This window comes from Molothrus ater, chromosome 5 (assembly GCF_012460135.2).
Source record: "Molothrus ater isolate BHLD 08-10-18 breed brown headed cowbird chromosome 5, BPBGC_Mater_1.1, whole genome shotgun sequence".
In the NCBI taxonomy this organism is placed as follows: Eukaryota; Metazoa; Chordata; class Aves; order Passeriformes; family Icteridae; genus Molothrus; species Molothrus ater.
In genome coordinates, this window is record NC_050482.2 from 12,624,509 (window position 1) to 12,900,245 (window position 275,737).

Below are 275,737 nucleotides of genomic sequence, written 5' to 3' on the forward strand. Positions count from 1 at the left end.
TTCCTTGCTGTCCTATCATTGTGTCTCACTTCAAAGCTCTTGTAGACACATTATGATTTTCATGTGTCTCATAAATAAATATAGAAAGTTTTCTTACTGTTCTTACTTTTCTTACTAATGTGACTCTCACCTGGGGGGTAGGAGGGCTGGTGCTTTTGGCTCTTTCTGAAAGAACACTGATAAACTTTCTGACTTTTCTAAACTTAATGACAACATGAAATAATTCTTTCTCTGCTTGAGCATAAATTTGAGCTCTCCCAGTAAAGTGTTCTCCATTTGCTCCATTCCTGCCACAAGGCTGCTCCAAGGGCTGCTGGTGAAGGAGCTCAGAAACCTGTTTCACACATGTTAGTGAATTATCAGACTTTCCAGCTCACACTCTGCTTTCAGTAGCCAGCTCAGCAGAAGCAGTCAATCACCAAAAAGCTGGAGCCTTCATTGATTTCAGCTGCTTGGCTTTTCTAAAGGGAAATATACATGGATATAGATATTTATTATCGATTCCTCTCACTCTATCTCCTAAGAGCTTAAGCAATTAATCAGTAATGAATAACCTCCTTTATATTTTACAGTCACATTTTAAGCTGAAAAACAGCCTGAATGACAACATGGGTTGATTGCAGACACCCCAGTAGCAGCTGCAATCCAGCTTCTGTGGGAGATCCTTCTGCAGCCACCACCAGGACAGGGGACAGTGTGGGAGCGGGTGCTTGTGGCTCTGTGTCCTGTACAGGAGATCAGCCCTTGCTGTCCCACCAGCCCTGTGAGGAGGAATGGGGGTTGCCAGCATGAACACTCATTTGGGTCCACCACCAGAAAAGGGGTACAGGATGGTGCTGCTGGAGTTTAGCTGGCCCTTGCTTCGGGTGTTTTTTATTTAGAGCATACTGAGAGCTGCTGAATTTGGAATCTCCTCTTTGTGGCACAGCCACAAGAAGTGTAGGCTTAGGACTTAAGCTTAAGAACATTAATGTTAGGGGATTCTGATATGCACTTTTATTCTGTCATTACCAATAATTTGCAAAGGCAGGAACAAAATCAATCTCATAAATAACATAATCCGTCTTGGCAGAAAATGCACATAAAGGCATTAACATTTTAAAATACTTCCAGCTTCCACAAGGAAATCTGTGAAGCATCTGTTTAAAAAAAAAAAAAACACAAAACAAAGGGTTTTTAAATAGTTTTCTGGAGGTCAGGTAATTTTTTTACACATTATTACCTCATAATTTAGTTAGAGGCAGATTATGGCCTATGAATATCAAATACTTGATCTTCTCAGTCCTTTTGTTGATATTTTTGTGCACGTTGCTCATCATACACTTCTCTAATGCAATCTTCTTCCTTTTGACCTAACAGTGATCTCAACTGTTTTTCTCAGAAGAGCCTACCTTTCAGCAATGTTTATAACAAAATATTTTCAACTATTATTTTGTTGTCACCTTTTGATTTTATCATTCACAATGGGTTATGGGTGGTGATTGCTAAATGAGTATTTTTACTCACTAAGGCTTTAACTTCTAAAATTGAATAAAAAGTTTCTTGACTCAAGTCTTAAAAAGCCAGATGTTTTAAAAAAATCTTTCTACATTTTAAAACAACTGTTTATTAGACAGATGAAGAGAACATTTAAAAGTTAATTTTGCTATCAGGACAAAGAGTTCAACAAAACTGGGATTTTTCCAACAATACCAGTTGAAATAGGATAAAATAATAAGGGTTAGAAATTGAGTGCAAAAAGTACAGGTCTGATGCATGAACCTGAGATATTAATGTGCATCCAACTGCAAGCAACATACATTAAAACCCTTCCCCATTTCCTTTTCCCCTCAAATGCAACATGGGCAGTTTATAGGTAATGGTCTCTCACCATAATGGTAGGTTAAAGATTGCTCAGTAATAGTAACTAAAAGGCTTAACATTAAAAATATGACTGGTTTTACACCTTTTTTTTTTTTGTGCTGGTAATTTTTGTTCATAGAGGTCAAAGAGTGAATTTCAATGGACTTTTTTTGTTTCTTTCCAAAATTTCAACGAAAAAAGCATTTCAACATTTTTGATCACAGCAGGTCAGGTCACAGTCCAGCTGGGTCAGTGCCCCCTTTAACCTATCTCTAAAGTGGCCGGTGGTGGATGTTGGGTGAATGAATGCAAGAGATGAGACAGATGCACAGCCAGGTCATCCACAGGCACTGGCACTTTGCAGCTAAGGACATCCTGGAATAAATCCTGGAGTTTATACACTGACATCCTGTGCTACAGTTATAAACAGTATCTGTGAGTGTTGCAGCTCCTTGACATGATACATTTGAAGTCCAAAACATTCTATGGTATCTAGTAGTTCTGTAGAATAACTATATGTTAGCTGGAAAAGTACATCCCTTTGCTTGGTTTAAATCTGTTGCCCAACAGGATTTCATTTGATTCCTCCTAAGTCCTTGTATCAGGATATGTACCAGAAAATGATGGCTAACACCCATTGTATTAACAAGTTCAGAGTTCTCTCTCAAATCCTTCCTTAAATTTTCTTCTGCAAGCCAGTCAGTCCAAAACTATTCTGAGTTTCTTCATGCAGAAGCTATTACATCTGCTCAATGTTTGAAATTTTCAGCTGTCATCTTTAAACTAGACTATCCTGAATAATTCATTGCCATTCCCAAACTAATCTCTACATATCCAAGATTGTTTATGGCCAGTTAATTGAGTAGTGTCCATCTCAGTAGAAATACTTCCAGAGTCTCCTTTTTAACATCCTTGATTGTGAAGACAAGAACTCCAAAGAGAACTTTTTCTTTCATTAGATGATACCTCCATGTATTTCAAATACAGTGGTGAGGGAATTAAGCTTTAAAACAATCTAAAAACATCAGTACACTTACAGTAAACACTGGGTGACCCTTGCCCATTGACCTCTAGCATCTCCAGTAGCTTTGTGAAACACCACATCAGATATAGAGATTTTGTTGATTTTTCTCCAGCATATCAATCTGAATGCAGTGTTTCCTTTTTTGTATTCTTTTGTATAGTTTCCACCAACATATTCACATGTACTTTCTTCTCATATGCCCTTTCTGTTTTAGAACAGCATCTATAAGGGAGACATCTTTTCATTTTTTGTACTCTATGTACAACAAGCCAAGGGAACTTTATTAAAAAATTAATACAACACATTTGCAGAGCTTCAAGGGCAAGTTTAACTGTAGAGAAAGGCCTTTTGGAAGTAGTTCAAAGCCCACTGAATCTTTTTGCAGCTCCAAAGATTTCCAATGCATTTAGATGTCTTGGTCACTGTGTGTTTGATGCAAAGAAAAATCTGCTGTAGAAAAGGCTTCTGACTGGTTATAAAGATCCCCATGAGGCTGATGCTTTCTGTAGACTTCCAAAACTTCCTACTGACTTCAGTGAGCACAGAATAAAGCTACACCATCCCACTGCTGCTTTGGGAAGCAAAGCCCATTTCAAGCAGAAGGAATTTTTTCATGGAGAAGAATCCTATGCCATGTTTTGGGAGAACAAAATCTCAAAGTCTTTCCTCTGGAAAACTTTCATCTGAAGTAACAGCTTAAATCAATTCTGCACTAGATAGTAAGTATCTAATTATTGAAAATGATGCATCAAGGTAAGGAAAGAAAAAGCTGGTCTGGCATTTTATTGAACTTTTTTTCATTTGTAAAATGTGTAAATGAGCAGTGACAAAAATGTCAGTACTGACATTTTATCTACCCTTCCTCCTTTTCTTACATATTTTACATTTTCCAAATAACTCCTTATCAGCTCATTTTTGAAAAAATGCACTTTATGTCTATTTTCCCAATGTTTTGATGCAAAACTTCCATGCATGCACCAAAATTTGCACATCGAAAGCCAATTTACAATGCAAAATTTCATGTTAATTTTTTATATGCAATTCAAATTCCCAGAACAATGGCACATACATTAGAAATACTGCATTTTGAAAATATAATCTTAGGTAGGCAATAGATTGCTATTACACCTACAAAAGAATATCATAAAACAGTGAAACATGTCTCACAAGTCACAGCAAAAACCCATTAGCACTCTAAGCAGTAGTTTGTTTACATTAAAATTAGCTCTGAGAAGCTTTACTGGGAAACCAAGTGCTTATATTTTCCATTAGAGTACTGAGTGCAAGATGTAGAGTTGCTTCCATTTTTGTGTGGCTTCTGTTCTTCTAAGCCACATGGAAATACCCATTTACTTTGAATTTTCTGTAAATTTCCAAATGAATTTCAACTGAAGACTTAAGGTTGCATGAAACCAATAAATAAGACTGTGTTGGCTGCATGCCTTTAGGGAAGCAATCATTAGTTCACACTCAGGAATATGGTGGTGGATCTCACCAGGGATGTTGGGAGCTACAGAAAGGCTAAGGGAAAGCAGAATTTCCAGGCCTGTACTTCACACTGGCCCCATCACTTCTCATTTAATACCAGAGGATGATTTGTACAATGACCAAGTGTAGACTCTAGCCAGCATTTAAAGAGCTGGATGAATAGGAAGTGCTATAAAGGTGTTATCATCATCTAAAAATGACCTAAAGAAAAGTAAAAATATTCACACTTTGGAAGCCTCTGGTATCTCTGCAATTTAGATAAGATAGTGCAGCATCAGTTCTGCAGTCCAGATGTCACATTAGAGATTTTTCTGTAACCATGAGCTAAGAAAAATCCCTTTTTGTTAATGATTCCTGAAATTTTGGACAGTTGGTAGCCCAGATTCTGAATTTGTTGGTAGGCCCCATAAATTCTTAAAATGTCACAGATCCACTGTACAGTCTGTTTATGTGATAATCCTGTTTCAAAGCATGAGGTGGGGGACAGAAGAAAAGAGACCTGCTGAAATGTACTTGTTACTTCTTGGGGTTAATTTTGATTTGTTGAGCTGCTCTTGACCTTTTATTATCCCAGACTTTTTACTACTCCCATTTCCCATATTTCCACTAAGATCCCTCTACACAGCCATGACTAAGAGCTGGATGACCACAGCCAATAACTTAAACTGTGATCAAATGTTGGTTACTGGGGCAAAAGCTTTTTTTCATTTTCAGCTAGGGAAACTAATATTTATCATTTATAAAGCATTCCACATATCTGAAATACTGAAAACATTTTAAATTGATTAATCCTGTCTGTCATACACATTGAGGTCAAACTTGATTTTATGGGCTGTAGTATTACTCAGGATTAACTCAGCAGAATTCAGCTTCTTCAGCATTACATGATAATATAATTTGGCTTTTAGTAATTACAAATATTTTAAAGAGGTTAAAACATTGAATGAAATGTTGTCCTGATCTGCAAAGCTATTGCTGTGGTCTACAGGATTCCACAGTTTTAGGCAATGGCAGGATTTGCTCATTTTGAGGTTATGTTTGTGTAAGGGATAAAATTTATGCCTGAGACAAATTCACTGAACAGAGGTTTTTGCCAACACCACAGGCCCTTGCCACATCTGCACTACAAGTGCAAAAATTCAGAGCAGGGCAAGAGGTTACTGAATCTCCACCTGGCTGCACCAGTGCAAATACAGGGAAAAGGGAGAGTTTCTCTTACGGCTGAGGAAGAGTTGAGCACACACCACTAACTAGGTCCAATACAGCAAATCCTCCCCCTTCCAGTATTAATGCACTTTAGCATATTGGATATATATTTAAATAACTGTACATTAAAAAAAAATGAAACAGTCTCTCCTTAGACAAAGAGCAGATCATTAATTCCTACTCATGGCCACAAGAGGAAAACCAAGAAATAACTAGGTTATTTTATAGCTTGGGAGATTTAGCATACACATTAGGAATATGCTTTCCAACCTAAAGGATTGTTAAATACCAAAACAGGTTAGCTTGGAAGGCCATGGACTAGAAAGGCTTTAGAAAATGGAAGTGTTAAGAGCACTTAAGCATACTTGCATTTAGGATGGTCTAGGATACAGCTGATCAGCTCAGTGGGGGATGAAGCACCAATCTCCTGAATTCCCAGACAGCTTCTCAGTACCACGATTCCATAGGGGTACAGCTGCCCTTAGCCTGGCACAATACAAACAATCCTGAAAGCAAATGACCAACCTGAAACAATGGTACCACTGACTAAATTAAAGAGAAAGGAAATGTCCTCACAATTTTCTTACTACTCTTTATCTCAAAGTTAGGTATTAAATTGGGTCAGACAAGAAAACAAACATCATATTCTGATGCAATCCAGTCCTGTCTGTTTTGCCTACATCACTGTTTCTTTTTCCCTATCTTGATTACAGATCAGAGTAGTCCAGGCTTAAAATTGTAGTTGTCAGAACAAGAGGTCACTTGAGTCATTGCAATTTCCAGAAATGTGGCTTATGCCCTCAGAATTTTCTCTGGCAAGGTTTTATTGAAAATGAAACATATTCCATATCACCCTGTTTTTGCAAAACTTTAAAAGAGCTGACAAAGTGGGACAGAATGGCTGAAGGGTTTCTGCTTGGGTTTTTTTGAGTTCATAAACATTAGAACAATACATTCCTGGTTTGGCCACTTTTATGGCTGACTGCCTGCACTTCTGGTAAAGAAATAGTTTAAATGAACCAAACTGTAAACTCATGCCCTATTGCAGTCCTGGTGGGCAAAACATTTTGATTTGCCTGGGAACCAAACTCTTCACTGCTGTAATTCCTTTGATCTGTGCAAACCTGACTTTTGCTTTCTTTAGTTTTTCAAACTGCAGCTTGAGTTTTCACATGTATTTTTTTATGGTAAAAATTACATTTGTCTGTAAAAATACAAACCATGATCTGAATGCAGTCTTGGTCATCTAATACTGTAAAATTAGAAACTGAAAGCTGAAATGACACATTCAAGAATATATAGTCATTCTAATTCATATTAGAGGAAACAAAACGAAAAAATCATGAGATAGAATTCACTAATTTTTTCCTTTAAATACCAATCTTATTCCCACAGTAAGATTACTAGCTAGTAAGTCTAGCTAGTGTCTAGAAAGCTGATTTTCAAATGTGCACCAATACTTTGCCCATAAGTATAATCTGTAAAGATGCATGTGGAATACAGATGTTAAAAATATTATATCAAATTCTGGTCCAAACCAAATTATGTTCCTATTTTGTACCAGTAAATCCCCAGCACAGGTCAAAAGGCACAACTAGCACCCAACAGAATAAAAGGTGAGCACTGAGAAAAAGCTTTACTGTATCAACCACACTGAAGCAGGAATAAAAAATACTAGCATAAAAAAACAATAGAAAGTAAGCTACATTTATTCTCTAAATAGCAGGGGAAAAAAGTCCATAGTATTTGTGGTTCTCAAATGCTTCAGAAGATTGCAGAGTATTAGTGGAAATCTTTCAAAATTGCCAACTAAACTGATGGACATCTTGTTTGTACATGTTACATTACCAAAATTGGGCATTGCTATATTTAAATGAGATTTTGTGGAAGCTTTTCAGGTCTTACCAGTTTCAGACTAAACCAAACAGTGGTTCATTGAAATTGAAACATTTTCCAGTCAGTCTGGCCTAAAGACAAGCCTTAAGTGACTTTAATTCTGGAATTGTTTCAATTAAAAAAAAAAGTTAAAGATGCAATGCTACTTATGTTAATTTGGTTTTGCTACACAGAATTTTTTCCCAGCTTTTATATTTATTAGTTATATTTCAAGATTTTAATACCTGTCTCTAATTCTTTTTTCATTTATTTTGTCTTCTATATGGGTTGTGAGAGGTGTAGTCCAGGTGGGAAAGGCTGCATTACAGTGTTCAGAAAGTATGCTAAAAAGTGTAATTCTTAGTAGCATCAGCTATATCTTCATGGGCTAACAGCAGCTAATATATGAATCTAGGATCTGGGACAGTCTGACACCAATAAGCCAGTTAATTTATAATAAGATTCTCTTTTCTGTTTATATATATATATATTTGTATGTATGTATAAAACCAACCTACCAACAAAAACTTACTGTGCTCCTCACACACCCTAACATATCTACTTTTACTGTTCAAAGACAGCCTATTTTAAGAAAAATGATATGTGCCTTACATGAACACAGTTGTCCTAAAATCTGCAGTTTTCTCTTTCAGGTCCAGCAGTAATTCCTGTGTTTTCCTGCTTCTGGAACCTTTATACATCCATGTAGGCCAATCCCAACAAACCTGTAAGAAAAAACCACACATTTCCCCACTTTATGAACACAATTCTCCCTCACAGACTATTAAGCCTGATCTAGTTCACTAGGAGGCCCAGCTCGTGGCTCTAATAACTCTGCTCTTTGAGTTAATTATTTTTACACATTCCTTGCTTTGTACCACTTTGTATTTGTAGTTACAAAGCACCTTGAGGTGGTGGGGTGAGGGGCAGACAGACCACTCTTACTCATCTTCCTCCACTCACTAAACAGTTGCACAAGTTTGGGTTCTTAGGCAACTCTATAAGAGACTTGTATGTGTTTATTATTAGTCTTGCTTTGAAACTCTGTATCCCCCCCCTGGAGAAGACCAAGCCTTCCACCTCACACTCATCCTCTTCAGTCATGGGGATGACTCTTACTTCATTGTTTGAAGGAATCACATACTTTCTTCAAATTTTGTGTATCCAAAAGTGAATTCCTAAGTGAATTCATGACCTTTCACCTGAAAAGGACCAGTCTGCCCTGATCAAACTGCTCTTCCAGGAACAGCAGCACGTTTCAAAACACTCAGCTTCTCCTGGTAGTGACAGATCCTATGGAAAGGATGGTGAGAGGGCAGTCATTACAGCAGGATTGCAGGCCTGAGCAAATTGAAAGCTGGTCTTAGGATGTTTGCAGTCCCCTAAAACAAATGTTCTTGCACTGGCCATTTGAAAGTGAAAATTGTACTGTGCATGCCTGGTGAGCCCATCAGATGTGCTGGAGAAGTGGTGGTTTTACAGACTAGCACAGCTGAAAATGAAGCCCTGAGAGGAGGTTACAAATTACTGCTCTGTGCTTTCCACAGTTTAGAGGAGGTGACGTCTTGGGGATCCCATCTTTAGATAAAAAGACATAGGATAAAAGGCTGAAATAAATTACTCATGATCATTAGCTTCTTAGTCATGGGAGAACTACAAAAAGCACCTACAACTGGTTAGATTTGCATGCTGTGCATTCATCCTGTGGCCTCAGTGAGTTTCTCAGTGGAAGGAACAGAGCCTGATCAGTGAGCTGGAAATGCAGCTCTGCAGGATGCTGCCTGCCCTCCTCAGTGACTCTGATGATTACTTCATTAGGTTGTTTAATGGAGCAAATGTTCTACCTCCACCTAGATTTTAAGCCAGATTGCTCTTTTTCTAACTTTCCATATATTCACCTACTTCAAACCTTTCCAGAAATGACAAAAAGCAGAGCAGCAGCAAGCTATACTACTTTCAACTGACTTCACTGCCTTTAGTTCAGGCAATCTGAGATGTCCTGATATTTAAAGTGACCTATGAAGCTGATCTTTTCATTCAGAACCAAAAATATTATTTCAGGATTTTGATAAAAAAATATATTTACAAGTAATTAAAATGTAGAAAACAGAAGTGAGGGTGTTTACAGTAAAATATCGAGGTGTTCTTAAGGTACCTAAATAATTGTAACCTCACTTCAGAGAGAAGTCACACAACAATCAGAAAATTAGAATTAAGGTATTTGGTTCACTTAGCTTTTAAGTAATTAAAACCAGTTTTTAAAGATGTATTTACATTTTTATGTAATTTTTCCCAGCCTGAGAATACCACTCAAGGCTATTATTCATGGAGTTCTTAAAACAAAACTTTGTAGAAACATTCATTCTGCACAATAAGGGACATACAACTCATTAGCTAACCTCATTAGGCTCCCAGTCCACAAAGCAGTATAGAGCATCTAATCTGAGGTTCTTAAGCAATTTAGAGCATGAAAACTAAGCAAGCTTCTTGTTCTCATAACCAAGAGCCACAGTCCCACTGTTTCGGTGCCCAGCACCACCCTGCACATTTCCCTACCCACAGTCCCCACTAGGAATGTGTGAACATGTAAAACCTCCTGCAACTGCAAAGCACTGCTGTTTTCCATGGCCACTCTCTTCCTACTGGGCAAGGAGTAGGTAAGAAAATGGGTTTGGCAAGTAGTGAACACAGACTCAATCTGCATCAGGAGAGATCATCTAGTCCAACCCTCTGCCACAGTCAGGGACTTCTTTTCTGCCATGGGCAGGGAGGTTGCACTAAGTCCTATCTAAACCTGAACATCTCCAGGGGTATCCACAGCTTCACCTGGACAACCTGTTCCTCACCCACCCCTCATCATAAAACATTCCTTCCTTACAAGCAATCTCCCTTACAGTTTAAAACCATTGGCCTTCCTCCTATCACCACAGGCCTCAGTAAAAAGTCATTCTCCAACTTTCATACAAGCCTTATAAGCCTTATCTTTTAAATGAAGAAAGGCCAGAATAACAACTTCCTGTAGTCCTCTCTTCTCCAGGCTGGGCAAATCCAACTCTCTCAGCCTGTCCTCAACAAGAGAGGTGCTCCAGCCCTCTGATCATTTCTGTGACCCTCTTCTGCCACTGCTCCAACAGGTCTGTTTCTTTCCTGTGCAGAAGATGCCAGACCTGGATGCAGAACTCCAGGTGGGGTCTCATGAGAACAAAGAAAGAGGGGCAGAACCCCCTCCCTCTCCCTGCTGCCCACGCTGCTTTGGATGCAGCCCAGGACACAACTGGCTGTCTGGGCAGAGAGCGCACATCGCCAGGTCATGTCCAGCTCTCATCCACCACCATCCCCAGGTCCTTCTCACTAGGGCTGTTCTCAATCCCTTCATCCACCAGCCTGTACTGATACCGGGGATTGTCCCAGTCCAGGTGGAAGACCTTGCTCTTGGCCTTGGTGAACCTTGTGGGTTCATCTGGGTCTCCTGAGTCTTCTGAAGGACATTGCCAAGTGCAGACTGTTTCTGCAGCAATTGAACAGTCCCCACCAGTCTGCTGTCCTGGACAGCTGCTTCCTGCCCTGGGGCCAAAGCTAAAAGCAATGTGTGAGCTACAGCTGATAATTAACATTAGATGGCTTTTGTGCCTGTGAAAAGCAAACCACTCATTTACATGCCTTCAAAAAGATACTTATGGAAAATAAAGTATAAAATGGAAATTAGAAGGTCTAGGTGAGAATTTGACAAGCAAATAGTCATTGACGTAAGAAAAATTAAAGGGAACTTTGTTACAATATTAAAAATGCAAATTATGGATCAATGGCACTCCCAAGAAAATAAAAACAACAATTACAAAGAATAAAGCCTCTGTATGCCTATTCAAATACAAGTCTCAGAAAAACACAAAGAAGTTTAATAAGGATTATAAGAAGTAGGGCATATATTTTACATGAAAGGATATTAAATACACTCCTCACCTTGGAACAAGGAAAATGTGATAAATGTATATAAAATCCTGAGTGGAGAATGATAATGCACTTTTTTCTTAACTTAAAAACTACAGTACACCACATAAAATTATCAGGCAGGAGAATTAAATAGATAGATGTACTCTATTCCATTTATTAAATCATTAAACAAATTATCATAGGATTTTTTGGATACAAAAAAAAAAATTAGTATATTCCAGATTGTCTTGATTCCTTAATTTTATAATGTGGAAGAGTTGCAAGAGCAGAAAAAAAAACTTTTATGTTTTTATATATGCTTTCTCTCAGTATCTATTACTGGCTACTGTCAGAGGCAAGATGTTATTTAGATGGTCCTTTGATCTGACTGGCTTAGTCAGTCTGAAGTTTTACACAAAACAAATAATCACCCCTGTTTAGCTTTTTTTTTCCCCAGCAGAGAACATTGATTACAATAATATTTTTCTTGTAATAAAAATACAAAAACAGCAGAAGGATTACAGAGGAAATAACATAGATGTTATAAAGTGATAAATTTAAAATAAAACGTGGGCAGGGTACATCCAACACTGTAAGAATGAGAATGTTCATGGGCTAGCATACAAACCTTCTCATTAAAATCATCTAACTATCTAATAGTACTTTAAGTCAGTAACATGTGTATACATCCACAAAAACATGGCTAAAAAAGATTTCTAGGAATTATAAAATAAGGATCTTTATTACTAGGTGAAGTGGTTGACACAGTCTCTAATGACAGACTTATGAAAGGCCTAACCATGATCATGATAGGCCAAACACCTCTGCCCATGCAAAGGAAAACCACACTCCTGAGTGTCCTGACAAAATGGAAAAACCAGTGCATATACCTTGCTTCTGGGTTTTAAAGTTGGTTTTTCAAAGGCCTCTTCAGAAGATGTTCAGGAAAAGCTACAAGCATGATCTAGAGCATGGAAAGCAGCTTCTCTGAAGAAAAATTTTAAAGATTAATTATGATTGACTTAGGAAAGAGCACAGAAGACTAAATGTGCTATAGGAAAGATGGAGCAGGAGTTTGGAATTAATTCAAGGCAATTAAATGATGGAAGTTTCTTAAATAGTTCTCTTACTTTTCTCTTACTTCTCATGTACTCTGTAATTAGACTGTGATAAAAAAGGTCATTGAGCCTAAAACTAAAAAAGGAATTAAACATTTCTATGGATTTTGAGAATATGTATAGTTCTAATTAATCTGAATACCCTGGAATATTAAATGTTACACTTTGAGGATAAATCAGTCTCTGACTATCAGAGATCAGAATGAAATCAAACATTGAAGACAGGTGCACAGTATCGTTATTTGACAGCCACAGGGCTACTTGCACCTTTCTCAGAAGCATTTGGAACTGACCACTTTTGAAGGTACAACAATGCAGCCATATGGAATTTTAAGTAAAATTCTGGTTCCTGTACTCCTGTTGTGATAAGAACAATTAATAGTGCTATGGGAAGAGGTGGAATCAAGCCCAGTTGCCGCATTCCTCAGTTTTGGACTGATGTCATTTATAGTGGAATGAGCAGTCAATGGCCCAAAATGGGAGAAAGAGGAAGAGGAAGGTAAAAGGTGCCTTTTTGAGTAGAACCCAGGGCAGACTGGGGTATTAAAAAAAATCAACACTAGTTAGAAGGGTTTTTAGAAAAAGACAAAAAAAAATACAGAAAAAAGATTGCCATTGTCATACTGTGCTAGCGTAATCACCTAACACTGCAATAATATTCTACTTAAAAACAGTTGTATCTTCCTGAGAAAAAAATCAAGCACTTTCAGTAATAATTCTTATGATTGAGAAATTTAGTGACTGCTTTCTTCTAAAAATACATGTACTGTCTTCCAAAATGAGAATTTAATGCTTTCATTTGTAGCTGTACACACCTAATGTAATAACACTCAGTTTATTGTTGCAGTACTGAATGCAGAACTTAGCTGCATATTTCCCCTTTATTTTTGTACTTATAACATTGTAGAAATAACACATGCATAGCAGGAATTGATTCTGTGGCATTTGACCATGTCCCACTGAGCTGGGAAGCAAGCCTGCAAAATCATACTCATGAGAATATTCTCCCCAAGTCAGGTCAGCGAATAAAAGCTCCTCACATGAGTAAGGCTACAAGAATAGACTACAGGAGGTCAAGGTCAGTGGTGAGTTTTGGCTGAGTCAGGGTTGGAGGATAAGGCCCTTATGAATCCTATAAATAGCTCATTGTTAAAAGAGGTCAGACCTAATTCTGGAAGTATTTTGGAAGAAGAAACCACTGCGTGACTGATGACGTACACCTACCCAAGCCTCTCTGCTTATTAATGTGACATTTGTTTGGAACCAACATATAATAAATAAAAGATGTTTTTAGGATGTGCTAGGGAAATGTATTCAGATTTTTAGAGAATAATTTGAGTATATTTTAAGTGCTGCACAGTATCAAAGAAATGGTTGTTAGAGTACACAAATAAGGTATTAAAAAGCAGTGGATTGATCCTGATGGAAACAGAAAAGCAGGCCAAGCAAGCTAAAAGTAGGTTTTACTCACCTGACTTCAATCAGCTAAAAGCTCATACCTAGACTCCTTTTACAGTAAGTCAGGGGATGCAGGTGCCTCTAGTACCATTAACCCCATGCTAAGGCTGCAGTTTGGCAGAAACTGACACTGACCTACGTGAGTACCAGCATCAGGAAAAGTAGTATCCCCAAGGTCTTTTGCCCAGAATGAGTGGTTTATTACCAGTTCTGTAGAGCAACTTCATTTTTGTTGACATAAGGGTTCAGTAACCTTGATAGACAACTGGCATTACTGAAACCATCCTCTTCCACCTCCTTCTTTCTTCCCTCAAGGTTACTTTTCAGTTGGATCAGTTCTCTGGTCTGGAAACTATGCCAGCAGTGGCTGGGCAATGGACCAGAGCAATGCTGGGCAAAAATGACTGATTCTTTCAAGTTGAATGTCAGAGAAAGGCATTTTGCAAAGGGTCTGAATGAGCCATGTGAGTGTAACACTTCACTGCCACCAGTACAGGGAGATCTTCTATTCCCTTCCTCTCCCTGCTGCCAGGGCCACACAACCACTGCTTCCCTTTGCAATGGACGTGGACTTGTAAAGGCCTTCTGTGACTGGAGACACCTTCATAAACTGGTAGAAAATTAAACCATTAAAAAAATAAATAGATTTTAGTGTGTTAGCCAATACGCTGGATTACAGAGGTTTTAGATGGAAACGAGAGCTGGCAAATGAAGAAAGAGGCTGAGGGACCTGGGGATGAGGAAGGGAGAAGAAAACAAGGGAATGAAGTCTGGGTCCATCCTTTCAACAGTCATGAGCTGTTAGATCAGCTGCCCATCAAACTGCACCCTCAGGGCCCCCTTCCATATTACACTGGATATGATCTAATTGGAGGCAGACATGGGAAGGGACTTTCCTCCAGGCCTTCAGCTGCACATTCCCAATAGGCAGGGGAGCAGAACTGAGGGGACAGGAGAACCAGCATCCACAATCAGATAAAATGCACCTCAAATTAACTGCTAAAACCAGATGGTATCAGCTACCCTCTGGAGTTCTTATATTTCCTCATTAACCAGAAGGACTCTAAACAAAAAACCTCACACTAGAACACTATATTCAAAGTGCCTGAAGCTCAGTGAGACAAAAGTCAGACTGATGTGCTCATCCTGTGCTGTTCCTGTCTACAGCACTGCAACTTTACATTTTGAAGGAATGCATTTGTGTTAAATATTTCTTTCATTTTACAATAAAAATGATAATGGAAAGACGTCTAAAAAGTGTAAGAAATTGGAACTGATTCGCTGATATATGCATTATTATACTAATTCCCAGGAGAATTGCAACTCTGTTGCAAAGTATTGACACTGTCCTCTTGCAAAGTGAAATCAAAACTGAAACATCACAAAGGAAAAAAACACCAAGTTTCTAAACTCTGATGAATGCCAATCAGGCTGGAGCTGAAGAATAAGCATAGAGCCAAGAGCTCCTCCAACAGCTGTTGAGACAGTGTGTGCTCACAGGGCTTTCATCAGCACTAGCAGGGGTTTGTCTCTGGAAAGAACAAAGGAGCCTCAGAGCCTGGGCCATGGAGGGAGAAGCAGCGGAAACAAAAATGCCACTTGGATGACAGTCAGAGAATTCCCTAAGTCCCACTTGGATGACAGTCAGAGACATCCCTAAGTCCCATTCTCTTCCCCTCCCTCACTTTGAGCAATACCTTAACTGTTTCAGGAGCCTCTTTCACTCATGTTCCTGGCTTGAGCATGTTACTGACTTCAGTAAAGCCATTTAAAAGAAGGTGCTGTTTAACATGAGCATGAATAGCCAAATTATTTTTTCATTAGCAGTTGAAAGACTATTTCCTATGATGAATTATTAAACAAAGCATACAAAAGCACTTCCATGAAGCACTGGATTCCATAACAGATGCTGACTGATTTCAGTGAAATAACTCAGATCTATGTTGATATTCAGTGATTAAAGAGACTCAAAAAAGGTAATCTCACACACTGAAATAAAGGTACTTTATTCTACTAACTTTGAATTGCACATTTTACTACTAAAATATTGATTTCAATTTGCATCTTATTTGTGTTGCCAAGAGGATTTAGTAAACATATTAAGCACCAACTTCAGGAAGAAAATTTGTGTATATTTTTTGTGTTTGAGTGGATGAAAACATTCAAGGAAACAACTGTCTAGACATGATGACAATAAACCCTCTATTACTGGAACGGTGGGAGAAGAGGCTGCCCTCAGTAAGCAGTACTTCCCAAAAAAGTCATGAACTGTTTGCCAGGCTGTCATGTGCTCAAATAATTATTTCAGATATTCATTCTTCATAAGAAGTCCTATGTATAATTTCCCAAAGTGGAACACATCAATGGTTTATGGATCTGTGTTTTTGTCCATGAACAAAGCTTTGTTCTGTTGAGAGCTGAAAGGTGCCTTCAACCCATCCCTGCCATGTCAGGCTGCAATGCTTCATCAGACCCACACTTGTGTCATGGCATAATTTTGTAATTCTTGCAGTATGAACTGTGTGAAAAGGGATTATAGGGACACAGGAAGTTAGCACAAAAATTGTTATTAGCAGTAAAACAATGCTGATGATGGTTTTCAGTAGGGCCATTACTGCTCTCTAATGATTTCCCTGTGGTCAAGACTCAATCCAGATAAAAATTCAAGGGAGATCCTCCAGTTACTAAGGCAGGAACAGATTTCTAAATTAAAAAGAAAATAGAGAAATTTAATTTGGCTCTTTTTTTATGTGAGCTTTAGTTTCACATCCCACTCCTGGAAGTTGCTCCATTGGGATCAGCTCTTGTGCCTGCACAGCTTCAGACTGGAACTAAAAACCAAAATTAAGTGAGTCAGATAATCAGAAAAGGAAACTGAGTATAAATTGAGAGCAAAATTCACAATTTAGTTTCATGATGCAGGCAAAAGTGACAAATGGGTTATAACATTAATTTCACCTGACAGAGATAAGAAAATGGGTTGTTTCTTTAAACCATGAGCTCCTTTCTCTATCTAGCAAAGTCGGGAGATGTTATCAGAAATATATCAGGCTCTGTCTTAATTCAAAGACTGCTGAAGGGTTTTTTTAGATGCTTATGGCTTTTTCATCAACTGTTTAATTTCATGTATCAGGTTTAAGGTGGCCTGATACTCTATACTGAGTTATTACTTGAACTCTGAGTCAGCTTTGTGGTTCCTGAGGAATGTGTTGTGCTTCTAGGAAGTCAACTTGGAGCTCTGGGCCTGTAGATATGGCCTCTGATGTGCATAGCCAGACTGATGGCTCAAGGAATACAGAATTTTACATAATAAACATGAGCTATAGATCTGGGTACAGGAGACTTTCTCCACATAAAAATCTCCCCTTTTGCACATACTTACAGAATCAGTCATTTCATTGGCTTTGTTTCCCTCCTTTGCTTGCCTCTCCAGTTGTGTAATTTCCAGTTGTGTCATTCTCAAACTCATGAAATAGCCCCATCTTTTATCTTAAAAAACGCTCCCATTCAGGACCTCTTGTCTGTTTTCTACTTTCATGTCTGAAATAAATACTCCAGTCACATTTTCAAGCTTTATTTCACAACAGTGAAAATTTAAGCTGAAATTCTTGCACAACCACTTATCTAGGGAGCTTTAAGAAAAATGCTGAATACAAAATTTGTGGTAAAATTGTAAAAGTTTGCAATATGAAGATTGAGAAGAAGAGCATGTTTGCTTTGCATTTTGATTATCAACCTGCCTTTCATCCACATTTTGCAGACATACCTGATTCTGATCTGGTCTTTTTATAGCTCCAGATCTCAGCAGTGATGGAGGAAAACTTGGTACAGGGATTAGCTCTTAGAACAGGCTCAAGCTGTTCTGTATTTGGGTATGTTGAGCTTGGTGCGTGTCCTCACAGCCCCTCCCCACTTTTATACCACCTTTAACTGGCTGATATCAGCCAGCACATTTCAGAAGGGTAATGGTAATTAGGCAGGCTATAGATAGCCATGGAGTAGCACCTTATCAGTGCTACAAATATTTTCAACAGCTAAAATAACCCCAAGCAAACAAACCACAACCTCCCCTAAGATAACATGAAGTTTTACCTCCTTTGCAGATGAAAAGCACAAACAGGCCAGGCCTAGTCTGAGAGGACATCCCAAGCTTTGCAAGCAGTTTACAGACAGACACTCCATCTATTCAACAAGCAATTTCAGAGTGAACAGCCTCAGAAAACAGGGATGCTACTTGAAGTTCTGGAAAACATCAAATGTTTCCTGGGGGATCACAAGCAGGGCAACTCATCACGGGGCCTCCTGGTTTGTGAACACCAAGAGACTGAAGCTCAACTCCAGGCCTCACTGACAGGCTGCTGCCCGAGGCCCCTGGAGTCACTCTGTGGTGAAGCTTCCTAAAGGATTGCCCCTTCTTCCCTCTGGTGACCAGGGACAGGATGGAATGGCCTGGAGCTGTGTCAGGGGAAGTGTAGGTTGGATTTTAGAAAAAGGTTCTTCACCCAGAGGATGGAGGGACACTGGAACAGGCTCTCCAGGGAAGCGGTCACAGCACCAAGAAGCGTCTGGACAACGCTCTCAGGCACATGGTGTGATTCTTGAGGCTGACCTGCTCAGGGCCAGGAGCGGGACTTGGATGATGTTTGTCAGTCCCTTCCAACTCAGAATAGTCTGTGATTCTGTGATTCTTCCAGCCGGCCTGAGGAGGAGCCTGTGCGCCCGCTCCATGGGGAAAACGAGAGCCTTTGAGTCGGCGGGCCAGCAGCACGGAGGCGGACGGCCGCGGGAGGCTCGGAGGCGCTGTGCCGCCGCGCTAGGAAGCGGAAGGGCCGGCGGCGCCGGGAGCGGGCCGGGAGCCGCCGGAACCCCCGAGGGCCGCCCCCCACGCAGGGGGCGGGCTGAGGGCAGCCGAGCCGGAGCGGCGGCGGGCCGGGCCGGGGCTATGCTGCTGCGCCTGGTGCCCGAGTTCGAGCTGCAGAGGGACGTGCTGCCCTGGCTGGCGGAGCGGGGCTGCGCCGCGGCTCTAGGTAACGCTCCGGGAGGCCGAGGAGAGCCCCATCCCTCCGGCCGGCCGTCTCTCCCTCTCTCCGGCCACCCTCCCGGCCCGCGGAGGAGCCGGGCTGCGGGGAGGCCCCCGGGTGCGGGTCCCCGAGAGGACCCCGGGCAGGCCCGCAGAGGGAGCTCCGGCCGCGGGGGCCGGGGGATGGCGGCGGGGGAGCGGTCCCTGGGCCCCCCTCGGCCCCTGGGCCCCCCTGGGCCCCCTCGGCCCCTTGGCTCCCCTCAGGTGCCGGGGCTCGAGGGGAGCGACCCTCGGGTGCCGGGGTTACTTGAGGTGGGCAAGTTCGCTGTACTCAAGGAATTTCTGACATGCCGAAAACACTTCTACACATCTGCTACACTCGTTTTTTCTTCCTGCTTCTTAACACGTTTGGGGCTTTCTCTTTTTCTTCTCCCTTCCTCCCTTCCCCCCCACCCCGGCCAAAAAAAACCAAGAGAAAGTGTTAGCATTACTCTCTCTCCCACGCTACTCCCCTTTCTAGGGGGAAAAGCCCCACAGCCTGAACGCTTTGGTGTGCTTGGTAAACGAGTGCTGGTTTAAAATTAGATGCAGCGTCAGCTGTCACAGCACCGTGCGATCGCCGGCATAGCGAGCGCTCGGGGTGGTGGTTGGAAAAAAATGACCTCCCGTGTTCTTGGCACTGTGGCTTTTTGCTTGTTATTCGTCTGCAGAGCAGCTGGCTCAGTTCTGCTTTTCAGAAACTGATGAAAAACTTATTCTAATAAAATAATAATACAGTAAAAGTTATTGCTTCAGTAGCAAGACCATCGATACGCAAGTGTGATGAACTTGAACGCCTTCAGTTGCTTTTACTTAAAATACTTAAATTGCTTCCCGCATTGAGGGGCTGTTTGGTGACAAACCAGAAAGTATCAGCTTGGAGAATAAGGGAGTTATTTAGCAAGCTATCATTTAAAAAATCTGTTAAAAATACTTCACATTTTCTACATATACTGAACAATTATTGAAAGGTATACTGAGGGATCTGGGGTAAAATTCTGAAATTCTCCATGCATAATTGATTAATGGATGAATTTATCAGTTCATCAGTGATGAATTCAAAGATAAGTCAATCTATATGTTAATGAAATAAGGGTCTCAAAATGGCACTGACTTGTGTTTGGGAAGGAGAAAATTGTGTTGAGTCTTTTAAAATGTAATGGAGTCTTCCTTCAATAATGTCCCTGTTAATACAGAAGCATAAGACTCTAGTTTGGACGGTGCATCTGATCAAATACCAGTACTGCTGTATTGCATTTAAACTTATCTGTGTATAGTGACTTCCTCTTCATGCAGTGCTGTCTTATTAGGAATGTGAAGGTGGGAGGTAGGGATTTGAAAAGATTAATTTAAACATCAAAGAAATATCTAATCACAGAAAGCAAGTAATTTTTAGGAGTCATGGTACTTTCTGTCAGTGTTTTCAGATGTTACCTATTCATATTTATTATTTTCTTTCCTAAGGACTTGAAAGCACTCGATAGCATGTGAGAACTGCTAATTGCGTGAGAGCTGGGAGTAGCTGTGATGAGAGGAAGGGAGCGGCAGGCAAAGTGAACCAGCCTTGTTCTCTTTATTCCACTTAATTTGGTATGAGCTGCATATAATGGTCTTCAGGAAATCAAACTCTGCTTCCTCCTGATTATGTTGCTAAAAGCTGTGTGCTGGGCAGGCAGGCTGGGTTGGCTCATTTGCAGCCCTTCATCTGCTGGTCTCAGCTGTGGGCATGAGGAAGGAGTTGTAATTCTATGTGCAGGGTTTTACTGTAGGAGTTTCCAGGGGCAGAGACCATTGCCACTTCTTTGCCTCCATATTCCCACTGACTGTTTTCTAGAAAAGAGCAACTCTTTTCTGACACAGAACTTTTTCAGCTCCTTTAAGATGTCTGTGTCCGCTGATAGGTAAATTCATTGACATGGACCTTCTTCTCTACCAATATTCTGTGCCAAGGAAATATTGCATGAGAAAATGTGGAGACTGTAGTACTCATCTTGAAAGTTTGAGGTGGTTGTTAAGTTCCAGGAAGCTTCAGATAAAAAAGAGAGCATGTTACCTTAGACTCTCCCAGCTGTCACCATCTAGCCCTAATATAGTGGTGTTATAGTGTACTTTGAGTGATCTGAAACCAATAGAAAGTGATGTGTTGCTCAGTGTACAGGAAGGGTTTTCATTATCCTCCCACAATCAAATGGAAAATTTACTTTCTGCTGATAATACTTGAAAACAGTTTTTTTTTTCTTATCACTGCAAGCTGTACAAGCCAGTTTATAGTATCAGGCTTGTTAAACTAAGTTTCACTAAGTGTCTTCCTTCTATCAAAACTTTGTGATAACTGCAAAGTAAATAGTGTCAGACTTGACTAATGCTTGCAGAAGGTTGAGGAGAGTTCTTTATGATGATGCTTACTGAACTGCAGGCCACCTTTATTATATAATTGAGACCAATCATACAGCTTCAACCTTAATAAGGGCAAAACTTCCACTTCTAGTAAAAATTCCATCACAGATAAACACATTTTTGATGGCTGCAGTGATGAGAAAACATAAAAGCAGCATCAGGAAAGCATGCATTTTTCTCACCTTGAGTACCATATTTGATCTTTTTTTTTTGTTAGTTTTCATTTTAATTTGTACTGCTTTGTCCAGATATGCTCTTCTCTTTCTGTGTCCATCTTAGCTTCCTGCTTATCTGTTTCTATTTTAACAGTACTCTTTCATTCACATCCCAAATAATTTTGTGTCCTGCATTGTTTAGTTCCCTGTACTTGTAGGTAGGTTGTATGTCTCTCTATATGGTATTTGACCTTATGGTTCTTTGGATTTTGGGGTTTTTTTTTCTTAATTTCTTTTTGGAGGAGGAGGAGCTAAGAATGACACAGGAGAGGTGCTGTTGGTGTTGTAGAACTAATGTCTAAAGATGTAGTTTATTTTCAGGCTTTCCTTTGAGCTGCTGAAGGGGCAGGTGTGAGCAAATGATATTTTCCTCGGGCTGGTTCTCTCTTCCTGTAGTGGCCAGAGGACTGGAGTATGGCTTAACTGTCTGAACTCTATGTTGGGTATAGTAAATGAATGCAAGGGGGTCATTTTGGTTTGGTTTGGTTTTCTTATTCTTTGAAAAAGCACATTCCATTTTCATAACAAAAGGTAGAGGTAATTAGAATCATAATTCTAATGAAGAGGTAGGTGTTTACAAAAATTTTTTTTTCTTGCATGTTTTGAAGTCCCTTAACTATCTGTGTTAAAGTTTATCAGATTTAAATCATGGTGTAAGAAGTACTCCCTCTTTTTCCAGAAAGGAGTAATTTTGGCATATGCAAATAAGTATTTACAAGTAAAAATGTATTTAGCATATTTGCTTAAAGTGTGCATAAATTATAGGATGAACTAGCTAAAACAAAAATCCTGTGTCTTTTTCTACTTCTTATTTCAGACACTTCTGAGAATTCATCAGCACTCTACGTTGTAAATGTTGAAAGAAATGGAAAAATTATTTATACCTGGAAGGTAAGTCCACCTTGGAATTTAAAAAAAATAGTTGAGAATAATACTCTATGTGAATCTAAATGAGTTCTTGTAGTTTAATTTTTTTTGAAGTAAGCATTAGAACATGGAAACACAACTGATTACAACCTGGGGGGGTTGGGCAGTGGGAAAATACCCGTCTCCACTTCAGTCAAAGGTTAAGAATGATGAAATGGAGACTAAAGTACTCACCTGATTAAGTCCATAGGGTTTTTGCCCTTGATTTTTTGCTGGCCCAGAATCTCCCCATGAATGGAATGCAATTTCTTTAAAACACTTCATAAACACATAATTTCACACTCAATTTCTTAGTGAAGCCTATTAAATTCATGTGCATTGCTTTAGTTAAATGTTTTCTCCTACTAAAATGTTTTAAGATACCATTTATCTAGCACTGTTTCTGCATATACCTGTCTTTAAGATTCATCTATAACACTTTATTGCAAGTAGTCTGAAGTAACCCCTGTTTATTTGATGCCTTGAAGTATCTAGAGCTGGCTTCTTAACATTGGATTCTGCTCTCCATGGTACATGTTTTATTTTTACTTCCAAGTGGGTTTTCTAATGGTTTTAGAAAGTGAGACTTTGTCTTCTTCTCATTGTTCCTCTGATGAGACAAGCTGTGCTTCTTGACTGTGCAGCTCAGTCCAGAAGATTCTGTAGATCCAGCTGGATCCTGGAGGATCTTGGTTCTTGAGGAGCAACTCCAGTAGAGTAGGGGTGCCTTTCATTCCTCTCTGGCTCAACAATGCTAAAACTCTCCAGCTTCCCTAGGGTTAAGGGAAGAGGTGAGGCTTCAGCAAGGCTTTAACTTTAATATGCTTTCACTGTGGGTGGATGTTTCCTTTAGTACAAGCATAGGGAGGGGAGCGTGTACAAGGCAACAATAACCATAAAAACAATTCTAAAGAGTGTCTCAAAGTTTGGGGTCTTTTCATTGCTTAAGACCCTAGAAGACTTAATACAAATACACATGTAACTCAGCAGGAGAGCTGGTACTCTGTGTGTGTGGTGTTGCTGATTTGTAGCACCTGTGGAATCTCACACTAAGCTTTTTTGGGCCTCTGACAGTGTAACTGCCTTGTGTGCTCTTAGGCTCTTGCAGCTGGCACAAGGGATGAGCTGTAGCTCAAGGTTCACATGTCTAAATGTAGGTGTGTGCCTGCATGCTGGGTGTTGAAGCTGCCACTGTAGTCTGTAGGGATCTGGCCAAGGCAGTTGGTGGAGCTTAGGGTAACTGGCCACTGTAGCCTGTTCTTTGGGAGGATGTAAACTAGACTGAGCTGGCCTGCCTTGTTTCCTCATGGATACAAATAGAAAACAACCTTTGTCTTTTAAGTGAGAGACAGTCAAGTGTATTCTGTGTGAAACCAGGGGAAAGTGGACACTGAGTTTTATTTTCAAGCTTATTTTAGAGTATTGTGTTGTACTGTGGTTTTGACAGTGTCTATATTTTGTGACATTAATAGTTAATGTAAAGGAAGATGTTTTTAACAGAAGTGAATTCCATTTGCAAGGTAATGCAAGTATCTTCAGAGTGCACTTGAAAACAAGTGTCCTAGTTTATGCCTAGTCATGGGCATTGATGTAGCTCTGTTACCAGTCCTGTAAAATGTATTTTTCAGTTTCTGAGTAAGATGGTGTTAACATTTCAAACACACTTGAAAAAAAATAGTTATTTGTGAAACCACTTGCTTAATCTTAAATTAGGAGGCCTGGAGCCTGTGTCTTAATATAAAGACATTTTGTTTTCCTTGTTTAAATCAGAAGTCAAAGACTTTTGTCATTGCTACAACAATAATGACACACTCAGAAATAGACCCCTTAGGAAGCAAATACTCAGGCTTTTGTTTCAACTTCACAAAGCACGATGCCATAAATTTGTAAATAACCACAGATCTCTGCCCTCTCCCCCTAAGCAATTGTTAAAAACAATGAAGCTCACTGTGGAAGTAGAAGCCTGTGTGGCTGGATTTAATGTCAGTAGTTTAGCAATTTAGTGCCCATACCCAGAGTACATTAATACACATCAGTTTGATTTGCTATCTAGTATATGCTGAAAAGGAGAATTTTCTTTTTTAATATGTTTGGAAAATTTAAGGTATGGTAAAAATTAAGAAGTAGTAAAGTTTTGATTTGTAGTCCCAAACATTTCTAAGTGCCTCGAACAAAATCATCATATATTATTTATCAGTAAGCTGGAAAGGATATATATTATGTTACTCTTCAAAGGCAGAAAGCTAATGGTGAGCTTATAAAATACTTAGCCTTCAAAAACTGACTTCCTAAGGCAGACCTGAAATCCTTTTTCAGGCTACAGCCAGATCACTGGGAGCTGATTTTTGGTGATGTTTGATGCTTCTGTGCTCCCTTTTGACCACCAGTTTGGTGAAGTTCAGAATTCCAGCCTTAAATCTCCAGGGGCCAGAGCATCCCTATTGATTCTTGTACAGACATCTCTCTTCCTGGCCCTATTGCCTGTGACTAAAACCAGTTTAGAAGCAAAGTGAGAGAGAGGCATTAGGTTTATGCAATGGTTTGTGGGCTGTGGATTGGCCACATTTCAGGTTTATCCCATGTGTTAGTTCTAAAAGGAAAAAAATAAATCTTTGTTCTCTTGGAATTAGAATTTGCTTTCTTGGAATTAGATAATTAACTGCCTGTTTATATATAGGACAAGGAAGTGTGTGAGGGTGTGTGTCAAGGGGCAGGGAGAACAGGGAGGTAGGAAAAAAACCCCCAGTGCTTAACTTTGTGTATATTTATATTGCTAGTGCTAATTTGTTTTCATCTATAGGGAAACCAGAGAAACACTCACATTGGATTGTATGATCTTCAAACGAAACAAAACGAGGTGAGAGCAATACCAGGTTTCTCTCTGGTGACAACAGTGCTGCAGTGTTTCAGATTTTGATGCTTTGCAACACAGTATGTTAGGTGCTTAAGGGGTGTGTCCTTGTTGGAAACAGAAAAGATGAGGTATTGGAATGATTCTCAGTAGTGTTAAAATGCACCACGTTGCAGAACCTCTGAAAGGTTGAGAGTAGTAAAGCATCATGTCTGCAATCTTCATTTCTAAACAACCTTTTAAACAAGTCCTTTCCACTTCTCTTCATATTGCACACATGTGCCAAGAAGTAAATGTTTGGAGTTTTCTTTATATGTGTTTATTCTTGGTCTGTTTGGTGATACCATTTTAAGAGATTATTTTATTCTAAAACTGAACACACTGCAATTCAGTAAGTAAAATCATGACAACAAGTTTTTGAAGGTGTCCCCATAATAGTCAGAAATGAGTGAAATTTTGTATTTATATAATGGTCTGCTATGCTGCTCTAGTGGCAACGTAGAGCTCGAAAGAACCATTAAAAAAAAAAAACCATGAGAAAAAGGACAACTATTACAATTGAAACTTGAAATGTGGTTCTTCTGGGCTTAAAGTTAAAATCTGTGGGACAGCAGTGTTTTCCTAAGAAGCAATTAGATGGTTTCCTTTATGGAGTTCGAAAAAGCACAGTTTTTAACATTACTGTGTTTTTCTCTGCAGCACCTCTATATGTTTGAGAAGAATCTGCACATAATCAGCTGTTCAGTCAACAATGAAAGGACCTTATTGGGTAAATATGTGCTTTATCATTAGATTTTTTTGGTCAAGATTTAGTTTAGTAGGATGATACATTTGGGTTTAGAATTACTTAAATGTAATTAAATGTTAATTAAACCTATGTGTGGCCTACAGCAGTTTATTAATTTCTGTGGATCCAAAATCAGATAATGTAGGTAACAACATAAAGACACAGCTGTGACAATATTGCAATTTTATTAAAACATCTAAGACACACTGCCCCTCTGTTCACTTTCTGCTCCTGCATTTGTGCATACCTGCTACATCTAGAAGAGCTTCTGATGTTCCTTTAGCATACATGTTTTGGTAAAAGAATTGTGATGCTCATTCTTCAAGGATATTTGATAAGATTAATGTCCAATATGCACACTCACTGTGGTTGTGTTGATGTTTTCTCCTCCCACAGCAGTCAGCTTCTGTCAATACTCAGAGGAAGAAAGAGCAACTCAGCTCTTACAGTCAGGTACTGCAAGTGGATTTCTTAATACTGTTTGAAGTATTGGGCCTTTTTGCTTGCTTTCTCAGGTATTTCTGTTTAAAAAACAAACTTGCTTACATCAAAGAATATTATCTAAAACATGTTCTTTTTGCAGTGTCTAAGTATTTAACCTTGCTAATCGAAATTCATCCCATTAATAATGTGAGAGTGCTAAAGGCTGTGGATAGCTGTGTTCGAGTACAGGTAAAGTATCCAACTAATCTGAAGATAAGCCTTTTTAATCTGCTATGCTAGAGAGAAGCCATGGTTTAGTGCAGAAATATCTCATGTTATCTTGCAGCTGTTACAGAGATAATGTCCCCTGTTTCTTCAGAGAAATAAAAAAATGTCATAAAATGAAACTTCATAAAATGTTTGGTATAGAATATTTCTCCAACACGAAGGTTACTTTTTTATTTCTCTTCAGTCTTCCAAAGTTTGCAATTATAGTGACTGGTGACTATTAGTATGTAATAACAGCTATTTCTATTAATTAAATATCATTAGTGTGTCTGATTAAATTGAAAAATACATAAATACCCAGCTAAAAAACCCCAAAACATTTTAGATAAATGTTCTAAACTACTTTGGTTTTTACTTACTTCTTTACTTTACTACTTACTGTGACATTTTCTGTATAGTTTCTTTATCCAGTTGAAGGCAGAAATGCTTCTAGAGAAAGTCGTCTCTTGCTAGTTTCAGAAGATAAATGTGAGTTAATATTTTCAAAGTACATTGTCATTCTTTTACTTCAAGATGATTGTCATAGTTTGTATTTTTGGTAGACTTTTACTGGGGAAAAAAAAACCAGGAAAAAGAAGGGTGTGAGTTATTCCAGGTATTCCAAAGGTCTTTCAAAAACTGTATCATTTACCAGATATTTTTCCAATGTTAACAGAATGACCATCTTTATCTACAATTAGTTGCTTAGCTCTTGCATTCATCAGTTATCTTTATTTCTAAAAAAGCTAAAATAGACTCCTTATAGCTGCCTACATAAATCCAGAGCAAATCAATTGACCAAAAGATGTCATTTAACATGGGAAGTGGGACAAGAATAGAGCAATAGTTCCTTGGATTCAGATAACATTGTATGTTCACCTAATCTAATGGCAAGGAATGGATAAAATGGACATTTGGAAAAGACTGGGTTTTCCCAACTTATTATAGAGTGAGATCTCTTATTCCATCCCCTTGGAGAGACCCATCTTCCCTGAGCTAGACACCAACCTTGGGAAGGTGGCCTTAGGTGGACAGAGCTAAATCAGAAACACAACAACTGCTGGGTGGGTGTTGCACTTCTCATGCAGGCCAGCTGTGGATAACTTCCAGGAGTTTTGTGTGGGAAGGGCTGTTCATGGCAAGAGGTGAAACAGGTCAGGGATGGTCTTGGGCATGGGCAGGCAGCTCTGCAGACTCTTTCTTTCCATGGGTGCTCCTTGGCTTGGTTGGGCACATTCAGTGCAGTGACAAGAGTCACTGCTCTTCAAGCCTGGGCTGTGCTGAGGTGGGCAGGGAACTCTTTCCATGAGGGGTTATGACTGAGGCCACTCTCAGCTCAGGAAAGGAAGAGACTCCAGGTCTCTGTGTAGGCACCTGTGCTCATGTGTCACAGATTTCCTCTTGCACTGGAGTTGAACTTTCCTGGCCCTGAAGTGTTCTTACAGAATTCTAAGAGGTGAGCTTGTTTAATAAGCTGTATAAAACCATTTAAATTTTTTTTTGTAATGATTTTTTAAAATTTTATTTTAAAGATATTGAACAATTTGACATCCATGTTGTTGCAGAAGAAGAACACAAAGTGGTAAGATTCAAAAATCTTTGATTTTGAGGGTTTTTTTACTTTAATTAATTTAGCTGAAAGTTTTGAAATTTTTTGTCTTATGCTTGGGCAACACAAAGTTTATTAAAGAAAGCATTGATTACTATGGCAGCTTATGCAGATGACCACAAAGCTGATTGAAAAACTTTACACCTTGTAATCTCTGAGGAAATTTTTTTATTTTACTGGGTTTGTTATGTGTTGCTGAATGTTTCTGTGTGTTAGAAGTTAGGAGTAAATATAGTGTTTATTAATTTTAAAACTATTTTAAATATTTGCAACCATTTAAAATATTTTTAGAGTTGCCTTCCTAATCTTGTCTGTTGTGACTCTGTGTGAACCCAGTAGAGGATTTACTTAAAAAAACAAATGAACAGAAGATGTAAAACTTAGATACAGCCCAAGTACAGTGAATGTTCCAATCTTTGTTTCCCCTCATCTCTTTTTCTAACATGAATTTGTCAACAAATTGTGAATGTTCTTCTTGAAAGACTTATTGTTAATGAGCACTTGTCTAATAATATAACAAAATAATGTCCAATATTGTAAATGATTGTGTCATGAAAGCCAGTGTTTTGTGTTATGGAGGTGAATGTAGGCTTTGAAGGAAAAGTTAAGGGCCTGATTTTTGTCCCTTTGCAATCTTTGGTGGTTTTCTCAGTTTGTCATGACCCTTCAAGCAGATGTATTTTATATGCTAGACTACAGTAGTGCAGTTAAGACTTAAGTACAATCAGAAAACAGATCTGATGTCCTTCTGACAAACAGATTTGTTTTGGTTGACATGAAATCTCCCTGTATCATGCAAGTGCATGTATACAGTGTCAGGAGTTTTCCACAGTACTAGCCTTTTCTCTACTCCAGCCCTCTCTCTCACATGGCTGAGACTTCAGACAGAAATCTCTTTTGGAGCTGACACATTCCCTTCAGCAGTTAATGTAGCTGGTTCTGAACTGACTGTGGTATTTCCCTCCTCTCTGAGGAAGGGTGCCTCTGCTATTCTTTGTTCACTTTGAGCAGTTTAAGTGGTGAATTTCTTGCAAGCAAGGAGGACTGGAAGAAGAGATTTGTTAGTAGGTGTTCTCTGAAAACTGTGCTTCTGATCTCTTTAAACTGAGCACCTTGCACACAACAAAAGTGGACTTCATGCTGCTGACAAGGAGCCTGTTCCTTCCAACCTCCTTGCTCTCTGTGTGTGTTCTTGCACTGCTTTTCTCTTTAAAGCACAGACTGTGCATAATTGTTGCAAAACTTTATTTGATGGCTTCTAATATTTTTATTCTTTCCCTGTAGGTGATTCAAAAGTCAGGTCAGCTTCCAAGAGCCAAAGTTGTAGATGACCTCGTTTGGGCACAGTGGGATATGATGGAGCAAAGACTCTTCTACATTGTTCCAAAGGTGAGCTGAAAGTCATTCTTGCAGTTTTCTTCCTGCCTGTCTAGTGACAGTGAAGTTTTTAGTGTGGAGTAGCAAGTAGGGGTTTGTTTTCATTAGGATGGTCTTTCTTGTTCTTGCCTCAAATAACCTAAAGCAAAAGCCAAATTTGCTGTAGCTGCTGTTGTGCTTGGTACATTACAAGAAGACTGGTCTTAGTGCTTTCTATAAAAAAGGTGGGCTTGCTAAATTTTTTTTTTCTTGCTTTAGAAAGGTCTTTTATTCAAAAGTATCTAAATCTATCCAAAACTGCTGTGAGTATAATGCCTGTCTTCTAGAGGATTCACATCTAGAAAGTATTTTGTGTGCAGACTTACTGAGAGACCAAATGAGGACAGGTTCTTGGCAAGAAGCTTTGAAACTCTCAAAAAAACCCAGGGTTTGGGTTTTTTATTTTGTCTGAGGGACTAATTGCACTTGATGCATTCTCTGTAAATAAAATAAAAAAAATTTTTTTACTCTTCTTAGCCACGAGAAGAGTGAATGTTAGGAAATAACAGGAAGTGAACTGTGATGGAGAAATATATTTATGTTTTTGTTTCTGAGATACCCATTTTGAACTGACTAAAGCAAGATGCAATTCTTTTTGCCATATAGGTAGATATGGAAAAACATTTTTTTAACTTTCTAAAATGTGTGAGACGCCTATTGCTGTGCTTAAATGAGAGCCCACAAGAGCAATTATCTATGATTGGCAGATAATGATCTGGGACAGGAAGGAAACATGTCACAGTGCTGTTGTGAGGGGTTATATGTGGTTTTTAAATTCTTTTGTCCCCTAACTTCTGCATATCTGTTAGCAAAGCAGATTGAGTGTGAAGAATGGTGCTGAGTATCCAGTCACTTCCCAGTCTGTATAATATCCTTTCTTACTTACAAAACACATTCTTTTTAATTCCAGGAATCAAAGAGTACTTTAAGGTGTGTCCAGTTTTATCCTGAGGAAAATTTTAATTCAATAGTAAGTTCTGAGTATTTTATTATAAATAATAATTTATTATTTACAGTGGGATGTAATTATGTTTTCCAGGTACTGGTACAGAGATCTTTTGTCTTTTTCATTGTTGAAACTTTTTCAAAGGAAAACTGGAGTTTTTTAGGATTTTTTTGCATTATTTTCTTGTCAAGAATATATTCAGTGAGACTCAGATTTTTCCCCACAGTAAGGTAACTTTATTGGAATTACCTTGTTTTGACCTAGAAGGCAGTAAGTGACATTCATGACTGTACTGAACTTATACTCACTTATTGAAAAAGCAGGCTTAGCAAGTGCACTAGACAAAGAAACCATGTGATTTTCTGTCAGTTTTAAGTGAGACAGGAACATTTGTTGCAGCCAAAATACAAAAACCAGAACATAAAAATTACAACATGTGATTCTTACTAGACCTTTGTTCCAGTGGCTTTTATTTTCTTTTTTTTTTTTTTAAGTATCTGTTTTATGGAGGTTTTTTAATGACTGTAAGGATTAGAGGAGGATAAATAAACTTGTTAAAATATTGAATCTGGTGAAATGTGACTATGACACATTTTACTGGTCTGAAATACTAAACATAGTATATTGACCTCTGTAAAGAACAAGTTTGTTTTCCTTTTTATTTAACAGTTGGAATCACACCTGGATATTGCTGTAAATGACACACAATTAAAGTAAGTTGTTTGTTTTTTTAATGTTTTGGTTTGCTTTCCTTTCAATATACATGGTAATTTATTATACATGCTCCATTTTACAAACCTTAGTAAAATCTGTCCAAACCACAATATCTTTGTTTGCAGTTGCCTACATGGCACTGGAACATGAGAATAACATGAAAACTGTGCCCAGGCCTCCAGTTCTTATTCTCATCGGGGTCAACTGTAAAAAGTAATTTAATCCTTGACTGCTTCTTAGTGCCATTTAAAAAAATTATTTGTCTGAAGAGCTAGCTATAGGTTAAACCTTCTGAGTATGCTGAACCTATTTAAATTAATTTGCTTTAACCTTGGGCAGATTTTAATGGTGATGTTAAAATATCTGTCAAAGGAAGCTCTGCATTTTAATTGCTGTTGCAAGTTTTATTGGGCAGTTAAGCAAACCAGTAGCACCTTTTTATGGCCTGTGAAGACACTGCCTGTACTCTGTTCTCCTCCAGCATGCTCCTTCCAGCAGCCTGCACTTCCAAAGATGAAGATTTGTCTGATTCTGTGTCTGCCATGCACATGACTGCATCTGAGCTTGTCTCCTGAGGGCTCCCTTTTAACTGGATGAAAAAACTAGTCAGGATGGTTTAACTCTGTCACAACCCTCATCTGTCTTCACATTCCAAAAGGGCCCATTTATTTTTGTGAATAAAAAGTGGGGGCAGAGCTGTCAGGCCAGGTATCAGTAACTGGAGGTGTTTTAGTTCCACCCTGCCCCAACTGCGGTCTCAGAATGTCTCAGTGCTGTGCATAAGGCTCAGTGTGGTGCTCCTGCATGTGCAGGTTGTGTCCTCTTACAGTTGGTGCTGAAAGAACACAGCTCTTGTAAGAGCTTCAATGCTGTATTTTACTTTATTTTATTGGTTTTCAAAATTATTGCAGAAGACCAAGGGGAAAATCCCTACAGGATCAAAATACTTCCTGGAAAAAAATACAACCAAATAAAAAAAACACCCTGCAACAAAAAAAACCGAAGCAGACTGACTACAATCTTCTGCTGCATGTTTTGCAGGGGGAAAATAGGCCTTGTAGATTTAAAAATATGTAAAACAATTGAAACACAGGCAGCATGAGACTGAAAATATCATGGTATAACAAGGTCCACGTGAGTGTGATTTTGAGCTTTTCCTTTGCACTATTTCCACTGAAAGTAGTGTCCTTTTTACAGATTAAAATGTAGCTTTACAGCCATGGGCTGTACAGTTAGTCTGCAAAACCTTTGAGTTATTAGGTGTCAGAAGTATTTGGATTTCCAGCATGTCATGACAACTTGCTTTCACTTCAAAGTATAGGAATGGTTGGGCAGTGCAGTAAGTGAATATGAAGTTGTCAGGCATGTTCAAAATTGGTGGATAACAGTGTGCAGTCTTGGGATTCTTGTTTCTAACAGCATTGAGCAAATTGGTTAAAGCCCAATTTAACTTGTATTACAGAACATTTGATTATAATTTAATTAGTATATTTTGGTTACGTAGTGACTGTTCTGGTGATCTTTTTGTTGTGATAAATCTCTTTGGATGAAGTGATTTACTTAGTGATCTTTATTTGCTCATAGACTTGTGAATTTTGGATATGATTACTGTCAAGATCAAGATGTTGCATCTAAATCTTTGAAAAACCTTCAGGTTTTCACAAGTAAAGCAGGTAATGAATAAATACAAGTATGGTCAAAATTACCTCCACTAGTAATTATCATGCAGTGTAATCCTAATTGATTACTGGATTTATTCATAAAATATTGGAAAACACACAAAAATAGAAAAATTTATAATGTGAGTGTGAGATTTGTATTCCTTTAGAGCATACTTTGCAGGTAACTGTGGGGAGAGGGAGAAGGCAACTGTGCTTTATTACTATTAATAAATTTCTTACCTTCTGAAAGCTGCAGTGAAGTTGAGCTGAAGTACCCAGGATTTTATATATCAACCTACTAACAATAAAACAGTCACCCAGAAACCTTTTGGTAGCCCAACTGCAAAGAACTGGTACCAGTGAAATATCTCAGTGTAAGAACACCTTAGCATTTTCTTGGCAGTTTCAGAACCCAGCAGGTACCAAAGCATGGCTGTGTGTTACATTAAAGCAATCTAATGTTAAAGCTGACCACAATTATGTTAGAAAGTAAATTCAAGGAAGGTTTTGTCTGGGTTTCTGATCTAGTATATATTTGTGTTACAGAGGGGACATATGTACACAGAGCGTGTGCAATGCAGGCTTTAAGAGCTTTGGATTGCTGATAGTGTGTGGTGTTTAGAAGGTCCAAGTATGTGATACTAAACATGGCATGTGCTACTCAGGGATTTGGTATACATATGATTCCTTAAACTTAAACCTAAAATGTTTCTGAAACCTTTAGGAGTTTGGAGTGTTCCTCCATCCTAATGTATGCCATGAGCTTTTTGGGATTAAAAACTGGTCTCAAGAGGTATCTGTTCATCACAGTCATTTTCTGTGTTAGACCATCCAGGCAGGCAGAGATGGTGTCTGTTTGACCTGTGACTGGTCAGCAGAGTTGTACAGGGAAGTGTTGCAGGAGAGGCTGTACTTGTCCCTCCCCAAAGCCTGCTGTGCACACAGTGAACTGCTGAGCTGTCTGCCACTTGCACTGAAAGGACCATTAGTGCAAATCAAGTGAAGTACAGCTTCCTTACATGGACTTTTTTTCTTACCAAGGCAAACTGCATGCTTCTAAAGATCAGAGGGAAGCAATTAGAAGTAAGAGAAAGCCAAGATCTATCTTTCAAATGTAGATTAGGGTTTTTCTCTGTTAGCAAGACAATTTGTTATATAAACAGCTAGTACAATAATAGAAAATATTATTTATTTATATATATGTTTCCTTTTAAAACCTATACTCCTCTGGGGCTGAAGTACCTCCTTGAGTTTAGGATGAAATTCAGTCATCCTCCAACAAGACTCTTGTTTAGTTACTGTGAAGTAAAATGGTTTTTTTCTGTCTGGTGACACAGTATTTAAAGTCTGTGTGGAACCTTTCTAAAGCAAAAGCAAAAGTGCTTTTCATTGCACTTATTGCAAAACAGATAATTTGACAATTGCACTTAAATGAGATTACTGTATGTGGCTTGGCCTTGAATATTGCTTAAAACTGAGGATTACCTTGCATAACCCATTTCTGGTAGCTAACAGTTTGGACCAAGCTATTTTGGTGCTAAAACCATATCTAGTTGTTGAAGACCACTATGGGTAATCACACTAAAGGTTCCCTTTTGTGCCTCAGGGGTGATTTGCAAAAGTGGACTGCAAGTTCTTTGTGGAGCAGACTGTGCCTGCTGTGGGCCTGCTAGCACAGCTCTGATATTAATGCCAGTATCCCTGCTTGTACCATTCAGACATCCCTGGCAAAGTGTAATTGGCAAAACTTCAAACTGGAATATTCCATACAATTTCCCATTTAATAAAACTCTTATTGGCTCCTGCCAGTCTGAACTCTGAATGAAATCACTTCTCCTTTCTCAAACTTCTGCAGCAGAAAAAAGTAGCTCTGTTCCTTACACTCAGCACAGACAAAATCTCTCCAGATAAAAACCCCCACGTAATTCTTGAATAGCTGAGATCAAGCAGTTCCAGTCTCAGAATTAACTTGGCATGCCCAGAATTCAGTGGTTATTAGATAAACACTGTACTGTTATGTTTTCTCTTAGTACTTTAGAAATATTTTTCAATTAAATTTGCTCAATATTAAAAAAATGCAGTAGTAAGAGGTCATAGACACTGGATTCCCATCAGCTAACTATCCCCTGAAATTTAGGCATCTGGACTATGTTTCAAGAAATAGGCATCTCCAGAGGATGACTCAATCCCTATTTCTTTGTTTGCTGAACAGGAGTCTAAATGAGAGATGTTTGGATGGCTGAGGTTAAATGAGGCAAGTCCCTCCTAAGTCAGTACAACAAGACAAAAATGCCCTGGTGCAATGTTGTATTTGAGTTGTGACATTTGGATGCTTTGTTGAGATGCTGTTACAGCCTCATGTCTTGAGTTTTTGCTTGAACAGAAATGAGGAATTTAGTTAAAGTTTTGTAGAGAAAATTTAATTTCTGTATATCATAGGTGACTCTTACACTCTTACAGTCTCAATGGGCTGACTTTGTCAAGTGCCAGAGTTGTAACTGCTCTTTCCTGAATAGGAGTAGAATTTTATTTTTAAATTCTTCCTTTTTTTTTTTTTTAACCTTTGTGGTCAAGATCTTTTTTCCCTTTTATTTCTGGAAAGATAAGTATCCATCCAAGTATATCCTCACATGAGTCTTCTCACCTTGCAGCATTCAGCTACAGCTTTTACTGTTTGCAAATGATTTTGAAATGGGTAGTATGGTAGACCTGGCTCTGCATACAGTTGCAATTGGCTAATAAGCTTTCCCTGCAGCAGCACAACCCAGCTCTAATTTGCAGAGAGCTCTGCTAAGGGTAGGAAAGGAGTCTGTGATGTATTCTTAGTGTCTGGCTGCTCTGCTGGGATTGCCAGGACTGTGGCAGATATAACTTTGCTCGGACACCTGTTGGTCTGAGGCTGCCATGTTTCTGTCTGCATTAACAAAGCACCATTTGTTATTTCCGGTTGTTTGTAGCTCAGTTTGTTGACACATGGAGCAATATTGTTGAGTTGAAAGATGCACATCCTATTTATAGTCTGCCAGAGCTGCAGTTTCTGTGGTCAGCTTGCACATTGCCCACTGACACTTCAGTCTGAGCACACTCACTTGCCTGTTGTGCAATTTACAGAGCAGTGTATGCAGAAGACTCCAGCATACAAGAAGGAAATTTGCAGTTCTGGAAGGGAGCTGTTTGATAATAAAACAGCAATCCAGTGGGTTGCTGGAACTTCTCCAGTCTTCCTCATGAGTCCTGATGCTGCTACTTTAAAAATTATGCATGTTCTGATAGAAGCCAAGGGCTCTGGCAAAATGCCCTGTCTGTTGTCTGGATGACTCAAATATCCAAGCAAAACTGTATCAAACCATGTTCAGTCAGCTAAGAATAAGCAGAAAGAAAAATTGCACCTTAAGAAAGCAGTTACCTTCACCAGAAGGCAGAAACAAGAACTGTCTCAGCCATATCTGTATCACAGCTATGGTACAGCCTTGTGGTGTGAAATACCAAGGCATTTAATCAAATAAAGTAACTGGGTACCTGTGCTTTTTTTGTACTTGTGCTTTTTCCATACTGTGCCATTTTCTGCATAACTTGTATACGCAGCCTTTTATTTTTTACAGAACAGTACCTGTATTAGTATTACTTTCTTTTCTTCTTTTAAATGATAAATTTCCAATAAAGGTAAAAGGTGAATGGTTGTATTTGTGGATGACCTATCCCAGCTGTATTGGGATAATGTGGTTTGGAAGCTCTTTTTAACATGAATGCCAAGGCATCAGAGTAAGGGGATTAAAGTTTTTATGAGAGATGAAAGCAGGGTTACCATCCAGTGGGTCATAACAGGAGCAATCTGATCTAGAATTATTCTGAGAGTGGGAAACCTTCCTGTATGCAGTACCCTGGCTGAAATAAACTTGCCTCAAGGACTGACTTCTCTCCTAAAAAAGGTAATAGCAGTTCTTTGGGCTGGAAAGGGGAGAAGTGGCTATCACTTCTAGTGTGAGAAAGCTTTGGTAGTGTATTCATGCTGCTGCCAATATGAGATTACTTGAAAAGAAAAGAAATGGTGTTTTATTATATTGTTGAGCATATCTGACAGCTCCTGAACACAAAATATCTGTATTGAGGCAGTCTGTGGAGAGAAAGGGTTGATCAGTGTTCTGGCTGCAAGCATGATTTCTCCTGGAAAGGGCTAAAATGTACTTCCTGTAAAAGAAGGAGCTGGCCATGACAGGACCCAGCTTTCCATTGTGCCAGATTGCCTCCTCTGTTCTTTCTTGGTTTTATTTCATTAGGTAGATGATGAATTGAGTCCATAATAGATATTCCTGTAATCTTTACCTTTTTTTGAGAATTATTTTTAGTTCCTAATTTGAAACAGTCTTGATTTGGTTTTGTGCGGTATAAAGATGTCTGGATATTCAGCTGGACAAGTTAATTTTCTTTCCCTATTTTGTCTTTCTAGGAGGCTTGTGTGTGTGTTGTAGTCTAGTCTCTGATATTCCTCATGAGATCATATACTCCATATATTTTCTACATAAAGGTAAGACTAACTTGTTAACTTACTGTGCTTTATTTTGGAGAATGACAGTGTGCTGAAAGAGTCAGAGAATGCCTTTCAAAACAAAAACCCACCAAAGTCTGCAGACAATAAGCTACTGTGGCTGGTGTTTCAAGACAACAGCTGCCTTTAGCTTTGGCTTTCCTGCTGTAGGCTTCCTGCCTGATGCTGAGTGAGTAGCTTCAAACCAGTGGCCTTGTAAATGGTTATTAATTTGGTCCCTTATTTCTAGCCAGACTTTCCGGCATGCTGAGCCCAGACATCAATGAAATCTGTGGGAGCTTGCAGGTGTGTTGTACTTATGCCATAAGGCATTTGTATGGGAAATAGAGCCAACAGCTCTTAGCTTGAATGTCTGTTTAGAATTCCAGTTCAATGTGTCATTTTCACAGCAAGAGGTGCAACACCCACTGACTCTAAGAATAGTTGCTGTGTAAGTGGTGCTCAAGCTCTTAAAGTTAAGACCTTTGTTTTAAAATAATAAAGGACATTGTTTTATTCCAATCAGAATAAAAGTTCTCGTTATCAAGATTTTCTTACTTGATACATGAACAGAGAGGCAAATTATTTCTCAACTGAGAAGCTGCAGAAGCTGCATACTATGGAGTAACTGTGTTCAAGTGCACACTGTGTCTCTGTTCTACCTTAACTGTTTGCTTTCTTGTGTCAGGATGCTTCTCATAGGTCATAGCTGCACATACAAGTTGCTTTGCTTGCTGCTGGAATACTGTGGGATTGAGTGAACTACCTTTTTGTGTTCTTGAGGCATTAACAAATTGGGAAAAGTCCTTTTTGGGTGTGACACACTGCACTGCACTGCTGTGAGGGCCTGATTTCCCCAGACACACCTGACATGTAGCCAAAGAGTTGTTGGATTGCTTGGAGCCAACCATGGCCTGATCTGTACTAGGAAGAAACTGGGGATAAATATGGTGACACTGACTAGCTAAGTCTGAAATGACCTCTGTGGAATGGAGTTGTTTGGTGCAGAGCTGTTTGTGGGTTCATGTAAGATTCATCAGTTGTACAAGAGAATTTTAGTAATGGTCCTGCAGTGACCCACAGAATCAGTGGTATATTGGGTCCATTACTCACATTTTGCAGTCCATAAACCATATTTTGAAGACATTTAAGAAGTTCAGTTTATTCTGCAGCCTCTGTAATCTTGGCTGGAAGCTTCCCACCCCTGTTAAAACAGTCACTGCAGCATAAACAGAGAAGTCACGATGTTGCAGTTGAATTCTGCAGTGCTGGTTTTAGCTTGCATGTGCTCATGCTGGCAAGTGACAAAGTGGTGATGGGGAGTGTACTGATGCATTGCAAGCTAACTTCAGTCAGTATTTTGTATGAAAAACTGTATCTTTTGACACCTCTGCCTCTGTAGTGTTGCTGTTGGTGATTTTTTTCTTGGTGATTCTGTAAACTGTGGATCTTACATTGAATTTCCATGCATTATTAAGTAGCATCCTGATCATGACACCATTAGTTACTAGAATCTTCAGCTTTTCTCAGAGCAAATTTGAGGGCATTGTGTCATTCTTACTGGGTGCCAGAAGTGTGGTAGAAGTCTAGATTAAAACAACAGCTGTGCTGATGCAAAGCCCATGCAAACACAGCAGGTCTGAAATTGGCCTTTGTATAAACTGAGCTGAACTAAATTAGAGCAATAGGGTATGCAGATAAACAAAGTGGAAATTCTTTAAAGCAATTGAAAGATCACCAAAATGTGAAACACAGCTATATAAAGGATTTGTGTTTGGGTTTTTCTGGGAGAAAGGTATTTATTATCCCAGAGCACAAGCTTGCTCTGGGATGGAGTGCTTCTCTAAACACAAATGTAGGCTGGGCAGTGCATGGCTAGTTTTCACACACTAAAGAACTGCATTGTGTAGGTGCCAGTCTACTAAGTGTGCAGGAACTCTGTTCAGGATGGATTAAATCTGTCTGTGCAGACAACCCCATAAAGCAGTCTAAAAGATCCCTGTTTGCATCTGTGGGAACTGCAGAAGTTTCTAGCTATAAAGTCGTAGGTGGATTGTAACAAATGGTGTTTATTGTTTGAGATTTTTAAAGTTTTTTTTTTCCCCTCAGGTTACAACAAAACTTTTACAGTTTCTCTAGAAAGAACAGAATCTCATCAATTGAAGGAAGTGGCTTTTATGAATCTTGGTAGGTTACTTGTGTTACTTTCCTGTGTGACTGCCATTCTCTGTGTAGTGTGGAGACAAATGGCTAACTCTTCTCTGGGAGGAAGGATTTTTTTTCTCTTGGCTTTAGGGAGCAGTGTTATTTTGCTGCTTTTCTTCTGCTTGCCTTTTGTATTTGGCATTTGATATTGCAATACCTCACTATTAGTAAGCAGCTTCCTCTGAAATTGCCTCAAAATCCGTGCTGGACACCAGCTGCTGAGTTCTTGAGTATCTCAAGTTTCTTGAATCCTACCCTGGAAACCCAAATGTACTGCTAGTGTTTCCTGTGTTAATACAACAGCAGCTTTTAATTAACTCCTTTTGTATTTCCTAGATATAATCAATTCCTCACAGAGAAGTGAGCCAATCATGTGAAAGAGCCTCTTAAAGCAAATAAGTGATCAAGTGCTAAATTGACCACTGTTGTTTCTTTAAATAGACTATTATGTGGCTGCTTATTTGCCTGGCCAGTTCCTGCACCTTCTGAACATTCAACATCCTGACATGCTGTGCTATAGTTTGTTTCTGACAGGTATAGTAAAACTGCTTTAAGTAATTTAACTGTTGTTGTGGAAACTTGTTCATATCTCTTTACATGAAAGTTGTGTTTCTCAATGTTTCCTTATTGCATAGTGTTCTGACAAAGGAAGGATACTCAAAAAATGACATTTTTGCTACTTTCCATTTTAGAAAGAGAAGCTGAACTGGCATTTCATACTTTATGTATTTCATACTTCTTGCTTGTTATGAAATGGAAGAAGACCTTTCACTGAATTTGAAATTCTCTGCCTTGGTTTCGCAGTTTCCCTTCCCCTAGCTTTGCCCATGTTCTTGGTCCTCCACTGTTTTCAAATTTCACATGAGATGTAAATTTGATTTTACATTTCCTTCCTCCAATTGAGTTGCTCTAAATGTGTGTGTTTGGAGGGTGTGGGGAAAGGAAATCTGTGTTTCCTTCACCTGATCAGGCTGATGCAATTTAATTTAGAGTCTCATCTGAGATCCGTGTTACTTCATTTCCAATGCATTTCCAACAAACACGTCTTTGTGGGAAGTGGTTTATTTTTGGAAGTGGGGTGCCTTTGTTTGAAAACAGAAATCTGTTGTTCTGATTGGGTGAAGGGGACATAAATTGTGGAAACTGGTGCAGGGGCAGCATCATAGGAAGCTAATACCTGTTTTGTATGTGTAATGAAATACTGTCCTGCTAAAAATGAGTGGAAAGCATCACTGCTGGATGGTGGGCCTGATTTCTCTGATGCAAGGGCTCTGAAATACAGTACCTGTATGGTACCATGGTGGCGAACACCGGTACATAAATAAAATGATTTTGGTCTGAGGCTTCAGTGAATAATTGTAGAGCAGAACCTGCCTGTTCTGGCCATTTGGATTGATGGCAAGAGATGCACCAATAGAAGTTTGTATCATGCTTCTGCATGTGAGCAGTTCTGACCTGCACAAGCTGTAGCAATAGGTGCTAATTCTAGTGTTCAACTTGTGCTATTGTCGTTGTGCTCTGCTCTGTTCCATCAAAGGTACTCTGATTTGCCTTGGAGCAGCACTGTGAGCCTGAGATCTCTACACCTTCTCTGTGTCAGCAATAGGGAAGGAGAGAATTGAGTATGGACTGTACTCCTTATCTGCTTTCTTTATGGAGCCAGCACCATTCCTACTCCTCTTCAGTATACTACCAGGGCAGGTAGTGCAAGAGGGAGACTCTTTCTTACTGCTGGGGGCCTAGGAATCTTAGGAGAAATACTGGTAGCTGGCAAATTTTATGTTCTTACTCCTTTTTGTTCTCAAACCAATGTTCTTCAGGTGAGGATGCAAGAATTGACACGCTACAAAACTGTTCCATCCGGTGCCCATGGGTGTCAGCAGTCCTGGATTGCAGTGCAGGAAGCCTGTACCATGTGAGCATCAGTGACAGTGCCTTGCTGCAGCTCCTACAGAAGAGCAAACGAGACTGTGAGAGACTGGCAGCTCTGCATTGTGCCCTGCTCTACTTCCAACACACAGAAGACTTGGAAATGCAGGTGGGAAAAGAACTTCCTCTAAATTTTTTTCCAGTGACTGGTGTCTTATACAAGGCAGGAGCAGGGCATGAATGGCATCAGCCAAAGAGAGGTCCTGATTCACCTGGCAGTGCCAAGAGGCTCATCAGCTGGGCTGCCCTAAACCCCTGTTATCAGTCCAGGCTGTCCTGAAAGCATCTGTGTCACTATCACTACTCCATGCAAAGTGTCAGCTACCAGAACCAAATTTTCTATACTCTCTTACAACACTTGATTAACCAGAGAGATGTGACAAGCTCCCTGTTCTCATTCTGACAGATTATTCGGTGGATTTCTGAGAACCTGTCAACATGTCACTCTTTTGACCCCATTCAAGAATTTATCATTGGTAGGTATTTCTTTTCTTGCATTCTGAGTTTTCCTGCATACTCCAGTTGACACTAAGGAGAGGCCATGGCAGTACAAACTGACTCTTATTTCTGAACTTTTTGGTTATGATTTGCATTAACTAACCTGCATTTTGTGCATTAAGAGACAGTATCAGTAGTTTAGAAGTGCATAGACATCTCAAACTCAGATTGGCAGTAAAGCTTTTCAAATGCATTCTTCTGTCTAATGGAACAAATGGATTTATCATTATTTTAGGTCTCTGGAGATTGTCTCCTCAGCTCCATTCTCCTCTAGCTCTAGCCCAAACCATTTTTTTCAGAAGGATTTGGCTTATCATGATACTCTCTTGTAATAGGTAGTTTCTCAGTCTAGCCAGTGCAGAGTCTTTGTACAAAGGACCCCTGCAGTGCTGAGCTGTAGCCAAGCAGCTGACCCAGCCCTGCAGCCATCTGGACTTCTCTTCCTCCTTTTGTGCACAGAATGGGACCAGTTCCACAATGGAGGAAGCTGTTTCAGAGACAGCAGCAGGATTTGTCCCTAAAGAAGTGTCAGATAAGGAACAGTGAAGGCTACTCTTGTTAACTGATAGTTCATACAATCTTGCCCTTATAAATCTTTTCACATTACATTCAGCCTCCCTGTACTGCAGAATGTGTCCAGAAACTCAGAACCTGGATAAACTCCTGCCCTACACATCACTGCATGACTGGATTGGGGTGAGATAACAGCTGGTACTTTAATTAATAGGTAGAGGGTCTGGTTTTTTATCCCTCAGTACAGCCTATAGCTTGTGTGTCTTACCTTTTCATAGATATGCTACAAATTGATACCTTTATGCCTGTGCTTTATGCCTGTTTTAGTTTGCCAAGTCTTACCCTTTTTGGTGTTTTCCATAAGGCAAATTTTTTGTCAACAAATAAAAGCATTTGCAAAACAAAGAACAGTTATTTTAATTGAATGGACAGTTAAATATCTCAGTTTTCATAATGAAGTATTAATTTAGTCCTTATCACATGAGGTTTATAATGAATACAGAATAAATTTAACCAGCAAAATCATGCATTTATTTCCAGGACAAACAGAATCAGTGGAGTTAAGATTTACAAGTAAGCTTGAAGAAGTAAAATAACTTCAAGCCAGATTTTACAGTTAGAGCAAATAGTGTCTTAATTTCTCTGCTGTGACACTGTTCTAATATATTGTTTTTCTTAAAAATAAGGGCACAGTTTTGGCTAGCTAGCTAGTTTCCTGGAGGAAATGGGTGATGGAGATTAGCTGCCCCATGTTCTATGCTAAATTGTAAGACTATAAATAATTTTTCTGTATTTATAGTCTGTCCCTGGAGTAATATGTGCCACAGACATCATTTCTCTACCTGTGTTAGAGGTAAGTTCCAGTATAAAACCACATTTGTACTTGCAGATTAGTAGCTGCTTTTTTTGTGGGTTGGAGGTGTGCTAAATATTAATGCAGCAGTATCCCCACAGACCTATCCAAAAATAGATGTGAACAGAAAATTGCCCTGTTGGAAAGGATTTATGGATTTACTAAAATATCAGTTAATCAGACTCAAAGATGGTGGGGTTTTTTTCCCTTTCTGAAGACACCTTTATTCAGCAGGGAGGATTATCCCCAAATTAATTCTTGTTAATCATATTGATACTGCTTCACTTTATGATTTTGGTAGCTGAAGGCAGAGGTGGCATAACAGACAAGTAGGATTTTTCCACATGTCTACATATGCCCACTTGGATGGCAATTGCATTGTGCTCCCATTGGTGTGGATGGCTTATGACCCTCTCATTTTGTTTTGTCCAGAGCATCGTGTGATTGCACTGATGTCAGGGCTTTGGCTACTCAATCTAGACAAATAAAGTCTATTTTCCCAGCCTGGAAAGGGCAGTGGGCTGGATGGGGAGAGCAGGGTAGGTTGTTTGGGTAGGAAATTGTCCTTTCCGTTGAAAACAGCGTGAATGATTCTTCCTGTCTTCCCATTCCACTCCCTCAGCTCCAGTTTAGAGAAATTCTTGAAATTTTCCTAAGCACTCCCCTACAAAATCTGAAAGAGAATTTTAATAAGCAGTTTGTTGTGGAGAGCTAAGGGGAAGAGTGAGGAGTTTAGACACACCAGCAACACATAGGATGAGACTCTGGATACATGACAATGTTGTTCCTTGTAGCTCTTTAAAGATGTGCTTATAATTAGTCATAAAACATCACTGTTCACAAAACCTTTTAAAATCAGTGAAATTGCCACTGCTCTCTCACTCTGCAGCAGTGCATCACAGCTGTGCTGCACACATTCATAGGGTTGCTGTCAGGGAATAGGGCTTTGCATGGCTTTGCTTGGAAAGGCTGCCCTGAGAACTGGGACACCTGGGGAAATCAGATCTTGAGAAAATTTGTGTGCAGATAATCCCTGTAATTCACTGAGGTCAAAGTTAGCAGGACTTTAATTTGTCTGAGATTGAACCTCAAGCCCCTGGGGGCACATGCCTTTAGCAGCTATACTTCCTGATTGTGGAACTCATTTCCTATTTCTGTCTGAAACCTAAACAGATTGAAAAGGTCAGAGTTGAGCTAAAGACAAATATTTCCTGCTACTTTTGATGGCAAATTGCTGTGACTCTTGCATGAGGACAAAGATGCTAATGCACAGGGTAAAGTTTAATGCTCTGGCTGTTTTGTAGCACAGCAGTGTCACAAACCCACCACAGCTCGAGTTTAAGTGGTCAGTTGGTGTTTCAGTTGGTGCATGTTGTTGGCATCAGGAGTCAGACCCTGGTGACAGACCTGGTTCTACAAGTAGTATTTTTGTTGCAGAGATTTTATGGCATTTCAGAAAAAAAAAATGCCTAATTGTTACTCTGAGAACTCTTTGGAGTTCTCAAGTCCATGAGTTGTTGAGAGCTTTTGGGAGGGCTATGTCCATATTCACATGAAAAGAATTGTTCTGTTTGGGTATCAGGAGTTTTTATGACTAAATTCTTGTTCATTAAGATATACTTAGAAAGGGGGAACAGTTAGTCCAGTTGTCCAAAAGCTCTACATAAGGATTGCAATTAATAAGTCTAATTTTCCCCCCCTTTTTAAGCACAAACTAAACTTGCAGGGTAGAAATAAGTTCAATTGGAAAGGGAGAAGGCAGGGGGAAGAAGGGAGATAAAGAAAATAGGAGGAGGTCCAGGGGAAGAGTGAAAATATATAGTGCAAGAAATTGTCAGAGCAGCAGGAAAGAGTTTCTCCCTTGTGCTGTGCTGAGCCCCTGGGGTGCAGAATGATGCTTTACAACACCCCCTGAATGCCATCCCTGCTGGGGAGACACTGCACTGCAGTCCAGAGAGACATGGCCTCTTGAAGGCAGTTGTCACCCCACATCTTTTCCAAGGGTGTAGCAGAGAGCTCTCTATCTTCAGTTAAAAACCCACTACCTTTGAAAGGCTTCATGGGAGCTTTTTGAGTATTGCAAACTGATGAGGCCTTGCTTTGACTTCTGGTAATACAATGTCTTTTAAGTGTCATGCTTAGGTGTTATTTCTTGACTCTCTAGAAGTGTCTCCCAAGTAAGCACCTAAGATGAAGAAGCCTTCTCTTTTTAGTCCTTACCCTGGTGATCCTCAAGAAATAATAGATTTAATTGAAAAATTCCTTTACTTCAAACTTTTGACTTTTTACTGAGGTCTAATACAGTGCATTTTTTTGGGATTAAAAGCAGACAACACTCAAGCCTACCACTTCCTGTTAGAGATTTCTTATATGAAAGAAAATTGCTGTCTTGCTTCCCCCTGCCACATATCCAAGTCCAGTGTGGCCTGAACACAGAATTGCAGTGGTGGTGCTGTTGCATGGATTGGTCACTAGATGATACCCTTATGCTGTATTTAACATTTCTCTGATTTCCTACGGGTAACATTTAGGCAACATTCTGCAGCAGTAGGTTGTAGATCTCATGACTTAGGTCCAACAGAGTGAACATATGGTGCCATATGTGACCCTAGTTTGCAGTTGCTAAGTATAACTAATATGAAGCAAAACCCAAGATTTATTGTCTCTGCTGCAGCTACAATAATAAAATGACAATAGGCACTGGCAGCAAGAGGAAAGTGGCTGGCAGGATTGAATCTTTGAAATTTATTTTCCTTGACAAATTATAGTTTATAGTAGGAAGTGGTTTCTTCCTTTTGAGGTTTTCTTTTAAGGTTATTGTTATTGCAGGATAGTTGAGAGGAGAAGCAAAATCCAGTATGTTAGTACAAGTGGAGGAATACTGTGAATTCAAAGCTCTCTTTATTCAAATGTTGTTACTGTAGTGTCTGTGTTGGGAGATAATGTTTATTAAGAGGGGCAAGAAAAGCTTGTACCATCTCTTGTTTTTTAAAACTGTCAAAAAGAACTGCCTTAATCTCATCTCTTCCTCAGCAATGCCCCCCATTGCATCTTGCCTCCCTTATAAACAGCAGCTTCAAATTTTTATACCCAGTCCGAGAACTAGCTTAGGAAACCTGTGTAGTTTTGTTTAGATTTTCATCCTCCTCTCTGTTCACAGCTGAGTTTAGGTTACTTTTAGCACTAGAGTAAAATGCTTTAGAACTGCTATGGAAATTTTTGGATTTTGTTTCTTTTCTGGGATGAAGCACTGTTACTTGAGGATGGTAAATGCATGTTTGCAATCTAAGTCTTAATGCAGCTTGAAACTAGTGGCATCCTGCAGCTGTTGTGGCCATGGTGTTATTCCTCTATTTAGAACTGCTAGAAACCTCAAATGGGATTTATTTGACCAAATGTAAACATTTACATCTAAGTTAGTAGCCTAAGGCCCTTTTTTACAGCCAGAGGAAGTCTAGACAATATGGCCAGTGTAGTCTGGGGTGCAGCTCTTCCCATCTCAAACATGTAAATAGGTCAGATGAATTGTGACCCAGAAATACTTGTTCCTTCCCAGGCACCAAATCTTGACCTCAAGTCAAGTGAGTGCTACCACTGCCATTCCATCAAAAGAAATTAGTTTTGATGCTTTGTTTTAACTTTTTTCACTTAGATTGTTTTTATACTAATCACATGTCTTTGCAGTCACTTAGTGGGAGGGTGATGAGGTATTTCTCTAAGAGGGCAGCCTATATTCAAGCTTCCTCTGCAACACTTTGCAGTTCCAAAACTCCAAAGGCTTCTGGGAGAAACTCAACTCAAACTTGGAGAGTGTGAAGTATGCAGAGCCACACTTGCACTACCACAGTAAGGTGCTCAGGAGGGAATGGCGCAACCTTTCAGAAGAGGTGAGTGAGAGCCACTGGAGCTGAGGCACTGGAACTCCCCAGAGCTGCCTCTGAAATGGGGGTTTTAACGTCAAGCATGAACAAGTTGCTTTTTTATTTTGAAGATAAGTAAATGGGAATCTGATTATCAGGAGTGCAAAGACTTGCAGTCATTTCACCTAAGGTGATTGCCTGTAAGTTTTTTTCTCTTAAAATAATGCATGAAATTAAAGAAAAGCAGATCTTACTCTGTATTGTTGTGAGGTTTACATGTGTGTGAGTGTGTGAGAGCATGGGCACTTGGAAGATGGTGTGAGGCTCCACTATGTTTTATCTCCATTCAAAGAGAAAACCTAATTAATTTCTGATCTTCATTCCGTCAGGGAGTATTTCATTTGGTCTTCTGTTTTGTTAATTTTGGGAATTTTGTTTGTTTTACAAACCAGAGAGAGGAGAGAAGAACCTCAGCATATTTGAGGAATATTTTTGAAAATGCCAAAAAGTACGTACTGGTTTATATTAAATTTACCCCTTCTCCTTTTGCACAAATATGTTGGAGGAATCAATGTGCCATTTAATTCGTTGTTTAGGTATCTGATTAGATATCTTTAAAGAAGATTATCCTGATGAAAATCAGTTATTGAAATCCTTGTAATCTCTACAGCATGATCTGAAATACAGGCCTCTAGAGCTAGGGAATTTATGGTAGATGTGAAGTCATGCTCGTGCAACCTAGACAGAATTTTTTTAATGCTATCTAGTATTTTTACTACATTTAGTCACATGTACTGTTCTCAGATGTCTTTAGCTGTCTTTGAAAGATCAAAGGCTCATTTGAGTTTTTAGTGGTGTTATGAAAGCCTTTAGAGTATTGCATATGAAACACACTGATTTTGGTTTCAAACCCCAGGGTGCTTTCTCATCTGGACACTTGGGACTCTGGTAAGTGAAACCTTTCTTGATGTAAAACTTAGGTTTATTAGAATATTTCCATCCAGCTGTTGTTTGCTAAAAATCAGTTGCTATGTGTGTTTTCAGCACAGAAGAGTTTGAGATTTAAGATGAGAAGAAAACATTCATGTACTGACTAGGAAATGCTTGAAAATAAAGTCCCTAGTTCATGTTAGATCTAACAACATAAGCAGTAAAATGTGGTCTGCTAAAGGACATCTTCAGGATTTTTCTTGTGGAGCAGAGTATCAATGACACAGTGTTACTGTTGAGTCTTCTCCGCTTCTTCAGACTGTTACTGAGTCTTCTCCACTTGTAGCTGCCTTTGCAGTATCAGAACTGGTGCAGGAGATTAGGTCTGGTTAAAAAACATGTAGAGAGACCAGGTGTAATGAATTTCTTTGGGCCAGAAACACTTGAGATTTTTAGATGCTCAGTTCCTCTGTCACAAATAAGTAAAACTGAATTTAGTGGTGTATTATGTTCACACATCAGTGCCTTCTATGTACCCTGCCATGTGTGCTGTGACATGATGCTCATGTGAGTGCTGCTTGGTCCTTTTATTACCAAGAATTCTCAGTGTACACATTCCCAGCCTCTGACAGCAGTCATCTGTGTCACTGCTACTTATTGCAATGGGCTCTGACTCTGAGAGACTTTGTATCAACTTTGTGAACCTCAGTTTTGTGTTTTCAAAGGTGCTTATTGATAAAGAGGTCAGATGTTTAACTGTGACTAGATAATTTCTAAATAGCTTCCATCCAGTAACAAACATCTATGTAGTGTTTCCCTGTAGATTTGTCCTTGAGTCCTTTAAAATCAAGCAGCACAGGTCTTTGTGCTGCTAAGTGGTGATGTAAATATATTTGAAGGTGAGCAAAAATAGGTGAAAATTTTGGAAGAGTTCAGCACTTGGTTCCATAAAATCTTGAGCTGGTTTTATCTGTGTCATGAAATAGAAGATTGGTTTTCTTCCTTTGTTTTAGTAGACAGGAAGCACTGATTAGGAAATATAGGTTATTTATTTCAGCAGACACTGTGATCTCCTTCCATTTAGTTAGAGAAGTTGTATTCTTTTCATAGTGGTCTACAAATCTGAGTACCAGAAGCAGCCAGAGTATGGGAGAGAATCAGTGGGAGGAGATTCCCTGAACTATTTACTTTCTGTTTAGCCATTTTCTTGGAAAACCCACGCAGCTGCTAGAGTTTGTTTGTTTGTAAATGACAAGATCTAAGTAGCACATCAGTGCTGGTGTTACCAGAACATTCTCTCTGCCTCTTTGCTCTCAGGAGTCACCACTCTGTGATAACTCTTACTTAAATATCAAAGAGAAGAAGAAGTGGATGGCAGATAAAGGGTTATTTTCCATTTTTCTATCCTCCTATCCAGTCCATGGTTCTTCAGTGTCTTAGGTCTGCAGCAGAGTAGGTCACACCACAGCTTCTGTTTGCTCGTCTGCTCCTAAGTCCTTTTGCAGCTGGCTGAGTGCTTGTGATATTTCCCTAGTGCCATGTCCTTGACTGACTGTTGCTCTGTTTGTTCCAGAGGCGAGGCTGGTACCTCTCTTTGAAGAGGAGGATTATCAGCAGCAGTTGCTCATGGGACTGGTATGTTGTGCTTCTGTCAGTGTGCACTAGAGGACGCACAGGCTCCACAGATGTGTCAGGAGTGACCTTCCAAGTCCCAGTGCTGAGTGGAAGCTCACTCAGGGCAGCTATGGGGCAAACATGGCATTTCCTAAGTTTTAGAGTTCATCTAAAATATCATGATAATATCATCATAATGATATTATCTTAGCAGGTTATTGTAAGGCATAGGGGAAAAACAGCAATAGAAAGTTGATTTGTCAAAATGCTTTTTCCCAATATAACTTTGGCTGGAAACTGGGAGATCATTTAATCTGTCAGCTATTTTTTGACTTCTTTATGCCTTTAAAACATATATAAGTGAATTCCTCCCCCTCCATTCTCTCAATGTGATGAGCAGAGATCTTCTTGCTCCTCAATTTAACAGCCTTTTTACTGTTTCTTTTCCTTCTATGTCACTTCTGAGACTCCTCTGGCCATTCTGAGGTCCTTTCTTCTTTTCCATTGTTTTTGCCAGTGATCTCCCTAAAGCATCTACCATCTATATGCTTCTGGGCAATAAATCCTGTCTCAAATCCCTACCTGATCTCTGTCTAAATTCATGTCTTGGCTTATCCCTTGTTCTTCTACTTTTAAAATCAACTGACTCTTCAGCATGCACTGGAAGGTCTCAGCAGTGAAGAGCAGATCAACACTGTCCTGTCTGTCCACATCTGAGGCAAGTTTTCCTTCTTTGCAGTGGTCTCCCTGTTTCCAAGTTTTGCCTCTCATTCTCTGCAGCTTCTCTACATTCCTTCCCCTCTGTTTATTCAGACAGATCCAAAAAGCAGGTCAGTTTGTCTGTGCCTTCCTCATACCTGTATTGCTGTATTGACACAGTGGGATTAGTCTGTATACAAGTTCCTTGAGACAGGGATTTTTATTTGCTCCAGTTTCACTCTGAGCTTCTTAGTAACTCTCAGAAAAGAGCCAGCATGGACTTGAGCTGCAATCTGAAGCTACATGAGGTCAGCAAATGTTTCAGAAAGGAGAGAGTAGGGAGTGGCATGGGCTGTATGTTAACAAACACTCAACTGTAATGACTTCACAATTAATGTTTAACCTGAAATTGCTGTTAATCACTCTGGTTCTCAGGTTCTTGGCAACTACCACAAATTGTACTTGTGCTAGCTTTGTCTGTCATAAAATCTCTCAGGTTTATTTGTTTGTAATAAGTACTTCTTAGAATTCAGTGTTATATTTAAATCCTTCTTTCATCCTGTTCCCTTGGCTTTGCACAGAGAGGCGTGAGAACTGTAAGCTTTTTCTTTTCAGTATCATGGAAAGTTCAACTTAGTATTCATTTTGCTGAATTTGCACCAAGTAACCATTTTGAATATTCACATCTGCTGATGCATTTAGCAAGATTGTACAGCAGCTTGGGATCTCACTCTGACTGGAGTTTTGTAATGGGGAAATGTTTTGTTGCACCAGTGCCTATTGATCAGGCCCTGCACCTGCTGCAGCTTTTGTGTTTCTTTGAAGATGCCCAACAACAACAAATTGTTGGCTTTTTTTCTAGATGGTTGCTCAGCTGAAGGATCACCTTATGAGACATCTACAATATGTTGGAAAAAAGAAGATCGACCAAATCGTTTTGGATTATGTTGCAAACCTGGTTAGTTTGATTTCATAGTCACTATTGTGAGCAAGTGTGTATTTGTTGGATTGTAGGTCCTTGGGTGTATACCAGTTGTATATAGCATATATTTGGTGGGAAGATTTTTTTAAAAGATATTTAAATATATTTTTCAGCCTAATATTGTATAAATGGATAAAGAAAATTAATAATATTTAAATATTATTTTAAAAGTATTACCAGTCACTCAGAATACAGAAGAAAGAGTTCCATTTACAGCTTGTCTACTCCCAGAAATAAAATGAGAACTCATCCTGAAAGTTTAAAGCTGTTAGATCAATTTGGTTTCCTGTAGAACACATTTCTGCAAGTCTTGAATAATGAAAGTGCCACCAGGGGAAATAAAAAATGAACAAAAAAAGCTGTCACTACAATCTGACATGTGGGTAAATCACCACCACTCCTACACTGTGCCTTCAGTAGTGTGTGTGTGACAGGAGACAGTTTTGCATGAAGAATCTTTGTAAACTACTGTGAAAATTTGCTTTCCAAGTTCTTATTTTTCTGTCTTTCATCCTCTTAAGAGACCTTTTAAAAACAAAAAGCCACAAAAACCATAACTTGTGCACAGAAGTTACCTACTTGGTTTTGTCTGTCTCAAGATCGTGTCCTTTAAGTGCAGAACGCAGGGTTCTCAAAAGCTTGCATGGCTACTGTAAATCCTGTTCTTTGTGCCAGTGTTCAGTAGAAACTCCCCATAGTGCTGTGTTCTAGGGATGAAAACCTTGGGAAACTTCCTTGAGGCTCCAGATGCCTGCATGTCCTCCAAAGTCCTGTGTGAGTCAGCTACTCTGTCAATGTCACAGCGTACTCTGAACCCCTGCAGCCCCACTGCCCTTCCTGACTTTTCAGGCCTCACTTTGACAACTTCACAAGTTGTTTCACTGGTAATTGGCAGACTTTTATGTATCTGTGTAGGAAAGAAACTGAAACTAGTGGTTGATTAAAACAGGAACAGTACAACATGAACCAAAGCTCTGTACCTGAAAATGGTGCTGAAAAAAGCCCAAGTGGAACATTTATTCTCCTTTTATTCAATTTCTAATAACAATTTGTTCACTTTTAGTAAAAACTAAGATAAAAAATGTGAAAACATCTATTCAACCTTGATCTGCAAGGCTAAATTATTGTAGACTAAATCTTGCAAAATAAATCTCAGCCCTCCCCACAAGCAAACTCTCAGGACTAATTCTCTCAATTGACAGGCTTATTCTTAGAAAAGCTACTATAAATGAAGATAACGTGCCTCTAAAAGTTGCTTCTGCTTTCTGCTGGTGCATCTTAGGCACTGTTTGGAAATCTTTAAAAATGATTTCATTTTTAACCTTACATTTCCCCTCATCCTAATTAGAAACTCTTACATCTCTCAAACCTTTCCATATCCTAAATGTTTCAGAGTTCTTCAGGGGAATGAACTGGTTTGAGTCTTCCTGCAGTTCTTCTGTAGCATCAGCAGTGAGTAGCAGAGCTATTGAAACTAATGAAACAGGAAGAGACTTGAAGTTTGTCTGTTTGCTTTCATAAGATATTTTGCATTACATTCAGGAGCCCAGGAGTGGCTGAGATTAGGCTCCATGGTGTGTAGTCACTGTGTAAATCAATTGCAGAAGAAGTCAGAGAATCCAAAACTTGGGAGCACTGAGAGTTTCTTGTAAAACAACAGGCAAAGGCTGGTTGCTGTCAGAGAACTGTGTGTTCTTGTATACAGAGAAGTAAAGTGGGGAAGTGTAGATAACACACCTCAGTGGGAATTCCTTGTTTGCTGAGCAGCTCTGCAGAGCTGGGTTGTGCCTGGTCCCAGTCCATGTGCCACCTTTCCTGCAGTGGCTGTCCATAGGCTCTCTCTCCTCTGCAATCACTTTACCTTAGCTTTGCTCCATATCTGTTTTTCTCACTCTTTTCATTTCAGTGAGGCAGGAAAGGAGAGAAATATCTTACAGAAGCAGTGTGACATTTGCTGCCCTGACAGCAAGCGGAAGGGGAGGCAGGGTGAGCAGGCAGCCTGTGGCACAGGAAACAGGCAGACCTGAATAAACTGCTGAAATTTCTCTGCAAGTCCTTGCAGTAGCTGCACATTTCCCCTGATGTCTGTAAGCTCAGCTGCAGAGGAACAGAAGACAGACAGACACCATTTGGATTTGAGTTTCCTTGGGAGGAGGAAGACTGTGTCATACTACTGCACAGGAGGGGATCTGAAAGACAGCAAGACCTTGTCTCACTTCCTTTTCTCCTTTGCTCCTGGTTCTTTTCTTTGACTTTTCTTGGGCTTTGAAGTCTTTCTTGTTGAAACAGCCAAGGGAGCTGAGCACTTGTGGTTCCCAATTACTTTAGGGGAGCTTCAGTTTCCTTGGCACTGTTGCCTGGAACTGTAGATGTTTCAAGACAAGGTGACAGCACTGTCAGCCAAGGCCCTCCTGCATGTGCTGTCTTGCTGATGGTCATGTGTTCTCTTGTTAGTTTAGAGCACTCCAAGGGAAATGGCTTCGTGGATGTGCCCCAAAAAACTTCTTATTGTGTGTCTGTTATTCAGGGAAAAATGGCCTCCCCTGCTGTGAGTGTAGCTCTTAACTTGGCTGCCCCAGACACCCACTGCTAACCTTGGACAGGAAGCAGCCTGTGCTCCTTCCATCAGACAGATAATGCTGCCTTCCTCTCATGCACATTATTTTGTGTGTATTGTTCTGAAAAAAAGATTGAGATGTGGATTATCTTTCTGTATGTATTTCCTACAATGCCAAGGGTAGATGTTAATCTCCAAAGAGAGTTGTGCTGTTAGTGTGGGTGTCACATCACAAACATTCACGTGTTTAAGATGCAAGTATGTTGTGATAGCTTGGATGATTGTAACTTAAGAAGTTGTTAAGCTTTCTGTGCCCTGTGAAAGCTGTACAGTTTGCTGTGTTGTTAAGCAAAAAATGCTTATTCTGGAGTAGCATACTCTTGAAAACCATCCGTGTTGCACAAATAATTATTGGTGATTTTGGAGCTTGTAAGAGCCTTCACTTCAACTGATCCTTCAGATCCAGCTGCAGCTCCTGGTGCAGAGGCCTTAGCTGCACTCTCTGTGCTGGCCAGAGATGAAATTCATTCCAGCAGCAGGTGTGGCTCTTGTGACCCTTCTGTGGAAACTGGAAATCACTCATTTCCTAGAAAACTTGCTATACTCCAGAAAGATCAAATTGGATCTTTCCATTGCATTTAGAAAGTGTGGAGATGGCAAGTATTAGGTAGTTATTTTGCATCAGACAGCTGTGCAAGCCTGGCTCAAGTTGTGGTGGATGGGAAAGGTGCTACCTTGTAGAGCTTTCTGGCCAAGGCACAGAGGAACACTCAGGAACATTACTGAAGATGAATATTCCAATTCTGGCCTTTGCATGCAGATCTCTCCTGTGTGCCCTGTTTCTCTCTTGCTCAGAGCCTGTGATGAGTCAGACAATGGAGAGGGCAAGGCCTATGAGGAGAAAAGAGAGTAGGGAAAATGCATTCCTGGATTCTGCCCATCTGGAGGGAGGAAAAGTGTTCCTAACTTCTTGTGACATCTCTTTGCAGAACAGGGCTCAGACTAGTTTCCTGAGTTTCCTGGGATTGATTGATTGCTGTGCTTTGAGGGCCAGAGATAAAAGGCACAGAGGAAGTGTCTCAGTTGTGTTACTGAGATGTGGAACTGGGTACACATGACAACCAGGAGGAAGTTGTTTCAGCTCTTCCGTGTGTGGTTTCTCTGAGCTGCAGAAGCTGAGAAGGCCCAAGTGAGAACAGGGCTTGTGGCTTTGGTATATGCTGACTGTGTGGTGGATGTCAATGTGAGAGCACAAAGAACAACAACATGGGCCAAGGGATTGTTTCACTTCACTGGGGACAAAAAGGAAACTAAATAGATGAGGAGAGGCATTTGTTTGTCTCATTTTCCCTCCTTTCCAGGACTAGATCTGTCATTGCTCCTGCATACTTTTCCTGGCAAACTGAACATTCCACTGTCTTCAACGTTATCTGCTTTTGCTGAGCCCTTGAGAGTGTTCCTTGCCAAATGCTCACCCACTTGGACATGCTGTTTTTGCTTTCATGGCAAACAGATCTTTGAGAATTTGCTGCAAGAGCCTGAGATCAGTTATCTCCAAGAAGCACAGTGTGTTGCTGTATGTCTTGCATGATGCTTTGATAAGCTAGAAGCACTTTAAACAGCTGGAATAGGGCAATTCTGTTACAATTCTAATTTTAATAACTCTACATTTTAAGGCCCTAGAGAAAAAAATGAAGACTTAGTAGGAGTCCCATGAGAAGCTTTTAACATAAACTGGTGTGTGGAATGAATGAAGGCCAAAAGGCTGCTGTATACAGGCTCCTGGAAACATCCAGTCTTCTCTTTTTTGTTTTAGCTGAATCTGGTGCATCGAATAATGAAAGAAGTTTGGAGGAGATACCAGCTTCATTCCTGTATCTTCTGCTTGTGAGCAAGTGATTTGTTAAAGTTTTCAGCCTGCCTTTTAAAATATGGGCATAATGATTTTGGTCTTCATCAGCAGTACTCCTCTGAACAGTCAGTGCTTGTGCTGCTGTCAGTGTCAATGTCAGTGTTACTAACTCTTCAGTGCTTGTGCTGCTGTCAATGTTACTGTCACTAACTCTTCCTAAGGATCCTGCTGGCCCTCTCTAGGCCAGTGAATATTAACCACACAGGCAGTGTTATGGCTGGAGCTCAAACTTGCTGAGTTTGCAGTGGTCCTAAGCTGGGTGGTGGGTATTAAACACCTATAAAAGCCAGGTCACTCACACCAGCACCGTTTTACCTGTTGCTGCTGATTCCAGGTATTGCTGAGAGCCTTGTAAATGTGCATCAGTGGGGGAGGACATGGGGACACCACAGAGACTTTGTGTGTCTGCAGCACTGGCTGCTGGTGCTGGCTGAGACACCTCAGTAAACAAGGCAGCATCCCATGGCCCTGCATCCCAAAGGCAGGCATCCAGTGCACTCCCAGTATGGCAATTAATGTGTTGCTACTTTGTAATCTCAGTGATGAGAGAGGAAGTGCAGCAGAGTTTGCGGTGTTCCATATCATGAGTCGGATTCTGGAAGCAGCAAATGGCATGTGCATGCCTTTACCTCCTGGTAAGTTCTGTGTTTTGCTGTTTTTATCATGGGTGAGGAAAGCAGTGCTATCAATTCCTCCCAGCACAGCACTGGTTGCAGCTTGTGTGTCAAGTTAGCTTTGGCAGTATTGACAGCTATTCAAGTCAGTTAGAGAGGGGAAGGCTCTTGATAAACCTGTACAAGTGAAATGAAGCAAAACTAAATAGTTACTAGAAACAGAGTAAACTAAACAGAGGTTCCAATGGAATGTGTGGGTGCAGTCTTATCTCAGAACTAAGACTGAGACAACTGGACTTCAGTTGTCTAAAGGCACAAAGGAAGTTGTCAAGAGGCACAAGGGAAACTCCTATCCTGTAGCAGATAGAGTGATTTTTCTCATGCTCTTGCCCTGCTAATAATTTTCAGTTTTTTCCTGAAGGGATTACTTCCAGCCTTGATGGAAAAGCTGGTCTTGATAGTAGACTCTCATTTCCTAGAGCTCCTCATAATTCTTTACAGCATTTTCAAAGCACTTGCTTATTTTCATTGGGGAAAGACATCTTGACATCTTAATATCTTAACACTTTCCAATTCTGTTTGAATCTTTCTGGGTTTTATTTCCTGATCTGTCTTTGGTCATTGCAACTGCTTTTGGTATGAGTTTGTCCCTCAGTCTGTGTGGGCACAAATGCTGCCACACAGTAGTGTTACATGATAACAAGACCATCATCAGGCTGATGTCAAAGGAAAGTATTAATGCTGCCCATGGGAGTGTCTTCGTGGCAACAACATCCTGAGGGTAGTGAGGCCTCAGATTTTGATTAATTAGGAGGAGAGAGGGAGATAAAAGACAAATTAATAGAGCAATTCAGATATAAGGCAACAGCTTGGAGACATTTAGGGACAGTGTATGACTTTAATGACTGTTTTCAGTCCCCTTAGCTTTCTTCTTTCTGACAAGATTGTACTTGAGAGGACTTAACAGATGTCTAAATAAGATAACCTGACTTGATAAATTGATTTCCTTACCAATTATAAACAATCGGAAGTCAAGGGAAGTGATGGTTTTAGCTAGAGTAATTCCAGTCTTAAATAGAGAATTAGGAAAAACTACATATTGTACCAAACAAGTTTGTCTCTTGCATAGGTTTTCACACTCTGCACCTGGGTCTTGGTGTTCGATGTCTGCCTCTGCACACCCTCCTGCACTATATTGACAATGGCATCTTGCAATTGACAGAAACGTGTGTCAGGAAATTGCTGAAAGGTACAGTGAACGTGGTGTTTCATTTGTTACCAGCCAGCTAACTGGCAGTGCTGTCCTTTGAACCACTCCCCTTGGACACAGGTTTTACTGCCCAGGACACTCAGCTCTCCTTAGAGTGTTGTTTCAGTGAGGGCTGTAGCTGAGGGTGTTGCCTACCTGAAAAGAGAAAGTTTGGGCTCAAGCTATGTGATTGGCCTTACCACAGCAATCAGAGAAATATCTGTGCGGAGAGAATCTGAGTTTGTTGTTTTTACAGTTAAGACTTCTTAGAAAAACAAATACTAAAGATCATAGTAGGGTTTGTTGGGGACTTTCTGTGACTCTGTGAAAGTGCACACCTGTGTGTGAGGAAGTTGGTCTGCTACTCAGCCCTCAGCTTTTGCCTTATGTTTGGAAAGAGAAGAACAGGCCTGCCAAGCTGACCTCGTGGCTGGGGAAGCTTATGGAGCAGATCATCTTGAGTGCCATCACATGGTGTGTGCAGGACAACCAGGGCATCAGACCCAGCCAGCATGGGTTTGTGAAAGGCAGGTCCTGCCTGAGCTCTTTCTGTCACTGAGTGACCCACACAGGGGGTGAGGGAAAGGCTCTGGGTGTTGTCTGCCTGGACTTTAGTGAAGCCTTTGACACCATTTCCCACAGCATTGTCCTGGAGAAACCAGCTGATCGTGGCCTGGATAGGAGCCAGGGATAAAACTGTTCACTGGGATAAAACTGGCTGGAGAGCTGGGCCCAGAGAGTGGAGGGGAATGGAGCTACATCCAGCTGGTGGCTGGTCCCCAGTGGGGTTCCAGAACTCAGTATTGGGCCCAGTCCTGTTTAATGTCTTTATCAATGATCTGGACAAGGGGATCAAGCACTTCTCAGCCATTTTGTAGATGACACCAAGTTGGGTAGGAGAGTGAGAGGGCTCTGCAGACAGATATGAACAGGCTGGATTGATGGGCTGAGGTCAGTTGTGTGAGGTTCAACAAGGCCAAGTGCTGGGTCCTGCCCTTTGGTCACAACAACCCCAGACAGGATCATAGGCTGGGGCAGAGTGGCTGCAAAGCTGCCCAGGGGGTGCTGGTCCGTGGTACCTGAATGTGAGCCAGCTGTGCCCAGTGCTGTGCTATTTCTCCAGTGTCCAAGAGAAGGGACAGCAAAATGTGCTGTATCTGTATCAATCTGTGCTTGATCTTGATAAATTAAATATTATAAACTTGAAGAGTTGTGCTTAATCAAAGTGCATTTGAATTACAGTATAAATTGTTACATAAAACAGTGAAGTTATGGACAAATATACACAAATGTATTTGTACACATGATAAACTTATAAATAAGTCTTTAAACTGAAATTTTCATTTCACTAAGGAGGTGATGTTTATTCAGAATGTCTTCAGTGAAAGTTGAAAGTTTGTTATGTGATTACTGTTTGTTTGACTTGCTTTTTTCCCTGTTGCTTATAGATCTGGATGACACTGAACAGAATGAAAAGCTGAAGTTTAGTATTGTCATGAGACTTCCAGAGGTAACTAATGGCTTTAGCTGTAATTTCTTGGATTTTGAAATTGATAGGAAATTACTCCTTGTGCATAGGGTCAAACCAATGAAAGACTTGGCTGCGATGCAAATAGAGCCTGATTCAAATATAACCAGAACAGCCACAGTTTCACCATCTGCTGCTCCTTTAGGTTACCTTGATAACCTAAATTACAGATTTTTCCATAGTGTTTAACAGAGTTTTCAGTATCCTACAGAATTTAACAAGACTGACACTATTCTGCTGACTACCACTTGCATAAGTCAATGAGGGTTATTTAGGGGTTTATAAGGGGGTTTATGGGGGTTTTGTGTGTGCTTCTTAGTATCCATGGAGTCTTTCTCACTTGTGACCTCTGTTTGGTTCTATACATTTGAAAAAATATGCTCAAAAGCTGGTACAGTAAAAGCTGGTAAGTTGTGTTGTACCACAGCTTTGTGGTAGGGATGGATTACAAGATCTCCCCTCAGTTAAACCTCACAGTCTCACCCACTGACAAGCTGACTTGTGTAGCCACAAGAGCTGGTTACTGGTCCTCCATAAATCACTCCAGCAGGATGGGAGATGTATTTCTCCCTCTCCCCTTTTGCTGTTAGTGCACAGCACAGGACTGCAGGGGAAGCACAAGAAGTCAAGAGGCAGAGGAACACCAGGGATCCCCCTTGGGGAATGCCTCACTGCAGAGCAGGCTTTTTTCCACATGAGTTGCCCATTGTTTGCTCTTTATGTGCTGTCACTTATAGTTCAAATGGCCAGAAGTGCTGCTTGGGTTTTCCTCCAACAAAGGCTTCTTTATTTGGCAGCAGTTTTGAGAAGGGGTAGAGGAGGAGAACTCCACAGGATGTTCTTTGTCCTCTGTGTCTTGTTTTGGGCCAGGGCCTGGTGAGCTGGGGTCAGCACGGGGCCCTGAGTTGCCAGCCCCGGGCCTGGTGCGTGGGGAACTCCATTCCAAGCACGCTCTGACGTGAAGGGCTGAGCTGGGAGAGGGTTAGGGAACAACTGCTGCTAGCTATGCACAGTAGACTCAGTGCTTTATTGTATCTATTTACAGCTTTGGGAAAAAATGCTGGGAATAGTCTGTTTGACAGAAAGGTCACTTTGGGGTGACTTGGACTATTTTGAGCAGGTTACATGCAGTGGATGACTTCAGTTTAATCAGAAGCAAGGATTTAAGCTCCAATAAACTGTACAGCATTTTTTAAAATGAACAGCTGTCTGCATTGCAGTACAGCTGAAGGGGAGGGGCAAGGGCAGATCTACACAGGGAAATTAGCAGAAGGTGGAGCTAATTTCACAGTGTGTTCCTATTCTTTTGCTTATTGGTTGGGATTGGAAGCTTTGGGAAACCTGGTTTTGAATCTCTTGGCTCTGGGAATGTGAGTCAATGTTATCAGTTTCCAGGATGATGATTACCTGAATAATGGGATCCAAAATTACATTCCCAGTATCTTTCCTTGCCAGTGTTCTACTTCTCTAAGGTTCCTTAAGACTGAGTCTGAGAAGCCCTGTCCTGAAAGAGCTTTGAGGAATGGGGCATCTACTTTATTCTTTGGGGGAAGAATAGATTGAAATCAAACACAGTAAAAGATAAAGGTTCAATTAGTACTTAAGTACCCATGTCAAGTGGGACAGTGGCACTGGGACAGACCAGCTGAGGTGAGGACTGAGTGAGGAGATTTTGATTTCCCACATTTTGAGAGCACAGTGTGATCTCTTAGTTACTGACTACAAAAGGAAGGCTCCATGGCTAAACATGATGACCTCTTAGCCTTGTCATTGGGGTCTGAAAGCAAAGCACATCTGCCTTGCAGCCTGGATTTTGTGTCAGCTTTTCCTGCCTTTTCCTCTTTCTAAGTTTCCACTGTCCCATTCTATGTTCTCATGTTTTGGGGTTTGTTTTTTGCTTACTAGGCTCTTGGTCAAAAGGTCCGCCAGTACTGGAATCATCCGATAAATGCAAATTTAATAGCACAGAAATATGTGAAACTTTTGCTTGAGAAGCTGGGAAACAGGCAGGTAAGAGCACAGAGGCTGTTTTAAAATCTTATGCTTGGACAGTATTGAGATTCCTGAGCTTCCTGTGGACTGTAACACACTAAAGAAACATTGAAACCTTGGTGCATCTGTGACTTTGTGAAGTAACACGGAATGTTCTCCCTTACAGTGCAGCAGGCCTGTCCCTGAGAGACTCTCCTTCCCCGTGGAGTTTTTGCCACTGAACTACCTGACTAATATGCTGGCAGAGATAGAGAATCAAGGTAGTGCTCATTCTGTACTTTGGAAGACCAGTGATTGTTACCCTTTGATGCTCACTCAGATGTATCCTGCCTATACTCACATTACTGAGTTATTAAAACTCCAGTGATGTCTGAACACATAGGTTTGGTCATATTTCTGCTGAAGGAAGGTGTCAGGGACCAAGAGCCTCCATGTATGGGTATCATCCTGTTTGGGGAGGAAAAAGAGTTGAACCATGTAGCAGCAGTATGTGAGCACGTGCCCTGGGCCAGTTCATGGGCTAGCACCAACACAGCCACTCTGCTTCAAGCTGGGTTTGGACCTCCAGTTTGGAAGTCCAGCCTCCAGAGAGGCTTCCCTCTGTGTGGGTTATAATTTACTTACATCCCACTAATAGGATAGTTTTTGCCATGGATGAGCATCCAAAGGGCACTACTGAAATCTGTAAGTATTTTGGGTGCATGAAAACACATTTCTATTACCCCTTATCTTTTGGTATTGGTGATGAAGATGTTTAATAGACAGCTAGAAGTGTACAGGAGCGTGTACAATTTTGTAAATACTTCTTCACCATGTTTTTCTAGGTGTGCATCCATGTGAAAAACAAGGCCATGTAAATGCAAGATTTGTAGAGGAAACAGCACTCAAGCACACTATGACACTTCTGGGCCTCAAATACTCCTGAAATAACATGCTGTAGAAGAAGGCTGTCAAACTGTGGTGCCTCTGTAAAAGTATTTATTTAAATGCAATGTTGTTTCCCAAATAACCTGCATTTTGGGTAGTAACTGGTACTGACATGAGCTACTAAAACAGTGTTTGGTCCAACAAACTGAGGTTGAAATTACTGACTTCTAGATAATCCTAGAGAAATGCTTTTGACATAACCCTAGGTTTGAAATATATCTGTGGGTTCATTTTGAAGTAGAACAACAGTATCAAAACATGCTGTGAAAATTGGTATAAATGTCACTTCTTTTAACAAGACAATGCTGGAAAAGGCAGTCCAGTTGCAGGGTTACAAGAACTAGTAACTGTTTACTTGGATTAATAAAAGGATTTCTTGGTGTGATTGTGTAAAGCAGGTAAGAATGACAGGTGACTTTTTATGTCAGGCATGAGTGAAGAGATAGTCATTCCTTGTGGTGGTATCAATTACCTTATGGTACTTCTGCTTCTAGAGCTGCATTCTAATATTTTCAGTTTTGTAATTAGCACAAAATATAATCCCCTTAAAGTGCACGTGACAGATTTTGTTGAGGGTTTGTTTGTTTATTTGAGAGGTTTTTTGTTGTTTTTTAAAGATATGTATAATATATTGTAAGTAAACAGGATAAGAAAAAAGCTTTAGAAATTGATCTTAACAGTGGCTCGGACAGAGTTTTGCATAATCCTTTCTTACAACTTTTAGTGTTACAGTTCAAGTTTCAGCTTCAGAAAGAAATTAGGCAGGCTGTTTTCCTTTGTTTTCAACTTCTGTTTGTATGTAACTGAGCCAATATTGTTTGCTCTTTTAAGTTCTGAACTGTGACATTAATTTCAAATAGGAATAGCAATATGTTACACAGAGAAAATTGCCAAGTTGTGCCATGCAGGATTTCTGCAGCCTTTTTTGGATTTTAAAAAACCTCTACAAAATTCCAGACTAGTAAACTAGAGAAACTCATTAATATTTTATATATCTGGGAGGTTTTCAAAACAACCTCTGATATTCTCTTTGAGTAGTCTCCATTGATGCTCCCTGTTCCTTACCAGTGAAATAAAAAGATCCAGTTCCTGGGAGTGACTTGGCAAGTTCATTGTCACTGCCTTGTCACTGCCACCAGTGAAGCTTTAGCTTTCTTAGTAACTGCATAGTGAGAAGAATATTTTTCTAAATATAATTAGAATTTCTCTGGCAAGTGTAAACTCCAGTCCCAGACTGCAGAAAGCCATGTTGGTGTATGGCTATAAGTGATGGCCTCTTTGTATTATATTAGTAACAGGAGAAGATTTCCTAGCCTTTTCTTTTTAATGAATGTATTTTAACATACCTTCTGCTGGAATAAAACTTCACCTGGAAAAAAAAGTAAGTATAGCATGAGGACTTTTCTTGACACTTGGAAATACTGCATTGCATTTGAGGTACCAGGAGAAAGGATTCTGGATCACTGACCAGTAAGCTGTGCTTTTGGCATGAACAAATACTTCATTTTCAGCATGGAATTTGGCTGAACACCAACAGATCTTTGTTCAGTGCAGTGTAAATGCTGCTAACTCTTGTGATCCAGCAGCTGGTAATGGTCTCTCCTGCTTCAGGTGCTGTCTGTTCAGATTTCAGATGGCTCAGCAGGAGGCTTTTTTAAATGTCTTGGCCGGGGCTCACTGGATCTGAAGGGAGTCCCTCTTCCTCCTCCTCCTCCTCCTCCTGGGGGGTAGTGGGATGGTGGCTGGGCAGTGCACCTTCTGTCTCCTCTGCAGGCTCCTGTCAGAGAAGCACAGCTTGGTCACACAGGGCTCATGTGTTTTAAAACTCCAGTGCTGCCCCGAGCCAGTGCACAGAACCCGTGACAAAGGTGACACCCTTGTCTAATCCCTGGCAAGCCAGCAAAGCTGAAGGGCTATTGAAAGGAAAGCATGAGGTTTCACCATGTAGATATGAGTTTGTCCTTTTATAGTAGACAATTTGATCCTGCCATGCTTTTGTTATTTGTCAAGAAAACAGATTAGATGAACTTTTAAAAGATGTAGTAATTAGATGTAGTAATTATGCACCGAACATCTGTGCAATAATTCTGTTCCTGAATAGTTACTAGAGTGGGCATTTAGCCCCAGCACTGAAAGGAAACTTGAGTCACAGCATGAGGAGAAGTTTCATGACAGAAGTTTCTTATTCTAAACTATTACTATGTAGGAGCTTTCTGCTCTGGGATCACTGACCACCTCAAGGACAGAGGCAGTGTCCAGCAGGGTAAGGTTTCAAGTGCTGTTTGCCATGCTGCCCTGCCTACCCTCAGTATCTTGCTCAGCAATCTGATTTCTTGCTGCTTCTGATCTGATGCTCATTGTATCTTGTATGCAGGAGACATTAAACTTACTTCTCCTGAACCCCACACTCCACCTTTTGCAGCTTTACCTTGAAATCCAGTGAAAAGCAGTATTCCACTGATGGCTGTCCTGCCCTTCAGCATGGTCACACAAACAGCATGGTCACACAAACTACTTTAATAACCAAACGTGAGGTTTTTAATATATGATCTCCTTAAGATTCAATGACCAGCTCCAAGAGGTGGTGCCAAACTCGAGTTAAAACTCCACAAACCCACTGTAGTGGGTTGTCAGTTGTCTTTTTCTGTACCATCATCTGCACTGGCTCCTGGAGCTCTTGCAATGTATGACAAAAACTTACTTCAGCTCTGGCTTCAGCTGCTGCTTTTTGTATCTTCTCACTGTCTAGGATCTTCCACCCGTCCTTTTCTGCTTTAGGAGGGGAAAGGTCTTGACTTATCATCAGTGAAGCAGTCATCACAGCTTGTTCTTTGTCTCTGATTTCCTGCTGGAGTTTAAGGGCAAGTGCTTGCTTCATGGATAACTCTGCAAAAAGAGCCCTTATCTCCTGGGTTTTGCGATTTATCTCCCTCTGCAGTTCGTTGCTCTGGAATGCAAAACAGCTGCATTGTAGTTAGGGCTTCCCTTTAGGCACTCACTGGGCATGACAGTTGGCTCAGCATTAGGCACTGAAAATAAGTCCCCCTTGAGAAGGTTTTAAATAGTAGTTCAATTCTTGAAAATTACTTAATTTTTGTGAACACTTAAAAAAACCCCAAAAGGCTGCTCAAGGAGTCACATTTACTCCAGTACAAGAAAAGAAAAGCACATTTGTCTTTGCTTCTTGACCTTTTCAGCTGGACAACAAAACTCCCCCAGCCCTCAAGTCCTGGGATCCCAATTCTTTTTGAGTTTATACACAATTAGCTTCATAATAAAGCTGGAATAAGCCCAATTCCTATGAGATAATTGAGTGACAATGCTGATGCAGGGGCTGTGGGTTGTGACATTATCCTTGGAAGGGGGACGAACAGAAAAGGAATGTGACAGAAATCCCTGAGTCTCACTGCAGATGAATAAAAAAAAACAAAAAGCTTTAATACTCTTTAAGTGACTAATTGGAACTGGGACAGCCAGAGCACTTGCAAATGCAACTTTTGGCATACTGCCATTTTTACAGTAGTTTATTAGCCCATGGCCATCATTTCACAAACACAGTTAACAACTATGATATTTCTGTATGTGTTTAAAATAAATTATAAAAAACTGTCTTAAGCCATCATGTGTGCCAAACCTAACATCTAAGACAAATTTCTACCCTGGCCTTATTTTACATTAATTATTTAGCTTTTTTTTTTTTCTGTCTTTCCCTCAGCTCTGCTCAATTTGCAGCTTTTTCATTAGGAATATGGGGGATAGGAGCATTTTTGGTCTTTCCCAAACAATATTACTTGCAGTTAAAAGCAAATTGCTATAATTATATTTTAAAAACTGTATTGGAAAAAATGTTTCCTGTGTGATTCTCCCTACCTAAACAATAAAAGAACTTTGAGCCAGATACCAAGTTCACCTTTTTGTATGTTGGAATAGAATTTGCGTGGCCTTCCTTTATTTCTTTTTTTTTCCTTATTTCTTTTTAGCCTTTGACCTGTTTTTTGTGGAAAGGCCGCGAAGTACATTGCAAAAGGAGGTTCCTACAAAGTTTCTAAGCATCTACTTCAGAAAGAACAAATTCTATATTTTAGTGGAAGGTACCATTTATGGTGCAACTTTGTTTTTAAAAGAGAGGACATTCGCCTTATAGTTTTGGTTTATCTGTATTTCTGTTGCTATTCCTGTCTGTAATTTCTGAAGACTGACTTATGACTTGCCTCTCAACATTTCCAGCCACTTTTGTAATTTGCAAGTGAATCACCTCTTGCCCAGACAGTGTTTCATTTTGTGCAGGCTGGCAGGCAGTGCCTTTCTTACCCTCCTAGCGAACAGCAGCATGTCCTGCTTGCCGCTCTCCACCACAGCGCGCATTCTGTCCGTCAGATCAGAAATGTTCTCACAGAGAAAATCTATCTTCAGCAGCCTCTGCTCCTTCTGCACCAGCTCTGCCTCTATCTGCAGCAAGGAGGAGAACACAGTGTAAGGAAAGGACAGGGGAAGGTGCAGCACAAAGTGTTCTGTGAATGCCTCGAGCTGCTGAAATAATACCTGTGAACAGTCATAAACAAATACCTTCACTGTCAGATTTCTCAAAACTTACACCTTCTCTGCCAAGCCCAAATTGCTTCAGTTGGTTGCTGTCAGTTGTACAATTCTTCCATATCAGGCCAGGTCCTTTTGGGGGCAGGGGTTACACCACTGTTACTGCCTTGCTGTGCTTTTCTTGAAAGCAATGGGGCTTTTTTCTAGTAATAATTTTTTTTTTAATTTTCCAGTTCCTTGAGTCACACCACAATGGAAGCTTTCAGCTTTTCCTTTAAATACTTTTCCCCTCCTCATGCTAAAAAAGTATGGGCTGCATAAACAAATTATAACTACAATGACTTTAAATCCATGGAGATTGAAGTAGACATTTAAACTTATCACAACTCCAAGAAAACCTTCTTCTTAATGTGTAGGCTGGTGGTAGCAGGCTACCATGCTAAAAAAAGTATGGGTTCCATAAACAAATTATAACTACAATGACTTTAAATCCCATGGAGATTGAAGTAGACATTTAAACTTATCACAACTCCAAGAAAACCTTAATGTGTAGGCTGGTGGTAGCAGGCTCTGTTGTGGCCTGCTCAGCTATGCAGAGCTTCCTCCTATCAAGGAATATGGGACAGTAAAGCAAACAGCTCAGGTAACTCAAGCAGCTGTGTTCAGGGTCTGTCTTTACAAACTAGATTTCAAAAGAAGGACTCTGGGGTGTGCTCAGAGCTTGCTGCTACTGCCCTCACACCTTCAGAGACCTTTGCAAATCCCCTCCAAATACTGAACACTGTGGGGAGAGTTTTGTGCTTCTATAAATGGGACAGACAAAACTGTATAAGAAAATGCTGTTCTTTTACCTTCCTCCCCCAGCCAGAGGGCTCTGAAAGTGGCTTTCCATTGGACCTAATGCTTCCCCCTGGAGTCTCCTGGGGCAGTCACCAGCTGTGCTGCAGTCAGGTGTAGCTGCTGGGCTGGCCTGGCTGCTGCTTCCACCAAGCTCTCTTTGGTGGCTCCTTTTTCATCAGGGAAGGAAAGCAGTAGGGCCCAGCCCTGCCAAGGGGCAGTGTTTGCTTCTGTGTCACACATGCAGGCTTTGTGACAAGGCTGGCAGGTCTGCCTCCTGCTCACAGCCCATGGATAGTGGTGAACAGCTCCTGGCCAGTTAGCAAAGACTGACAATCCTATTTGTTAGCAGTTTATTATTCTGCATTTCTCTCCCTCTGCTGCCTTTTCTGTGCCTTCCCCTAGTGAGGTGGGCCTGCAATGAAGTGCCAATGATGTGAAGGGAGTGAGCAGAGGATGCTGCAGAGCCAGGGGTACCTCACAGAGCTCCCTCTCCCCAGCCTGTCCTTGTCACAGACACATTTTATGAAAAATCCTTTCCTTAGGATTTTTTCTCCTGAGAAGCTGAGAGGCCTCAGGAACAAAATGTAAACAATGGTTATCTGCTGCTGTGGAATGCAACCAATCCAAGACTGTGATTGGTCTCGTGTGGTTGTTTCTAATTAATGGCCAATCACAGTCAGCTGGCTCAGACTCTCTCTCCGAGCCACAAGCCTTTGTTATCATTCTTTCTTTTTCTATTCTTAGCTAGCTTTCTGATGAAATCCTTTCTTCTATTCTTTTAGTATAGTTTTAATATAATATATATAATAAAATAATAAATCAAGCCTTCTGAAACATGGAGTCAACATTCTTGTCTCTTCCCTCATCCTCAGACCCCTGTGAACACCATCACATGTCCTGGAAGAAGTCAAATGTCCCATGTTCAGTTGACCTGGAAAGCAGATGCTAGGCTGGAGTTCACAATGGCCAATCATAATTATTTTGATTCCTCTTACAGAAGGTTCATTTTAAAAATAAAAGACACTATTTGCAATTTCTAAAAGAGGTCAAGCACAGCAGGATGGCTTATGATATGAGAAGTGACATTACCTTGTCAATCCTTTTTAGCAGCTCAAGTGGAGATGGGTCCTTCCCTCCCATTTCTTGTTTTCTACTCTCGTTTGTGGCATCACCGTAGTTTTCCTCCAGCTTTTTAATCTTGTCCCTGCACTGGGAATACTAGCAAACAAAGAGCCTCAACAGTTGTTTATTCCCACCAAACTCATCCCCAGACCTTGGTCTGGAGACTTCAAAAGAGAAGGATTCCTTTTACCGGGAAGGAGGGCAGGGTAACATAAAATTATGAGCTATTTAAAAGTTTTCTTTTAAAAGAGGACTACAGTGTGAGGTGCAGGACAGAGGAAACCCTCCTGTTTGACAGAAATTGAGTTCTACCTGTTTCTTGGTGCTCAGGCTACTTTTTGGTTTTTACCCTCAGGAATACAATAGAAAGCCCTGCATCCCTGCTGGTCAGTACTGAGGGTCTCATCCCTACAGACATCCATGTTTTGTACACTAACATTCCCAGGCATGTGTCCTGAAGTGACTCAGTGGTGACACTGAGCAATGAGGTACTCTTGTGACTCACAGAGGCAGGTGTTCCCTGACCTTTCCCATGAGAGACCTTCCCATGGAATAATGCTTCCCAGAATATGCTACAGGTTCCTCCAGGCTCAGCCTAAATACTCACTGAAGGAGTGAAGGGGGCTGTTTTTTCATGTTTGGACTTGCAAAACTGACAGTGGTGGGGCTGTGTGCTCTGATGTGCACCTGGCTGGCTGTCAGTGAGCTGTTAGCACTGACACAGCTACCCAAGTGCAAATGTTAACCATCCACTGCAGGTGATGAGTGATTAAGGAAATAAGTGGTCCCAGGCTCTCAAAGTTATGAACAGTCACCAAAATATAGAGTAAATGTTTAGATGTTGCCAAGATGAGGTTTTTCACTGGAAGTTAACAAGTCATATTTAACTAGAAAAGAGAAAAGTGACAGATATTCTCATGTGGCAGTGGAACATTACCAGAACACTTATATACTTCTTTTCCTAGTAAAAAAAGCACCACACAACTCACTCCTGTACACTTTAACTAAAAGTAGCTAAAGTAAAAACCTTAGATGAGTGTAATGAACAATTTCCTCAGCAAACCGTGATTCTGAACATAGCTAGGTACTGAAAGTTACATTTTGCTAACAAATAGCTAAAACTCAAGCCCAAAAATATACAGAATGGAAAAATGTAAAAGGAGGGCCAGCACAAACAGCAGGATGCAGCTATGCTTCCAGTGATCTTTTCTATCTGGGGCCAAATTTCTCAACCACTAACTCAGGGGAAAATGCCTTGTTGGAGGCAGTGGTACCTTAATGAGATTAGGGGCAGTTCACCAAAGAAAATTTTGCAGGACTGAATAGTTAATTTAGAGAAGGACTATTGCAGCAAAACCACAGTCCAAAAGCCATTAAAAAGTTTCATGTTAAATGTAAACACTAGCCTCACTTTTAAATGCAATATGAATTGGAAGTGATCAGATGCAAGCCAATCCAAAAGCCTCAAAGTGCATTTAGAGATAACCTTGCTATTCTGTGTCTGCTTAAGTAACACAACTACAGGCATCTTTATTTTCTTACTAATTTGTAGTGTTTTCCTTGGAAAAGACCATCTGAGTCATAAGATATTATAAGTCTTAAAATTTTAAAAAATCCTTTTTTCCCTTTCTTAGAGTGGGTTTGATACAGGGGACAGGAAAAAACTGTACAAGAAAGGCTTTTCTACGTTGAACTGTAATCAGTTAGGAGGAATTGTTGAAGGAGGCAACACATGTCTAGATAAAGCAACTGGTCTGAAAAAGTGGACATCAGGTTCTTTTTTTGAAATCTCAGAGAAGGTAGGTGAGGTATGTACAGCACTAAAAAAGGGCAAATACAAGACCTACTTTAAAAAATGGAGGGGGTGCAGATGGAGCTTTGGAACCATGATAACTTCTCTTTCTGAAGAATAAATCTGGAACACATAATTAAGTTTTCTTTGTAGGCATCAAGAAGATAAAAATGACAGGGATAACAGCCACCACAGATGTGTTGAGTCATGCCAGATCAATGTCTCTTATGATAATTCCACAGGTCTATGGGTGACAAATAGTAGGTGTAATACATTTTGATCTTCATATAGCTTCAACATTTCATATGATATTCTCATAAACAAGCAACATAAATGGGTTCTTGATTAAAATATACAGTAAATACCTCATCAGTAGAATGAGGTTAAGCTCAGAGAGACTGCAAGTATATTTTGGAAAAGATTCAAATGCAAAATTACCTTTCTCTGATAAAAAGGTCTGAACCAAAAAGGTGACAGTAAATAAAAAAATGTAAGTAGTTACATGTAGGCAGGAAAAATTGCCTGTAAAAGCACAGAATCAAATCAACTGGTTGGATGCCCTTTCTTTAAAAAATGGTCTGGTTGTTACACACATGAACATGAAGATGAATCACCATGTCATGTGCCAAGAAAGGTGCCACCATAGCTGGATGCATAAGGCAGGAAGGTAACCTGCAAGATGCCTGAATGAATCCTTTCACTATCAGCCACAGGTACCAGGCACTGCCCCTCAAGAAAAATAAAGACTGTATTGCCAAAAATAGAAGAAATGCAGAGGAAGAATGATCTAAGAAAAATCTGATTGAAAGAGACAAGCTGATTGACAAGAAAGAGCTGATTGAAAGAAACAAGGTTGTGTAGCCTAGCAAAAGGATGGGAGAGGAACACGATTAACATCCTTCCAGTAACATGAAATGTTACAGAAAGGAAAAGAATGGTTCATTTGTAATGTCCCTGGAGGACAGAATACAAACCAATATTCTTACACCACAGCAAGAAAGATCCAGGCTAAAGCTCAAGAAAATTTTTCCACTGTTAAGGAAAGACAGGGATAGCTTACTTGGGAAAACCTGTTTCTCAGTGGTGGCTTGAAACCACAGCTTAGCCCTCTCAGGCAATCCAATGCTGCTGTGGGAGCAGATTGCTTAGATAAATTCTTTATCTCTCTACTAGTCCCATTATTCTATGATGTGCTGATATAGTCTGAAGATTTTCATGTATTAAAACCTGGAGAAATGTTGTTGCCAAATGCCTCAAATAAACTGACAATCCTTGTATATTGCCCGAGCTCCAAGGCATGAAAGTCCCATCTACAGCACCATGACAGCTCAGCAGGTCTGCATGTTGGACTAGTTAATGATTAATGCTAAGTATTTCTCATTGATGCATGAAGGTAGATTAGTTTTTATGGGTCACTTCAGTCAGCAGGAGCAGTCCCTTGATGTGCAGTCCCAATTAAAAGCTACATAGTTTTATGCCAGAGAAAACCACCTTACAGTCTCACCAGGTACTTTTTGTATAAAGAAGTGCCTGTAAATATTTCTATTTTTAAATCTTTACCTTGATGTTAACAAGCCTACCTAGTCCATGTTACTTGCACTTGCTTAGAAGAGGTCTTGCTTCAGATGATGGTATTTTTTTAGCTTAACTATTCACCAATGTTTTGTGGAAATAGGAAGCTTCTGATGAAAAGCATGCAAGTGGAACATGCATCACTTTGATGGTTAAGCAGCTCATGTGGAATGTAGGGGACCCAGGTAAAGTGTTTGCTCTTGCTGAACTGGCACACAGCCCTGATATGGGCTTTTCCCCTTCCCAATGGGCACTACAGCTGCTGAGATTATGGGTCAGTTTTTGCAGTCTGTAAGTATTTCTGATTTAATCTTTTTCATTGATAATAATGAAAATACCTAGTCCATGTTACTAGCACTTGCTGCAAAGAGGTCTGGTATTGCTGAAGACAGAAGGAGGCAGGAAGGGTAGGAAAAGGGGAGAAGAGGCACAGGTACAGGATTCAGCCTGCCCAACCCAGACAGTCTGCGACCGTGGTAACTGAACAGCAGCTGAGTCAGATTTCAACATGGGGTCAAATCTGTAATCAGTGCAAGAACCAGCAGTGTGAATTTGGCAATCAACACCAAAATTCAGATTTGGGCTCACGGATTTTGTTTACATCATGCAGATAAAGCCAAACAATTTGAAACTGCTTCTCATTGGACTTAATTCCTATTGGCAGTGTGAGTAAGAGCATTAATGATGAATGGTGGAGCATAAGGAGATGAATGAGTTAACAGCCAGTTTGAGCCGTGTAATATTCAGTAATCACAGTATCTAGTTAAATTTTAAAGGTTGATAACTGATTATTTGCCATTCTTCACTGGAAAACTCCTCACTTGGGAACATTTATTAAGACTACTGCATGCATAATATCACAACACTCTGTATTTTCCTACTTCTTAATTTTATGTCAACATTACAAAAAGATTTAAAACAGCTCCAACAATAGTCTCCCTTTAACAGTGATTTTAGGTTTCACATGAACTATCATCATAAAGGAGAAAGTTGCAGGAATGCAGAACAGAAAAAGCAAAGTTTCATGATTGATTCTGTCAGTTCACAAAAATCATTGGCATTTTGCTACTACTGTATTTGACTCAGTGACTCTCAGTCTCATTTTAAATCTTACCTGAAAACTTTGGAGTCTTTCTAGATTTTTTCATTTTGCCGCCTTCTTCTTTTTTTTTTTAATACTGCCTGGATTGATCATTTAAATCTGTGATGGCCCTGCAAAGGTCTTTGGGGTATGATTTGCATGAGGTATTAAAACATGTACTGTGTTTTGTTCTTGTAGCAGAGCATACAATTTCTTCAAAAGGCCAGAAGTAAGAGAATAGTGCAAGCACTATTATACAGTGAGCCACAGCTCCCACTGATGCAAGTTTGAAAGGCAATGGAACAGCCAATTTATGATTTTGTGCAGGCATTAACAGAGTATGTATGGGAAAAATTACCATCTGGAGATAAGGTCAAAAGTAAATGAGCCATTTCAGAAAGCCAGGAAAGAATGTCCCAAGCACTGCAGTTTGTTAGCTGCTTAATGCTATTTTGTAACTAGGACTAAAACTTACACTGTTTTTGTGCAAAAGAAAATATATGTGGATTATATCATTGTAGGCAGCAGAGTTTCCAGAGTAGGCTCAGGGTCAAGTGTGAATTGAGTTATTATTTTAGAATTTGATGGTCTAAGTGTATCTCCCACCCCTCCACCTACTCCATCAATACAGTTTTAACAAATTTTATCTACAGTCTCATTTTTCCCCCATGACTCCTATTCTCCAGCTTAGTCATACTGACATTTCAGGCTGTGGGGTGGGTTAGCTGGAATTCCATACCCAGGAAACATTTGGCATGTGTGAAACAAAGACCATGAGCCTGTTACACATGAGCATAAAAACTCACAGATGTGAAGTTAAAAACATCTAAAACATGTCAAAACATCAGTGCTTTGCTAGACAGGTGTATTACTAAACTTGCTGTTTTAATTAACCTTGTACATCCAGATATTTTTTTCCTATGAAATCACCTTAAATTTTAAAATACAGAGCAATAGTCAAAAAGGTTTCCTTTAACACCAACCTGTATCCGAAGTTTCACCAGTTGTGCATCCAGGGCATTCTTCACTGAGAGCTCTTTAAAACACAATTTAACCTCTCTTTTTTTCTCAACTAACTTCAGCTTCAGAAAACTGATCTTTTCATCCATAACTTGCATCTTAGTTTCTCCATTCCTACGCAACACCTCTTGCCTGTTTATTTTTTCATACAAAATGCCCAGTTCTTCTTCTCGTTCTCTGAGCAAAAGACCACTGAAATAAAGCCAAAATTTAAAGATAATTTTTATTAGAAAAATTAGTCATATTCAGTATATTCCATTCAAAAACATTAAAAAGTTATCTTAAAAGATAGTAATAATTGGTGACAATGTATGAAGCTTTCTCAATTATCATTTTAATCTATTGACAGCATTTTAAATAAGTAACAAAATAATTGCAATGTGAAAATCAGAAAACAAACACTTGGAAAGGTGACTCTTGTCTCTCACATAATTTTTAAGGTCTTCTGGCCTTTCACAGCATTTAAAACTGGATTAAGATCACAGAGATCTAGATAATCTGCATTTTTGCAGATGCCATAACTGTGCACAATGCACAAACTGAGCAGGTGGCTACAAGTTCTCAAGGCATTCAGTAGCCAAGATACCCTATTTTTTGAATATAAGTTCTGAAGCATGGCCATACGCACAGCAGCACTAGCAGTGCAGTGAGGGGGACTGCTCAGCACAACACTGCAGTGCCACAGACCTTTAGCAATCCTAATGAGGAGTGCTCATAAGCTAAAAAGTATTGTTGCTTCATGAATGTCAGAATTAATCTTAGATCAAATTTACAACCGTACCTCTCATCTCGTTGCTCAATAACCCTTTCATAATTTTTGCGTAGCTGTGAAATTTCCTTTTCCATGCGTGTGGCTGCAGCACTAAGTCTGTCAACATGCAAATACTTTTCCTTTTCTTTATTCTCTAGCATCTCTTGTTCAACTTTGACATAATCATTTTTGATGAACTCTTTCATTCTCTCATTCTTTTTAATCTTCAAATAGTTCTCCTGCAATTTTCTTTAATGTAACAGAAATGTGGGAATATTTTTAGTTCTTTCAATTTGAAACCAATTTCAGCAATTAAAAGCAGAGCTTAAATGTATTTCTCAAGCCCACAAGGGCTCTATGTCTCTGCTTCACAGAAGCTTTATGAGAAGAAGAAAGACATTCTGAGAGCAGGTTTTTTTGCAAGTTCTTTCCAGCTTGAAAAGAACTGGATTCTGGCACAAGAAAAATGCTATGCAGGGAGATTGCACTTAGGAATGCTTTTACATTTGCACTTACAGCTTTTTTATTCTCTACTAGGTAGCCCAAGTAGCCATAAATAATAAAGTTAAAGAGCATATACAAAAACTGTGATGAAAAGTCTAAATGTGTCGAAATCCTGCCATTCTATTTAAAAACAATATTTAAATTATTTGTGGTTGCAACTCAAAGTTCTTCAAAGTTATTGTTTATAAAACAGTGTGTCACAATATTAACACAAGAAAGAAAATTATTAGATTGCCCATTATTATTTCATCTGCCCATTTGACAGATGAAAAAAGAAACAAAAACATAGTGGGAGGTTAGTGACCAGATCACATTAAATAAAGAACAGATATTATTTCCAGCATCCTTTTTGATCACTGGATGATGGCCCCTCATTTACAAAACAGATTCTTGTCACCAAGTGGAGTATTTACTATCTCACAGCACTATTTAGAGTTATTGCATTTGATCTGTGGTATCACTTCTGGATCAAGACACAAACTTATCTACACCAAGGAGATAGATATTCATGTCAACATACAAAAGAGGTAGTGAAAGCAGAAGCAGTCTCCTGTTAAAGTACAGACCTGCAGATGAAATATCCTTCCCTCATGGGCTCCATCATTAAATTGCTGATTTGCTCTATACAGGGCAGGGAGCTGCTTTCTTTCATTTCCCCCACATGTATAACACTTTGAGTACCACAGGGTATTACTGAATTTAATTAAACATCTGTAAGTCAAGTTTCAGACTGAAAGTATAACAGAATTGCAGAAATGCAATGTGTTTTAAATATTTTCTGAAAATTTCTTCCCTTACTTGGACTGATACTCTGTCCTACAAATAGCATAGGTTGCAGTGAAGTCAGTGGTACTGATACTGAAGTCTATTACTGGGATTTAAAATATTTTTCATAGGCAAGAGAGTTACTGAAAATTCAATACCTCTGACTAGTTTTAAATCTAGTTTTGCAGAGCCCAAAATATCTATTGGATCTGTACCGAGTAGGGACACCAATTATAATATTTATATACTTCTGATATCTATACAAAATTTATGTCTTATTAGCCTTTTCCCCCTCTTCTTTCATCAACTGAGAAGGCCTCAAAATTTTTACAACAAAATGTCAGCTTGTACATCTTGACAAAATTGCTTCAATAACTGAAGTTCTACCTCTTTTTTAGCTATCTCTAGCATGACTTTGAAACCAAACTACTAGGAGATTCACAAAAATATCTAGTGTGTTGTTTTCCTGATTTAACAATTTCTTGGCACCAAATAATGAAGTTTTTGGAAAATTATGTTATTTTTAACTGAAAATTATGTTATTTTTAACTCAGTTTTTGTTTTCCTGTTTTGCTTACCAAGGTGGCTATTCACTGTCTCCCTACTTGCCCAAGGACAGAATTCCAAGACATTGTAATTCTGTCTATATAGCAGAATTTCATCACTAGGATGACAAAAATATGGCAAAAAGATATCCTCACTAAATAATGGTCTAGGAAAAAAGAGAGTCACAAGTATCAGCTGTTCTGCCTCATTATCTTTGTTGTGAATGTAACCTTTCATTTTGTCTAAGCTTGTTTGGAAATTGAAACCACACTATATCTGAAATAAATGTTATGTAATAAACTTCAGTGTGAGTTTGAACCAAAATCCCCAATTTGATCTGATTTCATAATTAGACAGCCATATTCCTAGCTAGTGACTCATTTAATAGTCCCATGCACCCCTTCATCAGGGAATCATCTGTGTCAGACCTCCTTTTCTCTAAGGACAGCAGGTATGAGTGCAAGGGTGATGCTTGCATTGAACAAAACAGCATGATAATGCAAAACCTGAGATCCAAAACCTCTGATATAAAGGATGAGAAATGACAGAGTAGCCAGACAAACTTCCAAACTACTTTCTGACAAGCACTGATGCCCAAGCTAGTTGTGGAGTGTTAGTGGGATAAGAAATTGGAACAGATTACGGAGGGGTGTCTCTAAATGCCTTTGTTTTAATCAGATTTAAAAAGTCAGGATAGTAACTATCAGGGATGATATGGGCACAATTGAAGATGGAATAGATTCCCTCCTAAGATTTTTTCCATTCTTAAATTTCTATAATTGTGAACTCCAGCATACTTTAAACTCACCTTTCTCTGGTCATAACAGCATGTCTTAAATTTTCTATATTATTTTCTAGCAATTTTACCCGGTGTTCACCTTCTTTTGCTTTCCACTGAGCAATACGCATCAAATCTATAGATTTGTCCTTTTCAATTTGCATAAGATCACACATCTTAGTAAATCCTTGGAGTCTGAAGAAATGAGATATGTGAAAGAAATAATTATTAGCATTTTATGCCTGCATTACTTGGATAAAATTTGCTTTAGAAGACTTTTTTGAAATAATGTATTGTTATTATTTTCTTACTCTTTTTCATTTTCTTTTTTCATCTTTTTGCAGATGATTAGTTCACTATCCATTCTTTTCAGTTCTTTAACAAGATTTTGGAGTTGAATCTGAAATTCAAATAAAATTTAGTAAGCACTTTAGATATACTAAAGAAATGTCTTCGGTGAAATTACCCAGAACAACTCTTAGATGAGAAAAAGACAGTGAGAGGACATTATTTTAAGAACTTTTTCTTATTATAATGGAACATTTTTATTACAACAACATAAAAAAGCACAGTTTTTCCATTTATATTAAGCTTACAATTACTATTAGTAATTGTAATTATTATTGCATAATTTGATGCTGTATCTTAAATGCTTGATTCACTCTATCTGGAGTTCCACTCTTTCTACTGATCAGCCTATCAAGTCCATCATTATATAATTATATAGCATATGAAACATTGAAATTGTATCTTTACAAATAAAATTTCTTTCTTACTCAATTCTGACTTTTAAGCAGTCACTGATGTTTGAGCAGAATTGCATTCTGTTAAGTTTCTGGATCTTTTGATTCCAGCTGTGTTCAGTCCTCAATAGCCTGGAGGCTTAAATTGAGAGGTTTTTTTCTTAAATCTTAAATTGAGAGGCTTTTTCTCCCCTCCCACTGGTATTGAGAGGGTTTTTTTGAGAGTTTTTTATTGAGAGTATTGAGAGTTTCCAGTGTTCTGGTGGAACTCCCCTCACTAGTAATTTAATTTCTCCCTATACCAGCTGGTATTTTGAACAATCTTCCAAATATATAATTTTTTACCTTGGCTTTCTGAACATCCCTGCATTTCAGTTGCTTCTCATCAGCTCTGAGCAAAGTCAGATGTGTAAGTGTGGATAACTCATTCCTGCATTTTTCCTGCTCTTTGAAAAGCAAGTGTTCTGCAGCAATGCATTCTTCTAACACACGGGCATCTATTTCTGATATCATTTCCTAGAGAAGATTAAATTTAAATCCCAATGCAACAATGTATCAGCGTTGGCAAACCCAAAGCTGGAAATACTTTGGGTTTCTCTGCAATGTAAACAAATATACAGACTACATAGATTTAAAACCATAACTAATTATTGCTTTAAAACACCATCCACAATCCCTATAATAACATTTCCGAATATATTATCACCTAGGAGCATTTCTGTTCCTCAGTCTGACATCTCCCAGCTATTGTCCATTGGACAGAATGGATATTTGTAGCTGTATAATCTGTAAGTAAGTTCAGTGCCATGTGCTCAGGAGGAGGTGATGGAAGCTCCCCAGGCTCCACTGACTGCATGCCTGTCTGTGGCACACAAGGTACACATCCCAGAGAATGTCAGGTAAGTACTGGAAGGCACATGTATCCAAATAAAAGCAGATCCCCACTCGATAATGTTAATAATTCAAACAAAACACATAAAGAAAATGGATATAAGGGTAAGAAGACAAGGAGGTTTGACCTTGGAGGTACCAAGGAGGTATGTCTGAAATAGATGGCTTCTTATAAGGTCATTTATGTAGTGGCAAGTACTAATTCTCTTGTAACCCAGGTATCTGCATTGCCACACTCTGTATGGCTGTGCTGCATACAGACAGACATCTACAAATGACAGAACTGTGAAGATGAAAAATCTTAATGCACAAATGCTGAATTTTTATTGTTGCAACAAGACACGGTTTCATATCCAAAGGAAATGTGTAACAATATATTTCTAACTGCAGTGTCATCAACAACATTTAGAAAGAAGATTTGCTTTCTGCCTTCTATTAAATGGCCAGTAACACAAAAAATGTTTTTAAAAATGAAAGACAAGTGGTCTTTAAAACTGAAGAAATACTATTACATTTTCTCACCAGAAAGCTGCAGCTAGAAACTCCATTATTTTTTTTCTTCAAACAGTCCCTTTATTCTCATGATAGAAAACCAACTGTCAAAATGAAAAAATATGAGAAAGCAGAATTCAGCACCTGTTCAGCTAAATCTCTCTTGATCGTTTCAATCTCGTCCTGCAGTTCTTGTCGTCTTTCTAATAATGCTGCATTGTTCTTTGAGTTGATTTCTGCCTACAAAAATAAACCAAGCACATTGTGATACAAACAAAAAATGATGAAAATTTAAACTGCTGATGCTGTGTTAGAAGTAGCGACACAAATTAAGAAATTAAATTTCTCCCTTCTTATAATTGCTAGTACAAGAATACTTAATTGAGTAGAGTTCCTTAGCAACTTACTGAAGTTTCTCAAATTTTTCATTCAAGAACTATGAACACTAAAGTTCATGTAAATTTAGAAGGTTTATGTTTTTCAGCAACTAAATTGTCATTAAAAAAATAAACACAGAGACAACATATAAAAATATAACCTAAATTAACAGAGGATTTTCAGAGTGAAATTCTGAGCTTACTAAAGAGAATAAAGAGTTCACATCTACATAAAATGGATATCACATTTTTTATTTTTATCACTACATTAGGATTTTCATTAGACCCTAGAAAGTCAAATCTAATAACACAAACATTGATGTATTATTTTTTTATGTATGTTATGGTAAAATTCTATTCTAATCTATTCAATCAGTTTTTAACACTATTCTAACACAATTCTATTCTATTCTAATCCATTCAATCAGATTTTAACACTAAGTATGTGAAGGAATACATTAAAAACACTACCTCTGATTAAAATATATCTGATCAATCTCACTACAACTACTTACATGAATAACTTGTAAGACAAAAAGCTGTACTAGCCTCACTGTAATAAACTTCACTTAAAAATTCTTTATGGGTATAAGAAAGCAAGAAAAAAATGCATCAGTCTAACTATGATGGAATATATTCCCTCAGTGTAATTGATGGGGACAAACAATTTAGCAGGAACTGCTCTGATAGGAAAAGGGATATTAATTTTTAAATAAAAGAGAGATTATTAGATATAAGGATGAATTTTGTTCAACAAGGGTGGTGGAACACTGGCCCAGGTTTCCCAGAGAGGTGGTTGATGCCCTATCTCTGGAAACATTCAAAGCCAGGCTGGACTGAGGTCTGACTAATCTGATCTAGATGAAGGTGTCCCTGCCTACTGCAGGGGTTTGGACCAAATAACCTTTAAAGATCCATTCCAACCCAAATGATTTTAATTTCAAATCTCTAATTCATATGGATGGGAAAAAATTACATTTAACAACACACCTGGAAGATATTCAAAGATAATACAACCCTGTGATATCTTGCTCAGATCTCAATCAGATGTTAGAGTTCACTATAAATCAATGCTGATAGGTAGATGTTTTACACTTGTTATTTTCACTTCTGTGATAGTATTGTAAATTTAAATTCATTTCTGTTCATTTCCATTATGGCAAAGGGAAACAGAGACACAGTACAGGTCAAAGTGTGGAGTTACTTTAGTTTCAGCTCTGAGATTTGATTTGACTTAGATTTACTAAAATGTTAGAAAAGCCTGTCCTAAGAAAGTGACTTTTGGTCTTGTGTAGGGATCAAAAATAACTTTTCTGTTAAGTATATATTAATTACCACTTCTCATAGTGGTAATTAATATATGCTTCAAAATAAAATAATATTAATATATATTAATACTATTTAATATTAATATATGCTTCTCAAAATAAAAAAGCTCATATAAACATCTTTAATCTGCTAAGGTTCACATAGGACAGGGCTAAACTTAGGCACTTTTGGCTGTGTCTGTGCTGGCCTGAGCAAAGAGAAGGCCCACATGGAGAGGAGCAGCAGCTCTGCCCCGGGCTGGAGGCAGCAGGACCAGCAGTTCTCTTTCACACACAATTCTGGTGTTTAGCAATAGCTGACCTTTCACAACGTACTAACGAGAAAAACACATTTGAAGGAAGTGTTCCTGTAATTTCCTTATTCTACAAACCAGTCATTCTGCACTCAGCATATGATTCAAAAGAACAAATTTGGGGAACCACACTGATGTATTGTTGCTTCTGCAATCACATATTTATACAAACAATTCATTCTTGTGATTTTTTTTTCACTTTGAGTAACAATGACTAAATGTAAATCTGGGGATTTAGGTAGTTAAAGAAATTTTATCTACTTAAAATACTGTTTTTTAATTTTTGCTTGGTGTGCTCCCAAGTCTTACAAATTAAAATTGTCCCAATATAGCAAAAGCCAAGCAGAATCAAGTTGGCCACTTGACTCTTCCTTCCTGCAGTACTGTATTTCAATGCAGAGAAGCAGTGATTTCAAATTTGCTCTTCTAACAGAGCAATCAAAAGGAATCAAAGAAAATATGGAGCACGGGAGGATGGGCTAAAACAACTCTATTGCTGTGGCTATTTGCATTAGTGTCCTGCAGCTGCTGGTGTAACATACTGGTCAGAATTCCATTTCTGCCTCTCATGACATTCCTCTTCCTTTACTCCTCATGATGATGCTTTTTGTAACACACATACAAGGTCTTGCCCTTCACAGGGTAAAGGAATTGGGCTAGGATGGGTTTGGATCTCACCCCAGACTGTGAACTCTAACCACAGCTGCTGATGAGTTATGGCACTTGATTTTAGCATTACATGTTTTTAAACAATTGTTCAAACAAATGTTCCATCCAGGAACATTTCCTCAATGGGAACACATGCAAAAATACCAACTCCCAGATTCTCTTAGCTGATACTGAACAGAAACTCTTTAGGCATTAAGATCAAAGTCTGGAATATGAGTCAGCCCTTTAATCATTATTCAAGGAAATTCAATACAAAACTTTGTTGTGTAGTTCCAGAGCTTTCCTCCCTTCTTCCAGGTGAGCTTATATTACTAGGTAATACACAAGTGAATTCTGGAGGAATTTCAAGGGAGACAAAAAATATTGTTCAACAATATTAAATATTATAAAATAATAATTGGAGTTGTTTAAATAGCAAAGCTAAGTATATATGAGATTTGATATGTATAGCTATTTTTTAAAACTTTACAGTTATGTAAGACTTTTTTCTGCCCTGAATTGCTTAGAAGGACCAAGAAAAATTTGAAGGACAGTGTCAAGGTAGGAAACATCAAGTGCTGTGAAAAAACATTCACCTGACTAAACAAGATTAATTTTTTATGACTCAGAATTTAGACCGAGCAAGGAGCAAGTATAGGAGAAAATATATATAGGAAAGAGAGAATGGAAGAACCAGTGATGAGAGAAAGAAAATATTAAAAAAGTGAATTTTTAAGAAATAATTGGAAGCTGAAAAGAAAGAAAATGCTTTGAATACACAAGCAGAATAGCACTCCCCTTTATCATTGTCAAAAGACTGAGTAAAACTGAAAAGAGTAATGCATTATTGAAAGAGGAATGGGTGAAATACTAAAGCAAGGAGGAAATGAGGAAGATGAAATAATGGTCTTCCCCCCTTTCCCTTGTAGGACTGTCAAGAGATTTCATAGAAATATTTCTTACAAGAAAATTTACAATCTTTATGATCAATACATTCATACAAACCTCTGATTTGAGTCTTTTATGTGTTGCCTTATCTGCTTCCAAGGAATCCCAAATGCTTTTCAGTTGTAACTCTATCTTTTTTAAACTTTTCAGTTCTTTATCTTTCTTTGTTTGATGGTGACTGAGAATATCTTGTTGATTTTTGTTCTCTGAGACACATTTATCTAAATTATTTTCCAGAATTTGTCTATACAGATAGACACAGAATTTTAGAAACAGGTAACTTAATCAAGACATATGTGTAAACAGGCACAACTATTTTAATGGTTTTGAGTACCTCATTACTATGGCTCAGCAAGACAAACTTGCAAACTATGTACAAAATTACCTAAAAAGGTAGCATTTTTATAACTATAATCAATTATGTCAGTGAGGTCCCACAGCCTGTTCTAAATATGCTAAAAATATCAGTGAATCTAATACATATAGGAAGAAGAAAACATTTTTTAATTTAAGTGAGCATTTCAAAAAAAGATGCCATGGGCCTTCAATACAAAGCTTGAAAAGCAAAAGCATTGTTGCTGAGCACATGGCCAGAATTACAACTATACATTTCCCTCTGCAAAGGAGGAATCATTGGAAGCTTGCCTTCAACCTAACAGTTTATTTACTTTACCAAGTAAATATAAAATTATAATTGAAGGGAAGACGATTGACCAATCCCCATTGAAATTCAGGACTACATGAGAGAAGACATCTATGAGCCTCACTTGAAAATGAAAATACTGAAATACTTTCTTCTTCTTCAAATTACTTTCAGTGGGTTACACAGGAAAGAAAATGTGTGCACTAAAGAGAGAATCTCTCTAAAATATTTCACTTTTAAGAACAAAATCTCATAGGATTTTATCAAATGCTTATGCTTTTTGATGTTCTTCTTCAAGCCAGATCCTAAATTCCATATTCTAAATTTTTATATAAATATTTCGAAGTGAAAACCAAGCCTGATCATTTATAATTTGCACAGATTGCAGCATAAAACCTTGAAAATAGAAGCAACAACAGAAAAAAAGAAATAAACTTTTGAGAATAGAGAATCATTCAGTCTTTCCATATGGCTCATGTCTCTTACTCTAACCTGTCTGACAGGATGGCAAATTCCTTCTCTGCGTTAATTTCTAGTAATTTTGTCAAATTATTGCATTGTCGTTCATTCTTTTGTATCAAAGATTGTCTCTCATCCATTTCCTTCATTACATCTTTTTTTTCTTGCAAAATCTCTTCAGTCCTTTTTTCAGTGGCTTTCAGGGTGCTATTCAATTCTTCTATTTGGTCATTAAGGGCTTCATTCTGCTTCTCTGCATCACTGTGGATATATTTTAACAAAGCAGTAAGGGTTAAATTTTCCACATGCATATTTAAAAGACAAAATGTAAGTTGCCAGTTTTTGTGGACATACAAAATAGTTTCACCATAATCTATGTCAAATGTTTTAAATCAGACAGTGAGAACCTTCAAATTCCAATATAGTCCAACAATAAAACTGCAGATAGCCATGGGGTTATGGGACAGCTTAGCACCATGACAGTATTAAAAGAGTTCAAGGAAATTGATCTCTGCCAACATTGCTACATACATGGGTGTGACATTTCTAAACATTCTTCCTAAGAACTGGGAACTCTGGTTAGTTTATTCTCTGATGTGACACAAATATAAAGACTCATTTAAAAAATTCATTAATAGCAATCTGCACAATGTAAGTTGTAGAAATTGCTTTAGAATTGCTCTAACACTATAGGGCAAACTTCTTAGATTTATGATGGCAGAGTTGCATTAAGCAGAGTAGTGAGGAAAATGTAGAAGAAAACCATCATACAAGTTTTAAACCTGAGAAATTTAACAGTCAAACAGTTGATGTGTCATGACAGATAGGGACTGGAAGCAGGAGACAAACTTCAGTGTAACCCTGTGCATAAACAGGATACAAAACCTTCATTCATCTGGATGGCAATGGGACTGTGGGTGACCTGGCTGAAACTGCACAGAGCTAATTTGATTTTACACGTAGAGAAACAGCACATGCCCTGCTTCAGAGGAGAAGAACCCCAACTTCATGAGAGAGGAAGAAAAGGCTGGCTGCTGGCTTGCATTTCCCCTGATGAAGCATTAGAGACTGCAGCTCATGTCAGGACCTTACAGCAAAGCAGCTGTGACTCCACAGCTGGCACAGAAGGACTAAGGGAGAATGGGTTTGCAGCTCAGGCCACACTGCCAGCTGTGGAATTGTTAGTTTAAATGCTGATCCTAATTTTATTCAACAACCATCCTCAATCATTTCTATAACCAAGGGATGAGAAGAAGTCATACATATATATATATATATTCATGTATATAGAATTATTTATTGAAAACATACATTTTTTTCTGTTTCAACTTCTCAGTTTCTTTTGCAAGTTGCTTTGGAACACCAAGGATCCTAACTAGCTCAGCCTAGTAACAAAACAGAAAGGTTTGATTAATAGCTTCAAAAGCTAATGAGTTTTCATAACAGTAATATGAATTTAGAACTGCTGTGAAAATCAGTAGGAAACATTTTTTAATTGTTTCAGTTTTTCCCAGAGAATTGTAGCTCCTACTTTTAAAACTAAACATTGATGTTTACAATTTAAGTGTATCTTCAAGATAAAAATTATGCTTGAATATTATGAATACATCTTATTATGCTATTTATACCATGGAAGGAAGTAGACCCAGGTATGTTTTTAATTCTCAGTGTAAATCTGTATTAACTGTAATCTGAGCAACCTAAAACAACACAACATAACCAAGATGTCTTTATAGAAAACACTTTTTAATCAAAATCATGACTCAGTATTTCCTACAGGAGCAATAAGGATATGGCACAGCAGCATGTTTCATGCCTATTGGGAAAAGGTCTAATATTTAATATAATGGCACAGTGAATTTGGAATGACAACACCCAGAAGATTCAGTGCTCCTCTGGGCAAAGCATGGACCCATACACACACATGCACACACACTCACAGATACATGGGCACAATTAGTTCTGTGTTACTTTTAAATAAGTATGCATCTCCTGAAGCTTTTTCATTTCTTCCTCATCTGTTAATATCATCTTTTCTTTGGATGAAACAGCTTCTTTTATTGAATCAATTTCTGCTTTCCTCTGGATTACTTCTTTGCTGAGCTCATCACAACTTTCTTTCAACTGTTGAACTTTATCATTTCTCTTTAAAAATGAAGTAAAAGACCAGATTAATTGTATTTTCCCTTTTACATTTTGCAGGTTCCTGATAACACAGACTCACTAATATTGAATGATGATAACATTTTTATTGACAAGATATGAAATGTATTTTTTTTACCAGATGAGTGTTTCTTCTATCAATACTAACAGAATTTATTTCCAACAAAGCCACATATAGTATTCCTCAGGACTTATGACTACAAATGCATTTTTCATGTTCACATCCTAGAACCAAAAACCTGCAGCTACCTTTACATGCAGTACCTATTTACTGAATATAGTAAACATTTCCTTGGGTAAACAAAATTCCAGATATTTTCTGAATCAGTTATTTACTAGTTATCAAAATTGAATGGTCTAATATAGCCTAGAGAATCTATTTCTTTTAAAATATATTTTCTATATAGTCTATGTAAAATAAACTCTAGAAATGCACACTGACAAAAAATTTTCTGTGATTTTTTATATGTTAGTTGTCAGAACATAAAACATTGCTTTTCTCATGTTTCATACTTACCTTTTCTTTTGCCATTGTTTCATATTCATCTTCCAGAAGCTTTTTTTCTTCTCTCAAACTACAGTAAAAATCAAAGCAGAACTAAATATATTAGTAATAGAATAATCATTACTGTAATACAGTAAATGGTAAAAAAGTATGAAAGCCTATTCTGTGTTAGACTAAAACACACAGTGAATTAGCATGAAAGGTGCTCAGATTCAAAGCAAGTTTGCTGACTGGTGACTGGGGCTCCTGAAGGACTGGGTATATCTATATGGAGGTGCACAATCTTTTTCTACAGTGCACACATCTAAAAATTTGAGCCTGATTTTTCTTAGACTGACTGCCTCCTGCAGGGGTGCATTCATGCCTCACTCACCCTTGCCTTTTACCAGTGGCACCCTACACCCACAACCTTCCTCTCAACCTCAGAAAACAAAATGTTAACACAGAAATGTGGCAAAAGGAAAGAGGAGATGGGTAATAAATAGCCACAAAGACATCAAGTATCAAAGAAAGTGCAGCTGCTAGTGAGAAATCTTCTTCCTATGAATGTTTTCACATACACATTTATTCTTGAGACAAGTGTAACTGAAGCTCCTCAAATCTGGACTGGATCCTGTGAAAAAAAAGTCCTGAAAAGTGGCAGGGGTTATAGGCTAAGCCAAAGGAGTATGGTAGAAAAGTAAATTGAATAGTCACAGTGATCTTAACCTATATCCAAAATTAAATTGCAATTTAATTTCAAGCAACAATCGGGACAGATGCTAAGTGAAGAAGGAAGAAAGGAAAAAACAGGAAAGCTCTTAGATCTTGTGGGTGTTTAGTAACACTGCCCTGAGAAAGGTGAAGGAATGATTATAAAAAGGGAGCTCAGCCAACAAGCTTATTGGATTTACAATAGGGAGCTTCTTGGTAGCAGGTAGTAAATACTGCCAAATACAAAAAATGATTCCTTCTGAAGGTGCATCCCCAGGGCATGCACAGAACAGCTGTGCTCCTGTGTAGGTAAATGGGCTACAGCAGTCTCTATGCCATCACAGCCAAACAAGTTCACTGAGTCCTCTGTCCCAGGTATAGCAAAGGATCAACTTCAGTGCTTAAATTTATAACTCCAGTAGGAGCATGTGCTGGTCAATGTTTGTTGAGACTCATGGCAGTCTGGTAAAATAAATAACTCTTTAAATTAGGGAAGAATTAAGAGAAAGGGACAAACTTCCATAAAACAGTTGTGTCACTTGGAGCTATAACAATGGCAAGGGACTCCTGGGCATCCCCACCCACCCAAAGCAGCTATTACAGTTACCTCATAATGTGGCTGATACAGAAAAGAGGCAGCTGACTGCTATTTCTTTTTTTTTTTCTTCTGAAACCTTCCAGCAGCAGTGCAAGACTTTGCATGGTGGTGGTGGTTCAGGTTTTAGAAAGTGTGTGGGCATGGGAACAGAGATCAGTCTCCCAGCAGCCAAACTCATGGAGGATCATCCCTAGGACCTTATGCTCAACCCTTTAGCAGGCCTGATTTAAGATTCCCTCCTCCATGCCACCACTCCCACTCTCTCAATCAACTCTTTCTTAAATTTGAGTCTTCCAACAAAAGGAGTGAAGCTTATACCTGGAAGTCTCAGGAAACATAATTCTAGTTAAGGAAAGGAAATAGTGAAAAAAAGAGAACTGGGTTGGTGGTGTTGCAATATAAACAGAACAAAACAAAACAACATCTTTCCCATGAATAAGAAGCTCCGGCTCAGATGAAGAGCAAAGAGAAAATAGACACAGGGTAGGTGTTGTTGATATACAGCATGTATGATATTTGTATGGGCAGACTACAAGTATGTCTCAACAGGGACTGGTAAAGACTAAAAACTAATTTGAATACCAGCATTTGAACACACAGAGTGAACAAGTTTGCAAAACAAAAGCTTTTAAAGAAAAAGGTTGAATTTAAGTCAATCTTCCTCCAAAATGGATAAAATTAATTTAAAAAATTCAAAAATTCCAAAGTCATATTACAAACCCATTTTGGCAGTACTTCTAATTGAACTCCTTGGGACTGGCATAATCACACTAAGGATAATAATGTCCACTTTGCACAAATATCCATAACTTTTGACTGCCACAAAATATTATTAAATAAGTCCTGTGCAAAATGATTAAAGAGGCTGCAGGACTTGTGGTTAGTCTGTGCTGTGCCCTCTTTCACACTGGACGATCAAAACAGCAATACCAAAGATCAGGAGGGAGAGCAAAGCTGACACTGTTTTCTTTTGTCACATTCCTCACTCATGAGGACAGATTCCTGTGGAACCATTCCAGTTTTACAACAAAGACTTTTCCATCCAGCAAAAGTAAAATGATTTGAACACTTGATTTTCTGTGACATAAACAAAGGCAACGGAGAATGACAAGGGCCAAGTTACCTAAACAGCTGGCAGACCAACTACTTCCACACAAAAAACAGTGGAAGTGTGAAAAGAAAAAATGAGTAAAAAGAAGTAAGTTAAATCTCTCTCTTTTGAGCAATGAGTTGGATGCAGCCGCCCAAAGCCAGAAGCCAGGCAGCCCTATGCTAGCATCCTTACTCCAGGGCTTCCTTACTGTCAGGGATAAAAACTGGGACCTCCAAAGGGCAGGTCATCTCAGTTTCCAGGTGACTGTTTTAGGGTGACATAAATTACCAGTTGAAGATAATACATATCTCTCTGTGGACTCTAAAGGGGAGGCAGGGTGATTAACACACATTTAGAAATCAAATAAGATTCTTCAAATAATTGAAGTTTAGTCTTTGATTTAACAGATGAACATAGAAGCTCAATGTAAGATAAGCATAGAAACTCTGGTTCTTCCAGTTAGCATTTGAATCTTCTAATCTTTGTTATATGGATATCAACCTCATGACTGTTTTACTTAGACAGCAATTACAACAAAAAAACCAGCTACAATTGGCATTAGGCATTTAAATTTCCCATTATTTTCTAATCCTTCCCTGGTGGATGTATTTTTCAACATCATGTGGATTTTATTATTACCATTGTTATACCTCTAACAATACACACAATGGAAAGAAGATAAAACACTTAAGTCTAGGCATTAATGTGTGCAAATGTTTCTAACATTGCTCTTCTTATTTTCATGAAGCCTGATAACAGTACTGTACGTGAAAAGCTGTCAGAGGTGCAGTTGTAATGAGTTAAGAAAAGGCAGTTGGAAAACTGGGTCATTAATAGAAATACATTCCAGATTTTTCCCTGAGAGACATTTACAGCTGCAAGCTGACACAGAAATAAAAAAATGAAGATGAAGAGATTAAGAAATGTAGGGGTAGTTGTCAACAGAAGTCCATTTCACTTCCTCAGCTCACAAAATAACCACATCACTGTTAGCATTAGAAGTCCCATCATGGCAGAAAGAGAACTCCTTCAGCTGCTGTCTCTCAGAGCTGGGATTACCTGGAAATCTCCAGAAGGAGTTTGGCACCTCACAACTCTAATCCAGTGACCACAGGTAGAAATTATCCCAGCTGACAAGCTGCCAGCATGAGCTTCCTGTAAGGCTATGAGCTGTAATTAATTTGTAGGTACCAGAAAATGCAGTCACAAGACCAGTTGATAACTTCAGCTGTGGTGCTATTTATTTTACTTATGGCATGTTATTCTTCACAAGAGAAGCTATGGATAATAGCTTAACTTTTCACTTTCTAATTATTGAGTGACTAATGCAGAAATAATTACAAGTGTTGAAATAGTTTTCCTTATTTGCAATGCTTCTACAAGGACAAAATCAGTTTTGCAATCCTGACTTGCATGCAGTTGCAGAGTGCTTCAGTGAGGAGCTGTTTTGTTACCTGAAAAAATCACTGTAAGAGCTGGAGATTGGACCTAGGCTTTCAAATAAAACTGTTTTTAAGCATTAGGCACCTTTAATCTAAAACCTCTTGTTATAGATAAATTTAGTACAAATTAATTGCTTACTTTTAAATTAACTGTTTAGATGATATATTTAGATTTAATATTTATTATTTCTCAACAATAAACAACGGTTGATACCATTGTGTAACAAAGAAAACCAGCTCTTCTTTATTTTGTCTCATAAATCAGAACTCCAAGACTCACACAAACATTAAAGTGAAATGTCTCCTTAAGCCAGAACAAATCCTTGCTGATCACACTGATTCTTTCCTTCTTGTTCCACTAATTTGATTTTTTTGATCTATATTCTTACTTACTGAGGCTTCTTATCGATTATATGAAGAAATTTCATGGCTCTGAATGCAATTTTAGCAGAACTGAGTGGAGATGACTCTTTTTCCCTTTACTTTATTACCCTTGCCAAGCACTTTTTAAGAGGAAGACTACTCCCAGAGTCAGCTCTGACTTTGGGATGGTGGCCCAAGCTTTACAAGCTCAGTAAAATCTTTCCAACCCTTGTTCTCCCCCTGAACTCTCAGGCAGACACACCAGCAATGAGCCCAGTACATCCATATGGCAGACCAGGCCACAAACTGGGAGAGGAGGCACATACCTACAGTGGGAACACACCCCAAACATGCAGTCACCCTCAGGGTGACTTCCCTGACAGCCTAAGTGTGTCAAGAAATACATAGAATACCTCATGCACCTATTGAAATGATGAAAAAGTCACCAAATTCCTGAAAACCTGATGATACTTCAATGCTGAAAGCAATTGAATTTATTCTGGAAATGCTGACTATTCATCGGAACAATAAAGAACTAAAACACAAAATGAAACATCATCTTCAGCTGTTCAGAAAGGTCTGGAAAAATTGTTTACAGAGGCAAGCAAAGAAGAAATTAAATAGGGATAAAAGAGTATGGAATATTAAGAGACCTTGAGACTTTTGCTAATGGTATGGCATATCTGTAAGACTCCTCAAGTGAGAAATGTTGTCGTTGTCAGATTTGACTCAGAGTTCAAAAAAGGTGCTAAGTAGTCTTAGATACCAGAGAAAGTGAATTAAGGCAGGAAATAAAGTCATCAGAGATAAGAGGGATGCTTCAGAGAAATAAAGGTTTACAGAAACAGGGGAACAGAGATCTGCAGAACCAGGGAAACAAGATCAGATTTCTCACTTCCAGCTCAGCACTAGGTCTGAGTATACATTCTAAAAAAAGGATAAGAGACACAGATAAACCCTTCAAAACCTTTCCCCCTCCATGTTCCCTGCCTGCTATACATACAAAAGTAAATAAACAACATGTTTGTTTTCAGATTGAACAGCCATTAGTCATAATTCCCAAAGAGAAATTTACTTGTAAGTGCCAAGCACAGCTGGGACTGTATTAACACAGTTGGACAGCAAGGGAAACTCTGTTCCAGAGAGATCAAGGGCCAAGAGAGGTTGGGCCATGACTTTTTATCCTGAGAAATTAAGAAAACCAAGCAGCAACCTAACAGCAAACTTCTAATACTTTTGATGGAGCCTCCCTCCCCTCTGTGACACTGTCCATGCACCAAATATTTCAGAAAACATTGCTTTACTCTTTGGATAAAACAAACAAGCATATGGATCTTCATTTTACACCAGTGCTACTATTAGATCACCTGCTACTCACAACTCTATTCTGGACATTCACACTTTCACAGGCACCAAACTCATCCCTTCATCACAAACATGTATTCACACAAATAATCTGGTTTTCTTCATAGTCCACTTCTCATTTCTTCACTACATTCACTCACCCATTCTTCACACACGTTGTGCTAGTCCTGTTCATTCTAGACTAGTCCAACTCAAAATCAGTATAATTTCTTGAATATTTCTGGAAATTCTCTCCCAGTAAGCAAATCCACATATAACCAAGGCACATCCACAACACACATAAGACCCAATCAGGCATACCATCAGGCATGAAACAGATTCCAAACAGGGAACAATTAAATAATCTGTAGTACCCGAGTTTGAAAAATTGATAAATTAAAAGGGCAAAGGGTTGTACAAAAGAGATCTATCAAACCATTCTGCAGCAGTGAAACAGATGCTCATTGTCTCATCCAACACAAGAACTGCAGGGCACTAAATGAAGCTGTAGGGGTCAGGTTAAAAAAGTAAGGAGGTGGCAGCTCTTACGTAGTTAATCTGTGGAACGCTTTGCCCAGCGTGTTGCAGTGTCAGAAGTTTGTTCTGGAGGAGACAGGAGAAGTTCAAAGGAATAGGGGTCAGCTGAGGACTCCCAAACACAGAAGACTCATGAATTTGGCTCATGAAATCCCCACACCACAAGAGGCTGGAGCTGCCCTTTTGGTTTCCATTAGATAATGCACCTCTGGTCAGACTGTACAGCTGGGTTTGACAATAATAAGACATAAGTTTCTTACTACAGTGAAGGAACATTTTTTACAGCATGACTGACACAAAAAGTGGACTTTTAATCTGCAAGATATTCAATTCATATATAAAATTAATCCAGTAAATGGGCAAGGATAATTGGAATAATGCCTACACTGTATTTTGTATAGAGTTCTCATTTTCACTGGAGGTAGAAAATATAGAATGGGAAAATATTACCTAAACATATAAATCCTCATAATTTTTTTGGAAATTGATGCAAAAGGAGAGAAAAATGGTCAAAAGATATATGAGGACAAATGGTTAAAAAGCATGAGGACAAATGGTTAAAAAGCTGTTCTGAAGAACTCATTTCTGGACTGCTTGGAAATTGCAATAAATTCTGCATTTAATAATTATTTCAGGAAATTTCATGTTTCTTAGTTATCTCATAGCAAATAATTTTTTCCAGATGCTTTCCATGTTTCTTTCCCACTCCCAGTTTGTTTCATTCTCAAGTTTCTTTTTCTCTTAGAGCAAACACTTGGCTCTAAAAAACCAAAAAAAATGAAGAAAGAATTGCCAGCAAAACCTGCTCCATGCAGTGTGTACAGTGTTACTGATTTCCTTGCAGAATAATAATCTTAACTGCTGACATGCTGACACTGTGTGCTTCTGTTTATATACACACCAATGACACTACAGCTGGATTGAAGATGGGTAAAAATAGCAAGTCCCCCACAAAATAAAAATCTGATTTCATCTGCCTAGGTACACTATTTTTACAAATGCAATACTTCTGCTTGTAATTTTACTATAAAGTATGCAGATAATTGAAATGTATACAATACCAAGCTAATTCTGGACTGTTGTCTTTATATAGAAACGTTAAGATTTCACTCCTTCCATAGCAAATTTATCATTTTTCTAAGATTAAAATACACAAGTACTTCCCTTTGAATACCTGAATAGAAAAACTTGAAGACACCGTGCTAGTGATGTTAAAAATAGTATTTGGTCTATTTATGACATTGTTCCATAAAATCCAAGCCAACAGGTCTCTGAGACACTTTAAACATTTCTATTGAAGGTGTTCTAGGCTAGATTTGCTCATGTTCATTTTCCCCACCTAAATATTATTCATCCAATGCAGTAAATTTTAAACAGCATTTTAAAGAACCCCATCCATGTTCTAAATTTAAAACTATCTACAAATCTGACCATGGTAAATTTATTCATCACTGACATGTTGCTGTGACTGGGGAAAGTTTGTGGCAATTCGTTAACAACAGCCATCAAGAAATGTGTCCATGTAAAATGTACAGGAGATTGATTTTTATTCTATTGCTCATCTTTTTACATTATCAATGATAAAATGAGCAGCATTTGACCAATTTCACCTACCATTCTATCTTCAACCGATTTTCATGCACTCTTCCTTTAATAGCATTGTATTCACTTCGGCAGCTGAAAAGTTGTTGCCTTATTTGGGAACCTTCACTGGGAGCTTCTTCAGAGAGCTCTTCTGCTTTTTCCAGTTCACTTTGTTGTTCCAGTTCTGCACTCAGGCGTTCAGCTTCCTGCAACAGCTGGCTCTCAGATTCCTGTAAACTGCATTAAATAGACTAGTTTAGAACTGGTCAATGTGAAGTGCAAGCTTTGTATTTATACTTCTTTACATACCTATAATATTTAATAGAAGGTTTTCAAGATGAGATGGAATTAAGTTCTGTATAATCTTGCCTGATCTCCTAGTCAACCCTGCCTTGGGCAGGAGGTTGGGCCTCCTGAATTCTGTTCAAATCCAAATCATCTTATGATGCCATGAGAGCAGTGGAATCTGGCCTCAGAGGGGTTTTTCTGCATACCTACAGTTGGAGTGAGATTTATCTAATTTTAACCAGATGACAGACTGTTACTTAGCCAATTTATTTGTCTAACACTTTCTGGACAAAAATGAAGAGAGAGGGAATCCATTTTATCCTAAGAAGTGCCAAAGGCTAGATCTGATTAAGTTTGGGGACCTATAATAGTGAAGTATCCACCAGGACAAGGCCCAGTCTGGACTATATGGCAACTTTAAGTTCTTAATAAACACTGGTACATCTACCCAGTGATGAATTACATCTTGCTACTGCTGTAGTGCCACCAAGACCTGAAATAACTCAGGTAATGATACAAAAGCTGAAAATACATTTGTGGACATCTGTGGAAGCTTATAATAAGGCCTGTAGATCAATGATCTGCTTTGTATCACCAGACTAGCTCCACAGAAACAACAAACTAACTCCTGTCAGTGTCTGGAGACTGGTGATTCATAATATACTTAAAAACTTGTGTGGTGATTGCTGGAAAACATCCTAAAGGCTGTTAGTAAAATACATTGATTATTATGGAAAACTCTTAAAGGGAACAACAGTATGAAAATTCATATACAATGCATTACACATAAACCTATGCTTTATGCTACAGAAATATTGTGTATGCCTCCTCAATATTACTATTGAGGAATAATAACATAATGGTCTACTAAAATTAGTCACAAATTATGTAGAAGAATGAATGAAGAACTCTATCACTTGTGTTTTGCTAATTAAAAATATAGTGCAATATTTTTTTTAAACATATTAACTTAGTATTTCCCATATTGAGAAACTCTAGACATAAATTTTGGCTCAAATTTGACATTTATGGCTTAAACAGAAAGAGAAATTACATATCACACCAAAGAATAGGGGTGAGATGGTAAAATGATGATAAAAATATAAAATATAAAACTGACGATACTGCACAAATATAGTTGAAATAATATAGCAGAAAAAGTTTTGATTCATGCAACATTACTCCCTAGATAAGAACTTCCTGTTTCTAAACTAGAAAATAATAAAACCACAGAATTCAAGAGAAACCAGTGTGCCTTCATCGTGAACAAATAATTTCATGTGTTTACACATATATGTTAAGCAAAAAATAAGCAGACTTATTGACACTGGATTCTATATGATATTTAAATATTCTTTAAATCTAACAGAATGTATACAGTGGTGGGAGAAAATATAATTGGTTGTAGTACTATACAATTTAAAACACAATTATTTCAAACATATACACTTTACATACAGTTACATAAACATGTATGTGAATTCATAAAAACAAAGTTTTGAGTATTAATTCTTTCAAGATAATAAAAAAAAAGGAAAACAGAAACAAGAATTAAGTGTTGAATCTAGATTTTGCTCTCTACAGATGCCAACAGTATTTTTTCATGTGTTGATTTGAATTTAATTAAAGACAATGAAGAATTAACTGCACATCTACACAATATACACATACAGAATCCCATGACTGCAAAAGTAAGGTTGTGCAGTCTGATGTGGCAGCTTTTGAATTTGTGAAATAATTAGTAATTTAGCAGAGGCTTAAGAAAACAAGATTCCCAATCTGCTGATGAATCCTCTTTATTATCTGTCTATCTTCCAGTTTGGTTAACAGAATATTCATACTAGGTTCCTAAATTGAGATAATATAAATAAAATCTACAATTAGGCCACATATTTGAGTGACTAAAAAGGTTTTCAAGGGCCAAATACAAGATCAGATACTTCAACTTTAGATGCAGCCTTACTACAAAGTAGATGGGTGAGACAGCACCACAATGGGATGACAGCCTCTTCTCAGCAAACATAAATTCAAAACCACTTAAGACTTTGAAGAAAAGTATCATAGATGTTATCTGCCAGGTGACATCTTTCAGCTTTTAGAAATGCCAAATTGTGCCAAACTGAAAGCAAGAAAAAAATTTGCCACTAAACAGAGGACTGCACTTATCACTTATAGCTCTTTGTGCATTGGCAACAGCCTTGGAAATTACCTGCACACAGAATAATTGCATTCATGATATTAGACAAATTTGTATTGTGTGTCAGAGAGATCAGTTGCAATAGTTTGGCACAGCTGTCAAAGGGAACTGTGCTGCTCAAGATATATAAGGCTTTCTCCTTGAGATTTTTATATGCTAATAAAGGAAAGAAAAAAACACATAGAGCTTGAAAACCTCATCCTGTGTCATTTGTCTTAACATGGCATTGCAACAACACTAGGACAGGTGGGCATTAATTAGGAAAGGGATTGAATTTAACTGTAATATGTGAAAAAATAAGTTATTGATCCACAGAACTGTACAGCACATGTTAGGATGAAGAACTAACAATTTAAAAGCAGTATTGATCCTGTGAAGGGTTCTTTGCAGGAAGAGAATATACACACATACTGCACTTACCACCAGGACACTCCTTACAGCTGATGGAGAAAACCAGACCCTTGCAGGTGTCTGAATAAGGAGGAAGTGTGTGGTCCCTATTTCTTTCTATAGTGTTAAGGGACCCTTGGAACCTTGTTCAGATAAGCATGTCTACTGATGTTAACATATGGACAACTGAATCCTAGTTTTGATGCCTGAATCCCACTTTTGATATCCTTAAAATATACTGGAGATCATAATCTATTTTTGGTAATCGATTTCCCTTGCTTTCTTTTAGCACTAGGAGAAATCTATCTGTGAGAATTAGTGCTTGCTCACACATTGGTGCTCTGCTGTGACACACAACTACATCCAATACAGAATGGGGCATCATGATCTCTGATCCACTTTCTTACAGAAGCATGGCCATTTCATACTCCTGTAAGAATGATGGAAAGAATGAGAGATGTAATCTGCCATCTAACATTTTCATGCTTTTGGTACCTTCTGTTAAGGGTAGTTTTAAGTGTGACAGAAAGGACAGTTGAGTGCTGTTTACACTCAGGCCCTATTCCACTTTTTATACTCACAAAGGGATTGCCTTCACATAATGTCCCATAAAAAAGAATACTGTATAAATACATAAAAGCACATAGGAATATGTTTGCATTTTTCCAATGAAAGACTGGTTTTAAACTAACCCTGGCTGAAAATCAACTAATTAGCAGCTACTGGTTTCTGCTTGAGCTCAGTGAACACCAGTGTGGTAGAAACTCTATCGATTAATCCAAACACCACAAAATATGTTCAGATCTGAGCAGTTAGGAAAGTCTTCTTGTATTTTCTAGGAACCTGAACAACACTGAAGTGCTGTTTTTAACTCTGCTTCTCAGAAAGATTTGCTATCTATTTCAGTAATCTGAAATAAATTCACGTGATGCTTCACAGAGTCAGAACCATATGCAAACTCTCCATTTTATTAAGACAAAACCAGAAGACTCAGCTATCCTCAAGAAAAACTTTTACTTAAGTATTTTGAGAACCCTTTTTCAAATTACTTTACTTTACTTTGCTCTTGTTGCTATTGAGACTGCCAGGAGGCACAGCAAATCCCAGCATCATCCAAATAAGGGGCTATAACCTGAATTAGTTGTAGGATACTTAAATTAGGCTTTAGCTTTAATGACAGAATTGCCATAAAGTTTTTAATTTGGACTGTCAGTGAAAGTGGGATAAAATATTGTCAATACAGTGGATATTATGGTATGCATTACAAGAATGTAACAGGAATATCATGATGCTGATTTTACTGATAATTACAGGTATGCTGTCTGTTACAGTCTGTACATCCATTCCCAATATTATTATGTTTGTATTAGAAACAAAGATGTGTTTCAAACAAGTATTTAAGTATCCCAAATTAACTTGAAAGTTCCTATTAAATAATAGGGGTTTTCAACTTTGTGTTCTGTTTATGAACTATAACTCTAAGAAAGCCCTAAATGATTATTAGGCTTCAGCACGAGCAGAAAGTACTTTAAAAACAAATTCTTTGGCTACTGAAAGTCTAAAAAGGAATATTATACCTTATCACAGCCTCATGCAGCAGGGTGTACTGTTCCTTCAGCTCAGCTACTCTGATGTCTGTGATTTTTCCAGCAGAAAATAGCTATGGAAGGCAAACAGACAGTTATGAAATTTCCTAAGCACTAATACTTTCATTTTGCTGCAACTTTTTATAACTGTAATTGGCAGCCTTTCAGTTTATACAGACTTTGGTAACATAACAAAAATTAATACACCACCAAATCAAATAAACAGACAAAAAATGATTATTTTCATAAAAATTCAAGACATAAACATAAGAACATAAAGAATGTTTCTATCACAACTGCAGGGCTACCTGGACTGTACCATTTCTTCTCTGACTTTCTGTCTGTATTAATATTTCATGGTAATTCTGTCTTGACTTTGAACTCAGGCTCTAAGTAACTTTTCATTGCTTAACTGGTTCAGTTTTGGTATAAACCCACTGGCCCACACAGGCAAAACTGAGGTTTAAAGTGTCTCTGCTGGCAATAGGGTTGTAAAAAAATATAGGAGCTAGGCTAAAGCTGGATTATCCCCAGGCAATAGAACACATTGGCTTACATGCCTGTGCAGATCTTTAGCAAACACCAAGATCAAACAGGTCTTAAATACCTCCAGAGATAGTGAATCAAACTCTTCTTTGAGCAGTCTGTACCAACACTTGACCACACTTTCAGTGAAAAAATGTTTCCTAATATCCAATTTAAACCCCCCTGGTGCAACTTGAGGCCATTTCCTTCTGCTCTATCATTTGTTACCTAGGAGAAGACACTGATCTCATGGCTACACCTCCTTTCAGGTAATGTAGAGAACAGTAAGGGGCTCTGAGGCCCCTTTTCTCCAGGCTGAACACCCCCAGCTCCCTCAGCCACTCCTCATCAGACTTGTGCTCAGACCCTTCCCCAGCTCTGCTGCCCTTCTCTGGACTCCCTCCAGCACCTCAATGCCCTTCTTGTAGTGAGGGGCTCAAAACTGAGCATGGGATTTGAGCTGTGGCCTCACCAGCGCTGAGTGCAGCAGGACAATCATTGCCCTGGTCCTGCTGGCCACACTATTCCTGGGTGATATTGCTTTAGAAAACCTTTCTCCCCCTCCTTTGGTCACAAGTAAGGAGAACCAGTTTAAATCCAATTAAAAAATGTAAGCTGATCCACCTCTATAAAAGTCCATGGCTACCCTGGTGGGGCAGCAAGTCAAACCTGCAGCTTCTATGGGACCCTGCCAAGAAATGTGATTATGCAGATCTCCTGAAATAAGAAGTGAAATTACTGCAGCACCAAGAAAATACTACCAGTTATAATTCAACTTCAGAATATTCAGAGGAAACCATTTAGAACTAATCCTCTGGCCAAGAAGCAGAATATATGTCAATATGTCAAAGGAAGTATATATGTTCTTGATAATTGTTCAAGTTTTTTTGAAGATTTGTTTCAAAATATTTCATTGTAGCAAAGACAATCTTTGCTCCCTGAGACCCCAAGAATAGAAGGTCTGCCTTTCATTTGTTTGCATGAAATTAAAGATAAGCAGCTCTCAAATATTTATTTTGGCATTCTGTAGGATCAAAGATACTGTTCACTTAAGTTCAAAATACTATCTAGGTCTTCTGTGAGAAAGAAAATATTTCCGTTTCTCAACCCATTCATTTCTTAGCCTCACACATAGATATAGTTGCCCTGTTTGTGTGGGATGTTACCAATGTGCTTTCTCCACACTCCTCTGATCTGCACCTGTGAATTACAAGTTGTTTTACTGCTTAGGTTCTCACTGCAGATCTACACCATGTTTGACAATGCTTCCACAGAAATAAACCTGCTTGTCCTGGAGGCTGTGTCTTCTTCTTTATGTCCATAGACTTCTTACAGATTTCACACCTCATTTCTCAGTTCAGTTCAGAGCTAAGAGCTCTATTTCAAGAAGGTTGGTCCTATGCAGTGTGTAGCATGGAGGACTACACAGGACAGGCTGCATGGATGGCATACCAGCATGTCAAAGGCAGTGGTCTCACTTTCCTGGAAAGTTTCATTACCAGATAGTTCCCATTACCACAGTGTTTTTGGGAGAGCCATCAAAGAGACAGGACTGGGCTACCCTGGTCCCAGGATTTGTTATTAAAGTTGGTATACCATTTTCTCCAAGATTCTTGGGAGGGCAGAAGGGAAAGAGGCAACTGTTTGAGGGGAAGAAATAGTTTATGAAAGAAGGGAGCAAACTTGATCCTACTCTAGAAAAATTGAATTCATTGTGATGATAAAACCAGACAAGAGATGATGCCCCTGATGTAAAGATATATAATTCTTTCAAGGTGGCATGTCTCACATTAATGCAAAAATAACCAAGAGTATTTATGCACTCACAGTTCATTTTATTGCTTGGAGGCTCTCACATTGTGGGGGTAGGTGAAATGCAGGTCTCCTCAGTGTAACTATTTACATTGCTACACTGAAAGGTAAAAGAGTGAGTGAGAAGATGGAGAAGTGAGAAAAAAAAAGGGCTTCTAAATGGCAATTGAGGATCACTTTTTTTTTCAGTCCTGTGTTAACCATAATGCCCTGTTAAGAACTGAGGTAATTTTATTATACTGGTGATCTCAGATCTGGAGTCTGGAATATAGTTGGATAAATATTCTTGACTTGTTGAGTCTTCCACTCCCATTCCATGTCAGCTGTACTTAACTGTATATTGCTTTTCTCAGATTTTCTTTCTCATTTTATAACGTACTGAGACACCATACGTTTTCAAACACACTCAACACTGATAAATCATCTGGATAAACCAGAATAAATTTTCCTTATCTAAATGAAGAATTACTGGAAAGCTGGATGAAGATTTGTCTTTTAACAAATGGTTGCCTGGCAACTTTCTGCTTTCCATTTCCCCATGCTCCCATAAATGCAATTACATGGAATTATGTGTCTTATTACTGGATTTACTTGAATCTTTTTCTTTTAATGCAAAATTCCTGTTATGTTTATTTTACCATATTAAGTTACCCTTAAACTGCTCTTGTGATTTTCTAACTGTTACAATTTTTTTATATTGCTATGTGATTTGAAGTCTGGCTTTTCTACCAGAAAAACAAAACAAAACAAAATCTAACAAATCAAAACCAAACCCAAATCCAAGTTCCAAAGCAATTTTTTTTTCCCTTCAATCAGTGAAAAGTCCCAAAGTGCTGGACAATTCTATCCTATTACAAAAAAATGTGGAGGAAAATTTTGCAGAAAAGGTGAAAAGCAAGGACATCTCCCTAATATTTTTCTAGCAGAAAAAGGTAGATATTCTGTCTCTGAGCAGGATTCATTTAAATATAGGAGCCCATAAGAAAAACAGAACATACTTATGCTCAAATAGCTGTTATGTACAAATGAAAAACTTTTCTCTCTACAAGTTCATACTCACTTGCTACAAACAGTTCCCCACCAGACCTGTCTTCAAAATCTCTTGATGAAAATTCCAAGAAAAAGTGAGCACTATGTGAGGTTATGCACTATCTGAGGTACCTCTTTTATATCCTTCCAGCTTGACTTCAGGCACACGAGCCCCTGGATCTAAGACCACAGTAGTTTCTCCAAGCTTGGAAGGTGGATAGAAATATTTGTAAGAAAGAGAATATGTCAGAATAGGAATGGGAATTAAAACCACAGAAGGGAGAGGACCCACCTGATAAATGAGGTACTCATCCATGAGAGCAAACCTAGTGAAATCTGGCCCTAACTTGATCAACACCTCCTCACTCTGCATTAAGTGCAGTGGGCATTCTCCATTTTATCAGATTATATTCAATTCTTTCTGACAGTCAGCTCAAAACAATGCAGCAAGGAACTCATCTGAAATTCCAAAACAAGTTTTCTCTAACTCAAATAAGAACTCTAGGCACATTTTCCATTTCAAATTTCAAGGCTCTTAAAGTTCTTTTGGGACTCTCCAGAAATGAACAAAATTCAGCCAAATATTAAACATAAATAGATGCTGGAATCTGAATATTGGTCTAACTCTTCACAGTTTTTTGATAAATAAAGCACACAAAAAAAGCACAGAAGATAAACAGTCACCACGAAGAAATTACCACTTAACATCAATTACCCACAATCATTATTAAAGTGAAGCACTTGAGGCTTCTTAGGAAATACTCAATTTCAGCAGAGCCTAGGATCTCTGCATTTTGGAGAAATGATGTAGCTAACACGTGTTTCAAATTAAGCTTGCAGTTACTGCCAAACAACTAAAATGTATCCTAAGTTCAAATGGAATAATAACACTTTTCCTTCCTTCATGCTAAATTGTAGGTTTTGTAACTGTAACAAGACATTGTGACTACACTTAGTGTAATTTTAACACAGAATTTCCAACAGTTAAAATTTTGAAATAGCAAATTTCACTTGCTATTTCAAAAATCTGAAATATTTCATCAAGCAACTCTTTTGCCTCCTAATAGAAGACTAGAGAAAAATATGAAGGGATTAATATATTTTATAGTTTGTGTACACTCATGATTTCAGTGTAGTATTAGCCCCTTGGCATATGGCTCTTCTGTCCAGTCTGTTCTGTCAGGTTTGGAATTTTCCTTCTGTGCTGTTTATTTGAAGATCTTTTCTTACCTCTTTCATACACTATTTAAAGGTTAAACATTAAGCAAAGAGAAAGGGTAAGTTCTCCTCTTTAAACAGAGAGCTCTGCCTGCTCTGTCAAAATCCTCATGAAGCCACACAGTTTGGACACAGCACACGGCTCAGGTGTGCCCTATTTGGGGGAGGAGGCAACACCACCTTCACAGGGATTGTTTCAACATTGTAGCAGGGCAACAGGTACAAGCACACTGAACCCATGCTATGACTCCTGCATTTCTGTCCATATTGCTGGATACCAGTCTCCACAGAATCACAGGGCTAGGGATATCTGTAGGTGTTGGGCTTGCCTGTGCCTGGTACACCCAAATTATCTAGGCAAAATCTCGGACCCATGACAACGCACTAAGGGAACTGAAGATTCCTCCTTAAGTTTAGCCCCCTGCTCAGAGCAAGTTCAAAACTTCTCACTAATTCTAAAGATCATGTCCTGGCTACTTCAAGATGAAGCATCCAAAAATGAAGGAAAAACAATTAAAAGGTTGTGTTTGGAACCTCTCTGGCAATCTTTAAAAATGCCAAACACAACACAAGGAAATATAACCTGTACACTTTTTATTCAGTCATTGTGCATTTTTCAATTAATCTCAAATATTCATACATATATGGAAGATTAACACTTACAAAATTATAATTTCTCTACTCAACAACATTTCAGGCTTCAGCACATATTTCAAAGTATTTTAAAACAAGAAGATAACAGTCACTAATTTAAGACTTTAAATAGTTTGCAATAAATTGTAGTTATTGGTATGCAATTCTGCATTCCATTTTGGAGATTGGGAAATATTGAAAGCACACACAGAAATAGCTATACTGCAGATATAGACAATAGAAAGTAAAGGAAAATGCACTGATGGTTTTAAATAGATACTGTAAGTGGAGTTTAAAAATAAGATGTCATCCCTCTCACCTGGAACTTCATACATTCAGAATAATTACATACTTCAGAATAATTATGGGAAGTCCATAGAAAAAGCCTATTTATTAGCTTTTCAAGTAGAAAAATATTTGTCACTGAATTTCCTAAACATTTAATTTAGGTGACAAACAACAACACTTGAAGCCATGAGGTTATTGGTTGCAAAAATGTAGTCAGGTGGGAGTAATGGCATACACACAAATCATAAATACACTTATGTACAGTAGATACACTGTACTGCCTTACACTGAACTTCTACAATTTTACTTTTTTAATTACAGATGGATGAACCAGGCATCTTTTAATGAAAAATAAACTGCTGAAGAGCCTCCTAAAACTAACAAATAATGACTAGGAAAAATAATATCCCAAATTCTTTCCCAAGGCATAGTTCATAACCGTAGTTTTGTTGCCCAGTTCATGGGAAAAAACAATCCCTAATGGAAGATATAAACATCAGCCACAATCAAGATGGTACAGTGGCTGAGACTATGCTGCTGGCCAAGTGAGGCTTGCAGGGCTCAGAAAAGAGGGCATAGGAGACTGGTAAGACAGGCACTTCAGGAAAGGACACAGCTTTCCTGCTGTCATCAAATTTCCTTTGGCTACAAATCAGGATAGCAAGTAACCAGCACAGTCTTACACTTGCTGCTTTTCTTGGAGCAGGTTTGCCGGAATCAGAAAGGAATTTTTCTGAAAACACAAAGGAGGGAGAGGCTTTTGTATTTGGTACAATATCACTCTGAAAGTGCATTTGAGTTTATTCTCATTGTATATTGAACTAACTACAGCATCTTCCATGGCTACAGATAAAGGAAATAGTCAGCAGTAAAACTAGAGATTTTGAGCTGGCAAATCAGATGTCATGGGAGAAATAGAATTAATAAGAACACAGTTTTGTAGACCTCCTTCTTTACAAATATGGTCCTCACCTTAACAGAAGGAGTGATTTTCTTTGACCATATGAATTTTATGATGTGCATTATATTTACAGTTCTGATATAAATATCATATCCACTGCTTACATGTCTGTCAGTGTGCCTTTCTGCCTGCTGCCAGAATTTATAAATAAAGCAATGAACAATTTAAGCAGGTAGGAAAGCCATGCAGCCACTACTTCTATGTAATCTGTATCTGAACAAGAATATTTAATATATCAAATGGAATAGGACTGCCTTTTCTTTTGTGTTCTGGTGTGTTCTTACAGACACATGAGGAAGTTGAATAGGTAGTCCCACAATCCAGTGGACAGCATAAGGACTGCTTGCATGAAGAATAACTACTGAGTTAAAAAAAACAACTTAGCCAATCAGAAAGAATCCTAAATCAGAATTTGTTTCTAGTATGGAATTTTGGTATGCATTCCACATTGTGGAAAAACCTGAAAATTAATCTAATTACTTGTCATTCTGTTTCTCAGTCAAAATATATCATAGAATCGCTGAAGTCTACAAAAACATCAGAAATATTACTGCAGCAGTTGAATCTCAACACATTCCATCTCTGCCACCAAAATGGTTTGTATGAATGAGTCCCAATGTACTTCAGGTTTGTACATACTAATCATTTAAGCTGCTTAAAAAAAACCTGGATATTTTGCAGCAATTCTCCTGCAGGAGATGTTGACTCCCAGAACAAAGCAAGAAATCAAACAGATGCCAAGCTGTTGTGTTTTAAATTGCCATAGTCACTAGTTAAATTAACATCTGCCTACAGTCATAGCTTTGTTGTTTTCTGCTTGACCTACATTCCCTTATCTGCCAGAAAAAGAAAAAAACCTTATTCTAAAAATTCATGGGAAATGGTTCATGCTGGTTTTGATAAACTTTGGATAAACAATCTCAGACAAGTCTAATAAAATGAAATATACCACTTCTTTAACCTTGCAATCACTGGGAAGTTCTGTGAACAGCATTAAAAACTTCAGTAGAATTTCAGAGTATCTTGAACTGTCAGTTATTTTCTCTGTCTTGAGGAAGATGTCTGTACGATAAAGATATCTCTTCAGTCCACAGGAAAAAAATAGATTCCTAAAACGTAGACTAAAAGAGATTAAAAGTGAAAAGAAAATTAGCTTTAAGTAAAAAGCAAAAACCTTAGCAGAAAAGACTCAGTTACAGTCATCAGCTGTTATTCAGTTAGATCTTTTCACAGTTGAAATAGATTGACTTTTGGGGTTTGCGATTGCTTAACTTATTTAAAGTTTTTTGTATTATGCAGAACACTCTAGATCTAGAGAGACCCCATCTGGGAAGAAACTTTTTAATAAACAAACAGCAAGTCTTAGTTTAAATCTGGTCCAATATTTCTGCCATTAGTTACACTGCATCAGTTTAAGACTACTCAGTGTCCTTCTTCCTCTTTGCTGAAAAACTCAGATTTGAAACTTTGCTTCATTTATTCCAAGAAGGATAGGAGACATGAAACATGAAAAAGGCTATGTCATACTATTTTGGGTTCCTGAAGAAAGAAAAGAGATGTGACAGATTGGTGGGAATGGACACTCCCTGACAGAACAGGAAGTCACTACTCAATTACAAGGGTGCTCCAGGTAGGAGAAGCAGAGAGACTGGAGGAGAAATGGATCTTCTGGACTCCAGGCAGACTGGTGACAGCTTAGGAGGAGAACATCACACCAAGAATGAAATCAGGAGGATAATAGAGCAACTCAAGATTACTGAAGTATCATCCAAAGGAGGAAGTAAATATCCCAAAAGGAAGATGTATATGGGACTAAGGAATAGATGTCTCAGGACAGAGATATCTGAAAAGCTCAGATTCTTCACCTTACTGTCTGAACTTTCATTTTACATTCAGTATGGGCAAAAAATTCTGCCCTTCTAGATGTTACAAAGTTCTAAAGATAGTTTAGGCTTTCAATGTAGTACAGCAATCACAAATTACAACAATATTTGTTATACATTTAAATATTTCAAGGCAAATAATAGAATGTGGTCTATCAAGGATAATTATTATTCATTTTACAGATACAGAACAGTTTTTCCAGTACAAAGTCACAAGGCAGATAGCAGACTTAACTGTAAACTGAACAAACAAGAGTGTGGGGGGGAATGTGGCTTCCCAAATAACAAGGATTTAAGAATTCTATTCTATTTCTAAAGCCCCTCCAAAGAGGCTGGTACAGCTTTTCTCCATTTGACAGTAGCAACCATACACAAGAACAAGGCTTCAGAAACACCTGATTTTCGACTGATACAATGAAAAATTAGCATCAAATCAAAAATTTAAAAATTTTAATTGCAAATTAAAATCATACATTTTATCTTATACAAACATTTCAGTTTTGATAAAACCAAAGTGATGTCAGTATCTTACACCTGAATGGCAGCGAGTGGCTTTTACCTCATTGCTGGGGAACTATTAAGATCTGACAGGGGTAGATACAGTTTTGTCACATAACTAAAAGCATCATGGCAGGTTCTGGGATGCTCATTTAGAATACAAGAAAGATACATTCAAAACCCATCTCATAGGAAAGTGCCTCAACTTTTGTGCTATGCAGGAATCTGAAGGAATTGTTGCAGGGGTTAAACACGTAGGGTTTTTTACCAAGCCTCCCTCCTGTACTATCAATATAAGCATGTGGTGTGAATAATAGCTAGTAACGTTACAGAGATCATGAACTTGTGGATTATAAGTGTGACTAATGTCTGCTTAATGTTTAATCTGTGTTATGAGTAATTTCAAATAGTGTTTAGGGAAAGAAAGGGTTCAGGTTGCACTAATTAAACAAGAACTGGTGTAAACACCCTATACTTATGCAAGTTATTTGACTCTTGACTGAGCTGTGAATGCATAAAGGCATATCCATGTAGCCTTGTTTTGAGGTACAAGGAAAATTACACAGATCATTAAAACTGTACAGGTATCACATGAGAATGGCAAAGGTGGCTGTAGAATGCAAACAGCAATTGTCACCTGGAGAAATACTTCATTTGGAGCAATCAGTCACGTAAAGTACATGATTAACTCTGAAAGTTGATATGAGGCACAATAAAAAGAAGAGCAATACCTCAAATAGAAGAGAGTTCCTCCCTAGGTCTCTGCCTCACTGTAGATTTAAAATTTGGGACATTAAACAGAACATCAGGATTTTCTTTGGGTTTCCTGTACAATTAGTGTAACAAGTAGTTTCCCCTTTGATGCATCAGATCCTATCTTAAGTTCACTTCCCTTCATTTAAAAAGGCTCAATAAGAAGTACCCCAAATTAGATAATAGTGAATTTTAACTGTGATGTGCCATAGAGATTATGAATATTCCAGATAACTATTTTAAGGTGGGCTAGGTGAAATAGTAAGAAGAAAGTGGTGTTCATCCTCCTGAAATTGTGACTCTATTCTGAAAAACGTTTGGAACCAAAACTACACCTGTGTTTCAACATGTTTGGGGTTTTAAATAATTTATATGAATATATCTATTAAGTTTAAAAAATAAGGAAAAGGGGACTAACTGTCAGTAAAGCTATTGCTGTGATAAACTTCAAACTGGGAAAAAGGCTGGTTTTCACTTTCCCTACCTGCTTTTTTTCCAAAAAAAGAAAATCCATGTACAACAAGGAATTAAATTAAACTGCATAATTTACCAGCACACATGCATTTCATCATCTGGCTTACATACACTAGCTCTGAGTCAGAAATATTCACTGAAATGTGCTACTCTTGCAAGCACTACCTAACTTTGCTCTGCTATTAATCACTCGTGATGCAAGCACTCCCACCCATTTCTGAGAACAGTGTAGGCTGTCTGATAACTCACAGGCTTCGAGCTGCCCTTATAAAGTTGTTCCACTTCTGCTACTTCCTCATACTGCTAGTTTCTCGGTGAAGATGAAGCTCCTCATTTACATAGTCGTGCTGAAGTCAACTCTCCTTGCTTTGACAAATGTTTTTGCAGTTATTTTAGAAGAAGAAGAGAATGCTAAAGAAGCAAAACTTACTGAGACTTGTCCCATAAAGCTCAAAACTAATCGGAAATGTGATGAAGGAGAGGATTGTCCTTATCAGATAACTTTGCCTCCGATGACCATCCAGATACCCAAAGAATTCAAACTGCTTGAGAAGACTCTCAAAGAAGTACAGACCCTTAAAGAATCAGTAAACAAGCTGAAAAAATGCTGCCAAGATTGCAAGCTGCAAGCAGATGACAACCAGGAAAGAGACAGAAGTAATGAATTCCTGCTACCCAACACTGCAGAAAACAGCGAAAGCCAAGATAACAGAGTACAGGAGCTGCAAAGCAAAGTTAACAGAATGGCAACCAGCTTAAAAAATGCAAAAAGCCAGATTCAGACACTGCAGGGTCGTTTAGAGAAGCTGAGCCTCATAAACATGAACAATGTGGAACATTATGTTGACAGCAAAGTTGCAAATTTGACATTTGCTGTGAACAACCTGGATAACAAATGTTCTTCTAAGTGCCCAGCAATGCAAGCAAAACCTGGTATGTAATTTGTTAATTCTTACTGCTGTATAAGCTTTCAGTGCATTTCCCTAGTGTTAGGGAAACAATTTAAAATATATTTTACCCAAATAGCTGTGTTATTAAGTTGACAAGTATCGGCTATTTAAGTGTTTATTTATACTCCTGTAAAACATTTCAGCGGCCACTAGAGGGTTACTGAGAGCTGCAGGTGTTCAGTCCCTCCCAGGATTGGACTTCATTTAGGGATTAGTAACATTAAATTTTAAAGGACAATTTTTTGCAATTTAATAAATAAACATGAAAAATTAACTTTATTTTACACCATAATACCCTTCATTAGAGATATAAAACATCAGTGACCTACAAACATTTTCTCCTTGGATGAAAAGGGTTAAATTTTCTCTAGGTGCTTCTTAGAAAACTGCCTTTTATTTTTTCTCACTGCAAAACTGCAGATACTCTGAAAAGGGGTGCCAGGCATCATCAATCATCAAGTGAATCTAGCAAAATGCTTCATTTTTAATGGATAATAATTTTCTTATCACAGCAAACATCTGAAAGGCTCAGCTAAAAAAAAGCTTACTAACAGCACTTCTCGACTGGGTAACATATGTATCATCATTTTAACACTAAACCCTTTGCTTAAATTTAATATATAACCAGCATAAAAGAGAAAACAGCTGTTATCACTGAAAAAATCCACTTTTTTCTTTTACCATTTAATTCTCATAATAAAGGCATAGAACCAATGCTCTCTTCCTAATATTTGTTGTTATTTAAGTCAAGATTGAGGGGTTTTCTTAAAGTTATAAGTTTTTATATTACATATAGGAATCCTTGAAAATAAGAAATGCTCCCTAGATTGTCAGTGTATTCTACCACTTAGATATCAAACATAAGAAGATAAAGCTCTTGAGAGACAAAACAGAGAAAGAGCAGGCTGCATTCTAATCTTTAGGTCTCTTGCTTAGCATCCAAGCTTAAAAAATAATTGTCCTTCTATCTACACACATTGGAAATGGATCTGCAAGTGTACCGTGTATGTACAGCTGAAATTCTTGAAAGTATTCTTCTTTGAAAGAGGAAATAAGTAATAATAAAGGTAATGCTCTTACTATATTAGTAATCAAATCAGATAAAAATCACTACAAATAAATTATGTTCATTCAGATACCAAACATTCACAAAAATAATGAGTAATTTTTGTTATATTAATAATGAGTAATAAATCACTTTCAAGTACAGTACTTCAAAACAGACTAAATAACAGACTAAATTAGTTTTTCATATTCCTCACATTTACTGAATTGCTGGATAGTGTTCAGGACACATGATCATGGAGATATTCCTTATATTTTACAATAACATGCTAAAAGCATTCGTAGCAGCAATATATTCATTATGAAAGCTAGCAAGGAAAACAACTTTTTCCTATTCAGGAGCCATTCCTGCATCCACTGAAAGTAATAGTAAACCTTTATTTGAATAGGAGTTGAATTGGATTATAGAAGCATTTTATCTGAAATGTATATTCTCTGTTAATAACTGCTCTGAACTTTAGTCCAGCAAAGATTTTGCACAAAGCTCAGTGAAATAAATGAGAATTTATTGTGGATTTAGATTTGCTTTAAAGCTTTTGACGCCTATACTTTGTGGTTTCATAAATGTCCAGTTTTCTGGCAAACAAGAAGTCCTGAGTCTTGTTCCCTGCTGCAGCCTGAGATCACTCCTCCCTTTCAAGAAGCAGTTTGTTTAAATTTTCTAGGAAAAAATTACAACAGAATCTGAACATGAAAACACCCATACATTCAAATCTGCAATAGGAATGAACATTATAGTTTTGACTCTTAACTGAGAACTTCTGAGAGCTCTCCATATCTCTTAAGAATATGGAATTCTAATACCATGCTGTTGAACAGAATGAAATAAATGGATGACATTGTGGATCAAAAATGGATTTTCACTCTGGGGAAAAACCCTGGGGGTATTTTTCTTCTGAATAAAACACATCACCTATTGGTGAGAAAAAGGCACTGTTAACAGTAGATGCTAACATTCTTCTTTCTGTAAACCCAGCAATGCCACATACACAGGAAAGCACCATCACCTTCATCTTCCTAGGACTCACACAATTACAACAGATGCAACAATTTTATTACTTTTTTCCTGCTTCCTAAAGTACAGTCAACATTAACACACAAAGCATTCCTAGTGATGTTATGTTCTCTATCAAATGATGTTTACTTAACAATGGCCAGGTTAACATCATTCCCATATGGACAAAGCTCTTTCTCTGACATACTGCCAGATGGAGCTGCAAATTTTAGGCAGGTTGTGAAGCTATACATTTAAATACAAAAGGCAGCAAGTGTGTAAATACAAAGCATTAGAAATACAGACTGAAGAAATCAGGTTGAATTTACATGAGAAAATAAAAGGATAGAGTAGAGAAAGGGACAAAAGGAAAGCAAATAATCAAAACACCCTTGTATTAGGCTTTTTGCTTAAAAAATGTAGTTTAGCTGGGTTTTCTAGTCAGCTATCTGATGCAGAGATCCTAGGTGATATCAGTTATAAAGTAAATCTGATGGAAAAGGTGATTTTCCCTAAAACTGAAATTGTTGCAACACTATTTGTGATGTAAAAGCCTCTCCAATGCAAGTTCTGCACGCCATATCGGTCTGGGTAAAAATCTGTTATATTTTTAAATTGAAATTATGTTCATTCTAACACTACTTGTTCTTTCACCAGTTATACAAATAATGCAGAGAGACTGTGCTGACCATTACACAGCAGGGAGAAGAAGTAATGGAATCTACAGGATTAGCCCTGATCCCAGAAACGAGAGCTTTGAAGTTTACTGTGACATGCAAACACAGGGAGGCGGCTGGACAGTGCTGCAGCGGCGTCAGGATGGCAGCACTAACTTCAACAGAACCTGGAATGACTACAAACATGGCTTTGGAAACCTCAGCAGGGAGTTCTGGCTAGGCAATGACAAAATTCACCTCCTGACAAGGAGCCAGGAAATGCAACTGAGAATCGATCTGGAAGATTTCAATGGGATCAGAGAATATGCCAAATACGAGCACTTCTACGTGGCCAACGAGTACCTCAAGTACCGCCTGAGCGTGCACGGCTACAGCGGCACTGCCGGAGATGCCCTCCACTACAGCAGGCACTACAACCACGACCAAAAGTTCTTTACAACCCCAGACAAGGACAATGACAGGTATCCCTCAGGAAACTGTGGTGCCTACTACAGCTCTGGCTGGTGGTTTGACGCCTGCTTGTCAGCCAATCTCAACGGCAAGTACTACCACAAGAAGTACAAAGGTGTTCGCAATGGCATTTTCTGGGGTACGTGGCATGGTATTTCTGATGATACTCCCACTGGATACAGGCAACCCTTTAAGTCAGTAAAGATCATGATCAGACCCAAAAGTTTTGTGCAGTAATTCTACACATTTCTCTTAACTAGTTTGCATTGGATTGCACTCAAAATCGTACTTATTCAGTATTATACTCAGAAATCAAGTATTCAGTTATGTTTGGCAAAAGATTGTTCTAGACAAAACAACATACTTCCACATAATCTTTTTAGAGATGGTTTGACCCATATAATGTATTAAAACCAGCATTAAAATATCCGAGTAGTTATTGCTAAAACTTAACATCCGTTAGGTCTTGGTTTTGTTATGTAAATATTCTAAACATTGCTTTTGGTGCTTTTACTGACTGTGATATACCACATTTTATGATTTAAAACTTTACTATTGTCTTCCACAAGTTGTGTCTGAATGAAGACCTACATTTTAACCTGAAAATAATTCAGAGGTAACTAATAGAAATTTGTCAATGCTTCAAAAAAAACCCCTAGTTTCTCTAAAACAGTCTTTTTCCATCGTATGTCCTTCATAACTTCAAAAGTATACCACAGCAACATCAATATAATTTAGGAAAACTACTAAAAATTATTATTTTTAAAGAATTAGAAAACAGAGGGCCACATGGTTTGCCCAAAGACACACAAAAAAGGCTTTGAAGAAAACAGAAAATTAATATGATTCCTCAAATTTCATCCCTTTATCAAAGGTTTTTCAAAGTTGGTAGAAGAATTGAATAAGAGCAGAGGAAATTATTATAAAATCATAGAATCATTTAGTTTGGAAAAGACCTTTAAGATCATTGAGTCCAACTGTTAACACAGACTCACCAAGTCCACACTAAGCCGTCTACGCATGGAGAGAGTATGTACTGAACAACAACATTCTTGCTCTTTTTGGTTCCTCCTTTCAAGCTCAAGGTCCTATTTGTCATTTGTAGGAGAAAGGAGCCATTATGTAGCTTATGGCACATTTATGCAGGCAGGTAGTCAGGTAGGAGGAAGACACATCAATAAGAATCCATATTCTTTGCATTAATGCCTCTAAATACATACAAAGAGTTTCTAGTGCCATTTTGCTTTCTCCTGAGTCCTTTAGGTAAGTCAAATGTTACAAGATGCTCTTGTAGAGACTCAAGCTCTCATTCAAATAATTCTCATTCTACATATCATTAGATTCTAATGAAACTAAAAATTATAAATGTTTTGTAACATAAGAAAAGACTGTTCTCCCCTTTTTTAGACTACACATTTCGTAGCCACAGAAACATAAAAACATACTGTCAGTTCTAAGCAAAAAAGAGAATATATGATCAAAGATTTTTTCAAAAATATAAAAAATAAAAAAATGAACTTGTCAAATAGTGCAGGAATTTCATTTTAGAGATACTGCTATTAAATCCCACGTTGTAGATAGTGAGCACAAGTTTGACTGCACATATTTAGACCATGTCTCTATAAAGATAGGGACCAACATTGAGTGGAGGTGCCACTTATCTTAGCAAGAGGCTATCCTACTATCTTGCTTACACCAATCCTGAGATGCAGAAAAACTACACTAAAACTCTATGTCTTTATCAAATAAGTGCAGTCATTGTTGGCACAGCTTTTTAGATTAAGAGACATGAAAAAAAAGAATACAAGTATACATCTGACCTAATACTTTATAAATATTATCTCTACTTTTTTTAAGATTACAACAAAAGTATTATGGCTATAAGTAATGCAAATGAAGAACACTGGCAATAGCTAAATTGTAAAATATTAATATATTTTAAAGAAGTAAATACTTTGAAGGAGAGTTCAAATGTAATTTGGTTTATTATATTTCAATTTTAAAGAGCAATGAAAAGTTTTAACTGCAAGATGTATCATCTTTGCTTGAGAATATGTTTTGAAGCTATAGAATATTTATTTTGGGATAAAAAATAGTTGTCTAAACAAAACAAAAAAAAGCAACTGGTGAAGTGTTGGTTAGAAGAGTAAATATCTAATTGCATATGATTACATTCAATCATTTTGCATGAAATGCACAATTTGTTCCTATTCATTATATGATAACTAGCTAAGTGTGACTTATGGTATCTACAGGATTCCATTTGTAAGTTGTAAGAAGAGAAACTGTCCTTTTTTAAATCTTGTTTAAAGGAAACTTTGTAAAACACAGAAATGTTAACAGAATAAGCAAATGTGACTAAAATCACCTGCAAAAGCTTTGTCTCATGACTTTAAAAACAAAAAAAAAAAAGAAAAAGAAAGTGTAATGCTGTTACAGAAATCTGATTATTACCTGCCTGGAACTGTTGTAGCTGAATCTCTGTCAATATGCACTAGTTTTTTTTACAAAGTGTAACTCCATCTCCTTGTTGCAAACATTATATGTTTTTGCTTGGTGTAATAAAATAAGAACATCCCACTGTTAAAGCTGTACTACTGTCATAGATGTACATAAGGACTACTAAAAGTTTCTCATAAACAATTTTATTGATATTCTGTAAAAATTAAAGCAGTAAGAAAACACCAATAACCAACACAGATGACTATGTCATGCCAAGAGAGTACTTGCTAGTAATGACAGTTCCTTAGAAATCTGTTTTATGACCCTTCAGCTGCCAGACAATACCAAGGGCTGAAATCTCAGATATTTTTTGTAACTATACATATTTTGGAAGAGAGAAAAGTAAATGCCCAATGAAGAGTTTACACAACCTCTATCTTTAACATGAAACAGGAGAAGCAAAGCAATGTTTTGACCTTTCAGATCACATACAAGAATCATCAAAGCATGTGAACACAAATACAAATACATACCCCAAATTAAATCATGCGGTTTTTTGTACAAAGTAAAAGCCCTTGATCTCTGCCTAAGGCTTAATAATTCAAAACATGTCTTTCAGTCTATGGAAAACATCTATATAACACTGGTTAGCATATGAAGACACTTGTGGTTTTAATCCTGATAACATTTAAATAGTGAATTTTAGTGGAAAAATATTACTAACAGTGGGTTTGCTAGCTAAATTCCTATGGCTTGTTTCCAAAACATAAAGGCACAAGCCCATCCATTCAGTGTGATTAGCCAAGCAGACTGTAATGTCTTGGCTTTCTACACATTGCTTAAACAAAACCAAACCAAAACTAAAAAAAAAAAAAAGCCCCAAACAAACCAGAGAAGAAACTCAAAGAAGGTTTGAAAGCACTGGTGCTTTTTCCTTCCCTTTTAAATGCAAATACCTGTTTCCTTAACAGATAATTGGGAAAGACTGCAGTCAAACTTGGAGTGAGTTGAGAACAATATGTAGTTTGACAAATTGGTGGGGAAAAAAAATTACTTTTATGTGTTTATTTGGAAAAGAACTTAAGATGGTTGCCAGTCCCTACCCAGACCCCTGTTGAAAAATTAAATCAAAATCAAACAAAAGTGCCAAATTTACCTAGCTTCTATGACTTACATGTCATGAAAAAACCAAAGCAGGAAGAATGCAACTTGAATTTTCACAGAGAAAAAAAAAAAAAAAGAAGAGAATATAATTAAATACTGGCCTAAAAAGAAAGGGGATTTAAATATATTAAAATATTTTTAGATTTTTTGTGCTATTTTTCTTTCAGGAAAAAAGGTAAAAATGGTACACATAGGCCTGAAGACATTGACATAAGTTTTAAGGAAAAATGGCTGAGCAATACCATCTATATGTGCTGCTAGATACAAACATTTCCCATAATAAATTTATCTCTTTCATTCACTGCTTTAATTAAACTTTTATGGCATTATAGTTATTCTGCCAGAAGTTAATTTGGCTGTCGTACTCAATGGTAACCAGAAACAGAACAAAATTTTAAGATGGTATGTCAAGTCCAACCTTCACACAAGCCATGAGTACATGGAAATTATGAAAGCAGTATTATTTTTTAAGTCCTCATTCATAAGCTTTTTCTTATCTTAATTAAAGGAGTAATCCATTTGGAAAATAATAACAGGAAAAAGAACATAAATTACCTGATTATGTTTATATAATCAAGACAAACTGGAAGTTTAATTAAGACTACATTTCAGCAGGAATAGTATGCCATCATTTAAAATTACACTGTACAAAATAATAGTTGGCTTTACACACTTTTAAGCAATTACATGGAGTGAATGATTTTTATGGAAAAGCAGGATGCACTTTGAGAAACAAAACTTCTCATACCTTTCTTCAGACAGAGTACAAAAGCATCTCCACCTCACTCTCCAGTTTAACCTCCATATGCTAAATCCAAATACAAGGATTCTTTCTCATGCAGTTTTAAGGCTCTGTTCATTCAGGAATATTTGGACACAGGTGCTTTGAATAAGTAAATCAGGAACCCCCTTTTTAACGTAACCTCATGTGTGTAACAGATGATTCTCCACCAATGAAGTTTTTACTGAATGTTTGATTGGTTCACATTGCTCTGGCTTCCTCATCACATGGTTGTGCTGACATACAATCCCAGGTAGACCCAGTTTTTAGTACAAATTTGCCTTGTCTCAAATACACATTTGAAGTGAGAAATGAGGGAGAGATAGCTTTGGAAAACAACATAGCAATATACTTGTCAAGTTTCATGAGTATCAGAAACAGCTGAGAAAAGGCCAAAATGCAAGAAGATGTTACAGTTAAAGGTTATTCCTTCCCCTAGCCTCACTAGAGCTCTAGTTCCTCTGTATGGTATGAAATCTGCACACTTCACTTCATAACAGCATAAAAAAACCAAGACATCATAAAAATATTCAAACAGGCTTTTCAGAAATGAACAGAAATACCATCTGCTTTGTGATAGTTCAAACACACCCAACCACTTCCTGGCCTAGTCTCCTCTCAGTATCACCTGCAATTGGTAAAAAGAACCTCTCTGTAGAATGAGCATGTTATACCAGCTCTGTTCCCATTCCTGCTGTTTGAAAGCACCTGTAAATTCACCCAATTCCTCTACAGCTTCTTTAGGAACAGTCAACTTTCCTGTTGCAACAACGATTTGCTTTAACATTCACAATACAAACTATTTCCTACTTGCTGGAAGCTGTTGCAAAAAACCATAGTCTAGCTTACAGAAACATTATCATCCCTAGCTGACTTCCCAAAAGGTTTATTTCATTAGCAGTCAGATTCCTGTGCATGGAGGTGGAGACAATATCTGTCTCAGCTGTCTGTGCCAAGATATTTATATGCTTTTTTGTTGGGCCAGGAGCCTTTGTCATGTGGAGTGTGCCAGGATCAGCTTAAGTTAAAATGTTGTTTGCTTTAAACATACTAAGCTGTGTCAAGATTTTTATATCTTTGATAGACCACATACATATGTGGTGAGTACTAAAACAAATTATGCACTGCTATAGTTACCATGCAAAAATATAGTGATGATCACACTTTATAACAGCAGAAAGCACATTACAGAATATGTACAGGGACAGAAATTAAAATGGTGATTATGTAAAAAAAAAAAAAAGTTCTATCTTAATCTTTTAGGTAGCTTTTCTAGGGAAATTTTCATTTAAACATAAAGAAACTTTTTATTTAAAGGAAACTTGTTTACACTCACCATTTAACCTAAGTTAGGAGAGAATTAAAAACTAGTTTGTTACCAAAAGAAATTGAAAACAACTCTAATTTCTAGAAGGGCATTGTTAGATGTGTCTATGTCACTGAAGAATTATATGAAATATTGATTCTTGGTATTTATATTTGAAAGTTGTAGCCAACCTTTATGTGACTTTCTCTTCTTTCCTGCAGCACAGATGAGAAAAAGGGGAAAAATGAGAAGCACCTTTCTCCCCTCAAACAACATTCAAACATATGCATCATTCTTTGACATTAAAGCTCTTACAGATAGCAGATAGGCATGAATCAGCATCAGATAATCAGAAACAAAATTTGCTTGAGAATTCTTTGTCATACAGTTGATTTCTTGATATTTTGCTCTGTTTCCACTAGAGCTGAGATTTTGGCTAGCATCTTTTTTAGCAGTTCAACTGCTTTTGGCAGTCAGGAGTATAAAGTCACTAATCTCAGAAAGACTTTGAGCTTCAAAGTAGTAATGAAAAATATCCATGAAATCATCTTTCTGCTTCTTGGTGGCAATAGGACACTTGGACATCAGAGATGAAGAAATGTAGCATAATAGTGACAATTTCCACCAAAAAAAGCAGCACAAATGAAAAATTTGGTGCTGGTATCAGAAAGGGGACACTGATCATTTTGTAGGATATAGAGTGCAGCAGTTTACAATAGACCAGTCAGGAAAATCTCCCAAAGGAGTTTATTCTTCTGCATGTTTAGATTTAGCAAATAAATGGATGATGTCTGTTAGCAGGAAGGGATTATTGTGGTACCTTCCAAACAAGGTACCACTCACTGGATCTGGAGAGCAGCAAAGCACTTTTCATTCACAGCTGCACTATTCTGCAGAACAGATAGCTGCTTGGTAATAAATAAAAACACTTGGTGAAAAGAAGTCATGATTAATTGGGTGCCCTTTGTTTGAACTCCATCAAGTTCTTAATATTTCTACCTAACCTACAAAGCTAAACAATGTTACTATTAAGGTTTTATTAAAAATAAAGGAGAGACAGTGTACATGTTTTAATTCTTGCTCTTTGTATGTTTGAGTATCTGCTGCTTACATGAGAAAAACAAGACTGGCTTGATGGCAAGAGGGCATATATCTGATTTTAAAGAAATCTTATAATAACAAAAGGTGTCCCTTCTGGTAAGTACATGCTGTGCAGGCATAAAGGACCAGTCAGTGAAACTGAGATACTACGATACAACTCTTCTTCTGTGGAAAAATCCTGAAAGCTATACCAAGTGTTGAAGCCAGCAGCGATGCAAGAAACCTCTGTGGTGACCAAAGCCATATATTTATCCCTGAATTATGTATAAAGTTCAGCAAAAGAAAACAAATACGTCAGTGGAAGAGAAGAAATGTGAATAAGGGATGAAAAGCCAAACTCACAAGTAAAGTACAAGTGCAAACTGTTAAAAATTGTGGTAAAATAAATGAGTCATAGTTCTCTTCTAGAAATTGACAAAATGACCAGAAGACCTCATTTATGAAATATCATGCAAATTTCTACTTTATTTTTCCACAGCATGTTTTTTCCTGAGTTGGGAACAACTCTAAATACTAAGTTTTTCCTGTATTTGCCATTAATGGCTTACAGTGTTATCAGCATTAAACAAGTTAGCTTTACATTTGATATGCAGAATAACCTCTTTGGAAAGATTTTTTGAGAAAAAAAAATCAGGCAAATAATCTAATAATTTTCTAGATTAAGTCTAGAAAAATTAGTTTTCACCTTGATTAAAAATAAGGAAAACAAAAAAAATGCAGAATACAGTTTAGAAGGGGCATGGGGGCACTTTTGCTGCTGCCTTGGACTGAGAATAAAGGGGGTTTGTGCTGCAACAATACTGGAAGCTATGGGCTCCCCATACACTGGCACTGGACTGAAAACAGCAGCTTCAAACTATGTTCAGTATGATCTAATAGCAGGATACGAAAGGTCCAGTCCTATTTTCCCCTTCACTACAAATTCTTGCCATGTCCTTTCTCCTGACCTTAGATTGTAGGCAGAGAGTGAGAGCCAGGGTAGCAAACTGATCTGACAGATCCAAGATGGAAAGAGTCCAAGGTAAAGCAACTTTAGGTAAGAACTTCAAGAAAACCATGAAGTATGAACAAAGCCTGATGAGGATACAAGATAGAGATATACATTTTTATTATAAAAAGGGCAGAAATTGGCAGGTCTCCCTTTTTAATGTGGGAAGACAAGAAGAAAGCTACATTATTCACTACAAAGGAAACTTAAACTGGGATATAGGGAAAACTTTTTACAAAATCCTGGCAATGATGACATACTGGAAAAGGATATACAAAGAGCTATCTCCACCAATTAAAGATTTAAGAATAAATAAGACAAATATCTGCAGAGAATCTACTTCAGTGGCAAATTTGGATTAGATTATCTCTTAATAACTCTTCTGGCCTTACATATATAAGGATTCCATTTGATATATATTTTATATTTAAAATTTTTAAATACTTCTAGTATTTCAAAAGACTCCTTAACACGAAAAAATCACAAAAGAAACTGAGCTCCAAAAGGCTTCTTCTATCACCATCATCAATTAATAGTGCCTCAGGAGCCACTTACCTGCGATTTCTCCTGAAGCTACCAAGCCTTTTAAAAAATCACGATGCAATTACCTCTACAGATAGAATACTACAAAAGCAAAACCAAGATCTCTGTATTCTCATTTCCCTTAAGGCCATGATCACTGTAAACAATAACATTCTCTATCAAGCACAGCATCCCCAGCAAGAATATGACACCGCTTCACAAAATTTTCTTACCACTTAGAAAAAAGTCAAAGAAATAGGGATGATATCGATAGTCTGCAGTAACAACCTTCAATTACAGAAGATACACCTCAAAATAATTTACTTTGTACTGCTACAGACAGAGAAATCTGGGGCACATGGTACCTCATCTAAACACTGAAATGCAGGACTTGCTGTTAGGCCAGTGGGTCCCTCCTCCTCCTCCTCTGCTGTCAGGCCAGTGGGTCCCTCCTCCTCCTCCTCCTCTGCTGTCAGGCCGGTGGGTCCCTCCTCCTCCTGGCTAGGAGCTGCTGCAGTCACCTCACAGGTAGGTGACTCATTCTCAGTTGCCAGCTCTGTGTCAGCAGCACTTCCTTCATCAGCCTGACTCATTGTTTAAAGGTCTAGAAAGTAACAAAAACACCAATACAGTTCATTAGATCCAGGGATGCATCTGATTGTGAAAGATAAATGTGTAGTGTAAAAACCACTACATAAACATGTCCAACATGACCAACATTCAAACCATGTGAGCAGATTAGATAACTCTACACTTACAACTTCATGAAAGACTTCATGCAAGAGGCTGCACTATCATTCTATCATACTCTTGAGTATTTTTAAAATATCCTGAAGAAAGCTCTTATTCCAAATAGGTAACACAGTCTTTTAATAAATGCACAGAGAAATTAAAGAAAATGCACAGAGAAATTGAAGCAAGCAGGGTTGTTGGAAAACATAATTTTGCTATATTTACATTATAGAAAAATCCCATATTAATATCTGTCATATAGGAATAGAAATCTCTAAGATACTTCCATTAGAAACAGTTAGATAAGGACATTGAGTACTTACTTCTTAGCAAGATTGGACTTAATGCCATAAAGTTCCTATAATTTCACTTTGTGTTTACTATCTTGGTCCAGCACTTGAGAATTATGTTCCCAAGCTTCAATCATCAGAACTCTTTGGGATGTGTGAAAATGCCAGGGTGGGCAAGGGAAATAGGAGGTGGAATACAATGCTCCTGGTACCCTGATAAATCAGCAATGTCCATCAATTAGGTCTTCATCATTACATCAAATGTGAGTTAATATCTGCAAAACCCATCTTCTGGCATAACAGCATGTTTTGTATATCTAAAGAGTTTTAAAATACCAACTTTTTACATGAAGAAACATGAAAGGTGACAAAAACATCACAAGAGAAAGATAAAGGAGACATGGGATGATCCACCAGAGGCAATAAGCATCTCACAGAGGGAGGAGAGGGGAAGAGGGACTTGTGAGGCACACAGAAATCTTGCCATGACATAGTGAGATAGGGGAGGTATGGAGCACTTGTAGAGCAAGGAACAGTTTGAAGTGGAAATGGAGGAGTTCAAGAATTCCTTCACAAGTTCACTGAACTTGTTTTAGACGACAGAAAGGGACAGATCAGTATCACAGTATTTTAGTGCAAAATTTTGGGAGAAAGATAACTGACTTTTGCAAATGTTCACCTGACACCAGCAGGTCTTTCTACATTAGCTATTATGAAGAGGATATTGTATTCTGCTATGGAACCACATCACAATAAAACCCATATCAGCTGCCAAAGTTGCAGAATCCTCTTCAAATTAGGCAGCCTTGACATTACTTAGCATTTCACATAATATGTGGGAGATCTTACTCTTTTTTTAAAGGAGTGCTCTCTTTTAATCTCACTATAAATCAAGGACAACCAAAATTAAAACTGTAATAAAATTAAGAAGAAATTTTGAGACTACTTCTATAACATATACCAGATCTTTTCAATGAAACAGACAGTGCAATTTGGCATTGCACAGCCAGAAAGCTGACAGTTAAGAAAAGTATAATTGCTTTTTCTAATTGTGGTGGAAAATGGATACAAAAGTGTTGGGTCGTTTGTATGCACCTTTTGAAAAGTTATTTGTCTATAATGGTAGTGAAAGTTAAACTGGCAAGTTTATTACTTTCTTCAGTACTGTTTGGAATTCCTTCAGGAATATTTTGACTTCTAGAGAGTTTTCAGTGTCTGTATTTGCTTATGGAAAAAAAAGCAATTTCATGATCCCTCCTGGAGGAGTCAAAACATTGTGAAATAACTGTAAACATCAGAGAGGCCAAGAAATAAACTCCAAGTTACTATACATAAACATGTACACACATTTATAAATAGCAAGTGATTTTTTATCTGTAAAGAACTGCTGAATATTTTAGCATGTGCATTTCATGTTTATGGCTACTGTTGCTTTATTTGTTCCTCTCAACTTAAAATTTAGACAGAGGGAAACTCTTCGTAGAACAATGCCAAAATATGAGAGTTGCATGGGTGTAGGCATATTCATCAGTACTTGTATGTGAAACATACAGTTGACATCAGTCAAAAATATACCTCCTCCCAGTACAAAAGAGTCCTTACCAAGACTCCAGTCTGCTGGGCAGGGAGGCAATAAAAAAAAAAAAAAAACAACTTCTGAATCTGAAAAACTTAGTTTTATAACTAAACTTTTTATAGTTTTAAGTTAAGACACAACTATAGAAATCTGAGACAGAGAAAAAGCATTAGAAAAGCCTCAGCTTTTTTTTTTTTTTAAGAGGAGGCAGACATAAACAAAACATATGTAGGTTTATGGGACATTAAAATAAGTTTAGCAGTCTTCCATTACCTGCTACATTACTAAATATATTATTCAGCTTATATAAAATTAGATCTATAAACTTCGAACAGCAAGGCAGAACATTTGTGTCTTTGCAGTATCTGGTAAATAAACTGCCTAACTGAAATAGGAGTGAAAGCTGTCATGATTCCTAACTTCACAGAATAGCCCAACAAGTAAGGATGTTTTCAAACTGCAGAACTGCAAACAATATCACAGCCTTGAGCCAAGACAGAGAATTGCAGAGAACGGGAATTACAAGGCTGTTTTGGAACCTGGGTCAAATCAGGCTGAGAACTGTCTTGTGAAACAGCTTCAGGGCAGCAATAATAATAATAATGATAATAGAAGTCTGAACTCAGATTCCCTAAACTAATTTCAGCTTCTTTACTTCTGTCTCTCTCTAGCAAACAGCAATGTTCATACACAAATCAGTGCAGAATTCAGGTAGTTACACAAATCAGTGCAGAATTCAGGTAGTTGACACTTAGCTGCATTTGTCCTTTTCAGAGGAACAGATGCAAAAAGTGGTAAAATTTTATCCAAGCATAAAGAGATGCAGGTCCAGGTATGAAGGTGAATCACCTATCTCTGTGTTGTCATCTTATTGCAGGGGTTTCCCAAAGTCACCTTCTTGGTGTTTCTCATGGGCAGCTCCTCAGAGCACTGCCTCTGCCTCTTTCTTCTCCACAAAGCAGCCACTGACTCCAGTTCCCTTCTCACCCAGCCACCCCACTCTTTTACAGCATCTTCTTCTCATTGGCTACAGCTGTGGCCTGTTAAAGTCAGGCCTGTTCCTAATCTTTGATAATTGGCCCAGCTGCAACTCCTTCGGGGTAAGATTACTTTCTACACTATTTTTATTTTTCTTATATTCTATCCTCCTACATCTCTGCACAATTCCAGCCTACAACTGGATGCCTGGGGAGGAAGAGAAGTACCCACCAGTCATGGTGTGGTGATGCTTCTATGAACCCATCCCCTTTCTCCTTGAACTTCACTCAAAACTTTCAGTATTGCTAAAATCCAGGGGAATGGAGATTTTCATTTTATCTTGGCATGACATGGTACTTCTTGTTGAATCTGGCTCCTTGATGTCACCTAGTCCTTTTACTGGATGAGTCACTGAATAATCACAACTTTTCTATGCCAGTAGGTTTATTTCTAATGTTGAATCATCATTTGACAATCCTTTTTCTAGGCTGAAGCAGACAATCCACCTGCTGTCACTGGCATGAAAGCCCTTCTCTGCCTTTCACTGTCCTTATCCTTCTCCAAAATTTTTTCAGTTCTACCATATCCTCTTGAAAGAGAAGGGATGAGAGCTACAGGTAATATTAATAAGAGGAGCACCATAGATTTATTCTATCACACAGTGATCCTCTTTCCACACCCTAAAATTATTTTTAATGCTTTTTCCCTAATGTTAAAGTAGAAGACCTTTTGTTTTAACTGGACAGAGTCTGTGCTTCAGCATGAATGGGCGTGAGTTGAAACAACAAAGCCATGCCAACAATGCTAAACAATATTAAACAATGATTGAATCTAAAACTACTTCATGTACAATAGGACATTATCAAGGCATGTGAATCAGAATGGATTGTTTGATTAGACTGTAAAACCTCACCACTTTGGGGAAATGAGAGCACACCATAAACTGATAACAATTTCTACCTAAACTGCTCAACAATTTCTGTCATAAGTTCTGCTGTTTTCCCTTGTTTTCAAGTCTCTGCTATTTGGGAAAGAACCACCCTGAGCCACACACAGACTTTATCTGCTGGAGTTCTAATTAGATATGGCTATGATGAGGAGAATTTGAATGGTAAGATTTGTCATTTCCCATTTCACATAGTTTCCATGAGGAACTAACTTTCCTCAGAAAACTTCTGGTAGTGTGACAAACAAGAAAATCCCTGAAATCCAAACCATTGTGTGCTTTGCAATGCCAAAGTACAGAGGAGGAAACAAACAAAACATAATTTGCCTACTTACTGAACTCTAGACCTTAAGAACTAAGAAGATTCAAGGAAGCAGTTCAGAAATGCACCACTAAAAAAACCTCAAAATACAAATACAGGTAGCCCTATTTTCCTGAGAAGTCAAGTCACATTATTTCTTCATTACAATTATAGCAAATGGGTAAAATTAATCCTGCCCAGGCAGACTAAGTTTATACCCTCTGGGTACCTGCAGCAGTTTGTGATTATTCTGTGATAAACACAAGAGTTAGAAAAATGTATTCCTTCTACAGCCTCCCCTGTAAATAATTCCTCTTTCCTTGAAATCTCTCTTTCACCTTAGCCTAAAAGTGCATCTGATAATACTTTGGCTTAAAATCTATTTTAAATCACTTTATAGAACTTCCATGAGTTTTAGGGTTTTTTGGTCTTTTGCATGAAATACTGAATATTCTTTGGCATACAACACCAATAAAATGGCAAATAAGGATTGTAATTCACTAAGAAATCATGTAGCTATCAAAGGCGGAGTTCTAATTATATCTTCACTTATAAATTTGATATAGCTTTCTTTTCCTGCAAATGACAAGTCAAAAAATGAAAAAGGGAAACAAGTAAGTAAATGAATAAATGAATAAATAAATATTCTTTCACTGTTGGAGTCTGCTACATGCTATACAGCTGATCCAAATAAAAGCATGAAAGTTAAACAGAATCAGTATAGGAAAAAAATATAGATGACATAAATAAAACATTAAACACATGAGGTTTCAGATGTATGGAGAAAGAACTTCTTCCTGGCAATTACTTTTAATCTGTTTTGTTCAGTATTTTTAATCATGCATGCTTAGACTGTATCTAATGAGAAAACCCAGCAGCAACAATGAAATATAAACATAATTGAGGCTTAAACATCTTGGAATGGTTTCTTGAACTAACTTCTCAACTATGCAAAGCTTGACAGCATTAAAGGCGATGCAGAGCCCAGTTTAGTGCAGATTGTGGCTACGGATATAGCTCTGCCTGTGTGAGGAGCACCAAATACCAAGCTCCTGGAGGAAAAGGAGCTTAGGGAAGCAGCACTGCCGCTTCAGAGGCGGTGGGAGTCCAGGGTCAGGAGCAGCAGCACTGACCCAGGGAGAGAGGGGGGCAGCAGTGAGCCCGCGGTACCCGGGGCCGGATTCCCCCGGAGCAATCGGAGCACGGAGTTCTGTGAGTTATTGGCTGAACTGGCTGTCATCTAGCGGGGTTATAGCACATTGCAACGCACTTGTTACACATCTGTAACAACCTCCCCCCTGACAAACAATCTGACATCCAAATTTGGTATTGGTCTCAAAGGTGAGAATTTTGTAGATTTTTTTCCCCAAATCCACTATTTCTGAAGACTTGGAAAAAAAAAAAAACCAACAACCTTCCAGCCTCCATCATGTCCCAAGATAGTTTTGATACTTTTTTGACTTTCTAGAATTCAATTTTTGTATATTAGACTGTCATAAAACAGGCTAGCCCTTTTTGTGTTTAGCCTAATGATTTTTTGAGACTGAGTAATATAAACCAATGCAATAATTTAACTGATGAATGTGAATCTTCATTAAACTTTCCACAGTGAAAATTACTGATAGACCAAAAATATAGGGCAATTTTCCTGCCTCTTGGACACTGAGATGTCAGTTCATATTCATAAATAATCAAAGCCAGACGGTGACAGAAATAGAAATAGGGCTAATGAAATGAAAAGTATTTGATGACTAAGTATCATGCTTGCATGGTTATTTATGAAAAAGAAACACATGGAATGCAAAAGGGAGACAGGAATTAAGTAACAGGCCCAGATTTCATTATTACTTGTGTTGCAATCTTGCTAAGACAATGCAGCTTGCTGTACGTTTTTTTCTCTCATTAATTGGCAGTAAACAACAACTATTACTAGAATTCAGCCCCTGACTGTACATCATCCATTGCCCACATGCCCCACCTCATTTTTTAAAATTGTTATATGATGATAATGTGGGGTATGAAGTCCAGAAGAGTCTTTTAAACTCAATTAAGTGCTTCCCTGTTGGTTTATAAACCCTGTGAGGACAATTGTCTTATGGCTTATTTGTGGAGATCTCAGGAAAATATTTAATTGCTTCGCTTCAGAACTGCTAAAAAGCAGTACAACACCTAACGTATTGACCAAAAGTTACTGACAGAGAGCGATTCTGGTGCTTTGTGCTATCACTTCAAAAAAACAACAACAAATAACTGGTTTTCCAACACATCTGTCAATCTGCTTCTAGACCGGGCTGGCTGGGGACATGTCAGCACAGGCAGGCTGGCTGTGGCTGAGGTGCCCTGAGGGGCGGGCTGCCGCGGGACCCCATCTCCTCACGATACGGGCCCGCCTGGGGGTCGCACCCCCGGCCCTCAGGACTCCTCAAAAAAGGCTGTGGCGGCACCGCTTGACTTACTTCCCCCCTCGACGTCGGAGCCGCGGCTTTGCCTCGCTTGGCCCCAGTCCCGGCTCCCTCGGCTCCCTCCCGGCCCGGCCCGGCCCGGCCGAGTGGCGTCCCTGTCACTATGGCGACCCGCGCACCGCCTCCCGCCCGCCTCAGCCACCCCAGCCTCTGATTGGCTGCGGCGTCCGCCCCGCCGCCCAATAGCAGCAGGTCTTCGGCAATGCCCCGCCCTCCCCGCTCTCCGATAGGCTCGTGGGCACGGCTGTAGTTCCTTCCGCGCGCTGTAGAACTACGACTCCCAGGAGGCTCCGCGGCGGAGCCACCGCCTGTTTACCGGCCGTGCCGGTGCCGCTCCCCGCGTGCAGCCCCGCCACGTGACCGGCCGGGGGTCACGGCCGCCCGCCGGGAGCGGCCTCGTCCCGTCAGGTCCGGTCCCGTCGGTCCCGGGCGCTCCTGACGCGGCTCCCGGGCGCTCTCGCCCTGCCGGCGGCAATGAGGGCGCTGCCCCCGCGCTGGGCGGCCCTGGCTGTGCGAGCGGCGGGCGGGCAGTGGGCGCCGCCCGTGCCCCGCCGCGGTCGCAGCGGCCCCGGCCCGCCCCCGCCGCGGGAGTGGGCGCTGTCGGTGAGCCCGCGGGGGCGGCTGCGGGTGCGGCTGCCGTGCCAGGTGAGCGTCCGCCCGCTGGACCCGCAGCGCTGCCCGGGCGCGGACCGGGTGCTGGTGTCCGTGAGCGGCGGCAGCCCCGGGCGGGAGCGGGAGCGGGACCCGGTGCGGGTGGAACACGATGAGGCGCTGGGGCAGGTGGCGATCGTGGCGGACGGCGTGGACAGCAAGACCGCCGTGGACGTCCGGACGCCGGTGAAGTTCGGTGAGGGCGGGGGAGGTGCACGGATCGCGGCGGTCCCACCGGGAGCTGGCCTGGCCTGGGCTGGCTGGAAGGCGGTGTTGGGAATCGGCATCGCGCCCTGGTTCAGAACGCCCCGCTGTGGTTCCTGAGCTCTCTGGAGTGTTCCTGGGTGTTGGGATACGCCATTTGTTGGTGACCTTTTTGCCAGTAGTGGTTTGTGCTGGAACCTGAGCTGGTGAGGGGCACTCGGAGCGCTCGCTGACACCTGTGCTTGGCAGCCGCTGCTCCAGAGAGACCCGGCCCCGGGGCAGCATCCTGGGCACCCCTGCCCTCCTGGGGCTGCTCCAGAGAGACCCGGCCCCGGGGCAGCATCCTGGGCACCCCTGCCCTCCTGGGGCTGCTCCAGAGAGACCCGGCCCCGGGGCAGCATCCTGGGCACCCCTGCCCTCCTGGGGCTGCTCCAGAGAGACCCGGCCCCGGGGCAGCATCCTGGGCACCCCTGCCCTCCTGGGGCTGCTCCAGCGAGACCCGGCCCCGGGGCAGCATCCTGGGCACCCCTGCCCTCCTGGGGCTGCTCCACGGAGCAGGGCTGCAGCATCCAGCAGCTCCGGCAGGGTTTGTGTGCGGAGGGCTCTCCGCAGGATCGAAAGAGCCTGGGAGGTAACGGTGCAGATGAAATAAAGGAGGGCTCCCTTGTCCGGTACAAACGTTGCATTATCTTTTTGGGCATAGGGTTATAATCTGTGCAGGGTTTCTTGTGTGGAACACAGTTTGGGAGAGCAGCTATAGTGGCTGAAGCCAATAAATATCTCTGCTGAACTGATGGTAAAGTTCTGACACTTTCCCCGAGTTTAGGAAGTATAGACTCAGGGATTTGTGTTCAGTCACTAATGTGGTTTTGGTTTTTCCTGTGCATTTGGGCAATTTTCCTATACAGGGCAGAATGTTTCATCATGCTGGAAGAACTTTGATGCATCTGGTGTGTTGTTTTCTTAAAGTTATAGAAGACTGCTGCTTTATTTTATTTAATGCCCTGCTGCAGTTGTGATGAATATGATGAATAATCCCACCCTACTTACACTTCATTCATGTAATCTATGACTTTTGTAGAATATGATGTTACATACAGCAAAGACGTTCTGCACCTTTTATGTTACTTTACTTTTTGTCCCACCCTCTGTCTTAGGGAAAATTCTGCAATTTCCTTTTTTTTTTCCCCTGTTTTCTTTTACAAGGACCAGAACTGTACATAATTCAAAATGGAGAAATTCTATGGGTTTGACATAGCATCATTCTCACATTTTCCGGTCTTACTCATCCCTATAATTTAATTTTTTTAAACACTGCTTATAACTGAAGGGGTGTTTCTTACATATGTTTATCACAACTTAGGGTCTGTTTTGTTTCCTAGCAACTAATATATGCACAAATATTCTGTAACTAAATACAGAATATTTGTGCATATAATCTCAGCCTTCCTGCCCTCAGTGTGCTTTGCTCTGTCAGAATGGCTGTGCTGATTGCTACCATGACTCCAGCAACCACTGCCCTGCCTCTGGTCATAAACAGATGCTCAGGGAAGGGTAAGAACAGAACAAATGTAAATGATATTTCATCTAAGCATTCTCTTAGCTGTCAACTGTTTCCATCACAGGATTTTCAGAGCCTGATACAGCTGAACACCTCAGTGGATCTCTGCTGAGTGTATAGAAACAGTTTCAGGGTGAGAGCTTCCTGGTAAACTTTTGTCAGAGTCCCACAGTTTAATTTCCTGCTACTTTATCATTTGAGTATGTGGTATTCCAAGGTCCTCCTGCAATTTGTCAGTGAGCTTTTAACTAGTCTGAATATTGGATGCCATTGATACAAGTTTTCAGCCTTGCTATTTGTGCTAATTTCCAGCTTCTTGTACTGTTGAAGGTGGTGCACAGCTTATAGCTGAAAGACAATAGGGAACTAAGGAATTGTTAAAGACATTTGAAAACCCGAGTTGGTTCTCTTAAACAGATCAGCTGTTACCTCTTTATTCATTGACTCTGTCATTGAACTCTAGCTGGACTGTCTTCTCCAAGAGTCTTGTAGCCTTGACTCTTACCTGAGAATTTTCAGTTGCTATCTTAGAGCTCTTCTTTTTATTTTTTCCCCTCCCTTGCTTGGCAAGCACAAAGATTACCTTGGCTTGTCTGTAGCACATTCACAGAGTCCATCCCATAATTACTGAGAATGAAGCAAACCCAGTGTCTCATTTATTACCCTTCAGTTCTCAGGTGTGTCTGGTTACTGCAGTCCTTTACTATTTTGGTCTCTCCAGGATCTCTGAGTGACTGTTACAAGTCACTCCTGAGCTGGTTATTCTCAAGGTGCAGAATTCATTGTGTTAACATGTGAAGAATTTCAACCTTCATAAAGGGTTGCAATGTGAGGAATCTTCCTGAAAGTCTTGATAATAAATCCTGATCGATGGAAAACAATAATTTCACTTTTTTCCTGTCTTTGAGATTCTTACTATATTCTGAATGCTGAATTTCAGCCAACACTGCAGACAGTATTAGGGGCTTTCTTCTTGAAACAGGTTTTCTTTTTTTTGTAGGTTTCTAAGCTGTTCCGCTTGGGTTTGTGGTAAGCTCATGCAATTCAGGTTCCCTGGACAATCTGTGGGCTGTGATGTCCTTCCACAAGTGGCTCTTTGTCACCCCATGGTTAGCATGATGTATTATTGTTGTCATCTGGGTGCATCTAGAGATATATTTACAGAAATGTAAGTGTGTGGGGTTTGGGTGTTTTAAGTTTCTACTCAGTGAAGTAGAATTTTTGCTTGCACTGAGATTCTACTTTTAAGTGTCCTTTCAGCTCTAGTTTGGGGTTTTTTTATCTTCTGAGCATTAGTTTGTGCTTGAGTAGCTCAGTTTATTCATTTAGAAAACAATTATCCATTAAATTTCATTGCATAAACAAAAGATCTTATCTCTTGTAAAAACACATCTCAAACCAGAAAGGAACTGTTGTTGCTGTGCAAACACTTTGGCTTTTCTCTGCCTTTCCTTGGGTGCATGAGGAAGATGTTAGCTCTGTTCTGCTCAGGTGGTTTTGCCTGAGCTCTCTCAGTCACTTAGTTGCAAGAAGTTGAGGGGTTGATGTGAATCTCTTTTCAGCTTTTGCTTGTTTTCTTCACTTTGGAAGTTAAGGCATTTCATAACAGCTTTCACAATTTAGCTTGGAGCTTATCCAGGAAGCTGCAAGTTATCTAAAGCTCCTTAGAGCCTGAATGAAGAGCATGTGTGGAAGATGCTGAGCTTGAATATGCATTTTAAACCAAAGGCAACCTCTAAGCAGCTTAGTGGGGCAAGTACCAAAAGATCCTCTGTTTGTCTTAGTGTCTGTTTTTGAGCTCTATAGGATTTCAATACCACACATGATCTCATAATCTTCTCTGATACATCTAACCTTCACTGATGGCAGATGTCAAGGAATTTCTGTTTAATCAGGCTTATTTATTTTGGCATGTGTTAATTAAACCTGAAACCAGCCCTTTGATTTCTGGTTACTATACATTAACTGCATGAGTGTGCAGAAGTAAACTGTACTGAGGGCTTGCATAACCATAATTTGAGATAATTCTAGGGCTGCTGAGTCATCAGAAAAGAAATAATTATCCAGTCTATTTCAAGTATTATAGCTTAAGGCAGCTTAATAACTGGGCTGCTTAAATACCCTGGGGTACCCCTGCTTACATTCTGATACCAAAGTGTTTCTGTTTTCCTAAATACCTTCATTTCTGATACAAGTCTTTTACACCACAATGATCTTCATGCATTCTTTGTGGTTTATGTGGCTAAAGTTGGCTTCAGCCCTTGTCTTTGCTAGGGAGGAATCAAACTGGCTATTTTTGGAGTTTTGGCACTGAAACAGATTGTATCTTGTTCCTCCTTGTTAAAATTTCATTGGCAATATTATCCAGCTTTCAGTCTGCTTCTTTATGGAGTTGTTTATCCTTGGTTTGGGAACTCAGAAGGAAAGAGACAGAGGGGCTCAATTCCTTGTCCACTAATTTTTGTTACATAGAGGCTACCAAAGTGGTGTGACTGCAGAGGGTCAAGGCACAAAGTATGTTCCAGAAGTCCCTGGTGTTTCTTAATGACTTGTTTATGAATTTCCAGACTTCCAGGTCCTCTTTTAGCACCCATCTTTGACAGCTAGGATTACACTACTAACCCACCTTTTCAAATGATGGCAATAGTATGCTCTGCAGGATCAGAAGGTTTTTTTATTAACCTTATTCTTGTAAAAGTCTCAGTGTGTTTGTATCATGACTAAACTGAGCACTCTCAAGCCTTTGCCTTGTCCCTTGTAAGAGCAGGAGGGTTTCAAGCTGATTGAATTCGAAGATTTGCACAAGCAAAGTGGCTTTTGGGACTCTCTTCTCAGAAAGCAAAGCAGCAGAAGTCTTGGTTGTAGACCTTCCCAAGCACCATGCAGTTGTCCAGTGGATGAACTGAGAGTCTGGGCAAGACAGCTTGTTCAAAAACAGCATTGCTTCCCAGTCTACCTCTTGTAGCCTTCTTTCTTAAGGAATCGTTAACCTTTGAATGTGGTCTACATCCTTCACTAAATTTAACCTCTGGGCTTACTGCAGCCATAAGGAGGATGCTTGCTGCAAAGATGTTGTGCTTCAAGTCTGTCTCTTGGATTCTCCTAGTCAGGTTTTGTCAGGTGAGAACACTTGCACTTGTTGTTAATTGGAGCTCTCAGTCTCTCATCTTCGTGGTCTGCAAGCTCACTGTTGTCGTGGTTCCAGGAGGCAGGGCAGGAGGACACTTCACAGGTCTGACTTGGGAATCTCCTCGGGGCAGAGCTTGTTTTGCACAGTCTGATTATTCTTTTTGTCTTTCTGATAACCTTAGCAGGCAGTGGCAGTGAACGAAACACTTTTCACATTTGGTTAAATGAAGATTTTTTTACTAAATAATCTCCTTTCCTTTAGGAAGTGATGGGACTCACTATCTGATCCTGTCAGTTCTTCACTTGTGTCTTGCAGCAAACTCTTCTGATTGCTGTTCAATTCTTCTTTTTCTTCTTTTTACCTTTTATCCTTAGAAGAACAAAATCATATTTTTCCTCTCCTGCCTTTACCTTTTGCCAGCCACTATAGTGGTCATTTATACAAATTATTAATAGAAATTATTAATATAGACAGAATCCCCAGACTGTACATTGTCAAAACTTCTTCCCATTCCTTAAACCCAAGGGCAAGACAAATAGCAGAAAATTGCTTTTCCTGCCCCTGCATCCTATCCACAAGACCTGGTGATTTTTCTTTGTGGGAGTCTATGAACAGTAGCAAGGTGAGGTGACTCAGGCTAGAGGCAAACGTGCTTCTTCATGCCAGGGGAATGTCAGGCTTTGCAAAGGCTGGGGAGAATGACACACACCAACACTTCTCTGCCTGGTTTTGGATAGTGGAGCAGCAAGGCCTGGGTATTTGTGCTGTTGAACCTCATTATTCTGCTTGTGGCCTCAGACACCTGCCAGCCTTCTACCCCAAAGAGGGTGTCAGGGTGCCCAAGTGTTTAAGTACAATTTCTAATGGAATTGGTGGCTAGGGGAGATAGGAGATTGAGGTGGAGTTAAAAAGAAAAAAGATGAGACTTCACTAAAGGTTCACGCCCTGCTGATTCCTTGCCACAGGTTACAGTAATTCTTCTTCTTAATGTTCTCTCTTGGAGTTGGATGGCTCAAACTTTCTGACTTAGTAAACTTTCAGTGTTCATAGCTGATAGTGACTACTCAGGCTGTTCAAAGTGCATGGCCAGACACAGCAAGCAGGTTTTTAGTAACAAAGAAGCTGCTTTTTTTCCTTACTATGTTTGGTTACTCTGTTGTTGGGAAGGATGAAAGTGTGACAAGAAAGTCTCACAGATATGTATGCTTAGGAGAAAGATTTTTAAATGTTGAGTCTGATGAAGAATAGCAATGAAAGCAAGTTTTGATATAGAAGGAAAGAATTGCTGAGCCAGTCTTACTGGATGACCAAGGAGGCAAAGGGTGTGTTAGAAGGGGTTTTTATGGCTTAGAGCAGAGGATAAACCCACCTCAAACAAGAAGATGTTTTTACCAAGCAGAAAGGTAGCACAGGCAAACAAGTCAGCAAATGCTGCAAGAAGAAAAAAGGTCTCAGAATTTTCCCCTGCAAGAAAACTGAAAAACAACTTCTAGCTTAAACTGTAATGTACTAACTTGTAGTGATTGGAGACTAGTAACATGAATATGGTAATTATAGTCATTATGATAGGGCTATAGATAAAGGTTAAGGTATAGATTGGTTCTACTGTATGAAGATGCTCAGCAAAGAAAAGTCTATAATGCATTGTAACCAAAACCAAAGGGTCTCCAGGCCTGCCTGCAGCTGGAGCTGACAGCTGTGGGCACAGGCTCTGTCACCCACCACCCTGGACTGCTGTAACTCTTGGATGGAATAAACTGCATTGTGGAGAGCTGCATGGAGTCCCATATCCCTCATTCAGGCTCTTACACTGTGTAACATGATCAAATACTATGTTAAAGATATCTGACTTTTTCTTTCTGTTGCTGATAAAACTCTTTTAATTCTAGATTTGGATATCAAAACATCAGGGACTGGCTGTGTGAAGATTCAGAAAATAGAATGTGATAACTGCAAAATAGAAACAGAGAAGGGGACGAGTGTCTTGCAGTCAATAAAGGTACAAAGAACCCTCCCCCACTGTTTGAGAAGGGATTGTGTGGTGGGATATAGTGTTAAAACTTAAATACCAGCTCTGGAGATGAGAAGTACTCTGGAATTCTCATTGCAGCACTCATATTGCTCTGTGTACAGCACCTCACCTTGAATTACTGCATACAATTGCAGCACAAAGTCAAAACCAGTGAATGAGGAGGAGTCAGAAGTCCATGTACCTGTGATAGCCAAAGGCAGCAGGAACAGTGACAGCAGTGAGCCTGATCCCTGTCTCCCCTACCCCTCAAAGCAAAATAATAGATTGGGATTTCCTGTCTAGTAGGTTAATAGTTGTGCCTGCTCAATCAAGACTATGCAGCTTGCTGCTGATTTCTTTTTTTGTATGTGTGTGGGTTTTTTTTTTTATTTTTTAATAATTGGTATATCAGAGCTATTGGCAATCCCTTTAAGTTAATTTTCAATCAGAAGTTACACATTACATGTCCAAAATACCTGACTGAAATAAATCTGATATATACTGCCTATGATATATCATAGGCATGAGGTTGTTTTTGCAGTCTTGAGGCTTCAAGTTTGCTGACTTAAGCTGTTGTAAAATTAATCACACTTTATCTGACTTAGGTGCTATTTGGAATCAAATTCACTTGATTGTTTGGGATTGAACCTGCAGGAATTGGTATAAATTCAACAGAAGGGTCAATTTTTTTTGAGATATGAAAAATTTTTTAACATTTTTCTGTATTGTGGTAAGAGATGATTTTATAACAGATGTAGGGAAAACTGAGCTTAGGGAGGGGTGTAATATACAATAGAGCTAGGTGTGCTCTGCAGCTGGGGAACTATAGAGAACTTGAACCTTCCAGATTCTGTGTACTTGAACATTTTACTGTAATAAAGATACCTAAAATCTTACAGAAGTTAATAGCACTATGTGATGCCCACCTAAACTTTTCATTAAAAATTATTTTATTGTGTAATAATGGCAACAACAGTGCATGAGAAACTGCACAGTATGAGAAAACAAAGTGGTTTTAGCCAGTAATAATGACAGTAATCATGGTATGCCATCACATCAAGAATTTTTTGGTGTCATGGAAAAAGATGGTTTTGAGGAAAGACCACTAACTTATCTTCTGGGAGTCTTCTCTCAAATGCAATCCAAGATGTGAAATATCTTGAATTTTAAAAATTAAGAGCTGGATTTTAGTCTAATCTTGTTTTTAAGTACTGTAGTTCTAGTAAGGTGACTGAGCTCATTTTTTTCTAATAAAGCTTCAGGAATTATATTCTGTGTTATCAGAGAAGCAGAATTATTTGGGAGAAACAGAATTATTAGCCTTCAGGTTTTTTCCAAAACTACTAAAAATGTTATGGGCCAGATGCTGTAGAGAAGCATAAGAGCTGATTCCCTTTCTGGGAATTTGCTTTATGGAGCAAACTGAAGTGATAGTGCCCTCCCCTGGATGGATTAAAGCTGATTTAATGGTGGTTTGCTGTTACTAACAAACCTCATTAACTAACAAAGCAGGAGAGCCTTTCTTTACAGGAGAGAGAAAAGATTATTGATAAATGACTTTAAATGAAAAAATCTGGTCATGTAGGTATTATTCAAGAGCACCAGCAAACACCTTCACAACTGCTCATTTTCTTAACTTGCAAGAAGTTGTTAGTATAAACTGTAATTTAAAAAAAACTTTTTTATACAATATACAAAGCTTCTTTTATATACAGTCTATAGAGTCTTTACAAAAGACTTAATGATTTGACCTCTACTTTGCTTAACCATGTATACTAGTAATTGAACAGAAAGGAGGAGTCTCTATGAGGCTTATTAATGGATTTTAAATTAAAACTACACACAGTTTTGCTGTGGTAGACATTACCCAGCCAGTGAGATTTATTGAGGGTGATTTTATTAAATTGTTTTGTTTTGTTTGGGTGGTGGTTGTTTTTTAATTGGCTGAAGTCCAGTTTACCCTATTCCTTCCAAGTGTCTAGATCAACTGATAGCAATAGTAATTCCAAAACACAGTTATGGCATTTTGGTCTTCTTCAGAGTATGAATTATTCACAAATTCTTGATTGAGAAGGCAGTACTTCTTTTTAATTTTTTTTGTTGTGCCTCTTATGATGACAATGCCACCAGGGAGACCCTTTAATTGTGCTTCCATGTTCCTCAGTTACTCCTGACTCCTTGGCTGGGCTGCTGATAACAAGAATTTCCAGGCATCTCACTCACACTGGCAGAAAACCTGCTATGCTTCCTCACCACACACCTTGTCTGAGCCTGGTTCATCCAGCACCAGTGTCCTTCTCTTCTTCTGAACAAATTTTTCTGCTTTTCCTCTGCCATCTGTTAAGGTCTTGACATCCTTTTGCCTCTTCCTTATTCCAACCTTTCTCCCTTGCTTACAGAAGCCCTATGAAAAATTAGTGCTTTTTTCTTTCAGCTGGTGGAATATTTCCTCTTAGTGAAAAAGCTGCTTCACCACTGTAACTGGTTTCTTCTCTCAAATCCTTCTGTCTGTTAGGGGTCTCCAGAGATACCTACTTCTGAAAGCCTGGTTGCTTTTTTTTTAAGGAAGATATTCTAATAATTTGGGATGGGGAGAATTAGTGTCTGTGTTGTGGTTTTATTTTACTGATCTATCAGTGGCCACACTGGTGAGCCCTTGCTATACACTAATTTTTCCAATCTTGCAGGTCCCCATATTCTCCTCAAGTTACACATTTGGAGGATTTGCTGTTTAACCATTATTCTGATAACAAGCATGGTGTACCTGCCTCAAAGGAACTGTGATGGCAGATTGAAACATTTCATTCATCATCTTACTGTATAAGGAGAGAACAATCTATTTAAATGTATTTTTTAAAGACTTTTTTCTCTTTTACAGATGGCTGTATTTTATTCTCAATACCTGGTGGGGTTTTTTGGCTTTTTGAGATTGGTTTATGTGTATTTCAGTACTTTTTTTTTTTCTCTTGTTGGTTGTATGCAGCAACAGCTGGAAGGTATAAGGGCTATAGAACAGTTGTTACTTGAAACTTGGCTAATTTGTTAAAAACTGGAGATTTGCCTTAAGCAAAACAATTTTAATTAGAATTTGTGTGCAGTGAAACACTGTAGAATCTGGTTCTGCTTGCCAGGACTAAGGAGGCTTCCAGTGGTTAATGTGGTACAACTTGAAAAACAAGATAACCATAACTAGAGAACCAGTTATCCTAACTGTATGATTTTTAAACTTTTTTCAGAGCCATAAAATTGATATAAGGACAAATGGTGGCAAAGTAATTGGTCTTGGGACACTTTATGGAAATACAGATATTTGTGCAACAGAAAAGGGGGTAAGTAGGAAGTAAAACTTTCTCTTTAGTGGCTTATCCTCCTCATTTGTTGTAAAAGGACTAAATTAAAAAATGTGCTGAAGAATATGTAAAAAACTCTCATTGCAACTGCACTGTTTCTTAGGTTTGTCTGTTAAATTATATTATCCTGTGCTTAATTTGGATAGATAAACAGGCTCCACAGAAGGCAGGAATAAGTGTGTGATCATTCCATCAGTACAGAGATTGTTCTACTGATACAACCCATCAGCTTTAATTATATAGACCCCTCAGGACATTCTTAAACTTTCTCCTTGGCTAATATGTAGGCATTTGGACTCTGCAGAAGGCTCAGGAGTTTTAATGTCTCATGGATAGTGGCTTGATCTTTGTAAATGCTGCACACATAAATTCTAGTGTTATGTAAGAATGGAAGAGTAGAAGGTTTTGCAGACTTCATGTGGCTGAGGAAATGTAATCACAGGTAATCTTGCTGTGAGATGCAGTGGGAAGAATCACAAAGAGAACATTTTTGTTGAGAACTAGCTTGGTTTTTTTCAGTAGATGGCAGTATGAGACTAACCACAAACTCCTGTACTCTGCTTTTGTTTCTTGACATAAGTAGGCAAGTCTCCTTTGTTTAAAGGAATGTAGAGCTCAACTCCCTGCAGTTCTCACAGCCAGTCTTGGTTTTAGGCAGTGTAATGTCCATTGCAATACCTACATGGGTTCCTTAGGGTTCACTGGGTGAGAGGTGTTGCTGTGTGAGCATGGGGAGCCAAGCCAAGGCTGGGGGTGGCTTTGGCTGTATGCTCTCTCAGAATCCATGGACACCCTTTAACCAGCAGCACTGGGAAGAACCAGAGTGGGGGTAACCCTGCCTTGCCAGGATAGATTTGAGCCCAAACTAGTGAGTTCCAGGCACCCAAAGTCACCTCTGTGAAGTGCTGTTTGGCACTGCTGTGCCCCTTGTGGGGTCCCAGGTCAGCTCACTCACCTAGAGCCAGCTGTGAGCTGTTCTTGATGTCCTGCTGTAAACTAAGCAGCTTGCCATTGGATTTTCCAAAAACTCTCAACATTGATTCATCTGTGTTTCTTTGGAGGTGGGTGTTAGACTACCTTTTATGTAATAAATGTAATAATGTATCTGTATGGGAAAATATAGTTCAGAAAATAGTTTTACTTTGAGGCTTTAAATGCTTTTTAAAAAATTAGCTCTCTTCAGAAACATCATCCTTCTGAAACAATAAAACAAATGCCATACAGATTAAGTTGAAGTCCTTCTTTGTGATCATAAATATTTGTATGTAGTATGTAATATTACAAGAAGTCAATCTTAGAGTTGTAAAGCTGTAGTAACTTGAGTGAAGTGAGTCATTTTAGCACGAATTCACAGCTACAGAACAATATTTTGGCTTATGTTACTGAACTTCTCACTAACAAACTTTGTAGTGTGGTTAGGAAGGACAGATTTCTTTTCTCAGCTGGCCACTTCTGTTAATAATCAGTCAGCCTTATGTCTCCTCTGTGTGTTTGTATGAGATGTTTCTTCCATCAGTTACAGTCATCATTATGTAATTATGGCTCTGTCAGCATTTCCAGCCCCCTCCTGGAGGTGGGGAGGGAGAGGATGTGGTAAAAGGCACTAAGCACTTAGAAAATTACTATTTTTTAGTGGGGGGAAGTGGGAGAAGACTTCCCCCACTAGTAAAGCTTTTGAGCAATGATAGCAGAAAAAGGAAGGCCAAGAGCAGAAATATGTGGAGAAGGAGCCATATATGTCTTATTTAAACATAGCAAGATGTCAGTTTTTATCTTGAAAATGTGTTCAGGTGTAAAACCTTCCCAGTCTGACTCGTGCAGATGAGACCAATGAAACCTGAGCATGTGGTCGGTTTCAGGAACTGCAACCCCCAAGGCTCTATGCCCAAGGGAAGGAATTTTTTCCCGAAAATCTGGTGGTTCAATGGACAAAAATAAAGAAATTTATTTGCCTGGGGAGTTATTAGCTAATCTGTGCCATGGAGACTTTTCTATAACACTTGGCTTTGTTGAGCCAGACATCTATGTTCTGCCAAAACTCCACAAGAGTTAAAGAATTTGGGATTGAAAGCATATTTATTTTCATTGAAAAGCAATCCTATTTTTCCATGCTTTCCCCATCTAAAATACTTTTTTATTCTTATACTTGAGCAATCTGACTTCCCCTTCCTCCATGCCCCTACCCTGATTTGGGTTATTCTGAAACAAACATTCTTTGTATTGGTAGTTTTTGTTTTACTGTTTATAGTAACTTCTTTTGATCTGGAGCTGAGACAATTCTTTTTGTTACTGTGCAATTTTAAGAAAGGCAGTTGAGGCTGGTAAAAGAGTTGGTATGTGAGATTATTTAAAAATTAAGTGTTTTATTGTAAACAAAGTAATATATCTAAACAGAGTTAAAACTTGCATTCTATAGGAAGAGAGGTAACCTTTGCCTGGTTAGGAATGCCACAAGGCAGCCAGTTTGTATCCAAACTATGCAGATATTTTTATTTTATTTCTCTCCCTGAAAGTGTGCTTTGCACTATTTTCATTGTGCTGGTATCAGTGATGGCCCTCAAATGGGAAATGTTCTTTGCAAGTCATGTAACTCTTAAAACAGGTGAGATCATAGAGCCTAAAACAAGAGTGCCTTTCCCTTTCCTTGCTGTGTGGCCACGTGTCAGAGCAGGTTTGCACTTTGCCATGCAGGGCTGGGGCCTGGGGCAGCACTTTGGGAAGCATCCCTGGGACAGATGCAATGGAATTTAATGTTTGAAATCTCTGGTTATTATCTTGTTGCAAGCAGTATTAGATGAAGGTTATTATTATTTTGTTGCAAGCAGTATGAGATGAAAAGCTTCTGTTCAGTAGTGACAAGTTGTGCCTTTGTTACTGGATTTTATTTCTGTCTGTAGCACAGTTCTAAGCAGCAGCACCTCCAGTGATTGTAGGCATTGAATGTCACATATTTCTAATTCTACCATAGGTTATGCATAGCATTTTGATTTTCCTAAAGTTTAATGTATCTTGCTAAATTATTGGGGATCTAATCAGTATTGTAGCATCATGGGAAAAGTCTCAAGCCAGTAGTCCATTCTGTAATCTTATAATTTAGTAGTTCAGTATGAATGGATGGCTAAGGCCACACTATAATTTGGCTGTCATATAGTCCATAGTAAACCAGCCTCTTCAGCTCAGTTTTTGGGATACAATGCAGCACTGAGTTTGTGCAACACTATTTGTCAGATTATCTCTTGCTTCATATATAACTTGTTCTTTATCATAATATTTGACTGGAAGGGTTGACAGACTTATTTTCTTATATCAACTTTTTTTGCAAAAGATGGCAATGCTAAAATGACAAAGAGGATTTCAAAATAATTTGAGTGAGGCACAGTTTGATCTGGAAAGCCATGTATTGTTACATGTAATGAATAAGGATTTTGTGCAATTCACTGAAAGTCTGCATAAGCAAAATAAAAGCAAATTTAGTGGGGGTTCAGGTATGAACTATTGCATTCTTCCATCATAAATCAATTTTAACTGAACAGAACAGAATTCAGTTTCATATGGTTGTTGCACAAGCATGTGAATTGTTCTGTTTTGTTCAAATACATTGATGTTTTATCATGTGGCTCACCACTTTTATATAGATAATCTCATCCCAAATTTCCCAAATCCATAGTGCAACTTTTTGTATTCTATCCTTTCTGTTTCTATTGCAAAGAAGTAGAAATGGAGATCTTATGCCTGGTTTTTCAAGGCTTGGTATGTCTTGAGGCTTAAGTCCAAGAATAGAAGCCTGAGTAACCAAGGTAATAGGAAAACTATGCTGAGAAAAAGGGCAGCTGGGTGGAACTTTTTTGCAAACCTTCACCAAAGATATATCTACAAAGTAAACCAGTTAAAAATCTTCCTAAATAGCTGTGTGTAACAAAGACAGAGGGTGTTTCAATTTGTGGTGGCAGAAAATCGATCATCAATGCTCCAAGCATCGTAATATGCTGTATGAAGATTCAGTCTTCAAAATTAAAGTTAATAATTCATTTTACTTTTCAGAATGAAGTGTTTAATTTTGAAAATTAAATTAAGCTTTTCTTTCATCTGTTTGTGACTACTTGGGTTCTTCACCTAAACTATGGATGTAATAATTCCTAGGAATGTTGTGAAGAATCTTTAGTTCTTAAGTCAGAGCTCTTGGATGGAAAGTTTTTTGTTTTGTCTTGTGTAGCTTTTAGCTAAGAACCTGATTCCATTTTTCCTGCACCAACAACTGCTTTCTATTTGTTTTGTGTCTTAACAGTGTTACTTCCACTGCTTTTTCAAACTGTGATGACAAATTGTTGATTGTGTTTATTTCTCCTAGAGTGTAAATATAGAGAAGCTGCAGGGGACAACCATCAATATATCTACTGAAGATGGGCTGCTGAAAACTAAATATCTCTATGCAGAATCAGCATCTCTCTCTTCAGAATCTGGTGATATTATGCTGGGAAGTGTTCATGGTAAGAAGGAAGTCTGTCACAAATTAAGCTGCTTTGAAGGTGTTCAGTAATGTTCACAGTAACAAATGCACCATTGCAGTGGACTAGCACTAAATCAGCTGTGCACAGCATGCAAGCAAAACAGGTCTATCTCTTAGAGACAATTGATTTTTTGCCACCTAGCAGACTGTATTTTTGAAAATGGTTTCATAAGCACACTTATTAATAGCAAAAAGCATATATTATTTGAAAAAAATGTCTTTCATATAATAACACATACTAAGAACATAAAAATATTCTAAATTCAGCTATGAAAATGATACTAAAAGTTGTCAGCAGGCTTCTCCTCTCTCCATCTTTTATTTGCTTCACAGGAAAAGCAACTCTTAGACAGATCATCTACTAAGAGCTGTTGTAGGAGAGAGTCATAATTAGAAGTTTTTATTAGAAATACCCTGTGTGTTTGCTGGCATCTTATGTTAAGAGTGGTGACAGTTTCTGTTTTTAGAAGAAGTTCTTAGAACTTCTTAGCAGTCTCTAAACCATTCACCCTTTGGTGTCCTTCCCCTAGATCTAAAACTAATAAACTACAGAGTATTTTATTCAAGCAGCAGCTGAGGTTCAAATCTGGTGTGGTTTTCTAATTTAACAAAACTCCCACTGAATTCAGACTGTGCTATAATGCATTTGTGGTGGTTTAACATTGAGTAAAACAAACTGGAAGATGCACAAAGAAAATTACTCAGCTCTGTCAGAGTTCCAGATTTTCAGCTATATCCCTTAAAAAGAATTTACTACAATTGCTAAGAAATTATGTTGTCATCTTGCTTGAGAAATTACTTCTTTCTTCCTTGAAGGGAGCAACTCCTCTGTCCCTTTATATTAAATGTGAGAATGGTTTCTAAACCTGTTAGGTAAAGTTAATTTTAGCATGCACTGACAGAAATAAGCTGTTTTTTCTCCTGTTATTGTATTTTTCTAACATGTAGGCTTGTATTATTTCTGGAACTTCTGTCTGATAAGCTGTGCTGGTTTGGCTTTTTCTAACTTTATATGGTATAATGATATTGTGGAGTGATCAGTTTGTGAGCAAGCCCAGTCTTTGTGCACATTCAAGAGTTAATTTTTATTTTCCTGTTGCAAAAATGAAATCATAACTGCTGTAGCTAATAAATTACTTTCTTCAGTAATGCCTGTTGCCATTAAGCTGAAGAACAATGTGAAAACAAATAGAATTGTATCCAAATTATGCAGCCATTTCTTATGTTACTTCAGGATTATTTTTATGACCTCTCTACTAAATGGGCCTGGAACACCTAATGTTATTTTAGCTTTTTTTTTTTTTTTTAATTGCACACTAACATTTGCTTGGTAATTTTACCCTATTTTTTGAGGAGAAAAATGTACAATATCATGTTCCCCAATCATGTTTTAATAGCCAAGGCTTTTGAAGTACACAAACATGTATGAGCAGACAAGATAACTCCTACTATAAATTTCTGCTAGAAAAAAATGGTGACTTCTGAGTTTTGCTCATGAGGTAGCTCAATTGCAGTGGTTGTCTGTAAACACCTGGACAAATTATTTGTTTCTTGGGCAATTGAAGTCACCATTTCCCTACAGCTGACACCATAGGTGGCATCAAATCAGTACATCCTGCACAAAACTAAGCTGGATTTAACTGCTTTTGCACTGGGAAAATTGAAGTTAGGGCAGCACAGACTTTACAAACCTGTCTGAGGCACATTTTGTGGTTGAAACTCGGGCTGTATTATCAGGACACTGGTAGAGCTTTCACAACTGCTCATTTGCATGCTTCATGCTCCTCTGGCAAATGGGAATGCATTGTTTTGAAAGAAGCTTGTTTTGGGTAATTTTCATCAGCTTCTGTACAGGCATTAGAGATGTCAGGTGCTATTAAGCTTTTGAGTTGACACCTGAAGAAGAAATTGATCTTGAGGAATTTCTTCTTTATGAGAGCCAATACCATTTCAGTGAACCCTCTCTACCAAGGGGCACATGGGAGGAACAGGAAACCCCTTTTGGCAGCAGTCCCAAAGTCTTGGGTTGAGTTGCATTAACTATTAATTTGTTTTATAAAACTAGTTTAAATATGAATTAGATATCAAATTCCTTCCCAACTAATGTTTAAAGTAGGCTCTGTTAGACCAAGCTTGCTCAAGGCCTTGTCTAGTTGAGCTTTGAGTATTTTCAAGTCCAGATTTTGTATGAACTTACTGGACATCTTGGTCCACTCCTGAATTATTTTTCTGATGGGGAAAAACTTTTTTAATCATAATTTCCATTACTACTGGTACCTATTATTGCTACTGCTTCCTTCTTGCTGCATCACCATGAGAAGAATGTCTTTTTTTCTCTATACCCTCCCATTAGGTAGTTGAAGGCCACAAGAAGACTCCTTCTAAGCCTTCTCCTTTTAAAGCAAAACAAACATGCTCTCAGGGCTTCTCTAGCTTGGTCTGGGTCCCTGATCTTCTCAATAGCCTTCTCTGGCCTTAGTTAAGGACACCAGTGTCATTCTTGACTTGAAAGCACAAAATGGACACAATACTCTAAGTGCAGCCTCACAGAATGTGTTGACATCGTGCAGCACTGGTGATTCTGCCATATGAGTATGTATCTAAATGGAATTTGATTTCCATATGTTGAATATTTTTCAAGGATCTACTTATGAAAACAGGTAAGAAAACCCCCAGAAAAACAAAGAACAGACCCAGGGGCTGTGTGCTGACAGAATATGATCTACCTTCAGCTGCTCCATGGGAGCTGCTGGCTGACAAAACCCTGGGTCTTTTTGTAGGTTGTACCAAACTAAGGGCCAGTCCTGATAAAATGAGGAAAAGGATGGGATGATTATAGGATGGCTTTTAAAAACAGCAAAGAGTGAAGCCAAACATCTTTCAAGGTCATTGAAAAATGCTTTTGTTTCTGCACTGATTTTTAGAACTCCAAAGTATTTTGTACAGTATGTGCTTGAAAAGATGAATTTAAGACTGTTGATGATAGGCTGCTTTTCTAGCTTTCAGCCCATGAACCACTAAGAAAAATACAGGTCATATCCAGTGGAATGCACTCTGCCCTAATGGTTATTTACTGTGGTGTAATTACACAAGATAGGGTAGAGCTTTATCCATCTGCAATTTTTAAAACCTCTTCTGAAAGATCTGAAAATTATGGTTACTGTGTATTGCTAAACTGCACTCAGTTTCTGTGATCAGCCTTAGTCTTCATTCTGCCTTTCTCTTGGGAGGATGAGAGAATGGCAGGGATGACATGGTGTGCTTTAGTTTTTAATTTAGAGCATTTTCTGTACACATTCATGCATGGAAATGGAGAAGTTTGTACAATTTAGTTAGACTGTTAATAGGATAGATGTCTCTTCTGTTAGGAGGTACATCTGTTGTCCTTCCAGATTCTCTTGATGTTGTAGGCGAAAGGGCAGAATAAGGATTTTGAAATTTTAAGGCTGGAACATTTGTGCCTGTTGAGAGTGATGCAAGTTCAGTGGAAGACCATTCTACATTTTGTGCCTTACACACTTTGTTTGATGTTCTCCACTTTGTCCAACATACTCCAACTGAAGTCAATGGAAATGTTGACAAGGGGTTGTCATGCACAAAACTCTTACAAAATGTAAGAGTTTTGTGTACTCTTACAAAAGAATAGGTTTGGAGGGAGTAGGAAATGTTCAGTGGGTCCAGGAAGTTGCCTTTGCAGATGACACACAAGATTCCCTCCAGCAGAGATGGAGTATAGGTATATAAAAGAGGAAAATAGAAACTGTTTATTATTCATGCAATTGAACTGAAATCATCTGTAGTGCTGTTGCAGGCATCAGAGCAATCAACAAACAATTGCCCAAAGTAAACTAAGGCAATATTGTGCATTAGCCTTCCACATGCCTCTCTACATTTTTTTCTCCCTCAAATCCAGCTGGTATCTTTGAATTCACTCAATGTTTTTCTTGTCTGGAATCACTTAATTATAACCCATATATATTGAGACTTTTGTTTGTAAAGCAACAATATTAATAATAAATAAATAATATGTTTCAATAATGTTTTTAACATTTTCCCCCTTTTCATTATAGGTAATACCAACCTTCAGACCAAAAGAGGGAGTATCACAGTAGGTAAGTTCTGCCTTCTCTCTGTGTCTTTTGCTCTTCCCTTCTCCTTGCTAAAGGCTAAATATTCACATATTTAAGTAAGGTAAAAAGGAGGTGATTTCACACAGATGTTTTTGCCTCCTTTTCAGGAGTAGCACTGGTAAGTGTGGCTGAATAAGACCCTTTCCAAAGTCAGCCTTTTGTGGTTGGGCAAGGCACAAGATCTCAGTGGACTTTGCACAAGTGAGACTGAGTCTAGCTGTCATCTTTTAGCTATAGATGGGATAAAAGGACACAAGAAAATGCTTAAGTCTACATCAAATGCAGTTGTGCTCTTACTGTAGTTCTCTCTCTTACACTTATTGCTATCAGTGATTAACTATGTTTAATTTTTATATCAGGAAGCTAATCATTGATGTATTACTTATTTGGGGAGGTGATGGGAAGGCTTGTGATAATTTCAGTGTTTTGAAACTCTAATGCCAATAGTTTTCCCTTCAGAAATGAACACAGCTCATAAACCTTTTGTTGGGAGCCTGGCCATTTATATGACAGGATAAGTCAGAGTTTTCTGTTATGGTGTACCTTATAGCAGTGCATTTGATAGCACACAAAGTGAGAAACTCAGATTCTAATTATTGATATGGCAGGAAATTGAAGTAACAGAATCTTAGACAAGGCTCAGTGTATCTTTTGAATGTAGAAGGATTTCCTCAGGCCCTGATCTTGAAGATTTTAAGTGTAGTCACTCACTCAGCATGTTTCAGGGACCATCTCTAAGATGTGTTCAGGGACTGTTAACAACTCTTTTTATGTTTCTAAGAGCTCTGTATTAACATTCCTGGAAAATGAATGCAAGACACATTCTTATGAGTTAGTCATTAAACCACAAAATTAAATTCAACTTGCTAGGCTGTTTTTCCTTCTCTTAAATAAACTCATAGTGTATGAAGAGTGTTTAAAGAAAGGTTTCTTAATATAGGAGGTAGCTTTTTCCATCAACAGATGATGATTATTTTCCTTAACTAACCAGGTTCAGCTTAAGCATTGAGACACTCTTACTGTTGAAGAAACTTTATTTTTCAGATTTCAATTCTGACAGCACTGGATAGACTTCATCTTTTCCTAAAGAGCACTAAACATCCCTGGTATTTGTATGGATTTTTCTAAAGGTAGAAGTCTTTGAAGATCCAGACTTTCAACTCTCAAAATGTGAGAGCACTTCCTACTCAACCAGTTTGCTGAAGGCCTTATCCCTTATTTCAGTTGGAAGGGACCCACAGTGACCATCCAGTCCAACAAGAGTTGGAGTGTCTTGTTCAGGGCCTCTTAAACTCTGACAGGCTTGGGGCACCAGCTCTGCTCCAGTGTTTGACCACTCTCTCTGTACAAAAATCCTTCCTAAAAAAGAGCCATTCCCATGCAAGGTTTCACTGGACACCAGGGAGAAAAGCTCAGCACCTCCTTGTGCCCTTCCCTTGCCCAGGAAGCTGCAGAGAGCAATGAGCTCACCCCAGCTTCCTTTCTCCAAACCAGGCAAGCCAGGTGGATTGGTTGGTTGGGCTTTTTTGGAGCAGAGTAATTTATCAAAAAGAGCCTTTACAACCAATGGGTATAATTTAAAATTGGGATAGAAAATAGCTCATTAATAGGTAAAAGGATAGCCTGGATAATTTAGTTAGGAAAAGAATTGTTTTCTTGAGAGATTTCTTTGCTTTGTGTGTTGCATCATTTGTTCTGCCAGGTCCCCATGGTAAGTGTGGTCAGGACCACTAAGGATTTTTTAGTTGTGTGTGCAATTTAGTGAATTCTAAATAATAAAGTCTATTTAGTAAATACATTTCAGTTTCTTATAATACTTTTCATATCATAGTTTTAGAACAAAAAACTAAACCAAGAATTTTTGCCAGTTTACTATCAATAAGAAATACTAGATAGCTAGCTGAGCAGGAATTCCATCTTCATCACACTTCAGATACCTTGGAATTTCATGCTTCCTCCAGTCTATAATCAAATAATAATAGATATTTTGTGTTCCTATAGAGATTGACCTTGTTCATGGTAAAATCAGTGACAAAAATCAGTCTTTAGGTGTTCTTAGGAAAAGCATGGTTTTGCTTAGATTTAAGTAAAGATCACTTGTGTTTAATCCTTTCTTTAGTTCCAGGCTGATAAAGGGATGCTAAGTATTACCTTTGTAGGCCTTTCACTGATCCTTTTGTGCAGTCAAGTTATGTGACTTATTTTATTCTTTTATTCTTCAAGCTCTATTTATTTCCATGAAACTTAACAGAGACTTTTGTCTTCCAAGGGCATCTTGCTTCACTGTGCCCTTTTTTAAATCTTTTTTTCTCTAGTACCAGTAAATTCTTAAACAGCTAAAGCTGCACAAGACTGACCATCTGTTCTATTTCCAGTAAAAGGCTTTGTCCTTGTTCTCCCCCTTGAAAAACCTGGAGAAAACCTTTTCCCTGTTGGTCCTTAGCAAACTCAAATTCAACTATACATTTTTTTCCTTATTTTTACCTTCAGTTATTCACATTAATATCAGCTAGCACTGGGTATATATTTGAAAATAAATTGCCTTAGGTTTGATCTGTCATAACCATAAAATATGTATTGTCTCCATTGCTATTTGTTATGTATTTTATGCTATCAGCCTATGCTTCTTAGTATAGGGTAATTTTTCATTGTTGAAATATTTATTTATATTTGTGCACTCTGTTGGGACTTATTTTTGGGGTTTTTTTAATCCATTTTCCTTTTATTCCCCTTCATTTGTTAAGAGTTAGAGACAAACTTAAAACAGGATCTTTATGGACTTTGCAGAACTGATGAACAATCCTGTGTTTCTTGGTATTCTTAATTTATCTAAATTTGGTATCTACACACTTGTATTTAATATCAAATCTGTAACATTCATTACATAAATCATATTCATTTGTTTCCATAAAATATATTTCATGTTACTTCCATAGATCAAAGCTTAACAGTTGTTTACTGTGCAGTATTGTAGTGTCAGGTTTAGTGTTTGGATAGTGCTGCCAAGCTTTTGGTGGTTTTGAAACCCTGCTGAAATTTCTTCAGCCACAGGAAACTTTGGATTAGTGAGGTACTCTGGGAGTCAAAATCTGGCAAGTCATCCTCCCAAAACAGTGTTCCTCAATGGAAAAGTGTTCCATTTCCCTCCAGGCTGTTTTTGGCTTTCCTGGTAAATCTGTGCCTTGGTGAGCCTGTCCCTCCTGCCCTCCTCCTGCATCCTTTATTTGTGCTGATGCCTTCTGCAAACACAGTCCAGTCTCTCACATTTATTTATATTATATTTATAATTATATTTATTAATTTATTTTTATTTCTATTTATTCATTGAAGATTTTGGGAAAAACCCACTTTGTTCAGTCTTGCAGATTCACAGAAGTTATCTTCCCACTGGGCAGAATCACACAGGAGCTGCTTTTGCATTTGGGAAGTGGAAAGAGAAAGGCTTCAGTGGATAAATGTCCCTCTGAAGCACCCTCAGCTGGTGGGATGTGGACTGTTTGTAGCTGCTCTCCCTGGAGAGAGCTGCTCTTCTGTCACAGGAGACTCTTCTTCCTTCCTAGAATAGATAAAGGCACTTATTATGGGTTCTGTTTAAAGCAGAGGAGTCAAAGGCTGGATGTTTCCTGGATCTGTTGCCAGCAAAATTTCTGTCAAGGTTATGTGGAGTTGGTAATTGGCTCTTACTAAATTTGATGGGGAATACCTGCAAAAACAGCCTTTGCATGAAAGCTTCTAGTGATCACTGCTTAAAAAGTGCATTAAAAAGGTTGATGCATGTCAAATTTTCCAGTTCTAATGACTTTAACTTTTCAACTATTATGAATAACCTTTAAAAAAATCACCAGTTAAAAATCAATATTTCATTTTTACTTAGACAAGCGAAAGTCTTCATTATTAATGAAGAGTTAATTTTCTTTTTTCAGATTTTGAACAGACTTTCTTCAGTACAGTCTTGAAATGGCAGAAGCATTCACTTCCAGTTCTAGTTATTAATGTTTTCTTTTTAGCCAAAGCCCTTCTCATTTTCTCAGCTGACTAAGTAAGGATTAGCTGGGTTTTTTTGATCACTTTCCCCTCCAAAGAAATCAGCTTTAGCTGTGGGATAAAGATTCTTTTCTGTGTTTTTGCTGTTGTAAGCAATGCACTGATCTTTGGCATCTGTGCTTGAAACCCGGGATCAGAAAAGCTCCAGATGAGTTCACTTAGAGCTAAAACTGTATGGCAAGCACAAAATGGTAATAGAGACATCCTTGTTAATTAATCAAGTTCATTCTCTAATTAATGCTTTTACTTTTTAAAATGGGAAGCTTCATTCAGTTTTTCTTTGGCTACTTCTAACAATTTGATTGTTGGGTTTTTTCCTATGCATATTCAGAAACCAGTCTCTGTCAGTGTCTCAGGATTGCTTGCCAATACTTTAATTTCTAGCATTGTCTCTAAAAATACCTCTCAGGAACTGCCTTTTTCTCATGTACCAAGGTAATTTTTTTATGCTCCTCTAGATTTTTTTTTTTATAATTTCTTAGCAATTCTTATTAGGTATAAGCTTGTTCAGTAGTTAGAACTCAGTAGTTTGAAAGTAGTTGAACTCTTTGGGACTTCACTTAATATTGTGGAAGTCTATGTGTTTAAAATTGGAATACATTGCAAATAAAGACTAAAGTGTACACTTAAAGCTTCTTAAAGGCTTTCTATTTGTAAAAATGCTTCTTTGCAAAGTTGTATGATCATAAATTTCTGCTAATAAGGTACAAAAGAAAATTTAGACCTCTCCATTCCAGGGCACAGAACAAGTGCTGCTTTCCTGCACATACTAAACATTTGTTGATAGTTCAGATGCAGTGAATCAGATTTCACAAAGCCTGTGTTCAGTTTTTCTGTGTAACAAGATACTGCAGTGCACAGCTGCTTGGTTTCTGCATGGGGTAGCTTTCCTGGGTAAAGTTCTCCCTGCACAGGGTCTGAGCAAATGAACTCTTTTGGAAGCTAAAAGAGATCTTAGTATTCAAGTTTCATGCTTGATTTTCATACAAAGATCAAGACATTCCTGTAGAAAGATGTGCACTGCAGTTGGGCCCTTGTAATGTAGAATAACTGCAGAGCCACAGCCTGAGGACCAGAGTGTGCCCCAGTTCTGGAGTGGGGAGATAGAATAAGAGGTTTCTGAAAAATCCTAAGCGAAGGCTGACAGTGTGTAAATTATTATCTTTATGTATATGATGTATAATCTGTAAATGATTATGAATATTAATAAATATAATTATTATTCTCAAACACAAAAGAATTGATAAAAATCAGTTGAGGTATAAAGAAATATTCTGGCAAATGTTTACTTTAAAAGAGTGAATGATACACAAGTTCTTTTCTTTTGTTTTTTAGATTCATCAGATGGAAGTCTAAAAGCTTCTACATATCATGGGACAATAGATGTTTATGTCAGTCAATTAAGAAAAGTGGATCTGAAATCCCAGAAAGGTTAGCAAAATAAATCAAATTTTTTTTTTTCTGGCAGATTTTGATGTAAAAGAAAAGGAGATAAGGGTTTGGTTTTTATCTGTCTGTAAAGAATAGTTTATGATTGTTGGTTATTTACTTTTTTTTTTCATCATTATTGGAAGATATCTATAAATACTTAAAACACAATAAGCTGTGTCAGGGACAAGAATACTTAAGATGGATTAAATGTGTTTGTTTTTCAATGTTTTTCTTTTTTTTTTTTGTCTGGCAACGTGCCCAGCAGAATTCTGCAAGGTTGACTAGGGTTACAGTGTTCCTTTGCCTTGAGCACAGTTTTCTCCATGATGCTGTATGTGCAGTGATCACTGACACACATACATTTATTTTTCTTGCCCTCTGACTGAAATGTCCTACTATGAAAATTTGAAGGCAGAAAAGCAAAGATGGGAGAGTTTTACATTACCATTTTCCTTCATTTTCTCTCCTGCTTACTCACTTAAATTCCTCTTCTCAGTTAAAAGCTCACACCTAAAGTTGAATTCATAGTTTTGCCATTCTGAAGATTTGATACTGTAAATTACAGAGCCCTGAATACATCTTGTTAATCCTAGTTTGGAAAAAAAAAACAAAAACCAAAATGCAGACAGACAAAAAAAAATTCAAAACAAGCCGAAACACAACACAGCATTTCTAAACTTGACTGTAATGTCATGTCAGACACTTCAGGTGGTTTGGTCCACTTCTGTCTCCTGTAAAACAAAGCCTGTGCCCTGTTAAATCCTAACAGTTACTCAAAATGGGACTCATGGTGTCAATGAATTGAAATCATTTGTGCATCTTTCTGCACAATCTCTTTTGGCTTCATTAGTGCAAAGAAGTTTATTTTTATATTATTTCTTGGTTACTTTTAGTATCACTTATTTTGCTAAGTTAATGTCTCTTTGAGCTAGAAGAAAAGAGGAATGTATTTAATAAAAGCTAATTAATGTTATTTTCAAAATATTTTCTAACATCTCTTCTGGCAGCCCAGTTTAGTAAAGGCAAAGTTGAAGCTCTGGTTCTGTTTACCCTGTAAATTCAGAATAACTGCCGACAGCTGCAGTGTAGAAAATGTCCCACTTGTGCTAAATGAGCTGCATGTGTGCTGGTTTTTGTGAGTCATCACTGAGCAACTCTCCAAAGAGGACCCAAAGATGAAGACCTTTTCCCTTTCTTATTCTAAGGCTTTTGTGTATCCAGCAAAATGCAGGCCTAAATTATACTGGAAGTTATTTGTTCATCAGAGCTGTCACAGGCAAGTGATTCTGCTGTGTGTAAATTGCTCAACCAGGGTTGCTTTCTGGTGCTTCTTTGCTGTTATTCTTACCATGTTCTGCTGAAGCTTCTGGGATGGATGTCAAGAAACTGTTTTATGTTTTCCTCAGTAAATGTTGAAATTAAGCAAAAACTTAAACAACACATAAAAAGGAAGTGTATTCTGAATTTCTCATGTTTTTGATCTAATGTGTAGGAGAGAGCTTTCAGACTTTGTGACTGAGTTATTCCAAAATGACTAATGTGGCCAGGTTGGGGGCCCAGTGTCTGCCTTTGGTCTGATGCATAGATGCACATATCTAGGGGAAGCAGAAGTCAGAATTTCTGGTTTTAATCTCAAAGTAGAATTATTCAGGCCACCAAAGCTGTAGTTTTGCTACTAGTTTACATTTTGGTGATGCACAGTCTAAACTGGTAAGTCAGTTTTGAGACTGCATCTGTTGGAGGATGTGAACAGCTGGCCCTAAGCAGTAAAGCCAAGACAATTGCCAGTGTTCACAGCAAGTGAGCAGCACCTCATCCTTCCAGAGGAGCAGTTCTTTCATTGTGTGCCATGCAGTGACTGGGTGATTTGTCAAGTCTGATGCCCTGTCCTTGCTCTGGAATATCAGTATGCAACTAGAAGATGAACTTAAAGTCATAATACCTGTGAGATCTATCATATTTGCTTCCCTTGATCATTCCTGTAATAAGATCCTCTACCAAAAGATATTGTTTGAAGTGTATGTCACTATTTATTTTCATGTCTATGAAGGAAATTCTGTGATACCATTTTCTAAATGTGACATATTCTGTTTATGATAAATGAAGATATCTTCATTTATTCTTTCAATGACCAAAAAAAAAGAGGTTACTGTTTCTGAAGACTTTAAAAAAAAACCCAACCAAGCACAGCTAAATGATGATTTGATTCAAGTTAGTGAAATAATGGACTATTTCAGGGTTAAACTAACTAGCTTGCACTTAATTTTATACCAGGTTCAATTACAGTCAAGGTACCTGCATCTCTCAAAGCCTATTTAGAGCTGTCTGGAAGAAAAGTGGATGTGAGTTCAGAGATCCAGTTAAAAGAAACACAGAGTGCCTCCAAAGATGATCATGTAACACTAAGTGGTAAGGCTTACTAATCTTGGCTTCCAATAAATGTCTGTCTGGCCTAAGTCAAAGGCATCTACATTTCTTTATTAGTTTATTGCCCTTGGCAGCTGCTTGTTTAATCTGCTTCACTTTCAGATGTTTGCTTGTGCTCTTCTACTCCCCATGTTACTGGATAACTTGAAAATTTTATTTGGTAAATGACTTGTGAATGTAATCAACTTCTTCTAACAAAAGCCTTAGAGCCAAATTCCTCCTTAGTGTTAGTCCAGTGAGTTTGTGGGAGATAATCCAGGGCTGAATTTGACCCATTGCTTTGTTGGCTTAGAAACTCACATAGACTTTCCTAGGCAATCTATGATATTAAAAATATAAAAATTTTAAAAAATCTGTCTGTTTCTGAGTCAAAGGGGGGGAAATAAAAGGGGTCTATGGCATATTTATAAATGTCCAGTAGTGCAGGATAGGCTGAGAAATGATGGGTGGGAGATGAGAAGAGCAGAAGAAGCTGGAGCTGGAGGAATAGAGACAGAGAGTGCATGGAGAGGTACCTGCAATTACTGGAACTATTCTTGTAAGGCATTTAAAACTGAACTTAGAATCCTGGGTCTTGCTGTTTCCTGCTTTAGAAAAGAGTTTTACAATTCACTGGCAGGGTGTGTACTTCTCTCCCCCACTCCAGATGTTGCTATCTAAAAGTTAAGGCTGTTGCTTTTACCAGTTACACAGTTTGCCCTAGAGAAAACATCAACTGAGTGTGTCTGAGGGCTCCAGCTCAATGTTTGATCATGTTATGTCAGTGTGACCTGCTGTGGCAGCAGATGGGGTAAGGCTTGGAGTTTTAAACCTAAGAAAATATGCACAAAAACTCTCTTTCTCCCCCATGTAAGATGGGGATCTCAGAGTCAGGAAAACATTGGAAGTGTAATGATATAATTTAGTATGTAGCCTGCTTATATATCTCTTCCTGCCTAGGAACAGTAACTAGCACTTAAATTTAGTAGTGGTTATTAAATACAGTTTCTACAAAAACCATAATTAGAGGTTGTCAGGCTAGAAATCTGTGGAAGAGCCCCAGATTCTAGCAAGACTTGGTGTAATGAACCACCTCAGCAGTAAAACAAGACTTCTCAGTGAATGAGGACCACCAGCCAATCAATCATCTGCTACTTTGGCAACATTAAAGATAAGAATGGTGTTTCAAATATCCACAGCTGAATGACTTCTCTGGTTTCACAACCCAGTCAGTGTTTGTGTGGGACAGTCATCACTGAAGCAGATGCAATTTTTCAACCACTGTTCTGTATGGAAATGATCTTGGCACTTGAGGCCAAAAGCAGAAACTCTGATTAGTTAACTCTCAAATATACAAGTCCCAAAGGCACAGAAATCATCAAGAATTATGCAGAGGCAACAGCATTAGGCCTTGATTATCAGTTGTTTAAAGAAATTACAGCGTTACATAAAAAGGGAGATACTTCCTCCTTCTATTTCTCTTTACCTTACAGTGTATTCTTTCTGCACTTGATCCCTCACTATCAACAATTGCTTCTTCCTAAAGGTGATATTTGGTAATTTTCTTGTACAAGTAGATTTTCAAATAATTGAAAATCATTTAATACAATTTCTGTATCCTGGGACCATTATTCATTGTTGAAGTTTCAGGTACAAGGTCCATAGCTGTCCTGCTGTTGTGACTGAAGAAAGGCAAAATAGAGAGTGAAGAGGAGCTTTGCCAAGTGGTTAAAAACTGTATCACAAGAGCATGGCAGTTTAGGAGTTTTATGCTTTTGAGTTCAAAGATTAGTTTAAAACCAGATGATTTTTCAGAAAATCCAGTTTTCATGTGAATACCACAGGCACTGTGACCTTTTAGGAAGTTTTACTTGCCTCTGGGAATATGTGAATTGTTAGAAGGCTGTCCAGTGGGAAGACAGGGCAGAGTTCTTGGGTAAACAGTCACTTCTTCCTGCACTTTGCTGCTCTAGGAAATCCTTCCCTGCTGCTTTAGACCAGTTTCCATGTGCACCATCACCCTCCAGTTGCACCCTGAGGGCAGTCAGTGCACCACAGCCCCACAAGCACCCCCATCCAGGGTTTGCCAGCCAGGGAAGAGAGTGGGATTTAGTGAAAGCAAGATGATGGAAGTCTGGAGTGGGTGCTCCAGAGACAGAGGGATGACAGTGGGAAATGGGTTTGCTCTTTTAGGAAAAGAAGGGACTTTCCTGCAAAAGGGAGGGAGCTGGAGAGCAGTGACAGGGAGTTTTTATTCTTTGAAGTAATTTTCAAGGGCAAGGCATCTGTTTCCATTTGCAGTCTTGAAAGCAGTATGTATGCTATAATGAAATGCTACATAAGCAGAGTTCATGCTAAGCACTGGTCCAGCTTCCATCAGTGGAAGTGTTTGGCTGCCTTTAGAGTGCTTGAGTAATTCCAGTAATTTCTGATTGTAATCATGTCAAGGTGTTCTTTCTTTGCCCTGGCAAGAAGAGAAGCCCTTCCTGCTCAATGTCTGCCTCCTCCCTGTCTCACAGGTGTGCCTGTGTTCTTAAATTTTATGCCTGTGGAGGTAATTAGCTATAGATACTACATGTGGTAAGAGAAAGAATAGGAGGCTAAAAGGTATCAAATATTTAAGCAGAAAAGAAACTTAGAAGACTGTTATGTCAAAGGGGTTGCAAACATGTTGAAGGTCAAGGTTAAAGTTAATATAATTTTGATTTACATGCTTTTTAGGTCATTTTCCAATAAGTTAAGTTCTAAGTACAAAGGTAGGAGCAATTACCTGTGTAGTCCTGAGAGGAGCAATATTTAAATAATGTCAGGAAACAACAATGTTACACCATTGAAAACAAGCAGCATGTTAACGTGATTGTTCTGTAAAACTCAAAATATTCCTTTGGCTTTACATGGCATTAGTAATACTTTGCTGGAATGTGTCCAGTTTTGAGTATCTGTGCTTTGAAACTGTAGTCTCTAAAGGAGAACATGTGAGCAGAGTCCTAAAATCATGATTAACAAGAGAAGACTGAAAAGTTCTGGTTTTGTTTCAGAAGATAAAGGGAAGAGAAGATGCATTTTTCTAGTGCATAAGAAGTTGCCACAGAGAAATAAGGAAATAAATTGTTCTGTTGACTGGCAATAGGACTAAAACTTATAACTTGACCTTATGGTGAAGGAAACTTATCTAAATAGCAAGGTAAACTTGATTGTAGCACTTGTCTGGGGGGCAGTAGGACTGTCAGTACTGCAGGTTGTGAAGACCAGGTGATGTGAGCATCTCAGACTAAATTCAGTGCTTCCTCAGGAGAGGCTTCAGCCCTGTTTTTTCTTGTCTCAGGTTGATGTGACCGTCTGCTCCCACCCACTCCACAGCAGCAAAGGAAGGTTATCAGGCATGTGGGTGGATGGGGTCTAAATGAAATGCAGACACTGGAATCACTTCAGCCACTTTGGTTGCCAACTTGTGTGTTGACCACTGTGAACTTGGTGGAAAAACTCTTGCAGTCATTCAGAGACTTTATTTGAATCCTTGTAGCAAATGGTGTCAATTTCCAAACCTAATTGTCTGGAAAATAAACCATGTAAAATCTCATCTCTGCGTGATGCCAGGGACTCACCTGATTTTGGATGTTTCTCCATCCCTGCCCCACTCCTAGTGCCAAGTTCATATCCAGTGGCAACCTTTCACCTGATGCCATCTGCTTGGTGCTGAGGAATCTTGTAACTTTGCAGGCAATTCATCTGGTTTGCAGCAGCTGTGTGTTTCCATGGTAAATGTCCCACCATGTCCCAGGTGCTCCTCAGAGGCTGTGGATGTTTGTTGTTATTACTGTGTCTCCCTGTTTTTACCTTCTCAACTGGCAAACCTCTGTGGTTTTCTGTCCTTACACAAGGAGCATATGCTTTGGGAGTTTTGGTTTTCTCCCAAGTTGAGGCATACTTGCTCCCAGTTCTTGTCAGAATGACAGCAATTGCAGCAGTTAACAGGACTTTTAGGTTTTGGTACTAATCCCATCCTGGCTACAGCACAAGAGCTTTGCTAAGCCACCTGAGAGCAGTGTTCCCCTGAGCCATGCCTCTGGTGGCCCTGCAGGTAACAGAAATCTCCCATGTTAATTCATGCCTTTCCTCAGATGTGTAAACAGGACATGCAGAGGAAATCCCCCATTGACTCCTCTAACTCCTTTTCCCCTGTGAACGTTTTCACATTGCCTCTACCTTATGAGTTAAGTATCCAATTATTCTTTTAATACTGCAGAACTTCTTAGCTGGCCTTCCTCTTGCTGTGCCTCTGGAGAGTCAGCCTGTCTGTAATTACCAGATTCCTTTGAAAAGATGGGCATTGACACTTCTGTCCTATCTCTGACTTCTCAGGTTTGCCATTATGATGCAAGGCAGAATCGGAGACACTAATGACGTTATATGCCAGAGTCCCAATCTCTGCCCAAGCTGTCAATGAACACTGCAATGAGTCTGTAGATCTGAGCCTGTGTTTTCTGTTTGCCCCTTTTCCCCTGTGAAAATTTTCACATTGCCTCTACCTTATGAGTTAAGTATCCAGTTATTCCTTTAGTACTGCAGAACTTCTTAGCTGGCCTTCCTCTTGCTGTGCCTCTGGAGAGTCAGCCTGTCTGTAATTACCAGATTCCTTTGAAAAGATGGGCATTGACACTTCTGTCCTATCTCTGACTTCTCAGGTTTCTCTTACTAACATGCTTCAGGTCTTCTCATCCTGCCTGGTTCTCCCCATAGGTGGTGGTGAGAAGCACCTTTCTCCTTACAACAGTCATTCACTCAGGCATGCACTGAAATATTACAACTTTCACATCTGCCTGATGTTCCTGCTGGAGCAAAGGGGATCTAGGCAGATGTTTCCTGCCATCAGGAGTAATCACTTCTCACTGTTCCCTCAGTGGTCCCTCACACAGTAGTACTGGGAGAGCAGCCTATGGAATGCTGTGGCCTTCCCTTTAAGATTGCTTTAAGGCCAATGTGCCAGAGGGTGCTGACTGCATCAGTCTCTTGTACCCTGCACAAAGCACATGGATGGATGTGGTTAAGAGTCTTCATTATGAGAAATTCTGTATTGCTTACTCCAAGGATATGTCTGTGTTTTTTAGCTGCCTGGAGTTCAAGGGTTGAATACAAACACAGCTGAAGGGGCAGTGAATACCATGAGACAAGCAACTTGCCTTTAAAAGGGAAATAAGTGAAAGAGCTTGTATTATGTCAGTCTGCTGAAACCCCAGGTTTTATCTGAAGCTTACCAGCTGCACAAGTGCTCCCACTGTGCAGCTGTCTTGGGTTTGCTGCAGTCAGCATTGCAGTTCAATCCCAGGAGTAACACTCTCTGCTGTCATGCCCCCCCTGTTTAGTCTGTTCTCAAGGCACTTCAGAACTCTCCTTCTTTCTTAGAAGCAGTTTTTATTGACTCTTGGCCACTAGAATTGAGTGGGAAGAGCTTTGTTTTATAATGTCCCTCTACACACTGCCCTCTGTGAAGCCTTGATCCTTAAGCAATATCTTAAAAAAATAAACAAAGACCCAGGTTGTATCTGGAAAAGATTACATTCCTTCGAGTCAAATAGAAAGTTCATCCAACTTTTATTAAACACATTAGATGAGATGCTATCCTACAAATTTTTATTGGTTTCAGCTTGCATTCAACTCAAGCTGTTCACAACCTTTTGATATATACCACAGTCCTAACACTACCAAGGAACAACACTTAAAATATGACCCTCTTCTTATGTTTTGTGGTATGAAAATAGAGCTCTCATCTCCTCCATTCTCCAGGAAGACAAGTAGATAAACAGTCAGTACTTGACTCTAAAGTTTTGCAAAGGTGTTACCTTCCTTTAAACACCACACACTGGGGTGGGGAAAAACCACCCCCTTTTTCCTGGGCTTTAAATTGAAAGGTATACACAGCATAATAGTTTGTGGCTTCTCCTGAACTCCTGCTGCTGTCTTGACTGGTAGGTTTTGAAATTAATTCCCTCACCCCCCCCCCTCATTCTCAGTCCAGGAGGCTGTGTGCTTTTGTGATTTAATCAAGCTAATAAAGTCTTCCTCAAAATCCACTCATGCTCTCATGGTATTCAGAGTACAAGCAGTGAGTACAGTTAAGACCCAAGCAGTCATCAAAAGGTCTCCAACTAAACCTTGTTGCTTGATTGGTGCTTCATACACAAATTAATTCAAATATAGGAAATAACTGAACCTCCTACTAGTGATGGGCTTAATAACCTTAATATTTGCCTCACAGACAAATTTCCAGAAGTATAAGGAACAATTTTTTTTTCTACATTCACATAGCAAAACCAAAATGAGAAACAGAGCTCAGACAGAAACTCAGCTTTAAAATGGCTCTTGTAAATTTGTTCCTGTGTTCCCTAAACTCTGCTTTAACTTTTTTGCCAAGGTGTAAGCAGTGCATGAAACTATTTACAGCACTGATTCTGTGCTTCAGTTTTGTTTCTTGTACAGAAGTACAAGCCATAGTCACAAAAACATGAGAGAGAGGAACTGGGACCAAGCACTCCAATATTCTGGAAATAGATCTCTGCCCTGCATTTCCCTTGGAGAAAAAGATGTATTTTTAGTGTTCTACAGCTCTGTTAAAGGATCAGCTGAAATTTTCATTTATACTTCTTTGTTGGTTCAATTTCTTGTCACCTGGAGGCTGTTTTCTGTTTGAAAACCAGACTCATGAAATGTTTTAAGTGCTATGTATGCTTAAAAGACAGATTCTGTTTTAGTTTTTGTTCTATACTCTCTGATACAATACTATTGAAAATCAGTGTTTCAGGAAAGCTTTGAGGAACTGAACTTTCAAATTTTAATGGATTCCATATACAACACATTTGTCCAACTTGGTGATTCATCACAGATTTAAGTCTGCAATTAGATGATGAGTAGAGATCTGTGGATTCTGCTTTACTGTAGGCATGACACTGGCACTGAGTGTGGTTGAGACTGCTGCTGTCTGGAGCAATGAGGAGTGCAGAAATTGTATTAAGACATCCCCATGGAGACACCTGAAGGCATGTTGTAGTCTGATAACAAGGGACACTGAAGTGACTCTGGCATTGTTGGACCTCTCTGAGAACTCTGTGCTTCCAAACCATACCTCAGCCTGTTGTGAATTGCTGTGGGTTTGGCCCATAAACTTAAATGAATCTCACTTAGAGCTGCTAAAGCACTGAAATGCTATTGAAAAGTTCTGGCACACAGGCCTGAGTTGTGGAAACCAGTGCAGTGATGTCAGTTGGAGTTTTGCCACTGTTCTTGCTGTGGCCAGAATTTAATTTCAGCTGTGTTACAGGTTAGAGCAGAGCATGTTTGCAAAATTGGCTCAGAATCTGCTTCCCTGCCATCCCTCTTGCTATTCCAAGCTCAAATTATTCTAAACTTAGAATTAACACAATTAAATGAGCACTGAAGTAATAATAAATGATATTTTGTAAAGATAAACCGAAGTGAAGGTTGATCTTGTGATAAAGGCACTGATTTGGCACTTTAAAGATCCCAGTTTAATTCCCAATATGGACACAAATCTTTAATATAAATTTGGAAGATTACTTTTCTCTCTGGGTCTCCGGTTTTTGATTATAAAATGAGACTGAGTTGAACTCTTCTTTGTTAGTGAGCTTTTTAGAGCATGACTGTGAATACAGCCTGAAGTTTATGTGAAACCTGTAAGAAGACAGATACCTCAGGCTTGTGGGGTTTTTTTTAGGCCATTATCATAAGGAAACAGTAATACTTGCAAAATGTCCAGGCATCTGGACAATCAGGTCTTACCATGGCTCTTAACATCTTTGAAATTACTTAGCCAGATCAGTATCTCATGTAGAGTCATGGTTTACCCAGAGCTGGCTCTTGAGCACCAGGTCACCACTCACTCCCCACCAGTGGGGTGGGGGAGACAAGCAGAAAAATATAAGTGAGAAAAGTCATGGTTGGGATAAAGAGACTTTGAGATTAAGACAGTTTGATGGATAAAGCAAAAGCTGTGCACAAAAGCCAAGCAAAAGGAGGGATTCTTGCACTACTTCCCAGGGCAGACAGGTGTTCAGCCATCCCCAGGAAAGCAGGAGTGTATCTCATGTACTGGGTCAGACAAATGCCATCACTGTGAGTGTCCCCTGCTCCTCCTCCTGCCAGCTCTGATACAGAACATGACTCCATACAGTTCAGAATGTCCCTTTGGTCATTTGGGGTCAGCTGTCCTGGCTCTGTCCCCTCCCAGCTTTTTGTGCACCCCCAGCCTCCTCTCTGGCAGGGCAATATTAGAAGAAAAGGCCTTGATGCTGTGAAAGGGCCACTCAGAAATAACAAATTTTATATATTGTCAACACTGTTTTCAGCAGAAATCCAAAACATGGTTCATCCTAGCTACTATTAAGAAAAAATAACCCTATCCCAGAGAAAACCAGTACCTGTAGGGTTTGTGTGGCAAGGTTACTGGGAGGGGCTCTAGGGGTGGCTTCTGTGAGAAGCTGCCAGAAGCTTCCCCTGTGTCCTACAGAGCCAGCACCAGCCTGCTCCAGGATGGACCCACCACTGGCCAGGGCTGAGCCCATCAGTGATGATGAATAACACAGTTAAAGAGGAAAAATCCCACAGCAGCTGGAGAAAGGAGTGAAAACATGTGAGAGAAACAGCCCTGCTGATGTGGAGGCCAGTGCAGAAGCAGGGCAGGAGATTCCCCTGGGGCAGCCCCTGGAGTGTGCAGGGCTGCAGAGATCCACCTGCAGCTTGTGGAGGGCTCCATGGCAGAGCAGGGGAAGAGCATCAGGAGCTCTCCTTCTGCAGAGGAAGGAGTGGCAGAGATGATGTGTGAACTGACCAAAACCCCCATTCTCTGTCCCCCTGTGCCTCTGGTGGGGAGGAAGTAGAGAAATCAGCAGTGAAATTAAGCCTGGAGCAAAGGGAGTGGTGAGTGGGATACGTTTTTAAGATTTGGCTTTATTTTTTATTACCCTTCTCGGAGCTGATTTGGAATAAATAAAATTAATTTTTCCCCAAGTCAAGTCTGTTTTCCCTGTGACAGTAACTGCTGGTTGGACTCTCCCTGTCCTTATCTTGATCCATGAGCTTCTTGTTATACTTTCTCTGGCCTGGTCATTTGAGGAGGAGAGTGGTAGAGTGGCTTTGGTAGGTACCTGACATCCAACCAGGGTCAACCCACCATAACATATTTCTTAGCTTAGAATGAAAAGTGCAGTACTATGTAATAAAAAACACTGTTCTATTGTAAAGATATATTGTGGGAAATCAGATTAATGTAAAAAAAAAAAAAAAACTGTATCAAGAAGGAAATGTCTCTGCTAAAAGTACACAAATTCTACCAAATCAAAGTGCTTAAAGTGCTTCCAGGGAGCTTGTAAAAAAATGACAATGTGAAGATGATATGTTTACTGTGTGTCAAATTAAACTAAGACAACTCTCTTTTCCAGGTCACATGAATCAAAGGGATGAAACAGACAAATGGATTAAGGCTGACACACAAAATGGCAAAGTGTGTCTTAAAAGCCAAAGCTGGATCCAGTCTGTCAAGCTGAAGAGTTCTTAAAGGTGAAATAGGCCAAAGAGATTAAATCAGGAAACTACAAAGGAACATTTCTGTAAAATTATTAAAACTTTTGGATGAATATTCTTAATATAAAAGAGAAACTATTAAAAATGAGAGAATTTTAACCCAAGATTTGCCTGTGACAGTGCTGGTACTAAACAGTCTGGTTTACTTTCAGTGCCTTTTAGGAATGAGATGATCTTACATATTCAGAATTCATGTAACTTGACCCACTTACCATATCAGTTTAAAAGCTGGTAGCTTTCAAGCAAAAGTTTGGAATTGTCATTTAAAAATTTTAAAAAGCATTTTCAACACTTACAAGATGCCATGCTTTGCAAGCTCTGTTTACTTCTAAATTAAATGTCTCAATACTGTGGGAATTCTGCTGGTTTATGCAAAATGCAGAGAATGTTCTTCAACCAAATTGTATCATGGATAGGAAAAAATCACTTTCAGTGTGGTTCTTATGTGGTTTTCTCATTTGGTGTTTGAACCCTGAGCAGTTTCTGCCTGAGTGATGAGTACTTACAGTGTAAAAATACTTCTGTGAAATGGCAGAACTTGCTCTGTGTCATCCTGAACCTCTGGTTTGTGGATAGAAAGAAGAACTCCAGCTCTGTCTACCACTGCTCATCTGCAAAGAAAAAACTTTTAAAATAAATAAAAGTACCATGGATCTGGCTGATTTCAAGGAGGAGCACTCCTCCAACTGGACTTAGGGGAGAGTCCACCTGAGCATTCCCCTGAAGGAGAAGCTGCCCTAGCAGGGAAGTGTTCCCTTGTGGCTGAGAGCTGGAATCTCTTGGTTTGCTCTGTCTGCAGTGACTGAGCCCTGTCCTGCAAAGCTCCTGGGAGGCAGAGAGGGAGGTGAGGGAAGCAGGTAAAGCTGCACAAGGGCAGGTCTGATTTTTGTGGAGGGTTCTGTGTTACTGTAAAACAAGCACACAGCAAAGTAAATGCAGCTTTTAAAAGCCTTTCCATGCATCTCTATGGCACCTTATAGAAGCAGTAGTGAAATTTGGGTTTGGAGCTGAAATTTCAGAATCCCTGCCAGCTGAGGGGATGGTGAGGAGCAGGAGAGAATTCAGACTTTATGTTTTGTATATATGTGTATGTTCTTTAAGGCATAGTGGTACATTATGAAATTAACTTCTTTTGCCACAGGATTCCCCAGGAGATATAATTGCCCCTGGCTAATGGACTTCAAGAGTCAAGGGCAGCAAATCTGCTATAATTCAGGGAGGTTAAAAACTCCCCTTCCTGTTTATTGTTCTGTGTACTGCTTGTTGGGATGAGGTGGGCAGGATGCATATGACAAATTATATGTATTTTTAACATAAACAGTAATATATAAAACGTTTCTAATAGTTTTACTAAAGGCATTACAATATTACTAGGTATGAGTTATTATTAAACTTTTAAAATTTATAAAATTAATAAATTATAATGGTTTTGGATACCCAGAAAAATATTTGAAACTAATGTTTTCTATGCCCTGCTGCAGCCAAAGTGAAAAAAGTACCTCAAAATTCACACCACATGAAAATAGTCTAGTAGGTACTTCACAAGATTGGATCCATTTAATGATCCCATTATTTACCTGAAATACAAAGACTGTCAGCCTCTGACATTAAGGTTGTGTTTTTTGAGACTGCTGCATCAGCAGTTTAAGGGAGAACATAGTAAGAAAACATGTTCTTTGTTCCATATTCAAAAGAAAGCAAACTCAGACTTTGAATTCATTAATTTTCCAAATCTAGCAGGAATTAAACATCAGACTTGTTGGTTACTTGCTTAAAGAAGTTTAAATCAGCCAGCAGAAAAATTGTGCTACCACTAAAGCTACTGATTATATTAATTCCAAGCTAAAACATGTTGAGACCAGCTAGAATGTTAATATAAAGGTCAAGAATGAGTTGAAGGAGGACAAACCCTTCCTTATGAGTTTCCCCAAAGGCATTGAACAATGTCTTGTTCTGCTCTAATGAGGTGAAACTGTATTTATCTCTAGACAAGGGAAGATGAGTAGGTTATCAGCAATTAGAATTTGAATGGCAAACCCCTTGTGTGCCCATATATCTTTTTTTGTGCATTTGATGAGAAGACATTCTTGTAACTGGAGCAAATTTATACTCAAACACTTTTTTCATCTGGCCACCCTTTAAATTGGTTCTCCTGCTCTCTCAGCTGCCAGCCAGCCCACAGTTCAGACCTGCAGACACAAACATGAGGTTGTTCAGAGAGCTGGACTCAGCCCAAGAGGCTTTTATGAGAATGAGGGCTCTGGGTGCACAAGTGGCTGTTGAGAAGTGGAGAACTGTGCTTAAATGCTTGGGTGAATTAAAGGACCTGCAGTCACTGCCTACTCACTGCCCTCCACTCCTCAGGAAGGCTGTACTTGATGGGTACCTGCCACATCAAGTGTGAAGTGCTCTGGGGGGTCAGAGTGTTGATGTCCTGGAGAGGACCTTCATGGCAAACAAATCCTCCAACACATGCAGATTTATTCATTGCTTACTCTGCACGGGACTACAAAAACTTTCATTATTGAAAGATGAAGACGGCTTGAATCAACATCTGAGAGTTAGCAGTGCTGTCTGAGTGCAGCTGTCTTGCTTGAAGGCATTCATACTCCTGTGAGAAGATTTGCTATGCTTCCTTACTAATGCAACAAATGGCCTTTTATTAAAGTGTGATTAGTTTTAAGAAAAAATAACACAGTGGTCTTTTCATGCTCTAGAGAAAACCCCTTGAACTGTAGAGATGCTGCACAATTTCTTCATTTTTCATTTTGAAGAATTTGTTTTTTCAGGCTCTGATCTGGTTTTTTTGGTGAAGGTGATTAGGTTACCATCCCAGTCATATCCAAGCCAGGAAGGATGGTCAGCATCATTATGTTCCTGTTTCTCCAGTTCAGCTGTGTATTCCAAGACAACTTGTCTGCAACAGGAGTTTAAAAATAAAAATGAAAAAATTAAAATAATAATGACAAGAGCATATATTTAAAATAATAATGACAAAACTTTTCAGAGGCTGTTTTTACAAAGAGCACTAAAAGCAGTTTAATGAGGAAAAGTTCCTTGCTTTAACTAAAGCTATCAATATTATAAGGGCGTTGAGGAAAGGAAACCGGAAGATAATTGGTTAGGTCATAGAGTCACAGAATGAATTAGGTTGGAAGAGGTCTCTGGAGAGTGTTTTAACCTGATACTGCTTTAAATGTATCCAACTATTCCAGGTGAGTCATGGCTTTGCCAGATGAGTTCTGAATATCTTTAGAGATGAAGCTTGTACAGTCTTTGGGATCCTCTTCAAGAGTTTGGCCAGCTTCCTGGTTAAAAAATTAAAGTTTCCTTGTAATCAGAAAGTGATCAGAATTTTCCATATGCCATTTGTCCTATCAGTGCACCTTTGACACTGGTCTGGCTCTGTCTTCTCTTCTGTATGCTCTGATGAGAGTAAGAGGCAGCAATAAGGTCTCCTCCATCTCAAATCTTCTTCTGGGACTTAGCAAAGCAATTCTCTGAAGGTTCTTCGCACATCACATGCTCCAGCACTTGAATGGTCTTGGTGGGCTTCATCCACACTTGCTCTACTGTGTCAGCATCTGCCTGAACACAGATCTGAGAGGGTGATGCCACTGCAATAATAACATTGTCTTTGGAAGAAAATATAAAACCAAACAAGATAAATAAACCAGCTACACCTGAAGGTATTACAGCATCTCCGGGGTGTTTTTTCATGGCTCTGTAGGAAGGCTGTAGTAACTGTGCAGGTCCCTCTGTTTCTCTATTTGAACCAGTGTCTGTGGCACCTCCAAGTACTTTTACCCTTTCCTCATTCACCTTCTGCTTGTTTTTTGGCCAGCCTCTCTACTGTAGGTATCTTCTGTCACCCACGTCTTTTAACGTGTATTGTTTCAGAAATGGAATTGGGTACACAATGGGCAGTGCTACAGGAGCCTTGTGGTTACCTGCATTTACTGGCTCTGGCTCTGGACCTGCCTCAAGGCTGTTTTGTTTTGCCGCTTCTGTGAGAGCTGAACCAGAAGAGAGTTGTCTGTGATGCCCAAACCTACCCATGACCCCTCAGATCCTCCTCAACATTTTGTGGCCACTGCCCTTTTGCAGAATTAGAGCACAAAACTAGCAAACTAGATAAAAATTTGAGAAAATCAGGCCTCCTGAGTGAGACACTCTAAAAAGAAGAAAAGCAACTCTCCCTTCTTTTTTGGCAGTGTCAACCCAGCAATTTTCAGTACCTTCCCAAGCTGAAGAAATGGAACCCACCACTTGCAGTGCTGTGAATGTCTCTTTCTTTCCATGCCTTGTGTGAGCTGGCTGCCAGCCTGGTCCTGCTGAGCAGAGCACCCTCCTGCCCAGCCTCCCCCTGTGCTGGGTACTCCAGGGCTCCTGGGGAAGAGCCAACTCTGCTGCAGCTCCCATCCTCTCCAGGAGATTCAGCCTGATCTGGTGTGTCACAGCCACATCAAGACAGTCTTTCTCCCTGCTGGCCAACTCCTGAGCTCTGGAAAAATATAATATACAGCATCCAGACAATACTGGAAAAAAATCCAAATTGAAGGGCTCTGTTATCTGTCAGTAATGCTGCTACAGTGTTCTTGTGTTTCCCAAAGTGGAAATGCTGGAGATGGTTCCAAGGGGCAGATGTGCCCAGCTGTGATGCTTGCACCACTACAGCAGGAAAGGGAAGTGGGCAGGAGTGGAAAAGGGACAGAATTAGTGAAGCAAGAAGGGCTTGTTTTCAACCACTGCAGGATATTTTTTTTATAAAATGTCCAACACTGACACACTCTATGAACCACATGAACACAAGGCTATATCTGTTTTTATATTAGGGAGGCCTGTGCCATTGAGGAATGTGTGCACAATTTATATGAGCTATAAGCTCTGACCTATAAAAAATCAACTCATCCAAGTCCAAATCCCTGTTTTTCATGGAAACTGCAATGTATAGTGGCTGTCTGAAGCATGTATAAGGGGAGCTGTTACTACTTTTTTGGAAACTTATGATGTCCCATGCCTGGAGCTACAGTTGAGTGGTTTGCCAGAAACAGCCATTCATTAATCATCAACATATGGTAAAAAGATTGTTTATTTAAGATATACTGTACTATGAGAGAGCCTGATTATTTTATTTATTTATTTATTTACTTACTGTCTTAAATGAGCCAATTGATGAATAAAAGTATTTCAGCCAATAATGACAGTTATCTTTGGCAAAACAACTATCTCTTGGTATAAGTCAGACAAAAGTACTGGCCCAAACACAGGTCTTGAGCAGCACTGGAATACCTCTAATTGAATCCTTACCCAAAGTTTGACTCCATTTTACTGAGAGGGGGTAACTGGGAAATACAGTTCTGCAACATGTCTGAATCCTGAGCCATTCCAAAACTCAGCAATTTTTCAGAATCACGGAATGGGCTGAGTTGGAAGGAACCCACCAGGATCATAAAGTCCAACTGCCAGCCCTGCAGAGCACCATTCCCAAGAGTCACTCCATGTGCCTGAGAGCATTGTCCAAGCACTTGAGCTCTGTCAGCCTGGGGCTGTGACCACTGCCCTGGGGAGCCTGTTCCTGTTTGACTGGGTCCATCATAATAAAAAGCAGAGTTTTTTTTTAAAAAAAGAACAAACTTAGTGAGCTGAGGTTACAGAAACCAATCAATAGTAAAAAGTAATGGAAAATAAAATCTCAAACATGGGAGAAATGTTTATAGTGCAAGTACAGGAGAAATAAGGCAAGTGGAGGCAGGGAGCTAATGGGAAAAGCAGGAAGCATTCTGCAGGCATGCTCCAGGTTACAAAATGTGGTAAGTCTACATAGGATCTGAAGTATTCTGAGGTGCATGTCAGCTGCAGTAGTTTTATCATTGTATGGCATCCAGTTCATGTGCATTCAGTGGCTGAAACATGGCACTCCAGGAGCCTCTGTGTCACTTCCAAAAAGAGAATTGCAGTCAGTGAGAGGACAGTACTGTATTTCTGTTGCTTGTTAAACAGAAGACAGGAGTAATTGTTGTTGGTCTTTTACCAAATCGTGTGTAGGAGGTCTTAATTTCCAGTTCCATGTTTGTTGGATCTTTCCTGCACTGAGACCTGAATATTTGGATAACATGTAAGAAATTCTGTGAGTTCTTGTAGAATCTCCTTTCTAACCAACAGCATCCATTACAAAACACAACAACAAAACCAAACAAAATTTAAAGTCTTCTCCAAATGTCAAATGTATTGTAACTATTAAGACCTAATGTAATTTTTGTTTAAAAGGCAAACATTGTAAGAGGAATTGTTGATAGCACAGTTTTCGGGGAAGATCTTTTCGGGGAACCAAACTGTTACAGATGAGATGTAGTTTGGGGAATTACAAGACTAGCTGGCTTCTCTGTCAATGACATGTTTCCTTTCTCATTTTGCATCTAGAAATGTTAACACAGAATGTTTTACAGGGAACAGAAATGTTTCTCTAAAGATGTCAGTATGATTTCCTGTACTCTTAAAGAGTAGTCTTAAGCAAATCAAACTGACACCACCTTTTCCTACATTTTAGAAAGCAGAGAGTTAGGTTGTTTTTCCTCTAGCAGAAGAAATAAATTGCACCAGCACTATGTACTTCCACATTAGATTATCCATGATTCTTTCTTTCTGCCATTTAGAAACTGGATTAACTGAAAGGTCATTAGCCTCTGGATACAGAAATATGCAGCAGGATACCAGGCCACAGACCTTTTTTTCCTTCTAACATTTATTAAACCTAGAAGGAGGGCAGTATGTTGGCAAATATAATCTCAAAGTCTACCTGATACTGGAAAGAATGAACAATTGAAAGCCCATAAGTGTTTCCTATGAAGTTGCATTGGACTGAAACTTGAAGAACTTTGTGGCTCCACATGTTTTCTATTTTAATCTCTCAAAACAGTAAAAATAAAAAAAGAAAAATAATGTGGACAATACAAGAGATATGACTCAATACTTGCAAGGTTTAGTCTATTAAGAAATGCCTGCTAGGACTGGTTAGTGTTTAACAATAAATAATGGGGAATTCCTTTGGAACAATGAAGTAGTATTTTATGCCACAGATATTTTAAGGCAACTTTAAACTAAAAACATATTTCTTCTATTGCTTATTTAGAACCTAAGCCACTAGCATGTTTAATTCTCCAGATGAATGTGATTTTTACATAGATGGCCTCTTCCATCTCCTTAAACAGAGAATGAAATTTCTCTACGATGTCGGTTTCACATCCTCCGAACATAAATTACACCTGAAAGCAGCCTTTACCTTCTGTGAAAATCTAAGAAGCTGAATATGGTTTTAAAAGTTAGCTGAAAACAGAGAATTAAGGCTTGATTTAGTTTTTTTGACAATCTGTTGCTTGTCATTCATTACTAAAAACATACAGGTTGTGAAAGAAACACATCGTTTTATAGAAATATGTGACAGCGGCAGTACTGTCATTGCTGTTGATGTTGCTGAAAAGCTACTGCAAGATAACTAACTCTAGAATCATTCCATATTTTACTGTGCTTTTGATGTAGTTATTGGCAGAAGATAAAATTTTTATCATCGTTACCATATTGACCTTGAACTGCAATTAAAAAAAAAAAAGAGATTTTCCCAAACTGGAAAACATGCAGGATGTGGAACATATCAGAATCTTGCTGTGAACTCACTTTTATCTTCTGAATATCATTCCCAGTATATTCTGTGGCCTGGCAAGGTCTAGGGCGGGATTTCTTTGGACTTGTTGGAAAGAACAAGGAAAAAATGTTTGGGACTGCATTATTCTGCATATCAATCCAGCTTGTAGGTGTTGTCCCAGACTCAGATGGTGCAGGATAGGAGTTTCCTATCACTGAATAAGTGGTGTGAAGGGTTAGAGACTGAGGCTGGCAAGGAAAAAAACCATCCACTGTCCAGAAAATGAAACTCAAGAAAATAAAGCTGGCAAAGTTTACCTAGTTCTAAACATCACAAAAAGGGCAAAGATAACACTGGGTGGAGACATGTGTCTCATGGTTGCCTTTTTGTTTTGCAAAGATGTGTAACTCTCCAGGGTTATCTTTAGAGTAAAAATAACCGGTTGGGAAATTCCTTGGCTGGGTCAGAAGAGTTTAATCAAGACCTTTGGAGAACCCATTGCACATGGGACTCTTAGGCAGAGGCAAAATCCTGGGTCATCCCAGGCCAGAATAATGCAAATGGGTTTCTGAGAAGTCATGTCAGCTCCTTGGTGATGGCTCACCCAGCACAAATTGGAATTTGCACAAGTTTCTGTTCCCTTTTCATCTCAGTTCTACAGGAAGATGGATAAGCAAGCAGAATCAGAAAGGGCTGACACACTGTTGCTGCTCTAAACAGAAATATGAAGTCACAGAATGAACAAGTCAACAACAGTAATCTGAGGATAAAAGAAAAACCCTTGAGGTTTAAGATGATTGTCCTCCTCTGCTCTGCACTAGGGGCCTCACCTTGAGTGCTGTGGGGCAGTGTTGGGCATCACAATGCAAGAAAGACATTAAACTATTAGAGACCATCCAGAGAAAGGTGACCAAGATGGTGAAATATCTTGAGCACAAGAATTACAAGGAGCGGTTTATGTCAATTGGCTTGTTCATCCTGGAGAAGGGAAGGCTGAGGGGGAAGTGCTGACCAGTGGCAAGGCACAAGCTGTGTCAGGGGAAGATCAGATTGAACTTTAAGAGAAGGTTCTTAGAGGTTGGTCAGTAAAAAACAAACTGGGAAAGTGGTCACAGCACCATAGCTTGACTCTTTTGCTGTAACTGTGCTCTGTTTTGAGCACAGGCACAAATCTACTGCCATATACTGACATGCAGTTGGTGGGAAACAGGCTCCCACAGACCCTTGGAGTGAGCTCAAGGACAGTGAGATGGCTGAGAGCATTAATCCCAGCCTGGTTTTCTCATTCATGTTCCCATAGTGTCCTTTGCCAGCAGAAACGTCCCTAAGAGGACATTGTCTGCCATAGAGAGACAGAGTCTGTGTCTCTGCTCACTTCTGGCTGACACTGGAACATGCAGAGAACCCTGCCACACCACAGGAGTCCTAAGGCACCAATAGGGACACCCCCTAGATAAACTAGATGGGTGAAGCCAGGTCCCTAGCATGGCACCGTGATGCCAGTGAAGAAAAGAACCTCACGTTTTGGGGTTTACAACCTCCTCTGAAGAGAGATTAGAAAATATTTTCTTGGTAATTTCTCTACAGCACAGTGTTGTGAGAATCTGGAGTTGCTCAAAGCCTTTCCAAAGATATCTCAGGTATTGTCAGTAAGATGAATGCAACCTGAGATGTCCAAGAAGGGGAGATAATGGCAGGCTGCAGCCAAGTGTTGGATACATGTGTCAATCATTTGTGAATGAACCAACAAGACATACAGAATTTAGAAGATTATTGAATAGATGAAAAAAAAAATGCCCAGAGCACAACTTTAGTGTCTGATTGGTAGGAAAAGCATGTTTTAAAATTGAAGTAAGGTTTCTGGCACAGCAGAATTCTGACTCTCTGCAAGAGGCTCCACAGAAACTGTCATTTTCTAATATTAGATATTGGTTAACTGTGATTGCAGTCTAGTTTTAAATATTGTGGGGTTTTTTTCACCTACTGAGAATGGTCTAACTTTCCCACCCATATATGTGCATGCAGCACATAGAAGCATTTATTATTTGTGCTATTGCATTGCTCTCTCTAAATTATGAGGATGCACTTTATGACTTTTTAAACTCAGTTCTCTGTTACAAATGAGTGTCTCACACCAAGATTTTTGAATGTGTGGTTGGTTTTTTTAGCTCTGAAGCACAGGTCCTTAGTTTCACCTCACAAGTCCATTTTTCAGGAACTGATACTCATTGCCATTAATGCTGGAAGATGCATTTGAGAAAAACATGACACACAGTCTTCAAGGTACATAAGCAGCCATGGAAGCTAATAATTACTCCACTGACCTCAGTGGGAACAGTCAAGAATACATTATGCACATGCTTTAATTACCTTGCTCATTCAGGACCAAAAATCAAGAGGGAACATAGTAAAAACCTGTTTAAGACATTTCATTAAAATCACTGGAGTGGGGTGGTAGAAAGAGAGATGAGGATTTCACTTGTACTAAACAGCCAATCTCATGAGAATCTATAAGGGACAAGGCAGCAAGATAAAGCTGGGGCCTGGGGTTGTGGAACAAAAAGTTAGCACACTGTGACAGTCCTCCTGGTATATGGAGCAATGTACATGTGCTTTGCTTATTCCAGATCTATTTATATGCTTAGGATTAAGATCTGCAATAGATTAACAAATAGATCAAAATATTTTAAAGTAGATTCGTATTCTTATTTTAAAAAAGTTGCTGACTCTGAAGTCAGTAACTGGTATCAGATGCATTTAGAAAAATCTACATTTGTCATACCCTGAATCCTATTCCCTTTAGAGGACTGAATGACAGAATTCATTGTTCATTCTATTGTATCTTCAGAACTTAGCTATTTAAAAGGCCAATTTATTTAACCAGAGATTTATTTTCAGTTCTTGCTGTATTTTTTCATGTGTAGAATATTTCCCACAGCAACTTCATTTTTTCCCTACGAAATAAGAATTACCCTTGAATCAGGCGCATTCCCTGAATAAGGCTCAGAACAGAACTGCTGAATATTTCATACAATCAGCATTTGCAAAATGACTTGTAGCTGCCCTAGGCATGGAGAACCATGACATGGAGACTCACAGCACCTCCACTGAAGTCACTGGAGTTTGTTGAAAGACAATTGATTTGCCTCAGAATATAGGATTAAAGTGATATACTCTTCTAATTTTAGAGTAACCTACATAGCATATTCAAAATATTCTTAATGTACATATATGTCTATGTTAATTTAATATTTTTCTATTATATATAATATTTCTATATTAATTTTTAACTATTTTTCTTAAAAATAAGATGTTGCAGGACACATTAACATATATCCTTTGGAACAGGTTCATTCTGAGTTTCGTCTCCTGACCATTTTTAAACAGTTTCTGAGTGGAAAATATTTCTTTACTTAGCAGCTGGATACACTCAATTTACTCTACAGTTTGCCAAAGGATTTGTAAGACCCATTAGCTTTAACATGCACAGGTGTACCCATCTCATTTTATGGAGCTGCAAGCTGGATTCAAGTCAAACAAAGACTTGTAAACTTATGGGTAGGTTTATATGGAAGAGTCTCAATGTTCTCTTCTGAAAATAGTAGGGTATTAGCATTTAACAGATTGGCTTTATAAGTGTTTAAAGAAAAGATATCATCTAGGAACAAAGTGTTGGAAGGGGATTACTGGGTCACTGAGTTGACTCATTTTTCCCATTTGCAGGAACTGCAAAATGTGACCAGTCCATTCCCTTACCAAGAGCCATACTAACATTCCTTAACAGTTTGCCCCATCTCAGAAAGCTCTTTCATGATTCACTGCTGAGATAACCAAAAAATCTCCCTTTTGCCAGCCTAAATGTATTTACTGACATTTTATGGTGTTTGTTTTGTTTTGTTTTCCTGTGTTGGTGTGTCATGTGCTGGGCAGACAGGACTGATGGCAGCACTACATACTTCAACTGCTTTGGGAAGACCTCTGTGCACAACTTCTATTACCACTGTCATTGTGGAAAAATAGCTGAATATCTATCTAAACCCAAAGGACACAGGAGATTAGGACCCCTGTAAATAATAATTAATGGTGTACAGTAATATCTGTAAGATATAAGCCAAGGGCTAGTGTAAGATAGAGAGTGGCCTCCCAGATCTGAAACACAGCCAGTGAGCTTTGGCCTAGAGGCTGAGAAACTTCTGCACATTTGGAAGGCAAACAACTTGATCAGAGAATATCTAAATTTAGGGCTGGCTAATTAGTCAGTCAAATAATCTCAAATTTGTTGTGCAGGAGCTGTGTTCAGCCACTGCAGGGAATGAGGGGATGTGTGGAGGACTGGAAGAATACTCAGGGGTTATGGAGATGGGTGTTGGTGAGGAAGAAGGCAGGAACCAGTGATGGCTGCAGACTTACTGTGGAAGGAAATAGGACATGAGCATTTCAATGGGGAAAACATGAGGAAAACTGGTTCACTGAGTGGCAACATTTTAAATGATAGTTCAAGATGAACATTTCCAAAAGTCGTAATAAATTTGTTCATTGCCATGTGATAATGACAGAAGCAACATTATAACTTTTCCCATGAAATTTAAACAAAAAATGAAATCAGCATTTTAAAAATTGTGTTTGTATGCTTATTTTCATAATGAGGCAAGTATTTTGTTTTTCTGTTAAAAAAAACCAAAAACCATAAGTAATTAAATGCACAAAAGCCAGAGCTATTAAGTCAGAAAGTACAAGGAAGGGATATAGGCTTTCATAACAGCAGAATTTCAAAAGGGAGCACATATTTCAGATACAGCAAAAAGATAATTGAGATGCCAGGCTTTAGTGCTGTAATAGAAGTTCATGGTAAAGAAGAACTAAGTTTCACTGCAGATGAATCTTAATCTAAATAATTTAATTTCAACCCTGAGTGCTTCAGTTTTAGGCACTATTATTTCAAAGTAGCCACTGCCTTTCCGTGCATACTTAACAGGTGTTAAGTTCTAATGCCCCAGTTTAGGCTTTACCTGGGTTCAGAAAAAGAACTGGGAAAAAAAAAAGCATGAAAATATCAAGATTAATTAAAACAAAGCCAGAATCCTTTCAAAGCACCCAAAACACCAGAACCTGGGAGAGTATTTGCAGGAAGTGATATATAATGTGAAAGCTCTTCTCTCTTCACCCTTATTTAGACATCAAGTCCTGGAGAGAAAAACTTTTAGCTGATACAGTGTGGACACCTTTATACGGTACCTGCAACCATTAGAAAAATGCCAAATACTCCCAAGAGGCAAGTCTCAAATCTTAAAACTCCCAGAAAAGCAGCTGAATGATGCCAGCAGGTCAAATTTCTGGATGAAATAGTAAGCAATTCTTTGCAATAGCAATCCCAGAACTGTCACCCTATTTCTTGTCCATACCTTTGGGCAACCTCCTATGTTGAGAGATGTCAGTCTGTGGCAGTGAAATGCCATTGTTTTCACAGCTTCATCTGTCAGCTGAGGGCAGTAAGAGACATGGCAGTGTTCCAGGTATTCTGTGCCCTTGCAGAACTCAATTACAGTGCTTGTGCATCAATCCTTTGATCCACTTCCCACACTTCAGTTCTCTAGGTACCCTTCATTAGTAATGAAGTCATTCTGCCATTGACTGGGAATGTCACTAGAAAAAGAAGAAATGCATTAAGGGGCTATTTTCAGTTTTTTATATGTTATACTGTGGGTTCATTAGACTAACATTTATGTAAGTTCCTCTGTATGTATTAAACCATGTTGAATTTGGGTTCTTTAAATTGAGCACAACCCAGAACGTAAAATGTTGATCTTAGAGAACCAGGCCCAGATAAATTCATTCTACTGCTCTCTGCAAATTCCCATTTTTGTGCATAACAACTTCTTCTTCTTCTCTTTTAAATGAACAGAAAACTGTATCTGTATAAATCACTTTTTTTTTTTAAGAACCTCAGGACTGTCACTCAAGAGTTCTGGGCTCTGATTTGCTCTGTGAAGTTCAGGCCAGTTAACTGTGATACTGGTTACCTACAATTTCTATCCTTGTTTTTAGAGTGAATAAATATGTGCAGGCACTACTGACTCCAATTCCAGAACCTTTATAACTCAAATACTAGCTTTTTCATCTATTCTGTAAAGCAGACAGTCTTGGAAAATAACAATGGAACTCTTGTGAAAGGTCACTTGGATTCTTAAAGCACACTTTTCTCCTTTGCACTCCAAAACTTCTTTACCTTTCAGCCTGAATGTTTTCCAAGCCTGAAAACCATCATTTCTAGGCTTACAAAGAGAAGTTAGATCTTCTACTGAAACCTTCCCTGGAAACCTCTTGAAAAGAGTTGCTTAAAATCACAGGATCACAGGACAGCCTGCAGCTCTACCAGAGGTTTATCTTCAGTCAGAATCTCTCCTCTTCTGTCATGTCCAGCCTCAAACCCTGGTGAGAAGCCTTCAATGTGTCACTGAGCTAGGTTCCAGCCTGCTAATCTTGGCCTTGGGCCAGGGTAATTTGTCATTTGCTGGAATAGCAATTCTACCTCTACAGGGAGAACAAAGAAGTACATATAGTACACTGAATAAAAACCACTGGTTGCATGAATCTTTACAAAGCTTTCAAGAATTAGTCCTGAGGTAAAAAGAGTAAGCACCACATGGATAAATAAAATGTGTGCACATACGCAAAAATGCATGTATTTATTATGCACAAATATTATATATTTATATTTATATTATATATATTCTGACAAAATTACCTCTGCAGTAATCAGCCACTAACACACAGCTAATTTTTCCTTATGTTACATAGGAACTCACACAATAACACAGGGCTGATCACTAGAAAATACTATTTTTATTATGAAAAAAGATTATGTATTTCTGTGTGATTTTCATAAATCTTACCTAAATAGATGCAAAGAAACTTATCAGATCTGAAATTTGTTTCATAGACTGTACTTTTAAGATTTTTGTCTATATCTGCACTCTGGTTTTGTTTTATTTCTGTCTATTGGTACAGCCTATATCAAGGCAGTTTTTCTCAGCTTTGGGTCCTTGTTTTGTTTTACAAAATATTGGAAGTGTCAGTGTTTGAATCTAGGATTGGTTAAAGTGGAAAATTCAGAATCTCTATTAATTGTCTTTTCTACCCTTCCTATTTCAATTTTGGATTTATGGGCTGCTTTTCACCTGTAATACAGAAACATTCTACACCCAGCAACTAAATGTTTTTCATCCATGTGCAAGAGAAACTGCAATCATTTCAGAATTAGGCCTCAGATGTGATGACTTAATCACTACATTCTCAGCTAGGGTATGTAACACAAGGTGAAGCCAAGATTTCAATGCCTGTTAGATATGTTTATCTTGTTTTTACTAGCATAGCTTTTCTACATACTTATTTAAAATATCCTTCAAAGTTAGGTTCTGAATTTACTCTTAACTTTTGGTCTACCCCTACATGCTTTTGCAAATAACATTCAAATTATATTTGCAATCAAAAGAGATGGAGCTTTGTTTGCTCACTTCATCTCTGTGTCACTGGTTATATATCTATAGAGAAAATAACAGACAAGGATGTGAGGGTAAATTATGTTTACAAGACATTTAGTCACTATAAAAAGTCAAATGTCATATGAAGAAAACATAATTTTCCAACTTAATTGCACAATTTTAATTGTGCATAAATAAGGCCTAAGGACACACACAAACATCAATGAAAAGGTCAAATACTAAATTGCTGTTCATTAAGTGAGCATCATCTGAATTATGAATGAACAAGGATCCTGTTTTCAAAATATGGGATCTCATAAGTGTTTACATTCTGTTATAGTACCTAGGAACAGGCAGTGGGATTACAATGGAATTACCCTCTGCAAATTTTCCATAAAATCATATCCTTTGATTCAATTTCCAAAAATGAGTTTTTATTTTGTTTTGAGTTACTCTGTATCTCCTCTTCTCTCTCCTGCCTTCCCTAGATCCATGAAAACGGGGCTTCTGCAACTCCCACATGTGATCCCTGCTGCTGCTTTTTCCTCAAAAAAGTTCAAATTCATTTGGCACCCAGGGAAAGCAGAAACACTTCGTTTTAACAGTCTTTTTTTTTTTTATTTCCTCTGTGTAATGAGACACCTGAAATAGCTTCTTGGCCATGAGCATAGCACAACACAGAAGTGAATATTCTCCTCTGAGAGCAGCAGCACTGGCACCACACGACTTTCCATGAGGTACACAAGATGCACATACTTGGTCATTAGTGAAAACATGGAACTTTACACAGAACATTCATGAAAGATGAGTCAGAATTATTCCTAGAGAAGCAAATGGCCTGACGTGTACGTTGAGCAGCAAGATCCAATCCAGATGTAGCTCTTGTGGTACAACAACTGACTCATTTTTACAATATATGGCTATAAAATGGTGGATGTTGAAGATTTGTAATGGAAAAACTGTAGAAGCTGAGGACTGGGATTATGTGATGGCATTGGCTGTACCTGCAGCCTTATGATCTGCAACTGTTTATGGCCATGAAATTGATACCATTAAAATATATTATTTAAGCATTTCTGTTATATATAGTTAGGAACAATTCTCAGTTACAAAAACAAGTGCTCTTATTTGGATGTCAGTTCCTAACAAGATAGATGTTCTTTCTACTACTGTAAAGTTACCTGCTAGTGTTTATTTCTCATACTGTTTGGAAATACAAAGTAAAATACAAATACAAAGTAAATCTATGCAATCATATTGAGAGTTTGTCAAATCTCCAAACAGATTTTGGTAAACTTCAAGCAACCTGTGATAAGGATGAGAAATTTCACAGTTTAACCATACATTTTGGAAACAGTAATTTCCTCTTCATACTGAATTTTCAAACCAAGCTGATTTCCTGCCCACTAGGTTCTGCATGGAAGTTAACAGCAAAAAACTGTCCCCTCTTCACCCTTTTCAAGGCAAAATTGAACAGATCTCAGGCATATGGCATTGTAGGAATGAAAGGGGGGATTTTGGTGTAGAATGGTGTTATGAAGAATGAAGGATGACATGCAGAACAAAAGATCAGTTTTGGATATGGTTAATTTAATGAACTAGGGGTGCTTCCAGGGAACACCAAGAAAAAGGCAAAGTGTTTACCTGAATCCCATTGTCACTGAAGTTTTTGCATTGTGATATAGAAAGTTCCAATATTTTTCCATGGCAACCAAGAGCTCTCAAACCCTAAAAAAATCTGGAAAAATTAATAGAGAAAGGGGAAAAAAATCGGTTTTCCTACCTCTTGAGAAACAAAGAAACTGAAAAAAGGTAATGTGATGTGAAATACCTCCACCAAAACACATTTACTTATCGCCACAATTTGGGGTGGAAGAACTTTTCACAATTTTTTTTTGGGAGGAGGTGTGCTGTTTGTTTGGTTTGGTTTATTTGGGTTTTTTTGTTGGAAGAACAAAATACTACTTGCTAAGACCAAATGTCTTAAAATTGCTGCCTTACCATTAAGGGCTTCATGGCTACAAGGCAACATTTGAAATGGTGCTGTCACACTCAAAAGTGTATGAACAGCCCCCTTATTCAAGACAATAAGGACTTTCATTAGGACTGCAAAAGGATCTAAAAATGCTTTGTGAATTTTACTGCTTCTACACCAGGAAACAGGGCAACGTTCTGATCCTAAATGCTCTAATGTAAAGGAAAATTAAGTGTTGATTTTGTAAAACTAATTTTTATAATCACAACAGAATATCTCTGTACTTCATATCAATAAAGTAAGCTTTACTGGAAAAAAAAAGTTGTCCCTTTATTCCATATGGTTAATAAGTTATCTACAATTAGGCTGTGAACAGCACTGCCTAATTGTAGGCAGAGAGGAAGTATCATCCTGAAAAAACAGGCACATGTAGATAGTGTCTGGAACCCAGATGTGGACACTGTAATGATAATGCTGGAAGAGTGAGGCTGGAGTTCAAATTTTGCAGATTCCTGAAATCTCACAAGCTGAATAGATACAAAAAATGAAACAATAAAAGAAGTTTCCAATCCTGGATACTTATGAAAACACAAAACTTTGCATTTTTCTCAGCAGACGCAGTTGTCTGGTGAAATCTACTTTCAACAGCTTCGTGCAAATCCACAGATTTCAAATTTTTGTTGACCAGAGTACTCCTATTCAAGACAATAAATAGTATGTGCTTAAACCTAAAATGGCTTTATGCCAGAACTTGAATTTCTTACAGCAAAGACTCATAGTCTGATAGGTGTGATCTCAAGGATATAATTCTTGCACTTTTCTTTTTTCTTAAAAGTGACACCACTTTAATGCACTTGCTAATGAAAAGCTAAAGAATATAATAAAGATTTTTTTGCTACATGGCAAATAATGCTGCTATCACTTCAAAGTTAATTTATAATCATTTTATATTACTAAAGTGACATTAAATCACAGAAAAACTATTTTTATAAATGAAAATCAATACATTGAGGCATTTTGTTAACAATTACAGATTTAAGAAAAAGAGTGAAGACTTGAAAGACAAGGAATGTCATTAAGATATTACATAAAATTTATGAAACTTTCTTCTTTCCAAAAAGAAACCTCTTCAAACAATCTCTATGCAGAAAGATTAATCTATATGAATTTTTAAACTATTATTTTTGTATCTAACATACATACAAAGGCATCAATTAGCACTAGTTTTACTAGACTTCCTGATTTATTCCCTGATAAATGTCAGTGACCACCATCCAGGATATTCACCTATTTCTGGAAAATTTCATTTTCTATACTAAATCTCCTCACATTTAAGGAAGATATGGTTGGAGTTATCATATTGGAACTCCTGGAAACAGATTCTGGCAAAACAAATACTGTGCAGACTAGGACCACCCACTCTAGAATCACCTACTCTCCAAAAACCTATTTCTCCTTTAGTCAATAACTTACTCCTGTATCTTGGATGCATATTCCATTGCTATGGAGAAAGGGAAGACTTTGTCCAGCATCTCTTCTATAGCATATTGTCATTTCCATTTGAAAACAATTTAAAAATAAACTTCTTGATCCTCTGTAACAGCTATTTTTTTCAAGTAATTTTTGCATTTTTGTTCTTTTTCAGTTACTTTATATCATATATCATATGATATAAATCATGATATATATATATGATCATATTTATATCATAAGGTCGACAAACATTTGCAAAACATCATTTATTATTTTTCCACCATGGTTTCTGTGGGTAAGAAAATGACTATTGACTGTAACAGTTGGTGAGGATCTTCACTTGCTAGAGACAAAAGCCACCTGAGGCTATGACATACCAAGGAATAACTCCTCATTATTTATATTCTCATGCTGAAAGTCTCTGCCCTTCTACTGCAGACTACAATGAATGTCTTGTCTCTCTCTAACAATAACCATGTGCTAGGATATTTCCAACTTCTTCTGAGACCTCTGTCCACTTATCTCTTTGCAACCTTCAAGGTCAGCATCTGTAATGTATCTTTGTTCCACAGATATACAGATGTTGCTTCCTGCTCATACTCCAAACCAAACAGATTGACTCCAATGTGACTCCAGGCCTTGGACAGCTCTTAAGAGGTGTCTCCCACCATCTACGCCTGAGCCATTTACTATTCAAGTACTTAAATTATCCTCTAAAATGCTCAGATTTCTGCACAGTTTAGCCACAGTCAGGCACCAGTGTCATGGATTGAACACTAGAAGAGAAAAAAGCAATTCCTACCATGCAGATTCATTTTGCTATTAAAAATTCATATGTGTCAGGACAAAGTTCAGATTCACATAGTAAAAACCTCTGGGAAATGGGTAAGCAAATGTAGCTGTATTGTTTCTAATACCTGAGCTAATATGTTGGTGGGCCAGACCTGTTTCAGGAACTGCAGGGACATTTTTCTCCTGCAGTGTAGAACTCCCACTGTATAACACATGCCATAAAATTCAATTTCCATACCTAACACCACTTGTGGTTAGACCAGGTCATAGTTTACAAACTATGATTGCCAGTGTTTCTTGAGACAGTCCAGATGACAGGGATTCCATTGTGACAAAATATCCTGTAACAACATCAAGTCTGATTTTCCACATTGCTGAGTACTTTTAATTGCAGCTGATTTGCATTGGGACTCCAGGTGCTAGCACATCTGGCATTGATCACAATGACTCTGTTTTAGTATTTCCTATATTTTGTAGCATTACGTTTCTAAGTCTCCAGATTAAATGCTCTCTTTCTCCAGTCTCCTAAACAAGTTGGAATTTGGAGCCCACTTAAATGTACTTTAACTTTTTCTTTTCCCTGCCTTGGGAATGTGTGGGATTTGTCACATCCTTTCCTTTGGAAATCAAATGCAACTAATTCATTTGCAGTCTGTAGCTGGTTATATCTATTTGACCCAATGATATCTTTTTCTTAACTGTTACAAGGCTAACTGTTCCTCAGTCCTAATAGCCTAATTTGCTAACAGACTAAAAAGCAAAGCCAGACTATGGGTTCGAGTCACTGCAGATTCAGAATCCCACTGAGTGCTAAAAGAGTGCTAAAAAATTCCTCTAGATTATTGTGGAAAGTCAAAATGCCATTTTTGTATTGGGCAGGGTTTTCTTCCCCTATTTAGAAACTTATCATTAAAATACAAGTAAATATTTGTGTTGCAGCCTGGCCTTCAGGACCAGTCAGGATTTGAAGATCATTAACACATAAGAAGTGAAAATGGAGCTAAGTGCTTACTCATTCATATAACCTCTATTCTGGAGTACCCAGTGATTGCAAAGCATGCCCAACTTAAAAAGCACACACTAGCAACTCATCCAGAAGAGAGAACGGGGCCTTAAATAATTACAGCAGAAAATTTCATGCATGAGAGTGTCACAGCACATGCTGCAGTTGAGGCAGCCACAACACACAGAGCATCACCATACAATATCAGAAAGCTTCAAGCATCAGCCCATACAGAGCAACACCATTTCAGAAGGCTTCAAGCATCTGCTTTTCTTATTCTTTAGCTCAACCTTTTTCTATTCTTCATCTTACATGCATTTCCCCTGTGTGCCCTCTGGTCCCTTTGGTGTTGGTCAGTGCCCCTGGGCACCCCCTGGCTCGTTGCTGTCAGTGCTGCTCACAGCTGTGCCCACTGGGCATGAGGCTCAGCCACAGCCCCATCCCAATTGCCACAAACTGTCTTTCCATAACAGCCACCACAGAAGTGGAGAAGCAGAGAATATTTCTCTGTGTACTTTGTACATCCTTCTATCCTTGATTTCAGAAGCGATTCACAGTTGTTCCTATTTTTAAAGTATTGTACCTATTTTTTATGTTTCAGCTATTTTTTTCTTTCTTATTATTACACTGCATATAACTCACCCCTGATATTAAGCTTCTCCATTAAGCTTGCCTCAGCCTATGTCAGGGCTGTTTTTGTTCCTGGATGCTTTATGTAACTCAGGAGTCAACTAAGCTTATTATTCTTTGTTATGTTTTTTCTGTCTAAATCCTGCTTGATTAAAGACATTTTCTTCAAATGTCCTAATACTTTTATACCAAATTGCTTTTCTAATATCCCAGGAATATGGGTGGTCCAGGCCATATGCATCAGCAGCTTGTGTTGGAAGGAGGGAAGTGGGGCAGCTGCAGGCTCTCAAAATCACCCTTGGAGCAAAGCTGCCAGAACCTTGTCATGTAGGCATTGGGGAGAAATCAAGACATTTTAACAAACATATGGAGAGTGTAAGAAAAAAATTTGTGACTAGAGCTGCTTCTCTATCTCATGGAAGCAGTTCCAGTGAGTCTGCTTTCCTGAGACAGACAGATTTTGGTCCTAAGTGCTGATGTTACCATCTCTGTAATAGAAGCTCATATCCCTTGCATATATTGTAAATAATTTTAGAGTGTTATCTAAAATTTTTGTAATGTTATCTCTGCATTCATGGACACATTCACCATACTCACAATTTAAAATGCTATAGTCCCTATTGCAAGGAGTTTAGAGGAGCAAAACATGAGGCAAAACAATGAGGGATGGAAGGATAGCTAGAAAAAAAAGAATCTTCACAAGGATTTTAAACTATCTGTCTTTCAAAGAACTCAAGATCTTTGCTCTGTCATTGCATTCTTGCTTTATTTTTTTAAAGAATTGTCTCAAATATTTTAATTTCTAAAATTCTTTTAAGTTTCCTATAATTTTAAGAAACTAATCTCAAGTACTTCAAGAATGACAAAATCAGATGTCCTACTATCAAAAAATATTATTGAGACTTAAAATTGTGTGTTGCTTTAAAAAAAAAAATTGAATAAAGGAAATATTTTCTGAAATGTAAAAGGATGAATTCTAAAATTAAAGAGTGAAAAAATTAACATTTAAAATGTAATTGTGTGGGGTTTTAATTTATTGTTATGTATTTTCTGAGAGTAAGAGCAATATAGTCAAAGCCCTAATGAGAAAAGTATAGAAACTTCATTATGCCACCAGTTCCTCATGTGCTTGAAGTTCAGTTCCTTTTCATTGCATATTTGGTTTTGTTAATGAATGGTCTTACTTATCAAGACACTTAAGCAACATGCAACTTAAACATGATATGAATTAATTCCCTTTTTCTAGCTAGGGTTCACAAGTTTCCCTAGGCACATTTTTTCATGCAAAATGTACAACTTTCTATGCAATATCAAAATCTGAAAATGAGCAGTGATTACTTTTATTCGGTTTCCAATTTTCAGTTGAGAAGTAGGCTCAGGATAAGTATAATAAACTCCTCCAAACATTAGACTTTTAATATATGTGTTTGAAGTAGCAACAGAAGAAAAAGGCACCAACACTGAGGGAAAAACTTCCATTTTGATTAAGTTATACCTGAGACACAAATATATCAGAAACTATGCTCTATTGTATCTTTTCTGCCCTATGTTTCCATAAGTATATGTCAATCCTTATTGCAAGAAGTTCTGCTCTGCTTTGGAGGGCAGAAGGATTCTGCTGTCATTTGGAAAAATAGAAAGGAAAATCCTCTTATGTAGTACAAATCTAAATTGCACCTTCTAAGTTTTAAACACTAAAGAGCATGACAGGAAAAGCAAGAGAGATCCACAGCACAGACTGCTGGAAAGCACATGAGCTTTACAATTTTTCTTTATTTAACACAGCATATGGGTGTTGATTACTGTACATGAAACACTGTGCTCTCTGTTGCATTTTCCAACCAATACTTAGCCTAAGCTGACAGAGATCTCTATATGCTAATAAAAAGTATAATATAAAGCCAAAGCATACAAATAGTAGCCTGTTACAGAGCAGACTGATGGGTTTCCCTTTATCAAGTAAAGTTTTAAGACTAGGAAATGTATTTAATATTTAATGTATTTATTTTATATGTGCATGAATTTTACATCTTAAATACAGCAAACAGATATAACCACAGGTTTTTTCCTACCATAGCTCTCAGAAATTACAAAAATTAAAATGCTCAATTTATCTGTCTTGTGGGAGAGAGAAAACTGCAAGCCTTAGCAACACAGTGTAAGCAGAAAAGCTTGGTTTGTTGCCAAGGTCATGGGTTGTGCTATGTGGAAACTAGAGTAAGAAGAAACACAGCATTTTAAAAGGCTAGCTGTGGCAAGCAAAGAGAAACAAAACATTTTTTTTGTAACATGTGGGACTAAATTCAAGGCAGCATAAATTTCATTCAGATATAATTGTGTGATATTTTAAATGAGCACATTAAGTGAAGTCTTCTTGGATTCCCTAACCCTCTTTATTTAGCTTAAGTTTTTTTCACTTTCTGGCCTCCATAAAAGATACAGACATTATAATATTTTTTTTCACATTCCAATTTTTTTTGCACAAACTTTGTGTTACAGCCAAATAATGAAGTTCGTAGTCAGAATTGTGTCTGGACAGTGACTGAGTGAGTAGTCTCTATGGAAAGTTATCTTGACAAGGACTCTATTAGATTTCTGTGTTCGGTGCAAAGAGTTTGTCCCAAAAGTAAAAGTAACAGCTTTCACAAGGCAGGACCTGCCAATGTTTAACCTGACTCCCCTCTGTGCTCTTTTTTGCTTTCCAGTTTTAGCAGCTTGACATATTGAAGATACTTTGTTAGTAATTCTTTCATTGGCAATTGTTTTCTAGACCACAATGGAGAGCAGTGCCTCTGTTGGAGCTAACCCTCAGCTCTCTTAGCTTAACTTCTGAAGAACCTTGTAGAAATGGCCTTACACTTACACTCCATCACTGACCCCAAAAGATAAATGCAGGCAATACTTATAATCAATACTTTTCCTAATCTGTACAAGTCAATATGCAATTTGGATTCAGCCGCCAACAGTGAAGATAAGCAAAAATTAATGATGGCATTTTTAAACTAGACCTTTAAACCCCCCAAAGAGTCAGAATAACTAATTTCTTAATTAGAAAGATGCTGCTCTTTGGAATGGCTGAAAAACTGAGCTTTCTGAAAAAAAGTCTGTTGCAGATAATGAGAATTTCCATTAGTTCCAGCACTCAGAAATGATCACCACTCCCAGATGACAGAGCTTGGGAAACAAATCTAAAAAGACTCGGAACCTGTTTAAACATTTCATTTGCACTAATATACTTTTTTTAATTTAAGGAACTGAAATAACTTTAAGGAAAAATGATCTCCTAGCACAGCAGCAGCCAAAGGCACCAGCAGCATTTGTGTGCAATAGCAGTTCTGTACCCTGCATGAAGAGTTAACCTGAGTCCTTCCTCAGAGTGTTTCACTTAATCAGTTGCATCTCTTGCACATAGCTAACTTGTAACACACACAGAGGTTATAAAAATGAAGTAGATAGAAAAGCTTTCAGCCAAATTGAGAGATTTGTAGACCTGACTACAGGTCTTTCAAAACTACAGATGTTTCAATACAGTGCAGATCTCTGGTATGTTTAACATTACTGTACAATTAGCTTTTCAATGCATTCCCAGAATTTCTTTTGTGCTCCCTGATGAATAAAAACTTAATCCCAGAATTCTGTAGGATAGAATCATATTTTGGCTTGTACAGTTTGTTGCAGCACAAAGAATCACTGCAAATCCCAAAATCCCAGCGCTACTAATGAACTGATAACCTGAACAGGGCCTCATTGTGTGACCACAAAATACAGTAGAAGCTAGAATTCATAGTCACCCTGCAATAATTCAACCACTGTGACAGTTTGGGTATTATTTCACAGTGCAGTTGGTTTTCATTCAAGAGGACAGATAAATTTAAGAAATGCAACTTCAGTATAGCCAACTTTATTATAAAGTCCATAAAGAATGCTGAGTCTGGCAACAAAGTCAACTGAATTTGAAAGGTTAATATTCTGTAACCACACTGAGATTGAGAGCTGAAATGGCCACATTATAACTTTCTAATTAATCAAGGCATGAATACACAACTGATCAACTATGTGACAACACATGCCATACACTGCTTTATCATACATGAGGACAAGAATGCTATCATTCCTAAACTGGAATTATGTGCCAGGGAGATGAGCCACTACATTGCCTGGGTCCATTTTTAGACATGTTTTTACTCACATCTCTTAATTCTAAACATCATGATCTATTAATTTTCTTTCTTCAGTTTTCACATGTGGTGGTTTCCTATAATTTAGGAATTCTGATTTGGTAGATTCGAAATTCCCATTCCCCATCCCCCTGGGCCACTTAGGGGAGGGGACAGAGAATTCAAGGGTGAAGCTCAGCCCAGGAAGTAGGAAGGGGTGGGGTGAAAGTGTTTTAAGATTGGTTTTATTTCTCATTACCCTACTCTGATTTGATTGGCAATAAATTAATTTCTTCCTCTGGGTCAAGTCTGGTTTGCCTGTGACAGTAACAGGTGACTGATGTCTCCCTGTCCTTACCTTGACCCACAAACTCTTTGCTGTATTTTCTTTGTCCTGTCCACTGAAGTGGTAAAGCAGCTTTGGTGGGTACCTGGAGCCCAGGGTCAACACACCAATGAGTTTAGATGTAAAATCTGTTACTTTGCTAATGCTGACACATTTGAAAGTGCCTGGAAAAGCAATAAAATGAGTGGATTTCTACAATACCCTTACTAGTGCTTAAAAGTTTTTTTAGGATAATCCAGCCATTCTTTAGCAGTAGAAGCAATAGACACGTGCAAGCACACTCACAGCCCATGATTTGGCTGACAGACTGGAAAACCCAGCCTGCTAAATGTTAAACCAGAAAATGCAGGCAGCTCTCCCACCTGCCAGCTAAACTACGAACAGGATAACGTGGTATTGCTCCAGCACTTTTCACTTGCTCCTCCAGGCAATATTATCAGATTTTTATATGCCAACAGGCACAAAAAAAGCGTCCATTACACTTTAAAGGAGAATCTCTAGAAGTTCTCATGGTGTCAGAAACTTTAGCATCAACAGTAATTCCAACTTCTTTGTATTATTTTACAGGTCTTTTAATTTTGAAATGTTTGTAAGCTTTGTCTTCCCTGTTCTCTCTCACCCTTGACTCTATCACTGTATCACAAAACAGGGATCAAATGTGCAGCTTTGGAACTCCTTCCATTTGTCTTTGTTTCTAGAAAATATATTCTTTCTCTGTATGCATTACCATGTTTTCTTGATAATGGTAAAAATTTGTCAATTTTATTTATTTCTTAGTATTAGATAGTAATAAAGCATTACTTCCATATTCACAAAATTAAATAATATCCAAGTTTCAAGAGAATTGTGACAATGGAATTGTGACAATTGTCTTTGGTTATCATGTTCTTTTTCATAGCCACATTCCAGTACTATAATATGCCATGGTTATTAAGTGACACTACACCAACGGTTAATTGTTTTTTGCTTGAACTGGAGTAATAATGAATAAATTTTTGAAAACATGATACAGGAACAAAGCTATATGTATAAAATATTTTTCAAAACTTTAAGATATCTATACTTAGATTCTGAGAATTTATTTTTAAAACAGAAAGGTGTGTTAACAGGACTTATTAAAAGTAAAATTAACTTTAGTACAATCCCTTTGCAATGGTTACAGAAATCTGATGTGATCCAGTGCCTTCTGCAGTCTGCCATATTCAGTACAAGAATATACTTCAATGGTGAAATCATCTTAACACCAGACTCTGTAATCCACTGGCAATCAGCCACATGAATGTGCCTCATGTAGGGGCAGCATTTACTCATCAGCTTGAAACTTAAATCAGCATTTTGGTTATTCCCTGTCAAAATATTTAAGATGCAAGTTACACATCTGACATACATTAAAAGCATGATCCAAATACCCACTGAAATCAGCTGAAAGATTTATTTCAAATTATCTGAATGAATTGCAAAAATACATAATCCTAATAATTTTTTTATCATTATACTAATCTTCAATGCTGACCTTCAAAAGTTTACATTCTGCAAGGGCTTTAAAAGTTGTGTCAGAAAGTTTTGGAGAGTCAAGAAAGACAACAGACATTACCTGTTGACATTTTTCAGCCAGAGCCTTTGAAGAAAAAAGGTGAAATTAAACATCCATATGTTCATGATATCATGTAGGGGAAAAAGATCAGCAAATATTCTCCATATAATATCAAAAAGTTAAAATTTCAAACAAATAGTTAAAATCCATGTAACAGTAGCTTCCAGAGAGTGAGTGGTGCATAAACCACTGAAATTCTCCATATGGTTATTATGTTTGGGAACACAAGGAAAAGAAGCAAGTACCTGGAGACATGAAGTATGGCAGACACCAGAGACAGTGATATGGTTAACAATCACTTTTGCAGAAGCCTGGCAGGTTTTTTTTGATGGGCAAAATCAAAATCAGTAGCAGAATGCTGTTCCCACATATTATAGTTGCTTAACCACTGAAAGAAATGAAATGCTCTTGTTTGTAAACTGGAAGACCATAATTCAAACATACCAATGAAAAAAGAAGACAAGACAATTGAAGTTTTCTGACAGTGAATGCAAGTGAGCAAGATTTATAAGCAAATTCAACGATAGTAAAAAATTCTTTTGCTTAGAACTTCTCCTCTTGAATTGATTCTTACTTTGAAGTCATTTGAGAGGATAGCTGAGTTCCAACATCATAAAGTTTCTCAAAAAGTACAGTTTCTTTTCAGTTTCTAACAAATACATCTCTCTGTAAGAGTTAACATTTTGCTGATTAGCAGATCTTGAATCTAATTGCAGCCATTGGCAGTATTTTTGAAGACATCAGCTCAAATTTACACAAGAAATTAAATGTTTATATCTTAGCAAGCCTAACAAAAACAGTACAGGAAAAGCTTGAGATCTTCTCAACGCTTTAACATCTTACCTAGGCACATAGATGCTCACTAAAACAAGAAATGCATTTATCTCACTAAAAGAAAAACAGATACAAATTGCTCTAAAATTTAAACATAATCTAAGGGATCTGTTAAAAAAATGTGTCCTCTAACCAAGCAAAAGTCAGGTTCAACATTTTCTACAGCTGAACCATTTATGGAAGTGGCAATGAATGTTACTGTCTCATTATTCTGCCTTTGTTTGCCCAACCTTACAATTTACATACCTATGGTAGATGTTGAAATTCAGTTTGAAGCAAGTTCTGCATGTAATAAAATATCTTCATTATTTCTTTCCAGATCCACAGTAAAATGTGTGTTAGATCAGAATGGGTACAAGGAAAGGTCCTCTGCAGTCACAATAATATTGAGCTCTTCTACAGAATCCTTCATGCAGAACCACAACAGCTCTGCCTACTCTAACAGTGCAATATTCAGTGAAATCACAAATGGACTGATGCATCTGTCAATTCAGTTTATTCCTTTTATCACTCCAGGGAGACAATTCTTTAGCTGCTTAAATTCAATAGATGTCCATTCACTCTTGGGCATACAGAGTGTTTCTTTTCACATATAAATGCTGTGCAAATGACAGTTTCTTTTCAGCTTCTACACAAAGCATAGATGTGAACAATTCCTCCCCATGAAGTCCCCCTGATATTTGCATGTAGAGATATCACTTTTTTTCAGGCTTTTGAAGGTGTGCAATATAACAGTTGATGGTTGAACTTGGGGATCTTAGAGATCTTTTCCAACCTTAATGATTATATGATTTTTTAGTAACCCTGTGCAGCTCAGACTACAGCCCCAGGAATTCATTTGCAAAACATCCACAGGAAAAAAAGTAGTCTGGCATGTCCTCCTGGGTACCAAATAAGGCCTGTGGAGAGAAGAATCCAAAGAAGGAATCTTGTAATATAAATAGACTGAGAGAGATTTTTGCTGTGCCCCACCTCTCCAGCTGCTTCAGAAGCCTGAGGTGCTTGGCTACCTTGCCTGAGGGGAGCAGCAGTGCAAGGCACAGGCTTTGCTCAGGGTATGAATGTTGTCTGACACCACTAGCAGACAGGAGATGGTCACAGAAAAGCAAGCCAGAAACTGAGCAGCAGCTGATCACCCATCACACCTCAGTATGGTAACAATCCACCAGGACATTGGTGGATTGTTGTGTCATATGGATAAACTTTAATTTAAACTGTGCCATATGGATAAAACTTTAATTACCATGACTTTATGAGGACATGCTCCCAGTTCTTGCACTTCTAGTCTCTAGCATTTGTAGCACATGACTGGTCCCCACTACTACTTATCAGTGGAAACTAGAATGAAGCCTGCTTTACTTCTATCTTACACTGAGTGAGGAGATTCACACCTTGGGTTTCTGGCTCCTCTTTCTGAAAATTTAGCATTTGGGTTCCTTTTGCATGTGAGATGTTTTTAATGGAGTAAATGACTTTAAGTTATAATCAAGGCAGACTGTCTTTTCTTTTCTGGCATAATGCCTCATCTTTTAACTTATGCCCAGGTTGGCTTGCTCTTTATTTTCAGGCTGAAGTAGCCTTTAAAACAGATTCTTTGTCAATTGTTTTAAATGCTTTGATGTTAAAATCTTTTCTTCAATGACTGTGGCACTCTTTGAACATTTTCCTTTGTGCAAAGGGGTGCCAGCCCAGAGAGAAACTGGCTTCATGTCTGTCAAACATATTCTTAGACTTAAAGTGTTTGTGCAGATCTCACATACAGACAGACAGACAGACATACAGACAATATGGTGTGGCTCATAACACACACTGGCACTTTTAGCACTGTGGATGCAAATAATCTGTTGTGTTTTGAGTTCAGGACAAGTGTAACATATTTGTTTTTCTACAGTGGGTCTGTAACAGCCTGCAAAATGACAGAATGAAAACCCTACTATCAAAATAAATGGAGGAAACATTTTACTGGTCATGCATGATGATATAAATCCCATCAAGTCCCATGCCTCTGACAGCTGGCTGTGTTCAAGGTGGGGTCTGATGTGGTGCAGCTGTGTTATCCTGGATCAGGCTTCTCCAGGAACAGATGTACTCTAAGAAGCAGATGAAGAAGGAAAAAGAGCAGAATCTTGTTCTGAGGCTGCAGGGGAGGTGGCAGAGAGGGATTATAAAGAAAGAACCATCTCATAACCACAAGCTGGTCAGAGCATGTACAGCCTGTTGGTGCACTCCAGGCTCTCATACCATGTCCAACTGAGATGTGTCTGTTGGACAAAAGGACACTGTGGCTTTGAGAATGTGGTTGATGTGGGCAACACATCAGTGAGGATCAGCAGATAGTACTGCAGACCTCACCATCAGCATGGATAGATTGGGTTTGCCCACCCCAAATGATTGCAAAAGAACAAGGTGCAGTATAGGGCTGCTGCAGCAAAGGCAGTCAGTCCTCTTTTCTGGTGGTAGCGAGCATCAGAAGATAAATGTCAGAAGGGAAAGATGTGTGCTAATTGTTAGGACAGAATATGAAACTCAGTTTCCCAGATTCCAGTTTTCTACTCACTATTGGTATATGCAATGAGACATAATCCTGTCTCATTTCCTCACCCGAAAATATTCAGTATCTATGAAAGAGATTAGCTTAATGGTGAATATCTGAGGGATGAATTGGGAAATCTGTACTTTCTGCTGGTCAAGAAGCACCAATTGCTTTAACATGGCATGACCAAGTCATTAAAGCAAGAGTTTACCTAACTCTGCAACAGGTTGTTGGCTCTTAAGCAGCAAAACAACTGAAAAATAAGAATCCTGGGATCTCTGTATAGCAAAGAGCAACAAAGAACCCAGGACAGGTCTGAATCACCTCTGGGGACCTCTCCCACTCTCTAATTTCTATATAAATACATTAAGTTAATTTTCTAGTCACTACCTTATCTTAGATGCCTAAAATAAAGTGAAATTCCCATTCTCAAAAGGAGAGATGGTAGATGGCAGGTAATCAGATCAAACTCAGCAATTCTGACAGAAATAGCATGCCTTTTTCTGGAATTCAGTGAGGATTGCATAATGTTAAATGTAGTCTAAAGGACTTTTAATCTCTATCTGGAAAACCACTGTTTGCTTAACATAGACATTTGATACCAGAAATAGCAGAAATCTAGTGCTTTCCTCCATGCAAGCCAAACCAAATGATAGGGAAGCAGTTAATAATAATACCACTGCACAGATTGTTTCTAATTTCTTTTCCACTTGAACTGGGTTTTTACTTGAAAATGGATAATGGATCTCAGGCATCAGGTTGAGAAAGTTCCAGTGTGAAATATGCATTGAGATAAGATTAAATAAAATTAATTAACATTTAAATCTTACTGCAATCATATGTATGTCCCTTTCCTTTATTTCTAGAACAATAAAATCTTAAATTTCTTTTCTATGTCCCCTGTGGATTCTCTATGAAATTTCAGGCACTCTCGAAGATAAGGTACAGTAATGTGAGATTTCTTGCACATTTTAGTAAAATAATTGCTTTCTCAGCTCACTTGGAATTTCTGTGTTTAATAGATTGCCTCAAGAGTGAACAGCTTGGCCTGAGAATTAATGTTAGGATACATATGGAGTTTAATACTGTATTCCTCACCCCAGATGAGTAAAATCCCACTTAAACCTCATCTATCAAATCAACTGTGAGGAAAGAATATTGAGGTTATTGAATCTTAGGTCCCACAAAATTCTGCAAAACAGACTTTTTCTGCATGACTCAGTAAAATCATTCTATTAATGTCTTATTGTTCTTGCATATACAGATCAGAAGTGAATGCAAAAATAAAATATAAAAGTAAATAAAATTAGGTAAATAAGTAAAATTCAATTCCTTGTCTGTAGGAGTTTTCACTCTAATATGTAAATTACTGTCTTGGGTTTTTTTCTTGATTGCATAATAGTATACTATGATCTGAAATGAAAGTACAACAAAAAAGAAACATGGAGCAAAACACAGCTAAAGATCTGTCCCCATGGATTTAGAAAATAATTGCAGTGAAATGATGAAATGCTTATAAGAATATCAAAGTTCATTTAATTTAACCTTTGTATAGTTTCTCATTCTGAAGAATAGGGATACACAGGTTTTTTATTCCGGTTTGGCTTTTTTGCTCCACATACACTCCTTTACAATTCTTTCTCCCAGAACTGATTGGATTTGTGGAATCCAGCCTGCAAGGCAGAACATTGTCTGCAGCACAGAAGGGATTTTGAAGAAACACTCTTGTGATTCCAGTATTGGCAATACACTGAGGGTAGAAATTTGAAAATCAACATTTAGAATTGAGGAATTACTCTCTGGGGCACATGGGACTATCTTTTTTGTATCCTGTGTTTGTCAAGAATCATAAAATGAATTGTGACATCCTTCCAGATGTTTGGCACTTCACATTGATGGCTCGAGTCCACATGTTATTTTTCTTTTCATTTTCCACTGTCCAAAAAAAAGTGCTTATATTAACATATTCCTGAATTAGCATTTTCCTAAAATAAATAACAGAGCATTTGTAACTTATAGTATTTATCAGTTACACAAGTTTGTATTCAGGAAATGTAAATAATCGTTCTCTTCTTCAATAAATAAAGAACATAGCTCAGAAGTGCTCCCCAAGTGATGGCCCCTTTTTTGTTGCTTGATAGGTCTGAAGAAGCCAGAATTTGGCAAAATGAGAATTCTCCCAATGAAGCTGGAGCAGGAGGAACACAGATGTTGAAAGCTGGTGAAGTCTACATGTAGGCTTCTCCAACACCCCTGCAAAGCAGATGTCAAGAAACGAAAGGGACAAATTAATTTTTCCTACTGGCTTGTGTTCTCTTATCCAGCTGTGGTAGCCTACAGCAAGTGACAGACTGCTGTAACACATTTTGGGCATGACATGCAATTTCTTTATACCCTCAGGTCTTTCCAGTTTTGTGTCTAATAGCAGAAAATTTTCCACCAACACTGTTCAGCTTCAGAAGGAGAACAAACAGATCTTATGCTTTCTAGGTGGGGCTCTGAGAATGTCAATGGTATTACAGGGTGATTTTTGAACAAGACACAAGAGAATCTCTATATTTTTATGAAAATATGTTGAAGCTCATTAACAAAAATATTTACTGCCTGTGCCATATGGATAAAACTTTAATTACCATGACTTTATGTAAAACCCCCCATGCCTACAATTTATCAAGTATTAATGCCATGTATGGACATAATAGTCAAAGAAAAGATTGCCTTGTTTTGTAGCAATGGACTAGAAAATGTCTGCTTAATTCTCACTTTTCTGCCCCTCTTTTAGTGAGCTAATTAAATGCCTTGGTCTTTAAGTTGCTACTTACACGATCCTTAACATAATCACACATTTTACAGATGGGCTTTCTAATTAACCATTCAAATCCTACAGAAGTAGTGGAAATAAAACAATTAATATAAAAAGAACTGTTATGTTAAAATGAAAGAAAAAAAAACCAAGAAAATTAAAAAAAAAACATTAAAAATACACATTCTATAGAATATTTTAAGCATAATTTCAATGTTAATAGTATAACTCCTCTACAGTTTTCCAACTAATTCTGAAATGTTAGCCTTACAAAATTTCCCTTTGGTTTCATTCATCCAGTGAGGTGGAAAAAATATTTTTAAAATCCTTTATCCAACTGTGATGCAATGTGATGTTTTTTTTGGTTTTAACTGTTCACTTAAGTACTTGGTCATAACCATTAAGCACTGTTCCAGAATCCAAAAATGGAGAAAGCTGTGGAATTCCTTTCAGGGCTCTCAAATACACTGGCAAGCAAACCCAATGTCCTCTGGTAGGGAGGATTGTGGTTTTCCCTGTTTGATGCTGATCACTTCTCCCTGAGCACTATTAGATCATGCTTTCTAGACGCTGATCCCTACAGCACTTCTAAGCAAGGAGGAATGATGCTTTCAGAAAACAGAGCAAATTACTGGCATTTTGAAAAAGTTACTCAGAGGTAGGTAGTTCTTAACTTTCCTCTAACCTCAGCCCTCATTTCAAATTTCACCCTGTCACTGCACAACAATCTCAGCATGATTCTCATGAGCAAGAAACAGACACTTGGTAAAGAGTAATCAGAACAAGACTGTTGCCCCATCTGCCTCATCCTTTGTTCTGGAAAGGTTTTGTTAGATGGAAAGTTAAACCATCACTTTCCTCAGACTCCATCTCTACCATTTCGCATTTTTGTATTTTGTTGTATGGAGAATCTTCTCAATTTATAATGAAATTCATGTGTGAGTCTTTACTTAAATATTAGGAGAATTTCATTGTCTTACAATTTGGCATTTCATATTGCTTTTGGAATATATTTCAAGATACAGTATATATTTGAAAGTTTCTAAAATAGTACTGCATTCTAAAACCTTTGTTTTCTTTACAAGTTTAGTAGGATACTAATGTTATCCAAAACAAAACTATTTTTAGATTGCAGTTATAAAAATGACTTCAATTTATATATTAAACCAATGTAAAACTGCAACAAAAGTTCACTTTTTAATTAACTTCCTTCTCAGGAAATCAACTTTAAATTTGTATTTTTTTCCAGCACAGGGTGGCTTTTTTTTTTTTTTTAATATCTTAGTAAAAACTGCATTTTTGAAGCTGCAGATATAAACTCCCAACTAATCATGACACAAAATTAGTCTATTTATGGCTACAAAAAGCAAGCCTTGTTCTCATTATGCAGTAAGTACTAGCTGTTTATAGATCTGACAGTTTGCAGGAAGTGATCCAAACCTATAGTGCTATTATTCCTTAGTAAAACTTAAACAGCTGTAGTCATGTAATTCAAAACCCTGGAAGGCTGCTGCAGTGCTTGCTCAACCTCAGTATACCATGAATGCTGGATGCTGCCAGTCATATAAAGGATCCTCTGCTTCACATTATGAAAGAAAGACGTGAACAACAAACCTGAATGCAACCTGGAATTTCCAAACAGATGATCTTGTGACAGCCTTTGCAAGAGTGCAGGTATGGTAAACCTTTGTCTGTGAATTTTCTGCAGTGAGCCAAACTCATTTACTGTAAACTGGGGAAGCTTTGCATAAAAACCCACAAAAAACAAGAGAGTAATTTGTTACAAATGCATGACACAGAATCAAAAGAACATAAAATGTCATAGTTAAAGTTTTCTGAAACTTACTGTAAAGAAAAGTCGTTCAATATGAAATAGAATTGTCTACTTGCTGAAGTTTGAAAGCTCATTTCTTCTGCTGCATTTTTCTCTGCTCTTGTATTGCAAATTAGTGGGGAATAGCACTACCATGCAAGATATTTCACCATATGAGTCCAGTAACATTGTAAAATTATCTTAAGCAACTGCAAAATCAGTTGGAACTTTGTGCATATTTTGCAAGTATGACTTTTCAGTGTAAGTTTGTTGGACTGCTTTTGCAATTGATTTTACAAGCAGTGCCTGCTGGAAATGAAAAGCAGATCTCTATCAAAGATACTAAAAGCAGAAATGTGTAGTTTAAACTTCTCAAGTAGTATAATTATTTAGAAGAGTACTATTAAAAGAATCTGCAAAATAGAAAGAGTTACAGTTACAAAAGTGAGTAATGTAATTTTAGGTTTTGATCAGTTCTTTTGGAAAATATTTCTTTATACTAAACATTAATTAAGAGAAAGCAAATTGTCTAAGTGGAAAATGTTAATCAACAGCACTCTGTAAAATCAAGAATCTATACTCTGAAATTACTTAAATTTCCAGCTGCAGGTTTATATCCTACTGAAAACTTTTCATTTGACTGAATGACATTCCCAACTGGAAAAAATAACAATTACCACAAGCACCACAAATGAAAGCATACAGAAAATCAAAACCTAGAATTAGGACCTTCTGCTCTGGTAGACATTTAGTCGTAGTCATGCAGTTGTGCAAGTCAGCAAAATTAGGCATTTTGAAGAAGATGGGAACTCCCACTGAGGAGCTGACTGCCTAAGGAGTGGCATACTGACTTTTGGAATTGACTTTATGCTTTCAATATAGAGTAGGAATTTACTTTACTTTTGGAATTGACTTTATGCTTTCAATACATGCTGAACACAAATGCAAAGAGGAAGTGTAAAAAGAATGCCCTTAAAAAAAAAACAACAAAAATATTAAGTAACTATAAGTTTACATTTCATGAAAAAAACCCCAACAATGTGCATTAGAACAGATATGAGAATCTAAAGGCATGTGTTATTTGTGGTGCCTTTTTTTGAAATGGAAATGTTTAATTCATATTAAGTATAAGAGGTAAAGTATCCTTCTTTGTAGAAGGCGGAGCTGTTTTGCATTTCAGTGTGATATCCCACAGAAATGAGTAGGGAAAAATAAAACTTGGAGAAGTACACTTCCAAATATATCTGATAAAATAGATAATAAATTGAGAGACTGGGGTAAACACTCTGTAGCTCTGTCTTTTAATGCATATGTTGCTGCAAGGCTGCACAGTTTAAGATACAGGTAAACATTTCTTGCTGTATTTTGAAGACTCAAAACCTCACAAAAACTTCGAAGAGATACTGATTTCCTTTACTGGTCATATCATCAATATCATCAATATCATCAATCTGAGAATTTTAACACATGCCTTCTTTTTCCATTTTTAAAGTGACATCTTCCTTAAACTCAAGGAGCACACAGACTACCAAAAATCCTTGGTTTGTGTTACAGCTAAATTCTGCAGGAATTCTGTCATACCAGTTTTTCAATTAATTTTGACATTTGCAGTCTCAGGATCATTGTTTTAAAGCAATCTGACAAACTCACCTTCTGACTTTTATTCCTGATGGACACTGTTCATGTCTACCATATGTGACAGAAGTTTTCAGAGGGAAATTTTAACTATCTCTGTTGTGCAATATGGAGGCTAAAATATTTGTATGGAATAGTATGAGAGAATAACAAATGAACCCTACACTTCCCCAGCTCCTTATTCCAATAAAGGATGTCTGATACACCACAGCAAAATTCACATGCAGCATTATGAAATGCAATACTGCCACCTCTAAGCACTTTGTGTTAGTTACCACAGTACATAGAACCTGTGCTGAGCTAATGCTTTCAGGATTGCCATGTGAAATGTTCATAAAATATGTCTGCTATCAAATTCTTCACAGGACAGCAGCTTTTTTTACATCCCCATAATCTCAGAAACAATGAGCTTTGCTTTTTGTCTCAAAATTATCAATACAAAGAGTGTAATCTCATGGTTTTAAATCAGAAACATAATGTGTGACTGGAAAATTTCATATTAACAAGGTACAAGATAACTGCAAAAGGTCTTTTGTCAGTGGAGAATTTTTCTTTGCTATTTACACTTCAAAAAATTTTGTTCCAAACTCCAGCATAAATATATGGAAATCTAAAAACACAAAGTATCAGCCAACATGGAAAAAACACAGATTATAATAAAAGTAATACTGATGAGATGAGTGGTAGAGTTGGAGACACTAATGCAAAACTTTGCCAAAACAAATGCTAGCTATGTGAGTATATGGCATTTCAGACAAAGAAAAACAAAAGTCTAAATGTATTACGCAAATGCCAAAGAAAAACATGTTTCTGAACTTCATGGGGATGTTGTTGAAAGACATACATTTGTTTTCCTCACAGGAAAGAGAATATGAAGCTATTTTTCAAATCCATATACATCTTTGTGATGGCTGCTCTTGTGAACAGCTCACCTCACTTCTTCCATGGCAGCTTTTAATCCAGCAATTCTACCTGCCAGGCAGACCTTGAGTCTCTAGGGATACCCCTGAAACAGGAATGGCAGACTTTTTAAAGACTGTTAAGTTCTCTGCCTTCAGCTTACTGAGCTTCCAAATATCAGTTTGGAATAACTCTTTCTTTTGCAGTTGTCACACAAGGCCTTGGCTCACACAATGCACCTACCCACAATCCTCTCTTTCCAAAAAAAATTTTTATTAACCTATCTAACTTCCAAACTTCTTGCATCATTATGAGGAACTGGACATGAGCATTAAATTTTTGGATAGCATTTTCTTTTAAAAGTTTTGTGAAACTGTGCAATACATAAGAGAATCTAGCATATATTTTTAGATATACTAAAAAGTTAAAAGGACTGTTATATAAATAAAATTTATGGGGCATTTATTTCAAATAAATAAGAGTATTTCTATTACACATGCCTCTAAATTTCCTGCAAAATTAAAGCAAACAGTTTCATATTTCTTTGTAATTTACCTTGTTAATAGATGCAGAGTTCCTTTAGTACTATCTCTATACAACAGATTTTATTTAAATAGTACTATCCCTATACAACAGATTCAGCCAGACTTAAATTGGCTGAATAATAAAAATACCCAGAAGTATATTAAAATTATATTTGTATGTATATGTATGTCTCTAAGGGAAAAAATCTGAGTAAGTATCTTTAAATCACCATAATAATTTCTGTACATCTCAGCCATTTTCTTTGAAAGCCTCAAAGTAGAATACTGACAGATGTGATGCTATTACCTTGAAGTATGGTCATTTTATAATTTTAAATGATACCTACACTATACAGTCCTACAGAGCACAAGGGACTTATCACTTGATTGAAGGTTAGCATATGTTAACACATTTTGCTAAACCAAGATTATTGTTAGCCAATCCTGGTATCTATAACCATTGGTGAATTTTCTCCATGAACTCTGGCATATTTCTCTAACCAGTAATAGAAATTAATAGAATATAATTTACAAAATTCTTCCTGTTTAGTTCTACCTTCTGGAACATTAAACTTGAGTAATTATAAGGCTTCCATATTTTATTGACCTGCAGAACAGGTACTACTCATATTGTTCCATTCTTATATAATGGGAACAAATGTCCTAGTATGATAAATGTTTCACAATAAATGTCAATATAATGCAAAGGCAAAAAGTCAGTACTTGTACATGAAAATGCAATAGTTCAGCCTGTGTCTTTTTCCATGTTGTGACCACCTTTTCCCTATTTCAGTTATCAGGCAAAAGCACCATCCAGATAACTGGAAATTCAATACCAGCCAATCCTAAAGAGGAAAGTTTGTGCTTTTGAAATCCATTCATACAACCAAGGATATGAGAGAGGAGATACATCAGTAAAAACAGGTATGTAGATGGAAGATAACCACAACCTGTAAGGAGTGAAGGCACAGGGAGTGGTGAGAAAACTGGGGGAATAGTGATGAGGAAAATCTCTGACACCTTGCATGCAAAAGCAGCACAAAGGGGTCTATTTTAAGTGTTTCAACACAAACACTTGTAGCTTGGGAATCAACCAGCAGGGACTGAAGTCCATGCACAGGTACAGAGCTATGATTTCACTGGGACTCCAGAGATGCACAGAGATAGCACATCCAACTGAAGGCATGCAATGAAAGGTTCCAGAATATTTAGGAATGACAGCCCAGAAAGCTGAGGATGGGCTGCACTCTATGCAAAATCATGCCTGGGCTTTGCATTGAAATGGGTGACAAGTCAACTAAGAGCTTATTTGTAATGATTAGAAGCCAAACCTATGAGCATTACATTGTGGTAGGGATCTGCTGCAAGACTGCTTGAGATGAGGTGAGATGGTGGATGAAACCTCTGGGCAGCTGAAGGAAGCTTTACTCTTGCCCACCCTAGTCACTCATGAGAGACTTCAGCCACTCCTATATGCTGCCAAAAATATGGCTGGGCATGAACAATCCAGAAGACTTCTAGAGTATGTTGAATACAATTTCTGGATCCAGCTGGCTGACAAGTGGTCTAGGGAATGTGTTCTTCAACAGGTGAAGGAATGTGAGCTTGAGTGAATGTCAGCCTGAATGAACTTAAATGGTTTTGGTTATTGCAGCCATGGAAATGAGAAAATGAGAAGTTCAAAATCTAGACAGAAGAAAATTGGACAAACTGTAGAAGAAAAAGCCCTGAACTTGTTAGTAGATTTTGGCTAGTTTAGGGTTCTGTTTAACAGGATCTCACACTAGACAGCCCCAGAGGGCAAAGGGCTCAGGAGAACTGGTTAATCTTCAAGGACAAGCTACTCCATTACTTTTTACCCTTGGTTTTTACAGCTAAGGCCTGTCTGAAGGCTTCCCAGGTGCCTGGCTGGAGCCTGTGAGCAGAGTCTGTGAGAGTGAAGCAATACCCATCGTAGAAGAAGTTAATGTCAGGGAGCACCTGAGGAAATGGGATGAGACAGGGTGCATCCAAGAGGAAGAAAGCTGTCTCTTGTCATTGAGAGGCCTCACTCACTTTTGAAAGGTCATGACAGTCAGAGGAGATTCCTAATGACTGGAAGATAGGAAATGTCACTTCCATTTTCAGGAAATGGAAGAAGGTCCAAGAAACTACAGGCCAGTCAGCCCTACTTGAGTCCCTGGAAGGTTATGTAGCAAATCCTCCATGAAGCCCTGTCCAAGCACACAAAGGATGGAAAAGTGACAGCAAACAGCCAGCACGAGTCTATCAAGGGCAAAGCATTCCGCACTAATTTGATAGATTACTAGATCTATTGATAAGGGGAGAAAAGCAGCCCTTACATCACTAACTTGACTATCCTAAACCATTTGTGTTTGAAGGTCTTAAGCTGTATTTTACCTACAGTAATTTTCAAAAGCTCGTGTGAAAATATTGGTGTTTCTGGGCTAGAATACTGGATATACACTTCACTAAAAATGGCTAAAAATGATACAAATTATTTTTTTATATACTTAACACTAGAAATAGCCTATAAATTCATGAATATATTAAGAAACATAATTTCTGAACAAAATATTAATGTTATTCTTAGATTAATTTATTATAAGAAAAATTTGCCTATAACATTGCCTTTTCTAAGAAATTATTAATTAAAACAAAGTCAAAAATTGTTTTTCTATCAAGGAAGAGCAATGAAAAAACATTTAAAAAATTCATGGAAGCAAGCTAAAATTTAAAATGTTAAACTGAGAAAAAAATGGACAAATACACAATGGTGATTGCATTCTTAGACACATTTAAAATTAAACCTCTTAAAAATATCAAGAATTTAGTGAGACATTTGTAGAGCCCAAGTGGCTACTGAAGGAATAAAGGAAGTTGTAAACAATACAGGATTAAAATGTAGTGTTGACAACTCCAAGCTTATAATAACAACAAACCCCTCCTCCCAGACTGGTAAAGTTTTGAAGCCTGTTTATCAAAATTAATTGAGATTGAATATATCATTTTGCCCTGGTAGTGTAGAAAACCAGTGATTCATGGATTATCTCTGAATCCAACTAAACTCCATTTTTAAAGTACTTAAGAACACAAGTCTCTACTTTTTATCAGGAAGATTTGTAAACATAATAGCCACAGCAATTGAAAAAATCTTTCTTCTTGGAATAAATTGGAGTTTGTAGAAAGAGTTTGTATTTCTTATATTTAATCCCTGGCATTCACAGATATTTAAGTCTTGCAAATTTTTTAATTCACCTAAAACACCCAAAAATAAACAGCAAACTCCAAACCCAAAACAAAATTAAAAACAAAACAAAACAAAAAACCAAAGAAAACAAGCAACCACAAAAAACCAAACCCAACCAAGCCAAAAACTGTCATATTAAAGATGAACAGTTCAAATTCTCAGAGTATGACATAAATGTAAGAATTCCTCATACAGATTCAATCTATCTGGGCCAATATCCTGAACCACGGTCGCAGCAGATTACTGAGATGAAAGCACAAAACCCCAAAAACTGGGGTAAACAATCCTGAGAAAATGACTTGAAAACAAGCCCACCCTTGAGCACAAACTAAAACTGGCAGTCTGATGGCTTTGACTCTGTATGTGTTCCAGTTGTTCAGCACTCAAGGAGTTGGAAAAGACCAGCTTCAAACTCCTTGTTTGAGCTCATCTTCCAAGATTAACTTGAATACAAAAAGGTCCACCCTGATGGTGTTTCCTGAACACATGAGAATCTCTTAACAAAAATCAGTGAGAAATTGGTCCATATAGTTTCCCATGTTTAATCATAATGAAAAACAGTAGACCAGAGTCAGTAAAAACTAACAAACAAACAAAAAGAGATAGGACATTAAATCTTCAAAGTATTTGTGAAGTTCCAAGCAGTGTGATGATCGAGTACTTGACTGCATATTATATACAATCCTCCATGAAAATGCCCATTTCATCTGTCCTAATGTTTTATTTTTCTTCCAACACAGGGAACTCACAAAGCCCAGCTGTGCCTCCTCAGATCTGTACAACACTGATTCGGACTATCCAAAAATTTCAAGTATTCCAGCTGTCACAGAAAAGAACTGGGACCAGCTGAATGTCAGGATGCAAGTAGTCACTATTATATTATTAATTCTTCTTTGTAGTGCATCTGACTGTAGGAGGACAAGGAATAGGAGTTTGAGAAACAATGAAAGGGAAAACATCTTAAGGAGAGCATCTAGCACTGTTAAACGCAATGCCCGAGACCTAACGTGTGATATTTACACTTATCTTCATGAGAAATACTTAGACTGTCAGGAAAGAAAATTGGTTTTTGTGGCACCTGATTGGCCAGAGGATATAAAACACATGCTGCTAGCAAGAAACAGAATTCGTAAATTAAAGAATAATATGTTTTCTAAGTATAAAGCACTGAAAAGTCTGGATTTACAACAGAATGACATATCAAAAATTGAGAGCGAGGCTTTTTATGGTTTGGATAAACTTACCACGCTCTTACTTCAGCATAACCAAATTAAGATTTTATCTGAGGAGATTTTTATTTATACACCCAGTCTAAACTACCTTCGTCTCTATGACAATCCCTGGCATTGCAGCTGTGAACTAGAAACTCTTGTTACAATGCTACAGGTTCCAACAAACAGGAATTTGGGAAATTATGCCAAATGTGTGCATCCAGTAGAACTGAAAAATCAGAAGTTAAAGCAGGTAAAAGCTGATCAGCTATGTAGTGAAGAGGACAGGCAGGATCCCAAAAACATAAAACGGGAGAAACCTGAACCTGCCAAACCAGAATTTGATTCCTCTTTGTGCCACATGTATGTGTTTCCTGTGACAACTCTGAACTGCAGAAGAAAAGGTTTGTATCTGTCATTATAACTGAATTAATGATTTATATATATATATGATATATATTTATTCTGTTTATTTAATCCTTTCTACACTTATTCGCACATTATTTACTTCAAATGAACTTAGTATAGCACTCGCTTTGCTTAAACTGATATTGTTAATTTTTTTTCTCTTATAAGTATCAGCAATAAGCAGGAATTCTTCCTGCATTTTACTTCTGCTCTGCAGCCCAAATTCCACAGATATTCCTTAGTGCTGTAATGCATTTAACAGAAATCAACAGGATCAAAACTAAGCATATTACTTAAGTTACTAGTCTGATTGTACAACTATAAACATACTAATCAGTCAGATTACAGCTCTGCTGAAACTGTTGAACTGATACAGACAAGCACACAGTGTCTTTTCTTCCTTCCATTGTACAAACACAAAAACAGCAATAACTTTAACAGAGGTGAGCTGTGAAGCAGGACTGGAGCAGCCAGCTGTGTTTTCAATGCCCAGAGGAACCTGATTGCAAAGGAAAGGCTTTGCATCCTCACATTTGCTGCACAAGATTTCTTCTACTAAGGGAAGAAATTTTATGTTTTTGTTCATAAAGAAATAACTCCTCTGTGTCCTTCCTCCAAGCACCCAGCAAACAATTCAAAGTTGAAGGGACTTCAAGAAATGTTTTGCAGACACTTGGATCCATTCCATCTCTAAATCTTTCTCAGGCCCCTAAGAGCCACAGTTAAGCCCTGAGGGTAAACCAGATGGGGTATATATCAACACGAAAATGCACACTTATTTGTCCTTTATATTTCCCATATTTTATCCCACGACAAAACAAAGCAAACAAAAAAAAACAATTCAGAGAATAATTCTTTAACATAACAATTCTGAAAGAAGCATGGCTTGAAGCAGCCAACATTGTGAGACCTTTTCCCCAATTTTAGCAGAGCTTAGCCTGCATGTTTTATTCAGCTGAACTTCTATCTGCTTTAAGACCAACTTGATTTTATATAAAAATTTCAGTTGCACCTTTATGCCAGAGAAAAGCTCAGAATTCAGTATAAGTAGATAATATCTAAATATCAAGGATTAATGATTTCAGTAATTGATTACATGGCTTATCTACTATGTATGTCATAAAAATGGTCTGTGTTCTTTATTTTTTTTTCACCCTGTAAATTCTTTTCTTGTCTGTCTGGCTCAATTTTCTCTTTCTTTTACCATGAAGCTACTACATCTTTTATTAATGATTTATGCTGCTTTTATTATTTTTAATGTTCACCTATCTTATGTTTCCTTGTAGATAACATCTTAATAATTAGATTATCGATTATGATCTTAATTGTCCTTCATAGAATCTTATATCACTCTTACTATTCAGTGAACTGTTATTGAAAAAAGCCCAGGCATAAATTATAATTCTATTATAAGCAAAGACTGACTTCACACTCTCCCCTCTTAGTGGTATCAAAGAGATGACCTGAATACACAAATATACCTAAAAACTTCTGGGGAAAAAAATTTTACTTTTTCCTCTAAGTCCATAGAAACATTCAATGTGATTTGATCTTCATGGGAGTTTCAAAGAGGTTTATGGTATTTGAAAGCATGGTTTATTGTCTTTAATATTAATAATGGAGGAATAAAGTTATTTCAACCTCTACATGAGAATACTAGGGGGTACAGGGACTGCCTCCTCCAGGTCAAGAACAAAGTATATCAATCCAGAACTTCCTGCATGCCTAGCATGGACACACTGAGTATGTTTCAATACTTTTTGGAAGTACTAGATCTACTGTGCATATGTTTGACAGCTGGATGCAGATATCCCATGGATATTTGGTATTTCTGAACATATGGCAATCTTTGATGAAAGCATTGTACTTACTGTCTTCATATATGAATATTGTACAGCAGATGCACAATTTCACTGGAATTTTAATCAGAAATAGGAGTGTAATGCACAAAAAATCCAGGGAAAACACAAAAACATCTCTAAATCTGTGTGGAGAAGAATTCAGAATAGAAAAAAAAAAAGTGCATCAGTTAACAAACCAGTAAGATGACATGAAAAGCTGCAATCCATTATTCCTTTACAATGGAAGGAATGGAATGACAAGCACTTGCTCTACCACTACTAAGTATGTCTAAAGAGGTAGGACAACAGGTCAGGAACTTTCAATTAATGCCAGAAACCTCATGAAAGAAACATCTTAAAAATATATTTATCCATGTGTATGTTCTCTTTTTTAAAAAATAATTTGCTTATATCTTGTCAGACCAGTGATATGCCAGACCCTGTGGGACTCCAGAATGAAATACTCTATGCCCTTGATTCTGTTTTACAAAAAAAACCCAAAACAAACAAACAAAAAAAAAACCCTAAAAAAGGCAAAAAAGTAAGGAAGCAAAAGCAGTTTGTTTGCATTTCTACAAAGAACTTGTATTTTCAAGGACAGTTGAAAAAAGAGTCTGCTTTCTAGTCCTTCCAAACTCTCCAAGTCTCTAAATTCAAGCATTATTTGCATTCATTTGATAAATAGGCCCTGAAACTGTGACATCTGCAGAAGCAGGAAGCAATCCAACCACAGCAGGCTGGAGTGGTTATAATATTTATGTATTTATAATACCACAGCTCTGCTTATAATCAGATTTAAGGCAGGAAGACTCTGGTATGTTGCTGTAGTCTCATCTCAAAAATACCTGAGTCATTAGATATCTTCAGAACTTCAAAAGTACCACACAGAGTCCAGCACAGATCCAGAAACTCCTTGCTTTCATTCAAAGATGGTCAAACAAGAGACACTGCTCATTTTCTTGTTATGACAGTGTAGGATTTGAACACTCATTGAGCAAATATAATAATCCTGGAGATTAGGTTTGTTAACATTACCCTGAGAGGGTTCAAACCACAGTCTGCACTTCTCAAGCATGGGCCCTTACTACTGGAGTAGGAGCTGCTCTTTCTGGAGTTCTTTTGCAAGGAACACTGTAAGGATACAGACGCCAATGGCTGAGAGGTCCTCAGCTACTTTGGAACTGCCAGTGATAGAAGTAGGAGAGAGAAGCAGATAAAATGCCACTCTGCTGCCTGGGTGGTTTTTATATAGTTACTCTGGTTTCTTTTTTTTTAAGCAATCAAGCCCTTCACACATATATTTTTATATTAGTATAAAATATAAATATATAGTAATATATTAGTATAAAATAGGCTACTACTTACCCTATTCCTATGTGAATGGTCTAGTTCTACTAAAATAAAAATATAAATCACAGAGGTTTTACTATATCCACTAATGAAGAGAACAATTTTCAGATGAAATGTAAAGGTACAAGTAAAGAAAGAACGAGATTCAGAAGTTGAAAAAACATGGCGGCACTAGTAGAGGGGATAAAAGGGAAAGAAAACAAGAAAAATGTTAGACTGACAATACTCTGTCTTGCATGCAACTGTAATACCTAAGTAGTAAGAATAATCCAAAACTGATACAAGTTGTGTCTTTTTCATTTTTTAAGATTTAAAGAAAGTTCCAGGCAACATGCCTCCAGATATAGCTAAACTTGATTTGTCCAACAACAAAATTAGACAGCTACGAGCCAAGGAGTTTGAAGATGTCAGTGAACTGAAGATATTAAATCTAAACAGTAATGGAATAGCATACATTGATCCTGGTAAGAATAATTTTAAATACTCATTTAAAATTATTTCTCTTTATTAAATATTGTCTCATCAGATATAAACTGAGTGGGAGGGGGAAGGATTTAAAAATCTAGAAGTTGGTGCAAATTTTACCTTTTTTTACATTTCAATTTATCGAGTAAAGGTTTGCACTGAAATATATTCATCAGGAAAATCAATAGAGAAAGACACATTTCAGTTGCCCTTTCTGAATACTAAACTAACCAAGTGCAAAAGGTAATTATTAGGACTCAAGTGTCCCTAATGGCAATTTGCTTATAGCCTATGTTCATTTGGACTTAATTACAAAAGCAGATATAAACAGGGTGAGAGAAAGAGAGATAAAATGCATCATGCAAAAAAGGGTTTATCTAGTACTATATTGGCAATTAAACAGCATCAGAAAGTGTTACTATCAGTAAAACAGTACTTGTGAGGTTTAACATTACACAGTTGATTTATTTAAATTAAGACTTCTGCTATTAAATGAAACAGTGTCCAGCAAAAAGTATGAACGGCTCTCTGAAATGTAACTCACAAGCATTATTATGAAGCTCCATGTTCACTCCATTCCAATGCTTAAAATGTTAATTTGAAGGTTCTATTCATGCACACAAATACTTGCATACAGGAAAAAACCTCTGGCCCTGCACAGTGTCTGATAATAAGTTTCCATACTCCTACTTCTGTATCATGACAATAACAACAGGATTCAATGAGCAAATCAGGCATTCATCCACCTCACTGTCTCTATTCTACACTCAGGCACACTCATTAAGTGTTTTATAGCTTTACCAGCAGTGCAACTCCTCTAATATTTCTCACTTCTGAAGGCATGTGCCATATTTAAAAATTCAATGTTTGACAAATCCTTTTATAGCCTCTAGCCAAAATAAAACAAAAAAAAACCCAGTAGCTGTAAAATTATAAAAATGTTTTTCCTCTTCTAGATATGAATGTTTTTCCTGTCACAGATATGAATGTTTTTTTCTAAGTTAACTTTATAAGGTACCAATAACTATTTTTCTATTGATTAGCTGCTTTTTCAGGCCTCAATAACTTAGAGGAGCTGGATTTATCAAACAACAGCTTGCAGAATTTTGAATATGGAGTGCTGGAAGATCTTTACTTTCTGAAAATACTGTGGCTGAGAGAGAATCCTTGGAGATGTGATTACAACATACATTATCTTTTCTACTGGCTGAAGCATCACTACAATGTTCACTACAATGGCCTAGAATGCAAAATGCCTGAGGAATACAAAGGATGGTCTGTTGGAAAATATGTCCGAAGTTATTATGAGGAATGCCCAAAAGACAAGCTTCCTGTTTATCCAGAAACTTTTGATCTGGACAAAGATGATGAGGAATGGGAACGACACAAGGAGCAAACAGTTCAGACAGTAAAGAAGCATGGAGTAATTGTCACTGTGATAGGCTAATAAGGGAACCCTTTCCTTAGTAGGTTTAAATATCTGATACTTTGAGAAAGAAATACATGCTGTTTACATTTGTTCTAATTATTCTGTTGGTTTGTAGGATTATCTGCCTACAAAGATGTCTGTATATTGCCAATAATAACTACAGAATGACATTAGTTCGACAGCATCCTTCATCTAGTAATTGTTTTTGACAATTTGTTCTGGACACTTTTGTGAAATACTTTGGCAAATATTTGAAACTATACAGTAAAAATCAATAGACACAAATGTACATAATATGGTGGGAAGAAGCTGCCTTATGTATGAACACAGTTTATGTGCTCACACAGAAATAGCTGCAGGATTGTGACCAAGACCCATTTTTTCTTGAATGTATTGACAGTTCTTTGTATCTATCAGTTTCCTGAAATATTCCCAGAAAATGTTTCTAAGATTTTTATATCGACTTCCTGTTGTTTTATTGTAGACCAAAAAACCAAACTTAAGACTAACCTTAAATACAATTCCAGAAAAAGAGGAAAGGCAGTTGTTATACTAATTAGGACTCAAACACAGAAGGTGGGTTTCACTTGCTGATTTACCAGTGTTCCTCCTCAGTCCTGAATGAATAACTGAGCCTCTGCCTCTTCCATACCTGAGGTGCCTTGAAATGATAAGTAGCCAAGACATGGTTGGTTCCCAAGATCCAGCTCCACATGCTCATAATTGTTTTGTTTGGTTTTTGAGGCAAGCAGAGCTGAAATCTCTCTAGGAAGAATTGTAGGTTGTTGTTGTATCAGTTTGACACAGATTATGCGCCATCACTTCTACATGATGAAGATTACGTGAAGGATGCTGTGGTCTGCATCCAGCACATCAGTGCCCACCCAAACTGAAGGTAAGTATGCTTTTGATAGCTCAGAGTGTGGGACATTCTCTAAGTTCACTCTTCTCTCAGCTCATTTGTAAAATGCATGTTACAGAACATCCTTGTCAAACAGCTATCTATGTGAATACTCATTGATTAAAACCTGTGATCATTCTAACACTATAGCAACAGGGCAGAAAAAATGCCTCAGCTAAATAGACGAGATATAAAGATAAAATTTATATCTGAAGATAAAATTCCTTGCTGCATAATATACTTAGATCACTAAGAAATGTGTACGTGCAGAGTAGAAATTCAGGGCCAAAACTTTAAATTTCTCATGACTATCAGGGAAGAAGTTCTGGAAGACTCCATGGAGAAACTTTGCTTCTTTAAAGATCTGGAGACAATTATGGTATTTTTGCATTCCTCTGGTGCTTTGACCACGAGTCCCAGAGGTGGCTCATTTTGTTCTACAAGACATAGCACTCAGTGCTTTAGTGCTAACATGAAATAAAAGAACAACATAAAGGAAAAAATCAGGAGATATTGAGGGTGGTAGCAACGCCAAAGAATCTCAAAGCAAACACATCCCATTATTATTTGCATTCCTTTATGTTCTCCATTATTCAGATATGAATAATTTAATGGTGCTTTGCTGACAAACTGGGTAATTTAGCCATTTCTTCCACAATATCCTTCAAAAACTTTATAGCAAAAATACAAGAGTATCTGACTCATCCCTGTTCCTGGAAATATCTTAAGCATTATCTTCACTGTTAAAGGTTAATCCTGATAAGACAGAACAGAGAGGAATATCCCATTTTGCCAGTAACATTCACTAAATAGGGCATATTCTGGAAACTTAAAAGTGCTGAAAGTAAAAAAAGAAAGTCTGCCACAAATAGTAGCAAGTATTTAGTAATGTTGTCCTCCTCCTCTCAAATTCTGGAGAATTATCTCAGTACAGAACCACTGGGTCTGATTGAAAAGGACAGGCAATAAAACCACAGCAGAACATCTGTTATTGGCAGCACAGCCAATGGTGAAAATCTGAGTCGGAAAATATGCATTTATAGACCACGTTATGTTAATTCTGCAAAGAGTCAGTGCTGGGAAAAAACACTAGCTTAAGGCAGGCTAAGTCTGGGTAGAAAAGACAATCCTGGAGAAGTTTTAGAAAAAAGAAAAATATAAGACAAAAAATCTGTGTGAGTGGTCTCTGATCTCTCAGGTCAGCAAAAAGTACCAGTTGAAAGAGCAGTGGGATAAGACTGAGGACCACATGCAGTGGCCTAACTGCTCTTGTTTGAAGGCCCTGGGGATTCCCAAAGAGACACCCCCACTGAGGATGTGGCAGAATAGACAACTATAATTGCAGTAGTTGCAACTACAAATAATGTAAGAACACAACAATAGAAATAGGAGGTTGGGGCAAGGATATTATGGGTTAGCATGATCTCCTGCAATGACTCATATTCTTTGAGAAAAGACTGTATGAACAGAAAAAGCATACAGGAGTTATGAAGTGGTGCAGAAGGAGGCAGCACAAGAAAAAAGACAATAATATATGTGAAAAACATACATATGGGGGAAATTACTAACAATTGATAAAACCTTCAGCATTACAGGGTTAATTGCTATTTCTCTGAGCTCCCCAAAAATGTACTGTAAAGTACAACCTCCATCAAACACCACAGCCACAAAACACAATTTAATGTTGACATCTCTGTGTTTCTGTACTGTTTAATCAAAAAGCTCCCAGAAGAGCTTCCATGTCTACAAGAAAATCATGGGCCTGCCTCTTCTTTTATAAGCTCTTTAGGTTTCTTCTTTCAATAACTTCTCTCGATTTCCCTTCTTTCTCTGTCCAAAGCCAGGAAATAATTGCATGATAAAATTGCATGAAGGCAATTGAGTTGTCTTCCTGACATGCAGTGCATGTCCTAGGAGTGCTGCCTTAAAGGATGAACTACAGTGCTCTACAGAGGCAGTGCCCCTTTCTCTACACAGCCACATAAAACACAGAAAAGATCATTTTGTGCCATGTTTTCCATGACAGAATACAGGAAAAATAGATATGTCTGTCAATACTGGAAATAAAACACTTCAAAAGCTTCTGAGGAAATTTTAGCTCCTGCACTATGAATACTAATGGCAGCATTTAAAGGCAGTTCCCAGTCACACATGGAAGACAAATGATTCTCCACGATCTCTGAGTAGGTGGAGGAATACCACAAACAGCTGAGCCATAACCCATGCATCTCATACACTCATATTCTCTGGCACAGTAACTCAATGATTTGCCACAGAGAGTCTGAGCTGGAATCATATTGACATTCACATGCAGATATTAGACAAAGACTTCTATTTTATGAAAGCATCACAGGCCAAAGTAAAGAGTACATAAAGCCAATTTTTTTTAAATTGCAGATAATTAATTTATCCAGAAAACCCCACAAACATGTTTAGTCAGACAAACAGACCTAACCCACAGTTAAAATAATTCCTTTTTTAACATTAACAATAAAGGCATGTTGCCAAAATCTGTGTAATCTTGGATTTATTTGAAAGATGAGGTCAGAGTTGTAGCTCGGATAATTTCGAATGGCAAGGTAGCCTATAACTGAACAGACAGCTCAACTCAGCTGGTTAGGTGAAAAAATGTCAAAGGAAAAGAATCTCAATATGATTTTCAATCTCTAAAAGAAAATAGATAGTTTTGCATCAACATTAAACCATCCACAAGAACTTAAAAAATGGTACAAGTAGGCAATATAATATAGCTAGCCAGTGAGTTTCAACATAAAAACATATGTAGTTAATCTAAATATCAATAGCATACTGATTAAAATGCATTTCATGCTTAAAAGAAAACTATTGTGTATCTTCAAAGATAGAAGAAACAGCTTTAAAATCAATGTTTTCTAAAAGCCCCTGTAGATTGTCATATATGATTCATCACATAGTTTAAAATAGCACTCAGTAGATGTAAATAGACAAAATGTTTGATTTTGAGGCTACAGAAAACATTAATTATCTACAAAAATGGAAAATGCAAGCTTTGTAGAGACAAGAATTGAATTTAGTAAGATAAATGAAAATGGATGGCAATCAACATACTGACACTCCAACAGACATAATCAACACTAGATATGAATCAGTTAAATAATGGGCCAGTGAAGGCTGTTTGTATACAAAATGTAATTCTATCACAACTGTTCTTTACTTATTTTTAGCTCTAGATGCAAAAAACTTACAATGATTTTAGTTTTCTACCCAAATACATAGGGAAAACAATCATAGAATTATTTAATGTTTTTAAGTACAACGCCTATAAAGGAGGCTGTGTATGGTTTCTTTTGCCTTGCTTTCTTTATTAGCTCCCAAAATTCATGATACTGGATTAAATTCTGTCACTAAACAATTTGCATGCTGGTATCATTTTATCCTGTAATACAAAAGCAAAACCATGACCAAAACACTTTTTATTCTTAGCCAGTTTTTCTTTTTCATCACCAATCTAGAGACAAAATCATTCTCACCCATAACTACAGTCATTTTCTAAAGCAAAAGAAATCACTCAAATTGCTATAGGCTGCATCAACAATTTCAATAATTTAAATAATAAATGCATTCTAGTCTCAAAACATAAAAACCCCTTTTTATTTTGAAAATAAAAACATTTTCCTTTTCTTTTTGTGCATTTGAATTCAGTTAAAGTGTAGGCTAGAAAAGACTCAATCAGTAACATTCTCCTGCTTCAGAAATACTGTGCCAGGAATCAAAAATGTTTGGGATGTTGCCTAGTTTTTCTTCTCATGAAAACACTTCCAAGATGTTTTCAGACTCTTTGTGATAAGATAGATGAGTAACAGTTGGGATGCAGGTATTCCTTAAAAATCAAATACACTTTCACACTAGGACTAAACCTCTCACACTGATCATCATAAAGGCTTTTAGTTTTCCTGCTCACTTCTCTGCTAAGTGGAGCATACAAACATATTGAGAAAAATATTACTGACCTGAAACTATTGCAAAATGCTGTGACAAATGGAATTAACCTCCAAACCCTTGGTCACATGTACTTACGTGCACAGAATCAGGAAGAACTAAGATGCTTTTTTACATTTAGAAGGACTTTGATTTGGCAATAGAATCAAGTACTGATTATTTGTGAAGACCACATTAACCTAGGACCACAGTTAGTTTGGGGGGGGGTGGGTTTAGCTTGTTTGTTGTTGTTGTTGTGGTTTTTTTGGGGGGGTTGGTTTTTTTTTGTTGGTGAGCCTCTTGTTGGAGGCCAGTAACTAACAGTATAGCCCAGGGGTCAGTACTGGGGCGAGTCCTATTCAATATCTTCATTGATGACCTGGACAATGAGACAGAGCAGGGCTGCAGAAGACACTGAACTCAGAGCAGTGTCTGATGGACCAGAGGGTCATGCTTGCCATCCAGAGGGACCTTGACAGGATGGAGAAAGGGGCTGACAGGAAGTTCAAGAAGTGCAAATTCTGGCATCTGGGAAGGGACAACTCAAGGCACCAGAACACTTGGGGGGCAGCCCAGCTTGAAAACAGGCTGTCAGAACAGGACCTGGATGTCCTGCTAAACACCAGGCTGAACCTGAGCCTGTGATGTGCCCTTGCCAAAGAAGATGGGTGGTATCCTGGGCTGCATTAGGAGTCCTGCCAAGAGATCAGAGAGGTGATTTTTCCCTTCAGCACAAGTGAGGCCATATCTGGAGTAGTGTCCAGTTCTGGGCTTCCCAGTACATGTGAGACATGGACACACTGGAGAGAGTACAACAATGGGCAAAAAGATGGCTATGGAATTTGAGCATATTCCCTGTTAGTAAGGCTGAGACCTGTGACTGTTCATTTGGAGAAGGCCCAGGGGGCTCCTAGCAAGGTAGCATTTACCTAAAGCTAGGCTAGTGAAAAGAACAGCAACCTCAAAGATTCAAACATAACACACATGGATGTCACTTCTGCATAATATTTTCTACATGTTTACATGCTAAAATGTCACATATCCACAACCATTTTCAGTACTGAATTACACCGTCACATGCTGAAATATCTGATAGGCAACACTTAAAATCTGCAATTCTAAGTATGAATAAGAAACCAGAAAGGAACACAGTTAATAACATCCTTCATCATCAACTTTTATATGAGCAAAACTTCATGCTTGTAATGTAATTACCTTTATAACTGCACAATAATGCACTAATGGCAGCAGTTTAAACTTGATATGGTAATTGGCTGATAACAAAAATAAAAAAACACTTTCTAATTTTATCCCATATCCTGTCACTGAAGAGAATTTTTTCTTAAATATTTCCAAAGTTTGAATTTAAGATATGTAAGTTAATAGTAAGATATCAGCATGAAAACACAGCAAAGAAGCCACTGTGGTTTATAGAAGAATATTTCCATATTAGCTACACAACTATCCATAGACTATAAATTCATTAGATAGAAATGGAAAAATCAGTAGGAAAATTACTGATAATGTGTCTTTTCCCACCAGCATTTAATTGCTTTGGTAATACAATTCAGGTAATTTGCCTGCTCCTCAAATCAACAAGCTGTCTCTCTTCACTTCTTCCAGGTTTTCTGGCTTTGTGTTCTTATCATAGAATTTTTGGAACTTGTTATAGCCATGCTCATTTTAAAGATTTTTAGCTGATTCAGAATGCAGTTGGGGTTTACAAAGATTTTTTTAAGGTATAGAAATGTGTAGGCCTTTTTGATAGCAAATTCTTCTTGTGCATCTCTTCAAAGACCTGCATCCACGATAAATATAGTTGGATCCATCCTGGGCTTCTGTAACCAAAAGTCTGTTTAATTTGGACATGTGGATGACTTCCTTAACTTCAGAACTCCACCTAATTTAAAACTCAGTATCAAGACCACAGCAGCCACCTTTAAAACACAGCAATTATTTTCTGTCAATAACTCAACATCAGGGTACTGTGGTACCACTGACCTTTTTTAGGAAACTGTAATTTACAAAGCAAATGGTTCCCAGCTGGCCCTGAGGACAGATCTTGTCCAGCCATCAGTAAAAACTCACAAATTTGTTGGCACAGGAGCAGAACAGAAAGCTGGAATAAATGATAGTGTGCTAATAATTATATTTACTAAATAGCCTGTAATTTTGAAATGATCCATCACCAAACATCATCTATAGTGCCAGAGACAATAAAGGCCACTAATCATAAGTTCCAGAACTTTGAAAAGTTCAGGCATATGGCTTTATTTTCCACAGTCTGTGAATGCTCAGAGCAAATACATATTTGGCCTGGAGGAGCCAACACCCAATAATGATCTCCTGTTGAAGGAGACTGTATCTGCATTCTGGGTCCACAAAAAAGAGAACATGAGGATTCACAGAGGGACAAAGGAAGAGGGAAGAAGCTCTGCCTTTCTGCAGCAAATGGTCAGGCACTCAGCCAGAGCAAACCTCTGCTCTGTCTTCTGAAGAGAAGAGCTCTTTCTGCATTTCCCATACTGAATAAAATAGTGACAGCTCAAGAAAAACAAACCACACAGGTGACAACCACACAGATTCTCTCTGGATCAAGGGAGCTGCAATCTTTTAAATAAAAGATGGAAGCATTTTGGTAGGCTTCCTGCTTTTCTGTAATAATTTTTGCTCCCTCTGCACTTTCCACATCAATAAAGCTATTGTTTTGTAGCTTATCCCCAAGTTCCACAGCCCTAGCTCTCAGCACACGTCCCAGGACATGCTGAATTGTACCAGAAATGTGTGTTTAGGTGACTTAGTTGACCCATTGTCTACAAAAGTGTACACAATATAAATGTACACAATTAAAAAATGACTCAGTTATATGCATTCTAACCTAATCATGGAAATCAAACCAATCAGTGCAACTGCTATTAAGAATGGACAGAATTTGAAACTATTATTCCCTGAGAATGCCCTGATACATTCCAGAAACAGGACATCTTTAGCCAGCCCAATCTGGTCAGACTACAATTTTAAGTATTTTAAGATACCAGTTTGTCTTCTGACTTTCTTAATTTGATTTTCACACCATCCTCACCCCTCATCATGCATTCCATCTAATCAAAGCTAAGACTCCAAGTGTGTGATCCCTCCTGTTTTAACCCTATCACTGCACTCTTCACCTCCCAGGAAAGCATCCCAACTCTTTCCAGCCCATACTTCTGACATACACCCCATTTCCCTGACATACACCCCATTTCCCTAACACCTCCCAAACATTATCACTGCTCAGTCGGGGGAGAAGGGAACCAGAACCATCTGTCCTGGCACAGAACACAGGAACCTGTCTCTCCAGGCACTCATGGCATCAAGTTGTCACAGCCCAACCTGCAAAAAGACAGGTAGGTAAATTGTTGGACCAAGAACATTTAATTTACACAGCATAACTTTAGATTATATATTATGTATTATTTGTCTTATGCAGACCAGCTACCTAGGCTAACATGTCTTTTTTTCCTTGTTGGTCTCCACACACATGTTCCACTTCTGTATAATAACTTTTAATATTTAGATATTATAATGGATTTATTGTAGGGCCATCTTCCACTGGCTTTTTTCTCATTCCTTTCCAGCAAATTTTATTTTATCCATGTTCTGAACTGTAAAACAGAATGAGTAATTTATTACAGTTTCTGAACTGAAGTAAAATCCACAACACTGCAATTTGCTGTAAAATTCAAAGCAGTCAAGCTCAACAATATAAACTTCTGAATAGAACTGATGTTTATTATTTATAATTTAAATAAAATACACATTGATGATATTTTTCAGTAGCAATTCATCTACTCATTTTAATAAAACTTCTACTTGTTTGTAATTTTCTGAAGTATTGAGCAATAAAAATTTGCTTGCTACCACTGCCATAAAGTACTGTTACTGTCATCTGTACTTCACTACAGATCTGTATTTATGGGAGGACATTTGAGTGGTAATAGAAAATAATTTAAAAGTGCTAGATACATGCATTTACTTAGATGCTATTCATATTTCCTTGGCAATACAAAAATCCCCAGTGTAACAGAATGCAAATTCAATTTATATCTTACCAATTTTAACCTTTGTAGAAGTCCCATTTTCCTTCCAGGCTAAGCAATCAAAAATAATTAGATTCAGAACAAAAATGTATTTCAAATGAGTCATATATCACTGATATATTAAAATTCAGTATCTCTCTGTATCTGACTTGCTGAATGAATAAGACTTTCCATGTCTACATTCATTTGCCAAAACCTCTCTTGTATCATATTAAAAAAATCCCAACATATTCTTGGGAGAGATTGTAAATGGAACATGTTCTGTTCCAGTCCAATGTATGTGATAATTAACAAAACTCTAGGCTGATACAATCTTAGAAAGGCTGCACTGAAGGAAAAATGAATAATCTTCCATGTCCCTATTGTACAAGACAATAGGATTTTTTAAAAAAAGGGAGGTTTTTGGTGGGTTGTTTTGGTTTTTTTTTTGCGAGAAGGGCTACTGTGTTAGGAAAATATTCGTAGTAGAAAGGATTATGAAGGACTGGAATGTACTGCCTGCTGAGATTGGTGTGTCTCCAACACCTGTGATATTTAAAATGACTAAAAACACCCTGGACAAATCTGCACCAATGTTAACCACAGCACAGCTTGAAAACGTTCACCTCCCTGCCAATTCTGTCATTCTGTGGTTCTTAATAAGGATTTACACCAGTGTTCCTAGCAGAGCTGTACCTCTGTAATAAGCACTGTATGCTCTTCAAAACAAAATAACCCACCTTACCTAATTCTAAATGGAGGATCATCACATTTTGTACACATAACAAAGAAATCAGTGGATGTGTTTATTTCTTGTGATTGTCATATTTTAAAACATATCTAGGTATTATCCCCATTTTTCAGAGGAAAATTTGGATTACATAAAGCATGATCTTCCTAATCCCAAGCACAGAAAACCAAAGAAAGAGCATAAGAGAACACAGATTGTTTACTTTCAGACCTAAATGAAAATTGTCCTTTTATGTCTGGGTATACCACCATATATCTCACAAATAGAGCTGATTAAAGTACAGAAGTGTCAGGTTCAGAACAGCAGTAAAGTCAGAACTGAGGAATTTTAATACAGAATAACATCAGAGGAAATTAATACCAAATCTAAGTTTGTAATTTCGCTTTATGTTGTTGTGTTAAACTGAATTTTTTTTTCCTCACACAAAGGAGCAACATAAATACTTTGGGAAAAGATTTTTCCTATGATATTCCTGAAGTATGTGAAAAATACATATAATTACCCAAAATAAAGCTTCATTAAGTTTCTGTTGTAAAAGTCACACAATTCTTTTGCACACAATTCTTTAGTCATCTAAAAAATAATTTACGGCAGTACACAAAGTAGTGCTGTGTTATAAATGTTTTGAGTCACACAAAAAATTAAATCTTGTCTTTTTCATGTTGATTTTTGCAAATTAAAGGATCTAATTTGAGGTGATGGACATTCAAGTATAATTTTCTGTGTATAGTTAGAAGTACTTCACTACCAAATGATACGACTGTTTTTACACAGAGATGTTAAAGAAAAAGTAAAATTAGCATACAAGCCAGAAGTAATTTCTGTGCTTGAAGGAAAGCTCAATAACTGATATTCAGGCTTTCACCTCTCATGTTCACTCTTTTTTTAATCAGTTGTATTCAGCTATTTAGCATACTAAATATTTGAGTTACTCTTTCCTAAAATTGTTTCAGGACCCATTGTTATGTCAGCCATTTACCACATGTTTCTAACTGGTATTTTAATAAACCTGTCTGAATTATTAGAAAGCCAAAACTGTGTAAAACTATGGGCTAAAAATACCACTGTAAAAGAAAATATGATCCTTTGAAAGCACAAAAAGCAATGGGCCTCAGAAAATACTGGGGTTTATCTCATGTATTGCTCTTACTCCTAAGAAAATCTATGAGAGGATTTGACTGCAACAAGTTTGTATTTGTATATGTGTACTGTATAAATCAAGCATTCCACTTTTGATCTGAATTCTAACTGAATAGTCAGCAAAAGAGGAAACAGCTGAAATGTAATTGCTGTGAACTCAGGACAGATGTACTAACAGAAGACAAAATTGAGCACAGTTATACAGAGATAATCAAGAGAAAAATCCAGTCACACTTCATGCCAACTTACTGACTCAATTGTTTAGTGAGTGGATCCAAAGATTAAGGATTTATTACTCACATCCCATTGAAAGCTTCAATCAGAAAATTGCAGAGAATATTAAAGCAAATAATATCAAATTATTTTCTAAGATTCCAGTATAAACAAAACTAAATCCTTATTTTTTTAATCTCATGCTGTGCTCATTTCACAGGGTGAAAGAACACACAGAGAACAGAAAAAATGAGAAATACCTCACTTACTGATGCAGTGCTTGAAAGCCACATCCCTGGTTCATCCCTGGTGCTGTGGACAGCAATGAAGTTAAAACACTTAACATCACCTCAGTTTTGATTACCACAAAAGTAAGGGTTTAATATATCAACTAATCAAAGAGGAGCATTAAGAGGAGGCTATATTCATTAAATATTCTGTAGACAAAAAACCCAAACACCCCCAAACCCATGGATATAAAAATAAAATATATTCTATATTTTTAGAGATATTGTCTTACTGTTTTTGCAATACCATATGCCATCAATATTTGCAAAAAGCAGTATTATCATTTAAGATGCAGTCTACATAGATGCTGTACCATTAGCATATTTTAAAAGTCCAAGTGCAATATTATAAACCACAGAGCACACACACAACACACACACACAAAATAATTCAGTATGTATCATAAGAAAGTATCCCTTTGCCATTTTTTCTCTGAGCTTTTTTTCTAAAAATGTAAGTGGATCTTCTGGATGAACAATAAGTACACCACAGAGCAGCACTTCAAAAGAAGCTGCAAATTAATTCCTTGTATTTACAGCAAAGTATCATCTAGTTCTGAAAACTGTTAAAACAAGCAACAGTTTACCAGAATCTTTTAAAGTAATGCAAAATAGAGGCATTTTGCAGTACTTTACTTCTTATCAGTTCCCCTTCATTCAATTTTTAAAGGTAATATTGCATGTATCAGCATAATTCCATTGGCAGACTTCTGAGTTTAGGATAGTAAAATAAGTAGCATTTCTTTAGCAATTCCTACAAAGAATTTCATTGTTTTAATGTGCATTAAAAAAAAAAAGAATGTATATAAGATTGGATAATTTTATTTACTTAATAAGAAATGGAATCTAAAGCAAGTTTAATACTATGAGGTAAAGAATATGTTGAATGGACAAAAATTGATCCCGTAACTAACACAGAAAACAAAATGCAGCTAAAAAATATTTGCTTTTCAGGATTGTTTTCTTATACAATTTTACATTATCTTTTAGTAACAATGCACAATAACCAATGAACCATTTTTTCTCATTTGTCCTTTAGCTATCTTTAGCTATCAGCTAAAGGACATGGATCATTTACTTTTGGACTTTCAGCTCACATGCAGCAAGAACATTCAAAGTATAATGTGTATGGGCAAATTGCAATTATTTAAGTAAATATTTATTGGAAATGATAAAAAGCTCTTGTGCCTGCTAAAAGTGTCAAAACATGGCATGCAATATTACTCTCCTTTCAAGATATGGCCTCTTGCTTTTATTAAATTAACAGGGAGCTTGTGCTTGAATCCTTTTCAGGAAGCATGGTGAGAGGACAAAGAAAAAGAGGAAGGCTCTAAATCAAACCCATGCTGTGGACAAAGAGCAAAAGCCACGCATGGCACAGAGGCAAAAAAGGCAAGTTGCCCCACGGCCTGCAGAGGCAGAGAGCAGGGCAGGCAGGTAGAGGGAACAGCCCAACAGGCCATCCATGCTCTAATCAGTCCATGTGAAGGGACAGACAGACAATAATGTAAATTGGAAGGGATCTCTGAAGGCAGCTGAACAGAAGCTGTTGGGATGCCCCATTTTTGGAAGTGTTCAGAGTCAGGCTGGACAGTATTTTGAGCAAGCTGATCAAGTGAAAGAAAGGTGCTCCTGCCCATGGCAGGGTGGTTGTACTAAATGTTCTTTGAAGGTTCCTTCCGACCCAAACTGTTCTGTGTTTCCATGAATCCCAGTCAAGACCAATATGAAAAGGTGAAGACAAAATTAAAGGCCATTGTCTTCAGTTTAGACATCTCAATATTTACAACACTAGTCAACACACCAATTCAACCTTAGCATCTTTTCAATCCTCTTCCCAGAAATGTAATTTGCAAGGTGTGGCTGATTGTTGACTATGTTAAAAAAATAGAAATGCATCACTTATCATTGTAATTCATGGCATGCAATGTTTTAAATAATAAACACCTAAATGGTTTTTTACCACAAATTTTCCTATGGGCAGATTCCCAAAGCCATTCCCAACATTGGTAAGCTACTCCCTCTGCTGGATAAGCCAGTATGTGACTGCCATATTTTATTTCAAGTTTGTTTCATAGATTGTTTGCCTTTCCCCCCACCCCTTTTTCAAAGAAACTTTCAAAACAGTTTTGAAAGTTCTCCAACACAAGAAATCCAGTCTATCCAGTGATATACTGGAATGCAATGCCTCTGTTTAACATTTGAGAATATTAATTAAATAAGGAAGAAATTTTAACACTTTGTCTTGCAATCCTCATTCAAGTACTCTAAAATAATCCTTGGACTAGGTGCAAAACAGGAAACAATTGTGTCAATTATGCCAAGAAATCACAAGTCCATCCCCAATATCTTCACCCTTTCTTCTTAACACTTTAGCCATTTACCCTTCATGGCAAAATTAATTTGGGTCCTAGGGCAGAAAAATCTTAGGCCAGCTCTTCATCCATATTTACTTCTAACTTTGTAAGAATACAGCTACCAACTACAGTGAAGTTGTCACACACAAGAGTGTTTGCAGCATTACAGTTTTTGCCTGACTTTTAATGAATACTGTTTAAAAGTAAATCTGGATGAGGACAGAAATCAGACAGGAAGGAAATTCTCAGATCCAGCAGGGAATCCTAAATTATCTGGACAAGATTACTTGGACTTCAGCTTGTTTGGATCATGTCCAAACCACAACCTCATCATAAAAAGACTTAAGGAAATGTCCATTTTATAACTCTACATCCTTAACTTTGAGACTATGTGCATAAATGTTCTAAGGTCTCAGCTTTGATGTTCCTTAATAAAAGGATCAGTATCATCTCATTTATCTTCACACCAAGCACCCTGTAACTTCATAAAGAAATTAAAATATAAGAAAATTAAATAAGAATAATGGCTAGATATCAGCAAGCAGCATCTAAGAAACAAGAAAAACATAGAATAAAAATATCTTACACAGGGTAATTTTTAACTGGTTCTTTTAAAAAAAGTCTTCCTTTAATCTTATCCTTAATTCTTTCATTTTTAGTCCATTAACTTAATTTCACTGCTGCTATAATGCTGTTATAGCTATAATGCTATAACTTTTGCTTGGAAATGTAGATATGAGCTGTTTTTTAAAGTGCTGAATCAAGAAAGACACTTCATGGTGGTACATCTTATATTTTGGGGTTTTGTGCTTAGAAAGCAAAGAATGACCTAGAGACAGACTCCCAGGATAAGTACTCAGTCTACATGGCAGCACTGCTCTGTAATTATTGTAATTGGCTCAAGATTCCTTTATTCGTATTTCTATGGAAATCCTGGCTGTAATAGCCGATTGCAAATGGGGTCTATTTTGGCAGATAAACATATCAGGATATCTCTTAAACTTGCATTTGTGCATTGTGCCTTTTTTTTGTTTGTTTGTTTGAAGGAACCTGAAAAACAGCTGCTGCAGATTTGGTAACAAGCAGAGGTGAATATGACAAACAGGGAGGAAAAGATAGAAACACAGAGAATCACAAAATTGTTGCAAATTCTAAGGGCAAACCTACCAGCCCTGTTCCCCCACAGTCCTTCACGCTGTGCCAGTTTTACTCTCTGATATTTTATGAAGTCTATTTACTCTCGTGCCAACAAGAATACCTAATCCAATATCTGAAGCACAATCCAGTGTCATCTTTGCGACTCACACGCGGTTAGAAAACATAGATTGCAGCCCCTGCACTCATGAGGAAGGAATTACCTGGCTGGAATCTAGAGGTTCTTCTGTAATTAACACAGAAGTTAAACGTAACAGGGAAAGTGCCAATGCAGTTCACCAGGTTCGTCTTCATTTATAATCCTCTTTTTACATAGATTATAGAGCAGAATTGCTTTGTTCCATCTTGTTACTGTTCCTAAAGTTTTCATAAATCATTTGAAGCATGCTAGCGACAAAACGAGCAGAACAAAATCATGCCCCAGGCAGCGGAGAGCAGTGGGAGGGATGTGAGATGCCCCGGCCAGCGCTGAGGGGCGCAACGAGCCGGGCCCAGGGCTCTGCTGAGGGCCGAGGGGGAGCCTCCGTGGGGGAGGGTGGCGGTGGCTCCCTGCCACAGATGTTAACAGGGGAGTTTGTGGTCCCACCGGCTCCAGTGGGACCAGGCTGCGACCGCCTGCACACCCAGGGGGTGGCGGAGGGCCAGGGGCGGCGGAGACGGCGGTCCCACACTTTGGGGACGATGTGCGTGTCCCCGCCAGGGCGGCCATGGCGCAGGAGCGCCCTTCCCGCGGGCGGGCGGCCTCCCGAGGGGCAGCGTGTTTGGGAACGCGCTGCGGGACCAGGCCGGCCCGGAGCGCGGGTGATTCCCTCCTGTAGAACCGCAGTGCATCGCTGTCACGGAGCGCCGGAGCCTCTCCCGCGCCCGCACACGGAGCTGTGCGCTCGGCATCCCCGCGGCACCTCGGGCGCAGCCCCCACGGCCGAGCCCCGAGGGAAGGGCAGAGCCGCGGCTGAGCCGCGCCGGATGGGGCGGTGGCTTCCGCGGGCCACGCAGCCGCGGCCGGGCCGATGTGGGAGCCGCGGGGCGCGGCGGTGAGGGCGGCGGCGGCGGCCCTGCTGCTCGGGGCCGGCGCCTGCTACTGCCTGTGGCGGCTGGCGGCGGGCGGGCGGCGGGGGCGGCGAGCAGCGGCCGAGCGGGGCCCGCCGGCAGGTGAGGGCCGGGGCAGGGCGGGCCTCGGCCCTGCGGAGTGCGGCGGGGCCGGGGGAGCCTCCGCGGGGCCCTGCAGCGCGGCTCGGGGCCCGGAGGTGGCTCTGCGCCCTGACAGAGGCGGTGCCACAGCCCGAGTCCCGGCCCTCCATAGGCGTGTGGCAACCTGGGGCACTCTGGAGTGTGGTTTATTTTTAGAAAAGCCTATTTATTTTTTTTTATTAGTTCCCCAAAGCGTAGGTCTGATCAGTGTGTTTACTTATGTTATTGCAGTTGTGTTCCCCCTATAATTCAAAGCTAAGCGGGATGTGTTTAGACGAGGATGAAAAACGATTTTATGTTTGAAGTGAGCTATTGAATCATCATAATTAACTTTGATCTCTTTTTTTTTTTTTTTTAACCCTGAAAGAATACCATGGTGTTTGCCTGGCCAAATGCTGATGTAGAGCTGTGGAATTTAAAGCCCTCTTAGCTTCTCAGAAGTCATCTCGAGTAAGCTGTGACTAGTCCAGCAGTCACAGATCAGGTTTCATGGCTCTTCAGCTGGCTAAATAGTTGTGCCTCCAACCTGGCTGAAACGGCCTTTGATAACATTTGTTGCCCTTTTATAAAGGTCAGGTACTCCATTACATCATCCTGACTCAGAAGCAGCCTTCCTCCTTGTTTTGAGTGATGCCATGATCAGCAGAGTTCCTAACATCGTGGCTGTTACTTTGTCAAAGGATCTCAGTGTACTTACCAAAGTGCCATTATTGTAATTTCTGGAAGTAGTAGTCTGTAAACTGGAAGTTTTGTTTCCTACAGCGCCCAGACAGATTTTCACATTTCATTTTGGGGACACAAAAAAAATTCCCAAACCATGTTTGGTGAATATTCCTAATAATTTTGCAGAGGAAATTTGCTATTGGTTAACCAGGAAGTAACTCACTGCAACCTCTAATTGTGTGTTCCTTTTATTCTCCACCTTCAAAAGAGGTAATTAGAGGACTCAGAAAAAGGATGGAAATCTTAGTGTCATAAAACAGTCTTTTTACCATGACATGATTGGGCACAACATTAGAACAATATGTCCTACAACTGAGAGCTAAATTTCAGCTTTGTAAAAATCATTAAGTAGCAACTAAGTGAAATGTCTCAAACTTAGTATCAAGTATTTAATTTCTAAATGTTGACAGACAGCAGTCCTCCAGTGTCAACCCATACCATGGATGTGGATGCTCTACAGAAACTTATTCATTTGCTCCAGGCCACAGATGATCCATTAATTCAAGAGCAAGCTTTAATCACTCTCAGCAACAGTGCTGCCTTCTCTGTAAATCAAGTGAGTATTGTTCTGTAGAAAACAACAGTGTCCAATGCCAGCCAGTCTGGCAGAGGAGAGCTGCTGTTTTGCTAAAGAGTGACACAGGACTGAAAGCTAGGACAGCTTGTGCTCTAAAATCTATTTAATGTCTTGCCTTAATTTCTGCTGGCTCAAATAATATAATTCATCAGCTTCACAGAATTTATTGAATTATAATGTTTGGACCACTTAAAGTCCTGAACTTCAAAAGTGCTGTAAATGTATCTTTTGTTTGCTTACAATTATGTAATGTTAATGAAAAGGTTGAATACTGGGTTAAATACTTTCTGGTTCAGATCTAAAGTTTAGTGAGATAAACTATATTTTTTGCCCCTCACAAAGTTGTGTGCTGTTTGCACATTTAGCAATTTTTCAACTATCAAGGCATCTCCAAATCATTGGGACATAGAATGCAGAAAAACTTTGAGCTGGATGCCAATTTTGATGCCTTTTTAACAGTTTAACCTCCAAGGTCCCACCCTTTTTGCTACTTATGATTGCCATCTATTCTGGCTTCTCAAAATGGCTTTCTTAATATAAATCTCTTAGAATGCAACTGAAGCATAAAGCTCATTAGACCATTTAATTTTTTTTAAGAGCAGTATTTTTTTTAAAAAGACAGTTACAGTCTAAGTGAGAAAGATTAAAAACAGTAATAAAAACAAGTGTAATGGAAAAAGTTTCAGAACTTCTAATAATATGAAGCTACATCTTGAAATTCTGCCCTGTTCAGGCAGGACTTTTAGGTACTGCAATCTGGCTCAGTTGTTCTATTAACTCATTATCAAGTAATTTCCTTTTATTCTTTATAATGTAAAGTGCTTTAAGCATGCTTTGCAGACCAGATTTTAAAAGCAAAGGTGATGTACTGTTGTCAAATAATAGCAACTAATACTTTTGTTCCAAAGCAGGACCCTTCTTAGTTTCAGTAAAGCAGTAAAGCAGTATCTGCTAACACTCTCTTTAAACAGAGCAGTCAATTCTGAATTCTTCATTCACATACTTCATTTTTGTCAATATGGAGACATTGAGGGAATGCTTCATCATTTTAATTGAATTTTTAAAAATCCTATGAAATATCTTCTATATTTCAGGATACAATCCGAAATTTGGATGGTCTTTCTGTTATTGGAGGGATGCTCTCCAACTGCGTTCCCAAAGTTAAAGAAAAAGCACTAAATGCACTTAATAATTTGAGTATGAATATTAAAAATCAGGAAGAGATACAGGTAAGATTCTCAATGGGAAAAACCAAAGTAACCAAGGCAAAGAGATAGTATAGGTCCTTCAGCATATCTGTTAAATACAAGCCAGGATGCCAAAATGCTTTGATGATAGATATACAAGTCAGCAGATCTGGATGACTGACAGGGTAACTCAGAAATGCATTGCTTCACTGGCATTTACTTTTAAAATAAAAGAGGAACCTATGCAGTTTGTGTACAGCTTTCACAAAATACTATTAAAGGGAGATTGTTCTGCCAAGATCATAGCAAAATTATGGGAGGTAAGATGATTTCCAAACATGCCTAGAACATCACCAGTGGCTGTTTAACAGAATGGATTGCAGATTGAACTTGCCAGGACTCCTTAGGTGAGGGAGAAGGAAAGAGGAATTGAGCCCCTGGGTTTGTACAAGACCAATTTTTCAGGTGATACTTCCATCTTAAAAGAAAAGCATGTATAAATTAGAATACGTTCCACTGGTAAATACAGTACATTCTATGGATATGAAAGGACTAAACATCAAGAAAAAAGAAATCTATCTGATTAATCAATAGATCAAGAAGTGTCCAAGTGGTGAGCTGAGGCAGATTTGAAGACTTACTAGTTAGTCTCAGTAGCTTGAGAAAAAGGTAGTGTGACTGCATGTGGTATTTGCAGCACCTTAGCAATAGGCAGTTTTTATTAAGTAGTGCTTGTCAGTATTTGTCTAGGGGTATAAGTAGAAAATAACTCCTTTGGTAAGGATAAATTACTTTTTTCCTCAGTTAGGACTCCAAGATTCATTGTATATTGCCATCCAGAAGAAAAATTGGTAAAAATAGTAGTTAATGTCAGCTGTTATTACTGTTCCTGCAGTGTGCTCCAGTAAATGCACCACATGGCTGGGAGAAAGGATTTAATTTCAAAGCTTGTCCTTAGCTTGTTCTCAATATTTAAGATGTTAGTTATTTATAAGTGATTTTTTAAACAACTCCCTAAGGCAGCTGTGTCACTTCTGAGATGGAGGCAAAGCAATTTAAGTTTTCAGAGCAAGTTATGTTTCAGGAAGATTAGTGAGCATAATGCTGCATGGTCTGCTTCTATCATGCCACTAAAATGTTTGAAATATTCAGAACAAAAATGTACTTGTTTCCAAGAACCTTTGCCATTCAGCCAGCAATGCTCAGGAAGCATTTATGTTATTGTAGCTAGGCCATTGATACTATTTGTGACAGAAAATATGCTTTTATTAAGAACTATTCTCTCTTTATTTCCTCCCCCCTTTCCCCAGGTATTTGTTACACAAGTTTGTGGGACTGTTGAGTCAGCTCCCCTGAACTCTGATGTGCAGCTAGCTGGACTCAGGCTGTTGACAAATATGTCTGTTACCAGTGACTACCACCAAAAGATGATAAACTCTATTCCATGCTTTCTTCATTTGCTTTCAGAAGGAACTGAAAGGACACAGGTACTGGGTAGTGTTATTTTTACAAGCCGTTTTATGAAGCTGCTTTGCTTACCTTGTTTCTTAACATTTTGGTAAAATGGTTTAAACTGTGCTAAGAAAAAACAAATATTCATTAATGATAACAGATTTTATGCACTAAAATATGGATCTGTATCAGTTTCACAATATAAATTCAAAAACAGGGGAGGGAAGGGAATCTTGGTAGTGGAGCCATCAGGCTACAGCTCTGCCAAAGCAGTGCAGGGTGCCTTTACCATTGCAACTCCAGAATTCTCTTCTGCTCTAAACATTGCTACTGCATCACAGAGCAAGGAGAACCTGCATGGGAAAGGCTTCACTGATGCATGAATCTCTGTAGGGAAACATGCCAAGCAGTGATCCTAAGCTATGGACTTTAGTTCTGTTGTGCTTATGACACCTCTGGCAACCTTAGTGACTGCAAGTGGAAATCCTGCTTATTTGTGACTTGTTGTAATACTGAAACGAGCTTCAGTGAGGGACCAAACTCAGCTTTATTCAAGATGTTGTGGTACCATCAGTGTACGTGGTTGCTTTATCAGATCAAAACCAGTTTTCCAAAAAACTCATTTCCACTAAACACTTATTGTACTTAAGTACAGGAAGTAATATGGCCTTTTCCTAGTGTTAAAAGACCAGCATCACAAGGTCCAAAAAAGCACAAAGGTGTATTTGCATATGCTTTGGATCATTTTAAATGCAGTACTTAAACATCTTTGTATTGTAAACATATTCTGCATTTGGCCTAGGACTCGTTTATGGGTCTTGCCTTATTTTGATGTTTAAGTCAATCTGAATTTGCTTCTAACATGTCTATACCTTGGTTTTCCCTATACCAAAATACTCAAGATATTGGTTTAACCCATTTTGCCTTTTCCTCCCCAAGTCAACTTTGACATTATTGACACCCATTAGAGCTTTACTTACTGTTTTGGAGCTTTTAAGTGAACTTGAACATTCCTCACTTCAGATTCAAGTTTTGAAAGTACTTGTGAACTTATCTGCAAACCCAGCCATGACACGACATCTTCTCAGAGCTCAAGTAAGTTTCTTGCTTCTTCATTTTATTTTTGGCATATATACATGTGTACCAGTTAAAATATTACATGCACTAGAAGAATTTTAATGTATCAGAAATATATATGCAATTCCAGAATAAATTCTAGACACTGCTTGGCTAAAATCAGTAGCTAAGTGCACATTCTTTTACAGGTGGCTTTATCCCAGAGGGTAGTGTAATACAGATACTGTACTAAGAGAGGGAGATGCACAGGGACTTGGAGACAGTTGGTTATACTTCTTGTGCAACATTCCAAATAATCAATAACTTGCAGAAGCTTATTCTCACCTTCCCTTTCCACCAAAGGGGTAATACCATGAACTTCAGTTTGTGTTATGTAAAAGGAACCCAAAACTTTATCTTCAGACACACAGTCAGTGTAAAGATTGAAAACTATCAAATAGAACTGGTACTGTAAGTGATCCTTCTCAACTGCTGCTTCTATAGCCAATGTACTGGGCCAAACCCAACAAGTTCCACTGGAATCCCCACCCCTTTATTCAAATGCAGCCATAAAACTGTTGCCTCTCAGTGCTCTTTCCCTGTGCATTTACTTATTTCTTCGTGGAGAAATTTGTGTGACATTTGCTGTGTTGGCTTTGGCACACAGGTTTCTTTTAGTTTCAATTCCTCACAAAGTCAGGGGCTGGAATGGTGCTGCATCCTCATCCCCATCCCCAAAGTAACTTTCTTAAAACGTGCAGTGGCATTTATTTGTGAGCTACCTGCCATGAGCAAAGCTAGTCTAGATAATGCTGTCTTTTCATTATTCAAATGAGGTCAGCATAGCTAAATATTCAATTCTCTGTTAGGTGTATCATTTTTCATTTATCAGATATGCTAACAAAAATATTCAGGGCAAAATCAATGTGGCTGAGAAGGAAAGGAGACCCTGTCTTCCAAATGGAATTTTCCAGACAGCCATATTTTGGAGATTGAAAATACAGAGCATTTATTAACCCATTGATGCACAGGCCAGTCTTTTCTAGAGAGAAAATATGCACACTGTGCAAGTTTCTGACAGGAGCTCACAGTGTACTGGGATTTCATACAATTTCTATACGAAATGGTTTAGGTGCACATTTTTTTCCATTTTCTTAAGTGTGATTTAGTTCCATGTACTTACTGCTGGTGATTAAGTATGGACTATTTCTTCAATATCCTAGATGCCATCATTGGTGTTATTTTTTGACAACTGTGTAAACAGAGATATTCTGGTTCGAGCCCTGGCGTTTGCAGCAAACTTGAAAAAGAACATGAAGGATGAAGAAGGCACCAAGACAGAGGAATACAGTGAAGACTCAATTTTCTTCACACTCTGCAGGGACTCTGCCCCATTCACTCAGAGATTGGCATCTTTGCTGCATCACCCTGACACAGAAGTGAAAGAACAAGTTGTGAGAATATTAACACAATAGTGTTGTTTTCTTCAAACAGACTGACCTAATGAAAATATCTAATCTTGGCAATTCTTTGCTAAGAAAGCCTGCAACAAGTAAACAATACAACAATGATGGAGGAAAAAAAAACCCCTAAATACTATCAGATATTTTTTACAAGCAAGAGAAAAGCAATAGCTTAATTATTACTGATAAACCACTGCACAGTTGCTACATTTATGCAAGGGGGGCAAACAGTTTAAAACTTGAAAACATTTATATGTAAAATGAACATTTTAAATGGAAGTCAATGAAAATGTCCTTTGCAATATCAAAGACCGTTTTTTTTACTTTAAGTATTTACAGCTATTGAATAAATATCTCATTAGAACTGTGCATTAAAGATCTAATAATTGGAGATTAGGCATTTATATTTTATTAGTCTACCTATGAAAATGGTACAGCTGAATCTTACAAAATAATATTAAATAAAAACAATACCAATCTATCATTGGCTTCCTACAGAATTAGTATCTTCAATGAAAGCTGCATACTAAAGTCACCAAACCTAGGTTTTTTCGTCATACCTGTATGGAATTTATTCTTAAAGTCCATTTTTGTATGCTTAGTATATTCACTCCATTTAGCCAAACTGCAGTGCAATTAACCACAACTGTGAAAGGTTTCTACACTTGAACAAAAATTGAAAGGATTTTATATTGCTTTAAAGTTGTCACTTTAGGGAAAGCAGACGTATATTTTAAAAGTATTTTATTAGGAGTCAAGGATTATCTGCAATTGCAATTCAGCATTCTCATTAAAAAAAAGTCTACAGGAGCAGTATCACACACATTTTTACAAAAGCTTCCAATTCTGTAGCAGCCCTTGGGCTTCCTTTCCTTGGATATCTTTACTCCTTTTTTTTTCCTGCAATTAGAGCATCACTGGAATGAGCGCTTCTGCAGAATTAGCCCACATAAAGTTTTAGTCATCAACCCAGCATTACTTCAAAATGAAATGGAATCCATACAAACATCACTGTAAAAGAACCTGAACAGAGTTTCCTTGATGATCAGAAAACATACTGGAAAATACTTCTAAAACCAAACTACTAAAAAACTTCCACTACAGCGAAACTAAAAAAGGTGTCAGATGTAAAGACTAGGAAAGTTTTCCACTTTGTTCCATTTTTAAGAGAACTGTATCACCTAAACTGTTACCAAGTGCTTCATCTTTCTAATTTAGCATCCTCACTGCTCTGAGAGAACATTACAATCTTCTCTTTCTGTACTACAATAGATACTTTTTTTCAGAAGGTCACTTTGCAAATAGCTAAAACTGCAGGAAAAATATGACCTTGAAACTGTGACACACCCATGCCCTGATCAATACAGGGCTACAGCTACACGTATCTAATCTATCCACGTAGGTAGTTTTAACTCACCAGGAATAGAGTTAAGGCAGAAATAGAAGTTGGCATGATTCCCAGTCAGAAACTTGACAATTGGCTGCATTGACAGTGAACTTCCTTCTCTGCTTCCCACTGCTCCTAAAACACTGCACAGTTTGTAATAAGCAAGTTACATTACAGTCACTTAATGTTTTGCAACTTTTTGTAGATTTGATGTTTTCTGCAACTGAATTTGACTAAGAAAAGACTATGCCAGACACTAAGAATTTATGCACTCTCCTCTCCTGACAAGGCATTAGGACCAGTCTGTTCTAGGTATAGTTGATACATGGTTTCTTAAGCTCAACAACAGAGATGTCTAGATGTCCCTTTCCATGTTCTCTAACCTAAAACTAAGTTTTTCCAATCATATTTTTGATAGAGTTGATCTCTTAGCTGTTTAACAGCTGACACAAACAAGTGACGTTTTCTAAAAATACACGAGAACTTGCTACAGTGTTGTCTCAGTTTTCTTTTGCTGGTCTAGAAAGAACTATTTTTAAATGCTTTCTTCATAGAACAATGCTGCTGAGATGTTTGAAATCATGCAAGACTTTCCAATGTGCCTTTATGCAAAGATGTCTCATTTTTTTATCACCTACCTCACACCCTTAGTGGAATCTTAGCAGCGCCAAGCAGAACGTAACAGTCACCATTCTAGGTACAAATTTGGTGAATTAACAGATCCAAAACAAAACATGTCATTACTGACATTTAGTTTCTGGTCCATGTGACTCAGTGTATCTCTGCTCTGTGGCTGCTTAGCTAGGTTTTCTGTATTTTAGTTCCACTCTTTCTGAAGTACGTAATTTTACAGAATAATCTATTGATGATTATAAAAACAGGAAATGAAAATAACCCACATTGTTTTCTTAACAACCTTAATCCTAAACTTGTCCTTCAAAGTACTCAAAACTTCTTGCAGCTTGGTGTCCTCCACAAAATTACAAATGGTAATATACATTGTATCACCCAAGTTGTGATTGAAGCTGTTGTGTGAATACAAGAGACTTCATCTGAAACACCCCCAATACTGAATAACAGGATAGTTTTAAACCAGTTTTGATAACTGTCTATAGTTAAAAGATTATCTCAGTTGTTCCTACCATGAAATATCATTAACTGGTTGTAATTAGTTGACATAAGTTCATGCCTTTAAATAATATGTCCTTTTTATATATATTTATCTTTGTGGGATATGAAAATAAAATATACAGCAATAGCAAAAAAACAAACCACAAACCCAAACCAACCCACATATCCCACAGACCAAAGGAAATCATACACAAAACATGATTTGCCAATGAAATTATGAAGGAGAATAACAACCCTTTTTATTGGCAACAATAGGCTTTAATTCTGAAAATGAGCAAGACAATTCGATACAGACACATTTGGCCAAGTTTTATAACACTGAACAATGCTGTAATCTCATTCAACTTTAAAATTATAGGGAAGCTATTAGAAAAAATACCACAGCCCTTGCTTAAGATTTTCTACTGGGGAGAAAAAAAAAAAGGTACTTAGAAAAAGGCTGAGTTAATGCAAGGACAAGCGACATTAAGAGGTTTTTCCACTTCATGTGCTGCAAATGACACATTCAGACCTAACATAAAAACATAGACAAAACAATAAAAGTGTGCAGGTATTCTGGCCAGCAGTTAGTTTTACACATCCATGATGCAATATTAAATTATCTCTTTCTTTAAAAGGCACATTTCTTTGATGTAAAATTCAGCTTTTGTGGTTCATTAATACATGAAAATGAAGAGTGAAATAATTTTACCATGCTTGTGCTTAAACAACACAGCTGTATTGGAAGACTTCACCCCACAAAACATACAGTGAAGCTGTATGAAGCTTGTACATCAAGGTACAGGGCACAACCTGAAGACTAACGAGTGGGAGATGACAGTCTAACAAGGAATAATTCAAGTCAGCCATTAATCCTAAGAATATGTTCTGTGCTGAAGTTATTATTGCTGCAGCAGGTGAGATGAAGAGTTTAAAAATAATTTTTTTATCAGTGGTGTACATCAGAGCAAGTTTTCCCAGACAACACTTAATATATAAACCACTTTTAGATCACCTCTCTAAATTTATAAACAATATAACTAGTAAAATTGTCATGAAATTGGTATGCAAGCTTTAGTTCTGAAACTGACAAACCTGGCATTTAGAAATCCAATTCAATTTCAAAAATCTATTGTGTACATTATGTTAGTATTGTTACATTAGCTCAGATCAAACAGGGCTTACAAGGAACTGACACTGTTTCAGTTTTCAAACCGGTCATTTGTATTCAAATTCCGTGACTCTCCATGGCGTAAGATAAAGAAGTCATCTTTTTTCAAGCCATATCTTTCAAGAGCTTCATTCAATTTAACTGGAGGATCCAAGTAATACTGAAAAAAAATGAGAATAATATGAGGGAAAAGATACCACGGCAACATTTTCTGAAGGGAAAAAAAAAATCTCTAAAAAACGGGGGCAGGAGGAGGATATTTTCCAAATGAAAATGTTTGGGTTCATTTTAGATTTTTCAACGATAAGAACGCTGATTTACAACTGCAGAGGAACTAGCAAGGCTCAGCTTGTGAGCCCCGACTCGGTGCCTTAAGGCAGCAATAGATGCGTCCGTGGGAAGCGCTGCCCGCCAGCAGCCGGCGCTTTCCCCGCTCTGCAGCCCGCGCTGGCAGCGATCCCCCCCCAAGTTACCGCGGTGCATTTGTTACATCGCCGAAAGGAGTAATCATCCATTTTTGTGCTCCTAAATGCACAGTAACTTTTGTACCGCGGGCACTAGGCAACACAATTTATTGGAAACGCTGCGGACAGGAAACGTTCTATCCTGTGTTCCTTCCATGCTGTGGCACGGAGGTGCACGAGCAGCTGGGACGGAGCATAGGAGGGACAGAACAATTGACAGATCAAGTGATCACACTATCAGGAATGAATTAGGAGATAAAGTGGTACAACTGATGCAAAAACAAAGTTGAAAGACCAAACAATATCAAAACAAATGTAGATACTTTCTATTCACTGCACTTTCAGTTGCTGTCAAAGTATCTGGGTAAGCTTCGTAGTAGATCTGTGGACTTGGGGGGGTGTAGAGGGGAATAAAACATTTTTAAAAATCAAAAATTCAGAATAACGAATTTCTTTCATATCCTTTCTGGTTTTAACTTTGAATCAACTATTAAAAATACTGCTTATATATTTACTAGACAGACATAATTAATAAATACTGTTTGACCTACTGGCATGCAGTTCTTACTATCTCCAAGTGATGCACCACTCTGTTTGTTTTTATTAATGCATAACATAATGCATAATACTGCATGTGTCCTCATCTGTTATGCTCCTCAGCATCTGGATATCAGAAATCCTCTACATTTGCTTCAATAACACTGTACTTTCTTAACCATGGAAATATTTTATGTAATGGGTTATGAAAAGCTAAGCATTGTTTTGAACAGCAGTATATAGAGTAACAATTTTCACTCATACAAAGTTCACATTTTAAGTTTACATTTACAGATATGTAGGTTAAACTGCACAAGCAAAGCTTCACTAATGACTGTCTAATCCTTGGAAGTCTGAACTCATGTTTAGTGTTGCAATTTACCTCATTTGCTAAAGCAAAGGTCCCCCAATGAATTGCTACAGACTTCTTTGCTTGAACATCAATATGGATTCTTACTGCTTCTTCAGGATCCACATGCTGGTATTTCATAAACCACCTACCAAAACAAAGAAGCACTTTTTTGTGTCACCTAATCCAGTGCAAGATTTCTCCTTTACTGCTATTGCAAAGTACAAAAAGAAATATGTGCTCACCTAATCAAAAAAATCATAAGCATGTACACCTGGACAACATACAGAACACTCAAGATCAAGAAACTAACATATTCCAACATACCCATCAAACAGCAGTTCATTTATTGTACTCTCTTTTTGAAGGATATTTTCTTAGCTCTATTTTCAGTAGGTTAAGGACGTACTACTGGTGCCCTGAGGCATTAGGGCTGAAACTTTAAATCCATCCCTAAAAAAATTTGGTGCTAGCAGTACACACCAAAAAGTGTGTGCTCCAGAGATAGCCCACGGGAACAGGCAGAACAGAAGAGAGAACTTGGCAATTCTTGAAAGATACAGATTTTTTTACCATGCTATTTAGATTCCCATCTTTTTTTCTCAGTCCGTACATTCTTTCCTTCCAGAATCATATGAGTACTATCATCTAAATGTTTTCTCCAAAAGGAGAAAAGTTATCTCTCCTGAGCAAACAGATTTTTCATACTCTATAAGCAAGTCATCCTTGTCTCCAGATAAGTTGCAAAACCAGCATAAACACTGAAGCAAGAGAAAAATGCAGCAAATGACATACACTGGAATAGGCTGGATTAAATGGTGCCATTTCAGAAAAATAGGCACAGAGTAACTCCAGATTTTTACTCAACATTTTTAAGGGAAGAAAGACTGCTGATCCATCTTTGCTGTTTAAGTCTGAAGAAAAAACTCTCCAAAAACTTTATTAAAAGTACAGCTATAGTTTTAACTTCTGGGTGTATTTTTTGTCATCAGTGCATCATTTCATTTACGTATATTGCTCAAGCTCTGATTTTCTTACCTTGGCTCATAAGCTCCAATGGGGATGGCTGCAAGATCAAAAGGTCCAAACCTTTTACCTATTTGTTCAAAAGCAAAACAATATCCAGTATCTCCTGCGAAGAAAAACCTATTCCAAGGTCCCAAGACAGACCAGCTGCCCCAGAGAACCTTGTTATCATCTGTCACAGTCCTTTTGCACCAATGCTGGGAAGGGGTGAAGACAAAAGTTACCGCATCGTGACCAGGGACACAGTTCTCCTCCCACCAATCCAGTTCGATGACATTCTCGCAGCCACACCTCTGCATCCAGGGCAGGAGCCCCAGGGGCACGAACCAGCGCAGCTCGCTCCCGAAGCGCTCGTTCAGGCTGGCCACGCTGTTGTAGTCCAGGTGATCGTAGTGGGTGTGGCTGATCAGCACCGCGTCTATCCTGGGCAGCTGCGCCACCGTGCACGGCGGCCCTCGGAAGCGCTTGGGACCCAAGAGCTGAATGGGGGAAGCTCTCTGGCTGAAGATTGGGTCAGTGAGAAACACAAGTTCATCCATTTCCACCATAACGGTGGCGTGTCCCAGCCACGTGACTCGCATACCAGCTCCTGTCTTCCCAGCATCTTCTGGTGTTTGAACAAAGTAAGGTTGTAACACTGGGAGTTCTCTGTCGAGTTCCTGGCAAAAAAGAACACAATATGCATGAGAGATTTCAGAATGTACTTGGCCATGGAACAAAAACTGCATACAGGGCACAAATCTATACTGTCAAGACTTGTACTTTGTTTATGCTTTTATGCAGAGAACTGCAGCACACACCAGATGCCTTTTTAAAGTCCATTTTCCCAGCTACTTCCTCCTCATTTAATTTTAGGGTTTTTGCAACATTTACACTTCTTTGTCAAGAAAGAGAAGAGAGTACCTCTTCAGGCCCAGAGACCTGATAGAGTCTGGGGGCATTGCAATGAAAGCACTGCAAGGCACTAACAGCATCCCAGGAAGGGATTCCTCCACCTGAAAAAGAATATGTATACATACACACACACAGAGTGTTACTTAACAAATACTCAACTTTAGCTCATGCAACTCAATAATGCATCCCCTTAAGTCCTAGCACAAGTAAGTCACAGATGAAAGAAAATGCCATGTTCCCCAGCCACACTCCACAAAAGTTCTGCTAATTTTTATCAGGCCCTCTTTCTGTCCATCCTCATTACATCTAGAAGTAGCACACAAAGGTTAACTTCACTTGGCTAATGTTAGCTATTGCAATTGTGCCTTCCCATCCTGCCAAGAATTTAATGAACATTCATAAAAAACAAAATAACTTTTAGGATAAACCTTAAGGTTCATAACATGTTTGGTTATGAAAAGGTTCCACCACCTCCTCTCTTATTCCAGCTTAACAAGTTTTGCAGTCCCTATTTGACTATGAGAGGTCAGAAAACTGATCTGGCTGAACTTAATCCAGAGGTAAAAAATACACAGCTCTCATTTTGATTGGCTCCATTTTGACTCAGTGTGTATCCTGGCACAAAGGAGGCCACGGCTGTACATTACCTACTGAAACTCACTACACAACCACCACTCATTCTCTCATTTTGAACCACAGTTATGGTCTTCACTGCAGTTTGGTTGAAGTGCTAATGCAGAAGTTTTATACATAATAAATAAGAGCTTTCCTATTAAAAAAACAAACAACCAAGGAGTCTTCTCAGAATTCCTGACCATCTCCAGGTTAGCCACAATGTGGCTAAGGCTCTCCTCCCAAACATTCATGGTCTGAACTCCTCACTTTGCTTTACAAGAATTTTCATGTGCTAGGGCAGCTTCTATACTCCTGGCATTCCTCTCCCTCATAATCACAAATGTCCCAGCACTTCTGGTTCCAAGTCAAGTTCTGCCTGCCGTGGTTGCTGCTCTCATTCTCCCAGCCTAGCACAGATTAGCACTATCAGTGAGTTTATACAGAGCTGACCTTGTGCTCCTTTAGAAGTCCAGCTGATGCTGTGACAGTTCAGAACTCCAGGAGTTGCCTTGCTAAACCAGTCCTGACAGCTTCAGGGAAGTTACTTTCTCCACAATATTTTATTGATTTAGAAGGCATATGTTGGGAAAAACAAAGCATGCACATCTCCATCCCCCTGCAATTCTGCTGTAAATAATAAAATATTCATGAAATTGCTTTTTCTGAGAGCTAATGGACAAGACATGCTTACTGAAGAAGTTTCATTACTGTCTCCAGGAATGAGAAATAGATAGCCTTCTATAAAGCTGAATATAAGGTTAGTACAACTCATCCCCTTAGTTCATACAAGAAAAGTAGGAATCTTAGACTGAGAAAAATGGCTGCTTCACCAAGAGAGCAGAGATCCTTTTCTTATCTCTATTTCAAAGTACATGGGAACAACATTGGCCACAGAAATCTGAACCACAGAAGTGTTATACTGTGATATTTCAACTTTAAAAAAATATACACAAAACTAACATTGTACTCAAAATGGAAATTAGGACAAACCAACAAATTACATATGGTTAAGTCAATAAATCAGATTATATCAAAGAAATAAAACTCAGATATGGAACTTAATGAATCGTCATAATGCAATTTAGGTCAATTAGTACATTTTTAATGGAAAATGTTCTCTTTAAGTAGCTGGTTTTAGAGTCAGACTCCGAATTTTCTCAGAACTAAATTAATTCACTTATTTTTGCTGACATTTGGCACAAATTAGTTTTTAAAATTAGCATTATGCAATATTAATAAACAATATTAAATGGATGAGGAACTGGTCAATTGGTGGATGTGAAAAATCACCAGTTCTTAAGTGGGACTCAGACATATTCTATGAAGTTTTATCAGGGGTACAGTTAATTTTCTTCCCAGCAGCACCTACAGTGCTGTGTTTTGGATTTGTGCTGCAACCAGTGCTGACAGCAGATTGATGTTTCAGCTACTGCTGAGCAGTGCTTCCACAGCACCTCAGCCAGCTGACTGGGACACACAAGAAGCTGGGAGGGACACAGTTGGGATAGCTGACCCCAATCCATCAGAGAGATATCCCATATCATATGACACTGCACCCAGCAGTAGTATCTGGGGTAAGAGGAGGAGGTGGGGCACATTCAGAGTGGATGGTGTTTATCTTCCCAAGTAACTGTCTCATGGGAGGCAGCCCAGCTTTCCTGGGGATGGCTGAACACCTGCCTGCCCATGCAAAGAGAATAAATTTCTTTGTTGGCTTGTGCCCGCAGTTTTTGCTTTACCTATTGAACTGTCCTTATCTCAACCCACAAGTTACCTGATTTTTCCCCTTTCAATCCACTGGGGTGCAAGCAGTGGAGGGTGGAAGGAAGCAGCTGACTGGAACTTGGCTGCCTAAAGCCACAACACATCTGCACTATTAATAAAGGTTTACAGGGATGTCAGTGGGATTGATGCTATCAAGTCCTTAGAATAGTTGATTTAAAGGTAGAACTAATCACTATAAAAGGCATTTGTAAAAGTCACACAGACAGGAAGATTGATAGAGAAGAGCACAGTCCAAACAACTGCTGTCCTGACCTATTTAAATGAAATTCTGTGAACAAAAGTTCAAGACAAACCAAGAGCACAAAGGCAGTATAACCTGTACAGAGCTTTTGCTCTCCAGGTTTGTGATACACAGGCCTCTGATCCAAGCAATGATTCTTCAGAGGATGAGATCAGAAACCAGGCATGTTGTTGAGCTATCATGGTAAATCACACCAAAACATTACTTCTCAGTGCATATGATTTGTGTTTGGGGTTGTTTAGTTGTTTTTGTTTTTTTTTTTTTTAGTATTTTACAAAAGCACAGTAAAATCCCCTTAAAGCAATAAGAAATACTCAACTTGTAAGATTTCAAACTAAAACACAAATTCTATTAGCAGTATACTTCACATGAAATACTTTAAACTCACACAACAGGATAAAGCAATATAATGAATGAAATATGTATCTTATGGAACTTTTATCCTGCTATAATACATTTTGTTCTGTCAGACTAACCAGAAACATTAAAACTAGGAGAATTATAACAGATTTTTGAAATACAGCAATTATGTCAAATCAGCTACCAACAGAAGTAAAATGTGCTTAATACTGTCTTGTCTTCATTACTCAAGTAACACAAAAAATTCCTCCTGCTGTGTCCCCTCCCCCTCCCTGTTCTTCTTGCCCTCCTAATGCAAAGCAAGAAAAAACACATGACAGGCTTTGGTAAGACTAGCTGATTAGCTTGGGATTTTTGGTGCTTAGTGCATACTGGAATACCACAGGATTTACAGAAATGAGAACAATCTAAACTGCTGATCCAACAACTAATAATGAAAGATCCTCCAACAGCACTGAACAAAGTTAATAATAAAGTCTGTAATGAAAATACGAGAAGTGCATGCATTCTGGATGATGATAGAGGCTCGTTGTGTAGGCAGGATTATAATACATATAGCTTTTCCACAGTGAAGTGCAAGCACATATCCTGGATAATATGCTTATTTTTACATACACAAAGCACTTGGTACAGATAAAGTGAACCTGCCCAGCAGAGCAGGGCATCACTAGGCTCACTCAGTGTGGAAACTGAAGCAGGAATCTGGCTCAGAGGATGTGACATCTAGCAGTGATAAATAAAGTATGGAGCCCTTCGTTTGAATTTTATACAAGCTCAGATGCACTTCACAGGCTGATGTAGGGGTGGAAGAAAACTGGTTGAAACTAGCATCAAAATGGCTGAGGACTCCAGAAGTGCATTTCATTGATCCCTATCTAGGTTTTTCTCTTTCTAATTTACTTCACCAAACTTGTGAATAATTACAGGCACCTAATTAAAGGATCTCCTATGCAAAAAATAAAATTAGCCCATGATTAATCCCAGCTGGGTCAGAGAGATGGCTTTTTGGCTTTTCAGCTGGTGCCTTGTAGATTTCTTTGTGATCATCCTTTATTGTAGGGACAAACTGTAAATTAAAGGGGAGTGCTGCAGCTCTGCACTCCACAGTGCACCTCAGCTTTGCCTTCAAGGGACCTCAGTCACTGCCCAGGTTTCTGACTGGCACTGGGAAGACATGAAGCCTGTTCTACACATGCCAAGGAGGGCAGCAGTCAAAGGCAACTGAAAACTTACAGGTGTGCATTTCATGGAAATGTGGGCAGCACACTGTCTAGAAAGCTGTACACACTGATGCAATCATTGTCACTACAAGGAAGACACCAAATTTGCTGGACAGCATCTCAAGACTGACACAAGTTTGCTCTTAAGTTAAATTACTTATTATCATATTACAGCCAATTTATTTGTTCCTTAAACATCCCCAAACCATCATGCATTAATGCCTAACGTGGCTTTCCTGTCCATAAAACTGATGGAATTCCTTCCTTCACAGGTAGTTCAAGTAAGACAAAATGGAAAGCTCTTTGCTAAATACTGGCTGTTAGATTTATAGCTTGTGCATACCTTCCTGCATGCTTAAAAGCATTATTAACACCTGCTTGTTAACAAATACTGTCCTTGGTTGTGCACCCTTCAGCACAGCTTTTCTGAAATACAGTCAACACATCAGAAATGCACTGAGAAGTAATTCTGCCAAAACCTAGTCATCTTCATACCTCCTGTGACCACAAAAATAACCCATGGCTTTCCAGTACCCATTACTCTTCATGGGAAAGAAGCTTCTCCTATCTCCTTCTTTACATACAATACCTGACAAAAGCATTTCACCAACAACAAATAACAGTGTTACCCAGTGAACTGGCACTGTACTTTAAGTGTTTCAGTACAAATACTTGCTCAGATTAGTTTTAACACATGCAATTTTTTCTCCTGGTGTACTGAAACATAAAAAACCAAATTTGTAAGTATTTTCATAAGTAGGTGACAGAAACTATTACATTTTCATTCAAGAGATGCAACATATGTATTAAATTGCCATCTAGAAAAAAGGCAAAATTTTAAAAATTGGATATGTCATGAAATAAGCTATTTCATGCAACACAAATTAAGTTAATAGTATGCTTCATAAGGCAACACCTATTAAAAAGGAATGGCTGTAACTAGTTTATGACTGAGGGGGCCAATTTTTTTTGTTTTTATAAATATAAACTGAGCTGTATAAATTAAAGCATGTGGAACTAACAAGGAGATAAAAATTAAAGAGGTAGAAAGTATTAACCTACCTTTTGAAAAGAATAAAATGTCAATAAAATCAGAAAAGTAAGACTTAGAAAAGTCTCCAGAAGATGCCTAATGAGTATTAGTTAGAAACTGTCCTATTTTATTGATTAGAGCAGAGGTAAAAGCAGTCTTATTCACAAAAGTAAAACATGGAAGTATTCACCTGCTTTGAGCGTGGCACATTGCTGTTATTTTTTTCCATGAAGGACCATTTCAAAACGTTGGGCAAGGTTGGTGATTTCCATGTTGGCCACGGGTTGACAAATCTCCCATCTTTGCCCCTCTTTGATTTAGTTACATCCTCTTCTAATCTGTAGTCCAGCCTGAAGCTTTTTCTGAAGGTCCTGGAAGAATCATTGCTCCCGGAACCTCGACCCAAATTCTGACGTTTCTTCACTGCTTCCTTAGGGTACTGGTTACAGGCAGTTGAAGGCTGCTCTTCATCTGTGTTCTTATCCATACCTTTTTCAGGAGAGCTAAATCAAATTTTATATTAATCAGTATTTTCTTGGTCTAGCATCAACACTCATAAGACTGAATGTTCTCACACACATTAGGAACAAGCCTGCCTTTCCTGTTTTATGATCTACTGTATTTTTTTAATCAACAAAATATGCTTTTAAAACAGTCGCTGTTACACAAAAGACTTCCAAAACATGCTGTGACAAGCAGTCATGAGGGCTCTTTGTAGTTCAGGCTGAATTTTACTCCCTGGAATGCACAGCTTCAGATACTAACACTATTATCTACCAACTGCAAAAATGAGGGGGAAGGGTTCCTTAATTTACATTTTGGAAGAATAGTCATTCCTCCTGAAACTTATGACATTTGGTGCCTGATGTAACACAATCCTGCAAGTCTGTGCAAGAGACACTGGAACTGTACCTTACCTTAGGATTTGCCTATATAGTGCCTTGGTTTTGTAGTAAAAACTGCAGTCTTGTGCAGCATTACTAACACTTATACCAACACACATGCAGGAAACTCAGAACACAAAAGATATTTGGCACTGTTTAGTATTTTGTCTAAAACAAACAAGAAGTTTATTATTATAAAGGTAAATAACTGTTTCAAATACAATTTTGATACACATTGAACTGACTGGTGAAAGGCCACAGGAAATTGAAATATTTTAAATTACAGCTGCAACATTCACTCTTAATTCCATTGTGAAATATAGAAAAGTGAGAAAATAACTGAGAAAAACTCATTTCTATGAAGTCACAATTCTGGTACATTTCTTAGAAAACCACCAACTCAGTAGTCAGACTCTCTTATTCCAAACTGCACTTTGGTGTTGCAGACTTTACAAATATAATTGAATTATACCCAAGGTAGAAAAACCAAATAGCCCTATTTTATTTTAGAAGTTGCCAACGCAATTCAATTTATTCTAAATGCTTCAATTTCTATGTTTACTTTCAGCTGAAAGGTTGAAAGTAAATACACTGTTCTGTTAGCTTAAAAAAAAATGGTTACTGTTTTAATGAGTGCACAACTTTCTGGCATTTACAAATTCTACCTAATTAAAACTGGAAGACAACTAGTAATGAACAGACAACACTATTTACAGCTTAGCTGCTGGAATAGTTTTTAATAACAAATTGTGAAGTTCATCCTGTGGAAAATCCACCACATCTTGTAGATGGACAGTTTTGTCCTATCCACTGTTTCAGTAATTCAAATACTCAGACTCCAGCTGTACACTCAGGAGCACTGGGCAGATGTAGGCAAGGCAGTCCATGCAAACAACATTGTCAGAGAACAGAATTGAAGCTCAGTTTTCTTAGAAATTGCATAACTCATTCTGGCCCCATAAGCTCAGTTACAGGGAAAATTAAATACATTGTTCACTGCAACATTTCAGCTAAGATATTACACACGTGTCAGCAAACTGAACCCAAATGCATCTGCTGATGATGCTCCAACTTCAAATGCAGAGTCCATTTCTGCTATTTCAGCAGCAGCTGACAACCAAACACTAAGTATGGTATCAGCTGCAAATAATATGACAATTGATAAATATTGTGAAATTTTCTTAACAAAATAACCATTATTGTGCTATACAGTAGCTAACACATCAAAATTCATTTCTAATAAATAAAGCATGAACAGCATTCAGAAAACACAGCTGATATAATTTTTTTTACCCTGGTTACAATCTTATTTTATGTAATTGCTTTTTACTCCTGTTTCCCTGCAGTTTTACTGAAACCACTCCACTAACATATTTCCTGTTTAGCATTAGGATACCATACCTGAATCATAATTTAAATTTAGCTGTTGCTATTTCTAGGCTTTTTTCCTCTATTCCACTAAACATTTCCCGGAATCAGCCTTCAATGAAACACTCAACTTGCTCTATAGCATTTTAAGCAGATGTAAATGGTAACACAAGGAATCAGTGCCACAAAAAGGCAGAGAGAATACCCAAAAAATGGCACTGAATATTTTAACTGTTACTTTAACTTAAGAATTGGGTTTGGGTTGTCTTTTACATTCCTCAAAGAGCATTTTCGATGCCAACTCAGTTTATTAATTTAGCAAAGCACACAGACACAACATAAAACAGCTACTCTTTTAGAAAGCATCACGAAAACAGATCACAAAAGTTCAATCAGATAGGTACTTAATTCCAGGAAATTATTCTCTTAACATCTCAGACATCTGATTTTTAAAATGTATATGACTACCATAATTATTGCTCCTACAAGACATTTTATATTAGAGACTAGGGTGCCTAAAGTTTTATTTTTAAGCTTCTCTTTATCTATTCATCTCTAAAATAGGTGAATTTTACTTTTGCTTAAACCTTCATATAAACCTTTGATCTTTTTCTGAAAGCATAAACCCCTAAGGGACGCAGGGATCGACTCCGCTGATTAAACAGAGACAATGCCAAAGCATTTAAGGCACTGCAGGTATCTATCTGTCTGCCAACATATTTTCCACATGATGCACATACATTACTTTCATTAGTATTCCATAAGCAACTGAAGGGATAAAAGACCTCAGTGCTCACAGAATACTTTAAACCTTTTACATGCATAAGAAGGGGACAGATTTACAATCAGTTAAAGTATTCTTGATGAACTGTAGGTTCCTTTGAAGTATCAGTCTTGCCAGATAGTTTCTGTTCCACTTAAATTTATTAAATATATCCTACAATATTCATGACATAATTTTCTTATATAGAAGAGCAAGATGATAATTTCTTGAAAGCCAGCAATCATTAGCTTAAAATAAACCCCAACCAATTATAAGCCCAAGGAGATTCTTATGCTTTTGCAAAAGAAAGCCTCTACAGATAAGGAAATTTAGCAGGTATACTTTAAATACTAGAAAATATGCAATCAGAAATCAGTTGGTTTTTCTGCCAGCTTTTCTAAATTCTTCCTACCCAAAAATAATAGTTTGGCACTTGAAAAACTACTTTAATGGCAGCAAAAATTATGAGCTATAGAGATACAGAGCTCTGTTCACTTAGGAGGGACAGAGGGAAGGGATCACATCCCTGGTGAATGCTTATTGTTATGTAAAGTTCTACACAAAATCTTTTTATACTTTTAAACATAAAGAAAAACTACTATTCCACTTAAAACCATTAAACAGCCTTCCTGGCAAATGGAAGCCATCCTTCAGGATGAGGCAACTTACCACAACAGAGGGCAAGTGCACTGACACTATTTGTAAGAGGGGCTCAGGAGAGACACAACCACTCCCTCTCTCTGTCCTCAGAGGTGCTTTGCTCTTTCAACTGAATTCAGAAGAGGAAATGAACCAAGAACATACAAACTCCTAAAGAAGACCATTAGTCATCCAAATCCACAAGGCCAGAAGGTGTTCTACACAGAGGGAAAGAACACAGATCAGGCTGATGAATAAGACAAAGTTTAACATGAATCAAAATGCTGAGCTCACAGATCAGGTTTTCCAGCATCAAATACTAAGGCATCCCTCGTAACCCACAAAGGAAGAGCAAAGTTGTAGATCTGGCAAGACATGGCATGGAGGATCCATGTCTGACATCCCACTAAACTGGCTTACAACAGGATATGGCCCTTAGGACAACAGGTTTTGGGTAAACGGTTTATTTTAGCATTGCTTATATAACTGAAGACTTGGATACAAATATTTTGGCTGTGAGCCTTGTGTTTATTTAGGAAAATAACAAAAATTTAGCTAAACATTTTAATGCTCTGTTTCAAAATAAGGTTTGCAAAAGGATACAACAACATTACAAGAAGCACTCTGCCATTATAATTTTTCTTTTGAAATGGATTTCTAAACAAATTATGTGAACGTAGCCATAAAATCTCTTGTCTTCACCTTTTACACCCAGTCTCTGCTAAAATCTGCTGCTCCATAAATGCAATGGATGTAGTTCCCCTACTAATCACAGAGCCATGCACAACATGCTACAAAGCATCGAGTCAGGCAAAACAGACTTACCCTTCTTTGCTACACAGAAACGTGATCCTTATGTAACAAATCCACAGGCCTGACAGTTTAAGAATTACTACGAGGCTATGGTTTACCAGAACACAACAACTTCCCCAAAATTTCACAATTGCCTGGTAACATGCCATAGCCTCCCAAATACCTTGACTTTCTCTGCTTTTTTGAAGTAAAGGGTTTGGTTCATTTTTAATCACTGTCTTCCTAAAGCCTCCGATCGGCCTTACCCTAAGGCAGAGCACTAGGGCTCAGGAGCTCAGTCCCCGAGCGGGACCGGGTGCCTGAAGCCAGCTCGCTCACGCCAACGCCGCGGGTCAAACCTGCAGCAAGCTCAGTGATTCTCAGCTCTATAGGGATTGCAAGCTCTCAGGATTTCAGCTCTGCTTGCTAGGTAAGTTTGCCCTTGGCTTGAGGCTGCAGCAGACGGAGAGAGAGGAGAAGGAGAAGGCGCAGGCTGTTCCACGGAGATGGCTTTATTGGGGGAGGTCCGTGAAGGGTCTCTGCTCTTCTTCTTTCTCCCCTAATGGGGTACAGTATGCTGCTTTTATGGGGTTGGAAAGGATCCAGGCTTGACCAAGGTAAGGGGTTAACATGACATTGCCTTATAGGGTAACAGAGATAGGCTATGGGGTGGATGTCCATGGAGACAGGAACTTCTTGGCTGCCTCAGCATTCCTATTGTTCAGATCCTCCATGGTGCTTTTCCTAAATCTATGGGGTTTACTACACTGTCTCTCTGTGTAAACTACATCCAGAACTAGGCTGCACTAATGATCACCTAGGAGAGATAATTCCCAGCAAACACACCACTGCAGCCTTACCAAAACAAGACTCTGAGCTTTCTCCATATACAGCTACACAACTCTGAAGTTTTCTTTCATTATACATATTTTTAATGACTGCAAAAACCCAAGGATTTTGGCTTGAAATAAAACAAAAAAATTGTTTCAGTTAGAAGGAAAGGTATTTGCAAACGCTAGAGACCATGTAAGTAATTGGCTCCCACAAGCTTTACTATCAAATGACTGCCAGCTAAGTTTTGGCTCTGCTTTTATTTTCCCTTCAGCTCTGAAATTGGCTGCTTTAATTAATGAACAGTTTGAGACTGGAAAATTCTGAATTCATTTAAACTTTTATTGTGCAGTACTTCAAGTTGTTCCATCTTACCATTATAGACTCACCAGAACAAGAACCTGAGCTTTCTGTGAACTGTATACTGCTACACATCTTGAAGTTCTCTTTCACTATACCTATTTTTTTATCACTACACAACAGTTGCACCAGCAATTATTCCAGATGCTGCTGTTATTAGGATTTCACACAAAGATCTCTCAAGCTTGCATTAGCTGATCTGTGAATACTTCTATTATTTGAATCACATTAAAAAGCCTTAGCAACAAAAAGTGTTGGCAAAATTTTCATTCAACATATCTCTAAGTATCCTGATTCTACACTGTCCTTGTGTACTACTCAAAGATTAATAAAAGAGTTGATAACAGAAAAAGGAATAGCTCTCTCCATAAACAGCCTCATGGAATGAGAATAAGTGCTTTATCATTCTTATCTAGCTTTGAGGATCAACAGTAAAACAAAGCAAAGTTTTATTTAGACATCATGGAGAAAAATACGATTATAAATAAAAAAAAGGTGAGACATCTATCCATGGTCATCTGTTGTTAGGCTTATTCTTGAGCAGCTGTATTACTTAAGCAGCTACTACCATGAGCCAATCCATTTCTGTCCTCACTACTCACCCAGGCTTGCCAAAACAAATACTTTTGTCCACATGGTAAACTTGTTTAGGAAACTAATCTAGCTGATCATCACTTCTTACCTTACCATCCCTAGAGAAGCACTTAATTTTCACCTGCATCATGGAGCAACCATGCAAGTGTTTATACCAACAAACTGGTTAGGACAGGGAAGGGTGAGAACAGGAATATATTGTTGTAAACAAAAACTACTTATGCCAGCACTGGCCTAGAAAAAATAATTCATTAAATACCCTCCATTTAGAATTCACTGTGTGGCTCAGTTACACATACAACCAAGTTAGGTTCAACAATTCCTCCTACCCTTTCATTTTCAATCTATTCTCTTCCAAGGTTTCATTTGCACTTAGTACTGATGATGCTGCCAGTCTCCATTTACCTCCTTAGACAGTAATGTTTCATATTATAACCAAGCACATTCAATAGCTACCTACCACCCACAAGGCAGCCCACTCCCATTACTACACATTCCACCTCTATTTTGCTGGTATTCATTAGGGGAACTAAACCAACAGAAAGTTATTCATGCCTATCAGCTACACCTTTGGATGCCTCTGGTTACAAATGCAAACAGGCTTTAGAGTCAGGCCCATCAGGAGTCCCTGGAGCCAATCATTTCTAAAGGCTGGGTTAAATCTGACCAGCTGGGGCACTGTGTCACTGAATAAAGATCCTGGATCTGGGACAATACATAGCTATTTTCCCTTTGTTTCCAGGTGCCCCAGCTGACTGTCCCTGTCCAATAGGAGCATTCTGTAGTCCCCAAACATGTCTATGATCTGTAGATAATATGAGAAGATTTTTGTTACATGCATGTCCTGTTTAGGCTGTGATCCCTGATATGACAGTAGCTGTCCACAGGGGACATGCAGTAGAACAGAGATGACAGACCCAAGAGCCCATTTCTTTAGTGATATAGGCCTTTAAAATAAATTATTTTCCTCTCTACCTTCATCTTTTACTGCAATCTTGAATAAAAGAACCCAAGAGTTGGCTTGTGGCCATCACATCTGAAAGAGCAGCCTAGACTATCATTATGATTAAGCACAAGAGCAGTGTAATTCTGTGCTATTGCTGAAGCAGTCACCAAAGGGAAACTGGAGTCAAAGCTCTTACACCAGAAAGGAAATTGCTTTCCTTTGCTCTCCCTAAACAACTAGTTTCCTAAGACTAGTTAATTTATAGGGAAGAATGTTGAAAGAACAAGAGCTAGAATCAAAGATTTCTTACCTGCTCTGCAGGACTGAGGCTGACCCACAGCAGCAAGGTTTGTGCATTACAGCTGTGTTATGGTACACAAGACAATGGCCGGGTCACAAATCAGATGCAGACAATTTTTAAACCAACAGAAAAATAACAGTAGATGGCACATGCACACAGCTGTACAGGTAGGTCGTGGATTCCAACAGCAGCTACAATCTCCATGGATGGCCCAAGGATTTCAAAAAAGCTTTTCCAAAAGAGCAAACACGAAACTTGTACCAAGCCAGCTATAGGATCCAGAGGCCAGCTTTAATGTTCTGGCAGCAGCTGCACTGGTGTAACTATTTATGCAAACGAGCAGTTCATGAATTTCAGCTGGTTACTGATGTGACTCCAGTTAATGACAGAGGCACACCTTGCCAGGATGGGGTTTACTGTTAGAAAAGATTGTCAAACTTTGAAGTTGAGCATTTAAAAACACATTTCAGCCACTCCTGTGTGTTAACAGCCTCTACATCTTGGAGTTTGCATTTTAAGTTATGATGCCATTGAAGCTGTTAGCATACGTTTTTCTTAACTAAAAAAAGCTTTAAAATATTACAAGCTCACACTCCATCCTAAGGGTAAAGGTTTTCCATCTAACATCTTAATGTCAATTAGATATGATTAAACCCAAATGCTATTACATGTAATGAAATTAAGGCTCCACTTCAACATGCTGTGGGAGAAAACTGATGTCCTTTGTAGCATGTGGTTAGAGAGGCATCGTAAGAACTGTTTCCATAAAAATGAACAGAAATCATGTTAAAGCTTTGATGCAAAGGATCCACATGGCAAAGTAGGATCTAAAGTTCATTTACCATCGACTCCAGAACTTTTATGTGTGCAATTGCTATCTCCACCTCATTTACTGAGCCTATTAATTTTCTTTTTCCTTGTCTCCCCGTGCCAGAAAGGAACAAACACCTATGCAAACTTCCTCTAGACTCACACCAAGAATAATCCTTTACAACTCTATAAAACCTTAGTTGTCCAGGAAGTGCAGCAACACCCAAGAGCTCCATTTTATTTTTAAGTTAATAGACAGTCATAAAATTTTGTTTATATTCATGTTTAAAGGCTTGTCTATTTTGATTCCCTCTTTTCAGTTTAAAGGTCCAGGTACATTTGATCCAGTGTAATTTCTCTGCAACATGAAAATACTACCCTAAATTCTTTCTATTCTTGATTTTCAATATAAAATCAACTTTTGCTTGTCCTAACAATATTCTTTCTCTCCCTCTATATATTTACATACACCCCATACATATATGGATTTTACAGAACTATTTATAACATTTCAATTCAAATTTATTGAAATCCAATCAAATAATTTCCAGGTCGGGTAAGATAAGGAAGTGAAATTTTTTTTAATTGAAATAGATGCTTTTCTTCAATGCACCTGTTCAAAGGCCAACTTTAAAACAAGTTAAGCCAAAAGGTCACCAGCCTTTCCAAATAACAAAAGTTTTGAACATCCAAACTTGATACCAGAAAGCCAGAAACCACATCCAGTACAGCACCCTTATAGTTCTTTAACTGAAACACACATCCATTTTAAGAAGAAATTACAGGGAACAGTACAGAGACACAGCAAAATATCAATCCTGAAGGAAACTGGAAACATTATGATACATAAATGTTTTTCATTACAGCCTTTTTTCCTGTTTATACAGGGCCTTTGATTCCATCCCCACAACTCTAGATTACAATGTCTTCACTACTCTAAACAAAATGCTTTGGTTGTTAGTCAACAACAGAAGTGTTAATACTAGAAGTTGTGTGGTTTGGGTTTTTTTACTCATGAAAGAGTCAAGGCATACTTCCAACACAAACATCTGAGCCATCTACTAATTTTCAAGGCACCATCCTAAATACACTGGTGTTTTAAGGAGACAAAGTGTTTTATGTGAACACATCTGAACAGACACACAAACACCTTGCTATTGCCACATTCTCATGAGAAACAGTTGAATATCACCTACAAACCTTCCTACAAAGGTTCCTACAAAATATTTCCAAATATTTTAAGCAATAAAACCTGTTGTCATATCATAAGCCTTATTCACCAGGCAGTAGGACTTCCAGCTCCAACCACAGTTAACAGGGCTTACAGAAGAAGTAACCCTTGGCAGACATTCTTTAACACCCAATTTTTCACTCACACATCTTATGAAGCTTTGTTTTTCCCAGCAGGGGTATGATGGCAGCAGTGTTTTCACAGTGTCAGCTGGCAATGCCCAGTTCTCTTCCCTGAGCAGCTTTGCTAGGTTTATCTGCTTGGGCACAGTTGTAGGCTATCAAACCCAAACCATCCCTTCCTTGTACAGCTGCTAAACACCAAGATGTTACGTGCCAAGTGTATATAACACATTACTTCTTTGCTAAATTTTCTAAGACTATTTAAACTAAGTGCAACATTCAGTTTACAGAAAAATCCTTTTTGCTCGAATCTTCAGGCACAAGGCAATCAAGTGATTTTCCATTGTCCTGACTCTGAATGTATTAGAAGTGGAGCTCACACTGCAACCTATAGAGTTCAAGCAATAGACAAAAAAATTAAAGGAAGATCAGGAAAGGATTCATAGATGTGACAAAAAGCAAAACTAATTTCACTGCAGGTGTTACATATGAAGACACTAATTAATATGGCAGTATTTCTATTTTTCTCATCACAGACAAAATAATTGCCTTCCTTTTTGCTGAAAAGAACTTAAAAGCTATTTCTGAATGAAGAATTAACAGTTTTGGCTCAATCTTGAGCTTATAAAGGCTAAGGAAATAGCATTTTTCTCCTGGTTATTCCTCAAATCTGCTTAGATAATGCAAGTGAATAAAATTATAACAGCAGATTACTTCCTCTTAAAAAGGCTTCACATCTCTTTTGATTTGAGGCCATGCAGAAGCTGAATTACTGTTATTTATATTTGAACAGTTTCACTGTCATCCCTTACTTCCCTCCTCTCCCAAAAACAACTCTCCATCATCCATAACTGAATCAAACAGGGCTTTCCAACCTCCAGGTACTAAAAATTCCCATTGTTTTTACAATAGGAATTTCAGTTTGAGATAGTTTGGGGTATTTTGAAAGCCACTGTTGCAATAATTCTTGAATTAATAAGTAAAAAGAATAATATTCTTGTCTTCCTCAAAATGTTATCTACAAAGTAAGATAAGCTTCCTACTTTCTTAACTGATATAGCTGCTACTATGAATAAAAAAATACTCTTTTCAAAGTTTTTTTTGCAAGAAAACGGAAGTGGTTTTCCTGTTATTATCTTTAATTTTGATACTACTTTAGTCCGTGCAGTTTGAGAATTAAAGAAAAAAATACTTAAGTACAAAGAGTACTTGCCTTTAAACTAAAAACTTGCTACATAATCACCATTTAGCAAATGGAAGAAATCATAATCGTCACCAGAAAAAACATTTCTGCACAAGTTCATGAATTTTACTACATGCAGTCAACTAACACTTTCCCCAAACCCTTGCTAGCTAGAGATAATTGACGATCATTGAGATTATTTGACTGCACTAATTACATTAAATGACCTCCTTAATATCCTCCACTTCGCACTATGCAATTCGAACAGAAACATCTGTTCGTGCCTCCTCTTCAAAAGAAAACATTCTCCAAGCCGCCAACACTACGAAGCGGATTTTTTTTTTTTTTTTTTTTTTTTTTGCGATTATATAACTTGTTTCTTTCCCAGCGCTGCTGCAGCATGTTTTACTGTCAATTGACAGAAACGAAAGCCTTGCGCTGGGAGCGAAAGCAGGACTCTTATCCTTGCAGGGTTTCTTTCGCAAGTGCGAAACGATGCCCCGGTCGCAGCCGGTTTTGGAGCCCGTCAGGGTCTGTGCCCAGCCGGGGCGGCAGGCAGGGAGTGGGGCAGGGGCACACGCCGAGCTCCGTGGGCAGCCGGGCTGTGCCGCTCTCCCCGGCCCCACACGCCGAGCTCCGTGGGCAGCCGGGCTGTGCCGCTCTCCCCGGCCCCACACGCCGAGCTCCGTGGGCAGCCGGGCTGTGCCGCTCTCCCCGGCCCCACACGCCGAGTTCCGTGGGCAGCCGGGCTGTGCCGCTCTCCCCGGCCCCACACGCCGAGTTCCGTGGGCAGCCGGGCTGTGCCGCTCTCCCCGGCCCCACACGCCGGGCTCCGTGGGCAGCCGGGCTGTGCCTCTCTCCCCGGCCGGGAGCCGGGCTCGCCGGCCCCACGCACCTCGCCCGCCCACCCGCGAACTTTTCCGAGCGGGTGCCCGCGCCCGCTCTACCCCGCTCCCACCGCTCCCACAGCGGCTCAGCCCGGTCCCCCCACACTCACCGGCGGGGCCTCGGCACCGTGTGTGTGTCTGGAGAGCCCCGCTGCCGCGCTCGGAGCAGGTGCTCCGCTCCTCCGGCCGCCAGCCGGGCTCTGACGGCGGCAGCCCGGGCAGCGCCTGCCCTCCGGACGGGCACGGGGCGGGAGCCGCCGCTCGGCTCGGTCCGGTTCCCCGCTGCTCAGAGGAAGGCGCGGGGGCAGAGACCCCCGGCCCCAGAGCGCTGCTGCCGCTGGAGCGCCGCTCACCTAGGCTGCTGCTGCCGCCCCTGAAGAGTCTCGTCCCCCTTCTCCTCCTTCTCCTCCTCCTCCATGGTGCCGCTCCACCCCTTCCACGGCGGCCGCTCCGTAGGTCTCCGGTAGGAGCTGTTGAACGGCTGCGGCGTTCCACCTGACCAGCCCGCCGCTGAGGGCAGCGCCACGAGCTGCACGGAGTAGCTCCACAGCGCCCGGCGCCCCGCCATGGCGAGCCGGGGCTCCGCGACGCCTGGCCCCTCACCGTGGCGGCAGAGGGCACCCCACAGCCCGGCCTCGCACCGTGGCGGGCAGAGGGCACCCTGCAGCCCGGCCCCGCACAGCGGAGCGGCGCCGTTAGCAAGATGGCGGCGGGGGGCCGCGTCTGAGGGACAGGGGGAGTCCCGGAGCCATGGCGGGACAGTGTCAGAGCTGCCGGCACGTTCTGCCCCTGGAGGCCGGGCTGCTCCTCGGCCCCGGCACAAGGGAAGCACTCAGCTGTGCTCCTGGCCGGCTCCGGTGGGCGGTAAGCGCTGCCTGCAGTCCCGCTCGGGAGCACGAACGCGCTCCCACCAGCAGGTGCTGCGGTGAAAATTTAATTTTCCTGGGCTCGGTTGTCTCGGCAGCCCGGGGCAGTGCCGCCATCCCCGGGGAGCCGGCACTCACGGGGGCTGCATTGTCCGGGCAGAACAGCCCATCCTGCAGGCACCTGTGTGAATCTGTATCCCTTCGGCCATGGGAAGGTAAAACTCGTGTCCAAGTCACTTCACGTACTGGGTTACAACCATCCCCTCGCTCCCTGCTCACGTCTGACTAAAGTTTCCAGGCTATGGGCTGAGAATTGAGGCATTTTGAGGCAGCCAACCCAAAGGAATTGGGTTCTCAGAAATAAATACGTATTTTAAAAATATTTCCATATTTCCTTAAGGACAGTGCACGGCAAAGAGCAAAGCTATGCAGGTGTGATGTGAAAAACACTCCATATTATCTAGCAGTGTTATGAAATTTAAGATTATCTGGGGCTCGGATAACACATTTGTGTCCATTTTATCTTTAAGCTTGGGACTGGGTATATGGTTCATTGGTAAAGAAATCCTAGCTATGTTCAAGGCCAAAGTTCTCAGTGCATGTCTTGGGAGACTAGAAATATGGGCCTTACTCTTCTGTTATCTGTCATTCTCTTAGTTTCCTTAAGGTAAAGGAATCATAAAACTATCAAGCTGCCTTGTTCTGTGTGAGTTATCTGTTTTCTATGTTCTTTACATAGTGATACAGATATATATTGGTTGCTTATGGTCAGGAAGATTTGCTGACCTTTGCCTGTGGAAATTCCTAATTTATTTCTTACTTCTACTCGTTCTTGCCTGATATTTCCTGATCTATTTCATCTACCACTATATCTAATGCTAAGCTGGCCTTGTAGCAATGAATTCTACTCATAATTATTGAACACAAATCTATATTGATTGAAGTTATTTCTACTTTATGGAGACTAAGATCTTCTGAATGATTTAGATAATAAAGCTGTTCTGATCAATGACCATTAACAGTAATAATTACTGCCTATGTATAGAAATCTGTGTAAGCCACTAGGTAAGTCCCTGCGGGCTGGTAGTAGCTTATTTCCAACAGTAGCAGATTTGGGGTGCTCATCCTACACTTCAGCTGAGTATCTCCAAGTAGGCAGGCCTGGCTCCACATGTGGTGTGGAAGTAGTTTGTTTATCACAAGTGCTACAAAAGCCTCAGCTTGGGAGGCTCTGCTTTAGTAAATGCATTTTTTCTGTACTACAAATACAGATGTCAGTGGTTGGAGGCTGTAAGTAAAGACACCTGGTATCTGTGCAGCATGCAATTTTCAGCTTAAAAGGAAACATGCCTGATGACGAATGATACTGTTTTGTTGTTCAAGTAATATCTGACACTGCTAGAAGTATATCAGTGTATTACCAACTGTGCCACACCAGCATGCACAACACGAGAAAATTCCACTCCAGAGATGCTGCTCAACAGAACCAGGATTTAAACTACTTTCCTGCTTCAGTATTCCCTGGAGCCAGTTGAGATCTCAGTCTAGTACGGCTTCTTTGGTGGGTTTTGATTTTTCAATGTCTTATACACAGAAACACATCTAAACTGAGGAAAAGTCCCAAGGGAATGTCTGTGCTGAAGTAGTTGTGTAAACCCAGAACAGGGATCTCTCTGACTCCTAATACTCCCCAGACATGCTAATATGCCTAGAGGACTGATGTTAGGATCCTGCAGGGGTTGGAAGCCAGAAGTTACTGACAGATGGAAAAGTTCCAGCCATCTGTGCATGAGGTAAGAGTTTTTGCTTGGCATCTCGTCTTAAGAAATGGAGATTTAATAATTTTATTTCCATCAGTGGCATGTACTCCTGGCTACTCATGCACTTTTAATACTCAGACTGACCCTCTATATTGTTCTCTGTTTATGAAAGTAGAAAAGTTATGAGAGCTTCTTTGTACTGCAGAGAGGACACTAAGGGATAGGAGAGTGGGGTTATTGAGGGGTCAGTGCATTTCTTTTTCCTCACAATGAAATTTAACAGCTTAAACAGAATAATTTTTTAATTGAAATTTTTGGGATATACCATTTCATTAACTACTTGGAAGGACAAGTACCTTAAACTAGCTTAATTTGCTTAATGCAACAACCTGCATCTTAATTAGAATCACACGGTTAGTACTTCATGAATTTTATCTGCAGTGGTGTCTTTCCCTTAGAGGTAGTGCATTAATCATGCACAGGACAGCTTGACTAACTTGATTATAAAATTGCTCTTGATGATAGATTTAACCTTCTTCACAACTGAAGTTTATCAGTATATTGTTTTGATCTCTCAAGTGTAGTGTTAGTGTCTTTTTCACAAAGTCTAATTTAGTTGGTTGACATAAGCTGTGTCAGAGCAAGATACTCATCATCTTGGCCAGTAACTGAAGCACAATCTAATGCAAGAAAAAAATAGAAATTCTTACAGTTAAAATGTTATAGCTTTATAACTGAACTATCTGAACTTAATTGAAAATCCTCCTAGATGAGAGAGTAAAAATGTTGTGCCATCTCTCACTCGATCCTAGAATATTGAGTCATAGTTCAAAATCCCTTTTGGCTGAGGTTTGCTATATACTGGGCAATGTTTACTGTTATAGTGCAGATGCAGTTTATTGCTGAAAACACCCCCCACTTGTTGAAACAGTTTGTGCTGGATATCTGAGTGAAATAAACTATCTTAGAAAAAAAAAATCACCACTCTAATATTGGCTATATAGGAATTTTTACTAGCAGAGAAATTTAGCACCAAAAGAAATTCTACTAAGCTAGTAAAAGCCTCTCTGGCAAAACTGGCCCATATTGGGACATAACCAGAAAGCCTAACCTTCCCCTTCTAATTACCACGAGCAGAAGTAACCACCCTTATGGTATCCACCCTGTTCAGGAGGGAACTTAAGGGGGAAAATTTACTTGGCACCTGTTGCAGGCAGAGGCAAGCAGAATTTCAAATCGTGTTGGATGTTATGGTACCCAATGAAAGAGTGTTACACAATCAAAGGTACCCAATGAAAGAGTGTTACACAATCAGCTCATATATGTGTGTATATATATATATATATATATGTATGTATGTATATGCACACACATAGGTACAAAATGCTTCACAGTAATGATTAATCAAAACATTAAATTGAACTGTGTACAACATTTATATATAATAAATATATAATAATGAAATTACTGTAAATGTTATGTTTACCATTATGAATCTAACTCTCTTACATGATTTTGTTTTATGTGAAATATCATGATGACATTGTAACAGACATGAATAATTTCAAATAAGTTAGGGTTTATATTACAATGAAAAATACATTGTGAAAAGGGAAAACAAGAAAAAATAATTACCTTGTAAGTAACTTAAAGGTACTGTAGGGAAATAATCATAAATAAGGAAGCTGTGTAGCAATGAAGTAAGTCAGAGCTTCCTTGTGATTGCTTGTAGATATTCAGAATGATGACCCTCCTTTTCCTTGCCTCCATAAAACTTTTTTTAGCTTTATCATACAAACATCATACATATACAGGACTAGAAGGGGATTCAATAAATCACATTATCCAAACAATTACATTCAGTGAGGGTCTTTAATAACTGGAGTATTATTGTGACTGTCAGCACCCCATGCAGGCATGCTCTGTGCTACATGGAGCTGCTTTCAGCTGCCAAGCTGCTGCTCTGGCACTAATGAAACTGCTGGGTTCCCAGGCTGAGGTCAGTACCCTGCTACTGCCCTCCTGAAATGTGTCTGAAACCTCTTCTTCATCCACAGCTCCCAGGAGGGAGAGAGAAAGGAAATCCACATCGGTTTTAACAGCTGCCACTGAATAGAGGAGAGAGTTATAAATAAATGGAAATAAAGAATGAGGGCATGTGGCTGAAGCCACGACAGTCACTTTTTGGTGTGGCAACAGATAAGCAGTGCTCTGAGTGACAAAATGTCAGTCTGAATATGTAGACATTGTGATGATGTCAAAAGAGTCTCATTTGAATTGGGATTCAGGAGGATCCTCTATTTAAATCCTGTCTGAACTACTGACAGGCTGCATGACCTTTTACAATATACAGAGCTCCATGGGTCAAATTGGTCTTTGCTGCAACTAAATTGACTACAATGGAACTGTTCTGTGACTGAACTTGATTTCTCAGACATCAGTCAACACAGCTGGTTCACTGAATAAATGAAAGGAAGCAATCTTAGATGTCACTGGAAAACAGATGCATCTGAACTGAGTCTTTCACTTTTGGCAAAACTGGACCAGAAATGCAAAACTGTTACTTAAAATGCATAAGTAATTGCTGATAGTGGATTCTTGATAATGAAACTCTCTGAAGGTAACAAAGGTGAGAAAGTGCCATTGTCTTTTCTAAAGGGAATGTAAATATCACATTTAAAACTTGGAAAATGATGGATGCTTCTCTGAGTATTCTGGTATCGATTGCTTTTTAAAAAAAATTAATAATGACAAATGACTCAGGTATTTATGCTGAGTCATTTACATTACAGTGCTACACACAATGCTTCTTCCATAGAAAATGCTTTTAGAGTCAGACAACAAAATAATTGTGTTATTTTATAAAAGGTAATTGTTATAAGAGTGTCAGGGGCAGAATGGGAGCTTCAGACAAAGTTTATTGGGAAGACCCCCTTGCCCTGTTGAGTCACAAGGTGCAGAAAGAACCCTCTTGCTTTCTGAAATCCTTCTCTAAAAGGAGTCTGGGTGGAGCTGGATCCAGTCCTATTCCCAGACTTTCAATGGTTTATTTCTAAAGTATTATATGGTGTAATTGAGCCTTTTTACAACTTTGTCCCACAGGATTAAAGATGGCAAACCAAATACATTTATATGAATAAGTTAGGTAAGAATTTAAGAATTTAAATTAATTATGATGATGAAAAGACAAAAAGACCTTAATCAGAATTATTTCCAGCACAGTATAGGTAGCTAGTACTACATAGTATAGTGCACTATAGCAATATTGAAACAATGATATTAAAGCTAGCAAAATAATTATTATGGAAATTGATGTTACTCACTCACACAATGCCTGTGGGCAAATCTCTTGCTCAGCCTCGAGGATTAACCTTGAGGGGTGTCCCCACCCAAGGGAGGAGTCTCCCCACACAGTCACAAGGGGTTTGTTAGAAAATCCTGCCATTAAAATGAGGGACTGAGCTTTTGTGGTACAAAGTTATTGACTATGAGTCACATGTCTCCAGGCTACATTATCAGTGCTATCACTTGTTGGCTCCTTTACCAGGAACTCTGCCACATCCTCAGAGGTGCCAGTTTCTGCTGGGAAACATTGCTCTTCCTCCGAATGTTCAATTTTGGGATTGCTAAGTCAGGCTGGTCTCAGCATTCTTCACTACCAGTGTGACTTGCATGAGCTGTGAACCTCATGAAGTTCAGTGAGGCCACGTACAAGGTCCTGCACATGGGTCAGGGAAATCCCAGGCAAAGGACAGGCTGGGCAGGGGATGGATCAAGAGCAGCCAGCCCAGGGGGGAAGGACTTGGAAGTGTTCAGAAATGATAAGCACAACAAGACCTGGCTGTGCATGCTCCCAGCCCAGAAAGGCAAATGTATCCTGGGCTGCACCCAAAGCAGCATGGCCAGCAGGTCAGAGGTGAGACTGCACCTGGAGTTCTGCATCCAGGTCTGGGGTCCCCAGCATAAGAAGGATGTGGACCTGTTAAGGCAAGTCCAGAGAGAAGGTGAGCAGGTGGTTGGAGCACCTCTCCTATGAAGACAGACTCAGGGAGCTGGAGCTGTCAGCCTGGAAAAGAGAAGACTTCAAGGCACCTTCCAGTACCTGGAGGGGAGCTACAGGATAGCTGGAGAGAGACTTTTTTATGAGTGTGTGTAGTGACAGGACAAGGGGGAACAGCTTCAAATGGAAAGGTTTAAATAGGTTTAAATTAGATATTTGGAAGAAATTTTTTACTTCAAAGGTGTTGAGGCACTGGAACAGTTTGCCCAGGGAAATCATAGATGCCCGTCCCTGGAAGTGTTCAAGGCCAGACTGGATGAAGTTTTGAGCAACTTGGACTAGTGGAAGGTGTCCCTGCCTATGGAAGTGGTGATCTTTGGAACTAGGTGATCTTTAAGGCCTCTTCCAACCCAGGGTATTCTGTGATGCTGTGAAATGAACCAGATCAAGAATGTGTTTTCAAGCCTTGCAGAAAGACTTCTGTGTCTGTGTACCTGTGTCACTAAGTGTGCTGGTCCTGGCTGGAAAAGGGTAATTTTCTTCATAGTAGCTGGTGGTATGGGCTAAATGTTGGATTTGTGCTGGAAACAGTGTTGCTAATTCAGGGATGTTTTTGATTTTGCTAAGCAGTGCTTATACAAAGTCAAAGCCTTTCTGCTTCTCACCTCACCCCACCAGCAAATGGGCTGGGGGTGCCCAAGAAATTAGAAAGGGGACACAACCATGACAGTCAACCCCAACTGACCAAAGGGATATTCTGTACCATATGGCATCATGCTCAGCACATGAAGCTGGGGAGAGAGAAGGGAGGATTTTAACAAGTAGAAAAAAAAAAAACTTGGCAGAATTTAAGAAAACTTGGAGAGGTGACACTGGTACACTTTTTCATTTTTTCATGCCAATTTAGTAATGAGGACAATGGAGTTGCTTCTTAAGACATGATTAAAAAAGAGATCTGAAAGGGTTTTCCAGTTCATCCTATTGCTTCAGAGAAGAATCCACTCTATCTAATCAGCTCCTGACAGATATTTGTTCAATCTGACCTTGAAAATTTGCAGTTATGCTGATTCTTCAGATCTCTCCAGTCAGCTACTGTGTCACATTTTTTATAGTTCAAAAGCTTTTTGTAAACTATAACTGAAATATTCAAGTTGCAATTTAAGACTTTTACTTCTTACCATACCAATGGACATGAAGAACACTTTGTATCTCTCCAAATGCTGGAACAGGCTTCCTGGAGAGGTGGTCAGAACCCAGGCCTGACAGTGTTTAAGGGGCATTTGGACAATGCCTTTAACAACACACTTAAACTTTCAGTCAGCCCTGAATGGGTCAGGCAGTTGGACTGCATGGCCATTGTTGGTCCCTTCCAACTGAAATATTCCATTCCATGTTCTCATTGTGTCAGCCACCATTATATGCAAGTCAAGTAATCTGTTTAAAGGCAAGCACTTTGAATTAAGTTGAAGGTGTCACTGACTGTGCTGAACTTTGATTTGGGACTTTAGAGTCTATGGCTGTAACGATCAGGTAGCAAATCTCAACTATGCACATAGTTCCTAGTACTTTAATGTAGACTCTCTAGATGTGTTGTCTTTATTCAAATATACATGACTGGGGGAGAAATCATAGAATGGTTTGGGTTGGAAGGGACCCCAAAGATCATCTGGTTCTAACCCTCCTGCCAGGGGTGGGTATACACTAGATCAGGTTGCTCAGAGTCCCATCCAGCCTAGTCTCAAACACATACAGGGATGGGGAGTCCACAGCCTCTCTGAGGTAGATTTTATGTAGACACAGAGAGGGTCAATCCATAAATTTCTGAGAAATCCATGAATACTTTATATGGATGAAATAAAAATCAGAATGCCACATTTTTTCATTTATTTTTCCACAGGCTACTGAAAACTTTGGAAAATAGTGGAACAAAATAGTTCCAAGAAGATTTAGGGTGTTAAGAATTTCTCAATAAATCCTTTATGATCAAATTATACTCATATATATATTATATATATAATCATACTAAAAAATACTCCTAATGCTTCACTTATAATTCTAAAATAAAAGATTGAAAAGTAGGTCATTTCACTGCTAGAAAGCCAAGACTGGAAAATACAGGTTTATTATACACCAAAAAAAAAAAAAGTGGAAAAGACAAAAGGAATAGCTGTGAAATTTGTGCACTGTGCAGCAGGAAGCAAGTTCTGAAGCTTTCTGGGTTTATTTTTTATTGGGAAGAATGTTTCAGGATAAAATAAATACATTACATAATAATACAAAAGTAGATCTGCTAGCATTAACAGACCAGCAGGATGACTGATAGGCACACTCAGAAACACACGAGATTATGGCTAATGCTTGAATTAGTGCAACCCCTATGCATTGCTATCAATGCAGTCACTGCAATCAGCTGGAGAGTAACTGCCCATCCCCTAATTCTGCTGGATCTGCTTAGTAGTTATGACTTGGATTCCTATTCCAGACCTTATTTCCTTTGACATCTGCCATGAAGACCATGTCATGTTTGAAAATGCCTCTTAGGTGGATCTCTTAAGCCTCTCATATTAACCCAGTTCTTACAAACTTAAATGCAATTTCCAAATTTAAAAAAAAAAAAAATCTATTTCAGTGGCACACAGATACTCTCATGCCTCACAGTCAGCATCTGAAGTTCCAAAGGCAAACGTGGAAGCAAAAGTATTTAAGGTATACTGGATCTCTATGTGTGTGTGTCAGTTTGTTTGACTTCTGGACATTGCAAACTACCAGCTTGTTTACAAAGCAACTTATTAACACACACGCACTGAAATTCTCACACTGCAAACCTGGTGATTTTCTGAGCATACTAGCCTTGAGTTGCATGGCTTTTGTGAGGGAAAAGCCTCACAGTGCACATCAGCTACAGAGAAAACCTGTGCATGCACACTGTCTGGGTTCAGTAGATGTTTGGAAGCTTTCTTGGAATTACTGCACTGCACTGGCTGCCAAACATCTGGAAGTGAGAAGAAAAATGTAGAAAAGTGGCAGGGAAGAAAATGACTAGCAAAAGCAGCTGTCTCCCATAAAAAATGGTAGTCTGCCATTCTGGGCTATAATAGGATTTGAGAAAGGCATCAATCTGGGACATAGAGCACAGTGTGTTTAAGAAACTTCAGAAATTGTTTTCCTTCAAAGGACTGTAAAAAAGGCCAGTGAATCTGAAATCAGTCTGAAAAAAGGATATTTAGTGAAATGCGTGACTAAATTCAGTGCAACCAGATTATTAACTTGAAATTTAAAAGTTTGAGTATGAGCTCTAAGAAGTTAGCCTCTTATGTGAGCATAAATCTCTGAGCAATGATATTCCCCACTTCCAAACTCCTGACAGCTTCTCAGTTTATAAAATCCCCAACTTTCTCTTTCCCAACCATCTGTCAACACTCCTAGCTTTTCCCTTGATAACTTCTACATTGTGGTTGTTCATCACACTAAAATCAGCACAAAATCCAGTTACTACACAGTCTTGAACCTTGAATATGTGCATGCATAAAAAAAATAAACTTCTTGTAATATAAAGTAAATAACTCAAAGAATACTCATGTGATTACTGTATTTATATTTAATTAATGGCAAGCACTCAGTATTTAAAACTACGTAAAGATGCTGCAAAAATTCCAGCCTCCTGCAAAATGCTGTAGGTCCTTACTAAATATAAGTTCAACTTGTTGTGCCCTTGAGAAAATGCATGTATAACCTGTATAATATCCTCTAATATATTAAAATATATGGATCTGATATTTAGATAAGGGATATTTAGACACATGCAATGAGCTCCTAGCCTGAAGTTCAGGATAAGGTTTGCTTTGCCTGAGGCTAGCTGCCTGGAAGTTGGGTGTTTTAGTCTGCTGAACTAGTAATTCACTCTGCTCCAATCAGTGGGGAGGGAGGCACCATGAGGAGACATTTCTAGGTAACCACCCTAGGAGAGGTGTCCAGAATACAAAGCATAACCCAAAAGTCGAGGTGCCTGCTTCCCTCCACTGACTGTTGGAAGAGCACAGAGGACTTGTTTTATACAGCTGAGGTGTGGGTGACACAAGGTTTGTACACGAGCACAAGGGAGGCCCTAGAGCACAGAGAGCTGAGTTTTGGGACACACATTTGGCCAGCATGCAATAGTGTGATGAACCCTGAGAGGCTACAACAAGATGGCAATCAATCAGGCTGGAAAATAAAGTAGGAAGTTGGATAGAGCTGTAAAGCAGAATGCTCATACATGTTGTTTCCACAGTTAGAGCCCAACAGGGAGCTTGATAGCTAAACAAAACCTGCCCTGGATCAATTACTATTTTAGGGAAGTCTGTAATCACACGGTATTATTGTCAGTATAAAACTACATGGTCTGCAGTTTGTGTTGGCTAACTTAAGCATTAATAAGAATATAGGAATTAAAGAGTGAGAAAATGGGTTTTAAGAGAGGAAATAAAAGAGAAAACTCAGTTATCTGGACATTACAATAGCATGTAAGTGTACATTTAGTGTATTATAAACTGTGATGAGTGGCATTAGCAGCATTTTTGGGTAATGGAAAATCTACTTTCCTTCCACAGATTGCTGAAAAATGCCCACAGCATTGCTACCTGAACAATTCTGAAGAGAGGAGGAATGAATCAGAGAATCAAAGAATGGTGGCTGTCCTGGCTGCCTGAACAGGTGCCAAATTCTAATCATTTCAGTAACTGCATTAATTTCAGTTTTCAATGTGTTAGTTTCAGTTGAATCATACCAGAGACTAAGGTGACTTCCAAATTATTTTCTGGAGAAAGTATTGTCTGAAGTGACTCTTTCTTAAAATAAGAAAAAAGTTGAAATAAATGTTAGAGTTTTGGAAACTCATCCACCATCAAATCAGAATAACACTCTAAAACAGGGAACCTGTATGTGGTTATAGTCACAGGGAAGGATGGAAATGACACTTGTGTACAATACAAACAAAAGCAATAAAAAAAGGACTGATCCTTAATCTGCAGTGAGTCTGCTCAAGGGCAAGAAGAAATCTATCTGTTTAGCTAAATCAGGTGAATTTACCCACAGGATTTCCTGTTGAGTTACTGCATCAGGCAGAATCATTTGTTTGGCATGTTATTCTTGAAAAATTGTTGTTATGAGCTATCCAAACTCCTTCCATTTATCTTTCTGATAAAAGCCCTCAGCTGTCAGGTAGTGGGATGTCTGGCACTTACAGACTTATTTCACTGCATAAATACTTACCAGAAAAAAGAGAACTGCATGCAGACAGAATACTGTAATATTCCCTGAAGAAAGCTTTTAATCAACAGCTTCAAAAGAGTGCTCTGTTAATGAGCAACTGAAATGTTACAAATTCAGCCAACAGCCTCTATGTTTAATTTAGACAGTCTTCCTTGCAGCTTGAGAGCACAAAAGACCAGTGTCAGTGGCCTGTAAGCTTTTGCAGTTGCTGCCCAGTGGTTAACCATGGGAAAGAAAAGCTATTGCAATTTAATTAGCTGAAGGGTAACTTCTAGGTAATACTGATAAAATAATCAGCTAGAGGCCAGTGAACAGCTGGCATGAAAATCAGACACCATAATGTCTGTAAAGTTTGATTTTTATTCTCAAAACAGCTTTATTCCCAAACAGCCCCCCAGCCCACTCCTCTACAAAATAATGTATTGTTTCTTGAGCCCATGTTTTTAGGCTTGTTTGAATTCTGCTTGCTTGGCTGAGATCAAGGCAATTCCTGGCAGCTGGATTTCAGCATATTCATTAAAGGCAATACTGTATCATTGCTTTAAAAAGATAGTAGATTGTAAATAAACAGTGAACATGATGACTGTACAAAAAGCTAACACAGCACTAAGCAGCAGTTTAGCCAAAGGCAATTTCAGTTGTTAATGTTTACTGTGGGATGGTTTCAGCAATTCTGAAGGTCTTTTTCCTGAGCAGTGCTGTTCTAATGCTTAGCTCCTGTGGCCTCTTGCTCTGGGGCTGGATCAGCCTGTAACAGGGTAGTTCTTCCCAAGTACTTCTGTAATCAGCTGATCATGATAGTGTGTTGTGCTGATACAACTTTTTCTTTAGTTCAGAAGAAATACTTGTATATACAATTGAAAGAAAGTCCTTTCAAGATCATGCTTTCTTTGCTCATACCAAGATTTTCATCTTAGTTTAGAATTACAGGAGTGTTGGCTTCACAAAGTTGTGTTCAGCCCCAGTGCTGACCTATGGTTATACACACATCAGGTATGCACAAACAGATTTCTTCTTTATATCACTGCTACCACATGGAATTGTTTAATAAAGTAGAAATGTTACTCTAGAAGCAACAAGCTAGATCTATGAGTGCTGGCACCAGCACCAGCTGAATCTTTTTTCTGTGGGGCAGAGTCTCTCCCATGTGTGAGCTGATAGTGCAGCACCTCCTCAGCTGGTGGTTCCTGGAACCTCTTTTTCTTTGAGATGTGTGTCATTTGGTTGATGTTGCACAGTAATGAACATGGAAACCTTATTTCCTCAGAAAACCAGTTTGGAACTGTATAATTCAGACTGTGCATTACCACTGGTTTCAATGGAGTTCTTGACAAGTTTTAAGCTTAAAAACCAAAAGTGCCATTTGGTCCTTTTGCAGGCACCTTTTTAGGAGGGATGCTGATCTAAAATAGCTACTTAGTGTGAAATACAAAGCCCCCATACTTAGGGTGAAATCTGGAATCTGGATTTCAAAGAACTAGATTTTCATCTTGAGACCCTCACCTACATAATCCACTCAGAGGCTCTGTGGCATCTTGGAATTAGCAGGCAACTATTTATCTATCATGCTGATGACAAGGACATAATTTATATAAAACTTTCTTCTTTTAGCCTTGGCCTTTCTATTCCATTGTTGCTTAATACTGGATACACAAGCACTATGAAGAAAGGTCTAATTTTCTCCATCTGGAAGCTGAAGATAATACTAGCTAAACTAGAGGGATATTGTGAGCATTCCATGTTATAATAGCTCATTTCTAAATTATCTCATTGTAATAAAATTGTTAAAACCATTTAAAAAGTAGTGTTTTATAAAAGTTTAGTGGTGAATATTTACATATTCAGCTTCTACTGTTAGAACACTAGTATATGTTTTATTTTGTTGCATTTTTAGCTGGCTAATAAGATTTCTTAATTTAGAGTTGCATCTCTCTAATGGCCTTTGCTGGATGCTAAATTTTAGATTACATTTACATATGAGACACTCCTATTTTGTTAAGTAGGAGACATGTTATGGGGATAATCAGTTTATCTTAAGCTGTAATTCTATGTCTAGCAAGGATTCAAATTTCTAGGATGTATAATGGGTTAGTGAAATCTGGTAAAGCATCTTTGAGATAAATCCCAGCATATGAGATCAGTTAGATCTAGCTGTAAAATGGAACAGAAGCTTAATTTTAATTTTCATTTGCACAGTTTGGTGCTTTACATTTTTCTTTTACAACTTGACAGAGCTCTATCTGAAATTAAAAAAATGCAGGAACTGGATGGATCTTTTGAATATGCATTAACTAAATGGGAGAAACAAAACTAAAAAAGAGAAGTAGCTAGTTTTGTGTAAGGTTAGATTTTCTATTCCATGGAAACTAATTTGACTCCAATGTAAATCCTCTGGTGAAAGGATGTGCATGCTTTGCAGCTACAAGATCCTTCTTACACAGGCTGTGTGGGCACTAAAATAGCCCAGGCACCAAAGTAACAGTAACAATTTCAGTAAGAGATCTACCATTCCATACGAGGTCAAGGCATCATTGTGAAATTAGGAAGCATCTGGTTTCTTGGTATTTAGGTTTGTATTTTAACCTTTGTGTTAACAACAGTGTCACTTTCATTTTTAATTGTATGCAATATATCATGCTTTGGGTTTACTATTTTTATGCAATTACAGTCCTTGTGACAGAAACTGGACAAGCCCAGCTGCAGGACTAAGCTGCTGTTTAAACACAGAGCTTACAAACTGGCAGTGCAAACGTTTTAAGGCAATCAGTGCAATTTCATGCTGAACTGCCAAGGGAGTAAGAAATTTCCTATATACACAAAATATCCCCCAAAAGTTATACATTTAAAATACAGTGGATTTTTCTGAAACTGGTCCATGTTTTGGAGTCTGAGAAGCTAAATCTCAGAGCCTTGTCACACTTCAGCATCTGAGCCAGCCCAGGAACTACCAACAATCCCCAGTGTCCTTTAATAGTCACGGTGGATTTTGTCACCTAAAATCTGCATGTGACTGATAAGGTTTCAGGGGGAAGGGAGCAACACTTCTGACAGCTCTCGAGAATCACCTCTGAGTAACAGGACCTTGGCAGTTG

The 275,737-nt window shown here is 38.4% G+C and overlaps 8 protein-coding genes and 1 long non-coding RNA gene across 10 annotated transcripts; 6 read left to right on the forward strand and 3 right to left on the reverse strand.

Moving 5' to 3' along the window:
• The first annotated feature begins 18,789 nt into the window (after positions 1 to 18,789).
• On the forward strand, positions 18,790 to 63,686 carry GSAP (gamma-secretase activating protein). The gene is made up of 31 exons (XM_036400925.2): positions 18,790 to 18,968; positions 22,430 to 22,503; positions 25,319 to 25,375; positions 26,069 to 26,138; positions 26,553 to 26,609; positions 26,740 to 26,828; positions 27,266 to 27,335; positions 28,379 to 28,428; positions 29,740 to 29,844; positions 30,782 to 30,841; positions 31,487 to 31,530; positions 33,116 to 33,204; positions 37,640 to 37,717; positions 39,827 to 39,904; positions 40,364 to 40,456; positions 41,743 to 41,960; positions 42,258 to 42,327; positions 42,963 to 43,045; positions 43,662 to 43,715; positions 47,477 to 47,602; positions 48,028 to 48,083; positions 48,492 to 48,523; positions 50,079 to 50,140; positions 51,681 to 51,776; positions 56,174 to 56,244; positions 56,810 to 56,904; positions 58,013 to 58,132; positions 59,581 to 59,642; positions 61,566 to 61,670; positions 61,819 to 61,912; positions 62,477 to 63,686. The coding sequence occupies exons 1-31, from the start codon at positions 18,884 to 18,886 to the stop codon at positions 62,575 to 62,577; spliced, it is 2,544 nt and encodes an 847-aa protein (XP_036256818.1). The 5' UTR covers positions 18,790 to 18,883; the 3' UTR covers positions 62,578 to 63,686.
• Positions 63,144 to 122,598, reverse strand: CCDC146 (coiled-coil domain containing 146). The gene is made up of 18 exons (XM_054514874.1): positions 122,371 to 122,598; positions 99,483 to 99,565; positions 95,061 to 95,267; positions 87,389 to 87,446; positions 86,680 to 86,853; positions 86,020 to 86,093; positions 84,742 to 84,969; positions 83,664 to 83,850; positions 80,157 to 80,252; positions 78,975 to 79,145; positions 78,198 to 78,286; positions 77,917 to 78,081; positions 75,324 to 75,542; positions 74,506 to 74,734; positions 69,045 to 69,173; positions 66,891 to 67,028; positions 65,281 to 65,526; positions 63,144 to 64,356 (listed from the first exon to the last, which is right to left on the reverse strand). Exons 1-18 carry the CDS (start codon positions 122,596 to 122,598, stop codon positions 64,234 to 64,236), a joined length of 2,844 nt encoding a protein of 947 aa, XP_054370849.1. The 3' UTR covers positions 63,144 to 64,233.
• LOC118697917 (uncharacterized) lies at positions 64,634 to 66,477 on the forward strand. The gene is made up of 2 exons (XR_004981817.1): positions 64,634 to 64,842; positions 64,954 to 66,477. It is a non-coding gene; the product is annotated as an uncharacterized LOC118697917 (long non-coding RNA).
• FGL2 (fibrinogen like 2) lies at positions 109,761 to 116,344 on the forward strand. The gene is given in 3 exon segments (XM_036400926.2): positions 109,761 to 109,851; positions 109,854 to 110,498; positions 113,232 to 116,344. Coding segments are annotated over 3 exon segments (1,443 nt in total). The 3' UTR covers positions 113,939 to 116,344.
• Positions 122,599 to 129,674: 7,076 nt separating the features above from the next.
• FAM185A (family with sequence similarity 185 member A) lies at positions 129,675 to 171,510 on the forward strand. The gene is made up of 8 exons (XM_036400638.2): positions 129,675 to 130,137; positions 136,726 to 136,835; positions 140,084 to 140,176; positions 144,546 to 144,684; positions 148,775 to 148,816; positions 154,214 to 154,309; positions 156,584 to 156,718; positions 166,168 to 171,510. Exons 1-8 carry the CDS (start codon positions 129,765 to 129,767, stop codon positions 166,281 to 166,283), a joined length of 1,104 nt encoding a protein of 367 aa, XP_036256531.1. The 5' UTR covers positions 129,675 to 129,764; the 3' UTR covers positions 166,284 to 171,510.
• On the reverse strand, positions 169,066 to 203,966 carry FBXL13 (F-box and leucine rich repeat protein 13). Its single transcript, XM_036400575.1, is given in 13 exon segments — positions 169,066 to 169,125; positions 169,127 to 169,226; positions 175,521 to 175,593; positions 175,596 to 175,685; positions 179,356 to 179,485; positions 183,077 to 183,160; positions 190,112 to 190,169; positions 192,992 to 193,156; positions 193,311 to 193,426; positions 193,977 to 193,999; positions 194,063 to 194,146; positions 201,180 to 201,313; positions 203,953 to 203,966. Coding segments are annotated over 13 exon segments (1,131 nt in total).
• Positions 201,153 to 214,855, forward strand: LRRC17 (leucine rich repeat containing 17). The gene is made up of 5 exons (XM_036400637.2): positions 201,153 to 201,246; positions 205,238 to 205,368; positions 208,435 to 209,309; positions 212,813 to 212,968; positions 214,013 to 214,855. The coding sequence occupies exons 3-5, from the start codon at positions 208,553 to 208,555 to the stop codon at positions 214,414 to 214,416; spliced, it is 1,317 nt and encodes a 438-aa protein (XP_036256530.1). The 5' UTR covers positions 201,153 to 201,246; positions 205,238 to 205,368; positions 208,435 to 208,552; the 3' UTR covers positions 214,417 to 214,855.
• A 15,372-nt stretch (positions 214,856 to 230,227) lies between these two features.
• Positions 230,228 to 237,347, forward strand: ARMC10 (armadillo repeat containing 10). 2 transcript variants are annotated; one of them, XM_036400656.2, is made up of 6 exons: positions 230,228 to 230,369; positions 231,542 to 231,687; positions 232,803 to 232,937; positions 234,206 to 234,382; positions 235,371 to 235,442; positions 236,627 to 237,347. In XM_036400656.2, the coding sequence occupies exons 1-6, from the start codon at positions 230,228 to 230,230 to the stop codon at positions 236,876 to 236,878; spliced, it is 924 nt and encodes a 307-aa protein (XP_036256549.2). In that variant the 3' UTR covers positions 236,879 to 237,347. The 2 variants fall into 2 exon arrangements, with proteins under 2 accessions (XP_036256549.2, XP_036256550.1); XM_036400657.1 differs by having other exon boundaries at positions 230,238 to 230,251.
• Positions 237,348 to 239,598: 2,251 nt separating this feature from the next.
• NAPEPLD (N-acyl phosphatidylethanolamine phospholipase D) lies at positions 239,599 to 261,521 on the reverse strand. The gene is given in 7 exon segments (XM_036400655.2): positions 239,599 to 240,694; positions 241,918 to 242,032; positions 242,923 to 243,569; positions 249,249 to 249,561; positions 261,123 to 261,381; positions 261,384 to 261,479; positions 261,482 to 261,521. Coding segments are annotated over 7 exon segments (1,599 nt in total). The 3' UTR covers positions 239,599 to 240,565.
• Between the last annotated feature and the right edge of the window lie 14,216 nt (positions 261,522 to 275,737).

Bases quoted from the DNA above. Each gene is read 5' to 3' on its own strand.
- GSAP (XM_036400925.2), top strand. From the start codon at position 18,884: ATGCTGCTGCGCCTGGTGCCCGAGTTCGAGCTGCAGAGGGACGTGCTG. The intron at 37,718-39,826 runs GTAAGACTAACT...TTTTCCCCTCAG, and splicing joins CATATATTTTCTACATAAAG to GTTACAACAAAACTTTTACA. The intron at 48,084-48,491 runs GTACGTACTGGT...TTCAAACCCCAG, and splicing joins ATTTTTGAAAATGCCAAAAA to GGTGCTTTCTCATCTGGACA.
- CCDC146 (XM_054514874.1), bottom strand. From the start codon at position 122,598: ATGAGTCAGGCTGATGAAGGAAGTGCTGCTGACACAGAGCTGGCAACT. The intron at 87,447-95,060 runs GTAGGTGAAATT...TTTTTACTGTAG, and splicing joins AATCGGTTGAAGATAGAATG to TTTGAGAGAAGAAAAAAAGC. The intron at 86,094-86,679 runs GTAACACAGAAC...TTTTGTTACTAG, and splicing joins AGATGCATACTTATTTAAAA to GCTGAGCTAGTTAGGATCCT.
- FAM185A (XM_036400638.2), top strand. From the start codon at position 129,765: ATGAGGGCGCTGCCCCCGCGCTGGGCGGCCCTGGCTGTGCGAGCGGCG. The intron at 148,817-154,213 runs GTAAGTTCTGCC...TTTGTTTTTTAG, and splicing joins AAGAGGGAGTATCACAGTAG to ATTCATCAGATGGAAGTCTA. The intron at 154,310-156,583 runs GTTAGCAAAATA...ATTTTATACCAG, and splicing joins GGATCTGAAATCCCAGAAAG to GTTCAATTACAGTCAAGGTA.
- LRRC17 (XM_036400637.2), top strand. From the start codon at position 208,553: ATGCAAGTAGTCACTATTATATTATTAATTCTTCTTTGTAGTGCATCT. The intron at 209,310-212,812 runs GTTTGTATCTGT...TCATTTTTTAAG, and splicing joins TCTGAACTGCAGAAGAAAAG to ATTTAAAGAAAGTTCCAGGC. The intron at 212,969-214,012 runs GTAAGAATAATT...TCTATTGATTAG, and splicing joins AATAGCATACATTGATCCTG to CTGCTTTTTCAGGCCTCAAT.
- ARMC10 (XM_036400656.2), top strand. From the start codon at position 230,228: ATGTGGGAGCCGCGGGGCGCGGCGGTGAGGGCGGCGGCGGCGGCCCTG. The intron at 231,688-232,802 runs GTGAGTATTGTT...TCTATATTTCAG, and splicing joins CTGCCTTCTCTGTAAATCAA to GATACAATCCGAAATTTGGA. The intron at 234,383-235,370 runs GTACTGGGTAGT...TCCTCACTTCAG, and splicing joins AAGGAACTGAAAGGACACAG to ATTCAAGTTTTGAAAGTACT.